Below are 288358 nucleotides of genomic sequence, written 5' to 3' on the forward strand. Positions count from 1 at the left end.
GCCCTCCTGCCACTGGGAAGAGTTTCTCCCTATCTTCTCTATCAAAACTCTTCATCATTTTGAAGGCGTCTATTATATCTCTGCTAACCATCTCTGCGCTAAGGAGAACAACCCCAGCTTCTCTAGTCTCTCCACATAACTGAAGTCCCTCATCCCTGGTACCATTCTGGTAAATCTCTTCTGCACCCTCTCCAAGGCCTTGATATCCTTTCTAAAGTGTGGTGCCCAGAATTGTCCACAGTACTTTAGCTGAGGTCTAACCAGTGATTTATAGAGGTTTAGCATAACTTCCTTGCTTTTGTACTTTATGCCTCTTTTTATAAAGCCAAGGTTCCTTATGCTTTTCTAACAGCCTTCTCAACTGGTCCTATCACCTTCAAAGATATGTGTACATACACTCCCAGGTCTCTCTCTTCCTGCAACCCATTTAAAAATTGTACCATTTAATTTATATTGCCTCTCCTAATTCTTCCTTCCAGAATGCATCACTTCACACTTCTCTGTGTTAAACATCATCTGCCACGTGTCTGCCAATTTCAACAGTCTATGTCCTCCTGAAGTCTGCTACTATCCTCCTCACTGTTTACTACATTTCTAAGCTTTGGTTCATCCGCAAACTTTGAAATTATGCCCTGCATACCCAAGTCCATGTCATTTTTCTCTTCTAACAACAGAACTAACAGAACCAACTAACAGGTGTTATTTTTCCTACAGGATTTTAGTTAGTTAGTCAGAGTCACCTGTGCCTAGTAACAACCGCTTTCTTCCACTGCTGCCTGTCTAGAGCAAGATATTTGACTCCATCAGAGTGTCATCTTGCCTCACATCCAGTCGAACACAGTAGGGTGGGAGTGGCCCTGAGAATCCTCAACATTGACTCCGGACCCCATGGCTTCATGTCAAACATGGGCAAGGAAACCTGCTGATTACCACCTACCACACTTCCTCAGCTGATGAATCAGTACTCCTGCATGTTGAATACCACTTGGAGGAAGCACTGAGAGTAACAAGGGCACAGAATATACTCTGGGTGGGGGACTTTAATGTCCATCACCAAGAGTGACTCAGTAGTACCACCACTGACTGAGCTGGCCGAGTGCTGATGGACATAGCTACCAGACTGGGCTTGCAACAGGTGGTGAGAGAAACAACATGAGAGAATAACCTACTTGACTTCGTCCTCACCAATCTACCTGTTGCACATGCATCTGTCCATGACAGTATTGGTGGGAGTGACCACCACACATGGAAACCAAGTCCCATCTGCACACTGAGGACACCCTGCATCGTGTTGTGTGGCACTACCACTGTGCTAAGTGGGATAGATCAAGAACAGACCTAGTAGCTCAAAACTGATCACTCCTGCTCCTCCTGGATCCACAATAAGGTAAGTAAAAAACTTGCAACTTACCTTTTGGGTGGCAGTCCCCAGTGGTGCCTTTAAGGATAATTGGTTTGCCTACTGAATGCCTGAAGTAGCTGACTGTATCATGCACAGTGCATGTGACGATCATTCGCAGTCCAATTTCGCAAAGGGGCCTGAAACAGATGTTAGGGCACCGATTTGCAAATGCAGTGGGTCTAATGCCAGTTTCAGGTGCATACCCCAAAGCTTACAGAGGAGCCCTAACAAATATGTCAGGCGGCACACTTCCAGCGCGGAATGAGTGTGTGCATGCCATCTGCCATATTGGACTCTTAGGTGCCTGTTTTATGCCTGAAAAAGAGAGGTGGGGGCGGTGGATGGTGATCCAACTTCTAGGCTCTCTTGCCTCTGGATTGTTTCCATAACAAAAGGTATTTTTGCATAGACAGAGACTGGCTCACAACTCCTTACCAGGAGGACCGGTGGACATTTAGCCTGGCTCTTACCTTTCAATCTGTTTGACTTGGGTTATACTCCTGAAAGTGCAAGGTTTGTAGGCGTACACAAGCCTTCCCACCATATCAAGGTGCAGTCCCTAGGGAAGCCTAAAGATGCTGACTCATGCTTGGGTGGCAGCTGCCCTCTGGGGCCTTGCCGAAGAGGCAATTCTTACTGCGTGAGACATCGGCAGGGTATTCAACATAGAGACATCACACCTGAATTCGATCCTGTTCTCACCCAATGATCACACATGCGAACCTTCAGCAGAAGTTAATGGATAGCAATTGGGAGCAGGAACATTGATTGACATTCCCCCCCCTAAGCCACAAGGCCAAATATAGTGCCCCTATCACTGCCTCACCAGCAATCAAGTAACTTAGCACATACAACATTTATATAGCACCTTTAACATAGTAAAGCATCCCAAGGTGCTTCACAGGAGCGTTATCAAACAAAATTTAACACCGAGCCACATAAGGAGATATTAGGACAAGTGTCCGAAAGCTTGGTCAAAGAAGTAGGTTTTAAGGAGCGTCTTAAAGGAGGAGAGAGAGGGGTAGACAGACAGAGAAGTTTAGGGAGGGAATTCCAGAGCTTAGGCAGCTGAAGGCATGGCCACCAATGGTGGAGCGATTAAAATCGGGGATGCACATGAGGCCAGAATTAGGGAGCACCGAGATCTCAGAGGGATGTAGGCCTGGAGGAGGTTACAGAGATAGGCCTGGAGGAGGTTACAGAGATAGGCCGCAATTTTACCGACCGAGGTGGGTCCAGGACGGCCGGGGTCGGTGTCACAGTCCCAGCCTGCTGCCTACTCCAGCCCACACTCTCCAAGTGATTTTACGTTGATTGGGCTTGTTAAGCCTTCCCAGCGAGGTTCCCGGCCAATTAAAAGGAAGCGGGTCTGATGACGTCATTTGATGATGCGTCATCAGCCAGTTTCCTTAAAGGGGTCATGTCCAATTTGATTTTGACAGTTATGTTGTCAGTGTTTTACAGCATTGAGGTGCTGCAAACACTGACAAGCACTGCACAAAGGTACACGGCTGCACCTAGGCTCTCCCACTACTCCCTCCAATATGGAGGGAGTCACAGCACGCAGGGAGGTTCGCTTCCCTTCCCATGGGTGGAAGAGACTTCCCCAGGAGATCAACGCAGCCTGGTTGCACATTGCACAGGAGGGCACAAGCAGGGATGTCATCAGGAGGACCAGGCTGCAGTGGCGCAAACCTTTCAATTACCTCATTAGATCATGAAACGTAACAGCCATGCCACACTCAAACTCATCCTGCTGTGCCACTCATCACATCCCCATCACTCTGCCTTCCCCACCCTACTCTTGCATATCTTTACTCACACCAACATACCTTGCACCTCCACCCATCCCTCTCTATCTATGCTATCGCTTCCCCATTTCACTAGCTACCCCTCACACTCACCCTTATCATACTGCAAGCATACCAACTAACAACACACAAGGATAGGCACTTGGGTGGTTTAGCCAATGTTCATGTAAAGTTTCTGTTAATGTGCTGTCAAACATTGAAATCTTTATTTTCAACACTCTGCATTCGAGGACAGATTTGTGTCCACCTTTGAAAGTGGCTTAGTGAGTTGCAGTGAATGGTGAGACATAATGGTACCCCCCACCCCGCATCCGCAATGGCGATGAGTGTGAAAGGAATGGCTTGGGCATTGTAGGGATGCTTTATGGTGTTGGTGTGGGGTGGTGCCAACCTGACGCATCATGTGGCAGCCAGGGTGTACAACGTCAAGTGAAGTAAATCTGGCCATGGTGAGGCCATCGCTGACATCCCGGGTAGCAATGTGGTCAGGTGCTGATGCCCTCTGTCCTGTACAGCATCAGTTGATTGCGGAGAAGGTTGGTGTTAATGCTGGTGTGCCTGGTGATGCTGGTGTTGGGGCTGATTGTGGTTGGATTCTGATGACCAAGGTGAGAAGGGCACTGATGCTGATGAAATAAATGGCAGGTGAGGTTGAGATGACAGAAGCGATCTATCAATGGTAAGAGAGGTTGTTCCAATGAGGCGACACTGGATAGAGAGTTTGCTCCAAACAGTTGCTAGCTGCATAAACCTCAATCTGTCTACCAAATACAGCTTCTAACCTTGCAGAGTGAAGACCTATGAAATGGGAGCTTTTATAGACCATTTGCAGCTGTCAAGTTAGTAAATCATCCCATGCTGACACAACACCTGACCTCCTTACCTGACGTGATCCCCGAGTAGCGGGGAAACTGTTGGCGAACTCTAAAAATCTAAAGGTAAGCTTAAAATAAGACTTAATTGCCTATTAACAGTGCATTTAATGTTCCCGACCCGCTGTCAATCTCTTCTCTTTGGACAGCTGACCCACCTCCGATCCCGCCATCGCAGCACCGGTAAAATTCCGGCCATAGTGAGGGGTGAGGCCATGGAGTGATTTGAAAACAAGAATGAGAATTTAAAAATCGAGGCATTGCTGGGCTGGGAGCTGATATAGATGAGTGATCACAGGGGTGACGGGTGAACGGGACTTGGTACGAGTTAGGATACGGGCAGCAGAGTTTTGGATGAGCTCAAGTTCACGGAGGGTAGAAAATAGGAGGCCGGCCAGGAGTGTGTTGGAATAGTTGAGTCTAGGTGTAACAAACACATGGCTGAGGGTTTCAGCAGCAGATGAACTGTGGCGGGGCAGAGTCGGGCGATGTTAGAGGTGGAAGTAGTCAGTCTTGGTGATGGAGAGGGTATGTGGTCAGAAGCTCAGCCCAGGGTCAAATAGGATGACAAAGTTGCGAACAGTTTGGTTCAGCCTCAGACAATGGTCATTGAGAGCGATATAGGGGATCCCAGTTGATTTGTGTTGCTCAGACCCACTTCACACCGTCCCCCGGAGCAACCTATGAATATCTCATCTTTGACCATTAGAAAAGAGACCCAAACGAGTCTTTTGGATACTGAGAATTACTTCCATTTATTTTCCTAAAATTTTACATCCACTTTTATTCCTGAACTGTGAGCACCATAACCTGTGGGCTGCCCACACATCCTTACAAAAGAAAAAGTAGGTTACAGTACTTTCACCTTTTGATTAGAAGTATTGTGTAGATCAAAGTTATACACAGCGATGTCATTGAAGCATGCTCGACACCTCTCATCCACTTATTAGATAACAGGTTTTCATCACAGGTTTTTGGATTCCCATGGCAACACTCTTGTTTTCCATTTCCTGCCTGGTGAAAAGACCTATTGATCCTGAAAGTGTGTGAAAAAGAATCTGCCACTTATTAATTAGCCAAATATAAGGTGTTATATTCACAACAGCAAGCCTGCTTGTTTTTATTTCCTTTACTTCACATTGAAAAATATAAAATCTTGCTTCTTTTATTTCTGACAGCGTACCATTTCATTGTTTTTCAAAGTGTAAAACAATGAAGACTCACATTTGTTACCAACATTCCAATGTTACTGGTAAATTTAAAATTTAAATTGATAGCAAAATACTGCAGATGCTGGAAATCCGAAATAACAACAGAAAATGCTGGAAAAACTCAGCAGGTCAGGCAACATCCGTGGAGAGAAATTTGAGTTGACGTTTCGGGTCGAAACCCTTCTTCAAAACTGGAAAGAAAAGAAAATAGATCGAAGGCAAGACTGCGATCGAACAAAAGAAGAAAAAGAGACAATAAAAGGTATTCGAAGCCAGACGAGATGGTAATAGGCCCGTGGAGACAAAAGGCAGCTGAGATTAGGTGTGAAGTGTACTGGCAGGTAAGAGACAGCTGCCAGGTGAGAGAGAGAAACAAAAGGAAAGGGGGGGGGGGGGGGAAAGGAGGACCCAAAACAAAGGGGTGGAAAAAATCGAGGAACAGCAACTCATCTTCCGATTAGGCACTTTGCAGCCTTCCGGACTCAGTATCGAGTTCAACAATTTCAGATCATAACCTCGGCCCCATTACTTTTTTACTTATCATTTTTTCCACCCCTTTGTTTTGGGTCCTTCTTCCCCCCCCCCCCTCCCCTTTCCTTTTGTTTCTCTCTCTCACCTGGCAGCTGTCTTTTACTTGCCAGTACACTTCACACCTAATCTCAGCTGCCTTTTGTCTCCACGGGCCTATTACCATCTCGTCTGGCTTCGAATACCTTTTATTGTCTCTTTTTCTTTTGTTCGACCGCAGTCTTGCCTTCGATCTATTTTCTTTTCTTTCCAGTTTTGAAGAAGGGTTTCAACCTGAAACGTCAACTCAAATTTCTCTCCACGGATGTTGCCTGACCTGCTGAGTTTTTCCAGCATTTTCTGTTGTTATTTAAAATTTAAACTATTTGATTGTATCTCGCTCAAAAACAAACACTTTTGCACAGAGTGAATTCAGCAACTCCTATACTCCCAGCGGTGAACTGCACATAAAGGGAGCGTAGGTCAGAGGTCAGGCTACAACGGTGCAGCTCCCTTCAAGCACAACTCCCCAGCAGAAGTGCAGGAGTTGCTGAAATCCCTCCATGGCCTCAGTCCTCCCTACCTCTGTAACCTCCTCCAGCTCTACAACCCTCCGAGATCTCTGCACTCCTCCAATTCTGGCCTCTTGCACATCCCTTGCGCTGCAGTGCCTTCAGCTGCCTTGGCCCTAAGCTCTGGAATTCCCTCACTAAACCTCTCTGCCTCTCTACCTCTCATTACTCCTTTAAGACGCTCCTTAAAACCTACCTCTTTGACCAAGCTTTTAGTCACTTGCCCTAATGTCTCCTTATGTGGCTCGTTGTCAAAATTTGCTTGATAGTGCTCCTGTGAAGCGCCTTGGCACTTTTTGTGATGTTAAAGGTGCTATATAAATGCAAGTTCTTGTTGTTGATGTATATTTAAGGTTGTAAAGTGTTCAAATATGTCGCATATTGTCTCCATCTTTCTCATCACATGTCTCACTCCAACTATTTCCTGATGTTGGCAGTTCTTGATTGTTGGGAGTTTTGTGGAGGGGTCACATGTTTGACAAGGTCATGAGTCCAGTAACTCCCAATAACTGGCTTGGGTTAATAATGCACTTCTACACTGTTGATCTCAAACTGTGCTTACTGTTTTGAGTTTAAGTCATCATTAGATATTTTCTGCCCGCTGGCTTGAAATAACAATTGAGTCAATTATTAGGGGAGTGGACCACTCAATTTTTAAAAATGTATAAGTATTACAATTGAAGAAGGTAATCAACACGGGTGTAACAACTCACGTTTATTTTTCAGACCATTCCCATCTTGACAAAACAGAGCACCATCTGCAGAAACAATGGACTTGTCAGAGACAAGGTAAAAGGTGATGCATCAATGGAGCAGCAGGGGTAATGGGCTCCAGTATTACCCTGGGAAGGGCTTTCCAGCCACCAATTAATCATGTGTCAGAGCAGCAGAAGATTCAGGATCAAGAGGGAGATCATCACTGAGCTGTGCCAATCAATAGGGCCTGGAGGGGTGTTCCGTGATCACAGCTGCTCTGTCTGTGCCTGTGCAATTGACAGTAACAACAGAATCTTTGCTAGGGAACCGTTCCAGGCACCTGAGGTTAATTTTGCTGCCATTAATCCGTGCAACATGTCTCACTGCATTTAGCAGGTGACGGATTCACCATTCCTCAATATGGCAGGATCATCCATTTTCCAAAACCCCTGAGAGACACCCAGCCAGGCAGCAAACATTTTGTGCTGTTGATGACTTTCTGGGAGTCCTGAGTGCGGTAGACTGTTTCCACATGCAGACATGGGCACAGTCAGCCAGCAGCATGGCATGTATCAACCAAAAGAGAACTGTCTTCCCTCAGTCTGTGGGACATGCGATTCCAAGCAAACCCTCCACCTGAATAATGTCACACATAACATGTCCATCGCAAACTGGTCATGTGTTCCCAGATGTTTGAGCAGGGAGACTGAACACTAGGTTGGCTTCTGGGAATAACTAAAATTGCTAGAAATGACCAGAAGGTCAGTAAACTTCTGAAAGAGATCAGTTACGTAGGCCACGATTTTACCGGCGTTCAGAGGGCGGGTTTGGAGGCGGGTCAGAGGTTAAAATCATTTTGATTGACAGCGGGTTGCGATCCCGCTGTCAACCCGCCTCCAAACAGCTTTCCCAAGTGTCGGGTCCCTGATTTACAAATGGACCCGGCCCCTAGCAGTGGGAAGAGGATTAAAGGCAATTACCTAACTGTTAACAGGTAGTTGTCAGCCTATTTTTGAATTTTGCCGCTTCTGGCTCGGGTTTCCTGACATCCGGACACCACACCAGGTAAGTGTGGCATGTTGTGAGTCTGCTGTAATGTTTCTGGATTGATGACAGCTGCAGAAGTGGTGTGAAGGATCAAATGTTGCACTGGTGAGTCTCAGAGGAAAAAAAATGTTGGGTACTGCATTTTTAATACGTTTACACATTTCTTTAGGTTACAAATTTTTTAATCCATGTCCAGAGTCACCTCATTGGGAGAACCTCTCTCACCAGTGACGGATTGCTTCTGTCACCTCACCTGTAGCTTCCATCTATTCCAGCCTATGGAGGGAGTCATTGGAGAGCCTGGGTGCAAGAGACCACCTTTGTGCAGTGATTGTCAGTGTTTGCAGCACCTCAATGCTGTCAAACACTGAGATATCAACTGTCAAAATAAAATTGTGCGTGATCCCTTTAAGGAAACCGGTAGATGACACGTCATCAAATGACGTCATCTGACCCACTTCCTATTAATTGGCTGGCAAGCCTGCAGGGCGGGCTTAACAAGGTCAATCAAGGCAAAATCACGTCTGTGGGCCGGATGCAGCTGGGGGTGGGACTGGAAGCCGGAAACCACCTGACCCGCAACCAACCCGCCTTCATTAATAAAATCACGACCATAGAATTATGTAGAATGTACAGCATAGAAACAGGCCATTCAGCCCAATTGGTCTACATCGGTGTTTGTGCTCCACACAAGCCTTCACCCTTCCCTCTTCATCTAACTCTATCAGCATAACCTTCTATTCTTTTCTCTCATGTGTGATCAAGTTTCCTCTTAAATGCTTTCGCCTCAACCTCCTTGTGGTATTGAGTTCCACATTCTAACCACTCTCTGGATAAAGAAGTTTCTCCTAAATTCCCTATTGTTAGTGATTTATTAGTGTCTATCTTATATTTATGGCCCCTAGTTTTGTTCTCTTCCACAAGAGGAAACATCTTCTCTAAGTCCACCCTATCAAACCCTTTCATAATCTTAAAGATTTCTATCAGGTCTTTTGGGACGTGGGCATCACTGGCAAGGCCAGCATTTATTGCCCATCCCTAATTACCCTTGAGAAGGTGGTGGTGAGTTGCCTTGGCCATTTCAGAGGGCAATTATGAGTCAACCACATGGCTGTGGGTCTGGAGTCACATATATAGGCCAAACTGGGTGAAGACAGCAGATTCCTTTCCCTAATGGAAATTAACATTAGTAAACCAGATGGGTCTTTAATTAACTGAATTTAAATTGGGATTTGAACTCTCATCTCCAAGATCAGTAGTATCCAGGCCTCTGGATGACTAGTCCAGTAACATAACCATTATGCTACCATTCCCCTCAGTCTTCTCTTTTCTAGAGAAAAGTGCCTTGGCCTGTTCAATCTTCTCTGTTAGGTATAACCTCTCAGTTCTGATATTATCCTTATATAAAATGTTTGCACTTTCTCCAGTGCCCCTATATCCTTTTCATAATATGGAGACCAGAACTGTGCACAGTACTTTAAGTGTGGTCTAACCAAGGTTTGATACAGGTTTAGCATAGCGTCTCTGCTTTTCAAATCTATCCCTCTAGAAATGAACCCCAGTGCTTTGTTTGCTTTTTTATGTCCTTATTAACCTGCATCATTGATTTGTGTATCTGTAACCTTATGCCTGAATTTTTCTAACAACCCTTTTATTAAACATTATTAAACACCTTCTGAAAATCCATACATTCACTTCATCTATCCAAATAGTTACCTCTTCAAAAACTTCTATTAAATTTGTCAAACATGACTTGCTTTTAATAATTCCATGCTGGCAGTCCTTGATTAACCCACACATTTATAAATGACCACTTACTCTCTCTTGATTTATGGTTACAGTTTGCTCACAACTGAAGCTAAATTCATAGGCCTAGAAATTCACTATGGCCCCGCCAGCTGGCTAGCGCCCAAAAGTTAGCGCTGGGCGGGAAGCCTATAGCGATCGTCAGATATTCATTGTTAGCGCCCCAATTCGGAACCGGGCGCTATACCAGGGTGTGCCCGCCTCCGCTTGGGGCGCTGACACTGAATATCAGCGCTCTTGGCGCCGCTGCGCCAGCCGCTGCGGAGCGGCAGGCTGCGGTACTGCAGGCCTCCTCCTCTTAAGGGGGAGCTGCCTGCAACGGGGAGATCGCCGCTGGATAGTGCCGGCAAATGAGCCCGGCACCACGGAGAAGGGCCGGGCTCGCGGAAAGCAGCCGGCAATGCCGCGGGGGGGGTGGAGGAGGCCGGGGAAGGAGGTGCGGGCAGGCGGCCGCCGAAAAAGCGGCTGGCCGCACCTTCCGCTTTAAAGCGCCCCACTAAGGCAGCAGGACGGCCCCGTTTTCTGGTCGCTGTTTGCGGCCGCTTCGGAGGAGGCGGCCGCAACTAAATATGGGGATCGGGCCGGTTTCGGGGCGGAACCGGGGCACTGCGCACACCGATGACGTCATCGGTGCCGGCGCAGCGCTAACGGCTACTGCCGCCAATACCGCTGCGCTGAATATCTGCGCAAACTCATTTCTGGCGCAAAATCACTCTTTAGGCGTTAACTGGGCGCAAAGCTGGCAGCGCCTTAATGAATTTCTAGGCCATAGGCCAGAATTTTCTGGAGTCGGTGCAGGCAGGAATGGAGGTGGGTTGGGTGGGAAAGTTGATATTTTTGGGAGCGGGTCGGGAACCCACCGTCATCCCACTCCCATGCGCTTTTCCCTCGGGCGCGTATGCCGGTGCGGCAGCAACACGATTGGCAGAGGCGGGCAACCTAATTGAAATCATTATAACCGTGTTTTCAGACAGTTAAGAACCTTTTTCCCACTACATTTTAAATTTACCTGCATGGCCACGGGAAACACGCTGCTCGGGAACCACGTCTGTCAACCCGAGGCGGGAGTTGAGTGGCCATTGATCCAGCTGATTAGTCGACAGCATGAAATGTACTATAAAAGCTCCCACCTGACAGCTGATCACTTTCCTCAGGCAGAAACTGTTGCTGACTGCATTCCCAGCACAGACTGAATTTTCTGCAGGCTGCAAGTCTTTCCAGCAAAGTCTCCATCCAGAACCTCTCTCACCACTGACAGATTGCTTCTGTCATCTCTACTTCACCTGCTATGTATTCCATCAACATGGGTGCCGTTTATACTGTCTCACCTTGGTCCTCACAGTCTGACCACGATGAACCCCAACACCAGCAGCACCAGGCACACCAGCAGCACCAACAACAACACCACCAACCTTCTCCGCAATCACCGGATGCTGCACAGGACATCAGCACCCAAGCACATTGCTGCCCAGAAGGCCAGGGATGGGCTCATCATGACTAGATTTACTTCAGTTGATGCTGTACACCCATATGGCTGCCACATGATGCGCCAGGTTGTCACCACCCCACATTAACACCATAAAGCATCCCAGCACTGACCAAGCCATTCCTTTCACACTGCCATTGCTGGAGCTACTGTTTTGTCTCACCATTCACTGCAATTCACTAAGCCACTTCCAAAGGTGCACACAAATGTGTCCAAGACAAGAAAGTGGTGAAAATAAAAAAAATTATGTTTCACAGCACATTAACAGAAATTTTACATAAGCATTGGATAAAACACCCAAATGGCTACCTTTGTGAATCTACCTGTGGGTCATCTTTCTCTTCCACGTGCTTCTATGAGGTGCTAGCCCTCTGGCTTCAGCAGAGGCAGAGGCAGCTTGCTCACTTCCCTGCTGCCAAGGAGCTGGAGAGCACCTTGCTGCACATCAGTGGTGCCATGAGGACCCACACCTATGCTGATATCTCTCCTAGAGAGGAGGTCTTGAGCCTCTGCCATCTATTCTCCATACATAGCCATCTATCCTCCATAGGGACCATGTGCTCCTGTGAGTGGCGCATTAGCTGCTCCATGTAGGTAGCCATCCCATCCATGGAGAGCTTACAGTCGCCATTGCCTGCGACACTGTGGTGCTCATGTTGGAGATGGACTCCTCCATTCTCTGAACATTTGCAGATATCGCGGCTGCAAAACCAGTCAGAGCCTCCTGCACTTCTTCCTGCGCCTCCAGGATCACCCTCTTTCTGGAGGACCCCCGAGGTTCAGCGTCTGCATATAGCTGAGCAGAGCTGGGAACTTCCTGCACCCTCCGGCGAGGATTCTCCACTGCTGTCCCTGTCTCCACCATCTGCTCTTGCTCATTTGTGAGTTGTGAGGCACCAGGTGACAACATTACTCTATCTCGCATGGGACCCACCCAGGTGTGCATATCTGCACTGGTGCTGGGTGCACTTATATCTGGTGACGGTGCACCCTCAGAGGCTGGAGGTTCCTCTGAGGAGTTGTCTTCCTCTTCCTCCTGGACAGTGGTGGGGAGGCCTCTTGATGGACCTGTGGGAGAGTAAAGAGATGAGTTAGATATGTCATATGAAAAATGGCTACAGATACCATTATGCACATGATGACCATTCACTGGCTAACACCAGTCCCCATATGAGTGACTGATGTATGCCATGTGGCTGTATGATATTTAATTTTGTCACTAGGTTGCTGAGATGTCCCCCTCTCTCCGTCTCCCACCTCCAGCTGCTCGGGGACTCCAGATATTTCTAAGGCAGCCTTCTCTGCTGTTGTAAGGTTTGCAAATGATGGAGGGCCATCACCGGTTCTCCCCCTCTCCCTCTTATTTTGGGCTCTCTTTTCCTGCAAGGAGGGAAAGAAGAGAAGGTTAAGTAAGGGTGATGGAATGAGTGCAAGAGCTGGGTGGGTTAGATCTTTAGAGGGAAACTATGATGGAGTGGGGTGCCAAAGCCAAGTGGCCGCCTTGTGTGTTGTTAGTTGGTATGATTGTATTAGGATGAGAGCCAGTGTGAGGAGTGGCTAGTGAGATGGGGATGTGTTAATGTAGATAGAGCGGGATGGATGGAGGTCCAAGGTAAGTTGGTGTGAGTAAGGATGTTCAGGAGTAGGGTAGGGAAGGCAGAGTGATGGGGATGTGATGAGAGGCACAGCAGGATGAAGTTGAGTGTGGTTTTGTACTCACGTGTCCTGGTCTAATGAGATCATTGAAACATTTGTGGCACTGCACCCAGGTCCTCCTGACCACATCGCTGCTGGTGACCTCCTCTGCAATATGCAACCAGGTTATTTTGGTCTCCTGGGGAGTTCTTTTCTGCCCATTGGAAGGGAAGAGGACCTCCCTGCATGCTCTGACTCCCTCCATAAGCATATGGAGGGAGTCATCGGAGAAGCTGGGTGCACCCCTCTCCCTCTGTGCAGTCATTATCAGTGTTTGCAGCACTCCAATGCTGTAGTGCACTGACAGCACTATGTTACGTTAACCTTCAAATCTAATGTGGCCATGGCCCCTTTAAAGATCCCGGCTGTAAACATGTCATGAATGACGTCATCAGACCTGCACCATTTAATTGGGCTGGGTAATGAGCCGGGCGGGCTTAATAGGCCCCATTAATGTAAAGTCATTCTGTGGAGCAGGATGGAGCCAGCAGCGGGGTCGTGACCTGGCATGGCCAGTGCCCGCACTGGACCCACCCAGGTAAAGAAAATTCCAGTCATCGTATTTATAGCACAGAAACAGGCCATTCGGCCCAGCTGGTCTGTGTCGGCATTTATGCTCCACACGAGCCTCTATGTATCTATGCTGTTCTCCTCAACTTCTCCCTGTGGTAGCGAGTTCCACATTCTAACCACTCTCTGGGTAAAGAAGATTCTTCTGAATTCCTTATTGGATTTATTAGTGACTACCTTATATTTGTGGCCTCTACAATGTAAGATTGGATATTTTTCATCATACTGTGAAACACAAGTTAACTGAAAGTTGAGGCCTTTCAGGAGTTGAAAGAGACCTAGAAGTCTAAGTGGACCAACATGTCCAACCAATGCAGAGCACCAATCAACAAAGCCAATAGAATGTTGAACTACATGGATGCCATGATCAAACAGTGGAGTGATGTGATCAGACTGCACCTTGAACTTATGACCAGTTCTAGTTGCTAAGAAGCATGGGAGACACTGCAGAAAAGGGCCATTAGACTAATCCTTAGCGTCAGTAGTTCTAGTTATGAGTTAAAACTGGAGGGACGTGGGCTTTTCTCACTAGGAAAGGAGATATCTGACAACTAATCTCATAGGAGGTATATAAGATAGTTAAAGGATTAGAAAATATAAATCCGGCAACTAAATTGCTAGAGTAGGACATGGGAACACCGGTTCAAAAGGTAACTTTAGGACTGATAACAGGAAATTCTTCTCCACACAGGGTGATCCACACTTGGAATGGGGTTCCAGATGGAGCAGTGGAAACAAAAACTCTGGAATCATTTAAGAAACAGTTCGATGCTACAGTGGGAGGGGTGGTGTGGGCTATAGAGTCTTTGAATGAATGAACTAAGGTGCGTCAAATGGCCTACCTGATGCAGAAATTCCTTGCGATTTTTGTGAATATGTCTTCTTGTTAATCATGTGACGTAAATGCACTTTGTTCAATGTATCAGTAAGAAACAATCTCATCTCTTTTAGCTAACATCTGAGCCAATGGCTCAGTGGTTAGCACCTTTGCCTCTGAGTCCAAAGGTTGTGCGTTCATAGCCCTACTCCAGAGACTTTAAGCACAAAGATCTAGGCTGACGCTCCAGTGTTAGTACTGAAGGAGCACTGCACTGTCAGAGTTGCTGGTTTTCAGATGAGACGTTAAACCGAGGCCCCGTCTGCTCTCTCCAGTTGATGTAAAAGATCCCATGGCACTATTTTGAAGAAGAGCAGGGGAGTTATCTTTGGTGCCCTGGGCAATATTTATCCCATAATCAACATAACAAAAACAGATTATCTGGTCATTATCACATTGCTGTTTGTGGGAGCTTGTTGAGTGCAAATTAACTGCCTCATTTCCTACATTACATCAGTGCCTACACTTCAGAAAGTACTTCATTGGCTGTAAAGCACTTTGGGATGTCTAGTGGTTGCGAAAGGCGCTATAGAAATGCAAGTCTTTCTTTTTTCCTTTATCTAATTTATATCTTTGAAGACATAGCCCTTGGAATTCGGTTGCATAACACCCGTTGTTCTCTTACCTCAGCCTGAGCCAGGTGCAGTGGGTGAGGTGTCTACGCTTTACGAAGGAGGTGTTCACAGAACTTTGCCACCTCTTGCAACCAGACCTGCAGCCTCACTCCAGGGCTAGGACAGCGCTGCCAGTGGCTGTGAAGGTGACCGTGGCCCTGAATTTCTTCGTGTCGGGATCCTTCCAGGCTGGAGCAGGGTGACATCTGTAACATCTCCAAGTTCACCGTCCACTGCTGCATAAGAGAGGTGACAGACGCTCTTTATACCAGGAGAGGGGACTTCATTGCCTTCTCTCTGACCAGAGAGAAGCAAGCAGAGTGTGCACGTGGCTTTGCCAGGGTAGCTGGCTTCCCCATGGTGCAGGGCGCCATCAACTGCACGCACGTGGCTTTGTGGGCGCCGCATCTAAATGCTGACATATACCACAACTGCAAAGGTTACCACTCGCTGAATGTTCAGTTAGTGTGCAACTATGCTCAGCACATCATGATGGTGATGCCCGGTATCTTGGCAGCTTTTCTTCTGCACCAGTCCGCTGCTCCCTCAGTCTTTGATCCACCAAGACAAAGCAGAGGGTGGCTGCTGGGCAACAAGGTCTATCTGTTGACCACCTGGCTCATGCCTCCGCTCCGCAACCCAACCACACGTGGGCAGCATGAGTACAATGAGAGCCATGCTGCCACATGAAACATCATAGAGCAGATCATAGGGGTGTTGAAGCTATGGTTCCGCTGCCTGGAACGCTCTGGTGGAGCCCTACAGTACTTGCCGGAGCGGGTGTCCCAATTCATGGTGGTCTGCTGCATCCTCCACAACCTGGCCATCATGAAGGCACAGCCCTTGCTACCAGGGATACGGCCACCAGCGCAGGAGCAGGAGGAGGAGGAAGAGGAGGAGGAGGAAGCGGAAGGAAGGAGGCAACCCAGACAACTCCTTTCTGGCCGGGATATCCAGGATCCAATCATCCGCCTGTGGTACCAGTGAACGCAACCCCAATTCCCCTTTCAACAGTAATCCCATACCTTACCTTCCCTCTGTTACTGACCATCACAGTGTCCTCTTGGCCACAATGCTGAAATAAAAGGCACCGCAAAGCAAACTTTCTAATCAAACTTTATCCATCTATCCATCCAATATTACATTTACAAAAATTCAATTAATCACCCTTGTGCTTTCCCTTAATGACAGTCTTGCGTGTACCTTTGCCTATCATAGTGCTCCTACGCAGTGCTACCGCAGTGGCTGCAGCATGGCTGGTGGAAGGCTACTGACTTTCAGTGGGGGAGGCTGCAGATGGCCTTGCAGGACAACCTTGAGGAGCTCTGGGCCTATTAGTCCCAGCTTCGGATTGCGCCACCTCAACATGGGCGGCAGCAGTCTGGGCTGGTTGGCTGACAGGCAACAGCAAAGGCATTGGTGGAATGGTAGTGGTGAGAGGACGAATGCTGTCATCCTGAGAGAGGACAGCAGGGTCGTCTTCCACGGATCTATTAACACTCCCCCGGATCAGCGCCTCAGCAATCCTAGTAATCTGCTGGAGTACAGGCTGCTGGACTGCTGTGACACCCTACAAGCCCCTTTTAACACTGGTAAACCCAGCCATGATGGCAGCAGTCTGAGCTTGCATGACTTGACACTGCATTCAGGCTTTCTGGCAGGCCTGCCAATGCACCAAGCATTTCATTGTGCATTCCCTTCCGCATTCTTCTGTAGGCCGTTCCATCGACGTCTTCATCTGAATTCTCTGCAGCAGAACTCGTGTGCGACCTCGCCCTCCGGGGAGCTGGTACCTGAGCTACTCTTTCCCTTGCCCTAGCTGCAGACCACTCGTGCCCAGTGGCACACCACGTGCAGATTCTGTGTCTAACTTATCTGCTAAAGTATGCAGAGTGTCAATATCTGAACTCGTGCGTGGGAGTGTGAAATCGAATGATGGTGTCTCTTCTTCACTCTCCTCTCCCTCTTCTTGTTGACCCACTGGCTGGGCAGGCTTGATTTCTTGGGTGTTTGAAAAGAGAAAGGCACAAGGGTAGGGTTGTGTGAGGGGAGAGGGGAAAGCAAGAGATACATGCTTACACCATATGCAGATTGTAAATTAAAAAAGATTGTGGGATGAGGGGGAAGTGGGATGTGAGAAGGAGAATAACGTATGAGGATACCAGCATTTTCAATTCTTTCAGCCTGCCGCTGGCCACGGGCTCAGCCATGCCCCTGCCAAAAATGGCCAGCACCATCTCCACCATGGGGGTGAGGTCATGCAGGTGAACCTGACCCCCTAAATCTCTAATATGTAAACCGAACATTAAGGGCTCGATTTTGCCATTGGGGCGGGCTGGGGGCGTGTCAGCCACTTTTCGTGTTAGCCACCCAACTCCAATTTGATGTGGGAAAAATATACGATTTTCCCCTAATTGGGCAATTGACTTCCAGCGTGTGGGAACCCCTGGCCCATTTAGTCTTTCCATCCTGAAAGTCGCTTCCGATGACGTCATCAATGCTGCTGGATTTAAGGCCTGCAAGCAGCCTTGCTTCTTCTGCAGACTGCAAACCTTATGCCCTTTGCTGCGATAGATTCCTCCAGCCAATATGTCCAGCAGTAGGCCAAAGTCTGCACCAAGGTTCGTTGACACCGCCCTGCAAGCTCTGGTGGAGGGAGCAAGAGGAAATAAGGAGTTGCTCTTCCCTTCCTCAGGGAGGAAGAAGCCTCCCCAGCAGACGAAAGCTGTGTGGATGCAAGTGGCCCAGGAGGTCAACTCTTTGTCCATGTGCCGCAGGACCTGGCTGCAGTGCAGGAAGAGGTTTCATGACCTTCTGCACACTGGAAAAGTGAGTATGACTTTCCAATCACCCTCAATCTGATCCACATTGCCTCTCCTCACCAGCACTCAGCTTTGACAACCTCTTCCTCCACATCCCACTTGACACTGACATCCCTGCACCCTTACCCATTCCCTCTCTCTCTATGGTCATATTCACCTAACTATTTGACTATGCAGCCCTCACACTCCCTATCGCTGTGATGCTATGAAAACAACTTACAACACACAGGGAGGGCCCTTGGTCTTGCCACCTCACTCCATCTTTGGCCTAGAAATTCGGTGGGCTGCGCCACCAATTAGCGCCTAAAGAGGGCACTTAGTGGTTTTAGCGCCACTGGCCATGCCTCCCACAAAATTTAGCGGGGCGCTAATGGCGGCGTTAGCCTGTAGCGCTGCACTGCCACCAATGACATCATCGGTGTGCGCAGCGCCCCGCTACCGCCCCGAACGTGATATTGGGTCACGCCCCCCCCTGTAGCGCCGGTCGCAATTCGTGACCGGTTCAGGGGGGCCTACCTGTGGCAGTATTGGCGCTAATTAAAGTGGAGGTGCGGGGCGGCCATTTTTTTCGCTGGCCGCCTTCCAGCACCTCCTCGTGCCGCCGTCCCCGGCCTCCTGATCCCCCCCCCCACCCCCGGGTAGTGCCGGCTGTGTCCCAAGAGCCCGGCACTTCTCCTCGGTGCCGGGCTCTTTTGCCGGCACTCGCGATCAGAGATCGCGCTGGTGCAGGCCCCTCCCCTTTAAGAAGGGGAGGAAGGCTTGCAGTACCGCAGTGCGCCATGCCGCAGCGTGTGGCGCTGTGGCACGTTGCGCTGCGATATTCCGTTTCAGCACCCCAAGAGGGACGTGGAGCGCCTCGAGCAGCGCCCCGCTTCCGTTTGGGGCGCTGAAACTGAATATCGCGCTGGCGCAAGCGGCTCTGTCCGGAGCGGAAATTCCAGTCGCCCAGGCGAGCTGCGCCACTGAATTTCTAAGCCTTTGTCTCCTTCCAGCCATCAATGATTTGGATTCTCTACACTCACTCCTTCATTCTCACTCAAACTCCACTTGTCTCCTGCATTGCAGGAAAAGAGAGCTCACAATAAGAGGGAAAGAGCGAGGACAGGAGGAGGGCCACCCTCAGTAGCCCAGCTCACCCCCTGGGAAGAGGCGGCCCTGGAGATCGTGGGAGTGGAGGAGGATGCGCAAGTGGGGGATGGACAGACGTGTGCATCAGAGCAAGCTGGTGAAAGAATAGTTTATCATCTCTCTCATTGACATTGCATGAGTCACCTGTTGTGTATGTACCTTTAAGGGAAGAACTGGTTTTAGACTGCAGTACCGGCAGTGACCACCCCTGTATAAAAGGCCCTAGCAGGCTTCTGTATTTCAGTCTGACGTTACCCTCCGTTCAGTAAAGTACCTGTTAAACTGTTCTCCCGAAGTCCATGTATTATTGAGGCGCGGACTTTACAGTGGCGATGAGCAAGTTCGAACTCACCTGCAGTGTTGCATCATCTCACGGGGATCTCACCCTGAGAGGAGGTTTCTTGGAGGTCGAAGTCTGAGCAACGGGCGTCGACCGTGGGCAACCGCCCAAGGATTCATCGGTGTTCGGAGAATTGCGGGAGGGGCTGTGGAGAGCTGAGCTTGGCTCCCCAGTTAAGGTGTTCCAGCAAATCGTGCTGGTAGCAGGTCGTGCGCTGACCCTTCCGGACTGCGGCGGGCTCGAGCTTGATCGAGCGGCTCTACAAAACGGGTTGCGCAGCGTCGCCTGGAAAAGAAAGAAAAAAAGAGAGAGAGGGTGGAGCGCACAGGGCGCGGTCGGTGCTCAAGAACCGGGCAGCGGAGAGAAAACAAATGAAGGAAAGTGAGACGCGCTGAAGCCGCGGGTCGCCGCCATTACCCTGTAGAACCCTAGGAGCAGCGTGGCAGCAAGGGAAAGAAGGAAAAGCGCGGGAGGCGCCATTTTATCCCATTGGGGAAGAAGGAAAAGCGCGGGAGGCACCATTTTATTCCATTGGGGAAGAAGAAAAAGCGCGGGAGGCGCTATTTTAAATCACCCAAGATGCCGAAAAGTGGCAGTATCACTGCTTTTGACAACGAGGTAGAAGACTGGACCACGTATGTGGAAAGAATTGAAGTGTACTGCAAGGCAAATGAGGTGGCCGATGGAAAGAAGGCGCCGGTATTATTAAATTTGATGGGCGCGAGTACGTACGGCCTATTGCGGAATTTAATTACCCCAGCTAAACCAATGGAGAAAAGTTTTGAGGAGATTGTTAATATCTTACAGGAACACCTAAACCCTACACCGCTGCTGATAGCAGAAAGATTCAAGTTCCATAAAAGAAACCAGCACAAAGATGAGAGCAATGCTGACTATCTTACGGAACTACGCAAGTTATCGAAGCACTGCCAGTTCGGAGTAGGACTGGCAGACACCTTATGGGATAAGTTTGTCTGCGGGCTCCAGAGTGAAGGAACCCAGAAATGACTACTTTCGAAAAAGGACCTGACGCTAGAACAGGCTTTCAGCGTGGCAGTATCCTACGAAGCAGCAGCACGGGGAGCTGTGGAAATACAACAGAAACCACAAGAATACAGCGCTAACGAAATGGCATATGGAGCAGAAAAGTGCTATCGCTGCTGCAGAACAACCCATGAGCAGAAGGACTGCTGGTTTAAGGACAAAGTATGCAGGCAATGCAGAAAAATGGGACATATAGCAAGAGTCTGCAGGTCGGGAAAGAAAACCAACACTGCAAGAACTACTAAGGAAAAGTACAAGAAAGTAAAGAAATTGACAGGCAGTAGTTCGGAAGATCAGGAGAGTGATAAGGACTCCGGGAGCAGGAGACTAAGTTGTCTAAAGTTACACAACGTGATCGCAAAGGAGGACCACCGAACCATTTGGGTCACCCTCATGATAGCAGGGTCCCCAGTAAAGATGGAATTGGACACAGGATCAGCCCTAACTGTCATGAATCGACAAGACTATGAGCGGCTATTCTCACACATACCCTTAAAGGACATGTCCATTGTATTGAAGACATACACGGGGCAAAAGGTCTACCCCAGAGGAAAAATAAGGGTGCCAGTTAAATATAACGGCAAGGAAACACAGAAACTATATATGTATATACTACCAGATGGAGGACCACCATTATTGGGACGTGAATGGATCCAAAAAATACAATTGGATTGGCATTCCATTCAGGCGCTAACTGTGACTGACAAAAAGGATGATGACGTCGCACCTGGACGTCTGTCACAAATTCTAACTGACGCAGAAGAGGTGTTCCAACAAGGACTTGGGACTCTAAAAGGAGTAAAGGCAACCATAAAGCTCGAAGATAACGCAAACCCAAAATGTTTTAAGGCCAGACCGGTGCCATACGCGATCCGCCCAGCCGTTGAAGCTGAACTGGGGAGTCTGGAGCATTCGGGTGTGCTGTCCAAGGTGGGCTGGAGCGAGTGGGCCACACCCATCGTTCCTGTAATGAAGAAAGCATTGAGCAGCACGCCTGGGGAGCCGAAGAAAGTTCGCATCTGTGGGGACTTCAAGGTGACTGTGAACCCAGTCCTGCACACAGTACAATATCCACTTCCATGGATAGAAGATATTTTTGCCTCACTATCTGGAGGGAAACGTTTTACAAAGATTGATCTGGCCCAAGCGTATCTACAAATGGAGGTGGAAGAAGCATCTAGGAAATACCTCACGATAAACACTCACAAAGGCCTTTACCAGTACAATCGACTGGTATTCGGGGTAGCATCAGCCCCGGCTATTTGGCAGAGGGCGATGGAACAAGTCCTGCAAGGGATCCCGGGGACCCAGTGTTATTTGGACGACATCCTGGTTACGGGCGAAAATGACAGTGAACACCTTGCCAACCTGGAGCAGGTGCTCACGAGATTACAGGAATATGGGCTACGAGCCAACCGCCTCAAATGCAAGTTCTTCAGGAGACAAATCTCGTATTGTGGCCACATGATTGATGAGGAAGGGTTGCATAAGTCGCCGGACAAGATTGAGGCTGTAGTCAAGGCTCCAGCACCGGAAAATGTGTCGCAACTGAAGTCGTTCCTCGGGTTGGTGAACTACTACCATAAGTTCTTGCCCAATTTATCTACAATTCTGCACCCACTGAACGCCCTGCTGCAAACTGGAGTAACATGGAAATGGAGTGATGAGTGTAAGCGTGCCTTTCAGGAATGTAAATGCCTAATCACTTCAAAAGAAGTATTGGCCCACTACAACCCAACACTACCGATTCAGTTGGCATGTGATGCATCACCCTATGGCATTGGAGCGGCGCTGTCACACAAATTCCTTGACGGTTCAGAGAGGCCAATAGCCTTTGCGTCACGCTCGTTAACCTCAGCCGAGCGTAACTACGCCCAGATTGACAGGGAGGCCCTTAGCCTGGCGTGAGGGGTGAAGAAGTTCAATCACTATCTGCACGGGCAGAAATTCACCCTACTGACTGATCATCAGCCCCTGGTCTCCATTTTTAACCCAAAGAAGGGCGTTCCGGTGATGACGGCGCAACGGCTGCAAAGATGGTCACTTTTTCTAGGGGCACATCAGTACGACATAGAGTACAAGGGTACGAAACAGCATGGAAACGCTGATGGGCTGTCGCGCCTACCGTTGCCTACGGTAGAAGAAGCACCTGCAGTGGACCCTGTTGAGATGTTCCATGTGACCATAGTCGAATGTCTGCCTGTTACAAACTCAAGTATAGAGAAGGAAACCCGAAATGACCCGACACTCTCTCGGGTCTATGATTTGACGGTGAAGGGATGGCCAGCATATGGCGACTCACTGTTGCCAGCATTCTCGCCAAGGAGAGAACAGCTGTCAGTGTGCCGGGGGACTTTGATGTGTGGATCCCGAGTGGTAATTCCACCCAAGTTGAGAGATAGAGTGCTCAATGACCTTCATAAGAACATAAGAACATAAGAAATAGGAGCAGGAGTAGGCCAATTGGTCCCTCGAGCCTGCTCCGCCATTCAATAAGATCATGGCTGATCTGATCCTAACCGCCAATCCACTATCACAGAACCATCTCCTGAATCTAACAGAATTAGACACACGAAATAGGAGCAGGATCAGGCTACACGGCCCCTGGGCACGCTCCGCTGCCCACAGGGCCATGACCAATCCGAACCTAGACTCATGTCCAAATTCCTGCCCGCTCCCCGTAACCCTTAATTCCCTTTACTTCTAGGAAACTGTCTATTTCTGTTTTAAATTTGTGTAATGATGTAGCTTCTACAGCTTTTTGGGGCAGCATATTCCATGGACCTACCACCCTCTGAGTGAAGTAGTTCCTCCTCATCTCAGTTTTGAAAGAGCAGCCCCTTATTCTAAGACTATGCCCCCTAGTTCTAGTTTCACCCATCATCGGGAACATCTTCCCTGCTTCCACCCGATCCAACCCCTTCACAATCTTATATGTTTCAATAAGATCGCCTCTTATTCTTCTGAACTCCAATGAGTAGAGTCCCAATCTACTCAACCTCTCCTCATATGTCCATCCCCTCATCCCCGGGATTAACCGAGTGAACCTTCTTTGTACTGACTCGAGAGCAAGTATGTCCTTTCTCAAGTATGGACACCAAAACTGTACGCAGTATTCCAGGTGCGGTCTCACCAATACCTTGTACAGCTGAAGCAATACCTCCCTATTTTTATATTCTATCCCCCTAGCAATGAAAGCCAACATTCCATTGGCCTTAATCACTTGCTGCACCTGCATACTAACCTTTTGAGTTTCGTGCACCAGGACCCCCAGATCCCTTTGTACTTCAGTACTTTCCAGTTTCTTGCCATTAAGATAATAACTTGCTCTACGATTTTTCCTGCCAAAGTGCATAACCTCACACTTTCCAGTATTGTATTCCATCTGCCAAATCTCTGCCCACTTACTTAGCCTGTCTATGTCCCCTTGAAGGTTTTTTATGTCCTCCTCAATCACTACTTTCCCCCCCATCTTAGTATCATCTGCAAACTTTGATATGTTACACTCGGTCCCCTCCTCCAAATCGTTAATATAGATTGTAAAGAGTTGGGGACCCAGCACTGACCCCTGCGGAACACCACTAGTTACTGATTGCCAGTCTGAGAATGAACCATTTATCCCAACTCTCTGCCTTCTGTTAGATAGCCAATCCTCTATCCATGCCAGAATATTACCCCCAATCCCGTGATTTTTTATCTTAAGCAATAATCTTTCGTGTGGCACCTTGTCAAATGCCTTTTGGAAGTCTAAATACACTACGTCCACTGGTTCCCCTTTATCCACCCTATACGTTACTTCCTCAAAGAACTCCAGCAAATTTGTCAAACATGACTTCCCCTTCATAAAACCATGCTGACTTTGTCCTATTAAATTATGATTATCCAAATGTCCTGTTACTGTCTCCTTAATAATGGACTCCAAAATTTTACCTACTACATATGTTAGGCTAACCGGTCTATAGTTTCCAGCCTTCTGTCTACTGCCCTTTTTAAATAAGGGTGTTACATTAGCAGTTTTCCAGTCTGCCGGGACCATTGCCGAGGCCAGGGAGTTTTGGAAAATTATTACCAATGCATCCACAATCCCTACTGCCACTTCCCTCAAGACCCTAGGATGTAAGCCATCAGGTCCAGGTTATTTATCCGCCTTGAGTCCCATTATTTTACCGAGTACCACTTCCTTAGTGATTTTGATCGTGTTTAGCTCCTCCCCCCCTTTAGCCCCCTGTTTGTCCAGTGTTGGGATATTCTTAGTGTCTTCTACTGTAAAGACTGATGTAAAATATTCATTCAGTGTTTTTGCCATCTCCATATTTCCCACCATTAATTTCCCGGTCTCATCCTCTAAGGGACCAACATTTACTTTAGCCACCCTTTTTCTTTTTACATAACTATAAAAACTCTTACTATCTGTTTTTATATTTTTTGCTAATTTACTTTCATAATCTATCTTCCCTTTCTTAATCAATCTTTTTGTTATTTTTTGCTGTCTTTTAAAGTTTTCCCAATCCTCTATCCTCCCACTAGATTTGGCTACCTTATATGCCCTTGTTTTTAGTCGAATACTATCCTTAATTTCTTTACTTAGCCACGGATGGCTGTCTTTTCTTTTACACCCTTTTCTTCTCAGTGGAATATATATTTTTTGGAAGTTGAAAAATAACTCCTTAAATGTACACCACTGATCATGTATCGTCTTACCCTTTAATCTATTTCCCCAATCCACTCTACTCAATTCCGCTCTCATACCTTCATAGTCTCCTTTATTCAAGCTTAGCACGCTTGTTTGAGATCCAACCTTCTCCCCCTCTAATTGAATATGGAATTCAACCATGTTATGGTCACTCATTCCAAGGGGATCCTTTACTAGGACATTTTTAATTAATCCTGTCTCGTTACACAGGACCAGATCTAAGGTTGCCTGCCCCCTGGTCGGTTCAGTTACATACTGCTCAAGAAACCCATCCCTAATACACTCAATGAACTCATCCTCAAGGCAGCCCTGCCCAATTTGATTTGTCCAATTAATATGATAGTTAAAATCCCCCATAATTATAGATGTTCCCTTATTACAAGCCTCAACTATTTCCTGATTGATACTCCGTCCAACAGAGTTGCCACAGTTCGGAAGCCTATAGACTACACCCACTAGTGTTTTTTCCCCCTTATTATTCCTTACCTCCACCCAAGCTGTTTCATTGTCCTGATTTTTTGACCCAATATCATTTCTCTGTATTACAGTGATTCCTTCCTTTATTAACATAGCCACCCCACCTCCCCTTCCTTCCTGCCTGTCCTTCCTGACCGTTAAATAACCTGGTATGTTTAATTCCCAGGCATTGTCACCCTGCAGCCATGTTTCTGTAATGGCCACAAGATCATACCCATATGTAGTTATTTGTGCCATTAACTCATCTATTTTGTTACGAATGCTACGTGCATTCAGATAGAGAACTTTCAAATATGTTTTGTGACACTTAGTTCCTGCTTTTGCCCTTTTTATTACTTTACCGTTTACTCCATACGTTCTGTCCCTTCCTGACACATTCTGTTTTTTAATTCCCCCACTGCTACCTAAGTCTATGACCTTCTCTGTTGTCATTTCTATTATTTGCTCTCTAGAAACCTCCCCCCCACTAATTAGTTTAAAGCCCTCTCTACAGCCCTAGTTATATGATCCGCCAGGACTCTAGTCCCAGCATTGGCCAAGTGAAGCCCGTCCCAACGGAACAGCTCCCTCCTGCCCCAGTACTGGTGCCAGTGTCCCAGGAAGCAAAACCCATTTCTCCCACACCAGTCTTTGAGCCATGCATTTAACTCTCTAATTTTATTTGTCCTAGCCAAATTCGCTCGTGGCTCAGGTAATAATCCAGAGATTATTACCCTTGTGGTTCTGCTTTTTAATTTGGCCCCTAGCTGCTCAAACTCCCTCAGCAGAACCTCCTTCCTTGTCCTATCTATGTCGTTGGTACCAACATGGACCAAGACAACTGGATCCTCCCCCTCCCACTCCAAGTTTCTCTCCAGTCCAGAGGAGATGTCATTAACCCTGGCACCGGGCAGGCAACACAGCCTTCGGTACTCTCGCTCTCGGCTGCAGAGAACTCTATCTATCCCCCTAACGATACTATCCCCTACCACTACAACATTTCTTTTTACTCCCCCCACTTGAATGGCCCCCCGCTCCATGGTGCTGTGGCCAGGTTGCTCATCCTCCCCGCAGTCCCTGTTCCCATCCTCACAGGGAGTAAGAGCCTCGAACCTGTTGGACAAGTGCAAGGGCTGCGGCTCCTCCAACACTACCTCCTGGATCCCCGTACCTGCCTCACTTCTAGTCACACCATCCTGACCCTGGCCACGGACTGCATCTGAATTAATTAATCTAATTGGTGTGACTACCTCCTGATACACAGAGTCCAGGTAACTCTCCCCCTCCCTGATGTGTCTCAGTATTTGAAGCTCGGACTCCAGCTCTTCAACACGGAGCCGGAATTCCTCGAGCAGCCAACACTTACTGCAAATGTGATCACCGTGAGCATCAATGGTGTCCACCAGCTCCCACATATTGCAGCAGCAACACATTGCCTGATCTCCCATTCTATGTAATTAATTAAATTTATTAATATTATTCTTAAATACACTCTGCCTCGATTCTAGATGGTGAATATCACACCTTAGAAACTATAAACCAAGGAGATTTAAGCTTAAAAAGGGAGAAATACTTACCAACCAATCACTTACCCGCTTTGTGGTGACGTCACACCTTGAATACTTTTTACCTCTCTCCTTCCCTGAGATTGGAGTTTGAACTCTCCCGGGTTTTGGCGCTCTCGCTCTGTTCCCACTGTGTTTGAACTCTCCCGGGTTTTGGCGCTCTAACTCTGCTCCCGCTGTGTTTGAACTCTCCCGAGTTTTGGCGCTCTCGCTCTGCTCCCGCTGTGTTTGAACTCTCCCGGGTTTTGGCGCTCTCACTCTGCTCCCGCTGTGTTTGAACTCTCCCGGGTTTTGGCGCTCTCGCTCTGCTCCCGCTGTGTTTGAACTCTCCCGGGTTTCATGAGGGTCATCTGGGAGGGGTAAAAATGAAGAGCCCATCCAGGGCGTTTGTGTGGTGGCCGGGAATCGATAAAGAAATCGAGGATATGACCAAGAGATGCACAGGATGCCAGAAGGTCCAAAACGCTCCACCACAGGCCCCGCTACATCCATGGGAGTGGCCCTCATCTCCATGGCAATGGGTACACATTGATTTTGCTGGTCCATTTATGGACTCAATGTTTCTAATCGCTGTGGACGCCCATTCGAAATGGCCAGAGGTCATTAAAATGTCCTCCACCACCACGGAGAAAACTATTGCAGTCCTAAGGACCATCTTCGCCAGGAATGGGTTGCCAGAACAGATTTGCTCCAACAATGGGCCACAATTTGTGTCTGAGGATTTCCGGAGGTTTCTGAGGAATAATGGGGTGAAACATTACACATCTGCCCCATATCATCCAGCCACAAATGGATTGGCTGAAAGGTTTGTTCAGACCTTTAAAAAGGCCATAAAGGCGATGTATAACGATGACATACCACTACAACACAAGGTGGATAATTTCTTCTTTGCTTACCGGAATGCGACACATGCAGTCACCAACCAAGCTCCAGCCATAATGTTCTTCAACCGAAGGCTAAGATGTCACCTGGATTTGCTCAAACCCAACATAAGACGAGATGTTGAGGATAAGCAATTCCAGCACATCAACGAGAAGCCAACCAGGAGCTTTAAGATAGGGCAACCAGTCTTGGCCCGTGACTACCGAACAGAAAAATGGCAGCCAGGAACGATATGCACACAGCAGGGACCACTAATGTACACAGTGGACGTTGGAGAGAGCATCGTGAGACGCCATGCTGACCAGACTCTGGAGTCTCAGGAACAAGCCAAACCTATACCGCGAGCAGGTGCACCTGGTAATGAGCCCGAAGTACAGATTGCGTCTACCTCAGAAGCAGTGGTATTGGAAGCTGACGAACCAACCAATGACAATGAGCCAGAATCGACTCCACCACAAGAACAGGATACTCAGGAAAGGCGCTATCCAGTCAGGGTTAGGAAGCCTCCTCAAAGACTGAACTTATAAATGATTATTTCAGTTGATGTATATAGTACCCAGAAAATTGTAATTGTAATTAGTTATTATTTAGTTGTTAAATGAATGTTATGTACTGTTTATCTAAAAGGGGAGGAATTGTTGTGTATGTACCTTTAAGGGAAGAACTGGTTTTAGACTGCAGTACCGGCAGTGACCACCCCTGTATAAAAGGCCCTAGCAGGCTTCTGTATTTCAGTCTGACGTGACCCTCTGTTGAGCACCTCATTCTCAGCATTGCTGGCTGTGCAGCTGCCTCAGTCAGCAAGAGGAGCAGACAAGGAGAAGGAGCAGCCAAACCAGGAGAGTGGAGAGTGGACTAGAGTGGTGGTCTCCTGACCAGGAGGAGTAGGAGGAGGACAACGAAAGACCACCACCACCACCTCCACCATCATCACAACAACTGAGGTGCCTGGAGAGAGAGGACAGAGGAGGAGAAGGAGAAAGGAGGCCAACAGACAATATCAACCAGGGGAGAGGCCTTTCCCATCACTGCCTCCCCAAATTGGCCTCCGTTCCAGGAGAGGGAGAGAGGGGAGAGAAACCACCAACAACCACCAACTGATCGGTAGGAGGGAAGAACATCATCCTTTGAACACCTACAGGTGGGTGTTACTTGGTGCACTCTCCCAAAGACTTTGTTTTGCAGGTAGGGGGAGGAAAGAAGAAAACTAGGCCGGAACATCAAGGGGTGTCTGTGTGTGTGTTTGTGGCTCTTGCTAAAAACTAGGCCACACACACCACTAATAAGCACCCCTTCTATTGCCTGATCTGGGACAGCTGGAGCTGCCTAGGTGAAGACCAATTTCATTATACATCATTAAGACCTGGTGTAGGACTGAGCCTGGGGCATCTCCAGCTTTCCCAGGCGAAGACATCTTCTCCCCCTGCCAGAAGACCACCATCAAAGACTTTAATTTTTCCATCGGAGAGTGCACCCCTGCCGACACCCACCCACCCTCCATCCTGAGTGGCGACCCTGCCCTTGCGGACTCCCTCCTTCCCACCCCCCTCTCTCTCTCTCTTTGTCTCTCTCTGCCTCTTTCTCTGAGGCACCTCATTTCTCATATATATTAATTAATTGCCTATTGAGCAGAGGGGAGAAGGCCCCTCTCCCAGTTTCAATCAACAAGGGGAGAGGTGTGCCTTCAATTTAAACAGCTCCCTCTGCTCAATAGAGGACACAAAAACAACCGAGGCCACAATTAACACCTTCAGGCCTGTGACTTGGGGTGAGTGTAGCCCTTTTTAAAAAACCAACACCCCATAATGGCGACTGCATCTTCGCCGGTGGCGGGGCCAGCCAGGACTTATGCGGGAGTGGCAGCCACAGCCACAGCTGCTCCCGCTGCTTCTGCTGCCCCGTCACCCTTTAAACTTATAACCAAAAAGCTTGGGGTGAAGAGCTACACTCACCCCACTATGACCATTGAGGCCTGCGTTAAAGCCATGGCTGGGGTTGTCGGCCCCTCAGCCATTGTCGCGGCCTCAAAAATGTACGGGAAGGCTGGGTTCTTCCTGGGGTCGGAGCGGGCGGTGTCCCTGGCCGTCGCCAAAGGGCTCACCATGGGCGGGACCTTCCTGCCGGTGGATCCTCTCGAGGCCACTGCGCAGAAAATTGTCATCTCGAACGTCCCGCCCTATGTTCCTGGTGAGCTCCTCCTCCCACATTTGCGCCAACTTGGGGAGGTGAGGTCGGGGATCACGCCCATCCCGCTTGGCTTCCAGGAGGCTAGCCTTCGCCACGTCTTCTCCTTCTGGCGCCAGCTGTTTATCCAGCTGGCGCGGGAGGAGGACACTGATGGGGCGTTCGTCGTCCTCCACGAGGGGACCGCCTATCGCGTCTTTTGGATGTCGGACGGTGTGCGGTGTCATGCCTGCAAGGAGGTGGGGCACATCAGGAAAAACTGCCCCGCCTCCAAGGCCGCCGGATCATCTCGTGCGGCCGAGGCTGGCGCCGCCGCTGCTCCTCCCCCCGGATCTGCCCGCGCGTCGCGAACATCTGATGCGCGGTCGATGTCGGGGGCCGATGCCACCAAGGCCTCCGGCAGGGGGAGGCAGCGCGTCCGGCCGGAAAGAAGGCGCGGCAAAAAACTAAACACCTTAGGGCGGGTCCCCCCGTGGAGGGCCAGCCCTTGCCCCTTGAGGCCCTTACGCCCGCGCTCCTCGCGGAGTTGATCGGGGCAGACGAGGGTGGGAGGGGCCTCGAGCCCGAGCCTGTGGCCGTGACCACCGTAGCGGAAACGCCAATACCTGCAGCTGGGCTCGGGCCCGAGGAACCCGACAAACCTGCTCCGCCGGAGGGAGCAGACGAGGAGTCCCCTGCAGACATGGAGGTCTCCCTCGCTCCCTCCGCGCTGAAAAGAAGGCGCGACCCCCTGGAAGAGGAGGAGGACCGGGAGGAGGAAGGTGCCTCCGAGCAGGGGGTGTCGTCGCCTGCCGCGGGTACTGCGGCCACCCCCCCGCTGTCGTCATCACCAGCGATCAGCAGGGGTCGCCTGTCCCTCGGGAGGCTGAGGCAGATGTGTCTGTCCGGCACGTGCCTCCCGGGGATGGGGACGAGACCCTGCCCATGGGGGTGGGCGCGGAACAACCCGTGGTGGAGATTTACATTTTATCGGTGCCGTTACCCCTCGCTGGGTCGGGCAGCCTGGGGTCTGGGTCGGGCGAACTCGAGGAAAATGAGCTCACCCAATGCGACCCAGACATCTCCCAGGGGCTGCTCGACCTGGTAGAGGTTTTAATTCAAAACACCCCATCCGCTGGGTCGGAGGTTGGTGGCGGGGAGGAGGATGGCCCCCTGGCTGTGTCTCTGGTGCCGGACGTACTGGAGGAGGTGGGAATTGTTCTCTCCCCGGTTTCTCCGGTCGTTCTGGCATCTGAGGCGGAGGGGGACTCCGAACCGCCGCCGTCTTCTGGCCCGGTGCCCCTAGAGGAGCCCAGGGAGGAATCCTCTGCCGCCGATCCTGGGGGTGGGATCCGGGCGGAGGCGGGGCCAGCTGGTGCGGCCGAGCCGTTCGCTGTACCCTGCACGACGGACGGGTCGGCCGCTGGTGGCGACCCCCCGGAGGAGGATGGGGACTCGGTGACGGGCGCGGAGGATGACTTGGACTCTGTCGCCGACGAGGCAATGGATGACCTCGTGCCCCTCACCGAGTCTCCCCTCATTCCCGTAGGGGAACTCCGGCACTTTATGGCCACGTGCCTGGGTCGGCACAATCAGATCCAGCTGACCCTCGACAGGTGGTCGGAGCTGGCGCTGCTCATCGTGTCCGCCCGTGCCACCGTTAAAATCATGGGCGCGGACGAGGGCGTGAACCCGCTTGAGCTGCGCCGGCTCAGAACATTCCTCACTGGGCTGCTGAGGAGGTGGCGGCTGACCAGCAGCTGCGCTCCCTCCCCCCGTTAGGTGTAGGTAGAGGTTGCACTATGCTTCTGACATGAAGATAACCATAGCCAGCCTCAACATCAACGGCAGCAGGGAGGCGCGCCGCAGATTCAATAACTTCTCGGTCCTTCGGGACGGGAAGTATGCGGTGTGCTTCCTGTGGTAAACCACTGTTTGTATTCCACTGTGTACATGCCTGGACATGCCTCGGCTGACTCCTCCCACAAGTCCTAGTATAAAGGTGACTGCTCCCCAGCCCTTTGTATTTCTGGACCGGTCGACCACTCGAGGCAGACCTTCATTCTTTTGTTAATAAAAGCCTTTAGTTACTCTCTTAACTCTCAGTCTTTTATGAGTAATTGATAGCGCGTCACTTCCTGCAATAAACCCACACCGTTCCGGGAGATGAAGCCACGTGGCTCCTGGAGTGGCAAGGAGGGGTCAGCATGAGTCACCTCTCCAACAATTCCAGCGGGGTGGCTATCTTGCTGGCCCCGCATTTTCAGCCGGAGATCTTGGGGGTCAAGGAGCACGTGCCGGGCCGCTTGCTCCAGGTCAATGTTCGCCTGGGGGGGCGTGCCGTTCCATCTAGTGAACGTGTATGCCCCTCAGACCGGTGCGCAGCAAGTGCACTTCATCGAGGAAGTGTCCGCTCTTTTGGGCTCCGTCGACGTGGGCGAGTGCGTCATCCTCGGGGGGGATTTTAACTGCACCCTCGAGGCGAGGGACTGTTCGGGTCCCCCGCAAAGCCCGGCGGCGATGGAAAAGTTGAGGGACCTGGTCGGGTCCTTCAACTTGGTGGACGTCTGGCAAAATCTCCACCCCGACACTAGCATGAGGTCTGGGGGAGGAAGGTCCAGAATCGCCCGCCTCTACATTTCCCGGGCGCACGTCTCCTGCGTTCCGGCGGCTTCCATGCGGCCGGTGCCATGCACGGACCACCACCTGGTGTGGACGGAACTCGCTCCGCTGCGCGCGCGGGGGGGGGTCCGTGTACAGGCATTTTAACAACCTGCTGCTGGAGGACGCGCGGTTCCGGGATTCGTTTAGTCGGTTCTGGGCCGACTGGAGAAGGAAGCGGGGGGGCTTCCCCTCCTTGAGGCTATGGTGGGACATAGGCAAGGCTCACGTCCGTCTCTTCTGTCAGGAGTACGCGAAGGGGTCGACCAAGAGGCGGGAGGCCCGGGTCAGGCGGTTGGAGAAGGAGGTGCTCAACCTGGAGTCCCGTCTCGGTCAGGTCGTCAAGGACCCGGTCCTGCGGAAGGTGTATGAGTAGAAGAAGGGCGCGCTGAAGGACCTGCAGCTTGTCGGGTCCTGAGGCGCGTACGTGAGGTCGCGGACCCAGCTCCTGCGGGACCTGGACCGCGGCTCCCCTTTCTTCTGCTCGCTGGAAAAAAGACGGGGGTTCCGTAAGCAGCTCTTGGGGCTGCTAGCCGACGACGGATCTCTGGTCTCGGATCCGGAGGGAATCAGCGCGGAGACCCATGCCTATTACGGGGCTCTGTTCTCTCCAGATCTGTCCAGCGAGGATGCACGCAGAGTTTTGTGGGAGGACCTGCAGAAGGTCAGCCCGGAGGGCGCCGAAAAATTGGACGCTCCGCTAAGCCTGGCGGAGCTGACCGGCGCCCTCCACCAGCTCTCCAGGGGAAAGTCCCCAGGGCTGGACGGGCTGACCGTGGAGTTCCACAGGGCATTCTGGGACGTCTTGGGGGGCGACTACACGCAGGTCCTGGGGGAAAGTTTGGCGACTGGGGAGATGCCCCTCTCTTGGCGCAGGGCGGTCATTGTCCTGCTGCCTAAGAAGGGCAATCTCCGCCTCCTTAAGAACTGGCGCCCGGTCTCCCTCCTCAGCACGGACTATAAAATCTTTGCCAGGGCCATGTCTGCTCGCCTTGGCACCGTGCTGGCCCACATGATCCACCCCGACCAGTCCTACACGGTCCCGGGCCGGACCATCCACGATAACATCCATCTGGTCCGGGACCTGGTCCACCACTCCCAGAGGGCTGGTCTGTCGGTCGCCTTCCTTTCCCTGGATCAGGAGAAGGCATTCAACAGGGTGGATCACGAGTATCTCTTCGGGACTCTGCGCGCATTCGGGTTCGGGACGCATTTCATCGCCCGGATCCGACTTCTGTACGCCGCCGCGGAGTGTCTGATTAAAGTTAACGGGTCCTTGACGGCGCCCCTTTGCTTCAGGAGGGGGGTGCGTCAGGGATGCCCCATGTCCGGTCAGTTATACACCGTTTGCGTGGAGCCTTTCCTGCGCCTCTTGCGGAAGAGGTTGACGGGACTGGCTCTGCAAGGGCCGGGCGTGGAGGTGGTCCTCTCGGCTTATGCCGATGATGTGCTCCTCACGGTCACGGATCCCGCTGACTTGCGGAGGATGCGGGAATGCCAGCAGATTTACTCGGACGCATCCTCCGCCAAGATGTGCGGGTTAGGTTGATTGGCTATGATAAATTGACCCTTAGTGTTAGGGGGATTAAATACGTGGGGTTACGGGGATAGGGTGGGATATGTGTCGGTGCAGGCTCGATGGGCCGAAATGGCCTCTATCTGCACTGTGGGGTTTCTGTGATTCTGTGATTCTGTGATCAACTGGGAGAAATGTTCCGGACTCCTGGTGGGTCAGTGGCGGGTGGACTCCCTGCCGGAGGAGTTCAGGCCTTTCGCCTGGAGCACCATGCACCTCCTCTATTTAGGAGTCTACCTTAGCCCTGCCGAGGACGCCTGGCCGGCAAACTGGCAAGAGCTGGAGGCCAAAGTCACCGCTCGCCTAGGACGCTGGACAGGACTGCTCCGAGTGTTGTCCTACAGGGGTCGAGCGCTGGTCATAAACCAGCTGGTGGCCGCCATGTTGTGGTACCGGTTGGTCACTTTGATCCCTCCCCCTGCGTTTGTCACCAAGATGCAGAAGAAGCTCATCGACTTCTCCTGGGACAAAAGGAAGCACTGGGTCTCTGCTGCGGTTCTGTGTCTCCCGCTTAGGGAGGGCGGTCAGGCGCTGGTGTGCCTTCGCACCCAGTCTGCGACTTTCCTTCTTCAGACGCTGCAGAGATACCTGTACGTCGAGAATCCTCTGAGATGGTGTGCGCTGGCGACGTATTTCTTCCGCCAGCTGCATGGCCTCAATTACGACACGCAGCTCCTGTTTGTGAAAGTGGGCGGCAGGCGTGCCAGCCTGCGGGAGCTGCCTGTCTTCTACCAGGAACTGCTATGGGTTTGGAACTACGTCGCTTCCAGGTGGAGCTCTCCCCCGTCAGGAGCGGCGGCTCTCCTTCGGGAGCCGCTGCTCAGGAATCCGCACCTCCACGACCACGGGTTCGGGTGGCTGGCGGAGCACAGGGCTGTGCCTGGCAAGGTGACCAGAGTCAGGGACCTGCTCGATGGCGGAGGAGCGGGCTGGCGCGGCGCCTGTCCTGGGCCAACGTCCGGCTTGCAGTCAAAGCCATCGAGTTGGTGAAAGTGGCACTGGGCCCCGGCTCCACTAGGTGTATCGAGGCGGCTCAAGCACGTGGGGCGATCCCGTCCGAGCTTACCCCCGTTCGGACGGAATTCCTCATCGGCGCCCGGCCCCGAAACTCCCCTCGGGAACCGGCGCCTCACAACTTGAGCCGTCTCAAGGAAATACCTTTTCATTCCGCGCGGAGGGGTTTCCTGTACGGGCTGCTCCTGCACACTCTCCACTTTGCCATCTTCGTCTGCCGTCCGGACACGCCTTGGTGTGGCGTCTTGCCGACCAGCGGAGGCAGAGGTCCCCAATGGAGGGCTCTCTACGCGGGAGTCCTCCATTGTTCCATCGGGGACTTGGCCTGGAGGGTGTTGCACGGAGCGGTCCCGTGCAATATGGTTTTAAATAGGTTCACGGACTCCCAGGCTGCCTGTATTCTCTGCGGCTTGGAGGAGTCCGTGTTTCATGTATATATGGAGTGTGAGAGGTTGCAGCCCCTCTTTCACTACTTGAAGGGGCTGCTCCTCGATTTTTGGTTGCACTTCAGTCCCACGCTCTTGGTCTACGGTCACCCGGTGCGGAGGGGAGCGGGCTGGTTGGAGGACCTCCTTGTAGGCCTGCTCCTGGGCCTGGCTAAAAAAGCCATCAATTGGTCCAGGCAGCGGGCGGTCGAGGGGGTCGTCCAGCCAGATTGCCTGCCTCTCTTCCGCGGCCATGTTCGCGCCCGGGTGGCCCTGGAGATAGAGCACGCGGTGTCCGCCAGCGCGCTTGAGTATTTCTGCGACCGATGGGCGCCGTGGGGACTGGAGTGCATCATCAACCCGGAAAACCAAATTTTAATTTGATTTGTTAAGTTTTAGTTGAACTTTTGTTAATTTACAGTCCAATTTGTTTTTTTTTGGTCCAAACTAAAAGAGTACCCTCCGTTCAGTAAAGTACCTGTTAAACTGTTCTCCCGAAGTCCGTGTATTATTGAGGCGCGGACTTTACATCACCGATAATGATTCTGTTGCTCTAACAAATTGACTTTTGATCATCCGCAATATTCAATGTGCATGTAACCTTGACCTCACATCTCTGACTCTTTCCTTTACTCCCCCACAGGACCATCGAAAGCCCCCATCCCCACTATCCAGGAGGAACAGCCTGAGCCTTCAGACTCCTCAGAGGAAGCTGCAACCTCTGAGGGCACAGCGTCAGCAGAATTCAGCGCACCCAGCACCAGCGCAGACACACATCTCGGTGGTACCTTCGCGAGATAGTGCAGTGTTGTCACCTGGTGTATCACAGCTCACAAGTGAGCATCAGCAGATGGTGGATATAGGGACAGCAGTGGAGAGTCGTAGTCGGATGGCGCAGGACTCTGCCAGCTCGGTTCAGCTGCATGTCGACCCTCTGCCTTCGGGTCCATCCAGAAGAAGAGCGGTGCTGGAACTCCAGGAAGAGGTGCAGGAGTCTCTGGCAGGTTTTGTCTCCAGGGTCACTGCGAGTGTGGAGTGAATGGAGGAGTCCATCGCTAACATGAGCAGAGCCTTTGTGGAGGCGTTGGCGCATGAACGCATCACCACGGAAAGGATGGCAACCTCCGTGGAAAGGATGGCTAACTCCATGGTAAGGCTGGCTACCATAGAGGAGAGGATGGCTACGGTAGAGGAGAGGATGGCTATGTCCATGGAGGAGCTTAGTGGCCAGGGTATGGAAAACATGGTATTTGTTCAGAATAGACTGACATCTCTTGAGGAGCGATGGTCAGCTCTTGAGCAAACAAACCAGACCTTTAGGCAAGTCCTCGGGAGTAGGACTTCCAGTACAGAAATGGGTCCTCATGGCCCCCCTGAATCGCAGCAAGGTGCTGTCAAGCCACTTGCTAGTTCTGAAGTGGGGCTGACCCATGAGAGGGATGTTGGTGACATACAACAAGGAAGTGGGGGCTCCTCTCCAAGCGCTCATACGACCATGCCACTGTGGAGCCCTTGGTCAGAGCCCCACCAGAGTCCACGCCCAACTGAGATCGGCGTCTCAACCCCTGCACAGCCACAGGAGCAACAGACTGTTGCCGAGCCCTCATAGGTTCACAACCCCAGAGGACGCCCGCCAAAGGTGTCGAGACAGAAGCAGCAAGAAAGTGAGCAAGGGGCCTCCACATCTGCTGAAACATACAAACATAGAAGATAGAAGTAGGAGTAGGCCATTCGGCCCCTCGAGCCTGCTCCGCCATTCAATGTGATCATGGCTGATCATCCAAATTCAGTACCTTGTCCCTGCTTTCTCCCCATACCCCTTGATCCCTTTAGCCTTAAGAAATATATCCAACTCCTTCTTGAATATATTTAATGTATTGGCCTCTACTGCCTTCTGTGGTAGAGAGTTCCACAGGTTCACCACTCTCTGGGTGAAGAAATTCCTCCTCATTTCTGTCCTGAAAGGCCTACCCCTTATCCTTAGACTGTGACCCCTGGTTCTGGATTCCCCAACCATCGGGAACATCCTCCCTGCATCTCGTCTGTCCAGTCCTGCCAGAATTTTATACGTTTCAATGAGATCCCCTCTCATTCTTCTAAACTCCAGTGAGTACAAGCCCAAGCGACCCAATCTCTCCTCATACGTCATTCCTGCCATCCCAGGTATCAGCCTGGTGAATCTTCGCTGAACTCCTTCCATGGCAAGAACATCCTTCCTCAGATAAGGAAGCCACAGGGGAAGCACCACGTAGGAGCACGCGTAAGAGGAAGATAATGCACAAGTAGTCACAAGGGTAGTCACTTGGGTGAAATGTTATGTTTAATGTTGAAAAGCCATCAGTTGGTTATTGTCATTAAAAATTCTGATGTCAACTGTTGCAGTTGTGGCGTGTGTCATATTGCTAATGGGACATCCACATTGAGGGCTTAGGATGACTTGCAATTGTCAGTATGGTAGTCAGAGTGGTAGGAACCGCAGGTTCTTGGCCATTGTCGATGCTCTGGTAAGAAGCTGCGAGGCAAAAGTGCTTGATTGGCTAGGCTAAGCAAATCTGGCCAGGATGAGTGTGTTCCTTGCATCCTGGCCAGCAATGTGCTTGCATGCTGCTGGCCCTGGTTGATGCGCCTCTGTAAACTGGTCGTTGTCGCTCTCCTCCTCCTCCTCATCTGAGGAGGCTATGTGATGAGCCATTTGTTCCTCAGTCATCTGCAAGCCACGATGCTGTGCCATGTTGTGAAGTGCACAGCAAACCACGATGATTCTGGAGACCCTGGCTGCTAAGTACTGCAGGGCTCCACCTGATCTATCCAAGCATCTGAAGCACATCTTCAGCAAGCCGATGGTTTGCTCCATTATGGATCTGGTGGAAATGTGGCTCGAGTTGTAGCACTCCTCAGCTTCGTTGGATGGCCTCCTCAACGGCGTCATTAGCCACGTCTTCAGGGGATAGCCTTTGTCTCCAAGTAGCCATCCTTTAAGTTGGTCTGGCAGACTGAAGAGCGGATGCACACTAGACTGGCGCAGGATGAAGGAGTCATGGCAACTGCCAGGGTGCTTGGCACAAACATGCAAAATTTCCTTCTTGTGGTCACACACCAGCTGTACGTTGAGGGAGTGGAAGCCCTTGCGGTTGACAAAAATACCTGGATTGTGATGGGGTGCCTTAAGGGCAACATATGTGCAGTCGACAACGCCCTGCACCCTTGGAAAGCCTGCCAGATTCTCAAACCCAACCGCACGCGCAGTTACACTGGCTTGATCCTTGGAAAAATGGATGTGATTGTGCGCGATGGCAAAGAGGGCATTGGTTACCTGCGTGATGTAAGTGCGCTGATGTCTGCTGCTGATCCCTGGAATGAGCCTGAAGCAAAAAAGTTGAGTGCGGTGGTGACTTTGACGGCCACTGGTAAGGGGTGTCCACCTGCTCCTCTGGGCTCCAGGTCTTGCTGCAGCATTGCGCAGATGTCACCCACTACCTCTCGCGAAAGTCTGAGCCTCCTTTAGCACTGCTGCTCAGTCATGTTGAGGTAGCTGATCCTCTGTCTGTAGACTCTGTTTGGGGGGTAACTCCTGCGCCGATGGGCTTCCATGAGCTGGCGCCTTCTGGCCTGTGCAGCTTTAGGTGGGTGAGCAGCAGCTTGGAGCTCCTGCTGTTGCTCCTGCAGTAGTTGCTGCTGCTGTTCATGGTTCTGCTGCTGCCGCGGCTGGCCTTCATCTGAATCTGATGTCCAGGAGGAAAGGAAATAAATGGTTCCCATTCTTCTGGTATATACCTCAGTTGAGGAAGCGCTCATTTAAGGTGGGGAGAGGGGTTTCCCAGGAGGTCACACTGGACATGGGTGTCAGGCTCCAAACTTCCACAATAATGAGTAGGCCTGTTAAAAGTTCCCCCAGACCTGAGACAACAAAGTTCTGCCACCTGCAAATAATGATTGGTGAAAACTCCTTTTTAATGGTGGAGCTGCAGCTGTTAGTAAGCAATCCACTTGTGCTGCCGCCAGGTTTCACTGGCGTGTTTCTGAGGAAGCGTGCAGCACGTGGGAAAACTGTAAAAATCAGAAAGGCCTCTCAAAATGCGATTATAGAGGCACTTAACTGGCTGTTAAGGGCCTTAAGGGACTATCCCACCTCTTGGAGGCGGGATGGAGATGGGGTCAGAAAACGCGCATCTGGGAAAATTGCTCGAAGGCAGGATGGAGGCAGGATCGGGCCTGCCCGCCAGTTTTTGCAATTTTAACACCTCACATGCCTCCAGTCCCGCCTCCTTGGGCCTGGCAAAATCGAGCACATAAAGTCTGTTATTCTTTTCAGCTTAATTGCACCATATTTTGGGCTCAGCATTAGGTGGCAAGCCCATTAAAGTCAGGTCTGTTGTGCAGTGGAGTCCCGCTAAAGTCAGGTCTGTTGTGTAGTGGACTCCTGTTAAAATCAGGTCTGCTAAGTAGAGGAGACCCATTAAAGTCAAGCTTGTTGAGTAGAGGACTCCCATTAAAGTCAGGTGTGTTGAATAGAGGAGTTCCATTAAAGTCTGGCCTGTTGTGTAGTGGACTCCCATTAAACTCAGGTCTGTTGTGTAGTGGAGTCTAAAGTCAGGTCTGCTGAGTAGAGGAGTCCCATTAAAGTCAGGTCTGTTGTGTAGTGGAGTCCCATTAAAGGCAGTTCTGTTGTGTAGTGGATTCCAATTAACATCAGGTCTGTGGTGTAGAGGAGTCCCATTAACGTCAGGTCTGTTGAGTAGAGGAGTCCCATTAAAGTCAGGTCTGTTGTGTAGTGGACTCCCATTAAAGTCAGGTCTGTTGAATAGAGGAGTCACGTTAAAGTCAGGTCTGCTGTGTAGTGGAGTCCATTAAAGTCACGTCTGTTAAATAGAGGAGTCCCATTAAAGTCAGCTCTGTTGTGTGGTGGACTCCCATTAAAGTCAGTTCTGTTAAGTAGAGGATTCCCATTAAAATCAGGTCTGTTGTGTAGTGGACTCCTATTAAAGTGTAGTCTGTTGAATAGAGGAGTCCCATTAAAGTCAGGTCTGCTGAGTAGAGGAGTCCCATTAAAGTCAGGTCTGTTGAGTAGAGGAGTCCCATTAAAGTCAGGTCTGTTGAGTAGAGGAGTCCGATTAAAGTCAGGTGTGTTGTGTAGTTGACTCCCATTAAAGGCAGGTCTGTTGTGTAGAGGACTCCCTTTAAAGTCAGGTCTGTTTTGTAGTGGACTCCCGTTAAAATCAGGTCTGTTGAGTAGAGGACACCCATTAAAGTCAAATTTCTTGAAATATAGAAACATAGAAGATAGGAGCAGGAGTAGGCCATTCGGTCCTTCGAGCCTGCTCCGCCATTCAATGAGATCATGGCTGATCATCCAAATTCAATACCCTGTCCCTGCCTTCTCCCCATATCCCTTTAGCCTTAAGAAATATATCCAACTCTTTCTTGAATATATTTAATGAACTGGCCTCCACCGCCTCCTGTGGCAAAGAATTCCACAGGTTCACCACTCTCTGGGTAAAGAAATTCCTCCTCATTTCAGTCCTAAATGGCTTACCCCTTATCCTTAGACTATGACCCCTGGTTCTGGACTCCCTGGCCATCAGAAACATCCTTCCTGCATCTAGTCTGTCCAGGCCTGACAGAATTTTATAGGTTTCGATGAGATCCCCTCTCAATCTTCTAAACTCCAGTGAGTATAAGCCCAATTGACACAATCTCTCCTCATACGTCATTCCTGCCATCCCAGGTATCAGCCTGGTGAATCTTCGCTGCACTCCTACCATGGCAAGAACGTCCTTCCTCAGGTAAGGCGACCAAAACTGCACACAATACTCAAGGTGCGGTCTCACCAAGGCCCTGTACAACTGTAGCAAGACATCCTTGTTCCTGTACTCGAAACCTCTTGCTACGAAGGCCAACATACCATTTGCCTTCTTAACCATCTGCTGCACCTGCATGCTTACCTTCAGCGACTGGTGCACAAGAACACCCAGGTCTCGTTGCACTTCCCCTTCTCCCAATCTATTGCCATTCAAATAATAATCTGCCTTCTTGTTTTTGCCACCAAAGTGGATAACCTCACATTTATCCACATTATAGTGCATTTGCCATGTTTCTGCCCAATCACCCAACCTGTCCAAATCGTACTGGAGTTTCACGACATCCTCCTCACAGCTTACCCTCCCACCCAGCTTTGTGTCGTCTGCAAATTTGGAGATATTACATCCAATTCCCTCGTCCAGATCATTAATATATATTGTGAACAGCTGGGGTCCTAGGACCGATCCTTGCGGTACCCCACTAGTCACTGCCTGCCACTCGGAAAACGACCCGTTTATTCCAACTCTTTGCTTTCTGTCCGCCAACCATTTCTCTATCCAAGTCAATACCTTGCCCTCAATCCCATGTGCCTTAATTTTGCATGCTAATCTCTTATGTGGGACCTTATCGAAAGCCTTCTGAAAGTCCAAATACACTGGTTCTCCCTTATCTATTTTACCAGTTACTTCCTCAAAAAATTCCAGTAGATTAGTAAATCCATGTTGACTTTGTCCGATCCTGTCACTGCTTTCCAAGTGCTCTGCTATTACATCTTTTATAATGGACTCTAGCATTTTCCCCACTACCGATGTCAGGCTTACCGGTCTATAATTCCCTGCTTTTTCTCTACCACCTTTTTTGAATAGTGGGGTAACATTAGCTACCCTCCAATCCATGGGTACTGTTCCAGAGTCTATCGCATTCTGGAAGATGACCAGCAATGCATCTACTATTTCTAGGGCCACTTCCTTAAGTACCCTGGGATGTAGATTATCAGGCCCTGGGGATTTATCAGCCTTCAGTCCCATCAATTTTCCTAACACCATTTCACTACAAATACTAATTTCTTTCAGTTCCACCCTTTCATCAGACCCTATGTTCCCCGGCATCTCTGGGAGGTTATTTGTGTCCTCCTTTGTGAAGACAGAACCAAAATATGTATTTAGTTGGTGTGCCATTTCTTTGTTCCCCATTACAAATTCCCCTGATTCTGACTGCAAGGGACCTACGCTTGACTTCACCAATCTTTTTCTCTTCACATATCTATAAAAGCTTTTACAGTCAGTTTTTATGTTCCCTGCAAGCTTACTCTCATAGTCTATTTTCCCTTTCTTAATTAATCCCTTTCTCTTCCTTTGTTGAATGCTAAACTGCTCCCAATCCTCAGGATTATTGCTTTTTCTGGCCAATTTATATGTCCTCTCCTTGGACCTTATGCTATCCCTAATTTCCCTTGTTAGCCACAGTTGAGTCACCTTTTTTGTTTAGAGTAGCTGACATCCATTAAAGTCAGGTCTGTTGTGTAGTGGACTCCCATTAAAGGCAGGTCTGTTGTGTAGTGGACTCCCATTAAAGTCAAGTCTGTTGAGTAGAGGAGTCCCATTAACGTCAGGTCTGTTTTGTAGTGGACTCCCATTAAAGTCATGTCTGTTGAATAGAGTAGTCCCATTAAAGTCAGGTCTGTTGAGTAGAAGACCCCATTAAAGTCAGATCTGTTGAGCAGAGGTGTCCCATTAAAGTCAGGTCTGTTGAATAGTGGACTCCCATTAAAGTCAGATCTGTTGAGTAGTGAACTCCCATTAAAGGCAGGTCTGTTAAGTAGAGGAGACCCATTAAAGTCAAGCTTCTGGAGTAGAGGACTCCCATTAAAGTCAGGTCTGTTGTGTAGAGGACTCCCATTAAAGGCAGGTCTGTGGTGTAGCGGTCTCCCATTAAAGGCAGGTCTGTTGTGTAGTGGACTCCCATTAAAGTCAGGTCTGTTGTGTAGAGGACTCCCATTAAAGGCAGATCTGTTGAGTAGAGGAGTCCCATTAAAGTCAGGCCTGTTGAGTAGAGGAGTCCCATTAAAGTCAGGACTGTTGAGTAGAGGAGTCCCATTAAAGTCAGGACTGTTGAGTAGAGGAGTCCCATTAAAGTCAGGTCTGTTGTGTAGTGGACTCCTGTTAAAATCAGGTCTGCTAAGTAGAGGAGACCCATTAAAGTCAAGCTTGTTGAGTAGAGGACTCCCATTAAAGTCAGGTGTGTTGAATAGAGGAGTTCCATTAAAGTCTGGCCTGTTGTGTAGTGGACTCCCATTAAACTCAGGTCTGTTGTGTAGTGGAGTCTAAAGTCAGGTCTGCTGAGTAGAGGAGTCCCATTAAAGTCAGGTCTGTTGTGTAGTGGAGTCCCATTAAAGGCAGTTCTGTTGTGTAGTGGATTCCAATTAACATCAGGTCTGTGGTGTAGAGGAGTCCCATTAACGTCAGGTCTGTTGAGTAGAGGAGTCCCATTAAAGTCAGGTCTGTTGTGTAGTGGAGTCCCATTAAAGTCAGGTCTGTTGAATAGAGGAGTCCATTAAAGTCAGGTCTGTTGTGTAGTGGACTCCCATTAAAGTCAGGTCTGTTGAATAGAGGAGTCACGTTAAAGTCAGGTCTGCGGTGTAGTGGAGTCCATTAAAGTCACGTCTGTTAAATAGAGGAGTCCCATTAAAGTCAGCTCTGTTGTGTGGTGGACTCCCATTAAAGTCAGTTCTGTTAAGTAGAGGATTCCCATTAAAATCAGGTCTGTTGTGTAGTGGACTCCTATTAAAGTCAAGTCTGTTGAATAGAGGAGTCCCATTAAAGTCAGGTCTGCTGAGTAGTGGAGTCCCATTAAAGTCAGGTCTGTTGAGTAGAGGAGTCCCATTAAAGTCAGGTCTGTTGAGTAGAGGAGTCCGATTAAAGTCAGGTGTGTTGTGTAGTTGACTCCCATTAAAGGCAGGCCTGTTGTGTAGAGGACGCCCATTAAGGGCAGGTCTGTTGTGTAGTGGACTCCCTTTAAAGTCAGGTCTGTTTTGTAGTGGACTCCCGTTAAAATCAGGTCTGTTGAGTAGAGGACACCCATTAAAGTCAAGTTTCTTGAAATATAGAAACATAGAAGATAGGAGCAGGAGTAGGCCATTCGGTCCTTCGAGCCTGCTCCGCCATTCAATGAGATCATGGCTGATCATCCAAATTCAATACCCTGTCCCTGCCTTCTCCCCATATCCCTTTAGCCTTAAGAAATATATCCAACTCTTTCTTGAATATATTTAATGAACTGGCCTCCACCGCCTCCTGTGGCAAAGAATTCCACAGGTTCACCACTCTCTGGGTAAAGAAATTCCTCCTCATTTCAGTCCTAAATGGCTTACCCCTTATCCTTAGACTATGACCCCTGGTTCTGGACTCCCTGGCCATCAGAAACATCCTTCCTGCATCTAGTCTGTCCAGGCCTGACAGAATTTTATAGGTTTCGATGAGATCCCCTCTCAATCTTCTAAACTCCAGTGCGTATAAGCCCAATTGACACAATCTCTCCTCATACGTCATTCCTGCCATCCCAGGTATCAGCCTGGTGAATCTTCGCTGCACTCCTACCATGGCAAGAACGTCCTTCCTCAGGTAAGGCGACCAAAACTGCACACAATACTCAAGGTGCGGTCTCACCAAGGCCCTGTACAACTGCAGCAAGACATCCTTGTTCCTGTACTCGAAACCTCTTGCTACGAAGGCCAACATACCATTTGCCTTCTTAACCGTCTGCTGCACCTGCATGCTTACCTTCAGCGACTGGTGCACAAGAACACCCAGGTCTCGTTGCACTTCCCCTTCTCCCAATCTATTGCCATTCAAATAATAATCTGCCTTCTTGTTTTTGCTACCAAAGTGGATAACCTCACATTTATCCACATTATAGTGCATTTGCCATGTTTCTGCCCAATCACCCAACCTGTCCAAATCGTACTGGAGTTTCACGACATCCTCCTCACAGCTTACCCTCCCACCCAGCTTTGTGTCGTCTGCAAATTTGGAGATATTACATCCAATTCCCTCGTCCAGATCATTAATATATATTGTGAACAGCTGGGGTCCTAGGACCGATCCTTGCGGTACCCCACTAGTCACTGCCTGCCACTCGGAAAACGACCCGTTTATTCCAACTCTTTGCTTTCTGTCCGCCAACCATTTCTCTGTCCAAGTCAATACCTTGCCCTCAATCCCATGTGCCTTAATTTTGCATGCTAATCTCTTATGTGGGACCTTATCGAAAGCCTTCTGAAAGTCCAAATACACCACATCCACTGGTTCTCCCTTATCTATTTTACCAGTTACTTCCTCAAAAAATTCCAGTAGATTAGTAAATCCATGTTGACTTTGTCCGATCCTGTCACTGCTTTCCAAGTGTTCTGCTATTACATCTTTTATAATGGACTCTAACATTTTCCCCACTACCGATGTCAGGCTTACCGGTCTATAATTCCCCGCTTTTTCTCTACCACCTTTTTTGAATAGTGGGGTAACATTAGCTACCCTCCAATCCATGGGTACTGTTCCAGAGTCTATCGCATTCTGGAAGATGACCAGCAATGCATCTAATATTTCTAGGGCCACTTCCTTAAGTACCCTGGGATGTAGATTATCAGGCCCTGGGGATTTATCGGCCTTCAGTCCCATCAATTTTCCTAACACCATTTCCCTACAAATACTAATTTCTTTCAGTTCCACCCTTTCATCAGACCCTATGTTCCCCGGCATCTCTGGGAGGTTATTTGTGTCCTCCTTTGTGAAGACAGAACCAAAATATGTATTTAGTTGGTGTGCCATTTCTTTGTTCCCCATTACAAATTCCCCTGATTCTGACTGCAAGGGACCTACGCTTGACTTCACCAATCTTTTTCTCTTCACATATCTATAAAAGCTTTTACAGTCAGTTTTTATGTTCCCTGCAAGCTTACTCTCATAGTCTATTTTCCCTTTCTTAATTAATCCCTTTGTCTTCCTTTGTTGAATGCTAAACTGCTCCCAATCCTCAGGATTATTGCTTTTTCTGGCCAATTTATATGTCCTCTCCTTGGACCTTATGCTATCCCTAATTTCCCTTGTTAGCCACAGTTGAGTCACCTTTTTTGTTTAGAGTAGCTGACATCCATTAAAGTCAGGTCTGTTGTGTAGTGGACTCCCATTAAAGGCAGGTCTGTTGTGTAGTGGACTCCCATTAAAGTCAAGTCTGTTGAGTAGAGGAGTCCCATTAACGTCAGGTCTGTTTTGTAGTGGACTCCCATTAAAGTCATGTCTGTTGAATAGAGTAGTCCCATTAAAGTCAGGTCTGTTGAGTAGAAGACCCCATTAAAGTCAGGTCTGTTGAGCAGAGGTGTCCCATTAAAGTCAGGTCTGTTGAGTAGTGAACTCCCATTAAAGTCAGATCTGTTGAGAAGTGGACTCCCATTAAAGTCAGGTCTGTTGAGTAGTGGACTCCCATTCAAGTCAGATCTGTTGAGTAGTGAACTCCCATTAAAGGCAGGTCTGTTAAGTAGAGGAGACCCATTAAAGTCAAGCTTCTGGAGTAGAGGACTCCCATTAAAGTCAGGTCTGTTGTGTAGAGGACTCCCATTAAAGGCAGGTCTGTGGTGTAGTGGTCTCCCATTAAAGGCAGGTCTGTTGTGTAGTGGACTCCCATTAAAGTCAGGTCTGTTGTGTAGAGGACTCCCATTAAAGGCAGGTCTGTTGAGTAGAGGAGTCCCATTAAAGTCAGGTCTGTTGTGTAGAGGACTCCCATTAAAGGCAAGGCTGTTGAGTAGAGGAGTCCCATTAACGTCAGGTCTGTTGAGTAGAGGAGTCCCATTAAAATCAGGTCTGTTGAGTAGAGGAGTCCCATTAAAGTCAGGTCTGTTAAGTAGAGGAGTCCCATTAAAGTCAGGTCTGTTTCGTGGATTCCCATTAAAGTCAGGTCTGTTCATTAGAGGGCTCCCATTAAAGTCAGGTTTGTTGAGTAGTGGACTCCCATTAAAGTCAGGTCTGTTGTGTAGTTGGGTCCCAATAAAGTCAGGTCTGTTGAATAGAGGAGCCCATTAAAATCAGGTCTGTTGTGTAGTGGACTCCCATTAAAGTCAGGTCTGTTTTGTAGTGGACTCCCATTAAAATCAGGTCTGTTGAGTAGAGGACACCCATTAAAGTCAAGTTTTTTGAGTAGAGGTCATCCATTAAAGTCAGCTTTATTGAGTGGAGGAGTCCCACTAAAGTCAGGTCTGTTGAGCAGAGGAGTCCCATTAAAGTCAGACCTGTTGTGTAGTGGACTCCCATTAAAGTCAGGTCTGTTGAATAGAGGAGTCCCATTAAAGTCAGATCTGTTGTGTAGAGGACTCCCATTAAAGTCAGATCTGTTAAGTAGAGGACTCCCATTAAAGTCAGGTCTGTTGAGTAGTGGATTCCCATTAAAGTCAGGTCTGTTGATTAGAGGGCTCCCATTAAAGTCAGGTCTGTTGTGTAGTGGAGTCCATTAAAGTCAGATCTGTTAAGTAGAGGACTCCCATTAAAGTCAGGTCTGTTGAGTAGTGGATTCCCATTAAAGTCAGGTCTGTTGTGTAGAGGACTCCGATTAAAGTCAGGTCTGTTGTGTAGTGGATTCCCATTAAAGTCAGGTCTGTTAAGTAGATGAGTCCCATTAAAGTCAGGTCTGTTGAGTAGTGGATTCCCATTGAAGTCAGGTCTGTTGATTAGAGGACTCCCATTAAAGTCAGGTCTGTTGTGTAGTGGATGTTACGTCCGTGTGTAATTGAGACACGGACTGCAGGAGTTGGTTATAACAGGTGTTTACTGAGTGGAGACAAAACTGGAACTACTATACAAAGTTACTGCACAGGCTTATATACAGGGATGGTCACTACTGGTACTGCAGCATACAGGGGCTGCAGAATATAGTTCCTTCTTCAAAGTACACACACTACAATTCCTCCCCTTTTAGCTAAACAGTATATAACATTCGATTAATAATTAAATAACATATTTACAATTACAGTTGCTATACACATTAGCTGAAGTTAAGCAATTATAAATTCAGTCTTTGAGGAGGCTTCCTGATTCTGTCTGGATAACGCCTCTTTGGGGTATCAGTTTCTTCTGGCAAAGTTGATTCGGGATCAATGTCGTTGTTTGGTTCGTCTGCTTCCAATATCACCGATTCTGAGGTAGATGCAATTGGTACTTCAGTTTCATCACCAGGTGTATCGGATCATGGTGTGGATTTGACGTTTTCCAGTGACTCTAGAATCTGGTCAGCATGGCGTCTTACAATGCTCTCTCCAACGTCCACGGTATACATTAGAGGTCCTTGCCGTGTGCAGATCGTTCCTGGCTGCCATTTCTCTGTGCGGTAGTCCCGGGCCAAAACTGGTTGACCTATCTTAAAACTCCTGGTCGGCCTTTCATTCATATTCTGAAACTGCCTATTCTCCACATCTCTTCTGATGTTTGGCTTAACCAAATCGAAGCGGCATCGTAGTCTTCGATTGAAGAACATCATGGCTGGAGTTTGGTTGGTAACCGCATGTGTCGCATCCCGGTAGGCAAACAAGAAGTTATCCACCTTGTGTTGTAGGGGTATGTCTTCATTACCCATTGCCTTGATAGCCTTCTTGAATGTTTGAACGAACCTCTCAGCCAATCCATTGGTGGCTGGATGATATGGGGCGGATGTGTAATGCTTAACACCATTGTTCTTTAAGAACCTCCGGAACTCTTCAGACACAAACTGTGGTCCATTGTCGGAGCAAATCTGTTCAGGCAGCCCATTTCTAGCGAATATGGTTCGTAAGACTGTGATAGTTTTTTCTGTGGTGGTTGAGGACATTTTTATTACCTCTGGCCAGTTTGAATGTGCATCCACTGCAATTAAAAACATCGAGTCCATAAATGGACCAGCAAAATCAATGTGCACCCTTTGCCATGGAGATGAGAGCCACTCCCATGGATGTAGAGGGGCTTGTGGTGGAGCGTTTTGGACCTTCTGGCATCCTGTACAGCTCTTGGTCATCTCTTCGATTTCTCTATCGATTCCCGGCCACCACACAAACACTCTGGCTAAGTTCTTCATTTTTACCCCGCCCAGATGACCCTCATGAAGCTCATTGAGCACTCTATCCTTCAATTTGGGTGGAATTACTACTCTGGATCCACACATCAAGGTTCCTCGGCACACTGACAGCTGTTCTCTTCTCAGTGAGAATGCTGGCAACAGTGGTTCGCCATGTGCTGGCCATCCCTTCACCGTTAAATCATAGACCCTGGAGAGTGTCGGGTCATTTCGTGTTTCCTTTTCTATGTTTGCATTCGTCACAGGTAGACATTCGACTATGGTCGAGTGGAATATCTCCACAGGATCCACTGCAGGTGCTTCTTCCACCGTCGGCAACGGTAGGCGCGACAATCCATCAGCATTCCCATGCTGTTTAGTTCCCTTGTACTCGATGTCATATTGGTGTGCCCCTAGGAAAAGGGACCACCTCTGTAGCCGCTGTGCTGTCATTATCGGGACGCCCTTCTGAGGGTTGAAAATGGAGACGAGGCCTAGAAATTGGGTTTTGGCTTAGCCAGGGCTTTAGCGCCGGAAGTTAGTGCCGGCGCTAAGTCCCCCTGCGCGCGCCAAAAATTCAGCAGGGCCGCGCCCAAACGGCTGCCGGCGCTACTGAAGGGTCTTTGCGGCGGTAAATCGGCGCTAACTGCCGTTTCGCGCCGCAATTCTGGCGCTGCGGCACCCGATGCGGTGCGGCAGGCTCGGGAAGTGCAGGCCTCCTCCTTCCGTTAAGGAGGAGCTGCCTGCACCCGGCCGCGGCCCGCGCAAATCTGTCTAAAAATGAGCCCAGCACCTCGGACAAGTGCCGGGCTTGCATCTGTTCCGGGGGGTGGGGGGGGAGAAGTCCGGGGAGGGAGCTGCGGGCAGGCGGCCGGCGGGAAAGCGGCCGGCCGCCGCGGGGCCTTTAATGCGCCGGTGCAAACTCATGCAAGACTCTGTTGCCAGAGTCTTAGTTGCGGCTGCCACGGGCGAGGCGGCCGCAACTGAATTTCGGCGCTAGGGCCCGTCAGCATGGCAACCGGGACGCTGCGCACACCGATGACGTCATCGGTGCCGGCGCAGCGCTACCGGTGCAACGCCTATTTAGGGCCCCAGGGAATTTTTAAACTGGCCATAACTCTGGCGCTAGTCCCTCTAGCGCCTCAAAAGCGGCGCTAAGGCAACTGAATTTCTAGGCCAAGAGGTTGATGATCAGTTAGTAGAGTAAATTTCTGACCGTGCAGGTAGTGATTGAACTTCTTCACCCCCCCACACCAGGCTGAGGGCCTCTCTGTCAATCTGGGCGTAGTTACGCTCGGCTGAAGTTAACGAGCGTGACGCAAAAGCTATCGGCCTCTCTGAACCATCAAGGAATTTATGTGACAGTACCGCTCCAATGCCGCAAGGAGACGCTTCACACGCCAGTCTTATCGGTAGTGATGGGTTGTAGTGAGCCAATACTTCTCTTGAAGTGATTAGGTCTTTACTCTTCTGAAAGGCCCGCTTACATTCATCGCTCCATTTCCATGCTACTCCAGTTTGTAGTAGGGCGTTCAGTGGGTGCAGAATTGTGGACAAATTCGGCAAAAACTTATGGTAGTAATTCACCAATCTGAGGAATGACCTCAGTTGCGACACATTTTCAGGCGCTGGAGCCTTAACTACCACTTCAATTTTGTCAGGGGACTTATGTAACCCCTCTTCATCAATCACGTGGCCACAATACGATATCTGTTCTTAAAAAACTCGCACTTGGGCGATTGGCTCGTAGCCCATGTTCTCTTAGTCTAGTGAGCACCTGCTCTAGGTTGGCAAGGTGTTCACTGTCATTTTCACCAGTCACTAGGATGTCGTCCAAGTAACACTGAGTCCCTGGAATCCCTTGCAGGACTTGTTCCATCGCTCTTTGCCATATCGCTGGAGCTGATGCTATTCCGAATACCAGTCGATTATACTGGTAAAGACCTTTGTGAGTGTTTATCGTGAGATACTTCGTAGAGGGTTCTTCAACCTCCATCTGCAAATATGCTTGTGCTAGGCCAATTTTTGTAAAACGCTTCCCTCCAGATAGTGAGGCGAAAATATCTTCTATCCTCGGGAGAGGATACTGTACTGTGTGAAGGACTGGGTTCACCGCCACCTTGAAGTCCCCACAAATGCGAACCTTCCTTGGCTCCTCAGACTTATTGTTTAACGTTTTCTTCATGACAGGAACGATGGGTGTCGCCCACTCGCCCACACGCCTGCATTCTCCAGATTCTCCAGCTCTGCCTCGACGGCTGGGCGAATTGCATACGGTACCGGTCTTGCTTTGAAAAACTTGGGAATTGCATTCTCTTCTATTTTTATCGAGGCGGTTACGCCTTTAAGAGTTCCCAGTTCTTGTTAAAATACCTCTTTAGTGTTAGCTAAGATTTTTGACAATCATCCAGGTGTGACGTCGTCATCCTTTTTACCAGCCACAGTCATTGCCTGAATGGAGTGCCAGTCTAAACTTATCTTTCTGATCCATTCACGTCCCAATAATGGTGGTCCACCATCTTGCAGTATGTACAGATACAATTTCTGTTCTTATGTTCATTAATAAATAGACATTCTTATTATGAACACAGCTAGCTTTTGCTAGACACTTTTATTGAGCACATGTGGACTAGGTACAGTATCTGTCGAGGCTTCCATCTTGACTGCTGCCTTGTGGGTAGCCTAGTGCCTCATGGGTAATGTAGTCTTAATATACATACAGCTGGGTAGTGTAGTCTTATACATACAGCTATATACAGCTCTACGGCTCCACCTAGTGTCCACTATAGAATGACATGTTATTGATCATTACATCCCCCTTTCTTTGAGGTTTAACAAAATCAATATCAATCAACTTTCAAGAAAGCAATAAAGATAATATCAGTAACACTTTTGTTAGTGCTCTATAAACATAAACATTTTCAAAACAGTTAACACATTTTCAAAGCTTTACATTGTACTCAAAGATTAAGTCTATCAGGCTTTTTTACTTCACGTGTGGATCTTCTCAACACGGGCAAGTCTGATGTGTCTTCATGAGATTGTTCTGGCGGTGAATGACAAGATGCAGTTGCGGCATTGTCATCAATCTGCTCTTGAATAGTCTCTTGTGTATTTAGGAGGGAACGGCGGTTTCTCCTGAGAATCTGTCCTTCCTCAGTTCTAACAGTGTATGACCTTGGTCCTACTTCCTCAAGAACTGTAGCTTTCCTGTTCCATGCATCTGGATCCTCAATCCTGACAACATCATCCCTTGTCAATGGTTTTAGAGTTTTGGATGACTTGTCATAGTATGATTTCTGTTTCAGCTTTAACAGTTGAAGTCTCTGTCTCAGTTCCTCACTTTACTGTTCTTTTGCACAGCAGGGTAGCGTGGTGCGCAACTTGCGACCCATTAGTAGTTCAGCAGGTGAAGAACCACAGTCTAAAGGTGAGGCTCGGTAGCTCAGCAGGGCGAGATAAGGATCAGACTTGCTTTCTGTCGCTTTCTTCAGTAGCTGCTTGAGAACTTGAACACCTTTCTCTGCCTTACCATTTGACTGAGCATACAAAGGACTGGATGTGATGTGCTGAAAGTCATAATGTGCTGCAAACTGTTGCCACTCCTTACAGTTGAAGCATGGACCATTGTCGCTAACGGCAATCCTGGGAATTCCATGTCTGGCGAAGATGGATTTCACATGCATTATGACACTGCTTGCTGTGGTGCTTGAGAGCAGCGCCATCTCAGGATAGTTAGAATAGTAGTCAATCACTATTAGATAGTCTTTACCATTTAAATGAAAAAGGTCCTTACCAACCTTTTGCCATGGTGCTGTTGGTATGTCAGCTACTATCATTGGTTCCTTTGCTTGTTTGTTTTGGTGTTTCTGACATGTCTCACATTTGCCTATCATGTTCTCAATGTCCTTATTTATGCCAGGCCAATAAACAGTGTCTCTTGCTCTCCTTTTGCATTTTTCAATTCCGAGGTGTCCCTCATGAATCCTTTTGAGCATGTCTTGACGTAGAGCCTGTGGAATGACTATTCTGTTCTGTTTCAGTAATAGTCCACTTGCGACACTCAATTCTGACCTTATGTGAAAATATTTTGGACAGGAACCTTTTGGCCAACCATGATGAATGTTCTCTATTACTGTTTGTAATACTGTATCTTTTACTGTTTCTTCTGCTATTTGCTTTGATTTTGTGTCTGACACGGGCAGCGCAGCAGTGACCATACTCAGATGAACATCCACGTCTTCTTCAGTAGAGCTCACATGACTCATTGTGGGTGCTCGGGATAGTGCATCTGCTAACATTATGTATTTGCCTGGTGTGTAGATCAGTTCAAAGTCATATCTTTGCAGCTTCATCATGAGTCGTTGAATCCTTGGAGACATCTCATTCAGGTTTTTTTTGATGATGGCAACCAGAGGGCTGTGGTCTGTCTCAACTGTGAAGGTGGGAAGTCCATATGTGTAGCCAGGAAACATTTCTAGTCCAACTACCAAGCCTAGACATTCCTTTTCAATCTGGGCGTATCGACACTCAGTATCAGTCATAGACCTGGAGGCATAGGCAACAAGCTTCCAATCTTCACCCTCTGCTTGTAGCAAGCCGCACCTAGGCCATCTTTTGATGCATCCGTTGACACTTTGATTCTTTTTGTTGGGTCAAAGAAGGTGAGTACAGCTGCGGTTGTCAGCACTGTTTTGAGGTTTATCCATTCTTGTTCATGTCTTTCTGTCCATGCAAACTCATTTGTTTTATGTAGCAGGTCTCGCAGACAGGCTGTCTTGGCTGACAAGTTAGGAATGAACTTTCCAATGAAGTTTATCATCCCCATGATGCGTAGCACTCCTTTTTTGTCAGTGGGTCGGGGCATTTTGAGTATGGCGTTTACTTTTTCCATATCTGGCTCTATTCCTTTACCAGATAGATTATCTCCTCGGAAAGTAACTTCCTGGATGCCAAACTGACACTTGGCTTTGTTGAGCTTCAGTCCATTCCGGCGTATGCTCTGTAGCACTTTAGTCAGTCTCTCATTGTGTTCTTTCAGTGTGGAGCCCCAGATGATGATGTCATCAACATAGACCCGAACTCCTTCCAGACCTTCAATTATGTGTTCCATCGCTCTATGAAAGATTTCAGATGCAGATATTATCCCGAAAGGCATTCTGAGGAAACAATACCTGCCAAATGGTGTGTTGAAGGTACAGTATTTAGTGCTCTCTTCTTCCAGTTTTAGTTGCCAAAATCCTTGTGAGGCATCGAGCTTTGTAAAGTATCTGGCACCTGACATTTCACTGGTGATTTCTTCTTGCTTGGGAATCTGGTAGTGTTCACGTTTTATGTTTGCATTTAAGTCCTTTGGATCCATGCATATTCTTAGATCATTGTTCTTTTTCTTTACACATACCATGGAGTTAACCCAGTCTGTTGGCTCTTCGACTTTCCTGATGACTCCTAGTGTGGTCATTCTGTCCAGTTCATTCTTGAGCCGGTCACGCAGGGGTGCTGGAGCAAGAACATAAGAACATAAGAAATAGGAGCAGGAGTAGGCCAATCGGCCCCTCGAGCCTGCTCCGCCATTCAATAAGATCATGGCTGATCTGATCCTAACTGCCAATCCACTATCACAGAACCATCTCCTGAATCTAACAGAATTAGACACACGAAATAGGAGCAGGATCAGGCTACATGGCCCCTGGGCCCGCTCCGCTACCCACAGGGCCATGACCGATCCGAACCTAGACTCATGTCCAAATTCCTGCCCGCTCCCCGTAACCCTTAATTCCCTTTTGTAGTGTATGTAACCGTCTACCTTTAAGAGACTATTGTATGTAACCGTTCACCTTTAAGAGAACTATTTTAGGTGTGGCACTACTTGTTTGGCTTCTGTATACGGTAATACCGACGGTGACCACACCGGTATATAAGTGCTGTGGCATGAGTTATAGGGCAGATTCGCCCTGACCTTCGAATAGTAAAGTCCTGTTTGTTTGTTACTCCTGAAGTCTGTGTCGTTATTAACTGCACAACCCACAGACTTTACAGTGGCGACGAGTCCGATCGTACCCTGCGGCAAGACTACCAAAGCAACTAAACAGCGTCGAAGAGAGGCAACCGCCCTCGTCGTTCTGCTGGGAGAAAACACGAGGCTGCAGCAATAGAAAGGAGGAAGACTTTAGCAACAAAAGCTTCCATCAGCAACAGGCACTGACTGTCCCTTCTGCCACGGTGCGGAGTGAGCCGATCAGCAGGAAGCAAGGCGGCCACGGAGACTGTGAGTAAGGGAAAGTGTAAAGAATATCCAGAGGATAAGGGCTGTGCACTCGACCACGGTCGAGGGGGAAAGGAGCCGGACGGAAAGTCGGGTCCAACGGCGTCATGAGACAGCCAGACCGCGATTGGTGGGAAAGCCGGGCAGCGACCGAAGCCACGAAGCGCTGAGACCGGGAGCGTAGGCGCGGGAAGAGAGAAACTCAGCCGCAGCCGGGGAGGGAAGCACCGGACTGCGAGAGGGCTGGGAGGCGAATGGGAACCGAGCGTGCGGGAGAAACAGAGCCGACCAAGGGAGACTGCGCGAGAGCCAGTCCAGCGGCTGAACTGTTCTCCGCCAACGGGAGTACCCAGCGCCGGTAGAGCCGAGCGGGCAGGAGAGAGAGAGACAGAGCCGAGTAAGGGGAACTGTGCGAGAGCCAGCCCAGCGGCTGAATCTGTCCGCTGTGGGGAAAGCGTACCCCTCCCACCAGGGAAGAAACGCGGGAAGCCACCATTAGGCGGAGAAGACGACAGACGCGGGAAACCGCCATTGAAGGGCGGGGAGAGAAGGAAAGAGCGGGAAACCGCCATTTTCGCGGGAAAAGCCGCCATCTTAAAAAAAAATAATAATAATTTAAAGAAATACTTGTGTTGTTCCCAAGGAAAGGAAGATGCCTGAGCGTGGGGACATCAACGATTTTAATTCTGAGATAGAAGACTGGACCACGTACGTGGAACGTATTGAGATACATTGTAAGGCTAATAAAATAGCAAAGGATGAAAAAGCTTTAACCTTACTTAACATAATGGGTGCGAAAACATTCGGGTTGTTGAAGCATCTTCTCTCACCAGCTAAACCGGCGGATCAGGCTTTCGATGATATTGTAGCAGTGCTGAAGGATCACTTGAACCCCGCACCGTTGATGTTGGCTGAACGATTCAAATTCTATGCGAGAACGCAACGGAAAGACGAAAGCAACGCGGAATACTTGGTCGAACTGCGTAGACTAGCGAAATACTGCCAGTTTGAAGGGAATCTGACAGAGGCATTGCGAGACAAGTTCGTATGCGGACTGTCCAAGGAAGGGACGCAAAAGCGACTACTCGAAGAGAACGACCTTACACTTGACAGGGCTGTCCTTATAGCAGCATCGCACGAAGCCGCAGTGAAAGGAACTGCGGAAATGCAGCTAAAGGCAGCAGCACTCGGTGTGGACCAAATTACCTCGAGTATAACAAAATGCTATCGCTGTGGGAAGACAACACACGATCAGAACCAATGCTGGTTTAAGAACCAGGAATGTAGGAAATGTGGCAAACTGGGTCACATCACTAAGGTATGCCGGTCAGGGGAGAAGACCAACAACCAAAGGAAGCCATCACAGGAAAAGTACAACAAGGTACACAAGGTGGCTGAGAAGAGTTCAGACGAACAGAATTCAGACTCAGACCCAAACGGCCAGGAGCTGGGTAGTCTGAGAATTCATAATGTGAGTAAGGAAGCTGACCTACAAACTATCTGGGTCATGCTAAAAATAGCTGGAGTCCAAGTGAAAATGGAGTTGGACACTGGATCAGCTGTATCAGTCATAAATCGAAGGGATTACCACAGGCTATTCTCACATATACCCTTAAGAGATACCAAGTTCGTATTGCAGACATACACGGGGCATAAAGTATACCCCATGGGAAAGATAAGAGTCAAGGTGAGAGATAGGGGTAAAGAACACCCAAGAATGAACTTATACGTACTACCTGAGGGAGGACCGCCACTTCTAGGACGGGAGTGGATCAAGAAAATAGACATGGAATGGCACTACCTACAAGCAATGACGAGTGAGGACTCGGTGCAGACAAGCAGCTCAGACTCTGAGCCGGAAGACGATAAGTCCAGCCCAAGTATGAAAAACAAGGTTAACATGAACTCACTGACTAAGGTTGGAAAAACGATGGCGTGTATAAAGACAGAGAATTCTGAGTCTGTTCAAGTTACAGACATATGCCTTACGGAGGAACACCGGGCTCGAACTCAACGTTATCTCAAAGTACGACAACAATTAGAACAATTGAGTTACCGTCTCGTACAAGAGATGAAAACAATGAAAAAGTTCTATGACACCGAATGGGAGAGTCTGGAAAGACAACAGAACCTGCTGGCTCAAGCAGAGAGCGACCATAGAGCCATCGTGACCAATTACCGATCACATCTCCCTTATGATGTTCAGGAGTTAGAATATTTGCATGATCTAGAGATACAGCATAAAGGCAAACCACGCTACACTGAGGATTTTGTCCTGCAATTGGAGACGGAGCTAGTGCAGGCAAGGTTAAGAGAAGCTGAATCGCAATGTGCACTTAAAGAGATGCAGAAAAAAATCTTGGACATAGAAAAGAGAAACGCTTCTTTACCTGATGAGAATAATGTGGCCATGTTGCAAGAGGAGCTTATAGGGGCGAAACTGAAAGAAGCTAAGCAAAGGATGTTGGAACTTGAAACACAGAACCAAATCAGCAGTAACCAGCTATGTCGAGCAGAGAAGGAGTGCAATGGTCTACAGGAGAAGGTGCAATATCTCTCAGCCCAGAATAAGGGACTACTCACTCAGTTAAATGAAAGTAAAGGGAAAATGGCTGAGATAGACTGCAAGAATAAAGAAGATTTGATGGCAGTGAGACTTCGAGAGGCAGATAGCATAGCAGCCTTGGCTGAACTCCAACAGAAAATTGCGAAAGAAGCAAATGAAGAGGAATCTTCAGGAAGCCAGGATTTTATTCCAGTTCTTCTCTACGACTCCTTACAAGCAGAGTGTGAGAAGTTGAAAGAACAGTATGAACAGGCCCAGGCTATAATTCTGGAGGGGGTTAACTCGGCAAACTCCGAAAAGCTAGTTTCAGTAGAAGCATATGAGCAACTAAAGGTTGAACATGAGCAAGAAGTCCAAAGGCTGCAGGAAATTCTTGATGAGCTCAAGGCCAAGACAGACTCATCGGTAGAAGTTCCATCCATAGATGAGAAATTAGAGGTGAAAGACATGGCAGAACATGAAAGACAAGATGTCCAAGAACTCATAAAAATATTGAAGGAAACCCAAGACAAATATGAGGCGGCAATGACCGAGGTTCAACAACTTGAAGAACAGATTCAACTGGGAATCTTTTCAGTGGAAGAAAAGGAAACTGTAAGAAACACAGAGACTGTAAGAATGGCCCCTGAACATGAGCTAGAGAGCATCAAGGCGCAACTTCTCCGAGCGCTGAAAGCCAAAGTACAAGAGGAAAAGAAGGTGAAAGCATTGGAGGAAAAGGTGGATGAAATGGAGAAGACTCTGATCCACAGTGTTCCCGTGGAAGAGTTAACGGTCAGCCAACTCCTTCATATGCTGAGGGACAAGACTCTGCAATGGGAACAATCTGAACACGAGCTTCAATCTTCAAAGGGAAGGAGTTCGGAGCTCTCAAAAGTTATGGAAATAGCTGAGGTTGCAACACAGATTTTACTGGGATGCAAAAGTACGCTGAATCACGTCTATGTGAACAACAGAATGTTGAAACAGCTGCTCCAGTAGAAGGATTGAATAGCCCGATCAATCAATCCCCGATGGAAGGGGAAGTATTGAAATCACAAATGAGGTCCTTAGTGAAGGATTTGCAGGAAACCCAGGAAGAGCGGGATGACTATGAACGCATGAAGAAGTCCCTTCAGGAAAGATGTCTAGGGAGGGAACAACAGTCGGCTAACGTCCAGTTGGGTAAGGAAGAAGTAGCAGGCCCTCTCGCTAGACTAGCTCAGGATGACACCGAATATTACCATGACCTGTTGAGTGACACGGAATATTACGAGGACTTGGTCTGCCCAGCTTGTGATGAAAACTCCCAAAGTGCAGAAATCAGGATGAAGCACTTAAAGTCTAAGGAACATAGGGAGATGGTGGCGCTACAGCTGCCAGCTGAGAAGGGAGCCCCGAGAGTCTCCAAGAAGCAAAAAAGGAAAAGACAAAGCCGAAGATGATAACCATCTAAATCATTATCACTTCTAATGGGAAAGTAGGGAAAAATTACTAAGGCAGTCCAGCTGTTTGTAAAAGTCAGCACTGCTGGTTCAGCAGGACGGAAGTTCAAGCTGTTACGTCAAGGGAAAGACTATTGGATGAGTCACGCTAGCAATGTGAACCGGCTACACCACAGAGATGTTGTTCAGACCGAGTCAAGACCAGAGACTGACTCTGTGAACTGTTCCCACAGAGACTGAACCTGTGAACTGTTTTCCGCAGAGACTATATCTGTAAATTGTTTTACATGAAGTTGAATATATGTTATGTTTAATGGGGAATACGTATGTTGTAAGCTAAAAAGGGAGGATTGTAGTGTATGTAACCGTCTACCTTTAAGAGACTATTGTATGTAACCGTTCACCTTTAAGAGAACTATTTTAGGTGTGGCACTACTTGTTTGGCTTCTGTATACGGTAATACCGACGGTGACCACACCGGTATATAAGTGCTGTGGCATGATTTATAGGGCAGATTCGCCCTGACCTTCGAATAGTAAAGTCCTGTTTGTTTGTTACTCCTGAAGTCTGTGTCGTTATTAACTGCACAACCCACAGACTTTACACCTTTACTTCTAGGAAACTGTCTATTTCTGTTTTAAATTTATGTAATGATGTAGCTTCTACAGCTTTTTGGGGCAGCATATTCCATGGACCTACCACCCTCTGAGTGAAGTAGTTCCTCCTCATCTCAGTTTTGAAAGAGCAACCCCTTATTCTAAGACTATGCCCCCTAGTTCTAGTTTCACCCATCATCGGGAACATCTTCCCCGCATCCACCCGATCCAACCCCTTCACAATCTTATATGTTTCAATAAGATCGCCTCTCATTCTTCTGAACTCCAATGAGTAGAGTCCCAATCTACTCAACCTCTCCTCATATGTCCATCCCCTCATCCCTGGGATTAACCGAGTGAACCTTCTTTGTACTGACTCGAGAGCAAGTATGTCCTTTCTTAAGTATGGACACCAAAACTGTACGCAGTATTCCATGTGCGGTCTCACCAATACCTTGTACAACTGAAGCAATACCTCCCTATTTTTATATTCTATCCCCCTAGCAATGAAAGCCAACATTCCATTGGCCTTCTTAATCACTTGCTGCACCTGCATACTAACCTTTTGAGTTTCGTGCACCAGGACCCCCAGATCCCTTTGTACTTCAGTACTTTCCAGTTTCTTGCCATTAAGATAATAACTTGCTCTACGATTTTTCCTGCCAAAGTGCATAACCTCACACTTTCCAGTATTGTATTCCATCTGCCAAATCTCTGCCCACTTACTTAGCCTGTCTATGTCCCCTTGAAGGTTTTTTATGTCCTCCTCACTCACTACTTTCCCCCCCATCTTAGTATCATCTGCAAACTTTGATATGTTACACTCGGTCCCCTCCTCCAAATCGTTAATATAGATTGTAAAGAGTTGGGGACCCAGCACTGACCCCTGCGGAACACCACTAGTTACTGATTGCCATTCTGAGAATGAACCATTTATCCCAACTCTCTGCCTTCTGTTAGATAGCCAATCCTCTATCCATGCCAGAATATTACCCCCAATCCCGTGATTTTTTATCTTAAGCAATAATCTTTTGTGTGGCACCTTGTCAAATGCCTTTTGGAAGTCTAAATACACTATGTCCACTGGTTCCCCTTTATCCACCCTATAGGTTACTTCCTCAAAGAACTCCAGCAAATTTGTCAAACATGACTTCCCCTTCATAAAACCATGCTGACTTTGTGCTATTAAATTATGATTATCCAAATGTCCTGTTAGTGTCTCCTTAATAATGGACTCCAAAATTTTACCTACTACAGATGTTAGGCTAACCAGTCTATAGTTTCCAGCCTTCTGTCTACTGTCCTTTTTAAATAAGGGTGTTACATTAGCAGTTTTCCAGTCTGCCGGGGCCTTTGCCGAGTCCAGGGAGTTTTGGAAAATTATTACCAATGCATCCACAATCCCTACCGCAACTTCCCTCAAGACCCTAGGATGTAAGCCATCAGGTCCAGGTGATTTATCCGCCTTGAGTCCCATTATTTTACCGAGTACCACTTCCTTAGTGATTTTGATCGTGTTTAGCTCCTCCCCCCCTTTAGCCCCCTGTTTGTCCAGTGTTGGGATATTCTTAGTGTCTCTACTCTTCATGGAGCATGTACCACTGGCTGAGCACCCTCCTTTAGCTGGATCTTGTAAGTGAATGGTAGAACTCCAAATCCTTTGAACACATCCTGGAAATTATTCACTACAGAATCCACCGAGTCATCTGGTCTGCTTATGGCACAGTTTATATGGTAGACTCTCTTGACCAGTTCTAAGTCCTCACAAGCTTTGTCACCCAGTAATGAATCAAGTCTTTCAGCCACAATAGAAAATATGAGATGATGCACTTTGTCTTTGACTGTCACTTTGAGTCTGCATACACCTAAGCTATCTATTTTCTGTCCATTATAGTCCTTCAGTAGTACTGACTTTTTCTGTATTTTGGGCTTTTCTTTCATATTGTTAATGTCACTCATACTGATTAAGTTTGCTTTTGCCCCACTGTCTAGTTTCAAGGTAACTAATGCTCCATTTACCTGCAGTGGGATCATCCATTTGTCCTCTTTTACTGCATTAACTTTATGTTCAGCATTGTCCATTTCTGAGGGCTGCACATTTTCTGTATCCTTTTCGATATTGTCACATGACACCATTCGTACAAAAAATGTCTTACTTAAATCAGTGTCCTCAATTACATTAACTCGTTGCCCTTTCTTAGTTTTTACTTTTGAAAAGCATTGTTTGGCAAAGTGATTCTTTCCATTACACTTTGTGCACATTTTTCCAAATGCTGGGCATTGTCTTAACTGGTGTTTGTAACCACAGCGTTTACAATTAAAAATGTCATCCTCCGATTGCTTTTCATTTCTGTTCTGCCCACGTTTCTTCCCCTTGTAGGACACAGCACCGACAGCAGCATTATCACTCATTACAATCGCATCATTATTGATTTCACTGAAAGTCTTCATGTGCTTTCGAGCTAGCTCGCTGGCTTGGCATATTTTCACCGCATTTTCCAAATTTAGTTCGGTTTCTCTCAACAGACGTTCCCTGACTTTTTTATCATGAATACCAAACACAATCTGGTCACGAATCATGGATGCTTTGAGCTCAGAGAAATTACATGTCTGTGCTTTCAGTTTCAGATCAGTTATAAAGCTATCAAAAGTCTCATTTTGCTGCTGTGTCCGAGAACAGAAGATGTATCTTTCATAGGTCTCATTCTTTTTGGGAGAGCAATGTGCATCAAATTTTTTTAGCACATCTTCTAATTTTTCTCTGTTCTCCTCTGGATTGAATACAAATGTATTAAATACCTCTATCGCCTGTGGGCCTGCAACCGTAAGCAGCAACGCTATCTTCCTTGCGTCTGGCTTCGTACCGAATCCGATGGCTGCAATGTAGAGTTCGAATTGTTGTTTAAGAGTCTGCCAATTGTAGTCGATGTTTCCTGTGAGTTTCAAACGCTCTGGTGGCTTCAAATTCTCCATGTGGCTTTTCACAATTTTCAGCAGATCTTCACCATCCTGGTACCATCTTATGTTCATTAATAAATAGACATTCTTATTATGAACACAGCTAGCTTTTGCTAGACACTTTTATTGAGCACATATGGACTAGGTACAGTATCTGTAGAGGCTTCCATCTTGACTGCTACCTTGTGGGTAGCCTAATGCCTCATGGGTAATGTAGTCTTAATATACATACAGCTGGGTAGTGTAGTCTTATACATACAGCTATATACAGCTCTACGGCTCCACCTAGTGTCCACTATAGAATGACATGTTATTGATCATTACACCAATAACGGTGGTCCACCATCTTGCAGTATGTACAGATACAATTTCTGTATATCCTTGCCGTTGTATTCGACAGGCACCCTTATTTTCCCTCTGGGGTATACTTTCTGCCCCATATACGTCTTCAAGACAATGGATGTGTCTTTCAAGGGTATGTGTGAGAATAGCCGCTCATAGTCTCGTCGATTCATGACGGCCAGGGCTGATCCTGTATCCAATTCCATTTTGACTTGGGACCCTGCTATCGTGAGGGTGACCCAAATGGTTCGGTGATCCTCTTTTGCGATTACGTTGCGAAGTTTGAGACAGCTTAGTCTCTTGTTCCTGGATTCACTATCGCTCTTCTGGTCTTCGGAACTACTGTCCGTCATCTTTTGTACTTTCCTGTACTGTTCCTTAGTAGCCTTTTTGTTGTCGTTAGTCTTCTTCCCGGACCTGCAAACTCGTGCAATGTGTCCCATCTTTCCGCATTGCCTGCATATTTTGTCCTTGGACCAGCAGTCCTTCTGGTCATGGGTTGTTCTGCCGCAGCGATAATATTTTTCAAATCCCCGTGTCATTTCATGGGTGCCGTATTCCTGTGGCTTTTGCTGTATTTCCGCAGCTCCCCTTGCTGCTGCTTCGTACGATACTGCCACGCTGAAAGCCTTATCTAGCATCAGCTCTTTCTCTGAGAGTAACCTCTTCTGGATTCCTTCACTCAGGAGTCCACAGACAAATTTGTCCCGTAGGGTATCTGCCAGTCCTGCTCTGAACTGGCAGTGCTTTGATAGCTTGCGTAGTTCCGTAAGGTAATCAGCATTGCTCTCATCTTTATGCTGATCTCTTGTGGAATTTAAATCTTTCTGCTATCAGCAGCGGTGTAGGATTTAGGTGTTCCTGTAGGATATCAACAATTTTGTTAAAACTCTTCGCCATCAGTTTGGCTGGAGTGATCAGGTTCCGCAATAGGCTGTACATTCTTGCGCCCATTAAGTTTAGTAGTACCGATGCCTTTTTCTCATCGGCTACTTCATTTGCCTTGCAATATACTTTGACTCTTTCCACATACGTGGTCCAGTCTTCTATTGCATTATCGAAGGCAGTGATATTGCCAGTCTTCGGCATCTTGGAGATCTAAGATGGCGCCTCCCGCGCTTTGCCTTCTTCCCCGCTGGATTAAGATGGCGCCTCCCGCGCTTTCTGTCTTCTCTGCTGCTGCTAGCGCTGTTGCTGGCATTTTTATGCCTTGATGGCGATGCCCTATGGTCTTCGCGCACTTCCCCCCCGCGCTGCTGCTAACGCCGCTCTCCGCGGTCCCGTGGCAAACTGCAGCTCCTCGCGGCTTTCTGCGCTTCTAATTTCTTTTATTTTAGTTACTGTTCCCGTCGTCAGAGCAAACCCTACGGGACACTTTCCTCCCTCTTCTCGGGTCTGTACGCTGCCCGGCTTCGTAGCACCGGCCGCGCCCTGTGTGCTCCACCCTCTCTCTCTCTCTCCTCTTCCCGACAACGCTGCTCGGCCCCGTTGAAAAGCCACCCGATCGAGCTCTAGCCCGCCGCAGCCCAGGAAGGATCAGTGTACTACCTGCCACCAGCCCGATTAGCTGGAACACCATAGACAGGATAACCAAGCCCCGCTCTCAACATCCTCTCCTGCAAATCTTCGATTTGGATGAATCAGAGGCAGTTGCCCACGGTCGACGCCCATTTCTTCTGTTTGTTTTTTTTTTCTTTTCTTCCTTCTGGCCTCGACCTCGAACAACTTCGCTTCAGGGATGGATCCCCATGAGGTGGTGCAGAACTGTAGGTAAGTTCGGATCTGTTCGTCGCCAGTGTTACGTCCGTGTGTAATTGAGACACGGACTGCAGGAGTTGGCTATAACAGGTGTTTACTGAGTGGAGACAAAACTGGAACTACTATACAAAGTTACTACACAGGCTTATATACAGGGGTGGTCACTACTGGTACTGCAGTATACAGGGGCTGCAGAATATAGTTCCTTCTTCAAAGTACACACACTACAGTGGAGTCCCATTAAAGTCAGGTATGTTGAATAGAGGAGTCCATTAAAGTCAGGCCTGTTGTGTCGAGGAGTCCCATTAAAATCAGGTCTGTTTTGTAGTGGACTCCCATTAAAGTCAGGTCTGTTGAATAGAGGAGTCCCATTAAAGTCAGATCTGTTGCGTAGTGGACTCCCATTAAAGTCAGGTCTGTTGTGTAGAGGAATCGCATTAAAGTCAGGTTTATTGCGTAGAGGACTCCCATTAAAGTCAGGTCTGTTGCGTAGTGGTCTCCCATTAATGTCAGGTCTGTTGAATAGAGGAGTTCCATTAACGTCAGGTCTGTTGTGTAGTGGAGTCCTATTAAAGTCAGGCCTGTTGTGCAGAGGAGTCCCACTAAAGTCAGACCTGTTGAGTAGAGGAGTCCCATTAAAGTCAGGTCTGTTGTGTAGTGGACTCCCATTAAAGTCAGGTCTGTTGAGTGGAGGAGTCCCATTAAACTCAGGTCTGTTGAGTAGAGGAGTCCCATTAAAGCCAGGCCTGTTGTGTAGAGGACTCCCATTAAAGTCAAGTCTGTTGAGTAGAGGAGTCCCATTAAAGTCAGGTCTGTTGATTAGAGGACTCCCATTAAAGTCAGGTCTGTTGTGTAGTGGAGTCCATTAAAGTCACATCTGTTAAGTAGATGAGTCCCATTAAAGTCAGGCCTGTTCTGTAGAGGACTCCCATTAAAGTCAAGTCTGTTGAGTAGAGGAGTCCCATTAAAATGAGGTCTGTTTTGTAGTGGGCTCCCATTAAAGTCAGATCTGTTGCGTAGTGGACTCCCATTAAAGTCAGGTCTGTTGTGTAGGGGAATCGCATTAAAATCAGGCTTATTGCGTAGAGGACTCCCATTAAAGTCAGGCCTGTTGCGTAGTGGTCTCCCATTAAAGTCAGGTCCGTTGAATAGAGGAGTTCCATTAACGTCAGGTCTGTTGTGTAGTGGAGTCCCATTAAAGTCAGTTCTGTTAAGTAGAGGACTCCCATTAAAGTCAGGCCTGTTGTGTAGAGGAGTCCTATTAAAGTCAGGCCTGTTGTAGAGGAGTCCCATTAAAGTCAGGCCTGTTGTGCAGAGGAGTCCCATTAAAGTCAGGCCTGTTGAGTAGAGGAGTCCCATTAAAGTCAGATCTGTTGTGTAGTGGACTCCCATTAAAGTCAGGTCTGTTTTGTAGTGGACTCCCATTACAATCAGGTCTATTGAGTAGAGGACACCCATTTAGGTCAAGTTTGTTGAGTAGAGGACATCCATCAAAGTCAGGTCTCTTGAGTAGAGGAGTCCCATTACATTCAGGTCTGTTGAGTAGAGGAGTCCCATTAAAGTCAGGTCTGCTGAGTAGAGGTGTCCCATTAAATTCAGGTCTGTTGAGTAGTGGAGTCCCGATAAAGTCAGGTTTGTTGAGTAGAGGAGTCCCATTAAAGTCAGGTCTGTTGAGTGGAGGAGTCCCATTAAAGTCAGGTCTGTTGAGTGGAGGAGTCCCATTAAAGTCAGGTCTGTTGTGTAGTGGAGTCCCATTAAAGTCAGGTCTGTTGATTAGAGGACTCCTATTAAAGTCAGGTCTGTTGATTAGAGGACTCCTATTAAAGTCAGGTCTGTTGAGTAGAGGAGTCCCATTAAATTCAGGCCTGTTGAGTAGAGGAGTCCCATTAAACTGAGGTCTGTTGAGTAGAGGGGCTCGAATTTCATCGGGCTGTTGAGGCGGGATTGGAGGCGCGTGCGGGGTTAAAATTGCAAAAACTGGCAGGCGGGCCCAACCCCGCCTCCATTCCGCCTCCACGCAATTTTCATTGATTCGTGTCGAATGGTCCCACCTCCAAGAGGCGGGATAGGCCGTTAAGGCCCTTAACAGGCACTAAATTGCCTCTATAGTGCTATTTTGAAAGACCTTTGCAATTTTAACCCTTTTCTCACATGAAACACGCCTGTTTTGAAACAAGACGGTGAAACCTGGCGGGAGCACAATTGGATTGCTGACTATCAGCTGCAGGTCAACCATTAATGAGGAGATTTGATCAACCATCATTTGCAGGTGGCAGGACTTAGTAGTCTCAGGTCTGGGGGAACATTTAGAAGGCATAACCACAGCTGTGGAAGTTTGGAGCCTGACACTCATCTCCAGTGTTACCTCCTGGGAAACCCGTCTCGCCACCTTCACTCAGCGCTTCCTCAACTGAGGCATATACCAGAAGCATGGGAGCCATTTATTTCCTTTCCTCCTGGACATCAGATGAGGACAAAGACCAGCCGTGGCAACAGCAGAACCATGACCAACAGCACTACCAACAGCAGCAGCAACAGCAGGAGCGCCAAGCTGCTGCTCACCCACCTGAAGCTGCACAGGCCAGAAGGCCCCAGCGTGCGACCACATTGCTGCCCGGGATGCAAGGAACACACTCATCTTGGCCAGATTTGCTTAACCTAGCCAATCAAGCACTTTTGCCTCGCACCTTCTTACCTGAGCATCGACAATGGCCAAGGACCAGCGGATTCCTAGCAATTTGACCACCATACTGACAATTGCAAATAATCCTAAACCCTCAATGTGAAAGTCCCATTCGTGAAATGACACATGTCACAACTGCAGCAGTAGCCATCAGATTTTTTATTTACATTATTAAGCTGATGGCTTTTTCACATAAAACATCAAATTTCACCCAAGTGACTACCCTTGTGACTATTTGTGCAGTATCTTTCTCTTACGCGTGCTCCTACGTGGTAATTCCCCTGTGGTTTCAGCAGATGTGGAGGCCCCTTGCTCACTTTCCTGCTGCTCCTGTCTCGACACCTTTGGCGGGCGTCCTCTGGGGTGGCGAACCTGTGAGGGCTTGTCAACAGTCTGCTGCTCCTGTGGCTGTGCAGGGGTTGAGACACTGATCTCAGTTGGGTGTGGACTCTGGTGGGGCTCTGACCGAGGGCTCTGCAGTAGCATGGAAGTGCGAGCGCTTGGAGAGGAGCCCCCACTTCCTTGATGTCTGCCACCAACTTCCCTCTCATGGGTCGGGTCCCCCTCAGCGCTTGCAAGTTGCTTGAGAGCACCTTGCTGCACATCAGGGGGGCCATGGGGACCCGTATCTGCAAAGACAGTCCTACTCAGAAGGACTTCCATGAAGGTCTGGTTTCTCTGTTCAATAGCTGACCATTGCTCCTCCAGAGATGTCAGTCTATTCTGAACACTCACCATGTTTTCTGCACTCTGGCGACTTATCACTTCCATGGAGGTTGCCATCCTTTCCATGGTGATGCGTTCATGCGCCAATGACTCCACAAAGGCTCTGCTCACGTTTGCTATGGACTCCTCCATTCGCTCCACACTCGCAACGACCCTGGAGACAAAACCTGCCAGAGACTCCTGCATCTGTTCCTGGAGTTCCAGCACCGCTGATCTTACGGATGAACCCAGAGGCAGAGGGTCGACATGCAGCTGAGCCAAGCTGGCAGAGTCCTGCGCCCTGTGACTAGGACTCTCCACTGCTGTCCCTGTCTCCACAATCTGCTGATGCTCACTTGTGAGCTGTGATACACCAGGTGACAACACTACTCTATCTCGCGATGTTCCCTCTGAGGTGTGAGTGTCTGCGCTGGTGCTGGGTGCGCTGAATTCTGCTGACGCTGCGCCCTCAGAGGTTGCAGCTTCCTCTGAGGAGTCTTGATGTTCAGGCTCTTCCTCCTAGATAGTGGGGACGGGTGCTTGCGATGGTCCTGTGGGGGAGTAAAGGAAGGAGTCAGAGATGTGATGCCAAGGTTACATGCACATTGCATATTGCAGATGATCATTAGTCCATCTGTTAGAGCTTCAGAATCATTATCAGCGACTCATGCAATGTCAATGAGAGAGATGGAAAACTATTCTGTCACCAGCTTGGTGTGAAGCACCCGTCTGTCCGTCCCCCACTTGCGCATCGTCCTCCAGTCCTACAATCTCCAGGACCACCTCCTCCCAGGGGGTGAGGTGGGCTACTGAGGGCGGCCCTCCTCCTGTCCTCGCTCTTTCCCTTTTATTGTGAGCTCTCTTTTCCTGCAATGAGGGAGACAAGTGGAGTTTGAGTGAGAATGAAGGGGTGAGTGTAGAGAATCCATAGCATAGATGCTTAGAAGGAGACAATGATGGAGTGAGGTGGCAAGACCAAGGGCCCTGCCTGTGTGTTGTAAGTTGTAATTGCATCACAGTGATAGGGAGTGTGAGGGCTGCATAGTCGAATAGTTAGGTGAATGTGACCATTGAGAGAGAGGGAATGGGTAAAGGTGCATGGATGTCAGTGTCAAGTGGGATGTGGAGGAAGAAATTGCTAAAGCTGAGTGCTGGTGAGGAGAGGCAATGGGGATCAGATTGAGGGTGATTGGAAATTCATACTCACTTTTCCAGTGCGCAGAAGGTCATGAAATCTCTTCCTGCACTGAAGCCAGGTTCTGCGGGTTATTGACAAAGAGTTGACCTCCTCTGCCACCTAGATTCACACAGCCTTGGTTTGCTGGGGAGGCTTCTTCCTCCCTGAAGAAGGGAAGAGCACCTCTTTATTTGCTCTTGTTCCCTCTACTAAAGCCTGCAGCGCAACGTCATCAAAGCGGGGTGCAGACCTGGGTCTCTGGCTGGCCATTGTGACTCCAGGTGCCTCTAACATGCAAGGGCAAAAGCTTGGCAGTCTGCAGAAGAAGCAAGGCTTGCTGCAGACCTTAAATGCAGCAGCAATGATGACTTCATCGGAGGCGACTTTCAGACTGGAAAAACTCATTGGCCATGGGTTCCCACACGTTGGAACTCAATTGGCCAATTAAGTTAAAATGGCATAATTTTCCCACATCGATTTAGAATCGGGTGGCTAATATGAAATGCGGATTACACGACCCCAGCCCGCCCCAGTATCAAAATCTAGCCCGAGGAGTCCCATTGAAGTCAGGTCTGTTGAGTAGAGGAGTCCCATTAACGTCAGGTCTGTTGTGTAGTGGAGTCCCATTAAAGTCAGGTTTGTTATGTAGAGGAGTCCCATTAAAGTCAGGTTTGTTGAGTAGAGGAGTCCCATTAAAGTCAGGTCTGCTGGGTGGAGGAGTCCCATTAAAGTCAGGTCTGCTGGGTGGAGGAGTCCCATTAAAGTCAGGTTTGTTGGGCGGAGGAGTCCCATTAAAGTCAGGTTTGTTGAGTAGAGGAGTCCCATTAAAGTCAGGTCTGTTGAGTAGAGGAGTCCCATTAAAGTCAGGTCTGCTGGGTGGTGGAGTCCCATTAAAGTCAGGTCTGCTGGGTGGAGGAGTCCCATTAAAGTCAGGTTTGTTGAGTAGAGGAGTCCCATTAAAGTCAGATCTGTTGAGTAGAGGAGTCCCATTAAAGTCAGGTCTGTTATGTAGAGGAGTCCCATTAAAGTCAGGTTTGTTGAGTAGTGGAGTCCCCTTAAAGTCAGGTCTGTTGAGTAGAGGCCTCCCATTAAATCCAGTCTGTTGAGTAGTAGACTCCCATTAAAGTCAGGTCTGTTGAGTAGTGGACTCCCATTAAAGTCACCTGCCAGTTAAGGTCTGCTGGCGCTGGCTATGTGCAATCTTTCCCTGCAGGAGAAAGGGAAGTGTGTCAGTGAGTGTGGTGTAACGTGATTGGGTGATCTGCCTGCCATGGTTGAATAGCTGACAGTGCATGCAGGCTGTGAGATGTGGGTTTAGGCTTACAGCAGTGGTAAGTGTGTACAGGTGCGGTGAAGTTATACATTTTAGGTGTGAGTCATGTTTGGTAGAGATTGTGGTAGGTGAGTGATGGGGGTGTGGTGCATTGAGCAATGTGTGAGGCCAGTGGTGCAAATGATGGGATGTGCCATTTGAAGATGAATTCACTGACTTTGACCACTCATGTGAGGTCATTAAACTTCTTTCTGTACTGAGTCCAGGTCCTTGTGGCTATACTGCTGGCATTGACCACGTTGGCTATCTGCTCCACTGCTGTCTTGTCTGTTGCCTATTTCTTATGTTCTTATATTCTTGTTTCAGTAATCGATTAGTGATGGCCAAATGTGCTTCCTGTCCAGGAGCAAAGGTCGCGGAATGCGCTTCCTGTCTGGGAGCAAGGTTCAGCAAGGAGTTGAGTCAGGAAAAATATAGCAATTCATGATTTCTATACCAAATCTCATGATTTTTAAGAGTTTGTCTCCTGATTTATGAGGCGGTGGGGTAGGTAACTGTTAGATCCGTGTATTTTTGATGTAGTGTGTCCTTCAATAACTAGACACGAGACTGCAGGAACAATCAACAGGTATTTACTGGATGAGGGTTACTCTAAAACTAACGTACAGATCCCTACTCAGGGTTTATATACAGGTGTGGTCACTGCCGGTACTACAGTATACAGGAGCTGTAAAAAGTAGTTCTCCCCTTACACTACAGTAACCATGACTTATGTTTCATCAGAATCAGTTGTTGAAAGTATAGCTTTCATGGATTTAATGAGCTACCCCAAACACATGATTGGTCCATCTTGCTAACAACTACTCCCCATATTAGTCCTGTTTTCATCGGTCTCAAACTGAAGACCATATTTCCAGTGCCTGTCTGGCATTTAGAGCAGCAGTTCTGAGATCTTTTGGCTGCTTCAGGAGACAATCTCTTATCTGTCCCATAATCTCCTAAAGCTTTTCCAATTGCTCGTTAGATTACCTACCATTTCCACCTTTGGTGGATTTTGTATAAAGACTTGTACATTGGCTGCATTCCCAATGCTTAACATTCTGATGTTTCATTTTAAATGACTTTCTGGCTGATACGGTAATATAGAACAGCTTATACAGCAAGTAACAGGCAAACAATAATCATGCGGTAAGTCGATTACTTAGCTGAAAAGCACATGAAGCTGTAGAAAATTGGCTTTTCTACCGTCAAATGTTATTCTTTTTCTTCTGTAACACTTTCTGAAATATTCTGGTAGATTCGGAGTGAGTTACTACCACCTCCATGCAGTGTTTCTTATTAAGGTTGGTCAGTAACAAATAAGAAAAGACTTTGCTGGTAGGAGGGTCGTTAACCAGAGGAGACAGATTTAAAATAATTGGGGGGAGAAATTCAGTATCGCCCCATTTGGGGCGCGATTATCGACCGGGTGCAAAGTTTAGTGCCTGGCACTAATTATCGCCTCCAACTGCAAACTTGGCTTTTATCGGCCCTGGAGGTGATTGGAGCGCTAAATCAGGTGCTGCACACCTGTCTTAAGGCGCAAAGGCCGAGGAGCGATGCGCTACCTCAGAGCGCGGGCACAGCGCAGGTGATGTCAGTTAGTGATGGAACACAGACATACTGGCGCCGGACAGTTCTTAACGTGGAGGGTTGATCTTGCTCTCCAGCCACACCCTACTCATTGGAGCCTTGAATCTCGGCCTGGAGAGACCTGTGACTACATTTTCCAGCCAAGGACTATGGAGAGGGTGAGAGAACGAGCTCAGCGCTTCAGCGAGCAGGCCTTGGCGGCTCTGGTTGGCGCAGTGGAGCACAGAAGATCTATACTCTACCCTGACAGTGGCAGGAGGCCTTTGCTGCGCGACTACAGAAGAGTGTGGAGGGAGGTGGCTCAGCGCGTCTCCTCCAGGAGCATGGTGCCCAGGACCCATACTCAATGTCGCAAAAAAGTTCAATGACCTCACTCGGGTCGTCAGGGTGAGTGGCTTTTTTTCAATACCTCTCCATCCCTCCATCTCAACCTCACTCTATGGCCAGAGGGTCTTAAAACCCCAATGCCCAACACTCATCCAACACCTATGGCCCTCTCATGAAACACACATGCACATTGCACACTTTGCAGACAGTAAGGGCTATTCAATTATGGGAGGCACATCAAGCAAGACCATGGCTGCATACATTAAGGGCTATTCAATTATGGGAGGCACATCAGGCAAGACCATGGCTGTATATTTACTCAGACACCATCCTTTTTCTTGCAAGCCAAGCTATCTCAAAGTAGGAGACAGCAGCAATGGACGGGTGGAGGGCGGCCTCAGCTGCAACCCCTCAGCGATCTTGAGGCACACGTCCACAGGATTGTGGAAAGCCAGGTGATCGGTCCCGTCGCCCCTGGAGAGGCCCACCCCGTTCGGGATAGCAATGGTAAGGTCATCAGCTTTCTCTCCTCTCTCATTCCACTTGTCCCTCACAACACCAGCCGTTGACACTTTCAATCCAACTTACTAAATCACTGCACTCCTTCCTCCCTTACTGCCCCCCGTCCTCACGCTAAAGCCACTCTTGTACCTCCCTGTTTTCAGATGGTGATTCACCAGCTGAGGAGACGGGCCCTCAAGCTGCCAGTGGGAGTGAAGCTGCAGGCGAGGAGGAAGAGGAAGCCGGAGCATCAGTGCCACCCTCTCCCGAGGAAGCCCATGCCCACACTGGGAACACGCCTTCCCTGGAGGGGAGCAGGGGGGGGAAGGGTCTGATGAGGGTGAAGCTCCAGGATCCAGTGGGCTGCAGCAACGTGATGTGGCTGGGGAAGCTCAGGGGCCTTCTCCCTGGAGGGAGAGTAGGCCAGCGAGTCCTGCTGCACTGGACGCAGAGGAGGAGCGGCTCATTGCTGAAATGAACACCCAGGCAGTGGACATGCACACTCAGCTCATGGGTGCAGTGGGAAGGGTGCCTGAATGCATTGTTGCGCTGACAAGGAGTGTGGAGCACTTCGCTGTAGCACAGGCGGATGCCACACTAAAGTTTAATGCTGCAATTCAGTCACTGACTGCCATGAACCCATCTCTGACTGCTCTCATGCAGTCTCAGATTGAAGCCATGCAAGCATTGACTGCTGCCATTGTCGCTGGTTTGGACACATTTCCCCGGGGCCCTCACCGCGCCGCAGCAGGCCAGCAATCTGTGCTTCAGCAGATTGCTCTGGATGCCGATGTGCTGCCCCGTGGGACTGCCAGTGTGTCGGACGAGCAGGGAGTTGCTGTCCTCTCTCAAGATGACAACATTCCTGCTGCCACCACTGTCACTTCCCCATTGTACTTGCCACCGCCTGTAGCCCAGACTGCTGCCGCCCATGCAGAGTTGGTGCAGTCTGCAGCCAGGCCCTCCAGGCCCAGATCTGGTCGAGGCCGTCCTTCAAGGGCATCTGCAGTCTCAGGTTCTGACAATCAGCAACCTTCCACCAGCCTTGCTGCAGTCACTGGAGCCTCATTACGGAGGAGCAGTAGGGTGGGGAGGGGGGAAGTGCGCAAGGGAAGGAGATCACCCTCGAAGGGCAAAAAGTAGGAGGTGTGACGAAATGTTGGTCAATTTTTTATTAAAGGCCGAGGTTCGTGTTCAAACTTTTGTTTCGTGTTTTGGACATTATCTCCAGGTTGTGAGAACCAGTTATGTTAATTAATGATTTTTTGTGTTTGTTTCTATTAGTTTGTCATGAAGAAATGACACACACAGAGTTTGTAAAATAAAAAAGTTTTTGTATTCAAAATGTACAGGTTTGGCCTTTGGAATCATTGCTGCCTTGGCCGGCTTAGGGGTTGTGGGTTGGTTTCATCCATGTTGTTCTCCATGCCAGAAGCCATTTCCTCAGTAGGAGCCTAGAAGCGGCTTGCTATCAGCCGCTGACGGGCGGCCCTTGCCGTTTCAACATTGTGGGCCTCCCTCCCGCCTTGGTGCTGCTGATGATCATCCTCCTCCTCTTCCTCCTTCTCTTCCTCCTCCTCCTCCAGTGGTGCTCCAAGGCCTGGTGGCATTGGCTGGGTCCTGAAGATTGCCAGGTTATGCAGCATGCAGCACACAACTATGAAGAGGGAGACTCGCTCAGGCGAGTACTGCAGGGCTCCTCCTGAGTGGCCCAAACAGCGGAACCGTTGCTTGAGCACGCCGATCATGTCCTGGTGGCGAGCTGGCTCTTGTTGTACCGCAGCTCAGCAGGGGTGTTGGGCTTATGGAGCGGTGTCATCAGCCAGGTGCACAGTGGATAACACTTGTCCCCGAGGAGCCAACCACTTGGCTGATGCGGTGCCTGGAAAAGTTCTGGCACAGCAGTCTGGCGCAGGATGAATACATCGTAGCTGCTGCCAGGATAGCGGGCATTGACAGCGAGTATCAGCTGACGTAATAAAACTCACTACGCACTTGGTTTGAGTATAAAGCAAGGCTTTAATCAACTTGTTTCAAAGTACTTCACTAGTTCCTGTCTTACAAAATGTCCCTGAGCAAGCTGGGCCCACACCCGAGTATTTATACTCCTTGAACAGCGCCACCAGCTGGCCGTCCAGTGTTATTTCATGAGTAGTTTCTTCATGATGATGAGATTTATAACATCAGCAGTCTATGGTCACAGACCAACTGGACGTTTAAGGAGTGGAACCCCTTGTGGTTGCGGAAATCCTCTGCATTCTCATGTGGTGCACGCAATGTCACATGTGTGCAGGCAATGGCACCCTACACCATGGGGAAGCCCGCTATCCTCGCAAAGCCCAATACGCGTTCATGCTGTTTGGCCCGGGTCATTGGGAAAGAGATGTACTGGCGTCTCCTTTTATAGAGGGCATTTGTGACCTGATGGATACAGCAATGGATCGCGAACTAGGAGATATTGGCGATGTCCCCAGTAGATGTTTGAAAGGAGCCGCTGGCATAAAAGTTCAGAGCCACTGTGACCTTCACTGCCACCAACAGAGATGTCCTGGTCCTCAGTAGAGGCTGCAGATCTGGCTGCAGCAGGTGGCAGAGCTCAGTGACCACCTCCTTGCTGAACCGCAGCCTGCGCAAACACTGCTCCTCAGGCAAATTAATGTAGGAGAATTGTTGCCGAAATACCCTGGGAGGGTAAGGTCTCCTGTACAGAGGCCTGTTGGCCCTCCTCCGTCTGGCCATGATTGCTACTCTCTCTCTGCGTCTCCGTGGCCTCCGAATCTGCAGGCGCAGGATGACGCCCCGAATCAGTGCAGCCCCCATAGTCTCTTGGCAATCAAAGCAATGAAGGTCAAAAACAAAAGTACCTGCAAAGTGATGCTCAGTAGCCAAAACTACTTCACACAGCATTGACTCTATGCATAAGTCTCTCCTTCTCTCTCTCTCAGAATCTCTCTCTCTGTCAGAACGAGTGGTGTAAAAATGTCTACCACAGAAAAAACCAGGAAGAGGCTGCCTTTAAATAGCACCTCCCCCCAGCCCCACACCGACTGGGAAACGTTCCAGTCTCCCTGTCGTTGCTTGCGCCAGGCAGAAAGGAGGGGGGCACCACTCAATATCCGGTCCAGGGCGCCACAAGGGCGGTGCACGCTCGACTGACGTCAAGGCCTGCGGGTGCAGGAGATCGGGGCGGTAGTGTTCAGCGCTGCTGCAAAATGTCTGGTCAATTTCACGAGCGGTGCAGACATCGCCGCCCCCGGGCGCTAGTTGCTTTGCGCCCCATTAGCACCCTCTTAAGGCGCTAACGGGAGGCGCAAACCAACCGAATTTTTCCCCCTTGGCAAAAAAGCCAGAGGGGAGATGAGGAGTCTTTTTTTACAGAGCAAGTTGTTATGATCTGGAATGCAATGCTTGAAAGGGTGGTGGAAGCAGATTCAATAATAACTTTCAAAAGGGAATTGGATAAACACTTAAAAATGAAAAAAATTGCAGGGCTTTGGGGAAGGAGCATGGGAGTGGGACTGATTGGCAGTTCTTTCAAAGAGCTGGCACAGGCACAATGGACTGAATGGCCTCCTTCTGTGCTGTATCAGTCTATGATTCTATGATTAACATTGGGGGTAATTCTAAACTAACCCGCCCGGCGGGAAACTGGCATGATTAGATCGGCTGCCCAGTTTCCATTGACTTCCAGTAAAATCGGGCGATATGTAACCAATCTAATCGCGTCAGTTTCCTGCCATGTGGATTAGGTGGAAATTACCCCAATGTTCTCTTTACTGTTCAGTTATTTTCAGCTAGTCGAATATCAATTCTACAAACAGTCCCAGGTCGGAGGGAACAGTTGGCAACTTCCTGTGCTTGATTATGGATATGAAGTTACACATGGAATATGTTACATTTTAGTTTATTATGTGGGATTCCAGTGTTTTGGGGATCCCATTGCTCAATTTGCTCTGTTTTTCTGTGAACACCAAGGCCCTGAAGTGCTTTGGCCTCAATCTCCTGCCATAACTTTGGTGGGAGATCAAGGCAACTTCCTAAGGAAATTCAAGGCCTCTAACGCCTTGCCGAAAACATATGGAAACAAGTCATTACACTGACAGGACAATTGAACATGACCTTGTAACTTAAGCTGCAGGTACTTGAGTATTGTGTGCAGTTTTAGTTGCCTTATCTGAGGAAGGATGTTCTTGCCATGGAGAGAGTGCAGCGAAGATTCACCAGACTGATACCTGGGATGGCAGGAATGACGTATGAGGAGAGATTGGGTCGATTGGGCTTGTACTCGCTGGAGTTTAGAAGAATGAGAGGGGATCTCATTGAAACTTATAAAATTCTAACAGGACTAGACAGACTAGATGCAGAAAGAATGTTCCCGATGGTCGGGGAGTCCAGAACCAGGGGTCACAGTCTCAAGGATAAGGGGTAAGCCATTTAGGACAGAGATGAGGAGGAATTTCTTCACCCAGAGAGTGGTGAACCTGTGGAATTCTCTACCACAGAAGGCAGTGGAGGCCAATACATTAAATATATTCAAGAAGGAGTTGGATATATTTCTTAAGGCTAAAGGGATCAAGGGGTATGGGGAGAAAGCAGGGACAGGGTACTGAATTTGGATGATCAGCCATGATCTCATTGACTGGCGGAGCAGGCTCGAGGGGCCGAATGGCCTACTCCTGCTCCTATCTTCTATGTTTCTATGTACAGTTAATATTCCATCTATTGCACGACAGTTAAATGATGTAAGCACAGAAAAGGTGAGTTTTTTTTTGACACCCTCAGGAAATTTTGATTTTGACACTTTTCTAGAGCAATTCCAGAATTTTAGAATTTGCTATAATTCTACCTCTGAAGCCCAAAAATAATTGATCCTGGAAGAGTTAAAGGTATATTTAAAAATTGAAATAACTTCAATGGCCGGGTAACTCCTCGGAGCTGCTTGTTATGCCAGCTGAGCAGAATTTCCCAGCCATTGTTACAAGTTACAGTTGACTTGTGATTTTTGTACCATCAGAAGGTAATGCATGGCAGAGAGTTTTTCCTCATCACAGTGCCTGGGGAATGCTCAGTTCTCAGGTGAAGCGACGAGGAAAAAGGAGTGGAGACCCATTCCGACAGGTTTCCTCCCGTTCTGCGCCATACCAGGATTTTCTGGGGTTTCCCAGATGGTTCGCTACCAGGCCTACACCTGGAATAGACGCAGTCCAGTGTAATCATTTACATGAGGTGTGTAGGAGGTGTCCCCGGCTTCCCGCTGGACCACTGGATGCTCAGCCAGAGGCTCGGCTGAAGAAACAAGGCTTGCGGCAGGATTCCCACAGACCCTATGATCTGCAGGGGTCCCGGAGGCTGCCCTCCACGGTAAGATCCTAAGGCCTCAGGACCTTTTAACCACAGCCAGCAGCACAGCTGCAGGCTTCTCCAGCCTACGGCAGCCTTCCTGGTTCCTGCCCTGCTTCCCGACGTTAAGCCCAGCCAGGGCAGGAGCTTGTGTCGGGAATAAGAACATAAGAAATAGGAGCAGGAGTAGGCCATTCGGCCCTTCGAGCCTGCTCTGCCATTCAATGAGATCATGGCTGATCTTCTGCCTCAATTCCATTCATCGGTCTTATCGCCATATCCCTTGATGCCCTTACTAGTCAGAAATCTATCGACTTCTGTTTTGAATATACCCAATGACTGAGCCTCCATAGCCCTCTGGGGTAGAGAATTCCAAAGATTCACCACCCTCTGTGTGAAGAAATTTCTCCTCATCTCAGTCCTGAATGGCCTACCCTTTATTCTGAGGCTGTGGCCCCTGGTTCTAGACTCCCCAGCCAAGGGAAACATTCTCCCAGCATTCACCCTATTGAGCCCTGTAATAATTGTGTATGCTTCAATGAGATCCCCTCATTCTTCTGAATTCAAGAGAATACAGGCCTAGTTTACTCAATCTCTTCTCATATGACAGTCCTGCCATCCCAGGAATCAATCTCGTGAACCTTTGTTGCACTCCCTCTATGGCAAGTATAGCCTTCCTTAGGTAAGGAGACCAAAATTGTACACAGTACTCCAGGTGTGGTCTCACCAAGGCCCTATATAATTGGAGTAAGACTTCTTTACTCCTGTACTCAAATCCTCTTGTAATGAAGGCCAGCATACCATTTGCCTTCCTAATGGCTTGCTACACCTGCACATTCACTTTCAGTGACTCATGTACAAGGATACCCGATCCCTTTGAGCATCTGCATTCCCCAGTCTTTCACCATTTAGGAAATACTCTGCCTTTCTGTTTTTTCTACCAAAGTGGATAACTTCACATTTATCCACATTATAATCCATCTGCCATGTTCTCGCCCACTCACTGAGCCTCTCGAGATCCCCTTGAAGCCTCTTCACACCCTCTTTGCAACTGACACTGTCACCTAGCTTTGTATCATCAGCAAATTTGGAAATGTTACATTTAGTCCACTCATCCAAATCATTGATATAGATTGTGAATAGCTGGGGCCCAAGCACCGATCCTTGCGGTACCCCACTAGTCACAGCCTGCCATCCTGAAAAAGACCCATTTATCCCTACTCTTTGTTTTCTGTCTGTTAGCCAATTCTCAATCCATGCTAGTATATTACCCCTATTCCATGTGCCCTAATTTTGTTCATCAACCTCTTGTGTGGGACCTTATCGCAGGCCTTCTGAAAATCCAAATACACCACATCTACCAGCTCCCCTTTGTCTACTCCATTAGTTACATCCTCAAAGAACTCTAATAGGTTTGTCAAACAGGATTTCCCTTTCATAAATCCATGTTGACTCTGCCTAATCTTATTATTTGTTTCTCCTTCTTCTTAGGCAGTCCCTTGGAACTGAGGATGAGTTGCTTCCACATTAAAAATGAGTTCTCAGGTGACTGATGAGTCCAATGCAGGATCTACAGTCTCTGTCACAGGTGGGGCAGACGGTGGTTGAAGGGGCGGGTGGGTGGGGTGCTTGGGTTGACGTGAGCTTCTTGCGCTGCCTGCGCTTGGCTTCCGCTTGCTCCTGGCAAAGAGACTCGAGGTGTTCGGCACCTTCCCGGATGCTTCTCCTCCACTTTGTGCGGTCTTGGGCCAGTGATTCCCAGGTGTCGGTGGGGATGTTACACTTTTTCAAGGAGGCTTTGAAGGTGTCCTTGAAGCATTTCCTCTGCCCACCTGGGGCTCTCTTGCCGTGCCGGAGCTCCGAGTAGAGCGCTTGTTTTGGGAGTCTCATATCGGGCATGCGGACCATGTGACCCGTCCATCAGAGCTGATCGAGCATGGTCAAAGCTTCGATGCTGGGGATGTTGGCCTGAGCAAGAACACTGACGTTGGTGCGCCTATCCTGCCAATAGATTTGCAAGATTTTGTGGAGGCAGCGTTGGTGGTACCTCTCCAGTGCTTTGAGGTGCCTGCTGTACATGGTCCATGTCTCTGAGGCATACAGCAGGGCGGGTATCACTGCTGCTCAGTAGACCATGAGCTTAGTGCCGGGTTTGAGGTCCTGGTCTTCAAACACTCTCTTCCTCAGGCGACCGAAGGCTGCACTGGCACACTGAAGGTGGTGTTGGACTTCGTCGTCGACATCTGCCCTTGTTGACAGTAGGCTTCCAAGGTATGGAAAGTGGTCCACGTTGTCCAAGGCCTTGTCGTGGATTTTGATAATCGGGGGGGCAGTACTGTGTGGCGGGGGCAGGTTGGCAGAGGACCTTTGTCTTACGGATGTTTAGTGTAAGGCCCATGCTCTCATATGCTTCAGTGAAGGTGTTGACGATGGTTTGGAGTCCGACCTCCGAGTGAGCGCAGACGCAAGCGTCGTCTGCATACTGTAATTCGATGACAGAGGATGGGATGTCCTTGGATCTGGACTGGAGGCGACGGAGGTTGAACAGTTTCCCATTTGTTCTGTAAATTAGCTCCACTCTAGCGGGGAGCTTACTGAGGGTGAGATGGAGCATTGCAGCAAGGAAGATCGAGAAGAATGTTGGTGCGATGACACAGCCTTGCTTGACCCCGGTTCGTACGTGAATTGGGTCTGTGGTGGAACCATTGGTCAGGATCTTAGTTTCTAAGTGCCCAGTTACTGCATCCTTTATAATAGATTCCAGCATTTTCCCAACTATTGATGTGAGGCTAACAGGTCTGTCGTTCCCCGTTTTCTCTCTCCCTCCTTTCTTAAATAGCGGGGTTACATTTGCTATCCTCCAATCTGCAGGAACCATTCCAGAATCTATAGAATTTTGGAAGATGACAACCAATGCGTCCACTATTCCAATGGCCACCTCTTTCAAAACCCTAGGATGTAGGTCATCCGGTCCTTGAGATTTATCGACTTTTAGTCCCATTAATTTTGCTAGTACTGTTTTTTACTAATAATAATTTCTTTAAGTTCCTCATTCTCGCCACACCCTTGGTTTTCTCGTCTTTCTGGAAGGTTTTTTGTGTCTTCCTCCGTAAAGACAGAAACAAAGTTTTTATTTAATTTTTCAGCCATTTCCTCATTCCCCATTATAAATTCTCCCATCTCTGACTGTAAAGGACCTACATTTACCTTCGCCAGTCTTTTCCTTTTCACATACCTATAGAAGCTTTTACAATCCGTTTTTATATTTTTCGCTAGTTTGTACTCATATTCCATTTTCCCTTTCTTTATCAATTTCTTGGTCACCCTTTGCTGATTTCTAAAAAGATCCCAATCCTCAGGCTGCCCGCTTTTTCTGGCAACTTTATAAGCTTCCTCCTTTGACTTAATACAAGCTTTAATTTCTTTTGTTGTTTTGTTGGATCACTTTTCCTTTTGGGTTTTTATGCCGTATAGGAATATATGTTTGTTGCAAATTTTGCATTATTTCCTTGAATGTTAGCCATTGTATGTCCACCTTCATACCTTTTAGTGTAGTCTCCCAATCTACTATGGCCAACTTGTCCCTCATACCCTTGTAGTTTCCTCTGTTTAGATTGAAGAACTTAGTTTCAGATTGGACTACATCACTCTCAAACTTAATATAAAATTCAATCATATTATGCTCACTTGTCCCTAAAGGCCCCTTTACCACAAGATTATTGATTAGCCCTTTCTCATTACACAGTACCAGATCCAGAATAGCCTGTTCCCTGGTTGGTTCCTCCAGATACTGATCCAGGAAACCATCTGGCATGCATTCCAAGAATTTGTCCTCCACACCATTAGTGGTAATTTGATTTGCCCAGTCAATATGTAGATTAAAGTCCCCCATGATTACTATATTGCCCTTGTTACATGCACTTCTAATCTCTTGATTGATACTGTGCCCTACATTACCACTACTGTTTGGTGGCCTATACACAACTCCCACCAATGTTTTCCGCCCTTTGCTGTTTCTTAGCTCCACCCAAATTGATTCCAGTTCTACATCACGATCTGCCAAGCCAAGATCTTTTATCTTTACCGTACCGATCTCATCCCTTATTAACAACGCTACGCCACCTCCTTTTCCTTTTTGTCTGTCCTTCCTAAATGTTGAGTACCCTGGAACATTCAGTTCCCAGCTTCGTTTACCCTGCAACCATGTCTTTGTAATGGCAATTACATCATACCCATTTACTTCTATTCGTGCCATTAATTCATCCACCTTGCTGTGAATGTGCCTGGACCATGCAAATGGCCTAAGGACAGAAAAATCACAGGGCACCACTTTCCTCATAGAATCAGCAGACCTCAGCAGGTACCTGAAGATGAAACTCTACCCTGGTGAATATCACCCAGCCGGCCTCATGTATGTGAATAATGTAACCAATCAGAGGCTGCAGGCTTACTTATATAAAATTATTGAGATAGGCGTGTAAACAGTAAAGTGATTTCAATACAAATCAATATTGTGTAAAAAGCAAACAAGACGTTGTACTTCTATTGTAGGAAGATTGTATAAAGTGAGTAATATTAAAGAGAAAAAACATAACCAACTAGTCCACAAACAGGAGTACGGGCGAAATCTCACCGGAGCGGGACAGCTCAAAGCATATCCGGTTAGTTAGACTTTTTCTTGCACCCTTCAGCTCAAAATGCTTTTGTACTGTAACTTACTGGAAGTGCAAGCTGATAACGGCGCAGTGAGCAGGGCATCCAGGACCTTAGTGAACCATGGGACTAACAGTCTATCTCCTTAACCAATGAGATTTAAGGATTGAGAAATAAACAGAGGAACGGCAAAGAAGGAAATAGGGTGAATTAGAGTCAAATTAGGTACCGAATGAGAAATAACAAGAGGGAAAGAATGATTGGATTAAGTGAAATAGAATGAAAGAGACCGAAAGTAAAAATCTTTAACAATTGACTACATGCAGGAATGAGATTGAACAGTTTAGATTGTTCCCTTCCTGGGTCAGAGAGGTTGATTGGTATTGCATTAACAATTATGCAACGAGTTTAAAGGGCAATTAATGTACAAATCCAGCAAGTTCTTAAATTTAACAGGGATGCTAAGGGTGAGATGATGTTTGTGTGAAGCAAATGGTGGAGCAGTGTAAATCGCTCAGCAAGTTCTGGAGATTCACAACTCACGGCATATCTCCTCATCCCCTGAATTTGCTGGTTGATTGTGCATTAACAACAGTGGCCCCGAAATTCGGGTCGGAGGCTTCCCGTGGGTGCAAGCCTCCGACCTGCACTTACCTAGCACGCCAGCCGTTGAGCTGTGGGCCCGCATGGGATTCCGATCCTGGGCCTGCTCCAACTGCCGGCGTGCAGTGCTTGCCTATCCCAGGGGCGCAATTAGTTCGATGCGTCCCCTGGGATCACATGAGCCATGGAGAGCCAATGGTAGCAGGGAATCTGTATTCATAGATTTGACAGGAAGACCTGTCAAATCTATGAATACAATTCAGCCCCAAAACATCACTAAAACTTCAAATAAATTTTAAAAAACATCACATTTTTAAAATAACTATAAATTACATAAAATAACTATTTAAAACATTAATTTAAATTTTTGAAAAAATTAATTACAGTTTCTAACGGGGCTAAAAATAAACTTACCTTTCTTTAAAGTATTTAAAAATAATAAACCTGTGGAAAAAATGTTTTAATTTAACTTAATTCACCACTTACCTTGTTAAAAGCAGGCCTTGCGACTGCTTTTTACAAGCGTAGCTCCTGGAGACTTACCCTCCCGGAGAAACCTGCAAAAAAAACGGAGGTTCCAGGCGTACGCGCTGCCTCTCCGGTGCACGCGTTCGACCTGTGAACCCCTTCCTTTAAGGGAACGGAAGTTCCGGTTTCCCGCGCATGCGCAGTGCATGCACGAAACCGGCACTTTCGTTGGGCCTACGCATGAGTACCCAATGCGTACTCACCCGTGGGGACCCGAAGTTCTGGCACTTAGTGTGTGTGTCATTAACACGCCATTATTTTTCTAGGGAGATTTGGCCCTCTCGACTGTTTGAACATATGTCATCCAAGTCACAGGTGGAACCTGCAGTGGAGCTAAAGCCCCTATCAGCCCTTCTCACCGCGGTCCTGAAAGACGGTCAGGGCTATAGCTGGGCACCAGGGCTACTAACTTGTTAACCTTGTCCGAGTGTGTCCTTCAAACTGCAATTACAAGTGATTTTAAACGCTGCCATCTTTAAAATAGTTTTCATTTTGTGGTGAGGGTCAGTGTTGAACATTGAGGTTTCCGACAAAAGGTTGCACCTCTCGGCCCTGATGTCATAAGAACATAAGAAATAGGAGCAGGAATAGGCCACTTGGCCCCTCGAGCCTGTTCTGCCATTCAATAAGATCATGGCTGATCTTGGGCTCAAAGCCACTTCCCCGCCAGCTCCCCATAACCCTTCACTCCCTTATCTTGCAAAAATGTGTCTATCTCCACCTTAAATGTATTTAATGACCCAGCCTCCACGGCTCTCTGGGGCAGAGAATTCCACAGATTTACAATCCTCTGAGAGAAGAAATTCCTCCTCATCTCAGTTCTAAAAGGGCGACCCTTTATTCTAAATCTGTGCCCCCGCGTTCTAGATTTCCCCACGAGGGGAAACATCCTCTCTGCATCTACCTTGATGTGCCCCCTCAGTATCTTATACGTTTCAATAAGATCACCTCTCATTCTTCTAAATTCCAATGAGTATAGACCCAGCCTGCTCAAACCTTTCCTCATAAGTCAACCCCCTCATCTCAGGAATTAACCTAGTGAATCGTCCAATGCAAGTATATCCTTCCTTAAATAAGGAGACCAAAACTGTACGCAGTACTCAAGGTGTGGTCTCACCAATACCCTGTACAGTTGTAGCAGAACTTCCCTGCTTTTATACTCCAATCTCTTTGAAATAAAGGCCAACATTCCATTTGCCTTTTTGATTACTTGCTGTATCTGCATGCTAACTTTTTGTGTTTCATGCACAAGGACCCCCAGGTCCTTCTGAACTGTAGCATTTTGTAATCTCTTTCCATTTAAATAATAGTTTGCTTTTTTATTTTTCCTGCCAAAGTGTATAACCTTGCACTTTCCCACATTATACTCCATCTGCCAAATGTTTTCCCATTCACTTAGCCTGTCTATATCCCTTTGCAGGTTCTTTGAGTCCTCTGCACAATTTGCTTTTCCACCCATCTTTGTATCATCTGCAAACTTGGCTACATTACACTCGGTCTCTTCATCCAAGTTATTAATGTAGATTGTAAATAGTTGAGGCCCCAGCGCTGATCCCTGTGGCATCCCACTAGTTAGTGTTTGTCAACCGGAAAATGACCCATTTATCCTGACTCTCTGCTTTCTGTTAGTTAGCCAATTCTCTATCCATGCTAATATATTATCCCCAATTCCGTGAGCTTTAATCTTATGCAGTAACCTTTTATGTGGCACCTTATCAAATGCCTTCTGGAAATCCAAATGCACCACATCCACTGGCTCACCTTTGTCCACCCTGCTCGTTACCTCCTCAAAGAACTCCCGCAAGTTTGTTAAACGTGATTTCCCTTTCATAAAACCATGCTGACTCTGCTTGACTGCATTATGATTTTCCAAATGCCCTGCTACTGCTTCCTTAATGAAGGACTCCAACATTTTCCTAACAACAGGTGTTAAGCTAACTGGTCTATAGTTCCCTGCTTTCTGTCTCCCTGCTTTCTTAACTAGGGGTGTTACATTTGCAGTTCTCTCTGGTTCTCTCACGTAACCTTGACAGGAGAGTGGCGTAGACCTTGGAGAAACAGAGGTTTTTAGCTGTTTGAGCAGTTTCTCCATGGGTCCTGGGCAGATTTCAGTCACTCCTATTGATTGGTCATAAAAGTGCTGGCCCACCTGAAAATAATCACAAAGGGTTTGTACAGTTAAAGTGACAAAGAACATGGAACAAACACTTAGCTATTGTACAAATGACAGGACACTCAGGCAGCAGTTTGAATGTGATTCTTTTTAGCTGGTAACTCACCCACCTTAGGGTTGCCAACCCTCCAGAATTGCCCTGGAGTCTCCAGGCATTCAAGACTAATCTCCAGGAAACTGTTGCAAGCAACCCTGTAAAAAAAAACATACGGGCAATAAAAAACTGTTATAAAAATACTGAAGATGGGGAGAAATGGTTGTCTTGAGTTACAGTCAAGAATCATCCAATCGGCTTTCCAATTGGTGTGGGAAAGTGATGCATTGTGCTGATGGACGTGTTGGGCGACCAATGACGGGAGGGTGGGGGCGGGGCAGTTAAAGGAAGGAGGTCATGTGATGAAACCTCCAGGAATACATGCAACCAATGTTGGCAAACCTTCACCCGCTGTTGGGGGCCTTGATCATGAGGCAGTACGGGAGTCACCTCACTGCTTGGCCCTGTCTTCAGACAGGTATATAGTGCATGCACAGTAAAGGTTTTTTCAGCATCCTGGGGTGACCCAAGGGTAGCGGCCAGACTGTGCGGGGAGGTTAAATCCCTTGGCGAGGGTTATCAGCAAACTCTGGCAGGCGGACACATCCCAAGAAATGCTGACTGCCCATTATGGCCCTACAATGCTCCGCTGTTCAATTTTCCTCTCTGCCCTACTCCCAGACAATCCTTTATGCCCAACTAGCGATTAAACCATAATCTGCCTTGATGTACCTCACTGACCAAGCACAGACCATGTGGGCTTCAATGTATAGCCAATGGGGAGCTACCATAGGGCGGCTTCTGCCTGCTGGACTGTACTTCAATGTGCGTTAGTGGGCAGGTGTTTCCTCCGCGATCTTGCCCAAAACTGAGCCATTTTGCCCCAATCGTGGCTTTCAAAAGGAAATTGAATAAGCACCTGAAGGAAAAAAATTTGCAGGGCTATGGGGAAAGAGCGGGGAAGTGGAACTAGCTGAATTGCTCTTGCAGAGAGCCAGCACGGGCTCGATGGGCTGAATGGCCTCCTTCTGTGTTGTAACCATTTTATGATTCTATGATTCTATCTACACCTGGCGGAAGATGGCAGTAGGCTCTGGATAGCAGCAGCAAAGGCTCCAATGACTTTTGCTGGGGTGACAGCGCCTTGTAGAGGCCTCCTCTCCCTCCATTTACCTTTCGCAACCGAGGCCTACAAAAACTACTGTTGGGCTTCTTTATTGTAGCACTTAGAATCATAGAATGAAACAGCACAGAAGGAAGCCATTCGGGCAATCGTGACTGTGCCGGCTCTTTGAAAGAACTACCCAATTAATCCCACACCCCTGCGCATTCCCCATAGCCCTGCAAATTTTTCCTTTTCAAGCATTTATCCAATTCTTGTTTGAAAGTTACTATTGAATCAGCTTCCACCACCTTTTCAGACAGTGCATTCCAGATCACACCAACTTGCTGCGTAAAAAAAATTGTTCATATCCCCCTGACTTTTTTTTATCAGTTATCTTATATCTGTGTCCTCTGGTTACCAACACTCCTGCCATTGGAAATCATATCTCCCTATCTACTCTATCAAAATCCCTCATAATTTTGTACACCTCTATTAAATCTCCCCTTAACCTTCTCTGCTCTAAGGAGAACAATCCCAGGTTCTCCAGTCTCTCTACATAACTGAATTCCCTCATCCCTGGTACCATTCTGGTAAATCTCCTCTCCAAGTAATAAATTTGCAAATGTTAAGACCTCAGTATGTATTAGCTACTATGGTGGCTCTGGAAATAAATATGCAGTGTCGTGGTATGAAGTTATGTGGATCCAGCAGGTGCAGACTGCCTTTAAGTAGTGCAGTCTAGCTTTAAGTGGTATAAAAACAGAAAATGCTGGAAATACTCAGCAGGTCAGGCAGCATCTGTGGAGAGAGAAACAGAGTTAACGTTTCAGGTTGATGACCCTTCATCAGAACTGGAAAATACTGGAGATGGAACAGGTTTTTAAGCAAGTGCAGGGGCAGGGAAAGGGAGGAGTGGAGGAAAGAACAAAAGGGAAGGTCTGTGATAGGATGGAAGGCAGGAGAGATTAAGAGATGGTGCAAGGCAAAAGGAGATGTAATGGGACAAGTTAAGAAACAAAAGATGGCTCTAGATGAAGTGTAAATGGCACTGGTAGAATGAAAGACAGCTGCCACATGGGAGATAGAAAAAAAATTAATAAATAAAATAAATGGGAGAAAAAGGATAGGGGCAGAGGTTATGGTCTGAAATTGTTGAACTCTATGTTGAGTCCAGAAGGCTGTAAAGAGCCTAATAGAAAGATGAGGTGCTGTTCCTCGAGCTTACGCTGAGCTTCATTGGAACAGTGTAAGAGGCCGAGGACGGTGAGGTCAGAGTGGGAGTGGGGCGGAGAATTAAAGTGACAGGCGACCGGAAGTTCAGGGTCGCCCTTACGGACTGAACAGAGGTATTCCGCAAAGCGGTCACCCAATCTGCGTTTGGTCTCCCCAGTGTAGAGGAGACAGCATCGTGAGCAGCGAATACAGTATACTAAATTGCAAGAAGTACAAGTAAATCGCTGTTTCACCTGGAAGGAGTGTTTGGGGCCCTGGACAGTGGAAAGGGTGGAGGTATAAGGGCATGTGTTGCATCTCCTGCGCTTGCAAGGGAAGGTGCCGGGCGAAGGGGAAGGGGTGTTGGGAGTGATAGAGGAGTGGACCAGGGTGTTGCAGAGGGAGCGGTCCCTTCGGAATGCTGAAAGGGGAGGTGAGGGGAAGATGTGTTTGTTGGTGGGATCACACTGGAGGTGGCGGAAATGGCGGAGGATGATCCGTTGAATGTGGAGGCTGGTGGGGTGAAAGGTGAGGACAAGGGGAGCCCTATCGTGGTTCTGGGAGGGAGGAGAAGGGGTGAGAGCAGAAGTGCGGGAAATAGAACGGACACGGTCAAGGGCCATGTCAACCACAGTAGAGGGGAATCCTCGGTTGAGGAAAAAGGAAGACAAGTCGGAAGCACTAGTATGGAAGGTGGCATCATCAGAGCAGATGCGGCGGAGATGGAGAAACTGGGAGAATGGAATAGAGTCCTTACAGGAAGTGGGGTGGGAGGAAGTGTAGTCCAGGTAGCTGTGGGAGTCAGTGGGCTTGTAGTGAAGGTTTATCAATAACCTATCTCCAGAGATGGAGACGGAGAAGTCGAGGAAGGGAAGGGAAGAGTCGGAAATGGACCATGTGAAGGTGAGGGAAGGGTGGAAATTGGAAGTAAAGTGAATGAAATTTTCTAGTTCAGGACGAGAGCAGGAAACAGCACCAATACAGTCATCAATGTACCGGAAACAGAGGTGAGGAAGGGGACCTGAGTAGGACTGGAACAAAGAATGTTCCACATATCCCATGAAAAGGCAGGCATAGCTGGGACCCACGAGGGTTCCCATAGCAACACCTTTAATTTGGAGGAAGTGAGTGGAGTCAAAGGAGAAGTTGTTCAATGTGAGAACAAGTTCAGCCAGGCGGAGGAGGGTGGTGGTGAATGGGGACTGCTTGGGTCTCTGTTCAAGGAAGAAGTGGAGCTGGTGGGGGGTGGAGGTGTAGAGGGATTGTACGTCCATGGTGAAAAGGAGACAGTTGGGGCCAGGAAACTGGGAACTTAAAGTGGCGGAGGGTGTCGGAAGAGTTGCGGATGTAGGTGGGAAGAGACTAGACAAGGGGAGAAAAAATAGAGTTGAGATAGGAAGAGATAAGTTCCGTGGGGCAAGAACAGGCTGAAATGATGGGTCTACTAGGGCAGTCCTGTTTGTGGATCTTGGGAAGGAGGTAGAAGCAGGCTGTGCAGGGTTGGGGAACTATGAGGTTGGTGGCCGTGGAGGGAAGATCTCCAGAGGAGATGAGGTCAGTGACGGTTTTGGAAACGGTGGCTTGATGTTCGGTAGTGGGGTCATGGTCCAGGCGGAGGTAGGAGGAGGTGTTGGAAAGTTACCGTTCAGCTTCCGCTAGGTAGAGGTCGGTTTGCCAAACAACAACAGCACCACCCTTGTCAGCAGGTTTAATGACAATGTTGGGGGTTGGATCTGAGAGAATGGCGTGCTGCAAGTTCAGAGGGAGGTAGGTTGGAGTGAGTGAGAGGAGCAGAGAAATTGAGACGGCCGATGTCACGCCGGCAGTTAGCAATGAAAAGATCTAGAGAGCGTAAGAGGCCAGAGGGAGGGGTCCAGGTAGAACAAGAATTCTGAAAACGGAACTGCGGTGCCCAGAGTTGAGGCCGAACCAGGGTTTTATACAGGTTCATCATAACTTCCTTGCTTTTGTATTCTATGCCTCTATTTATGAAGCCCTGGATCCTGTAAGCCTTTTTAACTGCTTTCTCAACCTGCCCTGCCACCTTCAACGATTTACCCCCAGGTCTCTCTCTTCATGTACCCCCTTTAGAATTGTACCCTTTAGCTTATATTGCCTCTCCTCATTCTTCCTACCAAAATGTATCACTTCGCATTTTACTGTGTTAAATTTCATCTGCCACGTGTCCGCCCATTCCACCAGCCTGTCTATGTCCTCTTGAAGTCTATCACTATCCTCCTCACTGTTCACTATACTTCCAAGTTTTGTGTCATACGCAAATTTTGAAATTGTGCCCTGTACACCCAAGTCCAAGTCATTAATATACATCAAGAAAAGCAGTGGTCCTAGTACCGACCTCTGGGGAACACCACTGTATACGTTCCTCCAGTCCCAAAAAACAACCGTTCACCACTACTCTCTGTTTCCTGTCACTTAGCCAATTTCGTATCCATGCTGCCACTGTCCCTTTTATTCCATGGGCTTCAACATTGCTGACAAGCCTATTATGTGGCACTTTATCAAACGCCTTTTGGAAGTCCATGTACATCACATCAACCGCATTGCCCTCATCAACCCTCTCTGTTACCTCATCAAAGAACTCAATCAAGTTAGGTAAGCACGATTTGGCTTTCACAAATCCATGCTGGCTTTCCTTAATTAATCCATACTTGTCCAAGTGACTGTTAATTTTGTTCAGGATTATCGATTCTAAAAGCTTCCCCACTATCAAGGTTAAACTGACTGGCCTGTGGTTGCTGGTTTATCCTTACACCCTTTTTTGAACAGGTGTGTAACATTTGCAATTCTCCAGTCCTCTGTCATCACCCCCATATCCAAGAAGGATTGGAAGATTATGGCCAGTACCTCCGCAATTTCCATCTGTACTTCCCTCAGCATCCTAGGATGTATCCCATCCAGTCCTGGTGACTTATCTACTTTAAGTATAGCCAGCCTTTCTAGTGCCTCCTCCTTAACAATTTTTATCCTATCTAGTATCACACTACCTTCTCTTTCACTATGACTTTGGCAGCATCTTCTTCCTTGGTAAAGACAGATGCAAAGTACTCATTTAGTACCTCAGTTATGCCCTCTACCTCCATGCATAGGTCTCCTTTTTGGTCCCTAATCGGCCCCACCTCTCCTCTTATTACCCGTTTACTATTTATATGCCTATAGAAGACTTCTAAATTCCCTTTTATGTTAGCTGCCAAATTATTCTCATACTCTCTCTTTGCCCCTCTTATTTCCTTTTTCACTTCTCCTCTGAACTTTCTATATTCAGCCTGGTTCTCACTTGTATTCGCAACCTGAAATCTGCCTTATGCCCCCTTTTTCTGCTTCATTTTACTCTCTGGGGTAAAAATTGGGTAGCGCCCCCTTTGCAGGCCTTCCTCCCCATTAGCGCCCTCTAACGGGAGGTGCAAATCAACCAACTTTAGCCCCCTATATCTCTTTCGTCATCCAGGGAGCTCTGGCTTTGGTTGCCCTACCTTTCCCCCTCATGGGAATGTACCTTGACTGTACCTGAGCCATTTCCTCTATAAAGGCAGCCGATTGTTCGATTACAGTTTTGCCTGCCAATCTTTGATTCCAATTTACCTGGGCCAGATCTATTCTCAACCCACTGAAATTGGCTTTTCTTCATTAAGTATTTTTATTCTAGATTGCTCCCTGTCCTTTTCCATAGCTAGTCTAAACCTTCTGATACTGTGATCACTGTTCCCTAAATGTTCCCCTACTGACACTTGCTCCACTTGACCCAACCCATTCCCCAGAACCAGATCCAGCAATGCCTTCTTCCTCATTGGGCCAGAAATGTACTGATCAAGAAAGTTCTCCTGAACACACTTCAGAAATTCACCCCCTCTCTACCCTTTACACTATTACTATCCCAGTCTATATTAGGATAGTTGAAGTCTCCCATTATTGCTACTCTATAGTTCTTGCACCTCTCTGTAATTTCCCTGCAAAATTGCTCTTCTATATCCTTCCCACTAGTTGGCGGCCTATAGAATACACCTCGTAGTGTAATGGCACCTCTATTGTTTCTCAACTCTAACCAAATAGATTCTGTCTTTGACCCCTCCAAGACATCCTCTCTCTCCAGCACTAATGTTCTCCTTAATCAATACTGCCGCCCCACCTCCTTTCTTTCCTTCCCTATCTTTCCTGAACAACTTGGGCAGGATTTTACCTACCGAGACGAGTTGGGGGCAGGACTGCTGCCTTCCGGGTTCTAGTCCCACCCCCAGCGACGTCCGACGCACAGATGCTATTTTCCCCTGATTGGCCTTGTTAAGCCCGCCCTGGGGGCTTGCCGGCCAATTAAGGGAAAGCCGGTGTCAGATGACGTCAGTTGATGACGCTCCATCTGCCGGTTTTCTTAAAGGGACATGTACCATTTATTTTTGACAGATGATCTGTCGGTGTTTGACAGCATTGAGGCGCTGTCAAACACTTGACAATCACTGTACAAAGGTGAGCCCTTGCCCTCAGGCTCTCCAATGACTTTCTCCTTAGGATAAAACAGATGGCCACTGCAGGTGAGGGTACAGAAGCGATTTGTCACTTCTCCCAATGAGGTGAGGCCACACAAACACTTCAAAGCTTGTCACTTACAGAAAAATCTAAACACATTATAAATGACTTTCCCTTACCTCTGATACTCACTCACCAGTGTCCCATTGGATCCTTCACACCACTTCTGCAGCTGTCATCTGTACACTAACAGTACAACAGACCCACAGCACACCTCACTTACCCTGGCAGGGTTCCCCGACGTCGGGAAGCCCGCAGCAGAAGTCTCAAAATGAGAAAAAGCCTCTTAACTGCCTGTTAACTACCTGTTAACAGGCAGTTAAGTGGCTATAATCCTCTTCCCGCCGCTAGGAGTCGGGTCCCTGCGCAAATTGGGGACCCGACTCCCGGGAAGATTGTTTGGAGGCGGGTTGGGAGCGGGTTCGGGACCCGCTCCCATTCTTTTTGATTTTGCCAGCAGTCCCGACTCCATAGCCGCCTCCTCAGGGCTGGTAAAATCCAGCCTCTTATATCCAGGAATATTTAGTACCCAATCCTGCTCTTTTTTTTGAGCCAGGTCTCCGTTATCGCCACAACATCATATTCCCATGTGTCTATTTGCACCTACAGCTCACCAACCTTATTTATCACACTTTGTGTATTCACACACATGCACTGTAAACCTATCTTAGATCTTCTTGTATTCTCTTAGTCTGACCCCACCTAACACCGTACTATTTCTTACTCTAGTGCTATCTGTCTCTCCCAATCTTTGTGCACCTTGTTTCTCCTTTCTAATGCTACATCCTGGTGCTTATCCCACTGCCAAATTAGTTTAAACCCTCCCCAACAGCACTAGCAACCCCTCCCCCCCAACCCCCACGAGGACAATGGTCCCAGCTCTGTTGAGGTGCACCTCTCCCTCCCATCCCCCCTCACCTCCCCATTCCCTTCCCCCCTCCTTTCTACCCCTCACTAACTGTCTATGTTGAGGGCCCCCTCCCCTCCTATCACTAACTGTCTATGTTGAGGGCCCCCTCCCCTCCTATCACTAACTGTCTATGTTGAGGGCCCCCTCCCCTCCCCTCCTATCACTAACTGGCTATGTTGAGGCCTAATTACAGTGCCCTAACCAGGGCAGTTAACTCAGCACAGGCCGAGATTCAAACCTGGGGCTTTCCTGGTCTGTAAGATGCTGTATCACACTAGATGGTGCTTGTGGTCTGTTTACTCCCCACAGATAATCGTGCCTTAGTTGACCTGGGAGGAAATTGTCTCAACACACAATCTTCCATATACGACAATCCCCCTTTAGCAATTGTATGACTTGCAGCAGCTCAGGAGATGTGTCTTTGATGAAGCTTTGTGAAGCCAGTGAAGAGAATCATTATAAGGACTTAGTTTATAAATAAAACAAAGTTACAAGATGTATCCATGAGGCATGCTGTGTGAGATTTAATTCAAGAAGAGCAACATTTTTCTCATTTACCACACTCTGGCTGACACCTTGTTCAATGATGTCCTTTATTACAGCAGGCTACATTGCCCCTGAAGTATTTTTATTACTTGTCATAAAAGCGAAAATAAAGATCTATGGCGCCTATGCTCCATCAGGTAATACATTTTCTGCTACGCATATTGCAGCAGACGTACTGTCCCAGACTATATTTTGTTAAATCGATGGATCTTTCTCTCTTCCTCTTGTGGAAACACTGCCCTGGGATAAATTAATAAAGAATGACAAATCCTTCTGTCTTCTGTGCACAAACACACAATCTCAAATATTGCAGCAGACACTGTCCGCGGACTCCGTACGCTGGTAAAACACAGTTTTACAAATCAAAATAATTATCACTGAGGCTATTTAAATCAAGCGAAGTGGAAGCCTATATTTTTAAGCATATTTTTCATTAAAATCTTGGTGCTGCAATTTTCTGCTCATCAAGTTGAAGGATGTCAAATGTGCTGCACTGTATCTCAATTTTCCTCATCTTTTCATTGAGAGTGAGGCTTTTTATTTCAATTTTCTCCCCCTTTGCTTTTCAAGGCTGTGTGATGAGGAAAGGTTTTCTGAGCGTGCACTTTTGCTGGGAAACTTCATCCGTCACGGATGTGGTCCCCACAACATCTGGGGAACTGGGGGGGAGCAAGTCCGTGATTTTCCTGTAGGTTATGACAGCAGGCAAGACTCACCACCAGCAGCATGCATTGGGAAAATCGGCCTGTGCTCTTTGGGCACTAGCTGCCCACTCATACCTTACTCAAGTCGCCACACTTCACATGTTTAGAGATCACTAAAAGGTGCAAAAATAATTTAAAAGACTAATGGAATGTTGGCCTTTATCTCGGGAGCTGGAATACAAAGGGGTGGAAGTTATGTTAAAGCGACAGAGCTCAGGTGAGATCCCGTCTGGAGTACTGCGTCCAGTTCTAGGCACCTCAGAGAGGATATCTTGGCCTTGGAGGGGGAGCAGCACAGATTTACCAGCATGATACCGGGACAGGTATGAGGACAGGTTCCATAGACTAAGCTTGTATTCCCTTGAGTATAGAAAATTAAGGGATGATCCAATTGAGGTGTTTAAGATGATTAAAGGATTTGATAGGGTGGATAGAGAGAAACGATTTCCTCTGGTGGGGGAGTCCAGAACAAGGGGGCATAACCTTAAAATTAGAGCTAGGTTGTTCAGGGGTGATGTCAGAAAACACTTCTTCACTCAAAGGGTGGTAGATTATGGCTATGATTCAATGACAGCAATGCAAGATAGAGTTCCTCATTCTGGTAAGTTTTCTTTCTTTAGATATAAGTAATAAAGTTGTGTTTATGTCTCCCACAAAAAACTGTTGATGCCAGGAATCAATTAATCATTTAAAATCTGAGATTGATAGAATTTTGTTAGGCAAGGGTATTAAAGGTTATGGAACCAAGGCAGGTAGATGGAGTTAAGATACAGATCAGTCATGATCTAATTAAATGGCGGAACAGGTTCGAGGGCTAAATGGCCTGCTCCTGTTCCTATGTTTAGAGCTGATTCTAACCAAATTTTTAAACTGGTTAATGCTAATCAAAAATTCTAGGCTGGAGTGTCAGCTGTTCATTGAACAGTTGTAGAGACAAGGACATGTGCAGTCACATCTTGTCCTCATTCTATGTCCACACACACATACACCTTCCAGCATGGATCAGATCACTGGCTTGTAATCAGAAGGGGAATCTGAAACTGGAGTTTTATTTTATTAAACTGTACACAGTTTAACTGTACACAGATGGAACCCTGCTGATCCAGCCCTGATGTCATGCTTTGTTGAGGCTCTTTCCAGGATGAAGAATCGGGCTGGTCTAAGCATGGCGTGGCTGTATTAATTGATAACTTGCTTTGTCCGTGTTTCACTAGGCTGCTTCTGTTTCTGTCCATCTGTTTCCCCAGTTCTGTGGTGAAGGAGGCTGTCCTGGGCCAGAGTGGAGGTAAACCAGCCTTGAGTTCATAAGCACCAATATAATTTTTAAATTGTTTTTTGAATCACAAATCTTCTGTATTTAATCACAGCTTTCAGGTTTGATGAACAATTTTTTAAGAACATAAGAAATAGGAACAGGTGTAGGCCATTTGGCTCTTTGAGCCTACTCTGCCAATCAATAAGATCATGGCTGATCTACCTCAATTCCACTTTCCTGCACTATCCCCATATCCCTTGAATCCTTCAATATTCAAAAATCTATCGATCTCTGTCTTGAATATACTCAACGACTGAGCCGCCACAGCTCTCTGGGGTAGAGAATTCCAAAGATTCACCACCCTCTGAGTGATGAAATTTCTCATCATCTCAGTCCTAAATGGCCGACATCCTCCCTGCATCTACCCTGTCAAGCCCTGTAAGAATTTTGTATGTTTTAATGAGATCACCTCTCATTCTTCTAAACTCCAGAGAATATAGGCCTTGTCTACTCAATCTCTCCTCATAGGACAATCCCCCCCATCCCAGGAACCAGTCTGGTGAACCTTTGTTGCACTCCCTCTATGACAAGTATATCCTTCCTTAGGTAAGGAGACCAAAACTGTACACAATACTCCAGGTGTGGTCTCACCAGGGCCCTATATAACTGCAGCAAAACGTCTTTACTCTTGTACTCAAATCCTCTTGTAATAAAGGCCAACATACCATTTACTTTCCTAATTGCTTGCTGTACCTGAATGTTAACTTTCAGTGATTCATGTACAAAGACACCCAAGTCCCTCTGAACACCAACATTTCCCAATTTCTCACCATTTAAAAAATACTCTGCTTTTCTATTTTTCCTACCAAAGTGGATAACTTCACATTTCTGCACATTATATTCCATTTATCATGTTCTTGCCCACTCCCTTAGCCTGTCTATATCCCTTTGAAGCCTCCTTGCATCCCCCTCACAACTTACATTCCCACCCAGCATTTACCATCATATATACTTGGATATATTACATTTGATCCCCTCATTCAAATCATTGTAAGAAGTCACACAACACCAGGTTATAGTCCAACAGTTTTATTTGAAATCACAAGCTTTCGGAGCGCTGCTCCTTCGTCAGGTGAAGTGGAGAGATGCAATGGCAAACATTCAAAGACCAAATGGATGAGCTACAGAATTTGTTCATCCCAGTTTGGCATAAAAATAAAACAAAAAAGGTGACTCAACCGTGGCTAACAAGGGAAATTAGGGATAGCATAAGATCCAAGGAGAGGACATATAAATTGGCTAGAAAAAGCAATAATCCTGAGGATTGGGAGCAGTTTAGGAGTCAACAAAGGAGGACAAAGGGATTAATTAAGAAAGGGAAAATAGAATATGAGAGCAAGCTTTCAGGGAACATAAAAACTGACTGTAAAAGCTTTTATAGATATGTGAAGAGAAAAAGATTGGTGAAGTCAAGCGTAGGCCCCTTACAGTCAGAATCAGGGGAATTTATAATGGGAAACAAGGAAATGGCAGACCAACTAAATACATACTTTGGTTCTGTCTTCACAAAGGAGGACACAAATAACCTCCCAGAGATGCCAGGGAACATAGGGTCTAATGAGAGGGAGGAACGGAAAGAAATCAGTATTTGTAGGGAAATGGTGTTAGGAAAATTGATGGGACTGAAGGCCGATAAATCCCCAGGGCCTGATGGTCTACATCCCAGGGTACTTAAGGAAGTGGCCCTAGAGATAGTAGATGCATTGCTGGTCATCTTCCAGAACTCGATAGACTCTGGAACAGTACCCATAGATTGGAGGGTAGCTAATGTTACCCCACTATTCAAAAAAGGTGGTAGAGAAAAAGCGGGGAATTATAGACCGGTAAGCCTGACATCAGTAGAGGGGAAAATGCTAGAGTCCATTATAAAAGATGTAATAGCAGAGCACTTGGAAAGCAGTGACAGGATCGGACAAAGTCAACATGGATTTACAAAAGGTAAATCATGCTTGACTAATCTACTGGAATTTTTTGAGGATGTAACTGGTAAAATAGATAAGGGAGAACCAGTGGATGTGGTGTATTTGGACTTTCAGAAGGCTTTTGATAAGGTCCCACATAAGAGATTAGCATGCAAAATTAAGGCACATGGGATTGGGGGCAAGGTATTGACTTGGATAGAAAACTGGTTGGCGGACAGAAAGCAAAGAGCTGGAATAAATGGGTCGTTTTCCGAGTGGCAGGCAGTGACTAGTGGGGTACCGCAAGGATCGGTCCTAGGACCCCAGCTGTTCACAATATATATTAATGATCTGGACGAGGGAATTGGATGTAATATCTCCAAATTTGCAGATGACACAAAGCTGGGTGGGAGGGTAAGCTGTGAGGAGGATGTCGTGAAACTCCAGTACGATTTGGACAGGTTGGGTGATTGGGCAGAAACATGGCAAATGCACTATAATGTGGATAAATGTGAGGTTATCCACTTTGGTGGCAAAAACAGGAAGGCAGATTATTATTTGAATGGCAATAGATTGGGAGAAGGGGAAGTGCAAAGAGACCTGGGTGTTACTGTGCACCAGTCGCTGAAGGTAAGCATGCAGGTGCAGCAGGCGGTTAAGAAGGCAAATGGTATGTTGGCCTTCATAGCAAGAGGGTTTGAGTACAAGAACAAGGATGTCTTGCTGCAGTTGTACAGGGCCTTGGTGAGACCGCACCTTGAGTATTGTGTGCAGTTTTGGTCACCTTACCTGAGGAAGGACGTTCTTGCCATGGAGGGAGTGCAGCAAAGATTCACCAGACTGTAACCTGGGATGGCAGGAATGACGTATGAGGAGAGATTGTGTCGATTGGGCTTATACTCACTGGAGTTTAGAAGATTGAGAGGGGATCTCATCGAAACCTATAAAATTCTGTCAGGTCTGGACAGACTAGATGCAGAAAGAATGTTTCTGATGGCCGGGGAGTCCAGAACCAGGGGTCATAGTCTAAGGATAAGGGGTAAGCCATTTAGGACTGAAATGAGGAGGAATTTCTTCACCCAGAGAGTGGTGAACCTGTGGAATTCTCTGCCACAGAGGGCGGTGGAGGCCAGTTCATTAAATATATTCAAGAAAGAGTTGGATATATTTCTTGAGGCTAAAGGGATCAAGGGATATGGGGAGAAGGCAGGGACAGGGTACTGAATTTGGATGATCAGCCATGATCTCATTGAATGGTGGAGCAGGCTTGAAGGGCCGAATGGCCTACTCATGCTCCTATCTTCTATGTTTCTATGTTTCTATGTAAAGACACAGCTTATATAGTCAGAGAATAATGTCAGATGATTACAGGTAATCTTTCTAACTGCCATTTATCACACCTCGGCAGAGAGATAATCACAGCAATCAAAGGTGTGAATGGTGTCCAAACAGGTCAGTCAGGAAAACATTACATCAAAGAACAATTAGGTGGGGTCACAAGGGGTCAAATGTTGCAGATGCTGGGGTCTGTATGAAAAACAAAGGACAGACAAAAAAACATTTTTTTTTTGCTGGAAATCACAGCAGGTCCGGCCGCATCTGTGTAGAGAGAACAAGCCAACGACGACTCGAGTCTGGATGACCCTACGTCAGGTGGGGTTACATGTAGCGTGACATGAACCCAAGATCCCGGTTGAGGCCATCCTCATGAGTGCAGAACTTGGCTATCAGTTTCTGCTCTACGATTTTGCGTTGTGTGTCTCGAAGGCCGCCTTGGAGAATGCTTACCTGAAGATCGGAGGCTGAATGTCCTTGACTGCTGAAGTGTTCCCCGACTGGGAGGGAACACTCCTGCCTGGCAATTGTTGTGTGGTGTCCGTTCATCCGTTGTCGCAGTGTCTGCATGGTCTCGCCGATGTATCATGCTCCGGGGCATCCTTTCCTGCAACGTGTGAGGTAGACAACGTTGGCCGAGTCACATGAGTATGTACCATGTACCTGGTGGGTGGTGTCCTCACGTGTGATGATGGTATCTGTGTTGATGATCTGGCATGTCTTGCAGAGGTTGCCGTGGCAGGGTTGTGTGGTGTCGTGGTCGCTGTTCTCCTGAAAGCTGGGTAATTTGCTGCGAACGATGGTCTGTTTGAGGTTAGGCGGCTGTTTGAAGGCAAGTAGTGGAGGCGTGGGGGTGGCCTTAGCGAGGTGTTCGTTGTCATCGATGACATGTTGAAGGCTTTGAAGAACATGGCATAGTTTCTCCACTCCGGGGAAGTACTGAACGGCGAAGGGTACTCTGTTGGTTGTGTCCTGTGTTTGTCTTCTGAGGAGGTCTATGCGATTTTTTGCTGTGGCCCGTCGGAACTGTCGATCGACGAGTCAAGCATCATATCCCATTCTTACGAGAGCGTCTTTCAGCGTCTGTAGGTGTCCATCGCGTTCCTCCTCGTCTGAGCAGATCCTGTGTATTCACAGGGCTTGTCCATAGGGGATGGCTTCTTTAACGTGGTTAGGGTGGAAGCTGGAGAAGTGGAGCATCCTGAGGTTGTCCGTGGGCTTGCGGTAGAGTGAAGTGCTGAGGTGTCTGTCTTTGATGGAGATTCGTGTGTCCAAGAATGAAACCGATTCTGAGGAGTAGTCCATGGTGAGTTTGATGTTGGGATGGAACTTGTTGATGTTATCGTGTAGTCTTTTCAGTGATTCTTCGCCGTGGGTCCATAGGAAGAAAATGTCATCGATGTATCTGGTGTATAGCGTTGGTTGGAGGTCCTGTGCAGCGAAGAAGTCTTGCTCGAACTTGTGCATGAAGATGTTGGCATATTGGGGTGCGAATTTGGTCCCCATGGCTGTTCCGTGTGTTTGGGTAAAGAACTGGTTGTCGAAGGTGAAGACATTGTGGTCAAGGATGAAGCGGATGAGTTGTAGGACGGCGTCTGGAGATTGGCTGTTGTTGGTGTTGAGTACTGAGGCTGTCGCAGCGATGCCGTCATCGTGGGGGATACTGGTGTAGAGTGCCGAGACATCCATCGTGGCGAGGAGTGTTCCTGGTTCAACTGATCCGTGGGTGCTGAGTTTCTGTAAGAAGTCTGTAGTGTCGCGACAGAAGCTGGGGGTTCCCTGTACGATAGGTTTCAGGATGCCCTCGACATAGCCAGAGAGGTTCTCACACAGGGTTCCGTTGCCTGATACGATAGGACGTCCGGGTGTGTTGGCTTTGTGTATCTTTGGGAGGCAGTAGAAGTCTCCCACGCAGGGAGTACATGGGATGAGAGCGTGTAGGATGCTTTGAAGGTCTGGATCGAAGGTCTTGATCAGTCCAACACCGGCATCTCCACACCATTCAAATCATTGATATAGATTGTGAATAGCTGAGGTCCAAGCACTGATCCTTGCGGTACCCCACCTGCCAACCCGAAAATGACCCGTTTATTCCTACTCTCTATTTTCTGTCCATTAACCAATCCTCAATCCATGCTAATATATTACCCCCAAAGTTAACAGCTTGTTAACTGCCTGGATAATCCTATTTTAACTGCCTGTTCGGATTTTGCATGTTTTTCTTGTGATGCCCGCCTTCAGAAAAACACGGCAGCTGCATTGTGCCGGGTTTAGCGAGGACCTGAATTGTTGGCAGCTGCTCGAACAGCTTAAAAGCAGTCCTGCAATATCTCATAGTTTTACATGCCACAACTTAGTGCTTTGAGGTTTGGGAGACATTTTTCAGCTCTACTAATCTTGTGAGTGTTGAGGCAGAAATCCAAGTGCAGTGTGACCTCCTTGGAATACCCTCTGGCCACTTGGTCTGAGTGCAAATAACCTCCATTCCTTGACTGAAATATACACCAGCGGTATGGGAACCATTTATATCCTCTCATCCTGGTCGTCAGATCCAGAGGAAGAGCAGCGGCGGCAGCAGCGCAACCAGGCACAGCAGCAGCACCAACAGCAGAAGCGCCAACATTCTCCTCAGCCACCTGATGATGCACAGGGCAGAGGGCGTCAGCGCTGGCCTGCACCTCGCCGCACACGATACCCCCGGGTTTACAGGCAGAGGATGAGCTTCCTCAACATGAGTGAGCAGCAGTGCCAAAGGAGGCTGAGACTTCCGCAAGAGGTAGTCGCTGACATCTGCGCAATGCTGCACCAGCACCTGGAGCCTAGAGGAGCAGGTGGACACTCCTTACCAGTGGCTGTCAAAGTCAACACCGCACTCAACTTCTTTGCTTCGGGCTCCTTCCAGGGATCAGCTGCAGACATCAGCGGCTTCTCCCAGTTGGCTGCACATCCCTGCATCATGCTGGCTACCGATACCCTCTTTGCAAAGGCACACAATTACATCCACTTCTCCACGGATGAAGCAAGTGTAACGGCGCGTGCGGTAGGCTTTGCAAATATGGCAGACTTCCCAAGGGTGCAGGGCATCGTAGACTGCACACATGTGGCCATTAGGGCACCCCATCACAACCCAGTTGTATTTGTCAACCGCAAGGGATTCCACTCCCTTAACGTCCAGCTGGTGTGTGACCACAGGAAGATCATCATGCATGTTTGCGCAAAGTATGCTGGCAGTTGCCATGACTCCCTCAACCTGCGGCAGTCTACTGTGCCTCAGCTCTTTAATGCACCAACCCAACTTCCTGGATAGCTACTTAGTGACAAGGGCTTTCCCCATAAAAAGTGGCTCATGACACCGATGAGGAGGCTATCAAATGAGGCAGAGGAGCGGCACAATGTGATCCACATATCCACCAGAAGCATCATAGAACAAACCATCGGCTTGTTCAAAATGCAATTCCGATGCCTCAACAGATCTGGTGGAGCCCTGCACAACATTGCGTGGCTTAGCGCTGCCTGATGAACAAGTGGCTCAGCACAGAGCCCCCTCGGAAGATGAGGAGGAGGACGAGGAGGAGGAAGTACGCCTTGCAGTGCCGGATGTGGCCAATGCATCAGCATGCGACCACATTGCTGGCTGTGAGGCAAGGGATGCACTCATCCATGCCACAGTTTCGTAAGCTTACGCTTCAACCACAGGTGGCTGGCAGATGTCTATGAATCTGTGGATGACCTTTTTAACATGCCATACATCATCTCTCCAATAAACGGCCCTTTCCTATCACTCTCACTGCCATCATTACAAATGCAAGTCGCTCTGAGCCCTCACTGTGCTACTTCCATTTCTCAGAATACATAGACCAGAACTTCAACTCTTTGCCATCACTTTTGTTTTATCACATCACAAAAGGATGACAAACGATACATTACAACAGAACAAAACACCCAAGTGACTACCCTTGTGAATATTTGTGTGTTAACTTCCTCTTACACATGCTTCTACATGGTGCTTCCCCTGTGGCTTCAGCAGATGTAGAGGCACATTGCTCACTTCAATGCTGCGCCTGCTTAGATGTCTTTGGTGGGTATCCTTTGGGTTTGGGAGCCTGGGTGGGCTCCTCCACAGTCTGCTCTTTCTGCGGCTGTGCAGGGGCTGGGATGACCATCTCAGTTTGGTGTGGAATCTGGGGCTCTGACCGAGGGCTCCGCAGTGGCATGGTCGTGTGAGCATTGGAGAGGCGCCCACACTTCTTTGTTGTCTGCCACCAACAACCCTCTCATGGGACACCCGCACTTCAGTGCGAACAAGTGGCTGGAGAGCACCTTGCTGCACATCAGTGGGGCCATGAGGACTCATCTCTGTACTGACAGTCCTCATAACAGGGACATCCATGTACCTCTGGTGTCTCTCCTCAATAGATGCTCATCTATACTCCATAGCAGACCATCTATTTTGAAGAGTCATCATGTTCTGTTGAGTCTGGCGACTTATGTCCTCCATGGAGGTTGCCACCCTCTCCAAGGCAGCACGTCCATGCACCATTGCCTCCACAAAGGCAGTGCTCATGTTGGAGATGGACTCCTCCATTCTCTGCACAATCAGTTACCCTGGAGGCAAATCCTGTCAGAGACTCCTGCACTTGTTCCTGGAGTTCCAGCATTGCTCTCTTTCTGGATGGCCCCAGAGGCACAGCATCTACATGGAGCTGAGCAGAGTGAGGAGCGTCCTGCAACCTCCGACGAGGACTCTCCACTGCTGTGGCTGTCTCCACCATCTGCTGATGCTCACTTGTGAGCTGTGATACACCAGCTTCGTCTAGTGTGCCCGTCTCTCCGTCTCCCACTTCCAGGTCCTCTCCACCTCCCATGATCTTGTGAGCAGCCTCTTCAGCACTTGTCAATGTCACCAGGCCATCGGGGGAGGGGGGGAACAGAATCTCCCTGCGCCCTCTTACTCCCTCCACAAGAGCTTGGAGGGAGTACTCATTAAACCTTGGAGCAGCCTTGGCTTTGGCAGCACTCATTGTTGCCTGGGCCCATTCAAACAGCAGCACAAACGAGAAATGAGAGGCTGAGGCTACTTGGACCCCTTAAAAACAACTGCAGCAATGACGTCATCAGAGGCGACTAACGGACCCGATCCCACTCATTGGACTGGGCAGCGTGCACAACGGGACTTAATAGGCCACTTAAATTAAAATCTCAAATCGGGAGCAGCTGAAATCAGCTGCGGGACCGGAACCCGCCCACCAGGCAACCCAACTCCAATCCGCCTCTTCTATTAAATTCGCAGCCAAAGTATTTGTTTAATTTCTCTGCCATTTCCTTATTCCCCATTAGAATTTCTTCTGTCTCAGCCTGTAAGGGACGCACATTTACTTTCACTAATCTTTTCCTTTTTACATACCTATTGAAGCTTTTACAATCTGTTTTTATGTCTCTCGCTAGTTTACTCTCATATTCTATTTTCCCTTTCTGTATCAACTTCTTGGTCCTCCGTTGCTGAATTCTAAAATCCTCCCAGTCCTCAGGCTTACTACTCTTTTTGGCAACATTATAAGCTTCTTATTGATCTAATACTATCTTTAACTTCTCTTGTTAGCCACGGTTGGACCAATTTTCTTGTGGGGTTTTTGTGAAGGGAATGTATATTTGTTGTAAATTATGTATTAATTCTTTAAATGCTAGCTGTTGCTTCTCTACCATCATACCTTTTAATGTAGTTTCCCAATCTACCTTAGCCAACTCTCGCCCCTCATACCTACATAGTTTGCCTTGTTTAGATTTAAGACCCTAGTTTCATATTTAACTAAATCACTTTCAAATTCAATATAAAATTCTATCATATTATGGTCACTTTTCCCTAAAGGCCCCTTTACTACAAGGTTATTAATTAACCCTTTCTCATTGCACGATACTAGATCTAAAATAGCCTGTTCCCTAGTTGGTTCCTCAACATACTGATCTAGAAAGCTATAAGAACATAAGAACATAAGAAATAGGAGCAGGAGTAGGCCAATCGGCCCCTCGAGCCTGCTCCACCATTCAATAAGATCATGGCTGATCTGATCCTAACCTCAAATCTTCTATCACTCTCCATCCCACCCGAACCCATGTGATCTCCCAGGAGAGGCGAAAAACCAGATAAAAAACCCAATGGCCAATTTGGGAGAAAAAATCTGGGAAATTCCTCTCCAACCCATCTAGGCGATCGAAACTCTTCCAGGAGATCACTCTGTCCCTATATTTTCTACAATACTTACCTTCTGTAAAGGCGATCTCCACCCCAGCCAGGAACAGGAATAAAACCATCTCCTGAAATCTAACACAGAATTAGAACACAAGAAGCAGGAACAGAACCAGGCTACACGGCCCCTGGGCCCGCTCCACTACCCACAGGGCCATGACCATTCCGAACCTATCTTGCATACATTCCATGAATTTTTCCTCCACACTATTACTGCAAATTTGGTTTGCCCAGCCTATATGTAGATTAAAGTCCCTCATGATTACTGTATTAACCTTGTTATATGCGCCTCCAATTTCCTGATTTATACTCTGCCCTACATTACAACTACTGTTTGGGGGCCTATAAACAACTCCCACCAATGTTTTCTGCCCCTTGCTATTTCTTAGCTCTACCCAAACTGATTCTACTTCTTGATTTGCCGAGCTAAGATCCTTTCTCTCATCTTTATCCCATCCTTTATTATCAGGGCTACCCCTCCTCCTTTTCCATTTTGCCTATTTCTTCTAAAAGTTAAGTATCCTGGAATATTTAGATCCCAACCTTGGCCACTTTGCAACCACATCTCCGTTATGGCTATGCGATCAAACCTGTTCATTTCTATCTGCGCTATTAATTCATCTATTTTGTTGCGAATGTTTCGCACATTCAGATATAGTGCCTTTAGCTTTGACATTTCTATTTTCCCCTGATGTCACCTTAGTCACTGATGCCTTATTACCTTTGTTACTCGCTCTGTCCCTTCCTGACACACTCTGCTTATTTTTACCCAAAACTCTACTCTGCTTTTCTTTTTCTTACAGGAACTATTCTGCACTGACTTTTTTAATATTATTTTTTACAGTGAGTTGTTATGATTTGGAATGCACTGCCTGAAGGGGTGGTGGAAGCAGATTCAATAGCAACTTTCAAAAGGGAATTGGAAAAATACTAGAAGGGGAGAACATGTGCAGGGCTATGGGGAAAGAGCAGGGGTGTGGGACTAATTGATAGCTCTTTCAAAGGCACGATGGGCTGAATGGCCTCCTTCTGTGTTTTATCTCTCTATGCCAGCAATGCAAGGTGGAGTTCCTCATTCTGGTAAGTTGTCTTTCTTTAGATACAAGTAATAAAGTTGTGTTTGTGAGTAGCACCTTTTGTTCAAACAAGTGGGTGTATTTGAGTTTCCTCCGGTCGGATTTATGCCTCATGAATTTTATAATCTCACCAGGCAGGAAACAGCCAATCAGCATGTACATGCACCAAGGATTATTTACGAGGCCTCATCTGCTCTCTCAGGTGGATTAAAAAAATTCCAAGGCACTATTTTGAAAAAGAGCAGGGGAGTTCTCCCCAGTGTCCTGGCCAAGATTTATCCCTCAACCAACATCACTAAAAAATAGATTATCTGGTCATTATGACATTGCTATTTGTGGGACCTAGCTGTGCGTAAATTAGCTGCCATGTTTCCTACATTACAAACATACAGATGAACAATGACGGACTGGAAAAGACCCTCTGCCAGTCCCACACAATTGTGATACCTTGTGTATCACAATATATACACTTTCCATCTGACTACACTATAGTGACTACACTTCAAAAGTACTTCATTGGCTGTAAAGTACTTTGGGACATCCTGAGGTCATGAAAGGCGCTATATAAGTCTTTCTTTTCTTTCTTTTCACATTTCTCAAGCAATAACTTGAGGGCTTCCTTAAGTCAAGGTTCTCCTTCCTAACCTTCTTCTGTTACATTTCAATGGCTTTCTGCGCGCCTCGCCTCAGCTGTGCAGTGAGGATTTCGGAATGCTCAAGCTATGGTTGCTCACATGGCTAGAAACCATCTCACACCAAGTGTCTTTGTTCAGCCTCAGTCTCATCAAATGCTACCGCACCATCTTGGCCTGGGGTAGTTTGTAGGCACAATACTGCACCATCTTGGCCTGGGGTAGTTTTTAGGCAAAATACTGCACCATCTTGGCCTGGGGTAGTTTGTAGGCACAATACTGCACAAACTTGGCCTGGGGTAGTTTGTAGGTACAATACGGCACCATCTTGGCCTGGGGTAGTTTGTAGGTACAATACTGCACCATCTTGGCCTGGGGTAGTTTGTAGGCACAATACTGCACCATCTTGGCCTGGGGTAGTTTGTAGGCACAATACTGCACCATCTTGGCCTGGGGTAGTTTGTAGGTACAATACTGCACCATCTTGGTCTGGGGTAGTTTGTAGGCACAATACTGCATCATCTTGGCCTGGGGTAGTTTGTAGGTACAATACTGCACCATCTTGGCCTGGGGTAGTTTTTAGGCACAATACTGCACCATCTTGGCCTGGGGTAGTTTGTAGGCACAATACTGCACCATCTTGGCCTGGGGTAGTTTGTAGGTACAATACTGCACCACCTTGGCCTGGGGTAGTTTGTAGGTACAATACTGTACCATCTTGTCCTGGGGTAGTTTGTAGGCACAATACTGCACCATCTTGGCCTGGGGTAGTTTGTAGGTACAATACTGCACCAACTTGGCCTGGGGTAGTTTGTAGGCACAATACTGCACCATCTTGGCTTGGGGTAGTTTGTAGGTACAATACTGCACCATCTTGGCCTGGGGTAGTTTGTAGACACAATACTGAACCATCTTGGCCTGGGGTAGTTTGTAAGTACAATACTGCACCATCTTGGCCTGCGGTAGTTTGTAGGCACAATACCGCACCATCTTGGCCTGGGGTAGTTTGTAGGTACAATACTGTACCATCCTGGCCTGGGGTAGTTTGTAGACACAATACTGCACCATCTTGGCCTGGGGTAGTTTGTAGGCATAATACTGTACCATCTTGGCCTGGGGTAGTTTGTAGGCACAATACTGCACCATCTTGGCCTGGGGTAGTTGGTAGGCACAATACTGCACCATCTTGGCCTGGGGTAGTTGGTAGGCACAATACTGAACCATCTTGGCCTGGGGTAGTTTGTAAGTACAATACTGCACCATCTTGGCCTGGGGTAGTTTGTAGGCACAATACTGCACCATCTTGGCCTGGGGTAGTTTGTAGGTACAATAGTGTACCATCTTGGCCTGGGGTAGTTTGTAGACACAATACTGCACCATCTTGGCCTGGGGTAGTTTGTAGGCATAATACTGTACCATCTTGGCCTGGGGTAGTTTGTAGGCACAATACTGCACCACCTTGGCCTGGGGTAGTTGGTAGGCACAATACTGCACCATCTTGGCCTGGGGTAGTTGGTAGGCACAATACTGAACCATCTTGGCCTGGGGTAGTTTGTAGGCATAATACTGCACCATCTTGACCTGGGGTAGTTTGTAGACACAATACTGCACCATCTTGACCTGGGGTAGTTTGTAGACACAATACTGTACCATCTTGGCCTGGGGTAGTTTGTAGACACAATACTGTACCAGCTTGACCTGGGGTAGTTTGTAGACACAATACTGCACCATCTTGGCCTGGGGTAGTTTGTAGACACAATACTGTACCAACTTGGCCTGGGGCAGTTGGTAGGCACAATACTGCACCATCTTGGCCTGTGGTAGTTTGTAGGCACAATACTGCACCATCTTGGCCTGGGGTAGTTTGTTGACACAATACTGTACCAACTTGGCCTGTGGTAGTTTGTAGGCACAATACTGTACCATCTTGGCCTGGGGTAGTTTGTAGGCACAATACTGCACCATCTTGGCCTGGGGTGGTTTGTAGGCACAATACTGCACCATCTTGGCCTGGGGTAGTTTGTAGACACAATACTGGAGCAACTTGGCCTGTGGTAGTTTGTAGGCACAATACTGCACCATCTTGGCCTGGGGTAGTTTGTAGACACAATACTGCACCATCTTGGCCTGGGGTAGTTTGTATGCACAATACCGTACCACCTTGGCCTGGGGTAGTTTGTAGACACAATACTGCACCATCTTGGCCTGGGGTAGTTTGTAGACACAATACACTACCATCTAGGCCTGGGGTAGTTCGTAGGCACAATACTGCACCATCTTGGCCTGGGGTAGTTTGTAGGCACAATACTGCATCATCTTGGCCTGGGGTAGTTGGTAGACACAATACTGTACCAACTTGGCCTGGGGTAGTTTGTAGGCACAATACTGCACCATCTTGGCCTGGGATAGTTTGTAGGCACAATACTGCACCATCTTCGCCTGGGGTAGTTTGTAGGCACTATACTGCACCATCTTGGCCTGGGGTATTTTGTAGGCACAATACTGCACCACCTTGGCCTGGGGTAGTTTGTAGGCACAATACTGCATCATCTTGGCCTGGGGTAGTTTGTAGACACAATACTGCACCATCTTGGCCTGGGGTAGTTTGTAGACACAATACTGCACCATCTTGGCCTGGGGTAGTTTGTAGACACAATACTGCACCTTCTTGGCCTGGGGTAGTTTGTAGACACAATACTGTACCAACTTGGCCTGGGGTAGTTTGTAGGCACAATACTGCACCATCTTGGCCTGGGGTAGTTTGTAGGCATAATACTGCACCATCTTGACCTGGTGTAGTTTGTAGACACAATACTGCACCATCTTGGCCTGTGGTAGTTTGTAGGCACAATACTGCACCATCTTGGCCTGGGGTAGTTTGTAGACACAATACTGTACCAACTTGGCCTGTGGTAGTTTGTAGGCACGATACTGCACCATCTTGGCCTGGGGTAGTTTGTAGGCACAATACTGCACCATCTTATCCTGGGGTAGTTTGTAGACACAATACTGTACCAACTTGGCCTGTGGTAGTTTGTAGGCACAATACTGCACCATCTTGGCCTGGGGTAGTTTGTAGGCACAATACTGCACCATCTTGGCCTGGGGTAGTTTGTAAGTACAATACTGTACCATCTTGGCCTGGGGTAGTTTGTAGGCACAATACTGCACCACCTTGGCCTGGGGTAGTTTGTAGGTACAATACTGTACCATCTTGGCCTGGGGTAGTTTGTAGACACAATACTGCACCATCTTGGCCCGGGGTAGTTTGTAGGCATAATACTGTACCATCTTGGCCTGGGGCACTTTGTCGGCACAATACTGCACCATCTTGGCCTGGGGTAGTTGGTAGGCACAATACTGCACCAGCTTGGCCTGGGGTAGTTGGTAGGCACAATACTGCACCATCTTGGCCTGGGGTAGTTTGTAGGCATAATACTGCACCATCTTGACCTGGGGTAGTTTGTAGACACAATACTGCACCATCTTGACCTGGGGTAGTTTGTAGACACAATACTGCACCATCTTGGCCTGGGGTAGTTTGTAGACACAATACTGTACCAACTTGGCCTGGGGTAGTTGGTAGGCACAATGCTGCACCATCTTGGCCTGTGGTAGTTTGTAGGCACAATACTGCACCATCTTGGCCTGGGGTAGTTTGTAGACACAATACTGCACCAACTTGGCCTCTGGTAGTTTGTAGGCACAATACTGCACCATCTTGGCCTGGGGTAGTTTGTAGGCACAATACTGCACCATCTTGGCCTGGGGTAGTTTGTAGGCACAATACTGCACCATCTTGGCCTGGGGTAGTTTGTAGACACAATACTGGAGCAACTTGGCCTGTGGTAGTTTGTAGGCACAATACTGCACCATCTTGGCCTGGGGTAGTTTGTAGACACAATACTGCACCATCTTGGCCTGGGGTAGTTTGTATGCACAATACCGTACCACCTTGGCCTGGGGTAGTTTGTAGACACAATACTGCACCATCTTGGCCTGGGGTGGTTTGTAGACACAATACTGTACCATCTTGGCCTGGGGTAGTTTGTAGGCACAATACTGCACCATCTTGGCCTGGGGTAGTTTGTAGGCACAATACTGCATCATCTTGGCCTGGGGTAGTTGGTAGACACAATACTGTACCAACTTGGCCTGGGGTAGTTTGTAGGCACAATACTGCACCATCTTGGCCTGGGGTAGTTTGTAGGCACAATACTGCACCATCTTGGCCTGGGGTAGTTTGTAGGCACAATACTGCACCATCTTGGCCTGGGGTAGTTTGTAGGCACAATACTGCACCATCTTGTCCTGGGGTAGTTTGTAGGCACAATACTGCACCATCTTGGCCTGGGGTAGTTTGTAGACACAATACTGCACCATCTTGGCCTGGGGTAGTTTGTAGACACAATACTGCACCATCTTGGCCTGGGGTAGTTTGTAGACACAATACTGCACCTTCTTGGCCTGGGGTAGTTTGTAGACACAATACTGTACCAACTTGGCCTGGGGTGGTTTGTAGGCACAATACTGCACCATCTTGGCCTGGGGTAGTTTGTCGGCACAATACTGCACCATCTTGGCCTGGGGTAGTTGGTAGGCACAATACTGCACCATCTTGGCCTGGGGGAGTTTGTAGGCACAATACTGCACCATCTTGGCCTGGGGTAGTTTGTAGACACAATACTGCACCATCTTGGCCTGGGGTAGTTTGTAGGCACAATACTGTACCTCATGTGTCCTCTAGTTCCATAGCCCATAACTGCCAGTATAACCATTCTATAGCTACATACAGCTGCATAGAATTACATAGAGTTCTACAGCACAGAAACAAGCCATTCGGCCCAACTGGTCCATTCTGATGTTTATGCTCCACACAAGCCTCCTCCCACCCTTCTTCATCTAACCCATCAACATATCCTTCTATTCCTTTCTTCCTTATGTGTTTATCTAGCTTCCCCTTAAATACATCTTTGCTATTCATCTTAACCACCCCTTGTGGCAGCGAGTTCCACATTCTCACCACTCTCTGGGGCGGGCGTTTACACAGCCGCTCAGCCCACCATCTGCACCATTAACCAACTAAGGCCTCAGTGCGAGAATCGGCGGGAATCGCGGGCTGAGCGGCTGTGTAAAGTCCCAGAGACCCAGGTAAGGCGTACCAATCTCCAGTCTCGGAGGGAAGGAGAGAAGTAAAAAGTAATCCAAGTGTGACGTCACCAGAAAGCGGGTAAGTGATTGGTTGGTAAGTTTTTCTCCCTTTTTAAGCTTAAATCTCTTTGGTTTATAATTTCTAAGGTGTGATATTCATCCACTAAATTGGGGCAGAGGGTATTTAAGAATAATATTAATAAATTTAATTAATTTCATAGAATGGGAGATCAGGTGATGTGTTGCTGCTGAAATATGTGGGAGCTGGTGGACACCATTGATGCTCACGGTGATCACATTTGCAGTAAGTGTTGGCTGCTCGAGGAATTCCGGCTCCGTGTTGAAGAGCTGGAGTCCGAGCTTCAAATACTGAGACACATCAGGGAGGGGGAGAGTTACCTGGACTCTGTGTATCACGAGGTATTCACACCAATTAGATTAATTAATTCAGATGTAGTCCGTGGCCAGGGTCAGGATGGTGTGACTAGAAGTGAGGCAGGTACGGGGATCCAGGAGGTAGTGTTGGAGGAGCCGCAGCCCTTGCACTTGTCCAACAGGTTCGAGGGTCTTACTCCCTGTGAGGATGGGAACAGGGACTGCGGGGAGGATGAGCAACCTGGCCACAGCACCGTGGAGCGGGCGGCCATTCAAGAGGGGGGAGTTAAAAGAAATGTTGTAGTGGTAGGGGATAGTATCGTTAGGGGGATAGATAGAGTTTTTTGCAGCCGAGTGCGAGAGTCCCGAAGGCTGTGTTGCCTGCCCGGTGCCAGGGTTAAGGACATCTCCTCTGGACTGGAGAGAAACTTGGAGCGGCAGGGGGAGGATCCAGTTGTCGTGGTCCATGTTGGTACCAACGACATAGATAGGACAAGGAAGGAGGTTCTGCTGAGGGAGTTTGAGCAGCTAGGGGCCAAATTAAAAAGCAGAACCACAAGGGTAATAATCTCTGGATTATTACCTGAGCCACAAGCGAATTTGGCTAGGACAAATAAAATTAGAGAGTTAAATGCGTGGCTCAAAGACTGGTGTGGGAGAAATGGGTTTTGCTTCCTGGGACACTGGCACCAGTACTGGGGCAAGAGGGAGCTGTTCCGTTGGGACGGGCTTCACTTGGCCAGTGCTGGGACTAGGGGATCATATAACTAGGGCTGTAGAGAGGGCTTTAAACTAACTAGTTGGGGGGAGGTTCCTAGAGAGCAAATAATAAAAATGACAACAGAGAAGGTAGCAGTGGGGAAATTAAAAACCAGAGCGTGTCAGGAAGGGGCAGAAGGTATGGAGTAAAAGGTAAAGTAATAAAAAGGGCAAAAGCAGGAACTAAGTGTCACAAAACATATTTGAAAGTTCTCTATCTGAATGCACGTAGCATTCGTAACAAAATAGATGAGTTAATGGCACAAATAACTACATATGGGTATGATCTTGTGGCCATTACAGAAACATGGCTGCAGGGTGACAATGCCTGGGAATTAAACATACCAGGTTATTTAACGATCAGGAAGGACAGGCAGGAAGGAAGGGGGGGTGGGGTGGCTGTGTTAATAAAGGAAGGAATCACTGTAATACAGAGAAATGATATTGGGTCAAAAGATCAGGATAATGAAACAGTTTGGGTGGAGGTAAGGAATAATAAGGGGAAAAAAACACTAGTGGGCGTAGCCTATAGGCCTCCGAACAGTTGCAACTCTGTTGGACGGAGTATCAATCAGGAAATAGTTGAGGCTTGTAATAAGGGAACATCTATAATTACGGGGGATTTTAACTATCATACAAATTGGACAAATCAAATTGGGCAGGGCTGCCTTGAGGATGAGTTCATTGAGTGTATTAGGGATGGGTTTCTTGAGCAGTATGTAACTGAACCGACCAGGGGGCAAGCAACCTTAGATCTGGTTCTGTGTAACGAGACAGGATTAATAAAAAATGTCCTAGTAAAGGATCCCCTTGGAATGAGTGACCATAACATGGTTGAATTCCATATTCAATTAGAGGGTGAGAAGGTTGGATCTCAAACAAGCGTGCTAAGCTTGAATAAAGGAGACTATGAAGGTATGAGAGCGGAATTGAGTAGAGTGGATTGGGAAAATAGATTAAAGGGTAAGACGATACATGATCAGTGGTGTACATTTAAGGAGTTATTTTACAACTTCCAAAAAATATATATTCCACTGAGAAGAAAAGGGTGTAAAAGAAAAGACAGCCATCCGTGGCTAAGTAAAGAAATTAAGGATAGTATTCGACTAAAAACAAGGGCATATAAGGTAGCCAAATCTAGTGGGAGGATAGAGGATTGGGAAAACTTTAAAAGACAGCAAAAAATAACAAAAAGATTGATTAAGAAAGGGAAGATAGATTATGAAAGTAAATTAGCAAAAAATATAAAAACAGATAGTAAGAGTTTTTATAGTTATATAAAAAGAAAAAGGGTGGCTAAAGTAAATGTTGGTCCCTTAGAGGATGAGACTGGGAAATTAATGGTGGGAAATATGGAGATGGCAAAAACACTGAATGAATATTTTGTATCAGTCTTTACAGTAGAGGACACTAAGAATATCCCAACACTGGACAAACAGGGGGCTATAGGGGGGAGGAGCTAAACACGATCAAAATCACTAAGGAAGTGGTACTCGGTAAAATAATGGGACTCAAGGCGGATAAATCACCTGGACCTGATGGCTTACATCCTAGGGTCTTGAGGGAAGTGGCGGTAGGGATTGTGGATGCATTGGTAATAATTTTCCAAAACTCCCTGGACTCAGCAAAGGTCCCGGCAGACTGGAAAACTGCGAATGTAACACCCTTATTTAAAAAGGGCAGTAGACAGAAGGCTGGAAACTATAGACCGGTTAGCCTAACATCTGTGGTAGGTAAAATTTTGGAGTCCATTATTAAGGAGACAGTAACAGGACATTTGGATAATCATAATTTAATAGGACAAAGTCAGAATGGTTTTATGAAGGGGAAGTCATGTTTGACAAATTTGCTGGAGTTCTTTGAGGAAGTAACATATAGGGTGGATAAAGGGGAACCAGTGGACGTAGTGTATTTAGACTTCCAAAAGGCATTTGACAAGGTGCCACACAAAAGATTATTGCTTAAGATAAAAAATCACGGGATTGGGGGTAATATTCTGGCATGGATAGAGGATTGGCTATCTAACAGAAGGCAGAGAGTTGGGATAAATGGTTCATTCTCAGACTGGCAATCAGTAACTAGTGGTGTTCCGCAGGGGTCAGTGCTGGGTCCCCAACTCTTTACAATCTATATTAACGATTTGGAGGAGGGGACCGAGTGTAACATATCAAAGTTTGCAGATGATACTAAGATGGGAGGGAAAGTAGTGAGTGAGGAGGACATAAAAAACCTGCAAGGGGACATAGACAGGCTAAGTAAGTGGGCAGAGATTTGGCAGATGCAATACAATACTGGAAAGTGTGAGGTTATGCACTTTGGCAGGAAAAATCATAGAGCAAGTTATTATCTTAATGGCAAGAAACTGGAAAGTACTGAAGTACAAAGGGATCTGGGGGTCCTGGTGCACGAAACTCAAAAGGTTAGTATGCAGGTGCAGCAATTGATTAAGAAGGCCAATGGAATGTTGGCTTTCATTGCTAGGGGGATAGAATATAAAAATAGGGAGGTATTGCTTCAGTTGTACAAGGTATTGGTGAGACCGCACCTGGAATACTGCGTACAGTTTTGGTGTCCATACTTAAGAAAGGACATACTTGCTCTCGAATCAGATCAAAGAAGGTTCACTCGGTTAATCCCGGGGATGAGGGGATGGACATATGAGGAGTGGTTGAGTAGATTGGGACTCTACTCATTGGAGTTCAGAAGAATGAGAGGCGATCTTATTGAAACATATAAGATTGTGAAGGGGTTGGATCAGGTGGATGCGGGGAGGATGTTCCCGATGATGGGTGAAACTAGAACTAGGGGGCATAGTCTTAGAATAAGGGGCTGCTCTTTCAAAGCTGAGATGAGGAGGAACTACTTCACTCAGAGGGTGGTAGGTCCATGGAATATGCTGCCCCAAAAAGCTGTAGAAGCTACATCATTACATAAATTTAAAACAGAAATAGACAGTTTCCTAGAAGTAAAGGGAATTAAGGGTTACGGGGAGCGGGCAGGAATTTAGACATGAGTCTAGATTCGGATCAGTCATGGCCCTGTGGGTAGCGGAGCGGGCCCAGGGGCCGTGTAGCCTGATCCTGCTCCTATTTCGTGTGTCTAATTCTGTTAGATTCAGGAGATGGTTCTGTGATAGTAGATTGGCGGTTAGGATCAGATCAGCCATGATCTTGTTGAATGGCGGAGCAGGCTCGAGGGGCCGATTGGCCTACTCCTGCTCCTATTTCTTATGTTCTTATGTTCTTATGTTCTTATGTAAAATTTGTGCTGCCTGTTACGTTGCATGAGTGTAGCATTCAGCCCAGCACTGAATGCACTGCTGAGTGGCTGAATGCTCAGCAGGGGGCCTAAGTTCGTGCGATAATAAAATTTAGCCTGCACTACTTAAAGGCAGTGTGCACCTCTTAAAGGGGAGGTGCCTTCTGCCTGCAACAGATGGTGGAAGTGATTGTGAAGGCTGCTAACAGAAAATAAGATAATAGCTCAACAGGCCAAAGAAAGGGCTCCGAGATTCTCCGATGCAGCACTGGAGGCATTGGGTCAGGAGGTCAACTTCAGGAGAAAGGTCCTCTACCCACAGGGGGCCAGGAAGCCCTCCAGGCAACAGATGAGTGTGTAGTGGGAGCAGATAGCCAATGTGATCAATGCCAGCGGTATAGCCCCGAGGACCTGGACTCAGTGCAGGAAGAAGTTTAATGAACTCACGTGCATGGTCAAGGTCAGTGAATTCATCGTCAAATGCCATATCCCACCATCTGCACCACTAACCTCACACACTGCTCAATGCACCACACCCCCATTACTCACCTACCAACAACCTCTACCAAACACGACTCATACCTCACGGCACATCACCTAAACACATTACACCACACTCACTAACACACGTACCTTTCTCCTGCAGGAAAAGGTGGTGCATAACAGGCAACAGCAGACCTTTACCGGTGGGGGACAGGCTCACCTGCATCACCTTACCCTCTTAGAGAAGGCGGTACTGGCCATTCTTGACAGGAGCATGGCTGAGCTCATCGCCAGTGGTCAGTATCCTCATACGTTATCCTCCTTCTCACATTCCACTTCCCCCTCATCCCAAAATCTCTTCTGATTTACAATCTGCACATGGTGTAAGCATGCAGCTATTGTTTCCAACGCGCCACCAACCCCGCCCCCTCACCACAACCCTACCCTTGTGCCTTTCTCATTTCAGACACCCAAGAATTGCAGCCTGCCCAGCCAATGGTGGAAGAACAAGAGGGAGAGGAGAATCCAGAAGAAGAAGAAACACTGTCATTCGATTTCACACTCCCAGCCATAAGAACATAAGAACATAAGAAGTAGGAGCAGGAGTAGGCCATACGGCCCCTCGGGCCTGCTCCGCCATTCAATAGGATCATGGCTGATCCGAACTTAGACTCACGTCCACTTCCCTGCCCTCTCCCCGTAACCCCTTATTCCCTTATCAGCTAGGAAACTGTCTATCTCCGTTTTAAATTTATTTAATGTCGCAGCTTCCACAACTCTCTGAGGCAGAAAATTCCATAGATTTACTACCCTCTGAGTGAAGAAGTTTCTCCTCATCTCAGTTTTGAAAGGGCAGCCCCTTATTCTTAGATTATGCCCCCTAGTTCTAGTCTCACCCATCAGTGGAAACATCCTCACCGCATCCACCCGATCAAGCCCCCTCACAATCCTTTATGTTTCGATAAGATCGCCTCTCATTCTTCTGAATTCCAATGAGTAGAGGCCCAACCTACTCAACCTTTCCTCATAAGTCAACCCCCTCATCTTCGGAACCGAGTGAACCTTCTCTGAACTGCCTCGAGAGCAAGTATATCTTTTCTTAAATATGGAAACCAAAACTGTACGCAGTATTCCAGGTGTGGCCTCACTAGTACCCTGTATAACTGCAGCAAGACTTCCCTGTTTTTATACTCCATCCCCCTTGCAATAAAAGCCAAGATTCCATTGGCCTTCCTGATCACCTGCTGTACCTGCATACTAACCTTCTGTGTTTCATGCACCAGGACCCCCAGATCCCTTTGTACTGTAACACTTTGCAGTTTCTCTCCATTTAGATAATAACTTGCTCTTTGATTTTTTCTGCCAAAGTGCATAACCTCACACTTTCCAACAATATATTCCATCTGCCAAATTTTTGCCCACTCACCCAGCCTGTCTATGTCCTTTTGCAGGTTTTTTATGTCCTCCTCACTCACTGCTTTCCCTCCTATCTTTGTATCGTCGGCAAACTTGGATACGTTGCACTCGGTCCCTTCCTCCAAATCGTTAATATAGATTGTAAAGAGTTGGGGTCCCAGCACCGACCCCTGCGGAACACGACTAGTTACTGATTGCCAACCCGAGAATGAACCATTTATCCCAACTGTCTGTTTTCTGTTAGATAGCCAATCTTCCACCCATGCCCGTATATTGCCCCCAACCATCAGCTCAAACACTGACAATTCGCGTACTTTAGAGGATAGGTTAGACGTGGGATCTGCATTAGGTGAGACACTGGGCACGAGTGGCCTGCAGCCAGGGCACGGGGAAAGAGTAGCTCAGGAGCCAGCTCCCCAGAGGGCGAGGTCGTACATGAGTTCTGCTGCACAGGACACAGATGAAGACCTTGATGGGGCGACCTACAGAAAAATGTTGTTGGGTGTGCACAATGAAATGCTTGGTGCATTGGCAGGCCTGCCATAAAGTTTGAATGCAATGTCAAGGAGCATGGAGGAACCCAGCTCCAGCCTTGCACAGGGCTTTGGGCAGAGCTTGGAGCCCATCCTTTCCAGCATGGAAGGGCAGAGAAGATCCATTAATGCACTTGTGGACCCAACCATCATGCAGCATCTGTTGGCCGAAGTCTCAGCTTCCATTGCAGCACAAGCACAAGCCACCCAACACTTGAGTGCTGTAATAGAAGCTCAGACTGAATTCATGCAAGCACCAACTGCGAATGTGGAAGGGCCTTGTAAGGTGTCACAGCAGTCCAGCAGTCTGTACTCCAGCAGATTACTAGGATTGCTGAGGCACTGCCCTGGGTAGTGGCAATGGATCAGTGGAGGCCGGCCTTGTTGACCTCTGTCAGGATGACAGCATGCATACTCCCACCATTACCACTCCGTCAGTTCACTTGCTGTTATGTCAGCCAGCCAGTTCAGACTGCTGTCGCCCATGCTGAGCTGATGCAGTCCGAAGGCGGGTCTACTGGCCCAGAGCTCCTCGAGGTCATGCTGCAAGCCCATCTGCAATCTCCCCCACTTAAAGTCAGCAGCCTTCCACCAGCCATGCTGCATACACTGGGGTAGCACTGCATAGGAGCATTAGGATAGGCAAAGGCACATACAAGACACTCACTAAGTGAATGCACAAGGGTGATTAGTTAAATTTTTAATGTAATATTGGATGGATAGATGGATAAAGTTTGTTTGGAAAATTTGTTTTGTGGTAGCTTTTATTTCAGCATTGTGGCCAAGATGACAATGTGATGGTCAGTAACAGAGTGAAGCTAAGGTGCGGGACTAAAGTTGAATGGGGAAATGGAGTTGCGTTCAATTGAACCACAGGTGTATGATTTTATCCCAGATATCCCAGCCAGGAAGGGGCTGTCTGGGTTACCTCCTTCCTTCCGCTTCCGCTTCCTTCTCTTCTGTCTCCTCCTTTTCCTCCTCCTCCTCCTGGTGGCCATATCCCTGATGGCGAGGGCTGTGCCCTCATGATGGCCAGGTTGTGGAGGATACAGCAGACCACGACGAATTGGGACACATGCCTGCACTGTGAGTACTGTAGAGCTCCTCCAGAGCAGTCCAGGCAGTGGAAGCATTGTTTAAGGACCCCAATGGTCTGTTCTATGATGTTTTGTGTGGCAGCATGGCTCTCCTTGTATGCATGCTGGCCATGTGTGGTTGGATTGTGGTGCGGAGTCATGAGCCAGGTGGTCAAGGGATAGCCCTTGTCACCCAGTAGCCACCCTCTGGTTTGTCTTGGTGGCTTAAAGACTGAGAGAACATCAGACTGGCGCAGAATAAAAGCATCATGACTGCTGCCAGGATACTGGGCATTCACCATCATGATATACTGAGCATGGTCGCACACCAACTGCACATTCAGCAAGTGGTAGTCTTTGTGGTTGCAGTACATCTCAGCATTTAGATATGGTGCCCGCAAATCCATGTGCGTGCAGTCAATGGTGCCCTGCACCATGAGGATGCCCGCTATCAAATATATGGGCAAAGCCACGTGCCTGCTCCGCTTGCTTCTCTCTGGCCAGAGAGAAGACAATGAAGTCCCCTCTCCTGGTATAAAGAGCGTCTCTTATGCAGCAGTGGACGGTGAAATGGGAGATGTTACAGATGTGATCTGCTCCAACCTGGAAAGATCCTGACGCAAAGAAATTCAGGGCAACGGTCACCTTCACAGCCACTGGCAGCACTGCCCTCGCCCTGGAGAGAGGCTTCAGGTCTGGTTGCAAGAGGTGGCAGAGTTCTGTGAGCACCTCCTTCGTAAAGTGCAGATGCCTCACACGCTGCTCCTGGCTCAGGGTGAGGTACGAGATTTGCTCTCAGAAGATCCAAGCTGGGTAAGGCCTCCTGCTAAGCCCTTCTCCCCCGCCACCTTCTCCCTCTGCGAGCAGCTTGTCCTCTTCTTTGCTGCCTCTGCTCCATCTCCCTGTCATGCTGCAGGCCAACTAGAGCACCCATGACTGGGAACAAGTGGTCTGACCAGAAACCTTGAAGTCAGAAGCAAGGCCTTCTCCACTTGTAGCACTACCCCCTGTCATCTCAACAACTTTAAATAACTCTAGAATACTCCAAACAGTTCCACAAACTTAGCAGAGCCAATAGAAATCAAAAAGCAAGTTACCTGAATGTTGTTGATGATCCCTTTAATTATCGCTGGTGTGGGATCCTTCCTGCTGCTGAATGCATGTTCAGCTGTGCAAGGTTAATAGAGGGTCCTAGCTCCAGCGATGACGATGAAAATGGCAGTGCTGGCATCAAATCAGCATTGCACGCTGATTGACGTCACGATCTGCCTACTTACCATACTTCCAGCGCACGCTCCTAACGGCCGCCCTACCACCCTCACCAAGATTGTGTCAGGCATGGCCCACACCAGAAGTATGCATGCGCTGCTTGGAAGCCATTGCGTCCCAATTCGGCACCCATAGGGGTTGATTTTCCTGGAGCCGTCAGGCGTGGTTTCAGGCATGTGGGCATGTGGGGGGGGGGTGAAATCCCGAATTCGGGGGTACCGACACCATCCCGTCCAAAACCCTGCTCCACGCAAGTTTCAGAGGCAGCGGGTACCCGCCCCGCACTGGGACCCGCCGACCCCAGGCAGGAAGGGATTAGTGCCAATTAACTGCCTGTTAACAGGTAGTTAACAGGCAGTTTTTAGCCTAATCCCTATTTTGAGGGGTTTCATGTGGGATTCCCGACGGCTCCAAACCACGCCAGGTTAGAGCAGGCGGGCCGTCGGGGTGAAGGAGTTGGAGGGGTTGCGATGTCGGTGTTCAGGTGAGTGATGGGTGCATGAGTGCAAAGGTAAGTGTGTTTGGTGTGTCTAAAGTGTGTAAAGAACTTTTATTTACCTGTACTTACCTTAACAGCCTTTCTTCCTGTAGGCGTCGGGAGCGCATCACTCAGCTGGCACTTAAAGCTGAATGGCTGCGATCTGTGAAAAGTGACAGCCTTCAGCTTTGAGTGCTGCTGAGAGTTCTAACTGAGTCTGTGCAGAAGGACTCATGTTAGAACTCAGACTGTCAGTGTTTGGCAGCTTCAAACAGCTGTGAAACACTGATATTTCATCTGTCAAGGACTCTTGACAGATGAAATTGCAGTCAGTGACGTCACCTGTTGTCGGGTGGCCCTTAATTGGCCTGCTGAGTCCGCTGGGCGGGCTCAACAAGGTCAATCAAGGGGAAATCGCGCAGATTGGCCGGATGTCGATGTAGGCGGGTCTAAAACCCGAATGTTGTAGTCCCGCCTTCTTCCCGACAGCTTCGGGAAAATCGACCCCATAGCGTCCAAATAATGGGTGCTACGGAACCAAATTTCTAGGCCTTCCTATCTACAAAAGCAAAATACTGCGGATGCTGGAAATCTGAAATAAAATTGGAAAGTGCTAGATGTCTTGTTTTGCACACTTTGTATAAAAATAATTAATTGCAGGACAACGGAGTATTACAGTTTATCTCTTTTATTAAGCATTAGGTCTGTGATCTTATTCATAGCAGCACCAGTGGGGAAAGCCTGGCATTAGGACCCCTAGCCTGGGTCTTCAAAACAATAGTGGTCCTTACAGATGCCTGCAGGCCAATAACAACTCAGCATGTGATCACATGTGAATATAATAGGTATTCCTTACAGATGCCTGCGGGCCAATGATAATTCAATATGCAAATGTTACATCCCCTTTCTTTTAAAAGAAAAATGTTATGCATTACTTTTAAACCTTTCTTTTACATAATGTTCTCGGTAGCACAAACATATAAGTAAACTCAGCATTTAACTAGTACTGAAAACATCTCAACGTTTCAATAACGATGTACAGCTTTTTTTAGGGCAGATTCCGCCTACACCCTTTGACAGTTCACAAGTCAAGGATAACTCTAGGCTTGACCTCTTGTCCTGACCTTATGTGGTATGAAACTGAGCATGCTCCTGAATCGGTCAACAATTCAGGTTCAGGTTTAGGTTCAGGTAAGTATGATGTGTTTTGTGTATTGCTCTGTTGATCACACTCTGTTGAACTGATCCGCACGTCGGAATGACGGTGTTGTTCCTTGGTGTTCAGGAGGTGCCTGCAATTGCGGCGGTACACCTGTCCTTCTGGGGTGCGGACGTGATACGATCACTCAGTGTCAGCTGGCTGGATGACGACTGCTGGCTTCCAGTAGTCATGCTCCTGGATTTGACGGATTCTCCATTGTGCAGCGGCGGCAGTAGTCTAGCTGACCTGTCATAGTGCCTCTTTTGGTGTTGCTGTCTCTGTACACGCTTTGCATGCACTTGCTTGCAGCTGACGATCTCTGGCTGCAGCTGCTGGTTGGTGCTTGGAAGGATTGAGCGAAGTCTACGGCTCATCAACAGCTGCGCTGGTGACTTGAAGTTGTGAACCGGAGTGTTGCGGTACTCAAGGAGACTGATGTAGGGGTCTCTTTTGTCCGCTTTGGCTTTGTCCATGAGTGTTTTTGCAATCTGGACAGTTTTTTCAGCAAGGCCATTACTTTGAGGGTAATGTGGGCTTGATGTGACATGTGTGAAATCCCATGCCTTGGCAAACGACTCGAACTCTTTTGATTTGTATTGGGGGCCATTGTCTGAGACTAAGGTCTCTACCATGCCATGCCTGGCAAAGACTGCCTTTAGCTTGTGGATCACAGCTGCAGATGTGGTGCTGTGAAGCTTGTCCAGTTCAAAAAATCTGCTGTAGTAATCAACAGTCACTATATAGTCTTAGTTGTTCCATGTGAACAGATCCGTTGCCGCGACCTGCCAGGGCCTGTCTGGGATACGGTGAGGTATCATGGGCTCTTTGACATTTGATGGGCGGCGTTCTAGGCAAATGAAACATTTTCCGACAATGTCCTCAATGTGTTTGCACATTCCGGGCCAAAACATAATGTCACGTGCTCTTTGTTTGCATTTTTCCATGCCCATATGTCCAGCATGAATTTTTGTCAACATCTCTTCTCTGAGACTGGTAGGAATGATGATTTTCTCCCCTTTGAAGATGATTCTGTTGATTTGTGACAGTCGTCTCTGAGGTTCCAGAATTCAGATATGTTCTGAGGGCATTTCCTCCTTTCATCAGGCCATCCTTCATGTATGACTTTGCTCAGCAGTGTGAGTTGTGCATCTTTCTCTGTTCCTGCTCGGATCTCCTTCAGTTTTGAGTCACTCACAGGTAAGCTGTTGTACACCATGTGCACCTGCACATCCATGCCTTCACTGAGGCTGCTGTCCTGGTAGCTAAGAGACTTTCTGGAGAGCGTGATTGCGACAGGAATGTCTTTGCCTGGACGGTGAATGATTGTGAAGTCATACTTCTGTAGCTGTAGGATCATTCTCTGTAGCCTTGGTGGGGCTGCGGCTAGAGGTTTCCTCATGATTGACTTGAGGGGCTTGTGCTCAGATTCCACAATGACTTGTCGGCCATAGACGTACTGGCGGAAACGCTTACATCCAAACAAAATTGCATATAGCTCTTTCTCGATTTGAGCATAGTTGATTTCACTGTCTGTGAGAGATCTGGAAGCGTAGCCGATGGGCTTTCCTTCTTGCAGTAATACTGTGCCTAGTCCGTACTTTGACGTGTCCACTTGTAGTCTGAGCTCTTTGTTGGGGTCGAAGTAGGCAAGAACTGGTCCTGTTTCTCTCGTGATTAGGTCTTTCATTTTCTGAAATGCTGTGTCATGTTGTTTGTCCCACAGGAACTCATTGGATTGTTTGAGCAACTGACGCATGGGTGCGTTGATTTCGGAGAGGCTCGGGGCAAACTTGGCTAAGTAGTTAACCATGCCTGGTACTGTCTCTAGCTCTGCACGGTTCTTCGGCGGCTCCATCTTCTTGATGGTGGAGATTTTCTCTGGATCCGGCTTAATGCCATCAGTTGAGAGGCGATGCCCGAAATAATTGATCTCGGTGGATCTGATTATGCTTTTCTTGGGGTTGAGCCGGATACCTTTCTCCCGTGATCTTTGTAGCATTGCACAAAGGTTCCTGTCATGTTCCTCTCTATTCCTGCCATAGATGAGGATGTCATCTACGATTGCAACTACTCCGTCGAGGCCTTCATAGGTTTTGTTGATCTTCTGCTGGAATTCATCCTGAGCTGAGATAAGACCAAATGGTAAATGCAGAAATCGGTAGCATCCAAATGGTGTGTTAAACGTTGTTAGCTTAGATGACTCTTCCGTGAGCTTGATAGTCCAGTATCCTGATCGTGTGTCCATTACACTGAAGTAACATGCTCCCACTAGCTTGGGTGTGATGTTATCTAGCGTTGGTAGAGGGTAGTGAGGGCGTTTGATAGCCTTGTTCAAATCTCTGGGGTCGAGACAGACTCTGAGCTTGCCTGTACATGGTCTCTCAACCATTACTAACGCGTTGACCCACTCTGTCGGTTCTATTTCCTGGACGATGATTTCTGTATTCTCCATGCTCTGCAGCTCCTCCTTCAGGTGACTACGTAGAGCAAGGGGTATCCTTCTTGGTGGGCAAACCACAGGGGTTGCTGCTGGGTCAAGGTGAATAGTGCATTCACCTGGAAATAGTCTGATTCCTTTGAAAACGTCAGCAAACTCCTCCATGACTGTTTGCTTCTCAACTGGTGCTGTCAATGATAGCACTAGCTTGATGAGGTCCATGTCTAAACATGCCTTTAGACCTAGCACTGGAGGTGCTCGAGTGTCAACAATGTAATAGTCCAACATCATGTCGCTTTCTTTGTACTTGCATTTCATCACGCATGTGCCTTTTACAATGAGCTGCTCACCCCCATAGCTGGTCAGTCTGCATGAGGTGGGCTGTAGCTCACACTCATCCTTCAAGCTGTGTTACTCACTCAGAGGAATTACATTAACCTGAGCTCCAGTGTCTAGTTTAAACTTAAGCTCTGTGCCCTGTTTTCCCATCTCAATATCTGCAAAGGCTTGCTCAGTCTCTGAAATCTATTTTTTCTGTGACACAGAATCAATAAACAGTTCCTCTGCATTTGGCTCTCTATCTGGCATTTGGCTGTCACTCACTGTGTGTACCGCTCTTCCAAAAACAGTCCTGCAAACTTTAGCAAAATGGTTCCGTTTACCACAGTTAGCACATTGCCTTCCTTTGGCAGGGCAGTGCTCCTTTTTCCCATGCACCTTGTTTCCACAATATCCACAGTTTTTGAAGCGTTTTATGTCTGTGTCACTCATTTTTAGAGCTCTCGCTGTTCTTTCTGTTCTGAAACACTCTCTCTGGGCGGTGTTCTTTGGTGTGTGTCTATTAACTGCATGCACTGGCACCAGTTATGGTTTTCAACTGTGCTTGGGCTATCTCATGCGATCTAGCTATGTCCATAGCTTTGTCCAGCGTTAGCCCGGACCCAACATTCAAAAGTTTCTCTCTCACTTTAGCTGAATGTATTCCAAACACGATGCGGTCTCTGACCATCTCATCTTTATCTGCATATTCACAGTCTTTTACCAGCAGTTTTAACTCAGTCACGAACTGTTCAAACAACTCACTAGCTCCTTGTACTTTCTCCTGAAACTTGTACCTAGCGAACATCGTATTTGTCTTGGGCATCACATATGATTCAAAACGGTCAAACTAACTTTTCAGTACCTTTGCTTCATCCGTGGTGAGAGACCATGTGTTAAAAATGTCTCTCCCTTTTTCCCAGATCCACAGGAGTAGGTAGCTGCATCTTTCTTCCTCCCCTTTGCTTTTCAGCGGACCCGAGAACATCAACGCCACGTGTTGCTTGAACTTCCGCCATTCTCCAGGTAAGTTCAAAGATTCCCAATCCATTCGAGGCAAGGGAGCTCCAACAATGTCCATTTACAATCCCTATTCTGACACCATATCTTGTTTTGCACACTTTGTATAAAAATAATAAATTGCAGGACAACGGAATATTACAGTTTAAGGCCTAGAAATTCAGTTGAGGCGCCAAAGTGGCGCCAAGTTCGCCTGGGCGCTGATTTTTGCGCAGCGTTCGGAGTAATACCGATCGCCAGAAATTCAGTTTCAGCTCCCCTAGAGGGAGACGGGGTGAGGCTCAAGGCGCTCCGTGTCCCTCTTAGGGCGTTGAAACTGGATATCGCAGCGCAAAAGAGCCCGGCACCAAGGAGAAGTGCCGGGCTCTCGGGAAACAGCCGGCAATGCCGCGGCGGGGGGGATCAGGAGGCCGGGGACGGAGGTGCTGGCAGGCGGCCGCCGAAAAAAGCAGCCGCCCCGCACCTCCACCTTAACTTGCGCCACTGCCGGCACAGCAAGGCCCCGTGAACCGGGCGCGGGTAGCGAACGGCGCTACAGTGGCGTTCGCTACCAAATATCGCGATCAGGGTGCTAATGGGGCGCTGCGCACACCAATGATGTCATCGGTGGTGGCGCAGCACAACAGGCTAACGCCACCATTAGCGCCCCCGCTGAATATCGCAGGAGGCGCGGCCAGCGGCGCTACAGCCACTGACTGCCCTCTTTAGGTGCTAACAGGTGGTGCTACGTACCCAATTTCTCCCCGTAACTCTTTTATTAAGCATTAGGTCTGTGATCTTATTCATAGCAGCACCAGTGGGGAAAGCCTGGCATTAGGGCCCCTAGCCTGGGTCTTCAAAACAATAGTAGTCCTTACAGATGCCTGCAGGCCAATGACAACTCAACATGTGATCACATGTGAATATAATAGGTATTCCTTACAGATGCCTGCGGGCCAACGATAATTCAATATGCAAATCTTACACTAGAAACATTCAGCAGGTCAGGTAACACTTGTGGAGAGAGAAACAGAGTTAATGGTGGGCCTTCTAACCCCCCACGATGGTTGGGAGAGGGACGGGGGCTAGGTTATAATTTTTAAAAATCAGAAACCCGACCCCAACACGTCCACTTCCAGTTTTAACAGAGGTGGGTTTGGGTGCGTGCAAGTAACCCCCTCTGGAGAGGCAGGTTACTAATTATAATATTTAAATGAGGCAGTTTTAAAGAGATTTTCACCACAATTTGAATTTAACTGCTCCTGCACAGGTTTCCCAAGGTTTGGGAACGTTACCATTGAAATGGAGGTGAGACTGATTGGCTAGTTAAAGGTCTGGAGTCCTGGGATTAATAAAGACGCTGTTCTCACAGTTGCTTTCTCAGTTCCTGCTAGGAGACGGTTTGGTGACAGTACTTGTTGTGAGAGACTTTATTTGTACAGTTTGGAGGTCTTCACACACAGAACATCAGGATGGGCGGTGCCATGACTGTTTTAGATTGGACTTCAGATGAGGAAGGCAATCAGCATCAATAGCAGCAAGGGCGTGCAGTGAGGGAGCTGCAGGTGGGCAGCAGAGAGGTTGAGGTTGCAGGAGGCTCTACCTACACAACAGGGTGTACAGACAAGGCTCAGCTTCCTGAACCTCTCAGAGGAGCAGTGCTTGCGGAGGCTGAGATTGTCACATCATTGTCACAGACTCCTACAGCCTCCTAGAAGAAGGAAATACACAGCAGGTCAGGCAGCATCTGTGGAGAGAGAAACAGAGTTAATATTTCAGGTCGATGATCTTAATATTCTTGCCTACAAGGTATTCAGGAAAGATAGGAAAGGGCAAAAATGGGGGGTGGGAGTGGCAGTATTGATCAAATAAACTATTATAGCACTGGAGGAGCCAAGGACAGAATCTATTTGGTTAGAATTATGGCACAATAGAGGAGCTATTATGCTACTGGATGCATACTATGGGCCCCCAAATAGTAGGAAGGAGATAGAGGAGCAAATTTGCAAGCAAATTACAGAAAAATGCAAGAACTACAGAGTAGAGATAATGAGGGACTTCAATTATCCTAATATAGACTAGGATAGTAACCGTGTAAAGGGCAAAGAGGGGGAGGAATTCCTGAAATGTGTACAAGAGAACTTTCTTGATGTGTGTTTCCAGCCCAATAAGGAAGGAAGCAGTGCTGGATCTAGTTCTGGGGAATGAAGTTGGGCAAATGGAGTATGTTTCAGTGGGAGAGCATTTGGGAAACAGTGATCATAATGTCATCGTGATTAGAATAGTTATGGAAAAGGACAAGGTACAATCAAGCATAAAAATACTTAACTGGAGGAGGGCTAACTTCAGTGAGTAGATAAGGGATCTGGCCCAGGTGGATTGGAATCAAAAATTGGTAGGCAAAACAGTAATTGAACAATGGGAGGCCTTCAAAGAGGAGATGGTTCGGGTACAGAGTAGACACATTCCCATGAGGGGGAAAGGAAGAGCATGCAAAGCTAGAGCTCCTTGGATGACTAAAGATAGAGATTAAAATAAGACAGAAAAAGGAGGCTTATGGCAATTGTAAGGTTTGTAATACAGTGGAGAACCAAGTTGAATAAAAACGTACAGAGGAGATCAAAAAAAGGGAATAAAAGGGGCAAATAGAGAATAGGTTAGTGGCTAACATAAAAGGGTACCCAAAAATCATTTATAAACACAAAAATTGTAAAAAAAAAAGTGTAGTCAAAGGAAGGGTGGTGCAGATTAAGGACCAAAAAGGAGATCTTCTTGTGAAGGCAGAGGGCATGACTGAGGCAATAAATGAGTACTTTGTATCTGTCTTCACTACAGAAGAGGATGCTGCCAATGTAGCAGTAAAGGAGGCAGCAGTAGCGATATTGGATAGGATAAAAATAGATAAAGAGGAGGTACTTAAAAGGTTGGTAGTCCACAAAGGAGAAGAGTCACTCGGTCCAGATGGAATGCAGCCTAGGTTACAGATGGGAGAAAGGGTGGAAATTGTGGCGGCGCTGGCCACAATCTTCCAATTCTCCTTGGATATGGGAGTGGTGCCAGAGCACTGGAGGATTGCAAATGATACACCCCTGTTTAAAAAAGGGGAGAGGGATAAACCTGACAACTACAGGCCAGTCAGCCTAACGTTGGTGATGGGAACACTTTTAGAGACAATAACCTGGGACAAATTAATTGGCATTTGGAAAAGTATATGAACTAATAAATGAAAGTCAGCACGGATTTGTTAAAGGCAAATCGTGTTTGACTAACTTGATTGAGTTATTTGATGAAGTAACAGAGAGGATTGATGAGGGTAGTGTGGTTGATGTGTATAAGAACTTTCAAAAGGTGTTTGAAAAAATACCACATAATAGACTTGTTAGCAAAATTAAAGTCCATGGGATTAAAGGGACAGTGGCAGCATGGATACAAAATTGGCTAAGGGACAGAAAGCAGAGAGTGTGGGGAACGGTTGTTTTTCAGACTGGAGGAAAGTGTGCAGTGGTGTTCGGTATTAGATATATATTTGATATATATTAATGACCTGGACTTGGGTATACAAGGCATAATGTCAAAGTTTGCAGATGATACAAAACTTGGAAATGTAGTAAACAGTGAGGAGGACAGTAACAGACTTCAGGAGGACAGAGACAGATTGGTGAAATGGGCAGACACATGGCAGATGAAATTTAATGCAGAGAAGTGTGAAGTGATATATTTTGGTAGGAAGAATGAGAAGAGGCAATATGAACGAAATGGTACAATTTTAAAGGGGGTGCAGGAACAGAGAGACCTGGGGGTGTATGTACACAAATCTTTAATGGTGGCAAGTCAAGTTGAGAAGGCTGTTAAAAAAGCATATGGGATCGTTGGCTTTATAAATAGAGGAATAGAGTACAAAAGCAAGGAAATTATGCTGAACCTTTATAAAACACTGATTAGGCCTCAGCTGGAGTATTGTGTCCAATTCTGGGCACCACACTTTAGGAAGGATGTCAAGGCCTTGGAGAGGGTGCAGAGGAAATTTACTAGCATTGTACCAGGGATGAGGGACTTCAGTTATGTGGAGAGACTGGAGAAGCTGGGGTTGTTCTCCTTAGAGCAGAGAAGGTTAAGAGGAGATTTGATGGAGGTGTTCAAAATCATGAATGGTTTTGATAGAGTAAATAAGGAGAAACTGTTTCCAGTAGCAGAAGGGTCGCTAACCAGAGGACACAGATTTAAGGTGATTGGTAAAAGAACCAGAGGCGACATGAGGAAACATTATTTTACACAGCGAGTGTTATGATCTGGAATGCACTGCCTGAAATGCTGGTGGAAGCAGATTCAATAGTAACATTCAAAAGAGAATTGAATAAATACTTGAATGGAAAAAATTTACAGGGCCTTTGGGAAATAGCGGGGAGTGGAATTAATTGGATAGCTCTACCAAAGAGCCTGCACAGGCACCATGGGCCGAATGGCCTCCTTCTGTGCTGTATCATCCTATAATTCTATTATCCATTTCATCGATACATAGATACATAGAAGATAGGAGCAGGAGTAGGCCATTCGGCCCTTCGTGCCTGCTCCGCCATTCGATGAGATCATGGCTGATCCTTTAATTCAGTATCCCGTCCCCGCCTTCTCTCCGTAACCCTTAACCCCTTTTGCCCGTAGAAATATATCTAATTCCCTCTTAAATATATTTAATGAGCTGGCGTACACTGCCCTCTGTGGCAATGAGTTCCACAGGTTCACCACTCTCTGAGTGAAGAAATTCCCCCTCATCTCTGTCCTAAATGGTTTAGCCCTTATCCTTAAATTATGTCCTCTAGTTCTGTTCTCACCCGCCAAGGGAAACATTCCTTCTGCATCCAGTCTGTCTAGACCTGTCAGAATTTTATACACTTCTATGAGGTCCCCTCTCAATCTTCTAAACTCCAGTGTGTACATCCCTAAACTACATAGTCTCTCCTCATAGGTCATTCCCGCCATTCCTGGTATCAGCCTGGTGAATCGCCGCTGCACCCCCTCCATGGCAAGAACATCCTTCCTCAGATGAGGCGACCAAAACTGTACACAGTACTCGAGGTGTGGTCTCACCAGTGCCCTGTACAGCTGCAGCAAGGTATCCCTGTTCCTGTATTCTAACCCTTTTGCTATGAAGGCCAGCATACCGTTTGCCTTCTTGACCGCCTGTTGCACCTGCATGCTCGCCTTCAGTGACTGGTGTACAAGAACACCCAGGTCTCTCTGTACTTCCCCCTCTCCCAATCTATTGCCATTTAAATAATAATTTGCCCTCCCGTTCCTGCACCCAAGGTGGATAACTTCGCACTTGTCCACATTATAGTGCATCTGCCATTTATCCGCCCAATCGCCCAGTCTGTCCAAATCGCTCTGGAGCTTCCTGGTCTCTTCCTCTGAGCCCACCCCCCCTCCTAGTTTAGTGTCGTCTGCAAATTTGGAAATGCTGCATCCGACTCCCTGATCCAGGTCATTAATGTAAATTGTGAACAGCTGGGGGCCCAGGACAGATCCCTGTGGTACCCCACTTGTTACTGCCTGCCATTCAGAAAATGAGCCGTTTATTCCAACTCTCTGTTTTCTATCTGACAGCCAGTTCCCTATCCACGCCAAAACTTTCCCCTTTATCCCATGAGCCTCAATTTTCCATGCTAATCTTTTATGTGGGACCTTATCGAAGGCCTTTTGGAAGTCCAGGTACACCACATCTACTGGCTCTCCCCCATCTATTCTACCAGTTACTCCCTCAAAAAATTCCAATAGATTAGTCAAGCACGATTTACCCTTTGTAAATCCATGTTGACTCTGTCCTATCCTGTCCCCATTTGCTAAGTGCTCCGCTATTTCATCCTTAATGATGGACTCCAGCATTTTGCCCACAACTGATGTAAGGCTTACAGGTCTGTAATTACCTGCTTTTTCCCTACCCCCCTTTTTGAATAGTGGGGTAACGTTAGCTACCCTCCAATCCATCGGCACTGTTCCCGAGTCTAATGAATTCTGAAAAATCATCCTTAGTGCATCCGCTATCTCTAGGGCCACCTCCTTCAGTACCCTAGGATGCATGTTATCAGGCCCTGGGGATTTGTCCACCTTCAATCCCTTTAGCTTCCTTAACACCATATCCTTAGAGATATTGATTTGCGTCAGTTCCTCCTTTGCCAATGTCCCTATTTTTCCCGATATCCCAGGGAGGTTTTTTGTGTCTTCCTTCGTAAAGACTGACCCAAAGTATGCATTTAGTTGATCTGCCATTTCCTTATTTCCCATTATATATTCCCCCGTATCTGACTGCAATGGACCAACTTTGGTTTTCACCAGTCTTTTCCTTTTGATATATTTATAAAAGCTTTTGGAGTTAGTTTTTATATTTTCCGCCAGCTTGTTTTCGTAAGCTATTTTGCCCCTCTTGATCATGCCCTTTGCCCTCCTTTGCTCTATCTTAAACTGTTCCCAATCTTCCGCTCTGGCGCTTTTTTTGGCTATTTTATACGCCCTATCTTTGGATTTTATGCTGTCTCTAATTTCCCCTGTTATCCACGGTTGAGTCACCTTTTTAGATTTCCTTTTATGCCAGATTGGTATAAACAATTTTTGCAATTTTGTCATTCTATCTTTAAATGTTTGCCATTGTTTATCTACCTCCAGTCCTCCCAGGAACGTTGTCCAATCAGACCTACTCAGTTCCCGTCTCATGGCATCATAATTCCCCTTGTTTAAATTCAGGACCTTAGTCTCTGAGTCAATTTCTTCGCTCTCCATTTCGAGTGAGAAATCGATCATGTTATGATCGCTCTGACCCAAGGGTCCCCGTACAACAAGATTACTGATTAGTCCCTTCTCATTGCACAGTACCCAGTCCAATATAGCCTGTTCCCGAGTTGGTTCCTCGACATATTGATCCAGATAACCATCCCTTAAACACTCAAGGAATTCCTCCTCCTCATTATTTTTACTGATTAGGCTAGTCCAATCTATATGTAAGTTAAAGTCACCTATGATGACAGCTGTGCTCTTATTGCACGCTTCTCTAATTTCCCTCGTGATGCCCTCCCTAACCTCTATTTTACTATTTGGAGGCCTATATACCACTCCTATTAATGTTTTTCGCCCCTCGCTATTTCTTAGCTCCACCCATATAGATTCTGTATTAACTGAGTTAATATCCTTCTTTTCAATTGCATTTATCCCCTCTTTTACTAGCAATGCTACCCCTCCTCCCTTTCTTTTTTGTCGATCCTTCCTAAATACTGAATACCCCTGTATGTTAAGCTCCCAGCCCTGCTCACCCTGCAACCATGTTTCCGTAATCCCAATTAGATCATAATTATTAACCTCTATTTCCACAGCTAATTCATCTACCTTGTTCCTGATGCTTCTCGCATTAAGGTATAAAACCCTCAGGCTTTTTTTATGCTCACATTTTTTATGAATTAGTTTGGCCCTTTGTTTTTTGTTCCTCACCCTTTTACCATTTATTTCTGTCTGCCTTTCACTTTCCTCTATTTCACTACATAGGTTTCTAGCCCCCTGCCATACTAGTTTAAATGCTCCCGAACTGCTTTATCAAAAATTACCCCGAGAACATCAGTTCCATCTCTGCACAGGTGTAGACCGTCCCTTTTGTATAGGTCACACCTACCACAAAACTGGTTCCAATGCCTCAAAAATTTAAAACCCTGGGGTTCAGCATTTGTGTCCAGCTGAGCAGAGCTTGGAGAGGGCTGTGCCCTCCAACAAGGACTCTCCACAGCCAACCCTGCCACCAATGTCTGCTCCTGCTCACTTGTGAACTGTGAGTCAGCAGGTGAAAACCCAACTATCTGTCTCACAGGACCCACCAAAGTGCTCATATCTGCGCTGGTGCCTGGTAAGCATGGGTCATGTGATGGTGCACGCTCAGAAGGAATCAGCTCCTCTGAGGAATCGTCGTCGGGAAAGTCCATGGACTGCTGTTCTTTGCATGAAGGTCCTGAAGGAGGGAGAAGATATAATACTGGCAATTTAAAAATGTTGCTACTTAGCATAATTTAGATGATCATATTTCACTCAGTGCTAAAATCAAGTCAACATGACTGAGTCTTGTATGAGATGTGGGTCGTTGATATTTAATTCTGTCACCAGGAAGCTGCGAAGTCCCATTCTCTCCATCTCCCATGGTCAGGGACGAAGTTATGACATTAATCTCCATGGCCTCTTCTGTAAGATTCTGAAAAGTGTAATAAAACTGCTGCTACCGTGTGGAGATCAAAATTGTGAACGAATTGTAAGATGATAACGGACGGATTTAAAATGTAAGGTGCTCTTTGTTTGTGAAGACACAAAATGGTGGTCAGTTTGTGTTCTTTGTTTGTGAAGACACAAAATGGTGGTCAGTTTGTGTTCTTTGTTTATGAAGACACAAAATGATGGTCGGTATGTGTTCTTTGTTTGTGAAGACACAAAATGGTGGTCAGTTTGTGTTCTTTGTTTGTGAAGACACAAAATGATGGTCGGTATGTGTTCTTTGCTTGTGAAGACACAAAATGGTGGTCAGTTTGTGTTCTTTGTTTGTGAAGACACAAAATGGTGGCCAGTTTGTGTTCTTTGTTTGTGAAGACACCTGAACAAGAAGGGGAGAACACACATCTCACAGGAACAGGAATGTGTCAGGCGGATGGAACTCCAATTAGGGAAGGTTTGGAGTGAAACAGACCTATCCAAGGAAGGCAGAGAGTAATTTTCAATCAATGAGGCCTTATAACCCAGTGGCGGGAGTTTTCAGAGATAAGAAGAAGAACACAGAAGACAGAGCAGGAGGAAGATTGAAGTGAGAAAGCTGGCCAGTTTATGTTTCAACTTACAGTTTCCTTTGACCGATCACCCAGAAATGAAGGAGTATGTATGAAAATTGGACATGGGCTTAGATATTGTTAAAGGGGGTACTTTTATGTACTTTTGAATCATTAAAGTGGCACTTGTGGCGTACCGATCACAGAAAGGACACAATCCGCTTTCTGGTCCGTAGACTATAAATCAGGCGTCATGCCTTTAAGAAGGATCACACCTTTAAGAAACTCGATCTGCAACATAGTTAAGCCCAGGGCGGGGGAGGAGCAGTCGAAGCTGTGCACTGATGAAAGGCAGTCGTACTTTGTGTAGTCTCTGACTCCATTTTGTGTTCAGCATGCAGCCTCAACAATTAAACCTTTTCTGTTGAACCTCTCCGAGTTCAGTATTTTTTGCTAGGAGTACGTAGACTCCTACATTGGTGACCCCGACGTTCAGGACGACTCCTAAGCGTAACCATGGCTGACACAAACGCAGTTTCTGTGAAGCTGCCGGAGTTCTGGGAGAACCTGGCCACCGCCTGGTTCCTTCAAGCAGAATCGCGATTCCGACTCCGCGGCATCACCGCCGACGCAACGATGTATGACTACCTCCTTGCCTCCCTGGGCAGCTCCACAATCATGAAAGTCTGGACAACACTACAAAACCCTCCGGAGGAAGGCAAGTACGCACATCTCATGGCCGCGCTCATTAAAAAATTCACAGCCTCCCAATTCTTGCGCAACTGCCACCTCCTCGACCTCCCGGGCCTCGGTGACTCCACGCCGTCAGACTTGCTCTCACACATGCTTGCTCTGACCGACGAGAAACCGCCTGGCTCCCTCTTCCGCACGCTCTTTATCCGCCAACTACCTCCCAGCATCCGCCCGGCGATCGTGGCGTCCAGCCTCACGGACCTCGAGGCCCTGGCCGACAAAGCCGATAAGCTCCTGTCTGCCAGCTCCAACCACGCCATCACCCCCGACCTGGCCTCCGCAGCGTCGGCGCGCGCTCCACCCTCTATCGCGCAGCCACACAGCTCGGCCACGAGGCCCCCCAGGCCCCCACGTCCCCCAAGCCCTCCGACCCAGGGCTACTGCTACTTCCATACCCGGTTCGGCGCACGGGCACGCCGCTGCAGCCATCCCTGCACGTTTCCAACCGCCCCCACACCGGCGTACACGATGGCCGTGGGGCAAGCAGGCGCGCTGCTGTACGTTACGGACAGCGCCTTCGGACACCGTTTCCTATGCAACACGGGCGCGCAGCGCAGCATCGTCCCCGCGTCCGCCCTCGAGATCCAGCGAGGTGGCCGCGGCCCTGCGCTGGCTGCCGCCAACGGCACCGACATCCGGACGTATGGCACCCGCACCGTCACCATCGACCTCGCAGGCCGCCGCTACCACTGGGAGTTTATCACCGCCAAGGTGCTCGCCCCGCTCCTCGGTGCGGATTTCCTGTGCACCCACGGCCTGTTGGTCGACATGCCTCGGCGCCGCCTTGTGGACATGAACACCATGTCACCTATCCCGGGCGCCATGGCCCCCCCCAACCCGCCGAAATGGCATGGCAGTGCCGCGCCCGCTCAACGGATGACTATTCAGCACTCCTGGCTGAGTTCCCAGCCCTCACCAACCCGACCTTCTCCGCGAAGGTTGCTAAGCACGGGGTAGAACACTTCATCCCCACCACAGGCCCACCGGTGTATGCCCACGCCCGCAGGCTGGACCCGGCCAAGCTGGAGGTCGCGCAGGCCGAGTTCGCCACAATGGTACAGCTCGGCATCATCCGCCGCTCCAACAGCCCCTGGGCCTCCCTACTCCACATCATCACCAAACCCGACGGGGGATGGCGCCCCTGCGGGGACGACCGGCGCCTAAACGACGCCACCACGCCGGATCGGTACCCCATACCGCACATTCAAGACTTCTCGGCTAGACTGGCCGGCCGCTCAGTCTTCTCCAAAGTCGACCTGGTGCGTGGTTACCATCAGGTGCCAGTCCACCCCACGGACGTTCCCAAGACGGCCATAATCACCCCTTTTGGGCTATTCGAGTTCCTCCGAATGCCCTTCGGCCTCAAAAACGCGGCCCAGGCCTTCCAGCGGCTCATGGACTTGGTCCTCCGGGACCTGAAGTTCCTCTTTGTCTACCTGGATGACATCCTGGTAGCTAGTTCCTCCAAGCAGGGACACATCGAGCACCTCCGCACCCTGTTCCAGCGGCTCAGTGAGCATGGGCTCATCATCAGCCCAGCCAAGTGCCAATTCGGCCTCAGCAGGATCGAATTCCTCGGCCACCACATCACGCAGGACGGAGCCATTCCCCTGCCCGCCAAGGTGCAAGCCATCCAGCAGTTCCCCCGGCCTACCACCATCAAAGGCCTCCAGGAGTTCTTGGGGATGATCAACATTTACAACCGCTTCATTCCCGGAGCGGCCTCCCTCATGCGGCCCCTATACGAAGCCCTCCGGGGTAAGAAAGACAGAATGGCGATCGAGTGGTCGGCGGACATGATGACCGCTTTCGACTCGACCAAAAAGGCGCTCGCCGAAGCCACCATGCTCGCTCACCCACAGCCCAACGCCAGGGTGGCCCTCACCACGGACGCCTCCGACCACGCGGTTGGCGCCATGTACGAACAGTGGGTCGACGGGGCCAAAAGATTATTGCTTAAGATAAATAATCACGGGATTGGGGGTAATATTCTGGCATGGATAGAGGATTGGCTATCTAATAGAAGGCAGAGAGTTGGGATAAATGGTTCATTCTCAGACTGGCAATCAGTAACTAGTGGTGTTCCGCAGGGGTCAGTGCTGGGTCCCCAACTCTTTACAATCTATATTAATGATTTGGAGGAGGGGACCGAGTGTAACATATCAAAGTTTGCAGATGATACTAAGATGGGAGGGAAAGTAGTGAGTGAGGAGGACATAAAAAGCCTGCAAGGGGACATAGACAGGCTAAGTAAGTGGGCAGAGATTTGGCAGATGGAATACAATACTGGAAAGTGTGAGGTTATGCACTTTGGCAGGAAAAATCGTAGAGCAAGTTATTATCTTAATGGCAAGAAACTGGAAAGTACTGAAGTACAAAGGGATCTGGGGGTCCTGGTGCACGAAACTCAAAAGGTTAGTATGCAGGTGCAGCAAGTGATTAAGAAGGCCAATGGAATGTTGGCTTTCATTGCTAGGGGGATAGAATATAAAAATAGGGAGGTATTGCTTCAGTTGTACAAGGTATTGGTGAGACTGCACCTGGAATACTGCGTACAGTTTTGGTGTCCATACTTAAGAAAGGACATACTTGCTCTCGAGTCAGTACAAAGAAGGTTCACTCGGTTAATCCCGGGGATGAGGGGATGGACATATGAGGAGAGGTTGAGTAGATTGGGACTCTACTCATTGAAGTTCAGAAGAATGAGAGGCGATCTTATTGAAACATATAAGATTGTGAAGGGGTTGGATCAGGTGGATGCGGGGAAGATGATCCCGATGATGGGTGAAACTAGAACTAGGGGGCATAGTCTTAGAATAAGGGGCTGCTCTTTCAAAACTGAGATGAGGAGGAACTACTTCACTCAGAGGGTGGTAGGTCCATGGAATATGCTGCCCCAAAAAGCTGTAGAAGCTACATCATTACATAAATTTAAAACAGAAATAGACAGTTTCCTAGAAGTAAAGGGAATTAAGGGTTACGGGGAGCGGGCAGGAATTTGGACATGAGTCTAGGTTCGGATCGGTCATGGCCCTGTGGGTAGCGGAGCGGGCCCAGGGGCCATGTAGCCTGATCCTGCTCCTATTTCGTGTGTCTAATTCTGTTAGATTCAGGAGATGGTTCTGTGATAGGGGATTGGCGGTTAGGATCAGATCAGCCATGATCTTATTGAATGGCGGAGCAGGCTCGAGGGGCCGATTGGCCTACTCCTGCTCCTATTTCTTATGTTCTTATGTTCTTATGTTTTCAGCCGCCAACTGCGCCCCCCGGAGGCCAAATACAGCGCCTTTAACCGCGAGCTCCTCGCACTGTACCTGGCAGTCTGCCATTTTAGATTTCTTCTGGAGGGCCGCCCCTTCACCGCGTTTGTCGACCACAAACCCCTGACATTCGCGATGGCGAAATCTGCGGACCCGTGGTCAGCCAGGCAGCAACACCAGCTCGCCGCGGTGTCCGAATTCACCACGGACATCCGGCACGTCTCCGGTCGAGACAACATGGTGGCCGACTGCCTATCCCACCCCGCCATCCACGGCGCCCACCTGGCAGTGGACTATGCTCAACTGGCAGCGGAGCAACGCACCGACCCCGATCTGCTCTCTGCGCCCACAACCCTCCCAGGGCTACGACTGACCGACGTCGCCGGCGGCCCGTCCGCCGTCACAGTCAAATGCGACACCTCCTTGGTGCAACCCCGCCCCGTAGTCCCGGCGTCCTGGCAAAAACGGGTGTTCGACATCGTCCACGGCCTCTCACACCCCGACACCCGCGCGTCCATTAGACTGGTGGCCAACCGATTTGTCTGGCGCGGCCTGCGCAAAGATGTGCACGTCTGGTCCAGATCCTGCATAGCTTGCCAGCGTGCCAAAATCCACCAGCACGTCAAAGCCCCACTCGAGGAGTTCACCGTGCCAGAAAGAAGGTTCGACCACGTCCACATCAACCTCGTCGGCCCCCTGCCGCCATCACAAGGTCACACGCACCTGCTGACAATCGTGGACCGTATCACCTGCTGGCCCGAGGCCATTCCACTGACGTCCACCACCACCGCCGACATCGCGAGGGCGTTCATCGGTACCTGGGTCGCTCGGTTCGGCGTCCCCTCCGACATGACGTCGGATAGAGGCCCGCAGTTCACCTCTGATCTGTGGGCCACCATCGCCTGAAACCTCGGGTGGCCGTTCACCGCACCACGGCTTACCACCCCCAAGCCAACGGACTGTGCGAGCGATTCCACAGGTCCATGAAGGCGTCCCTCTGCGCCAGCCTCGAGGACAAGGCTTGGATCGACCGCCTCCCGTGGGTGCTACACGGCCTACGCTCCGCGGTCAAGGAAGACCTGCAAGCCTCGGTAGTGGAACTTGTGTACGGCCAGCCGCTGCACGTACCCGGAGAGTTCCTGCCCACCGCCATGACCCCCTGGTCGGCTGACCAGCAACGCCGCGCTTTCGCCAACCGAGCACAACAGTTCGCTCCGGTACCCACCGGCCAGCACGGCGAACCAGCAACCCGCGTACCACTTAGCCTGCACATGGCCAAATTTGTTTTCGTGCGCCATGACGCCCACCGAGGACCTCTACGGCCCCCATACGATGGACCCTACAAGGTACTCCAGACGGGGAACAAGTTCTTCCTCCTCGAAGTGGGCGGCAGAACTGACAAGGTGTCGGTCGACCGGCTCAAGCTGGCGCACCTAGAGCCTAACGAACCCGTTCAAGTGGGCCAACCCCCACCGTGGGGCAGACTGCCTAAGAGCCCGACATGTCCGACCGCCCCGCTCCCGACACCAACCACCAAGAGCCGTTCCGGCCGTGCCATCAAGCCACCACGCCGGTTCGTACATTCCCTACTAGCGGATTCTGGGGGGAGCTGTGTGGCGTACCGATCACAGAAAGGACACAATCCGCTTTCCGGTCCATAGACTATAAATCAGGCGTCATGCCTTTAAGAAGGATCACACCTTTAAGAAACTCGATCTGCAACATAGTTAAGCCCAGAGCGAGGGAGGAGCAGTCGAAGCTGTGCACTGATGAAAGGCAGTCGTACTTTGTGTAGTCTCTGACTCCATTTTGTGTTCAGCATGCAGCCTCAACAATTAAACCTTTTCTGTTGAACCTCTCCGAGTTCAGTATTTTTTGCTAGGAGTACGTAGACTCCTACACACTTTTATATACTTTGAATTGATAAGCTGCAGGCATATTTATTGCCGGGAGTTCTTTGAGTTTATTGCATGGTGGCATAGTGGTTAGCACTGTTGCCTCACAGTGCCAGGGACCCGGGTTCGAATCTGGCCTCGGGTGACTGTCTGTGTGGAGTTTGCACATTTTCCCCGTGTTTGCGTGGGTTTTCTCCGGGTGCTCCGGTTTCCTCCCACAGTCCAAAGATGTGCGGGTTAGGTTGATTGGCTATGATAAATTGACCCTTAGTGTTAGGGGGATTAAATACGTGGGGTTACGGGGATAGAGTGGGATATGTGTTGGTGTAGGGGTTACGGGGATCGGGTGGGATATGTGTCAGTGCAGGCTCGATGGGCCGAAATGGCCTCTATCTGCACTGTGGGGTTTCTGTGATTCTGTGATTGCCAAAGGTGCTTCGATGTACACTTGAATTTTGAACTATAGTCTGATAAAAGACCAATTTTATTGATCATATCCTTGTCTGTCATTGTTAAGCTAATTCATAATTCTCGAGGTCCGAACAGTAGTAAGAGAAAGTGCTACATAAATTGACGAACCACGGAGGGTCCTTGAGGGGAAAAAGCATTTTTATAACAATGCCGGACAAGAAAGTGAGAAGTATGCAGGATTTGGTAGCAAAATATATCAATTCAAAATTTGCTACAGATAAACCATGGGTTAGAGATATTGTGCAGAACGATGACCCTGTACAAAAGGTAAAGGAATGGACGGAAAGTCCGTTTGGAAAGGTGCCGTGGCATAAAGCGGTATGGCTGTTAGCCTATCACAGACAATTAGTTCAAAATAAGAAAGAGATTGAGCAACTGAAACAAAAGGCGAGCGACAGGGAAGCGGTGGTGAACCGTTTGCTAAAAGAGTTAGAGGAATTAAAAGAACAGAGACAAGCTGAGAAAGTTAAAGGGGAAAGTAACATAGAATACTTGCAGTGTCAGGTGATGGAGTATTGGCGAAGAGCTGATGAATGGGAGAAAGAAAGCCATAAGCAACAGCAGCCTCGGCTGAGGAAGAGTTCAGCAACGTAAAAACAGCATTTAAGGTGTTGCAGCAACAAAAAGCCGGAGAAGCTGATCACACTAAATGCCGAAAGGAAATTGAGCGATTGAAAGCTTGTCTATCGGTAGAGAAGGGGATAATGACCCCAGAGGAAAGGGATATCGAGGGGGAAGGAAAGTGGTCTGATGATGGGCCACAATACGGGGAATTGAGACCCCCGCCAGAAGTACCGGAACCCCCGGTCCCACCGCCAATGAATCCTATGAGGCAGCAGAAATTTGATCCCCCTGCAGGAGCACAGAATAGAGAGGTGTTACAGAGTGATTATACCATACCGTATAACACCACGCAATTGAAAGAAATGGTGGGTGATTTAGGGAAACTAAAAATGGGAGATGACCCTACAATGATGTTTCAGGAAGTAGCAGCTGCGGCCGCGATAAATGAGTGTGATGAACCAGAACACATGAAGATGTCACTATTTATGCTGTCAATATCGGTCTTAAGTGGCTTACCAGCTGCCACAAAAAGGGGTGCAGGAACATTGCAGGAAGTTAAAGACCAAATCGCGATCGCACTACGGTGTGGATCAGGTAATCCATTCCAACAGGTGGACAAAACTAAGCAAAGACCCGGGGAGAGTCCTGAAAGTTATGCAGAAAGGTTGTGGCCGGTATATAACACAGCCTGTGGAGGGATACTTGTTAGAACTAACCTTGCAGCAGGGCCCCTGAATCATTGGCTGCGAGCATTAATAGCCAATAGCCTGCCACATATTAGAGCAGTGACAGAAGCATGGTATGACCCACAAGGCAACCAGACTGAGGTACAGACCTTGCGGAAAATGACCCTAGCTTTTGAAAGAGAAAGACAGGAAGAAGTGGAGGGGGGCCTAATTAAGTCGAGGCAAAAGGATAAGGTGTGTGAGACAAGGGGATGGAAACAAGAAGGAGATTACCCCCCTAAGGAGGATAAGCGATGCTTTAATTGTGGAGGAAAGGGGCATTTTATTAGAGACTGCAGAAACCGAGGAAAGATAGAAATGAAGAACGGATTACAAGGCCCACTGCGCCTACAGAGCAGACAAAGGCAACCGTAACCGATCAGGCGGTGCTGGCCTTAGTGGAAGCCCTGAAACAACTAGGGGTCACTGGGAAGGTGGATGCTGCAAAGGAAGCGATACACCACTAAGATCACAATGAAGGGGCCGCGCCCAGCCCGAGTACCTGGGTCCCCTCAGGTGAAGGGACCGCGCCCAGCCCGAGTACCTGTGTCCCGTCAGGTGAAGGGACCGCGCCCAGCCCGAGTACCTGTGTCCCCTCAGGTGAAGGGGCCATGCCCAAACCGAGTACCTGTGTCCCCTCAGGTGAAGGGGCCGCACCCAGCCCGAGTACCTGTGTCCCCTCAGGTGAAGGGGCCGCACCCAGCCCGAGTACCTGTGTCCCCTCAGTACGACAATTGGGGACAACCATGTGTGAAAGTAGAAATAGAACATACAAACGGTGTCTAGTGGATACCGGAGCCTCAAGCAGCGGGATTCACTCGGAATATCCTGATAGTTCCCCATGGTCGTCAGGAACACTATGGCATAGAAATTCAGTTGTTAGTGCAGCCGCTAGCGCCTTAGGAGGAGGAGAAGTGGGGCGCTAAGCGGCTAGCGCCCGGGCGCGGCGCGATCTGCGCCTCTTGCAAACTTCACTCAAGATTTAGTGGCGGCACAAAACCGCAGCGCCCGCTCAGCTGCGTGCGCAGATCCTGACGTCATTTCATGGTGCAACGCCCTTGGTGCGCTCCGAACCGGAACTTCAGTGGCGCCACCCTTCTGTGCGCCTGGCGCCCCCAGCGACTGGTAGAGGGGAACGGTTCTCAGTCGTTGCGGGGCACGGGGGACGCTTTTTAAAGGGGACTCCTCCTGCATTATAAGTGGCAGCCATTTTGTGGCAATCCTGTGTGAGAGACGGATATTTGGAGAGAGACAAAGGGAGAGAGCTTTCTGGTTTGACTGAGTGCTCGCACAGGTACTTCTGGCTTCAGGCCAGAGCTTTGCACTTGGATTTAACTTTCAGTGCCATAGCCTTGAGTCGCCACATATAATGGAGGCTGCAATGGGTGGAAACGTTGGCTTACTGCATTGCATTCAAAGGGCTCAGAGACGCCGTGAGAGAGTGCCAGTCATGGCCAGACGGAGAAGGGCCAACAGGCGCCGGCACAGGAGGCCTTACTCACCCAGGGTATACCGCCAGCAGTTCTCATATCTGAACATGTCTGAGGAGCAGTGTGTTAGGAGGCTGCGATTCAGAAGGGAGGTGGTCACTGAGATCTGCCACCTGCTTCGCAGAGATCTGCAGCCACAGCTGAGGAGCAGGACGTCTCTGCCGGTGGCAGTGAAGGTGACGGTGGCTCTCAACTTCTATGCCACCGGCTCCTTCCAATCTGCTACTGGGGACATTGCCAACATCTCCCAGTTCACGGTACATTGCTGCATCCGCCAGGTGACCAATGCCCTTTTCAGAAGGAGACGTCAGTTCATCTCTTTCCCCATGACCCTGGACAAGCAGCAAGAGTGTGCAATGGGATTTGGAAGAATAGCGGGCTTCCCCATGGTCCAGGGCGCCATTGACTGCACGCATGTGGCTTTGCGGGCACCTCTACAGAGGATTAACACAACTGGAAGGGCTACCATTCGCTCAACGTCCAGTTGGTGTGTGACCACAGGCAGCTCATACTAGCTGTCAATGCCTGCTTTCCAGGCAGCAGCCACGATGCCTTCATCCTGCGCCAGACTTCTGTGGCAGACATTTTTGAAGCCCAGGCTCACCCACGAGGATGGCTTCTCGGGGACAAAGGCTATCCTTTGTGCACCTGGCTGATGACCCTGCTCCACGCGCCCAGCACCCCTGCTGAAGAGCGATACAATGACAGCCATCAAGCTACCAGGAACATCATTGAGCACACAATCGGCCTGCTCAAGCAATGGTTCCGCTGTCTGGATCGTTCCGGAGGAGCCCTACAGTACTCGCCTGAGCAAGTCTCCCATTTCGTTGTAGTGCGCTGCATGCGGCACAACCTGGCTATCCTCAGGACTCAGCCACTGCCAGCAGACATTGGAGGACCACCAGAGGAGGAGGAGGAGGAGGAGGAGGAGCACCAAGACGGGAGGGAGGCACAAAGTGCAAGGGCCGTCCGTCGGCGGCTTTTTGCAACTCAGTTCTAGGCCCCCTCTCAGGGAATGGCTTGTGCCAATGAAAGAACATGAATGGAGCCGCTCCTCAAGCCCTCAGCCGGTCAAGGCAACAAATAGTTCAAAGTGCAAACATGGACAATGTGATTAAAGAATTTTTTTTTACTGTGCAAACTCTGTGCCCTTCCCGCATGACAAACTAATTCAGATAACCCCCCCAAAAAACAGTCAGAGGCACAACTGGCTCTCACAACCTTCAGAAAATGAAAAAAACAGTTAAACAAAAATGACCATGATCCTCGGCCTTCATATAAAAAACAAACACAACAGTCTCGGCCTTCATAAAAAACAAACACAACAGTCTCAGCCTTCATATATAAAAAAAAATTCTCGGCCTTCATATATAAAATAAACATTTGGCCACACCATCTACTTTTTCCCCTGCGAGGGTGATCCGCCTCGCTTCCGCGAGTGGCCCCTTCCCGCCCTGCAGCTCCTCCTCAATGGGACCCCAGTGGCTGTAGCAAGGTTGGGGAAAGGCTGCTGAGGGTCAGATGGTAAGACGGCAGATGCCCTTGCGGGACGGCCTGGACCAGCTCTGGGCCTGGAGGGCCCGGCAGCTGAATGCTCCAACTCTGCTTGGGCGGCAGCAGTCTGTCCTATGGGTGGTGGCAGCTGCAGTGGAGGAGTGACAGTGTTGGCAGCAGGAATGCTGCCAACCTGACAGAGCACAGGCACTCCCTGGTCGGCTGATACACTGGCACTCGCATGGGCCAACACTGCAGCATGCGCAGCAATCTGCTGAAGCACAGACTGCTGGGCTGCTGCGGCGTGGCGAGGGCCCCGGCGATGCCTGGCCGATCCAGTGAGGGTGGCAGCAGTTAGTGCCCGTGTGGCCCTGATCTGTGTCTGCATCAGACCAGCCAGTGAATGCACGGCACGACTGAACACTTGGCTGGAAGCCGCCTGTGCTGCCGCGAAGTCCTGCAGACTCCTTGCCTGTGCTGCACTGAATTCTTGAGCACTCCTTGCCAGTGACCCTATGGAGTCAGGCATCCTTGCCACTGCAGCCATGAGCTCAGTGTGCCTGTGCTCAGCCTGGGCGCCCATTTCACCAAGGAGCCGCACCTCCTCTGCGCTCACCGTAGCAGGACTGGAGGCCGCACTCACCCTCCGGGGTGAAGGCCGCCGAGCTTCCCCACCCCTCCCGCATTGCTGCAGCCCGCTGGGCCCCGGAGCTTCACTCTCCTCAGACCCTTCCCCCCTGCTCCCCTCCAGGGAAGATGTGTCCCCATCATAGCCATGGGCTGCCTCGGCTGAGGGTGGCACTGATGGGCCGGCTTCCTCTTCCTCCTCCTCGAAATCAGAATCACTGACAGTGGCAGCTTGAGGGCCCGCCTCCTCACCTGGCGATTCACCATCTGAAAGCAGGGAGGCACAAGAGTTGCTTTAGAGTTAGGACAGGGCAGCAGCGAGGGAGGCATGAGTGCTACTATGCACTGCATTGGTTCGATAGTGGCAATGGATGCTGGTGTGAGGCACAAGTGGAAAGAGAGAGGTCAAAAAGGTGATGACCTTACCATTGCTGTCCAGAACAGGGTCGGCATCTCCACTGGTGATGGGGCCAATCAGCCGGCCTGCCATAATGCGCTCCACACGCTGCTCCAGGTCACTGAGCTCTTTGAGGTCAGGACGGCCTCCCCCGGTCCATCACTGCTGCCTGCGATTGTGGGCCAGCTTGCCCTGCAAGAGAAAGGACGGCCTCTAAGTACAGTGTCAAGCCCTGATCTTGCCTGCACTGCCTCCCATGGTGGAATAGCCCTGACAGTGTCAAGCCCTGATCTTGCCTGCACTGCCTCCCATGGTGGAATAGCCCTGACAGTGTCATGCCCTGATCTTGCCTGCACTGCCTCCCATGGTGGAATAGCCCTGACAGTGTCATGCCCTGATCTTGCCTGTACTGCCTCCCATGGTGGAATAGCCCTGACAGTTTCAAGCCCTGATCTTGCCTGCACTGCCTCCCATGGTGGAATAGCCCTAACAGTGTGTAAAGTGCTGAATGTGCAAGTGGTTTTCATGAGATTCCCATAGCTCTTGGACGAGGGCTGGGCATTGGGGCTTTCAGGTCCCTTTGGCCAGAAACTGAGGTGCACATGCAGGGATGAACAGGATAGTGGAAAGGGTACTCACCCTGACAACCCGAGTGAGGTCATTGAACTTTTTCCTGCATTGAAGTGGAGTCCTGGCAACCATGCTGTTGGTGGTCACCCTGTTTGCCACCTCCCTCCAGGCTTTTCGGTATTCGCTGGGAAGCGGCCTCCTCCCATTGTCAAGGAAGAGGACAGGTCACCTGCACTCTACTACGCCAACCAGTAGCCTCGGGGCACCCTCGCTGAAGCGCTCCGCTCGCTCCCTAGCCTTCTGCATGGTCCTGGGCGTTGAAATGATGATCCAGCAATGGTCAGGCCTTGCTTCAGAGTTGCAGTGTGCAGGGCATGGCAGCCAAACAAGTCCACCCTCCCCCTTAAGAGCTGACCGGCGCCAGCGTGTCTGCCTTCAATCAACAACTTGCCCCACCTGCGCTGCGCCCGCCCTCGGTGTTAGCGCCTCGGCACGCCGGCTTAGCACCTTATGATAGTCGTGCATTGCCTGCTTTAGCGCAGCTGCAACCTCTTGGGGCGATGCAACTGAATATCGGCAAAGTTGGCGCTAAGTTGCGCCGGGCGCTAAATTTAGCGAACGCCCGGCTGTAGCGCCCCAAACGTGGCGATACTGAATTTCTAGGCCTATACGTGTTAGCCGGTTTCACCGGCAACCAAAAGGCAGGGGCGGTATCAGGACCTTTAAAAGTTAAGGTAAGGGGACTAGAATCGAAGTGGGAATGTGTTCTTATGAATTGGGATAAGGAAGGGCATGGGGTGCTAGGCTCTGATTGGATGCTGGCCCACAATGTGATAGTGGACCTGCATAATGATTGTTTCTGGGGCGCAGCAGAAGAGGATAAATCAGGAGAGGTTCGGGTAATCCCAAAGGGAAATAAAGGGGGTGGTTGGAGCTGCATGATGCAACCACAAGTGAGATATGACTAGGAGAATAAGTTGTGGAGGCAATTTAAGAAAAGGAAAAAGGGAAAAATTAAAGTTTTACCGACACGAAGCTATTAGTTTCTGTCCAAAACAAGTAAAACACAAGGTTTGCTGAGTGAAAAGATCAGAAAAAAATGCTGGAATCTCAGTTTGTGTGAAAGTGTGTGTTAAGTGTGGTAGTTTTCTGTCTTTGAAAGAAAGTGTCTGGTGTGTTTGTTTCAGCTCCACCTACTTTTCTGTACTGAGAGCCTGTCTTGTCTTGAATGATGGACAAGCGGCTGTTTTAAGTTTGTTAATTGTTTTACAAAAGATAAGCTTCATCCTTGAAGTTAATGTGCCTGGAATAAAATGAATTTGACATTTTAAAGGTACAAGACTTTGCAAGCTGTGAAGTTGTGTGACCAAACCTGACAGTGATTGATGTCTGTGTTTGTCTTCTTTTGAAATGCAAAAGAAAGAAGTTAACTCTTTTCACAGGCAGCTGTGAACTCTGTTTTTAACTCCACAAAGCAGATGTGGGTTTTGTAAACATTTTGGGCATTTTTAAATTTTTTTAAGTTTTAAATTTGAGTGGATTGACGAATTAACCCATTTGGCTCTTAGGAAAGCCGCAATGGATGGTCTGTTTTTTCTTTAAGCAGGGGGCCAGATGAGTGTTGATGGTGCAAGGTTACCAGCTCCAGGATGGGGAAACTCCAATATGCATTTAGCGCTTTGATGCTCATAGTGGATGGGATTGAATTGTATCAGGAATCTTGGCAGCTCGGAAACAGCACCAATGGAACCATAACCTCACTGGATACAGGGTTTTCTGTTGTAAATGAGATGAATGTAACAATTAAAGATCAAGCTATAACATGTTATAATTGGGCAGTGAGAGTAACGGAGCAGAGGGTGCATGAGGGGCAAAGGATTTGTTTAAAATGCTCAACTGAGACTACTCCGAACGGGACGATCCTAGAACTCCGGTTTTCACCTGAGATTGAGGAAGGCAAGAGGAATCGTAGCTACCCCGTTAATTGATGGGACAAGTTACAGTTGGGCAAATTTCTGGTCAAGTAATCACACAGGAATATATATGTGTGTAAACAGAAATTTCTCCCATGATGATCCTCAAATTGAAAATCGTTATGATAATATTCAATGTCCTGATCAGTCCAAAGAAGCCATTCAATTAAAGGTGAAAGAGAAACCAGTGCCACCCGATGAGGGGAGTGAAAAGTTCCCCACCCCATTCCCTGCTCCAATTAACGGATTGGTGTTGGTTCCGAGCAAGTTGTCAATGTTACATGATGTTGTATTAGATGCGAGGGAGGTTATTATCAATCCAGAAATTCCTGTCGGAGGCTTCCCACGGGCGTAAGCCCCCGACCTGCACAAACGAACCGCGCCGACGGTAATGCTCTGGGCTGGCGTAAAATTCCATTGATGTGCCTCCTCAAACTGCCGGTGTGCAGGGCACGCGTATCCCAGAGGCGCAGCTAGTTCGCAGTATCCCTGGGATCACGTGGGCCATGGGGAGCCAATCTGAGCAGGGAATCTCCATTCATAGATTTGACAGGAAGATCTGTCAAATCTATGAATAGAGATCAGCCCCAAAACATAAGTAAAAATTCAAATAAATTTAAAAATAACATCACATTTTTTAAATGACTATAAATTACATAAATTAACTCTTTTAAACAAAATAAAAAATTTTGAAAAAAGTAATTAAAGTTTTTAACGGGGCTAAAAATAAACTTACCTGTCTTTAAAGTATTTAAAAATAATAAATCAGTGGAAAAAAAAATTTCTTTTACTTTCTTCACCTCTTACCTTGTTAAAAGCAGGCCTTGCGCCTACTTTTCCAGGTGCAGCTGTTTCAGACTTACCTGGACTGGATGCGCATGTGCAGCATAAAACCGGCACTTCCGTTGGCCCTACGGGTGATGTGTCTAGTCTTGCCTTGCCGACACGGTGCAGTGAACCCACTAGAAACTGGTTAAGAGATAGAACAGTGCAATTAATAAAAACCTTGTGGAAGGAAAATAGCGATCAAGTGACCCTAGAGCCTCAGGCCCTGAAATCACCGGCACAGAGGAAAAAGCGCAGTGTGCTCAATAATGTAGCAACAATGTGGAATACCGCATTAGGATGGGTAAATACAGGGAATGTTATGAGCCTGAACTACCAATTAGGAAAATTGAGAGAAAAGGTACAGCAGGCATTAAGAAACCAGAATAGCAGAGGTAAAGTACAATTAGAAGCAGAATTGACCTTGACAATTCACATGCAAGGTTTGGTCAAATTGTTGGAAAATCAGGCACAGGCCGTAAACAATTTGACAAGGGAGGATAGAAACGCCTCTGATCAGGCAGCACAAAATGATGCATGCGTGATGATGAGTACTTGGATTCTACAGGACATAGGGAGGAATTTGAATAGAATAGCTGAGGGAAGGGTTCCAATTTGGATGGAAGATATGCACCTTAAGGCAGCGGAAAGGTATCAGTCAAATTTGACAGTGTGTCAGTTGCGGAGTCTTACTGTGGTACGTGTCGCGCCACACGAATGTAATCAGACTAGCGATGATGGCTTGATAGGAATCATATTAAGAATGCCTGTAATGTCCAAACCTTGGGCACCACTGCGGGTGTATAAGGTAGCCAATATGGGTTTTCTGAAAGATAGTGTTTTATATAAATATATACATCATCACCCGAATATGTTGTTAAATATAACCAATCTCTCTATGAGGTAAAATTACATCTATGTAAGACCCAAGGAAGAACCACCATGTGTATGTATAATGTTTTGGATGATGAAGAGCCGTTATGCGGATTTAACTTGACAAGAGTGTCCAAGTATCAGTGTCAGGTCACTGCTGTAAGGTCAAAACAATATACCACCATTGTTTATAAGGAACAGGGTGTCTATTGTTGGACCACCACAGAAATAAAGTATAAATATGGGCAAAAGAATGCTACATTATGTCTGGTATCTAACAGTACTATGTGTATTAAACCTAAAAGGATGGTAAAAATCAGGAACAGGACTATTCTGCCTTTAATGGATCAGAATCCAATGCATGTTAAGGCATCAACTGAGATAGATGATTTGGGGCAATACGTGTCCATTTTTGGATATGAGTTACCTTGGATGAATGAAAATCTCACTGAGTTTGTGAAACGGATTGGAGAAGTGGGAAGGACATTCTCAGTATTAAAAGGGAGGAATGATGCTAATGACAGAATAATAACCTCGTTAATGAACAAGGCGACTTCTTGGTGGGATTTGTGATTTAATCGTATAGACATAGCTCCATGGGTAATACTGTGCTCACAAGCTCTGTTATGGTTACAGCTAGTGTGTGTGTGATCGTGCTTGTGTGGGAGTGGGGAATGCGGGCAAGACGTAACCAAAGAAAGAACAAGGGAAAACAATTGGGGCATACGAGGGGACTGTTCCCGAATTAGCTTTAATAATGTGAAATGGGGTATAGATATCGTATTATAGCGGATAAAAGGGGACTATGTCCGATTGGAATACATACTGCTCCAACTCTGGTGAAATGTCTGCACATGAATAAACATGAGAGAAATTTGCGGGAGGACTGTAAGATTCTGAAATGTGTAATAAAACTGCTGCTACGATGTGGCGATCAAAATTGCGAACGAATTGTAAGATGATAACGGACGGATTTAAAATGTAAGGTGTTCTTTGTTTGTGAAGACACAACATGGTGGTCAGTTTGTGTTCTTTGTTTGAGAGGCCACCGGGACAAGAAGGGGAGAACACACATCTCACAGGAACAGGAATGTGTCAGGCGGATGGAACTCCAATTAGGGAAGGTTTGGAGTGGAACAGACCTATCCAAGGAAGGCAGAGAGTAATTTACGATCAACGAGGCCTTATATCCCAGTGGTGGGAGTTTTCAGAGATAAGAAGAAGAACACAGAAGACAAAGCAGGAGGAAGATTGAAGTGAGAAAGCTGGCCAGTTCATGTTTTGACTTACAGTTTCCTTTGACCGATCACCCAGAAATGGAGGAGTATGTATGAAAATTGGACATGGGCTTAGATATTGTTAAAGGGGGTACTTTTATGTACGTTTGAATCATTAAAGTGGCACTTTTATATACTTTGAATTGATAAGCTGCAGGCATATTTATTGCCGGGAGTTCTTTGAATTTATTGCCAAAGGTGCTTCGATGTACACTTGAATTTTGAACTATAGTCTGATTAAAAGACCAATTTTATTGATCACATCCTTGTCTGTCATTGTTAAGCTAATTCTTAATTCTCGAGGTCCGAACAGTAGTAAGAGAAAGTGCTACACTTCCTCTGATGATGTCAGCTACACAGCAGCCCACCTCCGGACCTCTCCCTTGTGATCTTGGTCGCTTCTCCTGCAACGCGTGCACAACGGACCTATGAGTGTCTGTAGGGTTGTTGTCACCCGATGGATGCAGTGTAGTCGGTGAGGGCAACTATCAGGCAGATGCACCACACTGCATAAGGATTGGGGTGAGTTGCAGTGGTGGATGGAGAAATGGGGAAGTAAGGAAGTACATAGAAATTGTTCGATGGGTGCTCTTCAAGCTTAAGTGGGCTGAGAAGGAATGTTCCCTATAAGCTGCGCGGCCACGTGGACGAAGCGCTCTCTGCCAGTCCGTACAGCCGGGGACTGGCTTTTGCAACGTTAAAGTTCGCACAAAACTGTGAATGGGCTGCGCAGCTATTTAAAGGGGCTGTGTCACCCCAAAAAATTACGGGGAACATTGATAAGGAGTGATGTGATGGAGTATGCTTGACAAGACAGAGTGGGGGTTGTGTGTACTACAGGATAAGAACATAAGAACATCAGAAATAGGAGCAGGGGTAGGCCAATCGGCCCCTCGAGCCTGCTCCGCCATTCAATAAGATCATGGCTGATCTGATCCTAACCGCCAATCTACTATCACAGAACCATCTCCTGAATCTAACAGAATTAGACACACGAAATAGGAGCAGGATCAGGCTACACGGCCCCTGGGCCCGCTCCGCTACCCACAGGGCCATGACTGATCCGAACCTAGACTCATGTCCAAATTCCTGCCCACTCCCCGTAACCTTTAATTCCCTTTACTTCTAGGAAACTGTCTATTTCTGTTTTAAATTTATGTAATGATGTAGCTTCTACAGCTTTTTGGGGCAGCATATTCCATGGACCTACCACCCTCTGAGTGAAGTAGTTCCTCCTCATCTCAGTTTTGAAAGAGCAGCCCCTTATTCTAAGACTATGCCCCCTAGTTCTAGTTTCGCCCACCATCGGAAACATCCTCCCCGCATCCACCCGATCCAACCCCTTCACAATCTTATATGTTTCAATAAGATCGCCTCTCATTCTTCTGAACTCCAATGAGTAGAGTCCCAATCTACTCAACCTCTCCTCATATGTCCATCCCCTCATCCCCGGGATTAACCGAGCGAACCTTCTTTGTACTGACTCGAGAGCAAGTATGTCCTTTCTTAAGTATGGACACCAAAACTGTACGCAGTATTCCAGGTGCGGTCTCACCAATACCTTGTACAACTGAAGCAATACCTCTCTATTTTTATATTCTATCCCCCTAGCAATGAAAGCCAACATTCCATTGGCCTTCTTAATCACTTGCTGCACCTGCATACTAACCTTTTGAGTTTCATGCACCAGGACCCCCAGATCCCTTTGTACTTCAGTACTTTCCAGTTTCTTGCCATTAAGATAATGGCCTAGAAATTGAGTGGGCTTAGCGCCCATTTTGCGGCGCTAGAGGGCATTGCGCTGGACTTACAGCCGGTTTTGAAATTGACTAGGGCCCAACATCGGCGTTACACCGGTAGCGCTGCGCCGGCACCGATAACGCCATCGGTGTGCGCAGCGTCCCGGTTGCCGTGGTGACGGGCCCCAGCGCCGAAATTCAGTTGCGGCCGCCTCGCCCGTGGCAGCCGCAACTAAGACTCTGGCAACAGAGTCTTGCACGACTTTGCGCCGGCGCATAAAGGTGGAGCGGCGGCCGGCCGCTTTCCCGCCGGCCGCCTGCCCGCACCTCCCTCCCTGGACTCCCCCACCACCCCCCCCCGCGGAACAGATGCTTCTCGGCTGCGAGCCCAGCACTTCCCCGAGGTGCCGGGCTCATTTTTGTGGCGATTTAACCGGCCAGCGGGCGGGTGCAGGCAGCTCCTCCTTAACTGAAGGAGAAGGCCTGCACTTCCCGAGCCTGCCGCACCGCATCGGGTGCCGCAGCGCCGGAATAGCGCCGCAATGCGGCGCGTAGCGCCAGTTTTCAGGCGCAAACAGCCTTCAGTAGCGCCGGCAGCCGTTTGGGCGTGGCGCTACTGAATTTTTGGCGCGCACAGCGCAAATTAGCACCGGCGCTAAATTTCCGCCGTTAAGCCCCGGCGCAGCGCAAACTCAATTTCTAAGCCAATAACTTGCTCTACGATTTTTCCTGCCAAAGTGCATAACCTCACACTTTCCAGTATTGTATTCCATCTGCCAAATCTCTGCCCACTTACTTAGCCTGTCTATGTCCCCTTGCAGGTTTTTTATGTCCTCCTCACTCACTACTTTCCCTCCCACCTTAGTATCATCTGCAAACTTTGATATGTTGCACTCGGTCCCCTCCTCCAAATTGTTAATATAGATTGTAAAGAGTTGGGGACCCAGCACTGACCCCTGCGGAACACCACTAGTTACTGATTGCCAGTCTGAGAATGAACCATTTATCCCAACTCTCTGCCTTTTGTTAGATAGCCAATCCTCTATCCATGCCAGAATATTACCCCCAATCCCGTGATTTTTTATCTTAAGCAATAATCTTTTGTGTGGCACCTTGTCAAATGCCTTTTGGAAGTCTAAATACACTACGTCCACTGGTTCCCCTTTATCCACCCTATATGTTACTTCCTCAAAGAACTCCAGCAAATTTGTCAAACATGACTTCGTCTTCATAAAACCATGCTGACTTTGTCCTATTAAATTATGATTATCCAAATGTCCTGTTACTGTCTCCTTAATAATGGACTCCAATATTTTACCTACCACAGATGTTAGGCTAACCGGTCTATAGTTTCCAGCCTTCTGTCATAGGTGAATTTGCAACTGTACTCACATTTCCTGATCTGGTTTGGTCATTAAACCACTTCCTGCACTGGATCTAGTTACGGGGCACAATACTTGTGCTGCTGACCTCCTCAGCCACCTCTAACCATGACTTCTTGATGACAGCAGCAGGTTTCTTCTTTCCATTGCTGGGCAAGATTATCTCCTTCCTGCTCTTTACTGCACCAGGCAGTACCACAAATGAAGTGTCGCTAAAGTGGGGCGCAGCCTTTGAACATCCTGAGTACCTCTTGTACATTTGCCATCTCTTTCTAAAACCTTCCAATTCCTCCAAGTTCCATCTTTGAATTGTCCCTTTAACTCGTCGAATTGAGGGCACATCATGTGGGTGTGCACCATGTTCGCTGATGCGCACTGGAGACACGAAACCCAGAAGTAAAATGATAATTAGGTATCCATGTTGAAATTGGACATTCCCACGTGCAAAAAGGATTTCCGAGTTTAGCTCCCGCTATCACCCTCCGCTCAGAACCCGCCTCTGGGTTGTTATCGGGCCCAATGTTTCACGTCGTTGGCCTTTCATCAGTCTGACGAAGGGTCATCGACCTGAAGCATTAAGTCTGTTTCTCTCTCCACAGATGCTGCCTGATCTGCTGTGTGTTTTTATGACTGTTTCTATCTAAGTAACATCAACAATTCCAGTCATTAACAACAGTTAACAAGTCCTTACCAAACCTTATTCCCTCTATTTGTCAATGGGAGAAAAGCTTTCTGCACCAAGATACATGCTTCACATTTTTGATAATGATGTTACTTAGATAGAAACAGTCATAAAAACACACAGCAGGTCAGGCAGCATCCGTGGAGAGAGAAACAGAGTTAACTTTTCAGGTCGATGACCCTTCGTCAGACTGATGAAAGGCCAAATCTGTTCCATTAGAAAATGATATCATATGAAAGCATGTAAAGAGAAAAGTCCATTCAGCATATCAAGCAAGCTCCTTCCTCATTTCATGTACAGTTACTCTATCATGGACTGTACTTAATATATTTAATATGATGAAGGAAAGTTCAGCCTAAATACACTCTGAAACTCCAGAATATTTATCCTTGTGTCCATCCCTGCTATTACTTAATTCTGGCCAGTTGCTTTCCCACTTTGCCACTGTATCAGCTGTGGCTCAGTGGGTAGCACTCTTGTCTCTGAGTCAGACAGGTGTGGGTCCAAGTCCCACACCAGAGACTTGAGCGCAAAATCTAGGCCGACACTCCTGTGCAACACTGAGGGAATGCTGCACTGTCAGAGGTGCTGGCTTTCAGATGAGATATTAATCCAAGGCCCTTTCTGCCCTCTCAAGTGGATGTAAAAGATCCCATGGCACTATTTCAAAGAAGAGCAGGGGAGTTATCCCCGGTGTCCTGGCCATTATTTTTCCCTCAACCAACATCACTAAAAAACAGATTATCTGGTCATTATCACATTGCGTTCATGGGAGCTTGCTGTGCACAAATTGCCTGCTGCATGTCCTACATTATAACCGTGACTACAGTTCAAACGTAATTAATTGGCTTTGGGATGTCCTGAGGTCGGGAAAGGCGCTATATAAACACAAGTCTTACTTTCTTTTATTGGCCCCAGCTTTACATAAACTATTGGAGAACCATGGAGAATTTGATCATCTCTGTCTCCTTATGCCTAGAACCTAAAATCCACCCTTAAACCAGGGTCCCAAACATTCCACGGGGTCAATTGTCCAAGGATGGGACTTCCACCAGCTGATCCACTCCAGCGCTGACTCAGCCGTTTACCCCAGGGTCAGCTCATTTAAATCCCCATCGGGGAAGGAGGATGGAAACTTCAGGACCAATTTTAACTCCTGGTGGGAGTGGATTATAATGCGGAGGAGTAGAATGAGCAGCAAGCCACACAGGAGTCCCTGGATCCAGATACTTCCCCATGGTCCTCTGTCCCGGCCCCCCTCCATATCACTCTCCATGCCAGCGATCCAGCCTTCTTCCTCAGAGAAGCATGCAAGTGGCGACACCAGCCTGCCCGGGCAGAGATGCATCAGGAGCAGCTCCCTCCCACCAAAGAGCTGCCATCAAAGGAAAGCCACCAGGAGGTTTTTAGGCCAAGAGCAGCCAACCACCTCTCATGATACTGGTCCTTAGGTTGCACCTAGGAGAAAGAAATAGAATAGGAGAGCGAGAGGCACATTTAGGCACCCAAGGGAGGCATGGAGTGTAGCAGGAGTAGGATGGTTATTGTTGACTTTTGATTTGCTAATAATAAAAGAAAAAGTGCACTTATTGTATGCTCAGTTATTCATATAGCACATACAGACTTGCAAGGTCTGTTAGGAATAAAAATGTTTGATGTGATGTGAGGTTCTCAATGAGGAAACAACCGTGGTGACAAAGGGATACACTTACAACAACAACTTGCATTTATAGAATGCCTTTAACGTAGTAAGGCGTCCCAAGACACTTTACAGGGGCATTATCAGACAGAATTTGACAATGAGCCACATAAGAAGATATTAGAACAGGTGGCCAAAAGCTTGGTCAAAAAGGTAGATTTTTAAGGAGTGTCTTACAGGAGGAGAGAGGCGGAGAGGTTTAGGGAGGGTATTACAGAGCTTTGGGCCTAGATGGCTGAAGACACAGCCGCCAATAGTGGAGCGATGAAAATCGGGGATGCGCAAGAGGCCAGAATTGAAGAAGTGCAGAGATCTCGGAGGGCTGTAGGGCTGGAAGAGGTTACAGAGTTAGGGAGGGGCGAAGCCATGCAGGGATTTGAAAACAAGGATGAGAATTTAAAAATCGAGGCGTTGCCAGACCGGGAGCCAATGTAGGTCAGCGAGCACAGGGGTGATGGGTGAACGAGACTTGGTGCGAGTTAGGATACAGGCAGCAGAGTTTTGGATGAGCTCAATTTACACAGGGTGCAAAGTGGGAGGCCGGCCAGGAGAACATTGGAATAGTTGAGTCTAGAGATAACAAAGGATGAGGGTTTCAGCAGCAGATGATGGTGTAGCGGTACCACCGAGTGTCTCTTACTTACTGTACATAATTCCCTTTAACTATGTTTGTATAGAGTTTGCATGTACGGGGCATTGCCCCTTTAAGAATGTGTACGGGGTGTTGCCCCTTTAAGAATGCGACCTAACGCGATGACGTCACGTCGCACAGCACGTGACCGCCCTAAGCGCGGGCAAACGCGATGACGTCACGGCGCAAATCACGTGACCACCCTAAGCGCGGGCAAACACGATGACGTCACGTCGCACATCACGTGACCGCCCCAAGCGTGGGAAAACGCGATGACGTCACGACGCAATCCACGGGACTGCCGAGTCAGTCCTCGTGGCGTCCCCGTTCGGGTAAGACCTGTTCCAAGGCTCTCCTGCATCGATCCTTGTTGTTTTCTGTACTTCGTCAAATCCTTCATTAAAGACCTGTTGGATTGTTTCTCCTGAGTCGACCTCAGTGATTTGGTTAGGAATACGCCTATTCCCACATTGGTGACCCCGTCTCCGTGAATGTTTTTCACGGAAGAAGCGCACAGCCTGAACCCCGTCTCTGTGAACGTTTTCACAGAAGAACGGCACGACGAACAACAACCGATGAACAACAACCGACGAACAACAACTGACGAACACCAATTCCTACATTGGTGACCCCGAGTTTTGTGAACGTTTTTCACGAAAGAAGCGCAGCCGGACTCCGATTTTTGTGAACGATTTTCTTCTAAAGGCCTTCCTATTGAGGTCCTCATCTGAGTCCGGTGCAGCAGAACTTGTGTGCCAACTCGGCTTCTGGGGAGCTGGCCCCCGTGCTACCCTTTCCCCCCTGACCTTGCTGCAGCCCGCTCATCCCCATGCATCACCCTATGCAGATCCCGCTACTTTACTAGCTTCTATAGAACGCGTAGTGCCGGTATCTGAGCTGGTGCTTGCGGGTGAGACATGCAGTGATGCGGTGTGTTCTTCCTTCTCCTCTTCTCCCGCCTCGCTCGCAACGGTGCTCTCAGGGACAGGCTGCTCAGGAGCTTGCTCATTATCTGAAAGCATAAAGGCACAAGAGTTGAGTTAAGGTGAGGGGAGGGAGGCAGGAAGGGAGAACTGCATGCATACAGCATGATTAGCTGGAAAGTGCGAAAGGCTTGAGGGTTGAGGGGAAAGTGGGATGTGAGAAGAAGGAGCAGGGATGAACATACCATTGTTGTCCCCAAGGGGGTCAATGTCGTTGGTGGCCACGGCACCCACCACCTGATGCCCAATAATCTCCAGCACTCAATTTTCCAGCTCAGACAGTGGTTGGGTGTCAGCTTGACCCCCACCTGTGCGCTCCTGCTCCCTCCTGTTATGAGCCACCTTGGCCTGCAAGAGAGAGGAAAGTGTGTGAGTGAGTGTGGAGCAATGTGTTTGGGTAATGTGCCTGCCGTAGTTGAATAGCTGTCATTGTATGCAAGGTGTGAGATGTGGGTGTGAGTGTTGGTAGGTAGAGATTGTTGGTGGGTGAGTGCTGGGGGTGTGGTGCTTTGGCCAGTGTGTGCAGACTGTGGTTCAGACGGTGGTATGTAGCATTTGTTGAGGCATTGACTCACCCTGACCACCCGAGTGAGGTTGTTAAATTTCTTCCTGCACTGTGTGGGGGACCACAGTGCTGCCCGAGACATGGTGGGCAACATCCTTCCACATGGCACGGAAGATTTGCGGCGAGGGCCTCCTGCCACTTGCTGGGTAGAGCACCGCCCTCCATCTCTCCATAGTAGACACCAACTCCTCCAATGCTTGGTCCGAAAATCTGCGGGCTCTCTCCCTGGGGCATGGATCTGCCATCATGACACCTGCTTGAGTCGTCCGGCTCCTTGGGCTTAGAAGGTGCAAAAGATTTACAAAGATGATGCCAGAACTGAGAGGTTATACCTATCAGGAAATATTGAACAGGCTGGGGCTCTTTTCTCCAGAAAAGAGAAGAATGAGGGGTGACCTGATAGAGGTTCTTAAGATTATGATAGGGTTTGATCGGGTAGACGTAGAGAAGATGTTTCCACTTGTGGCGGAGACCAGAACTAGGAGCCATAAATATAAGATAGTCACTAATAAATCCAATAGGGAATTCAGGAGAAACTTCTTTACCTAGAGAGTGGTGAGAATGTGGAACTCGCTACCACAGGGAGTAGTTGAGGCGAATAGCATAGATGCATTTAAGGGGAAGCTCGATAAACACATGAGGGAGAAAGGATTAGAAGGATATGTTGATGGGCTTAGATGAAGAGAGGTGGGAGGAGGCTCGTGTGGAACAGAAACACCGGCATGGATCTGTTCGGCCGAATGGCCTGTTTCTGTGCTGTAAATATTGTGGGGGAGAAACTCATTATAGCCCAGGGATGGGCGGTAACTTTTGAAAAGTTTGAGAATTAGCACCAGGCGCTAATGAATCACGCTGCACGCAAAATTGAGTCGCATCACTCAAAGAAAGGATTGGAGCGCTAAATCAAGCACTAATGGCCTAGCTCAGCAGTGCTACTCTCAAAGCACTAACCAATATCAGGTGCAGTCTAACTGCAAGTCATCATTGCCACAGGCTCTTTCCAGTTCTTAAAGGGGAGGTTTATTGATGCTGCAGAACCTCATTCTCAGCATTGCTGGCAGTAAACCTGTATCATCTTTGTAAATCTTTTGCACCTTCTCCTGGGTATCGATATCCTTTTTATAATATGGAGACCAAAACTTTTCACAGTACTCCAAGGATGGTCTAACCAGGGTTGCATACAAGTGCTTTGTTTTATCTGGGGCTTATTAACCTGTGTTGCTACATTTAGTGATTTGTGTATCTGTACCCCAAGATCCCTCTGTTCCTCTACCACATTTAGACAATTATTTTCCAAGGAGTATGTCCTGGGACTCAGTGAAGTAACTACTAACAATAACCAGCCCCAGGACAGTGACAGGGTAACACAAAGAATTCGACCCAACACAATCGTCGCTAAGCAAAAGGAAAAATATCTGACATATTGGGCAGAAACAACAAAAACCCAAAGCAAACTCAATTGCTACTTGGCCCTAAACAGACAATACAACATAGCTGATTACCTGACCATGGTAAAGGATAACAAACTGAGAAGAACCTTGACAAGGTACAGACTTAGCGAACATAGCCTAGCGATCGAAAAAGGCAGACACAGGCAGACCAGGCTGCCAAGAGAAGACAGGATATGCTCTCACTGCAGTCAGGGAGTAGTGGAGACAGAGATGCACTTCCTCACAGCCTGTGGAAAATATCAGGGCATCAGGGAGAATTTCTACCAAAAATTCTCACAAATATGCCCTGAATTCAGAAATCTGAATGACAACCAAAAACTCCCATTCCTACTGGGGGAGGAGAGAAGCTGTGTAACACTGGCGGCACACTATGTTACAGCTTGCCATGAACAGAGGGACAACCAGTAAACTAAGAAAAGAGTATATATAAACAAGGCGAATGTATATTTATACACTCAGGGATATACCTGTTTATACACTGTATGAATAGAACTGCGTTTATGTGTTCAACCATAAATGTATTTTGATGCTTTGGCAACATAAGATGTACCTTATCATGCCAATAAAGCGATTTGAATTTGAATTTGAATGTGGCCTCCTTATTCTTTCTACCAAAATGTATTACCTTTCACATATATATTGAAGTTAATTTGCCAATTACATGCCCATTCTGCAAGTTTATTAACTTCTTACTGTATTTTGTCACAGTCCTCTTCTATATTACTGTATTTTGTCGCAGCTCTCCTCTATTTTAACAGTACCTCCCAATTTGGTGTCATCCAGAAATTTTGAAATTGTACTTCCGATTCCTGAGTCCAAATTGTTTATGTAATAGGTGAACAACAGAGGTCTCACCACTGATCCGTGTGGAACACCACTTCCCACCATTTGCCAATTTGAGAACTACCTTTAACTCCTACTCTCTGTTTTCTGTTTTGTAGCCAACTTGCTATCCATTCTGCTACTTGTCCGCTGACTCCACATATTCTGACCTTAGTCATGAGTCTACTTATCGAAGGCTTTTGGAAATCGAAATATATTATGTCTATTACATTATCCTTACCTACGCTTTCTGTTACTTCTTCAAAGAATTCAATAAAGTTGGTTAAGCATGACCTTCCCTATTGGAATCTGTGTTGACGACTATTTATTATATTTTCAGTTTCTAGATGTTTTTATTTGATTAAGGATTCTATTATCTTTCCTACCATTATGTTAAGCTAATTGGTCAATAGTTCCCTGGACTTTTTCTATCTCCCTTTTTATATATAGGAATCATATTAGTTGTCCGCCAGTCCTCTGGCACTATTCCCTTTTCTAATGATTTTTTATATATATATGTAATCGTGCCTCTGCTATCTCTTCCCTAACCTCTTTTAATATGAATGGATGCAATCCATCCAGACATGGGGTTTTATCCTTTTAAAGTTTGATTTGTTTTTCAATTATCTCCCCCTTTCTATCTTAAATGTCTTTGTTTCCTTTTTGATCTCTTCTTTTAATGTTATGTCCACCATGTTAGTCTCACTGGTGAATACCTAGGCAAAGTAATTATTTAATATTTCTGCCATTACCTGTGAATTTATCACGTGTATTCCTTAGAGGCCCTCTCCCTAGCCTGCTTTGTCATTTGTTATTTATGTGTCTGTAGAATACTTTACTATTCCTTTTTATATTCCTTGATAATTTAATTTTGTGGTTTCTCTTTTCCTACCTAATTGTTTTTTACTTCCTTCCTAACTTTTTCATATTCCCTTTTGTCATCCTCTCCTTTGTTGTCTATGTGCTTAATGTATGCCTTTTATTTAGTTTAAATTTTGCCCTCATTTCTTTATTCATCCATGGTGCATCATTACTGGATAGTTTTCTGTTGCTTTTTAGTAGGATATATTTATTCTGGACTCTGTTGATCACCATTTTAAATGTTTCCCACTGTTGTTCTATTTCTTTGTTGGTCAGTAAATTTTTCCAGTTTATTTTCCCTAGTTCCATTCTCAACACCATAAAATCAACTCCTCCCCCTAATTTATTACTTTGGTCTTTGTCTTACTTATGTCCTTCTCAATACTTTTTCTTCAACCTTATTATGTTGTGATCGCTATTGCCTAGATGTTCCCCTACATTTACTTCTCTTATCAATTCTGGTTTATTTCCCAATATTAGATCCAGCAGTGCTCCCTCTCTTGCTGGACTTTATACATACTGAGTAAAAAAGGAGTCCTGCAAGCATTGTAAAAACCCCATTCCCTGTACCCCTTTTGATGCCTCATCTTGCCAGTTTATTTGATGGTAATTAAAATCTCCCATGATTATTATTCTGTCCTTTACTCATTTCATATAGTGGCTTACATATTTATTCCTCCAGCTTCTTTCCACTATTAGTGGTCTGTAGTATACCTCTATTAGCATGATCGATCCCTTGTCTTTTATTTCAATCTATATGGATTCTGTTTCTAACCTACTGTTAGTTATGTCCCTTTTTTCTATTGCCATTATGTTATCTCTAATTAATAGAGCTACCCCACCCACCTTTTCCTTCCCTATCCTTTCTGATTATGTGATAACCTGCAATATTTAGTTGCCAGTCCTCTTCTTTATGAAGCCATGTTTCAGTGATTCCTAATATCCCTGGTTCCTAGCTATGGATTCCCCCATTTTATATTGAATGCTGTGTACATTGCTGTACAGGCAGTTTAACTCGTAATTAATAGTTGTTCCTTTTACTTTATTTTTAACAGTCCTTTTATGCTTCTGTTTTATAACTGTATATGTTACCCTTGTTCCTTACCTTGTTGTGACCTTTACTTTTATCTCCTATTTCTTTCATCAATAGACTTATGTCATTTTCACAAGATCCCACCCCCCCTCAACCGTCTTACTAGTTTAAAGTCCTATCGACAGCCCAATTAATCCTTCCGCTAGGACACTGGTCCCACTCCGGTTCAGGTGGAGCCCGTCCCAGCGGTACAGCTTCTTCCTGTCCCAGTATTGGTGCCAGTGTCCCATGAAATGGGACCCCTCCTTCCCACACCGGACTTTCAGCCACGCAGTCACTTTCCTGATCTGCCTAACCCTATGACAATTAGCACGTGACTTGGGTAGTAATCCTGAGATTACCACCCGTGAGGTCCTGTTTTTTAATTTGGTTCCTAACTTCTGATACTCCCTTAGCAGGACCTCCTCTCTTTCTTTCCCTATGCCATTGGTCCCAACATGGACCACAACAACTGAATCTTCTCCCTCCCTTTCCAAGTTCCTCTCCAGTTGTTCCGAGTTGTCCTTTACCTTTGCACCAGGTAGGCAACACACACAGAATCAGAATCACAGAAACCTCACAGTGCAGATAGAGGCCATTTCGGCCCATCGAGCCTGCACCGACACATATCCCACCCGATCCCCGTAACCCCTACACCAACACATATCCCACCCTATCCCCGTAACCCCACATATTTAATCCCCCTAACACTAAGGGTCAATTTTTATCATAGCCAATCAACCTAACCCGCACATCTTTGGACTGTGGGAGGAAACCGGAGCACCCGGAGAAAACCCACGCAAACACGGGGAGAATGTGCAAACTCCACACAGACAGTCACCCGAGGCCGGATTCGAACCCGGGTCCCTGGTGCTGTGAGGCAACAGTGCTAACCACTATGCCACCGTGCTGCCACACTTCTGGACTCTCGGTCGCGACTGCAGAGGACGCTATCTTTCCCGCTAATTATCGAATCCCATGTGACTACAACCTTTCTATTCTGCTCTTCCCACCCACCCCCCCCCAACCCCCCTTCGACTGCCTCCTGCTCCTTGGGGCCATGGTTAGCATTCTGGCTGTCTGTTTGAATGCCTCTCCCTGGCACGGTTGTAAAGCTCTTTCAGTGGCGACACCCTCAGGGGTTATTGCCAGTGTTGGTGTAGCTGGTCCTCCTCCTTCATAGTTAGCTCTTTTTGGTGGAGTGGAAGCCTTTGCAGTTCATGAATGCCAGGGCTTTGTGTTTAAGGGGCCATATGGGTGCTATCAATAATGTCCTGGACTTTGGGGGAGCTGCAGATCCCTGTTATTCCGCTATTGCTTATCGCTAGAGATGTTGGAACAAACATCAGTGACGTGCTTGATGTATCTGCACAGCTGATTGATGCATCGCAGATGCCCCCTTGTGGCAGCCTAGAAGGACCAGGAGACAAAGAAGCTGAAAGTGGCTGTGACTCTGGCTGCCACTAGCAGTGCAGCCCTTGTGGCTGCAGATCATTGAGCAGCAAATGGCGCAGCTCTTGTTATTGCCTCCCTGGTGTACTTTAACCTGGGGAGGCAGCTCTCTTCTGACAGCTCAGTAGATAATGATGGATGTGGAAAGACCATCTGTGTTGGTAAATCTCCCTGGCTTTCCTTCATTCATCCTGTTTTGCAGCCTCCCAAAAAACTTAGGAATAGTTGAGCACCAAATAATATAAACATTTTCACAATTTTGGTTCCCAACAATCAGAATTTAAACAGTGTGGCCTAGAAATTCAGTATCGCCACGTTTGGGGCGTTATAGTCGAGTGGGCGCTAAATTTAGCGCCCGGCGCACATTATCGCCACCTTCAGCGAAATTGACCTCCTTCGCCCCAGGAGGTGCTTGGAGCGCTAAAGCAGGCGCTGCACAACTGTCCTAAGGCGCTAAGCCGGAGAAGCGAGGCGCTACCACCGAGGGCGGGTGCAGCGCAGGTGTGGCCAGTTAGCGATTGCAGGCAGACATGCTGGCGCCGGTCAGCTCTTAAAGGGGGAGGGTCGATTTGGATTGCAGCCTTGCCCTGCACATTGGAGCCCTGAATCTCGGCCTGGACAGACCTGCTGCCACATTCTAATGCCTAGGACCATGGAGAGGGCCAGGGAGCGAGTACAGCAGTTCAGTGAGGGGGCCCTGCAGGTTCTGGTTGGCGCAGAGGAGTGCAGGCGATCTATCCTGTTTCCGGACAGTGGCAGGAGGCCGCTGCCCACCGACTACCGCAAAGAGAGCTTGGACCTGTGGGAGAGCAGCAGCGCGACCGGCGGCACTTAAAACCGGCGGGTTCAGCAGAGGCGAGGTCAGAGAGCTTGGACCTGTGGGAGAGCAGCAGCGCGACCGGCGGCACTTAAAATCGGCGGGTTCAGCAGAGGCGATGTCAGAGAGCTTGGACCTGTGGGAGAGCAGCAGCGCGACCGGCGGCACTTAAAACCGGCGGGTTCAGCAGAGGCACACCAAATCAACAGCAGAGGAGAGAGGTAAAAAGTAATCAGAGTGTGACGTCACCAGGGAGCAGGTAAGTGATTGGTTGGTGAGTATTTCTCTTTTTTAAACTTAAACTCTGTAGTTTATAGTTACTAGGGTCTTTTCTGGTGTAGCAGGGACTGTTGGTAGACTATACAAGCGCCTTAGAGATATTTTTAATTGGTGATAGTAAATTGATTTTAAATTAAGTAAAGGGAAGGTCATGCCAGGTGAGCCCAGCCCCGTGATATGCTCCTCTTGCTCTATGTGGGAATTCAGGGACACTGCCGGTGCCCCTGATGACCACGTGTGCCAGAGATGCATCCATCTGCAGCTACTAGCAAACCGCATTGAGGCGCTGGAGCTGCGGGTGGATGGGTTGTTGAGCATTCACGATGCTGAGAGGTTCGTGGGTAACACGTTTAGTGAGTTGGTCACACGCAGGGAAGGGCTGCACAGGAAGATAGGAAATGGGTGACCACCAGGCGGAGCAATAGAAGCAGGCAGGTAGTGCAGGAGACCCCTGTGACCATTCCCCTCTCAAACAGGTATGCCGCTTTGGATACTGTTGAGGGGGATGACTCACCAGGGGAAGGCAGCAGCAGCCAACTTCCTGGCACTGGGGGTGCTCCTGCTGCCCAGGAAGGGGGGAAAAAGAGTGGGAGAGCAATAGTGGTAGGGGATTCTATAGTAAGGGGAACAGATAGGCGTTTCTGTGGCCGTAGACGTGAATCCAGGATGGTTTGTTGCCTCCCTGGTGCCAGGGTCAAGGATATCACTGAGCGGCTGCAGGGCATTCTGGAGGGGGAGGGTGAACAGCCAGAGGTCGTGGTCCACATTGGTACCAACGACATAGGTAAAAAGAGGGATGAGGTCCTGCAGCAAGAATTTAGGGAGCTAGGTGAAGGATTAAAGAGCAGGACCTCAAAGGTTGTAATCTCTGGATTACTCCCGGTGCCACGTGCTAGTGAGTATAGGAATGGGAAGATAGAACAGATGAATGCGTGGCTAAAGGGATGGTGCAGGAGGGAGGGCTTTAGTTTCCTGGATCACTGGGTCTGCTTCTGGGAAAGGTGGGACTTGTACAAGTCGGACGGTTTACACCTGAACCAGAGGGGAACCAATATCCTTGCGGGGAGGTTTGCTAGCACTGCTGGGGGGGGTTTAAACTAACTTGGCAGGGGGATGGGGTACAGAGTGGAGCTATAGCAGGGGGTGATTTACAGCCAAATACAGAGAAAAAAACAAGGCAGAGCAAACATGCGAAGGCAAAAGGGAATATGGCAGGGCTGGAAGGCATTTATTTTAATGCAAGGAGTCTTGCAAATAAGGTGGACGAACTGAAGTTGTTGTTGAACACATGGGAGTACGATATTGTTGCTATCACGGAGACATGGTTGAGGGAGGGTCAGGACTGGCAGCTCAATATTCCGGGGTATAGAATCTTCAGGCGAGACAGAGGGGGGTGTAAAAGGGGAGGGGGTCTTGCAATATTAATTAAGGAGTCAATTACTGCTGTAAGGAGGGATGATATATTAGCGGGTTCCTCTAACGAGGCCATATGGGTAGAACTTAAAAACAAAAAGGGGGCAAGCACTTTGCTGGGAGTATACTATAGGCCCCCAAACAGTCAGGGGGAGATAGAGGAACAGATATGTAGGCAAATCTCAGAAAAGTGCGAAAATAATAGGGTAATAATAGTGGGGGATTTCAACTTCCCCAATATAAATTGGGATAGTCAGAGTGTGAAAGGCTTAGAGGGTGCAGAATTCTTAAAGTGCATCCAGGAGAGCTTTTTGAGCCAACATGTAGAAAGTTCTACAAGAGAGGGGGCGATACTGGACCTAATTCTGGGGAATGTAGCCGGGCAAGTGGTGGAAGTGTCAGTAGGAGAGCATTTTGGCGATAGTGACCATAATTCGGTGAGATTTAAGGTGGTCATGGAAAAAGACAAAGACGGCCCGGAAATAAGGGTTCTAAATTGGGGGAAGGCCGATTTTAATATGATAAGGCAGGATCTGGCCAAAGTGGACTGGGAGCAGCTACTTATAGGAAAATCCACATCAAGGCAGTGGGAGACTTTCAGAAGGGAAATAGAGAGAGTACAATGCCAACATGTTCCTGTAAAGGTCAAGGGTGGGACCAACAAGCAAAGGGAACCTTGGATGACAAGGGATATACAAAAATGCATTAGAAATAAAAGGGGGGCTTTTGGCAGTTACAAAAGACTAAAGACGGAAGAAGCCCTAGAGGAGTATAAAAAGTGCAGGGGCATACTTAAAAAAGAAATTAGGAGGGCGAGGAGGGGCCATGAAATAACACTGGCGAGCAAAATAAAGGAAAATCCTAAGATGTTTTATAAGTATATTAAGGGCAAGAGGATAACCAGGGAAAGGGTAGGGCCCATTAGGGACCAAAGTGGCAATCTGTGTGTAGAGCCAGATGATGTAGGCGGGGTTTTAAATGAATTTTTTGCATCTGTGTTCACTATGGAGAGAGACGATGCAGACATAGAAATCGGGCAAGGGGACTGTGACATACTTGAACATATTAGCATCGAGAGGGAGGAGGTGCTAGCGGTTTTAGCAGGCCAAAAAGTGGATAAATCCCCAGGCCCGGACGAGATGTATCCCAGGCTGCTGTGGGAGGCAAAGGAGGAGATTGCAGGGGCTCTGACACAAATTTTCAGAACCTCTCTGGCCACAGGGGATGTACCAGAGGACTGGAGAACAGCTAATGTAGTACCATTATTCAAGAAGGGTAGCAGGGATAAACCAGGGAATTACAGGCCAGTGAGCCTAACATCTGTGGTAGGGAAATTATTGGAAAAAATTCTGAGGGACAAAATTAGTCTCCACTTGGAGAGGCAAGGATTAGTCGGGGATAGTCAGCATGGCTTTGTCAAGGGTAAATCATGTCTGACAAATCTGATTGAATTTTTCGAGGGGGTGACTAGGGGGGTGGATGAGGGAAATGCTGTGGATGTGGTTTACATGGACTTCAGTAAAGCTTTTGACAAAGTCCCGCATAGGAGACTGGTCAAGAAGGTAAGAGCCCATGGGATCCAGGGTGCCTTGGCGCGTTGGATCCTAAACTGGCTGAGTGGCAGGAGGCAGAGGGTGATGGTCGAAGGATGCTTTTGTGACTGGAAGCCTGTGTCCAGTGGGATACCTCAGGGATCGGTGCTGGGTCCCTTGTTGTTTGTGATCTACATAAATGATTTGGATGAGAATGTAAAAGGTATGATCAGTAAGTTCGCAGATGACACGAAAATTGGTGGGGTGGTAAATTGCGAGGAGGAAAGCCTCAGGCTACAGGACGATATAAACGGGTTGGTCAGATGGGCGGAAAAGTGGCAAATGGAATTTAACCCTGAAAAGTGCGAGGTGATGCATTTTGGACGGACAAATAAGGCAAGGGAATACACAATGAGTGGTAGGACCCTAGGAAGTACAGAGGGTCAGAGGGACCTTGGTGTACATGTACATAGATCTCTGAAGGCAGCGGAACAGGTAGATAAGGTGGTTAAAAAGGCATATGGGATACTTGCCTTCATTAGCCGAGGCATAGAATATAAGAGCAGGGAGGTTATGATGGAGCTGTACAAAACGCTGGTGAGGCCACAGCTGGAGTACTGTGTGCAGTTCTGGTCGCCTCACTATAGGAAGGATGTGATTGCTTTGGAGAGGGTGCAGAGAAGATTCACCAGGATGTTACCTGGGATGGAGCGCCTCAGCTATGAAGAAAGACTAAACAGGCTGGGGTTGTTTTCCTTGGAGCAGAGAAGGCTGAGGGGGGACCTGATTGAGGTGTACAAAATGATGAGGGGCATAGATAGGGTAGATAAAGAGGAACTTTTCCCCTTAGTAGGGGGGTCAATAACAAGGGGGCATAGATTCAGGGTAAGGGGCAGGAGATTTAGAGGGGAATTGAGGAGGAACTTTTTCACCCAGAGGGTGGTTGGAATCTGGAACTCACTGCCTGAAAGGGTGGTAGAGGCAGGAACCCTCACAACATTCAAGAAGCATTTGGATGAGCACTTGAAATGCCATTGCATACAAGGCTATGGACCAAATGCTGGAAAATGGGATTAGGCAGGACAGGGATGGATGGGCGGCGCGGACACGATGGGCCGAAGGGCCTCTTTCTGTGCTGTAAAACTCTATGACTCTATGGCTTAGATTTTCAGTATAGACAGTTTTGGGGCGCTAACCTTAGCGCCCGCCCGAAGTTAGCGCCCGCCCCAAAGTAGCGCCCCGTTGCCGGAAATTCAGTGGCTTCGCCCTAAGAGAGTGGTGGAGCGCTAAAAGAGGCGTTCCACTACTATCTTTAGGCGCTAAGCCGGCGGTGCAGAGCGCAACACCCGAGCTCGGGCGCAGCGCACGGCAGACACTCTGGTGCCAGTGAGCTCTTAAAGGGGAAGGGTGCATGTGTTTTTTTCAAAGGCAGAGTCTGGGGGCGAAAAGATGATGATGATGATGGATTAGGATGGAGGAGGAGGAGGAGGAGGAGGAGGAGGAGGAGGAGGAGGAGGAGGAGGAGGATATTAATACACCGTTCACAACAACACAGTGGATCCTTCCACACAACACATGCAGACTGCTTTCTATAGAGCAGGAGGAGGGCCCTTTAATTTGCGCTCCCCAGGGTGTGTTGCGTTCCATTTTACAAACGGTCTGGACGCCAGCCGCACAATGGGGCGATCCAACTGAAGTTTGGATTCGGGGCGGCCAAAGGGCGTTGCACGAGGATGTGACGTCATTTTCTGCGCGCGCATCCGGGCGGCCGCTAAACTTTGCGCCAGCGCTAACGGGCAACTTAATTTGGGGCGGGGCGCAAACTGCGCTGCGCCCGGCCGCTACACGCATAGCGCCCGAAAATCACTTCTCTTAAGGCGCTAACTGCTGGCGCAAGCAACTGAAAATCTAGCCCTCTGACTCTATGACTCTAAAGCTTGGAGGGAGGTGGCTCACAGAGTGACCTCCAGCAGCATGGTACCTAGGACCCCTGTGCAATGCAGGAAGAAGTTCAACGACCTCACTCGGGTTGTCAGGGTGAGTACCCTTTCCAGTATCCTCTTCATCCCTGCATGTGCACCTCACTTTATGGCCAAAGGGTCCTGAAAGCCCTAATGCCCAGCCCTCATCCAACACCTATGGGCCTTTCATGAAACTCACATGCACATTCACCACTTTACAAACTGTAAGGGCTATTTGACCATGGGAGGCAGTGCAGCCAAGATCAGGGCTTCACACTGTAAGGGCTATTTGACCATGGGAGGCAGTGCAGCCAAGGTCAGGGCTTCACACTGTTAGGGCTATTCCACCATGGGAGGCAGTGCAGCCAAGATCAGGGCTTCACACTGTACTCAGAGCCCGTCCTTTCTCTTGCAGGGCAAGCTGGCACACAATAGGAGGCAGCAGCAATGGACCGGGGGAGGCCGGCCTCATCTTAAAGACCTCAGCGATCTGGAGCAGCGAGTCCAGCGCATTATGGCAGGCCGGCTGATTGGCCCCGTTGCCACTGGAGATGCCGACCCCGTCCTGGACAGCAATGGTAAGGTCATTAACTTTTTGACCTCTCTCCTTCCACTTGTGCCTCACACCAGCATCCTTTGCCACTATCGAACCAATACAGTGCAATGCAGCACTCATGCCTCCCTCGCTGCCGCCCTGTCCTCACACTAAAGCAACTCTTGTACCTCCCTGCTTTCAGATGGTGAATCGCCAGGTGAGGAGGCGGGCCCTCAAGCTGCCACTGTGAGTGATTCTGAAGGCGAGGAGGAGGAAGAGGAAGCCAGACAATCAGTGCCACCCTCAGCCGAGGCAGCCCATGGCCATAATGGGGACCCGTCTTCCCTAGAGGGGAGCAGGGGGGAGGGGTCTGAGGAGGGTGAAGCTCCGGGGCCCAGCGGGCTGCAGGAACGCGGGGTGGTTAGGGAAGCTCGGTGGCCTTCTCCCCGGAGGGAGAGTCTGGCCTCCAGTCCTGCTACAGTGAGCGCAGAAGAGATGCGGCTCCTCGCTGAAATGGGTGCCCAGGCAGAGCAGAGGCACACTGAGCTCATGGCTGCAGTGGCAAGGATGCCCGAATCCATTGAGTCACTGGCAAGGAATGTTCAGGACTTCAGGGCAGCACAGGCAAGGAGTCTGCAGGACTTCGGTGCAGCACAGGCAGCACAGGCGACTTCCACGCAAGTGCTTAGTGGTGCCATGCAGTCAGTGGCTGGTCTGATGCAGACACAGATTGAGGCCACACGAGCACTCACTGCTGCCACCCTCGCACGAATCGCCGGGGCCCTCACCGCGCCGCAGAAGGCCAGCAGTCTGTGCTCCAGCAGATTGTTCCGCATGCTGCAGTGCTGCCCCGTGCGAGTGCCAGTGTGTCGTCCAACCAGGGAGTGCCTGTGCTCTGTCAGGATGGCAGCATTCCTGCTGCCAACACTGTCACTTCTCCACTGCAGCTGCCACCACCTGTAGGACAGACTGCTGCCGCCCATGCAGAGTTGAAGCAGTCAGCAGCCGGGCCCTCCAGGCCCAGAGCTGGTCCAGGCCATCCCTCAAGGGCATCTGCCGACTCAGTTTCTGACACCCAGCAACCTTCCCCCAGCCTTGCTGTAGCCACTGGGGTCCCATTGCGGAGGAGCTGCAGGGTGGGAAGGGGCCAATCTTGCAAACAAAGCAGATCACCCTCGCAGGCCAAAAAGTAGGAGGTGTGGCAAAATGCTGTTAATTTTTTTTAGTGAAGGCCGAGGATCATGTTCATTTTTGGTTAACTCTTTTGTTCATTGTCTCCAGGTTGTGAGAGCCAGTTATGTGTCTGACTGTTTTTTGGGGGGTTTCTCTGTATTTCTTTGTCATGCAGGAAGGGCACACAGTTTGTTAAATAAATAATTGTCTTTATTCAGATTGTGCATGTTTGCTCTTTGAACTATTTGTTGCCTTGACCGGCTCAGGGTTTGCGGAAAAGTTCTATTCATGTTCTTACAATGGCACAAGCCATTCCCTCAGAGGGGGCCTAGAACCAACTTGCAATAAGCTGCTGACGGACGGCCCTTGCACTTTGTGCCTCCCTCCCGTCTTGGTGCTCCTCCTGGCAGTGGCTGAGTCCTGAGGATAGCCAGGTTATGCAGCATAAGAACATAAGAACATAAGAAATAGGAGCAGGAGTAGACCATACGGCCCCTCGGGCCTATGCCGCCATTCAATAGGATCATGGCTGATCCGAATCTAGACTCGCATCCACTTCCCTGCCCTCTCCCCGTAACCCCTAATTCCCTTATCTGCTAGGAAAATGTCTATCTCCATTTTAAATTTATTTAATGTTGCAGCTTCCACAGCTCTCTGGGGTAGCAAATTCCATAGATTTACTACCCTCTGAGTGAAGAAGTTTCTCCTCATCTCAGTTTTGAAAGGGCGGCCCCTTATTCTAAGATTATGCCTCCTAGTTCTAGTCTCACCCATCAGTGGAAACATCCTCACCGCATCCACCCGATCAAGCCCCCTCACAATCTTATATGTTTCGATAAGATCGCCTCTCATTCTTCTGAACTCCAATGAGAAGAGTCCCAACCTACTCAACCTTTCCTCATACGTCAACCCCCTCATCACAGATCACAGAAATCACAGAAACCCCACAGTGCAGATAGAGGCCATTTCGGCCCATCGAGCCTGCACCGACACATATCCCACCCGATCCCCGTAACCCCTACACCAACACATATCCCACCCTATCCCCGTAACCCCACGTATTTAATCCCCCTAACACTAAGGATCAATTTATCATAACCAATCAACCTAACCCGCACATCTTTGGACTGTGGGGGGAAACCGGAGCACCCAGAGGAAACCCACACAAACACGGGGAGAATGTGCAAACTCCACACAGACAGTCACCCGAGGCCGGATTCGAACCCGGGTCCCTGGCGCTGTGAGGCAACAGTGCTAACCACTATGCCACCGTGCTGCCTTGATAACGGGTAGTCAAAACTGCCCAACGCATTACCGGCACCCGGCTACCGACCATAGAGAACATTTCTGGAATCAACCGAGTGAACCTTCTCTGAACCGCCTCGAGAGCAAGTATATCTTTTCTTAAATATGGAAACCAAAACTGCACGCAGTATTCCAGGTGTGGCCTCACCAATACCCTGTATAACTGCAGCAAGACTTCCCTGTTTTTATACTCCATCCCCCTTGCAATAAAAGCCAAGATTCCATTTGTGAAGAAGGCCCAGCAGCGCCTATATTTCCTAAGGAGGCTGAAGGGATGTAACCTGTCACCCCTGATCCTCTCTAACTTTTACCGCTGCACAATAGAGAGCATCCTGACGAACTGTATCACAGTGTGGTATGGCAGCTGTAGCTCCTATGACCGGAAAGCCCTGCAGCGGGTAGTCAAAACTGCCCAACGCATTACCGGCACCCGGCTACCGACCATAGAGAACATCTACCAGAAACGCTGTTTACGGAGGTCACTGACCATCATCAAAGACCCTACCCACCCCAGCCACAGTTTGTTCGCCCCCCTGTCATCTGGGAGACGCTACAGATGCATTCGCACCCGAACGACCAGATTTAGGAACAGCTTCTTTCCCAGGGCTGTCATCCTACTGAACTCCACAAATAAACTCTAAAGCCTGCACATCTGCCAATTCACTTTATTATGTTTATGTTTATGTATTACAAGCCAAATGAATGTTGAATGTTAAATGTCTTAATCAAAATGTACACTCTCGGGAGCCGCAAGCCTACATTTCGTTGTACTGCACTTGTGCACTAACAATGACAATAAAGTTGATTATTATTATTATTATTATATTGGCCTTCCTGATCACTTGCTGCACCTGCATACTAACTTTTTGTGTTTCATGCACCAGGACCCCCAGATCCCTTTGTACTGTAGTACTTTGCAGTTTCTCTCCATTTAGATAATAACTTGCTCTTTGATTTTTTCTGCCAAAGTGCATAACCTCACACTTTCCAACATTATATTGCATCTGCCAAATCTCTGCCCACTCACTTAACCTGTCTATGTCCTTTTGCAGGTTTTTTATGTCCTCCTCACTCACTGCTTTCCCTCCCATCTTTGTATTGTCGGCAAACTTGGATATGTTGCACTCGGTCCCTTCCTCCAAATCGTTAATATAGATTGTAAAGAGTTGGGGTCCCAGCACTGACCCCTGCGGAACACCACTAGTTACTGATTGCCAGCCCGAGAACGAACCATTTATCCCAACTCTTTGTTTTCTGTTAGATAGCCAACCTTCCACCCATGCCAGTATATTACCCCCAATCCCGTGATTTTTTATCTTGATCAGTAATCTTTTGTGTGGAACCTTGTCAAATGCCTTTTGGAAGTCCAAATACACTACATCCACTGGTTCCCCTTTATCCACCCTGTATGTTACATCCTCAAAGAATTTGAGCAAAGTTGTCAAACATGACTTCCCCTTCGTAAAACCATGCTGACTCTGTCCTATTAAATTATGTTTATCCAAATGCTCTGTTACTGCAGCACACTACAACGAAATGGGAGACTCGCTCAGGCGAGTACTGAAGGGCTCCCCCGGAATGGTCCAGACAGCGGAACCGTTGCTTTAGCACGCCGATTGTGTGCTCAATTATGTTCCTGGTCACTTGATGGCTGTCATTGTATCGTTCTTCAGCAGGGGTGCTGGGCGCATGGAGCGGGGTCATCAGCCAGGTGCACAAAGGATAGCCCTTGTCCCCAAGAAGCCAGCCTCCTGGGTGAGCCGGGGCTTCGAAAAGGTCTGCCACAGAAGTCTGGCACAGGATGAAGGTGTCGTGGCTGCTGCCTGGAAAGCGGGCATTGACAGCTAGTATCAGCTGTCTGTGGTCACACACCAACTGCACGTTCAATGAATGGAACCCCTTCCGGTTGTGGTAATCCTCGGCATTCTCGAGGCGCCTGCAAAGCCACACGCATGCAGTCAATGGCGCCCTGGACCATGGGGAAGGCCGCTATTCTTGCAAATCCCATTGCGCGCTCATGCTGCTTGTCCAGGGTCATGGGGAAGGAAATGTACTGACGTCTCCTTTTGAAGAGGGCATTCGTGACTTGGCGGATGCAGCAATGCACCGCAAACTGGGAGACATTGGCAATGTCCCCAGTAGCGGATTGGAAGGAGCCAGTGGCATAGAAGTTGAGAGCCACTGTCACCTTCACTGCCACCGACAGAGACGTCCTGCTCCTCAGCTGAGGTTGCAGATCTGTCTGAAGCAGGTGGCAGAGCTCAGTGGCCACCTCCCTGCTGAATCGAAGCCTCCGAATACACTGCTCCTCAGACATGTTGAGGTAGGAGAACTGCTGGCGGTATACCCTGGGAGGGTAAGGTCTCCTGTGCCGACGCCTGTTGGCCCTCCTCCGTCTGGCCATGATTGGCACTCTCTCTCTGTGTCTCTGAGCCCTCTCAATGCAATGGAGAAACCCAACGTTTCCACCCATTGCAGCCCCCATAATATGTGGCCACTCAAGGCTATGGCACTGAAAAATCAATCCAACTGCAAAGCTCTGGCCTGAAGCCAGAAGTACCTGTGCGAGCGCTGACTCAATGCAGAAAGCTCTCTCCCTTTGTCTCTCTGCAAATCTCTCTCTCTCTCACACAGAAGGAGTGGTCCAAAATGGATACCACTAAGAAGCCAGGAAGAGCCCCCTTTAAATAGCGCCCCCCAACCCCACAGCGACTGGGAACCGTTCCAGTCAACCAGTCGCTGGGAGCACCAGGCGGAAAGAAGGGGGGCGCCACTGAAGTTTCGGTTCGGGGCGCACCAAGGGTGTTGCACCTTGAAATGACGTAAGGAACTGCGCGCGCAGCTGAGCGGGCGTTGCGGTTTTGCGCCGCTGCTAAATGTCCACTCAATTTCGCGAGAGGCGCAGGTCTCGCCGCACCCGGGCGCTAGCCGCTTTGCGCCCCACTTATCGCCCTCTTAAGGCGATAACGGCTGGCACTAACAACTGAATTTCTCCCCCTGTATCTTTAAGAAACAAATTCCTGAATGGGCAGAATGTGACTGGCCTTCAACACCACCTTGTGGGCAGGATAAGCACATTGCGCAAATCAAGCGCTAACATTGCAAAATTACCCTTGAGTTCATTTGCATTATATTACATTTGGAAATGAAACTCTCACCCTATTTGATCAAGGGCAATGTGTGCCACTCTTAAAGACACCCCCTCCTCAGGAAGTCAGACAGTGTGTACGTGGAATGAATGGTGGGTGAAATGTGTCCAACACCCTTTCTTGGGTCCCTCACGCTGATGGGAACAGGCCCACCAGCCAGAGAATCGACCCCTCTGCATGCTCAGAGCCAGTTTAGTCCTAGCTGTCAGCCAAGATGTCAGCCTTTGCTCAGTTGGTAGCACTTTTGCCCTTCAGTCAGACTGTCATTCGTTCATCCCCACTCCAGAGACTTGAACACATCACCTGGGCTGACAGTTCAGTGCAGTGCTGAGTGAACGCTGCAGTAGGTGTAGGCCCGGTGTAAGCAGGCAAACGAGGTGGGAAGGGGTGTTCCCTGCCCTCTCACCTCACTTTCCTTTTGACTTTATCTGTCAGTGTCCTAAAAGACTGCTGATGGGGCTTGCTTCAGGATTCTCCACAGACCAGAAGGTTCCTGGGAGCACCCAGAGGGTATGGCACCATAGTGGTTATATTACTCGACTAGTAAACCAGAGGTCTGGACTAATAATCCAGAGACATCAGTTCAAATCCCACCCTGGTGGTTTGTGAATTGTGCCAAATTTGGGAGAGCTGTCCCACCGACTAGTCAAGTAACAGCCTGACATAGTCATACTCACAGAATCATACCTATCAGCCAACATCCCAGATTGCTCCATCACCACCCCTGTCCTGTCCCAACAGCAGAACAGACCCACTAGAGGTGGCGGCACAGTGGTTTACAGTCGGGAGGGAATGACTCCGGACCCCATGAAATTTAATGGCTTCAGGTCGAACATGAGCAAGGAAACCTTCTGTTGATTACCACCTACAGCTCTTCCTTAGCTGCTGAATCAGTACTCCTCCATGTTGAACACCACTTGAAAGAAGCATTGAGGGTAGCAAGGGCACAGAATGTACTCAGGTTGGGGGACTAACTAAGAGTGGCTCGGTAGCACCACTACTGACCAAACTGGTCGAGTACTGAAGGATATAGCTGCCAGACTGGGCCTGCAGCAGATGGTAAGAGAACCAACACGAGGGAAAAGCATAGTCCTCGTCCTCACTAATCTACCTGTCAAAGTTGCATCTGCCCATGACAGCATTGGTAGGAGCGACCACCACACAGTCCTTGTGGAGACAAAGTCCCCTTTTCACACCATGGAACCACTCCATCATGTTGTGTGGCACCACCACCTTGCTAAATGGGATAGATTCAGAATAGATCTAGCAGCTCTGAACTAGGAATCCATGAGGCGCTGTGGGCCATCAGCAGCAACAGAATTGTATTCCACCACAATCTGTAACTTCATGTCTCGGCGTATCCCTCACTCTACCATTGCTATCAAGCTAGGCCACCAACCCTGGTTCAATGAGGAGTATAGAAAAGCATGCCAGGAGCACCAGGCATACCTAAAAATGCAGTGTCAACCTGGGGAAGCTGCAACACAGGACTACAGGCATGCTAAACAGCAGCAGTCACATGCTATAAACAGAGCAAAGCGATACCACCACCAGCTCTGCAGTCCTGCCATATCCAGTCATAAATGGTGGTGGACCATTAAACAACTGATGGGAGGAGGAGGCTCCATGAACATCCCCATCCTCAATGATGGCGGAGCCCAGCACGTGAGTGCAAAAGACAAGGCTGAAGCGTTTGCAACCATCTTCAGCCAGAAGTGCCGAGTGGATGATCCATCTCAACCTCCTCACAGAAGCCAGTCTTCAGCCAGTTCAATTCACTCCACGTGATATCGAGAAATGGCTGAGCGCACTGGGTACAGCAAAGGCTGTGGGCCCCAACAACATCCCGGCTATCGTGCTGAAGACTTGTGCTCCAGAACTAGCCGCACCTCTAGCCGAGCTGTTCCAGTACAGCTATAACACTGGCATCTATTCAACAATGTGGAAAACTGCCCAGGTATATCCTGTCCACAAAAAAAGGACAAATCCAATCTGGCCAATTACCGCCTCATCAGTCTACTCTCAATCATCAACAAAGTGATAGAAGGTGTCATCGACAGTGCTAACAAGTGGCACTTACTCATCAATAACCTGCTCATCAATGCTCAGTTTGGGTTCCACTAGGACCACTCGGCTCCAGACCTCATTACAGTCCTGGTCCAAAAATGGACAAAGGAGCTAAATTCCAGAGTTGCAGGGAGAGTGACTGCCCTTGACGTCAAGGTAACATTTGACCAAGTGTGGTACCAAGGAGCCCTAAGTAATATTGAAGTCAATGGGAATCAGGGGGAAAATTCTCCACTGGCTGGAGTCATACCTAGCACAAAGGAAGATAGTTGTGGTTGTTGGAGGTCAATCATCTCAGCCCCAGGACATCGCTGTACGAGCTTCTCAGGTCAATGTCTTAGGCCCAACCATCTTCAGCAGCTTCATCAATGACCTCTTCTCCATCATTAGGTCAGAAGTGTGGTTGTTTGCTGATGATTACACCATGTTTAATTCCATTTGCAATTCCTCAGATAATGAAGCAGTCCGTACTTGCATGCAGCAAAACTGGACAAGATCCACGCTTGGGTTGAAAAGTGGCAAGTAACATTCGCACCACATAAGTGCCAGGCAATGCTCATCTCCAACAAGAGAGAGTCTAACCACCTCCCCTTGACATTCAATGGCATTTCCGTCATCTAATCACCCACCATCAACATTCTGGCAGTCACCATTGACCAGAAAATTAACTGGACCAGCCATATAAATACTGTGGCTACAAGAGCAGGTCAGAGACTGGGTATTCTGCAGAGAGTTCTCACCTCCTGACTCCCCAAAGCTTTTCCACCATCTACAAGGCACAAGTCAAGAGTGTGATGGAATACTCTCCACTTGCCTGGATGAGTGCAGCTCCAACAACGCTCAAGAAGCTCGACACCATCCAGAACAAAGCAGCTCGCTTGATCAGCATCTTAAACATTCACTCCCTCCACCACCAGTGCACCGTGGCTGCAGTGTGTACCATCTGCAAGATGCACTGCAGCAACTTGGCAAGGCTTCTCCAATAGCACCTTCCAAACCCACGACCTCTACCAGTGAGAAGGACAAGGGCAGCAGGTGCATAGGAACACCACCACCTCCAAGTTCCCCTCCAAATTACATGAGTAACTCATGAGCCGAATATATCAGCGTCCTGACTTGGAAGTATATCGCCGTTCCTTCATCATCGCTGGGTCAAAATCCTGGAACTCCCTCCCTAACAACACTATAAGATCACCTTCACCACAAGGACTGCAGCAGTTCAAGAAGGCGGCTTACCATCACCTTCTCAAGGGCAATTAGGGATGGGCAATAAATGCTGGCCATGTCAGTGACGCCCACATCCCATGAATGAATAAATATTTTTTAAAACCCTGAAGATTCAAGGTGGCGGCAGATATGTAGAATTCCTACACCCAGCCCCCACCGCCCCCCCCCCCCGCCCCCCCCTCAGCAGTACATGCCTCTCCACAGTGAAAAGCTTTGACTGGAGGGCAGGCCACTGCCTGGAGGGTGCTCAGACCATGAAATTACAGTGGATTCTGTTAGATCCGTGTGTTAATGGAGACACGGAATGCAGGAGTTGATTTAACAAGTGTTTACTGAACAAAGTCTGGAGGAGAACTAACAACACAAGACGCTACACAGGCTTATATACCTGAGTGGTCACTACTGGTACTACAGTATACAGGGGCTTCAAAAACATAGTTCCTCTTAAAGGTACATACACTACAATTCCTCCCCTTTTAGATAAATAGTACATAACATTTTAAGTAATCATTAAATAACATTTTTACAAGAACAATAATATACACATTTGCTGAAGTTAATCAATTACAAATTCAGTCTCTCTGGAGGCTTCCTGACTCGGTCCGGATAACGCCTCGGTGGTGTAGTAGGTTCTTTTGGCAAGGTCGATTCGGCTTCAATGCTAGTGTCGGGTTCATCTGGTTCCAGTATCACCGGATCGGAGGTAGATACTATGGGTATCTCTGCTTCATCACTAGGCGTATAGAGTTGTGGTGTAGGTTATCCTTTTTCGGATGACTCTATGATCTGGTCAGCATGGCGCCTTATTATGCTTTCTCCAATGTCCACGGTATACATCAGCGGTCCTAGTCGTGTGCAAATAGTTCCAGGCTGCCATTCCTCGGTACGGTAGTCCCGGGCCAAAACTGGTTGACCTATCTGGAAGGTTCTAGTTGGCCTTTCATTCATGCTTTGAAATTGCCGGTTCTCTACATCCCTTCTGACGTTTGGCTTGACCAAATCCAGCCGGCATCTTAGTCTTCTATTGAAAAACATCATGGCGGGGGTTTGGTTTGTAACCACATGTGTTGCATTCCTGTACGCAAACAAGAAGTTATCTACCTTATGTTGTAGATTTATGTCTTCATTACCCATGGCCTTTATGGCCTTCTTGAAGGTCTGGACAAACCTTTCAGCCAATCCATTGGTGGCAGGATGGTATGGGGCGGACGTGTAGTGCTTAACCCCATTGTTTTTTAAGAACTTCCTGAATTCTTCGGATACAAATTGCGGTCCATTAGCAGAACAGATCTGTTCAGGCAGCCCATTCCTGGCGAATATGGTCCTTAATACTGTGATGGTTTTTTCCGTGGTGGTGGAGGACATCTTTATTACCTCCGGCCACTTGGAGTGTGCATCCACCGCGATTAAGAACATTGAGTCCATAAATGGACCAGCAAAGTCGATATGTACCCTTTGCCATGGAGATGAGGGCCACTCCCATGGATGTAGAGGGGCTTGTGGTGGGGTGTTTTGGACCTTCTGGCATCCTAGACAGCTCTTGGTCATTTCTTCAATGTCTCCATCGATACCTGGCCACCACACAAATGCTCTGGCTAAGTTCTTCATTTTCACTCCACCCAGATGCCCCTCGTGAAGCTCCTTTAGCACTCTATCCTTGAGTTTGGGTGGAATCACCACTCTGGATCCACGCATCAAGGTTCCTCGGCACACTGACAGCTGTTCTCTTCTTTGCGAGAATGCTGGCAACAGTGGTTCGCCATGTGCTGGCCATCCCTTCACCGTTAAATCGTAGACTCGTGAGAGAGTCGGGTCATTTCGCGTTTCCTTTTCAATGGTAGAATTTGTCACCGGTAGACATTCCACTATGATCGAGTGGAATATCTCCACTGGGTCCACTGTCGGTGCCTCTTCAACCGTTGGCAACGGTAGGCGCGATAACCCGTCAGCATTCCCATGCTGTTTTGTTCCTTTGTACTCTATGTCATATTGGTGTGCCCCTAGGAAAAGGGACCACCTCTGTAGCCTTTGCGCTGTCATAATGGGAACGCCCTTTTTAGGGTTGAATATGGAGACGAGGGGTTGATGGTCAGTCAACAAGGTAAACTTTTGTCCGTGTAGGTAATGGTTGAATTTCTTCACCCCCCACACCAGGCTGAGTGCCTCCCTGTCGATCTGGACATAGTTACGCTCAGCTGAGTTCAATGAGCGTGACGCAAAAGCTATCGGCCGCTCCGAGCCATCAGGGAATCTATGCGATAATACCGCTCCCACGCCGTAAGGGGATGCATCGCACGCCAGTCTGATTGGCAGTGATGGGTTGTAATGAGCCAACACTTCCCTGGACGTGATCAAGCCTTTGCATTTATGGAAGGCACGTTTACAGTCTTCGCTCCATTTCCAAACTACTCCCGTTTGTAGCAGTGCGTTAAACGGGTGCAGAACCGTTGACAAGTTTGGTAAAAATTTATGATAGTAATTTACTAATCCCAGGAACGACCTTAATTGTGAGACATTTTCAGGCGCTGGGGCCTTTATGACCGCTTCAATTTTTTCAGGTGACTTATGCAACCCTTCTTCGTTAATGGCATGGCCACAATATGATATTTGTTTCTGGAAAAATTCGCATTTGGGGCAATTTGCTCGTAGGCCCCGTTCTCTCAGCCTCGTGAGCACCTGCTCCAAGTTGGCAAGGTGCTCGTTGTCGTTTTCTCCTGTTACAAGGATGTCGTCGAGGTAGCATTGAGTCCCCGGAATCCCTTGCAGGACTTGCTCCATAGCTCTTTGCCAGATAGCCGGAGCTGATGCCACTCCGAAAACCAGTCGATTGTACTGGTACAGGCCTTTGTGTGTGTTTATCGTGAGATACTTTTTAGAGGCCTCCTCAACCTCCATCTGTAGATATGCCTGTGCTAAGTCAATTTTGGTGAAACGTTTCCCTCCGGATAGTGAGGCGAAAATATCTTCTATCCTCGGAAGAGGATACTGTACCATGTGAAGAGCAGAGTTTACAGTCACCTTGAAGTCCCCACAGATGCAAACTTTTCTCTGTTCTTCAGATTTATCATTATTCAACGTTTTCTTCATGACCGGGATGATGGGTGTTGCCCACTCGCTCCAATCTACCTTGGATAACACGCCTGCTTTTTCCAAATTCTCCAGCTCTGCTTCGACGGCTGGACGAATTGCGTATGGCACCGGCCTTGCCTTAAAAAACTTGGGAATTGCCGCATCTTCCACTTTTATTGAGGCGGTAGCGCCTTTCAGGTTTCCTAGTTCCTGTTGAAACACTTCTTTGGCGTTAGCCAAGATTTCTTTTAATCGTCCAGGTATGACGTCATCATCGTTTTTTTTCTTACTGGTCACCGTCAGTGCCTGAATGGAGTGCCAGTCTAAACGTATCTTTCTGATCCATTCACGTCCCAACAACGGCGGACCACCATCTTGCAGAACGTATAAATACAACTTCTGTATTTCCTTGCCGTTGTATACAACAGGCACCCTTATTTTCCCTCTGGGGTATACTTTCTGCCCCGTATATGTCTTCAAGACAATGGATGTGTCTTTCAAAGGTATATGCGGAAATAGCCGCTCGTAATCCCGTCGACTCATGACGGTCAGAGCTGATCCTGTATCTAGCTCCATTTTGACTGGGGACCCCGCTATCGTGAGGGTAACCCAAATGGTCTGGTAATCTTCTTTGGCAATTACATTATGTAATTTGAGACAGCTTAGTCTCTTGTTTCCGGAGTCGCTATCGCTCTTCTGGTCTTCGGAGCTATTGTCCGTCATCATTTGTACCTTTCTGTACTTTTCCTTATTGACCTTTTTACTGTCAGCGGATTTCTTTCCAGATCTGCATACACGTGCAATGTGTCCCATCTTTCCGCATTGCCTGCATGCTTTGTCCTTGAACCAGCAGTCCTTCTGGTCATGGGTGGATCTGCCGCAGCGATAACATCTCTCGAAACCCCGTGTCATTTCATGGGTGCCGAAGTCCTGTGGCTTTTGCTGTATCTCTGCAGCTCCTCTTGCTGCTGCTTCGTATGATACAGCCACACTGAAAGCCTTGTCCAGTGTCAAATCTTTCTCAGAAAGTAGTCTTTTCTGTGTTCCTTCACTTCGGAGAGCGCAGACGAATTTGTCTCGTAGAGAATCTGCCAGTCCTGCCCCGAATTGGCAGTGCTTTGACAGCTTTCGTAATTTGGTGAGGTAATCAGCGTTACTTTCATTCTTGTGCTGATTCCTCCTGAAGAATTTGAATCGTTCCGCTATCAGCAGCGGTGTTGGGTTTAAGTACTCCTGTAAGGTATCAACAATCTCCTTAAAATTCTTGTCCATCGGTTTGGCTGGAGTGATCAAGTTTCGTAACAGCCCGTATGTCCTTGCGCCCATCAGATTTAGAAGTACCGATGCCTTTTTATCATCCGCTACTTCATTCGCCTTGCAATATACCTCCACTCTTTCCACATATGTGGTCCAATCTTCTATATCACTATCGAAAGCAGTAATATTGCCAGTCTTCGGCATCTTGAAAATCTAAAATGGCACTTCCCGCGCTTTTCTTTCTTCCCCGCCGAGTTAAGATGGCACCTCCCGTGCTTTCCCGCTGCTGCCGCTGCTGCCAACGCTGTTCTCCGCGGTTCCCGTTGCGACCTGCAGCTTTTCGCGGTATTTCTATTTTTCTTAATATATTGCTTCAATAGTTTCTCCGTTACTTGGAGAACCGTTCCCATCGTGAAGCGGACCCTCTGGGACTTTCCCCTCCCTCTGCTCGGTCCGAACGCCGACCTGCTTTGCAGCACCGGCCGCGCCCTGAGTGCTCCACCCTCTCTCTTTGCTTCTGCTTCCTGACTCGCTGCCCGGCCCCGTTGCAGAGCCACCCGATCGAGCTCTAGCCCGCCGCAGCCCAGGAAGGATCAGTGCACTACCTGCCACCAGCCCATTTAGCTGGGGAAACCACAGACTGGAGACCAAGCCTGGCCCTCGTTTTCGAGTTTCTTCGAGTTATTTTTTATTTATTTATTTATTAATTTTTTTCTTCTGGCTTCGACCTTCGTCTGAGGAATCGATCCCCTTGAGGTGCTGCCGAATTGCAGGTAAGTTCATTTCTAACTCGTCGCCACTGTTAGATCTGTGTGTTAATGGAGACACGGAATGCAGGAGTTGATTTAACAAGTGTTTACTGAACAAAGTCTGGAGGTGAACTAACAACACAAGACGCTACACAGGCTTATATACCCAAGTGGTCACTACTGGTACTACAGTATACAGGGGCTTCAAAAACATAGTTCCTTTTAAAGGTACATACATTACAGACTCACCCTTTTGCACTTCCATAGATGCTAGTGACTGTTCAGAGGCCATTTTACTATGTGGGAGTGGGGATTTCAGCCTGACCGATACCTGTCTGTAATGATCAATAACATGTCATTCTAGAATAGTACACTAGGTGGAGCTATAGAGCTGTAGAGCTGTATACTGCTGTGTGTTTAGTTGAATGTGTTTAAGACTACACTACCCACAAGGCAGTAGTCAAGATGGAAGCCTGCACACAGAAGTACACATGCAGAATCTCTACAGATGCTGTACCTAGAGAACGTGTACTGAATAAATGTCTAGTTCTAAGCTAGCTGTTCATAATGCAAATGACTAGTTATTAATGAACATAACATGGTACCAGGAGTTGTGAAAATCTGCTAAACATTGTGAAATGCGACATGGAGTCTTTGAAGCCACCAGGAGGTTTGAATCTCACGGGAAATGTTGACTACAATTGGCGGACTTTCAAACAAGAATTCAAACTCTACATTGCTGCCATTGGGTTCGATACGAAGCCAGACACAAGAAAAATAGCATTGCTGCCCACGGTTGCAGGCCCATAGGCGATAGAGGTATTTAATACATTTGTATTTAATCCAGAGGAGAACAGAGAAAATTTAGACGATGTGCTAAAGAAATTTGATACACATTGTTCTCCCAAAAAGAATAAAACCTATGAAAGATACGTGTTCCGTTCGAGGACACAGCGGCAAAATGACACTTTTGATAGCTTTGTGACCGATCTGAAACTGAAAGCACAGACATGTAATTTCTCTGAGCTGAAAGCATCCATGATTCGTGACCAGATTGTGTTTGGTATTCATGATAAAAAGGTCAGGGAATGTCTGTTGAGAGAAACTGAACTAACATTGAAAATGCTGTGAAAATATGCCAAGCCAGTGAGCTAGCTCGACAGCACGCGAAGACTTTCAGTGAAATCAATAATGACGCGATTGTAGTCAGTGCTGCTGTCGGTGCTGTGTCCTACAAAGGGAAGAAACATGGGCAGAACAGAAATGAAAAGCAATCGGAGGAAGGAAATTTTAATTGTAAATGCTGTGGTTACAAACACCAGTTAAGACAATGCCCAGCATTTGGAAAAATGTGCACAAAATGTCATGGAAAGAATCACTTTGCCAAACACTGCTTTTCAAAAGTAAAAACAAAGAAAGGGCAACAAGTCCGAGTTAATGTGATTGAGGACACTCATTTAAGTGAGACATTTTTTGTAGGAATGGTGTCATGTGACAATATAGAAAAGGATACAGAAAATGTGCAGCTCTCAGGAATAAACAATGCTGAACATAACGTCAATGCAGTAAAAGAGGACAAATGGATGATCCCACTGCAGGTAAATGGAGCATTAGTTACATTGAAACTGGACACTGGGGCAAAAGCAAACTTAATCAGTATGAGTGACATTAACAATATGAAAGAAAAGCCCAAAATACAGAAAAAGTCAGTACTACTGAAGGACTATAATGGACAGAAAATAGATAGCTTAGGTGTATGCAGACTTAAAGTGACAGTCAAAGACAAAGTGCATCATCTCATGTTTTCTGTTGTGGCTGAAGGACTTGATTCACTACTGGGTGACAAAGCTTGTGAGGACTTAGAACTGGTCAAGAGAGTATACCATATAAACTGTGCCATAAACAAACCAGATGACTCAGTGGATTCTGTAGTAAATCATTTTCAGGATGTGTTCAAAGGATTTGGAGTTCTACCATTCACTTACAAGATCCAGCTAAAGGAGAATGCTCAGCCAGTGGCACATGCTCCACGAAGAGTTCCAGCACCCCTGCGTGACCAGCTCAAGAAAGAACTGGACAGAATGACCACACTAGGAGTCATCAGGAAAGTCGAAGAGCCAACAGACTGGGTTAACTCCATGGTATGTGTAAAGAAAAAGAACAATGATCTAAGAATATGCATGGATCCAAAGGACTTAAATGCAAACATAAAACGTGAACACTACCAGATTCCCAAGCGAGAAGAAATCACCAGTGAAATGTCAGGTGCCAGATACTTTACAAAGCTCGATGCCTCACAAGGATTTTGGCAACTAAAACTGGATGAAGAGAGCACCAAATACTGTACCTTCAACACACCATTTGGCAGGTATTGTTTCCTCAGAATGCCTTTCGGGATAATATCTGCATCTGAAATCTTTCATAGAGTGATGGAACACATAATTGAAGGTCTGGAAGGAGTCCAGGTCTATGTTGATGACATCATCATCTGGGGCTCCACACTGAAAGAACACAATGAGCGACTGACTAAAGTGCTACAGAGCTTACGCTGGAATGGACTGAAGCTCAACAAAGCCAAGTGTCAGTTTGGCGTCCAGGAAGTCACTTTCCTAGGAGATATTCTATCTGGTAAAGGAATAGAGCCAGATATGGAAAAAGTAAACGCCATACTCAACATGCCCCGACCCACTGACAAAAAAGGAGTGCTACGCATCATGGGGATGATAAACTTCATTGGAAAGTTCATTCCTAACTTGTCAGCCAAGACAGCCTGTCTGCGAGACCTGCTACATAAAACAAATGAGTTCGCATGGACAGAAAGACATGAACAAGAGTGGATGAACCTCAAAACAGTGCTGACAACCACACCTGTACTCACCTTCTTTGACCCAACAAAGAGAATCAAAGTGTCAACGGATGCATCAAAAGATGGCCTAGGCACGGTCTTGCTACAAGCAGAGGGTGAAGATTGGAAGCCTGTTGCCTATGCCTCCAGGTCTATGACTGATACTGAGTGTCGATACGCCCAGATTGAAAAGGAATGTCTAGGCTTGGTAGTTGGATTAGAAAAGTTCCATGGCTACAAATATGGACTTCCCACCTTCACAGTTGAGACAGACCACAGCCCACTGGTTGCCATCATAAAAAAAAAATCTGAATGAGATGTCTCCAAGGATTCAACGACTCATGATGAAGCTGCAAAGATATGACTTTGAACTGATCTACACACCAGGCAAATACATAGTGTTAGCAGATGCACTATCCCGAGCACCCACAATGAGTCATGTGAGTTCTACTGAAGAAGACGTGTGTGTTCATGTGAGTATGGTCACTGCTGCGCTGCCCGTGTCAGACACAAAATCAAAGCAAATAGCAGAAGAAACAATAAATGATACAGTATTACAAACAATAATAGAGAACATTCATCATGGTTGGCCAAAAGGTTCCTGTCCAAAATATTTTCACATAAGGTCAGAATTGAGTGTCGCAAGTGGACTATTACTAAAACAGAACAGAATAGTCATTCCACAGGCTCTACGTCAAGACATGCTCAAAAGGATTCATGAGGGACGCCTCGGAATTGAAAAATGCAAAAGGAGAGCAAGAGACACTGTTTATTGGCCTGGCATAAATAAGGACATTGAGAACATGATAGGCAAATGTGAGACATGTCAGAAACACCAAAACAAACAAACAAAGGAACCAATGATAGTAGCTGACATACCAACAGCACCATGGCAAAAGGTTGGTATGGACCTCTTTCATTTAAATAGTAAAGAATATCTAATAGTGATTGACTACTATTCTAACTATCCTGAGATGGCGCTGCTCTCAAGCACATCAGCAAGCAGTGTCATAATGCATATTAAATCCATCTTCGCCAGACATGGAATTCCCAGGATTGCCATTAGCGACAATGGTCCGTGCTTCAACTGCAAGGAGTGGCAACAGTTTGCAGCACAGTATGACTTTCAGCACATCACATCCAGTCCTTTGTATGCTCAGTCAAATGGTAAGGCAGAGAAAGGTGTTCAAGTTCTCAAGCAGCTACTGAAGAAAGCGACAGAAAGCAAGTCTGATCCTTATCTCACCCTGCTGAGCTACCGAGCCTCACCTTTAGACTGTGGTTCTTCACCTGCTGAACTACTAATGGGTCACAAGTTGCGCACCACGCTACCCTGCTGTGCAAAAGAACAGCAAAGTAAGGAACTGAGACAGAGACTTCAACTGTTAAAGCTGAAACAGAAATCATACTATGGCAAGTCATCCAAAACTCTAAAACCATTGACAAGGGATGATGTTGTCAGGATTGAGGATCCAGATGCATGGAACAGGAAAGCTACAGTTCTTGAGGAAGTACGACCGAGGTCATACACTGTTAGAACTGAGGAAGGACAGATTCTCAGGAGGAACCACCGTTCCCTCCTGAAAACACAAGAAACTATCCAAGAGCAGATTGATGACAATGCCGCAACTGAATCTTGCCATTCACCACCAGAACAATCTCATGAAAACACATCAGACTTACCTGTGTTAAGAAGATCCACATGTGAAGTAAAAAAAGCCTGATAGACTTCATCTTTGAGTATAAAGTAAAGCTTTGAAAATGTTTATGTTTATGGAGCACTAACAAAAGTGTTACTGATATCATCTTTATCGTTTTTCTTGAAAGTTAATTGAAGTTGATTGATATGATTTTATTTAACCTCAAAGAAAGGGGGATGTAATGATCAATAACATGTCATTCTAGAATAGTACACTAGGTGGAGCTATAGATCTGTAGAGCTGTATATTGCTGTGTGTTTAGTTGAATGTGTTTAAGACTACACTACCCACAAGGCAGTAGTCAAGATGGAAGCCTGCACACAGAAGTACACATGCGGAATCTCTACAGATGCTGTACCTAGAGAACATGTACTGAATAAATGTCTAGCTCTAAGCTAGCTGTTCATAATGCAAACGACTAGTTATTAATGAACATAACACTGTCCTCACCCATTACCAAAACTAGTGCCCTATCTGTCAACTGTAGTTGGATAGTAACCAGGTTTAGGAACCCTGATTAATAGTTTCTCCTTCTCTGGCCCAGAGACACTCAGGTCAATTAATTGCCGTGAGTCATTTTCTTCTGTGTTCAAGGTGCTATATGAATGCCAGTTGTTGTTGTTGTAGTGCCCGCAACACCACCTCATCTCAGCACAGACCTGGGGTGGAGCCTGGAATCTTCCTGGTCTTTGGGTTCCCTACTTTTGGTTTGCTTTTATATGGCCTTGTTAACCTGTATTGCTACTTTTATATGGAAATGAGGAGTAATAGTGCAGGAGCGGCCAAAACCTGTGTGTGGTGCCCCACCACACCAAGTGTTATTCACACTGTACTAAAAAAGCCGTACATGTTGCCAGCACCAGATGATACTGCCTTAGTTTGGAGTCTGCATTGTTGGCTGGAGCAGATATTTTCATTTTGTTCCTGGCCGCTTGAGAGTTTTCGAGACTGCCAGGAAATTCCCCGCCCCACACACACCGTGGAGAGGTTCTGAGTTGCGGTTATGGGAATTCCCTTCTTCACTGTTTTAATGGAGGAGAAGGAGCAGTAGAGGATGGAGGAATGGAAGGTGAGGTAGGATTTCAGGAGAATGCAACCCATAAGATATTACCCACCTCCCCCCACCCCCCCAAAAAAAGAATTTACAGCTCACTGGATGAAGACTTCAACGAGGCTCTGTGTATGAGAAGAGTGCACTTCACCAAAGAGGCAGTTCAGGAGCTGTGCCAGCAACTGCAGGAAGTCCTGCAGCCAAGGCCATCTACCCAGACACCTCTGCCAGACTGCACTCAATTTCTATGCCACCATTCAAGCAGCCATAGGGGACCTGTGTAACATCACCCAGGCGGCAGTCTGGTCATGCATTATTCTAGTCACCAACACCACTTTTAGGAGATCAGAGGATTCAATCAGTTCGACGTAACAACATTGCATCAGCATGATCAGGTCATCCAATTTCATCATGTTCCTGGATTTCCAAAAGGGCAGGGTGCAATAGATGGCACACACTGCGAGCGGCAACTGACAACCCTGCCATAACTTTCTTAGCATAAAGGGGCACCACTCACTGAATGCCCAGTTTGTGTGTGACAACACAGAAAGATTCCCTCACATCAATGCCAGCTTTACTGGAAGTGGCCATGATGCATTCATCCTCAGCAATTCTACCCTCCCAGATCGCTTCAAGGAAAATAGTCAAGTGATTGGATGGCTTCTGGATGACAATGCATATCCTTTAATACCATGAATCATGACCCCCTTAGTGACTAGGACTTGAAGAGCAGTACAAGGGTTATCATTCAGAAACTATAGGGATCAAAAGGGAAAGTTGGGGGGGGATGCTTTCACTGCCTGGAAAGATCTGGAGGAATTCTGCAATATCCTCCCCATATGTGTATCCTGTGTAGCAGTAGCTTGTAGTCCTATGCACAGCTGTATAGAAGAAGGGTGATGGGCATGCCTCCAACATTGCACAAAGTTCTGCGCACACCTTGGAGCCCATCATTTCCAGTCTGCAAAGGATGGTTGACTCCCAGAGAGACCGTGGCAACCCAGATCTGACGCTGCTTCCATTGCAGCACAGGCGGAAGCGATGCAATGTCTTAGTGCTTTAATGCAGTCTATGATTGGTGGCATCCAATCTCAGACTGCTCTCATGCAGTCTCAGCTTGATGCCATGCAAGCTCTGACTGTTGCCATTGTGGCTGGGTCTATCACCATCGACCAGGGCTTTCACGGTGTCACAGCAGGCCAGTAATCTGTGCTCCAACAGATTGCTAGGGGTGTTGAGGTGCTGCCCCGGGGGAGTGGCAGTGGGTCAGTAGAGCAGGAAGTTGCAGTCTTCTCTCAGAATGACAGCATTCCTGCTCCTACCGCTGGCATTCCGCCATTGCCCTTGTCGCTGCCTGTCATCCAGCCAGCCCAGACTGCAGCCGTCCATGCTGAGGTGGTGCAGTCTACAGCCGGGCTTTCCAGGTCCAGAGCTGGTCGAGAGCATCCTGCAAGGCCATCTGAAGTCTTCCGCATGGACACTCAGCAGCCTTCCACCAGCCCTGCTGCAGCCATCGGGCCAGCACTTCGTAGGAGCACTAGAGTAGGCAAAGGCACAGTAACGAGAGGCACTAAGGGATTGCACAAGGGTGAACAGTTAATATTGTTGTTGTAAATATGTGTTAACTGATTATTGATAAATTTATTCATTCAGTTTGGATTATTTTGTGATGTGTCTCATTTCAGCTTTGCGCTGTGAAATGACTTGCGACAGGGATGGAATGATGGGGATGTTGTGAGCAACGGGGATCTGGGGTTTAAGTTATTGGAACCGCGGTCTGATGAGGCGGTCACGGACCGCCCTTCCGGAAGGCCAGTTGAATAGCTGCCTCCCTCCTCACTCCTGTTCCTCATCTTTCTCTTCCTCCTCCTGAGGTGGCCCCGCAATCCCTGGTGGCAAGGGCTGGGCCCTCATGATGACCAAATTGTGGAGCATGCAGCAGACGACGATGAAATGTGACACCTGCTCAGCCGAGTACTGGAGGGCTCCTCCTGAGCGATCGAGGCAATAGAACCGTTGCTTGAGCACCTGGATGGTCTGCACGAAGATGTTCCTGGTAGCTGATTGGCTCTCATTATATGGAGTATTGTGGTCACGCAGGGGAGCCATGAGCCAGGTGGAGTGCGGATAGCCCTTGTCTCCGACCAGCCAGCCGCGAGCTTGACGTGGTGGTTGGACGAGTGCTGGTACACCGGTCTGGCACAGGATGAAGGCATCATGGCTTCTGCCAAGATAGCCAGCATTCATATTGAGGATTCGCTGTCTGTGGTCCACAACAACTGCACATTAAGTGAATGGTAGCCTTTGCAGTTACGGAAGATGTCAGGATTGTTATGTGGTGCCCGCAAAGCCACATGGGTGCAGTCAATGGCGCCCTGCACCATGGGGATTCCTGCTATCCTGGCAAAGCCACATGCACATTCATCCTGCTTCTCTCTGGTGATGGGGCAGGAAATATAGTCCCTTTCTCTACTGTAGTGTTAGCCGTCTGTGACCTCCCAGATGCATCAATGGACGGCAAACTGCGAGATGTTAGCTATGTCTCCTGTTGCAGACTGGAAGGATCCGCTGGTGAAGAAATTGAGGGCGACGGTGACCTTGGCTGCCACTGAGAGAACTGTGGCCGTCCTGATCTGAGGCTCAAGGTCTGGTTGCAGGAGGTGGCAGAGTTCTGTGGCCACCTCCTTGGCAAAGCGGAGCCTTCTAATACACTGCTCTTCACTTAATTGGAGGTAGGAGAATTGCTCTCGGAATACCCTCAGGGCTAAGGCCTCCTGTTGAGAGCCCTGATGACCCTCCTCCTCCCTCTGGCCACATGTTCCAGTCTTTCTCGCTGCCTGCGCTCCCTCCGCCGTAGATCTTGGAGGGTGAGGTCGACTGCCAGTGCAGCTCCCATTAAAGTAAGGAAGTGCAGCACTTTGATATGTTGTGAGAATAAATGTGTAATGTATGTACCTTTAAGGGGGAGAACTACTTTTTACAGCTCCTGTATCCTGTAGTACCGGCAGTGACCACACCTGTATATAAACCCTGAGTAGTGATCTGTACAGTCAGTTGCAGTTTGAACCACGTTGAGTAAACACCTGTTGAATCGTTCCCTGCAGTCTGATTATTGAAGGACACAACATTAAGATACACGGATCTAACAAAATGTAACTAATTTTTAGTAGCCACAACACTCCGGAGACAAAACAACCTTTAAATGACTGAATTAAACTGTTGCACAATGTCAAACTGACAAGGAAGCAGTGAAACAGCACTAACCTGACAGCTGTGACTCATTACTCATGATCCCTTTAAGTAGCGCCCCTGGAGCCTGCATCTACCTGCTGATGCCTCCTCTCCCTGTCGCTGTCGGGGCGAGGCGCTAAGGCAGGGGGCGACAATGAATTTTGCAGATCGGGCGCCCAGTGAGTGTTGTACGCTCACTGACATCACGATCTGCCTGACACTGAAGTCCCCGGCGCTAACTTGTAGTGGTGGCACTACGGGTGAGCTGGATTTGGCATGCGTCACTGGATTCGCCTCGCCATGGCGCTACTGCTTCAGTGCTCCGTCAGCGCCCCCGCCAGGCGCTAACTGGAGGCACTAAGGTACCGAATTTCTCCCCCTTTGTAATACTTTGTAAGGAACCTGCTGGCTGAATCAGCCAAGGCAGGTCACATTCCCCCCTAGTGGCTAGCTTCAAAAATGGCAAAAGTTACCATTGAATCTGCTTCCACCACCCTTTCAGGCAGTGCATTTCAGATCATAACAACTTGCAACATAAATGTTTTTCTCCTCTGCTCCTTGGATCTTTTGTCAATGATCTTAAACTGTGTCCTCTGGTCACCAACCCTCCTGCCAGTGGAAGCAGTATCTCCTTATTTACTCCAGCAAAATGCTTCACAATTTTGAACACCTCTATTAAATCTCCCCTTAACCGTCTTTGCTTCTCCAGTCTCTCCATGTAACTGAAGTACCTCATCCCTGGTACCATTCTAGTAAATCTCCTCTGCACCCTCTCCATTGCCTTGGCATCCTTCCTAAAGTGTGGTGCCTGGAATTGGCCACAATACTCCAGCTGGGGCCTAACCAGTGATGTATGAATGTTTAGCATAGGTTCCTTGCTTTTGTACTCTGTGCCACTATTTATAAAGCCAAGAATTCTGTATACTTTCTTTAACAACAGCCTTATCAACTTGTCTAGAGTGGGGCTTGAACCTGAGACCTTCTGACTCAGAGGCAAGAGTGCTACGACTGAGCCAAGGCCAACACTCAAATGATTGAGCGTTATCAGGTGTAGATTGTATTCTAAATGGTGTGTTCTACTGATGATTGTTGGTACAATTCGACAGGTATTGGTTTCGCAAGAAGCCATGGAGTCGAGTCTGATCTTTTCACCCAATGTCCACATACACGTCCATCCAGCACTGGTCACTGGATAGGGGCCAAGGCCAGAAACCTGAAGATCGCATAGTTTAGTAGAGCTGTATCACTGCACTGGAGCGCTCGGATAGGCAGCAGACCTGAAACCACTGGAGCGTTCGGATAGGCTGCAGACCTGAAACCACTGGAGCGTTCGGATAGGCTGCAGACCGGGAACCACTGGAACCACTGGAGCGTTCGGACAGGCTGCGGACCGGGAACCACTGGAGCGTTCGGACAGGCTGCGGACCGGGAACCACTGGAGCGTTCAGACAGGCTGCGGACCGGGAACCACTGGAACCACTGGAGCGCTCGGACAGGCTGCGGACCGGGAACCACTGGGGCACTCGGACAGGCTGCGGACCTGGAACCACTGGGGCGCTTGGACAGGCTGTGGACCGGGAACCACTGGAGCACTGGAGCGCTCAGACAGGCTGCGGCCCGGGAACCACTGGAGCACTCGGACAGGCTGCGGACCGGGAACCACTGGAGCGCTCGGACAGGCTGCGGACCGGGAACCACTGCAGCGTTCGGACAGGCTGCGGACCGGGAACCACTGGAACCACTGGAGCACTTGGACAGGCTGCGGACCGGGAACCACTGGAACCACTGGAGCACTTGGACAGGCTGCGGACCTGGAACCACTGGAACCACTGGAGCACTCGGACAGGCTGTGGACCGGGAACCACTGGAACCACTGGAGCGCTTGGACAGGCTGCGGACCGGGAACCACTGGAACCACTGGAGCGCTCGGACAGGCTGCGGACCTGGAACCACTGGAGCACTCGGACAGGCTGCGGACCGGGAACCACTGGAACCACTGGAGCGCTCGGACAGGCTGCGGACCGGGAACCACTGGAGCGCTTGGACAGGCTGCGGACTGGGAACCACTGGAACCACTGGAGCACTCGGACAGGCTGCGGACCTGGAACCATTGGAGCACTGGAGCGCTCGGACAGGCTGCGGACCTGGAAACACTGGAGCGCTCAGAACCAGGGTAGCTCACAAGGAAACATCAGCTGTAACTCTGCCATGTTAAACTTGCACCTCAACAGTACAATGGGTGTAATCCTCTGGCAGCTGGGGGTGGGACCTTGCTTGCTGGCATCGTGCCCACAATTTTTTGATGCGCTCTGCCACAGGCGAGCTTGCCCTCCGCCAGCGTGTACTTCGAAAACTTCCCTGTGTTTTCGGTGATGGTTGAAATGGGGCAACAATTTCAGATCATAACCTCTGCCCCCATGTTTTCGGACAGCAGGTGTAGGTAATGATTCTGCTGTTGCCATTTACAGCTCCTCTCGACCCATCTTTTGTTTCTTTACTTGTCCCATTACCACCCCCTTTCACCTTCATCCTTTTTGTCATTTAATCACTCCTCCCTTCCACCCTATCACAGACCTTCCCTTTTGTTCTATCCTCCCCTCCCCATTCCCCTTGCTCTGTGCTTGCTTCGAAACTCTCAAACCTCTTTCCAGTACCAATAAAACATCACCGGCCCGAAACATTAACCCTGTTTCTCCCTCCACAGATGGGGCCGGAGCTGCTGAGTGTTTTCTGTTTATATCTCAGCCGAAGCAGTTCAGGCTGAATTGATTGATTTTCTTCAAGAAGTGTCTGGATAAATATGGGATTGAAGGCTACGAGAACAGACTGATGATCAAATACTCCACAGGACACGGTCATTCCTGGGCAGCTGCCACCTTGGGATTGAGGCGAGTTACAGGCCAGGTTGAACAATGGGGGATGAAATGAAACCCTTCAGCAGATTAGATCGTAAACTGTGAAAGGGAGGAAAGGGTTTGATGGCTGAATGCCTGTTTCTCATTGTTATTGTTTTATCCGACATAAAGCACTATCTCTTTTAAAGCTAACAGTTTCACGGCCTGCCATCCTGTGTCTAATGGGCATCGATGATGAGCTGCTGTGTAAATGGACACATTATCCACTTCACTGCGTCTCAGTTCCATTGTAATCTAACTGAATGGCAACCAATGTGCCACTGACTCCTCAGAACAGAACAAGACTGAAGGTATTAGAAAGGAAAATGCTGGAACTCTTTTTTTCCATTCCAGATTCCCTGCTCGTTAATGCGAGCGGATTTGGGCAAGAGATTCTTCAGGAACCACTCTCCCCGCTGGATTTCCAGTTGCAAGGGACGGGAGGGTTCCCTCAATGTGTCAGCCCACAGACGGGCAGGAGAAATGTGATAGGATGCGACTGACAGAAATACATCATCTTGTTGGAGTCGCTAGAAATCAACAGGCTTTGAGACTTTTGTTGCAGCAAAGGCAAAACGCGTGTTACTTTATTCACTCTCCATGAGGACTGAGCTTCTCAGCCTCGTTGCAGGGCTATGACGTCATCACGCTACCGACGCATGACGTCATCACGCTACCGATGCTCTTAAAGGGACCCTGCCCCGATAACCCAATCAAGTACGTACATATAACAACATTGGCTATACATAGTGAATTGTGTTTAGGTACATATAACAACATTGGCTATATATTGTGAATTGTGTTATTGTCCCTATGTGGTCTCCGCCACATACGTCCCCCTAGAATTCACTAGCACTGGCAATGTCAGTCGTTGGGGGGGCCGGATCACACGGTCAGAACGGCTCCTCAATTCCGGGGCGGGGACCGGGGGGTTCGTCGGAGGGACTTCGGGCGCTCGGTGGTGGACTGAGGGTGCAGAAACTGGAGGTCGGCCCCGCCTCGGGGGCTGTGCCAACTCAACGGGTCGGTCCAGATCCAAGTGAGCCGGTTTAAGACGGTCCACGGAAATGCAGTCTGGCTTACTGCCGACATCCACTACGAAGGTCTTGTCCCCGGTTTCCAGGATGCGGAATGGTCCATCGTAGGGTGGCTGAAGAGGTCCCCGGTGGGCGTCGTGGCGGACGAAAACGTACTCCGCCGCACAAAGGTCGAGCGGAACGTGGGACTGCGGGAGGCCGTGCTGCGATGTGGGCACCGGAGCGAAAACCTTGGCGTTGGCCAGAAGGTCGGACCGCTGACGGGCTGCGGCCCAAGGTTCCGTTGCGTTGGGGACGAAATCCCCGGGAACCCGCAGTGGCTGTCCGTAGACGAGCTCGGCGGACGAGGACTGGAGGTCCTCCTTGGGGGAGGTCCTGAGTCCCAGCATGACCCACGGGAGTCTGTTGATCCAACTGTCGTCCCGGAGGCTGGCTGGCCCGGAGCGCGGCCTTCATGGAGCGATGAAACCATTCGCACAGTCCGTTAGCCTGAGGGTGGTAAGCCGCGGTGCGGTGGAGTCTCAACCCGAGGCCTTGGGCGACAGCGTTCCAGAGCTCCGACGTGAACTGGGGCCCCGATCTACGGAAATGCCAGATGGGGCGCCGAACCGGGCGACCCAAGTGCTGATGAACGCCCGAGCCACATCGGCGGACATCGTTGAAGACAGCGGGACGGCTTCCGGCCATCGGGTGGTTCTGTCGACCATTGTGAGGAGGTGGGTGAACCCGCGGGAGGGTGGCAGGGGCCCCACCAGGTCCACGTTAACATGGTCGAACCGCCTCTCAGGCACCGCGAAAGGCGCCAACGGGGCCTTAGTATGGCGTTGCACTTTGGAGCGTTGGCATACCACGCAGGTGCTGGCCCAGTCGTGAACGTCCTTCCTGAGCCCGTGCCAGATGAACTTAGCCGCCACCAGCTTCTGTGACGGCTTCCTGCCCGGGTGGGAAAGATTATGGACGGCGTCGAAAACTTGCCATCTTTACCCATCGGGCACGACGGGCGTGGCTGCCCAACGGAGATGTTGCACAAGAGTGTGGAGCCGGCATCGTCGAATGCGATGTCCGCTAGTTGAAGGCCCGTGACCGCCGTCCTGTAGACCTGGACGTCCAGGTCGGAGGCCTGGTCGGCCGCCATGCAGGTGTAGTCGATGCCGAGGTGTACGGCACTGGCGACGGCTCGGAAGAGACAGTCGGCGACGGGGTTGTCTTTCCCAGCCACATGCTGGATGTCCGTTGTAAACTCTGAGATGAAGGCCAGCTGGCGTTGCTGACAGGCCGACCATGGTTCGGAAGCTTTGGCCATGGCGAAGGTCAACGGTTTGTGGTCCACGAACGCTGTGAACAGGCGAGCCTCCAGTGGGAAACAGAAGTGCCGGACGGCGAGGTAGAGGCCAAGAAGCTCGCAATCGAAGGTGCTGTACTTCTGGCTGAAGAAGGCGAGCGGCTGCCAGGTGCCGTTGACCCACTATTCGTGGACGGCGCTGACCGCATAGTCCGAGGCGTCGGTGGTGAGAACGATCGGCGCATCAGGTAACGGATGCGCCAGCATGGTCGCATTAGCCAGGGCCCTTTTCATGTCCGTGGAAGAATTGGCCATCTCCTCGGACCAGTCGACGGCGAGTTTGTCGGGCATGCCTTTGAGGGCCTCGTAAAGGGGCCGCATAAGCTGGGCTGCTCGGGGGACGAAGCGATGGTAAAAGTTCACCATGCCCAAAAACTTCTGCAGGGCCTTCACGGTGAGGGGTCGCGGGAAGTCCATCACGGCCTCCACTTTCGATGGCAGTGGCACCACCCCGTCCTTCGTGATGCGGTGCCCGAGAAAGTCGATCGAGGACAGCCCGAACTGGCACTTGGCCGGGTTGACGATTAGGCCGTGCTGGCTGAGGCGTTGGAAGAGAGTCCGAAGGTGCGACACATGCTCCGTCTTGGAGGCGCTGGCGATGAGGATGTCGTCCAGGTATACGAACAGAAATGGCAGGTCCCGTAACACGGTGTCCATTAGGCGTTGAAAAGCCTGGGCGGCGTTTTTGAGGCCGAATGGCATGCGGAAGAATTCGGACAGCCCGAACGGGGTGATCACCGCAGTTTTCGAGACGTCCTGCGGCCGGACAGGGACCTGGTGGTAACCCCGGATGATGTCCACTTTCAAGAATACCACTTTCCCGGCCAGACGGGCGGAAAAGTCCTGGATGTGTGGACTCGGGTAGCGGTCGGGGGTCGTAGCATCGTTGAGGCGCCGGTAATCGCCGCACGGGCGCCACCCAGTTTCGGAGCGATGTGGAGGGGCGAGGCCCACGGACTGTTCGACCGGCGGATGATGCCGAGGCACTCCATGGTTTTGAACTCGGCTTTAGCGATGGCGAGTTTCCCCAGGTCGAGGCGCCGAGCGCTGGCGTAGACGGGCGGACCGGTGGTCGAGATGTGGTGTTCTACCCCATGTTTGGTGGTGGCGGATGAGAACGTGGGCTTTGTGAGGTCCGGGAACTCGACGAGGAGGCGGGAAAACTCGTCGGAGGCCGAGAGTGCGCTGGACAACTTCATCGTGCTGGACCCACTGAAGGAACACGGGAGTGAGCTGAAAGTCTCAGCATTGATGAGACGTCGGTTCTTGACGTCCACCAAAAGGCCATTGGCGCAGAGGAAGTCAGCGCCGAGAAGGGGGGTGGACACTTTTGCCGTGACAAAGTCCCAGGTGAACCGCTGCCCGCCAAAACAAAGCACCACGCTCCGTTTTCCGAAGGTGCGGATAGAACTGCCGTTGGCGGCTTCGAGGACGGGGCTGTGGTTCCCCCCTTGCATGTCTATGGTTGACGCGGGCAGGACGCTCACCTGGGCACCCGTGTCGCAAAGAAAACAACGTCCGGAGTCGGTGTCTGTAATAAATAACAAACTGCCTGAACGGCCAACAGCCATGGCAGCCGATGAGTGGTCTTTCGTTTGTTTCGACACGGGAAAACTGCACGGGGGCCGGCACTTCCTGGCTTTGGGGCTGAACTGCGCGTGGTAGAAGCAGAGGCTTGGGGCTGCCGCCGTTGGGCTGTATCGGTGGGGGCAGGGCTCCGCGTGGCCGCGCAGTACTGTTGCCCGGCGGAGAAAAATTTGTTGGCCTCCTTGGCCAGGTCGCGGAAATCGGTAATGGAAGAGCTGGCTAAAGCCGACCGTACCTGACCTGACAGCTGTTGAAGGAACAGTTCCTTGAAGAGGAAGCACGGCCTGTGTGTGCCCAGGGGGGCCAGCATGTGGTCCATCAGCTCCGAGGGCTTGGAGTCGCCAAGCCCAGGTAGAGAGAAAAGCCAGCGTGAGCGCTGGGCTTCAGTGAGTCCAAAAGTTCCTAAGAGGTGCGTTTCAGCGTTTCGAATTTGTTGAGCTTCGGGGGGTTCTCGAGCAGGCTCACGACTCTGGCCGCGGTGGAGCTGCCGAGAGCAGAGACTATGTAGTAGTACCTCGTGTCGTCCGCGGTGATGTCCCGGAGTGCAAATTGAGCCTCGGCCTGGGCGAACCAAGCGACAGCCTGTCGTTCCCAAAACTTGGGTAATTTGATGGAAACGGCGTTCGTCGCCATTTCGGATGCGGTCTTTGGAACCGTCCAAAAGAGCAGCGGGGTCACCAATGTTGGAGTTGCTAGAAATCAACAGGCTCTGAGACTTTTGTTGCAGCAAAGGCAAAACGCGTGTTACTTTATTCACTCTCCATGAGGACTGAGGTCCTCAGCCTCGTTGCAGGGCTATGACGTCATCACGCTACCGACGCATGATGTCATCACGCTACCGACGCTCTTAAAGGGACCCTGCCCCGATAACCCAACCAAGTACGTACATATAACAACATTGGCTATACATAGTGAATTGTGTTTAGGTACATATAACCACATTGGCTATACATTGTGAATTGTGTTATTGTCCCTATGTGGTCTCCGCCACAATCTGACATATTGGCCTATAAATTCGGCCAGGCAGCACCTGTTTCTCATACTATGCCCCCAGTATGGCGGGCAGGAAGTGCGCGCACATTTCCGGCCGGAAGTGTGCCGCCCGTCATATTTGGAAAGAAATAAAAAGTTCAGGGCCCACACCTGAAACAGGCATTAAGCCTTTACGCAAATAAGTGTCTTACACCTGTTTGTGGCCTCCACTACAAGGTTGGATTGCCCTTGCACACATCAAAACCAGACCTTGGGTCCGTCTGCTATCTACAGGAAACTTTTTTTTATCCGGCACCGACGGGACCGATGTGGTGCCGGTTCATAAAAAATTCCGGATAACCGAAAGCTATAGTAAAAGATACGGAGAGCTGAGAGCTCCGTATAAAGCATTTGCCGGTTAACCGAGATTTCCGGTTATTTAGGTGCCGGTAAATCGAAAGTTTCCTGTATAAGGAGGAACAGGAGTGATGCTCCCGACCCAGTATTTAACAAAATCTCGCCACCGCTCCCAACCCCTCCTGACCTTCGCTCCCGACCCCTCCCTGACCTATGCTCCCGACCACCAGTTTCCTATTTCCGCCCCCCCCCGATCGCTGGACCCAACCTGGCCCCAACCCCAAACCCAACCCAGCCCCGACCCCAAACCCAATCACATACCTGACCCCAATCACAGGCCCCGGCCCTGACCCCTGCACCCATTTGCCTGAGGGCCGCTGTGACCCGGAAGGACAGTGAAAGATTGTAGCCTTCTTCATCCACACTGCTCAGATTTCCCCAAGCAGAGGCTATACTTTGGATCATGATGCAAGACAGTTCGCAGGTGCAAAGAGAACTATCGGGTTGAAGTAGTTATTTCTGTCCCTTCTTGCTTATGCTGCTGCTCTAGTCTCTCTTGTAGACCTAACCGAGAGTGACCCAGGGACATGTAACTGGACTTGAGAGGCACAGTGACCCATGTGGAAAATTCAGTTGCATCTCTGAATGTCACATGACAATGTGTGTCATCAGGCTTGCCTGCAAAATGTAACCCTTCCCATGTTGTTCTCCAGTTAAGGGCCACTCAGACCTCTGGTGTTAACCAGGCGGATTTTCAAGTAGCCAAGTCCCACACTTCACATCTGGAATCTGGAGTTCGTCTTGACTAAATATTGCATCCACGATAAAAATAACTCACTGCCGACAGTGCACTGAATTTGCTGGTACAAACAGAGAGTCTGGATTCGTCACTGTGCCAAAGTCCTAGGGGGAGAAATTTGGTATCGCCTCGTTTGGGGCGCAATTATTGGCTGGGCGCAAAGTTTAGCGCCTGGCAATAATTATCACCTCCGACTGCAAACTTGGCTTCTATCGCCCCTGGAGGTGATTTGAGCGCTAAATCAGGCGCTACACACCTCTCTTAAGGCGCTAACGCCGAGGAGCGAGGTGCTACCTCAGAGCGCTGGCGAAGCTCATGTGATGTCAGTCAGCAATGGAACACAGACACACTGGCGCCAGCCAGTTCTTAAAGGGGAGAGTCGATCTTGCTCTCCACCCACACCCTGCTCATTGCAGCCTTGAATCTCGGCCTGGAGAGACCTGTACATCAAATCTGCAGGAAAGAACAATGGAGAGGCCCAGGGAAAGAGCTCAGAGTGCAGCCCCCACAGTCTCTTCTAAATCGATGCAAGGAAGGTCAAATCAAAATGAACCTGCAAAGTGCTGCTCAGTACCCAAAACTCCTTCACACAGCGTTGAATCTCTTCAGAAGTCTCTCTCTCTCTCTCAGAATGCGTGGTGCAAAAATGTCGCCGACAAAAAAGTCAGAAAGCGGTCGCCTTTAAATAGTGCTCCCCCAGCCCTTCCCGACTGCAAAACGTTCCCCTCTACCTATCGTTGCTAGCGGCAGGCAGAAAGGCAGGGGGCGCCACTCAATATCCAGTCCGGGGCACTACCGGGGCATTGCACGCTCAACTGACGTCATGATCTGCGGGCGCAGGAGATTGTGGCGGTAGTGTTTAGTGCCGCCGCAAAATGTCTGGTCAATTTTGCGAACGGCGCAAACATCGCCGCGCCCGGGCGCTAGTTTCTTTGCGCCCCATTAGCGCCCTCTTAGGGTACTAACAGGAGGCGCAAAGCAACCGAATTTTTTCCCCCTAGTCTCTACAGCAACATGTTCCCCTTATGCAGGACACAGTGAATGAACGACAAGCTCCAGGCCTTTACTCCTAGGCACACTAGAGTAGACTGGGGTGGCTTTGCTCCCAATCTCCTATCTAACCCTGTGGTAAACCACTCAAAACTAATGTTACTGAGATAGGGAAGTGATCTGTGGGGTATCAGTGGAGTTAACCAGCATCCAACTAGACACAACACAACGCACAACCAAGCCGCGTACAAAAAGGAAATATTTATCTATTTCCTCCCTTTTTAAATTTTAAAAGCACTAAATTCACCACCAAAAAAAATCAAAAATAGACGATGGGTATTTTTTTTCTCCTTTAAATAAATCTCAGTCCGCCATGTTTGTTATGGGAATAGTTTCCATGGAATATCTCAGGATATTTAGCCTTTAGCAGCAGATGCGGGATCACTTAAAAGGGAAGACATTGGATGCCAAGAGGTTGTTTGCAATGTTTTATTGCTCTTACTAACATCAACATACTTGTGCGGGTTTTAAGTGCAACTGGTTGACAAAATAAATTCAAAGTTCTAGTTCTGAATTTTTACCGTTACTCAATTATAAAATATACTGAATATATAACTAAATAGAATCAAGAATTGTGGAGTTCTGAACCTCTTAGGGCTGCAGTGCCACTGACGTCCTGCTGGTGGTGCAGCAGAGCACAATGGTTTCCAATGGCACACCAGTGCTACCATCTGGAAGTTTGTGATACTGCAGCCTCTTCTTCTTAGGCAGTCCCTCGGAACCGAGGATGACTTGCTTCCACATTAAAAATGAGTTCACAGGTGACTGATGAGTCCAATGCGGGACCTACAGTCTCTGTCACAGGTGGGGCAGACGGTGGTTGAAGGGGCAGGTGGGTGGGGTGCTTGGGTTAACGTGCGCTCCTTGCGCTGCCTGCGCTTGGCTTCCGCTTGCTCCCGCGAAGAAACTCGAGGTGTTCGGCGCCTTCCCGGATGCTTCCCCTCCACTTTGTACGTCTTGGGCCAGGGATTCCCAGGTGTCAGTGAGGATGTTACACTTTTTCAAGGTGGCTTTGAGGGTGTCTTTGAAACGTTTCCTCTGCCCACCTGGGGCTCTCTTGCCGTGCCGGAGCTCCGAGTAGAGCGCTTGTTTTGGGAGTCTCGTATCGGGCATGCGGACAATGTGACCCGTCCATCGGAGCTGATTGAGCATGGTCAAAGCTTCGATGCTGGGGATGTTGGCCTGAGCAAGAACACTGACGTTGGTGCGCCTATCCTGCCAATGGATTTGCAGGATCTTGCGGAGGCAGCGTTGGTGGTACCTCTCCAGTGCTTTGAGGTGCCTGCTTACATGGTCCATGTCTTTGCCCCTCCCTATCTCTGTAACCCCCTCCCGCCCTACAATCCTCCGCGATCTCTGTGCTCCTCCAATTCTGGCCTCTGGCGCATCCCCGAATTTAATTGCTCCTCCATTGGTGGCCGTGCCTTCAGCTGCCGAGGTCCTAAGCTCTGGAATTCCCTCCCGAAACCTCTCTGTCTCTCTCTCCTCCTTTAAGGCGCTTCTTAAAGCCTACTTCTTTGACCAAGTGTTCTAATATCTTCTTATGTGGCTTGTTGAAAAATGTTGTTTGATTAACACTCCTGTGAAACACCTTGGGACATTTTACTGGATTAAAAGTGTTATATAAATGCAAGTTGTTATTGTTGTTGGAAAGATCCAGGGGTGTAAAAGTTGAGGGCGTGGGTCACTTTCACTGCCACGGCCGCCAGGTCCAGCAGGCGATACTCGCCGGTATTAATATCACGGCGACTGGGAATTTAGCGGATGGTGGGTGGTATCGTTATTCTACCTGGATTGTAACCCCTCACCTGACCCTTTCCTGATTCCTGCTTGGTGAGTGGACGGGGTGGGAAGGGGCGGATTAAAATTGGGGCTTATGTGTCTGGAAACTCTTGTATTGTAGGTGACCTCATAGCACAAGCAGTTTAATTACCCTTTTGATATAAACAATCCTCTGACAAACATACAAAGACCCTGATTGTTCAGGGCCCGAGTGTGAGACAGCATTTCGGCCCTTTCCCATTCACCTAGCCAGCTTCACGAGGAGGCAGAGAGGCGCGACATCTTTATAATGACTCAGTGTCATTCCAGGCCGCTGAAGCAACAGGCACAGTAAGACATGTTGGGAAGGTTCATAAACATCTTCCTGCTGCCTAGTTCATGTGCAAGGCTATGTGCTTTAATTACCAATTTAAGAAGTTCAAATTCCAATTAATTCCTGAAGCATAACATCCCAATCGTGGGAAGAAAATATACACATGGAGCAAAAACAACCCTACAAGGCTACCTGTGTGAAAGGAACGGTGCTCAGTGATAAGGAGGTAACACTCCCTTGTAGTTCAATAGAATGAAAGAAAGACTTGCATTTCTATAGCACCATTCACAACCTCAGGACGTCCCAAAGCACTTTACAGCCAATTACTTTTGAAGTGAAGTCACTGTTGTAATGTAGGAAATGCAGCAGCCAATTTGCGCACAGCAAGCTCCCAAAAACAGCAATGTGAGAATGACCAGATAATCTATTTTAGTGATGTTAGTTGAGGAATAAATATTGGCCAGGACACGGGATATGTCCAAAGATGTGCAGGTTAGGTTGATTTGGCTATGATAAATTGACCCTTAGTGTTAGGGGATTAAATACGTGGGGTTACGGGGATAGGGTGGGATATGTGTCGGTGCAGGCTCGATGGGCCAAAATGGCCTCTATCTGCACTGTGGGGTTTCTGTGATTCTGTGATCTCTCCTGCTCTTCTTCGAAATAGTGCCATGGGTTCTTTTACATCCACTTGAGAGAGCAGACAGGGCCTTGGTTTAACGTCTCATCTGAACGAGTGCAGCATTTCCTCGGTGTCAGCCTGGATTTTGTACTCAAGTCTCTGAAGTGGGACTTTGCTAGTTATTGATATGGGACAAGATTATTAAAATTCACCTTACTTGGAGCTGGAGTAGGTAATGTAGAAACATACGAATTATCACATAGAACAAGTTAAAAAAAGGTATACAAAGTGAGTGTTGGAACAGATACTTTAGATCAACCTGTGTGTCGAGCTCGGGTATGTAACGTGTTTGAATTCTCCGACTAAAATTCGCAAGTTTTTGTTAAGTGCGTGTTTAATTATTGTATGCCTAATAAATCTCTGACATCCGGTGTTCAATGTTGCAAACCCTATTCATTTGAGGAGTAAATTACCCCTCCTCTAGTGCCGATCTGTCTTTTTAATCCACCAGACTCCTGGGCCACAGGAGTCTACTTTGCTTTGCCAGTTTTTCATGCTTCCCACCCACTTAGCTATTCTATTTTACCTACTCTCACATTCTCTGGGTCTCGTATATGTCTTTTATTTCTTTTTGTTTTCTGCTACTATCACTTCTATCATCTCCTGTTCTGCACCTAATCACTTTACAGCTTTTTCTTGTCTCGTGTATTCTGGTCAGTTTTCCTCCCTGTCCCTTGCTCTGTTCCTCTTTATAAGATGTTAATCTGTAATATCTTTCAGTCTGACGAAGGGTTAGAGACCTGAAGCGTTAACTTTTTTTCCTTTTCCACTGATGCTGCCTGACCTTTTCTGTTTTTGTTTCAGCATATTAATCTTTAAAATTCTTGTCTTCATCTTCAAATCCTTCCCCGTCGCTGTGGTCTTTCAATGCTTCCTAATTCATGTCCTCCACTCCCTCTGCTTCATCATCAGCAGCTGTTTATTCAGCCACCTTGGACCTCTGCAAATTCCTCGCTGCCTTTTAAGGCCTCTTCTTCAAGCATGCACTTGTCTCTTCCTGATTCTTTTTTTTCCACGCCCATCCCACCACCCGCCCACCCCCGCACCACCCCGGCTCAGTGTCCACTCACTTTCCATTGCTCTGAGATGTCACTTTGTCAGTACTGACCTATGGTTCCCAAAGCTCTCCACCACTGGGGTTTTCCTCGTGTCATGTCTGGGTCTGTTGTAGACTCATTGATAGAGATTAATTGCTGTGATTAGTCAACAATCCATTATCGTTGGATCATGTGACTACCAGGATGGTAGAAGGCGAACTAGATGGACCGTGGGTTTTTTTTTCATCCAGCAATTCCGATGTTCCTATGCTAGTTATAGAAATTGTTGTTGTAGTTGTAATAGTAATAGTACAAAGTCAACAGTACCACCTTTAAACCTGAGGGCCACCTGCTTGAGCATATGTGGTGCCCATCTACCTCAGTCATCCACCACCAGATCTGGCTTGGCCAGTTCAAGCAACATCATCTCTCTCTCAGCAGCCAAATCCTCTTCTGACTCTAGGATCATGCTGGATGAAAGTCCTTTTCATGCCCACAAGCTTTCTGCTTTGACATCCTTCCCTTGTCCCTCCATTTGACGCCAAGTGCAAGGAGCTCATGGAGAGCTCAATGACCAAATTCAAGGATATCTGCTCAGCTGTCATAACAACTTTCTGGCCCATGGCCTCACCTGCGCCCCAACCAGCCCTTGCTACCTGTCGCAGCCCACAGCTTCATCAGTCTTATCTTCCCTATGAGACTATCACACACTCTTTTGACCCCCTCCCAACCCTATTCCTAATTATTTAACTATCCCTCCTAGGTCCAACACTCACCAATATCAACTGCTCTCTCTCCTCTGGCATTGTCTCCCCATTTAAAACTACTGTCACCTTTCTACCTACCTTCTATCTATATAATATACCTGTCTCTACTCCTACCTCACTCCCACCACCAATAAAACCTTCATCCAGCGTTTGTCACCTCCAGCCTCAACTTCTCTATCTGCCTCCTAGCCAGTTCCCGAGCTCCCTCACCTTGCACAAATTCCAATTTGTCCAGGAGCTCTGTGCCCACATCCTATTCAGTAATACGTTCTGCTCCCCTTGATAGGTTGTCCTCATCAACTTCCACAAGCTCCCCATCCCCCCAGTCCACTGACTGTAAAATCTGACCATGCTTTTGCAATGCAACTGTATGAAGTGTTTGGCAAACACAAAATAAAAACAAAAGGTTGGCCAAGCCCTTTCCAGGGAATGTCTGCTGCCCCTTGAACAGCCCATAAGCCTCCTCTGATATTTCCTAATTGCAAGTAATTCCATTTCTAATATTGCAGGCGTTGAAAATGTCCAGCTGGAGCCTGAACTATTCATCCTCTCAATGTCTGTAATATTCTCACAAGTGCCACAATGAAAATATCTTAGGCTGGAAACTCTGAGTGTAAGCAGGTTAGTCACACAGGCAGACATTGGTTAAGACCCACATTCCACACAGTTCTCATCTGAGCCACACTGAGTGGGGAAAGGGAGAGGGGAGTCAAAGGACAGAGGCCACATTGAGGAGGCTGGGGGAGTCAAAGGACAGAGGCCACATTGAGGGGGCTGGGGGGAGTCAAAGGACAGAGGCCACGTTGAAGGGGCTGGGGGGTCAAAGGAGAGAGGCCACATTGAGGGGGCTGGGGGAGTCAAAGGACAGAGGCCACATTGAGGGGGCTAGGGGGAGTCAAAGGACAGAGGCCACGTTGAAGGGGCTGGGGGGTCAAAGGAGAGAGCCACATTGAGGGGGTTGGGGGGGTTAAAAGACAGAGGCCACATTGAGGGGGCTGGGGTGGTCAAAGGAGAGAGACACATTGAGGGGGCTGGGGGTGGTCAAAAGAGAGAGACACATTGAGGGGCTGGGGGGGTCAAAGTACAGAACCACATTGAGGAGGCTGGAAGGGTCAAAAGACAGAGGCTACATTGAGGGGGCTGGGGGGGGTTCAAAGGACAGAGGCCACATTGAGGGGGTTGAGGGGTCAAAGGACAGAGACCACATTGAGTGGGCTGGGAGGGGCAAAGGACAGAGGCCACATTGAGTGGGCTGGGAGGGGCAAAGGACAGAGGCCACATTGAGTGGGATGGGGGGTCAAAGGACAGAGCCAAATTGAGGTGGCTGGGGGGGTCAAAGGACAGAGGCCACATTGAGGGGGCTGGGGGGTCAAAGGACAGAGGCCACATTGAGGGGACTGGGGGTGTCAAAGGACAGAAGCCACATTGAGGGGGTTGGGGGGGTTCAAAGGACAGAGGCTACATTGAGTGGGCTGGGGGGTCAAAGGACAGAGGCCACATTGAGTGGGCTGGGGGGGTCAAAGGACAGAGGCCACATTGAGGGGGCTGAGGGGATCAAGAGAAAACTGGAGAAGAGACTTATACCTTGGCAATGCCTCGTGCCTCCTGGTGACCAGCTACAGGGGACAAACTGAGTACAGGCCGCATGGCCACCATCTTATCTAAAGGAAGCAAACATACCCAAATATTATCCTTTAAAAAGGTGTTCATACCGTACCTGTACTTTATTTTTTTTCAACACAGACCCTAAACCATCAGGCAAAGCTTTTCTCTTTGATGGCTGCACAGCTACAGGCTGTCGATGATGCCGGCACCCCATAAATCACTGTCCTGCTCGTACACATGACCCCTCCCCTCCCAGCCCACCCTCCCCCGCCCCTCACCCCCAGTGCCCCCACATCCTTTGTTCCTGAAAAGCAAGATCAAATTCGAAATTTAATCAGGCCACTGGAGGAGATCACCTATTTATGGCATCACTATCAATCCTCGGTGAGTCGGAAATAGCACCATGGCAACCAGATAGGAAACAATACAAAAAGAATTTGCTCAATGCTGGAGTGTAAATTATCACCCTTTAGGTGTCAAAATAAAAATTGTTGCAACACAGGAACATAGGAAAATACAGGAAAAAAAGACTAGTTTAGTCTATCTGTTTGGTACGAGAGTTCAGAAATAGAATACACATCGTAGAATCCTTAGTTACTACTGTAACTAAGGGATGCAGATTTGAACATTTATGGCAGACAACTAGTTTAGCCATTCATTGCTAGATCTGGCTGGACCATATAAAGCATTATCAGGTCCTGCTCTCCACTGCCAAAACTACTCACAATTGCAGGATCATCCTGGAATGCAAAGATAACCCACGGATTTTCTTCTCCACTACAAACCGTCTTCTTAAATCCCTCTCCTCTTCATCCTCCACCCTCAAGTACAAGGAGCTCGTGGACTTCTTTGTCACTAAAATTGAGACCATCCATTCAGCTGCCTCTGCTGCTTCCCTCCCTTCTCCAGTCCACCGGGCAAAACTTCCCCCAAGGCTCCCCCCACCCCACCACCCGCCACCCTAGCCGTGAACTCGCAACTTTCTCTAGTTACTCTCCTATCTCCCCTCATGCTCTCTCCGAGCTCAACTTGTCCACGAGGCCCACCTCCTGCTCCTTCAACCCTATTCCCACTAAACTGCTGACCACCCAACTTCCCTTCCTGGCCCCCATGTTAGATAATATTGTTAACGGTTCCCTCTCCTCAGGTACTGTACCACCGCCCCTTCAAATCTGCTGTCCTCACCCCTCTCCTTAAAAAAAAACCACCCTTGACCCCTCTGTCCTTTCAAACTACCGCCCCATCTCCAGCCTCCCTTTCCTCTCCAAAATCCTTGAACGTATTGTCGCCTCCCAAATCTGTGCCCATCTTTCCTGCAACTTCATGTTTGAACCCCATCAATCAGGTTTCCGCCCCTGCCACAGTACCGAAACGGCCCTTATTAAAGTCACAAATGACACCCTATGTAACTGTGGCAGTGGTAAACTTTCCCTCATCATCCTTCTCGACCTGAGTGCAGCCTTTGACATGGTTGACCACACCATCCTCCTCCAACGCCACTCCTCCGATGTCCAGCTGGGTGAGACTGCACTCGCCTGGTTCCATTCTTATCTATCCAGTCATAGCCAGAGGATCACCTGCAATGGCTTCTCATCCTGCTCACGCACCGTTACCTCTGCAGTGTCCCAAGGATCTATCCTTGGCCCCCTCCTATTTCTTATCTACACGCTGCCCCTCAACGACATTTGACCCTGAGCTGACCTTCCGATCCGTTATCCTCTCCATCACCATGACCACCTAATTCCACCTCCATAACATCAACCGTCTCCGCCCCGCCTCAGCTCATCAGCTGCTGAAACCCTCATCCATTCCTTTACTACTTTTAGACTCGACTATTCCAATGCTCTCCTGGCCAGCCTCCCATAAGAACATAAGACATAGGAGCAGGAGTAGGTCATTTGGCCCCTTGAGCCTGCTCCGCCATTCAATAAGATCATGGCTGATCTGATCTTGGCCTCAACTCCACTTCCCTGCCCGCTCCCCATAACCCTTGACTCCCTACCTTTCAAAAATCTGTCTATCTCCATCTTCAATGACCCAGCCTCCACAGCTCTCTGGGAAGAGAATTCCAAAGATTCATGACCCTCTGAGAGAAGAAATTCCTCCTCATTTCCGATTTAAAAGGATGCCCCCTTATTCTGAAACTATGCCCCCTAGTTCTAGATTCCCCCACGAGGGGAAACATCCTCTCTACATCTACCCTGTCAAGCCCCTTCAGAATCTTATATGTTACAATATGATCCCCTCTCATTCTTCTAAACTCCAATGAGTATAGGCCCAACCTGCTCAATCTTTCTTCATAAGACAACCTCTTCATCTCTGGAATCAACCTCCTGAACCTTCTCTGAACTGCCTCCAATGCAAATATATCCTTCCTTAAATAAGGAGACCAAAACTGTGTGCAGTACTCCAGGTGTGGTCTCACCAACGCCCTGTACAGTTGTAACAGGACTTCCCTACTTTTATACTCCATTCCCTTTGCAATAAAGGCCAACACTCCATTTGCCTTCCTAATTACTTGCTGTACCTGCATGCTAACTTTTTGTGATTCATATACAAGGACACCCAGATCCCTCTGTACCTCAGCATTTTGTAATCTTTCCCCACTTAAATAATCATTTGCTTTTTTATTTTTCCTACCAAAGTGGATAACCTCACATTTTCCCACATTAAACTCCATCTGCCAGATTTTTGCCCACTCACTTAGCCTATCTATATCCCTTTGCAGATTCTTTGCGTCCTCCACACAATTTGCTTTCCCACCTATCTTTGTATCATCAGCAAATTTGGCTACATTACACTCAGTCCCATCATCCAAGTCATTAATATAGATTGTAAATAGTTGAGGCCCCAGCACTGATCCCTGCGGCACCCCACTAGTTACAGTTTGCCAACCTGAAAATGACCCATTTATCCCGACCCTCTGTTTTCTGTTAGTTAGCCAATCCTCTATCCATGCTAATATATTACCCCCAACCCCGTGAGCTCTTATCTTGTGTAGCAACCTTTTATGTGGCACTTTATCGAATGCCTTCTGGAAATCCAAATACACAACATCTACTGGTTCCCCTTTATCCACCCTGCTCATTACATCCTCAACGAATTCCAGCAAATTTGTCAAACATGATCTCCCTTTCATAAAACCATGCTGATTCAACTTGACTATATTATGATTTTCAAAATGTCCTGCTACCACTTCCTTAATGATGGACTCCAGCATTTTCCCAATGATAGATGTTAGGCTAACTGGTCGATAGTTGCCTGCTTTCTGTCTCCCTCCTTTCTTAAATGGGGGTGTTACATTTGCGGTTTTCCAGTCCGCTGGGACCTCTCCAGAATCCAGGGAATTTTGGTAGATTACAACCAATGCATCTGCTATCTCTGCAGCCACCTCTTTTAAAACTCTAGGATGCAGGCCATTGGGTCCAGGGGACTTGTCCACCTTTAGTCCCATTAGTTTGCCTAGTACTTTCTCTCTAGTGATAGTGATTGTTTTAATTTCCCTCCCCACCCCAATAGCCCCTTGATTATCCATTATTGGGAAGCTTTTAGTGTCTTCTACCGTGAAAACCGATACAAAATATTTGTTCAAAGTCTCTGCCATTTCCTTGTTTCCCATTATTAATTCCCCAGACTCATCCTCTAGGGGACCAACGTTTACTTTATCTGGAAACACTCAGCAGGCCGGGCAGCATCCGTGGAGAGAGAAACAGAGTTAATGTTTCAGGTCTGGGACCCTTCATCAGAGTTCCAGACCTGAAACGTTAACTCTGTTCCTCTCTCCACGGATGCTGCCGGGCCTGCTGAGTGTTTCCAGCGTTTTCTATTGTTATTTCAGATTTCCAGCATCTGCAGTATTTTGCTATTGTTTACTTTAGCTATTCTCTTCCTTTTTATATACCTTTAGAAGCTCTTACTGTCTGTTTTTATATTTCTTGTTAGCTTACTCTCATAAGCTATCTTCTCTCTCTTAATCATTTTTTAGTCATCCTTTGCTGGGTTTTTTTAAATTCCCAATCCTCTGGCCTTTCACTATTCTTCGCAACATTGTATGCTTTTGTTTTCAATTTGATACCATCCTTTACTTCCTTAGTTAGCCACGGATGGCTCATCCTTCTCTTAGAGTCTTTCTTTCTCACTGAAATATATCTTTGCTGAGAGTTATGAAATATCTCCTTAAATGTTTGCCACTGCTTTTCTACAGTCTTACCCTGTAACATATTTTCCCAGTCCACTTTAACCAAGTCTGCCTTCATACCTTTGTAATTACCTTTGTTTAAGTTCAGGACACTAGTTTGAGACCTAGCTTTCTCATCCTCAAACTGAATTTGAAATTCTACCATGCTATGATCACTCTTCCCAAGAGGATCCTTCACTTCGAGATCATTAATTAATCCAGCCTTGTAAACTTGAGCTCATCCAAAACTCTGCTGTCTATATCCTAACTCGCACCAAGTCCCGATCACCCATCACCCCAGTGCTCACTGATCTACATTGGTTCCTAGTTAAGCAACGCCTTGATTTTAAAATTCTCATCCTTGTTTTCAAATCCATCCATGGCCTCACCCCTCTCTAACCTCCTCCAGCCCTACAACACCCTGAGATCTCTGTGCTCCTCTAATTCTGGCCTCTTGCCCATCCCTGATTTTAATCACTCCACCATTGGCGTCCGTGCCTTCAGTGCTTGCCTAGGCCCTTAGCTCTGGAATTTCCTCCCTAAATCTCTCCGCCTCTCTCTCCTCCTTTGAGATGCTCCTTAAATCCTTTCACTTTGACCAAGCTTTTGGTCACCTGTCCTAATATCTCCTTTTGTGGCTCAGTGTCAAATTTTGTTCGATAACACTCCTGTGAAGTGCCTTGGGCCATTTCACTGTGTTAAAAAGGTGCTATATAAATACTTGTTGTTGTTGTTAACCCTTACTATGGGTCTGGTAGCCTAGCAATCCAGAGGGTGTGAGTTCAAATCCCACCACGGGACGTGGTGAAAAGTTGCTGACCGGTAGATCTCAGTGCTTACCCCGAGGTCCACATCACTGTTGATTTTCAGAGACAGTCAGGTGGATGTTAATTTTTGGATGACACCATCTGGTCAGTTGGCCATTCTGGCAGTGAAGAGGCTGCTGAAAATTTGAGGCCCAGACCTCATTTGAATCCGGCTAGCGAGCTGCGGATGCCAAAGGGGCTCTCCAGGCAGCTTGATGGTCTTGGCCACATGAAGATCCGCCAGCTGTGGTCTTCCCTTTACTGCCTCTATCCTTTTCAAATGAACATCAATAACATCTAGTAAAGCCCTCCAGGCCATTTCCCTATTGACCTACACCTATTTCCTTATGTATGTCCCTCTTTTTATGAATGATGCAATTATGTGAGTCTCTTTCCAATGCTAAGATACAATTCCCGCATTAACAGAATTGCTGAGAATATTCACAAGATCCTTATGGATGAGGAAGGCCATTCGGCCCATCTTAATTCAGCCATCTAGAACAATCCCACACTTCTCCACACCCCATTGTTGCATCTGGTTGGTACTTAAACAGTTCCAGAGTTTTCACTTTCACCATCTGCCCAGATACCCATTCCAAATATTCATCACTCTCTGTGTGAAGGAAAACCTCCTGAAAAAGTTGTCTTTTACTAGTTTTAATCTCTGCCCCTTGTCCTATTCCTACTGTTTATTTTAAAACAGATTAACTTTTTCCATACCACTAACTATATTTCTTAAGATCACCTCCCAGACTCCTCCTTTCCAGGTTGAAAACCCCAGGTCCCTCCAGTCGTCCCTCATAACTCCAACTCCTGACACTAGTGATCAGCCTTCTGGGTCTTCTCTGCACTGCCTCCACCTCTTGAATGTCTCCCTCATTTCTTGATGACTAGAACTGGATGCAGTAGTCATGGGGATCGAGTTTCCACTCCTTTATGTCAGCAATATCAGCGTAATCCGGGTGGAATCGGCTGAACCAGCGCAAACGATCGGGGTATTTTAAAATAAGTGAGTTACGCCTGTTAAGTCTGTGTGTTCTAGTTATTGTTAATAAGAATCACTGCACACAGACCACAAGAGTAAATTCAACAGGTCTTCACTAGTCGGAGGTCAGGCTGAACTGCCCAATAAATCATTACACAGCACTTATATACCGATGTGGTCACCACCGGTATTACAGTATACAGCAGCCAAGATAAAGTAGTGCATCTCTTAAAATAGTTCTCTTAAAGGTGGAACGGTTACATACACCACAATCCTCCCTTTTTAGCTTAACAGTATATATTCCCCATTAAACATAACATAATAACATATATACACAACTTCATGTAAAAACAGTTCACAGATTCAGTCTCTGAGGAGGCCTCCTGATCCGAGACGGATAACGCCTTTCAGGGGTCTCTGGTTCTCGTTGCTGGGGTGACTCATCTAGTTGATCCCCTATGGATAGGACATCATCATCAGGTATATTCACTTCTGAGGTAGATGCTTCAGGTTCACTAACTTCCTCCACGGTTGTCTCTGTCGTAACCATGGGCTCGACCCTTGTTCTCGATCCCACCAGTTGGTCAGCATGACGTCGCATTACATTTTCACCAACATCTACCGTGTACATCAGGGGTCCTTGTCTGGCCCGAATTGTTCCAGATTGCCATTTCTCGTTTTTATAGTCCCTGGCTAACACCGGTTGTCCTATTTCAAAACTCTGAGTTGGCTTGTTATTGATATGCTGGAACTGTTTGTTTTCGACTTCCCTCCGCACATTTGGTTTTAACAAGTCCAACCTGGACCGCAACCTCCTGTTATAGAACATCATGGCAGGACTTTGGTTTGTTGTTGCATGGGTGGCGTTTCGATATGCCAGTAGGAAATTGTCCACCTTGTGTTGCAGTGGAATCTGATCTTCGCTCATGGCCTTTATTGCCTTTTTGAACGTCTGTACAAACCTCTCGGCCAGCCCATTCGTAGCTGAATGATATGGGGCAGAGGTATAATGTTTCACCCCATTCTTCTTCAGGAATTTCTGGAATTCCTCTGACACGAACTGTGGTCCGTTGTCTGAACATATTTGCTCTGGCAATCCATTTCTTGCAAATATCGTTCTTAGCACCGCGATCGTCTTCTCCGAGGTAGTGGTAGTCATTTTAATCACTTCTGGCCATTTAGAATGTGCGTCCACTGCAATTAAAAACATGGAATCCATGAATGGACCAGCAAAGTCAATATGTACACGTTGCCATGGGGTTGAAGGCCATTCCCATGGATGCAGCGGTGCAATTGGAGGTGCATTTTGGACTTTTTGGCACCCTGAGCAGCTTTTCGTCAGATCCTCTATCTGTTGGTCGATACCCGGCCACCACACATAAGCCCTAGCAAGGCTTTTCATCTTGACTCCCCCCAGATGACCTTCATGTAGTTCTTTTAGAACTCTCTCTCTTAACTTAGGAGGGATAATCACCCTTGTTCCATACATCAATGTTCCCTGACAGATGGACAGCTGTTCTCGTCTTGCTGAGAATGCCGGTAACAGTGGATCACCATGGGCTGGCCATCCCTTTACTGTCAATTCGTAGACCCGGGACAGTGTCGGGTCATTCCTAGTCTCCCTTTCAATATTTGCATTGGTGACAGGTAAACATTCGATGATGGTCGAGTGAAATAACTCCACCGGGTCAACCGTCGGTGCCTCCTCCTCAGTAGGTAGTGGCAGGCGCGACAGCCCATCAGCATTACCATGCTGCTTTGTATCCTTTGAATTCTATCTGATATTGATGTGCCCCTAGGAAAAGGGACCATCTCTGGAGCCTCTGTGCTGTCATCACCGAAACACCCTTCTTAGGGTTAAAAATGGATACCAACGGCTGGTGGTCTGTCAGCAGTGTAAACTTCTGGCCCTGCAGGTAATGATTAAACTTCTTTACTCCCCACACAAGGCTGAGAGCCTCCCTATCTATCTGAGCATAGTTGCGCTCAGCGGAGGTCAATGATCTGGATGCAAATGCGACTGGCCTTTCCAAGCCATTTGGCAACTTGTGTGAGAGTACTGCTCCAATACCATAAGGAGAAGCATCACAAGCTAAACGAATAGGTAGCGTTGGGTTGAAGTGAGCCAACACTTCCTCTGAGGTGATCAATGCCTTGCTTTTGCGAAAGGCCTTCTTACAGTCCTCGCTCCACTTCCATGGTACTTCTTTCTGCAAAAGAGCGTTCAGCGGGTGCAGCACCGTGGATAGATTTGGCAGAAACTTATGGTAATAGTTAATCAACCCTAGGAACGACCTCAACTGGGATACATTTTCCGGAGCGGGAGCCTTCACAACAGCTTCGATCTTGTCAGGTGACTTGTGCAGCCCCTCCTGGTCAATGACATGACCACAGTACGAGATCCGTTTCTGAAAGAACTCACATTTCTGGCGATTAACTCGAAGTCCATATTCCTTCAATCTGGTGAGCACCAGTTTCAAATTTGCAAGGTGTTCCTCATCGTCATCTCCTGTAATCAGGATATCGTCCAAGTAACATTGAGTGCTTGGAATTCCCTGTAATACCTGCTCCATGGCCCTCTGCCAAATTGCTGGAGCCGAAGCCACTCCAAAAACCAGTCTATTATATCGATACAAGCCTCTGTGCGTGTTGATTGTGAGATACTGGCGCGACTCTTCCTCAACTTCCATCTGTAAGTACGCTTGCGCCAGGTCTATCTTGGTGAAGTGTTTCCCACCAGACAATGAAGCAAAGATATCCTCAATCCGCGGAAGCGGATATTGCACCATGTGAAGCACCGGATTAACCGTGATCTTGAAGTCTCCACAGATGCGGACCTTCCCCGGTTCCCCTGGCTTGTTACTCGATGAACGCTTCATGACGGGAACAATGGGCGTGGCCCACTCACTCCAGTCCACCTTAGACAGTACTCCTGAACGTTCTAGCCCTTCCAGCTCAGCTTCCACAGCAGGTCGTATCGCATAAGGTACCGGTCTGGCTTTGAAAAATTTTGGGTTTGCATGTTCTGCAATCTTGATTTTTGCCGTAATTCCTCTCAGTGTTCCCAGTCCCTGTTGGAACACCTCTTTAGCATCATCCAATATTCTGGACAATCGTTCAGGTTTGACATCTTTTTTTCCGGAATCTACCGTTATTGCTTTTAGGGAGTGCCAGTCCATATTTATTTTCCTGATCCACTCCCGTCCCAGAAGTGGTGGACCTCCCTCAGGTAGTACATATAAGTCCATTCCTTGGTGTTCTTTGCCCTTGTGTACCACCTTGACTTTTATCTTTCCGATGGGGTATACTCTTTGCCCCGTGTATGTCTGCAATACTATCTCCGTATCCCGTAGGGGAATATGTGTGAATAACCTTTTGTAATCTTGCTTATTCATGACCGTCAACGCCGATCCGGTGTCCAATTCCATCTTCACTTGGACTCCTGCTATCTGAAGTGTGACCCAGATAGTTTGTAGGTCAGCTTCCTTACTCACATTGTGAATTCTCAGACTACCCAGTTCCTTGCTGTTGGAGTCTGAATCCGAATTCTGTTCATCCGAACTCTTCTCAGCCACCTTATGTACCTTTCTGCACTTTTCCTGTGGTGACTTTTTGTTGCTGGTCTTCTTTCCTGACCGGCATACTTTAGCTATGTGACCAAGCTTGCCACATTTTCTACATTCCTGATTTTTAAACCAGCATTGGTTCTGATCCACAACGATAACATTTCGCTGTACCCAAAGCCATTTGATCTACGCTGAGTACCGCTGCCTTCAGCTGCATTTCCGCAGTGCCTCTCGCTGCGGCTTCGTGCGATGCTGCAATAGTGACAGCCTTATCAAGTGTAAGATCATTCTCTTCAAGCAGCCGCTTTTGTGTTCCTTCTTTCGACAATCCACACACGAATTTGTCTCTCAGTGCCTCTGTCAGTCTTTCCCCAAACTGACAGTATTGCGCTAGCTTACGCAGTTCAATTAAATACTCCGCGTTGCTTTCCTCTTTCAGTTGCGTTCTCGCATAAAATTTAAATCGTTCCGCTAACATCAGCGGTGTGGGGTTCAAATGATTTCTCAGGACAGCAACAATATTAGCGAAAGCCTGATCCGCCGGTTTAGCTGGTGATAGAAGATGCTTCAATAGCCCGTATGTCTTCGCACCCATTGAGTTTAGTAAGGTTAGTGCTTTATCTTCATCTGATATTTTATTTGCCTTACAATAAATCTCTATGCGTTCTACATACGTGGCCCAATCTTCAACATCGGGATCAAAATTGTTGATGTTACCACGCTTAGGCATCCTCGCAATCTTCTTGAGAAACAAAAAGAATTTTTTTTTTTTCAAAATGGCGGTTTCCCGCGCTTGTCTTCTTCCCCCGCCTATGAAAATGGCGGCTTCCCACGTTTGCCTTTCTCCCCCGCTGGCTGTAATGGCGATTGCCGTATTGCTGCGTTCGCCCTCCCCAGCGGTTCTCAAATCGTGCCTCCCAGCCCCTCTTGCAGTCCGGTCCTTTCCCCCGGCTGCGGCTGAGTTCTCCGCGTTTTTTTAAATTTTATCCCGTGCCTCGCGGCCTCGGTAGCTGCCCGGCCTTTTTCCCCGGTCGCGGTCGAGCTCTCTCTCGACGCTGTTGCGTCTCCCAGCCCTCTTGCAGCCCGGTCTTTTACACCGGCTGCGTTTGCATTCACCGCGGCTCCCGTGCCTTACGCTGCCCCAGTCTCAGCGCCTCTGGCCCCGACTTCTGTCCGGCTCTTTTCCCCGGCCGTGGTCGAGTTCTCCGCCCTTATATCCTCCGTTTTTCCCTCCCCTACTTCACAGCCAACGTGGCCGACTTGCTGCTCGTCGCTGATCGGCTTACCCACCACCGTGATAGAAGGGATGATCACTGCTTGTTGCTGATGGAAGGCTTCGTGTCAGGATTCTTCCTTGCTCTTCAGACCCGAGTCTTTTCTCAGCAGGATGATGAGGGCGGATGCCTCTTCTCGATGCCCGTTAAACTGCCTTGGATATATCTCTGCCGCAGGGTAAGATCATCATCGTCGCCACTGTTAAGTCTGTGTGTTCTAGTTATTGTTAATAAGAATCACTGCACACAGACCACAAGAGTAAATTCAACAGGTCTTTACTAGTCGGAGGTCAGGCTGAACTGCCCAATAAATCATTACACAGCACTTATATACCGGTGTGGTCACCACCGGTATTACAGTATACAGCAGCCAAGATAAAGTAGTGCATCTCTTAAAATAGTTCTCTTAAAGGTGGAACGGTTACATACACCACAACGCCCAAAACCACTTATGTTGTGTTTTCCGCGATCTTTTATGCTGGTTTATGTAGTGTATGTAACCGTTCTACCTTTAAGAGAACTATTGTATGTAACCGTCCACCTTTAAGAGAACTATTTTAGGTGTTGCACTACTTTATCTTGGCTGCGGTATACTGTAATACCGGTGGTGACCACACCGGTATATAAGTGCTGTGTAATGAATGATTGGGGAGATTCGCCCTGACCTTCGAATAGTAAAGTCCTGTTAAAGTTTACTCTTGTAGTCTGTGTAATAATTTGCAATATAACACACAGATTTTACAGTGGCGACGAGTTCGATCTTACCCTGCGGCAGCGATACATCCGAAGCAGTCAACGAGCGTCGAGAAGAGGCATCCGCCCTCGTCGTTCTGCTGAGAGAAGACTCGAGTCTGCAGAGCAAGGAAGAAGGAAGAATTCAGACATGAAGCCTTCCATCAGCAACAGGCAGTGATCGTCCCTTCTGTCACGGTGGTGAGTGAGCCGATCAGCCACGAGAAGCGAGTCGGCCACGTTGACTGTGAGTAGGGGGGAAATAAAATGAAACGGAGGATAAGGGCGGTGAACTCGACCACGGTCGGGGGAAAGGAGCCGGACAGAAGTCGGGGCCAGAGACGCTGAGACTGGGGCAGCGTAGGGCACGGAAGCCGCGGTACAAGCGGGAATGCAGCCAGTGTGAGAGACCGGGCTACAAGCAGGAACGCAGCCGGTGTGAGAGACCGGGCTACAAGCAGGCTGGGAGACGCAACAGCGTCGTGAGACAGCTCGACTGCGACCAGCGAAAAAGGCCGGGCAGCTACCGAGGCCGCGAGGTGCTGCGACCGGGATCGTAAGGCGCGGGAAGAAATAAAAAAATAATAAATAAATAAAACCACGGAGAACTCAGCCGCAGCCGGGGGAGGAAAGGACCGGACTGTGAGAGGGCTGGGAGGCGCGATTGGAAGCCGCTGAGGGAGAGACAGAGCCCGAGCGAGCGGGAGAGACAGAGCCCGAGCGAGGGGGAACGGGACCGAGCGAGGGAGACCGAGCGAGATTCCGCCCAGCGGCTGGAACTGTTCGCCGCCAACGGGTTGTCCCCAGCGCTGGTTGCCCTGCCGAGAAAAGGGAACAAGGAACGCACTGAAGCCGGCGCGCAGGCTGCGAACCCCGAAAGCCAGCGGTCGTCGCCCGAGAGCAAAGCTTACCCCTCCCGCCAGGGGAAGAAACGCGGGAAGCCGCCAGTAGGCGGGGAAGAAGACAGGAGCGGGAAACCGCCATTTTGAAAGTGGGCGGGGAAGAAGACAAGCGCGGGAAACCGCCATTTTTGGAAAAAAAAAGTAACGAACAAATTCGTTGTTGTTTCTCAGAAAGATAGTGAAGATGCCTAAGCATGGTAACATCAACGACTTCGATTCCGAGGTGGAAGATTGGGCCACGTATGTAGAACGCATCGAGATATATTGTGAGGCCAATAAAATAGCAGATGATGATAAAGCTCTAACCTTACTAAACTCAATGGGGGCGAAGACATACGGGCTATTGAAGCATCTTCTATCACCAGCTAAACCGGCGGATCAGACTTTCGCTAATATTGTTGCTGTCCTGAAGGATCATTTGAACCCCACACCGCTGATGTTGGCGGAACGATTCAAATTTTATGCGAGAACGCAACGGAAAGAGGAAAGCAACGCGGAATACTTGGTTGAACTGCGTAGATTAGCGAAATACTGTCAGTTTGGGGAAAATCTGACAGAGGCATTGAGAGACAAGTTCGTGTGCGGGTTGTCGAAGGAAGGAACACAAAAGCGACTGCTAGAAGAGAACGATCTTACACTTGATAAGGCTGTCCTTATTGCAGCATCGCACGAAGCCGCAGCGAGAGGCACTGCAGAAATGCAGCTGAAGGCAGCGGTACTCAGCGTGGATCAAATGACTTCGGGTACAACGAAATGTTATCGTTGTGGGAAGACAACACACGACCAGAACCAATGCTGGTTTAAAAACCAGGAATGTAGAAAATGTGCCAAGCTTGGTCACATAGCTAAAGTATGCCGGTCAAGAAAGAAGACCAGCAACAAAAAAAAGTCACCGCAGGAAAAGTACAGCAAGGTACACAAGGTGGCTGAGAAGAGTTCGGATGAACAGAATTCGGATTCAGACCCAAACGGCCAGGAACTGGGTAGTCTGAGAATTCACAATGTGAGTAAGGAAGCTGACCTACAAACTATCTGGGTCATGCTAAAAATAGCCGGAGTCCAAGTAAAAATGGAATTGGACACAGGATCAGCCCTATCAGTCATAAATCGAAGGGATTACAACCGGCTATTCTCACATATACCCTTGAGAGATACCAAGATCGTATTGCAGACATACACGGGGCATAAAGTATACCCCATCGGAAAGATAAAAGTCAAGGTGAGAGACAAGGGCAAAGAACACCAACGAATGGACTTATATGTACTACCTGAGGGAGGTCCACCACTTCTGGGACGGGAGTGGATCAGGGAAATAAACATGGAATGGCACTACCTAAAAGCAATAACGAGTGAGAACTCGGTGAAGACAATCAGCTCAGACTCTGAAACTGATGACGATAAGACCAGCCCAGGTGCGAAAGACAAGTCTAAAATGGACTTGCTGACTAAGGTTGGAAAAACGAAGGATTGCATAAATGCTTATGCTTCAGAGGAGAACAAAGTTTCAGAACAGAATTCCACTGAACAACAACAACATAGTTTGACAGAGAATTCTGAGTCTGTCCAGTTTACAGACATGCACAATTCTGAGGAACACCGGGCTCGAACTCAACTCCATTTCAAATTACAACAGCAATTAGAACAATTGAGTTGCCGTCTTGAGCAAGAGATGAAAGCAATGAAAAAGTTCTTTGACACAGAGTGGGAGAATCTGGAAAGACAACAGAAGCAGCTGATGGAGAAAAGGGAGCAGGAGCACACAAACTGTCTGCGCGAGGAGGCCAAACGAATCAAAGCTGATTCGGTTTCTGAAGGTGCGTGCTCTAATCTGGTGGAGCAAGATGTTCAGCAACTGAAGGCGCTTGTTAGCAGGTTGCAGGCAGAAAAGGCTGATTTGGTCGCCATGAATTCCGAGCTCCTACTGAAGTTGGGTGCAGCATCACCGGAGGATTCATTTGTGGAAATTCGAATGGTGGAGGCTGCGGATGATGGCGAAGTAGAAACAGCAAAGGTGCCCCAGGGCAAGGTTATAAACATCCCTGCAGCTACTGGGAAACGGATGATGTCAGAAGAGTTAACGGTCAGCCAACTCCTTCATATGCTGAGGGACAAGACTCTGAAATGGGAACAATTTGAACATGAGCTTAAATCTTCAAAGGAGAGGGGTTTGGAGCTCTCAAAAGTTATTGAAATAGCTGAGGTTGCAACACAGACTGAGAAGATGGCAGCAGAGCAACCCTTGGATGCCAAAAGTACGCTGACTCACGTCAATGTTGAACAACAGAATGCTGAAACAACTGCTCCAGTAGAGGGATTGAATAATACGATCAATCAATCTCCGAATGAAGTTGAAGTATTGAAATCACGAATGAGGTCATTAGTAAAAGACTTGCAGGAAGCCCAGAAAAAGCTGGAGGAAGCTGAACACATGAAGAAGTCTCTTCAGGAGAGATGTCTGGAATTAGAACAAAAGCTGACTAACGTCCAGCTGGGCATGGAGGAAATAAAAGACCCTCTCGCTGGCCTAGCTCAGGACGACACCGATTATTAGCACGTCCTGTTGAACGACACCGAATATAACGATGACCTGTTCTGCCCAGCTTGTGGGGAAATCTGCCGAAGTGCAAAAACCCTGAAGAATCACAAAAAGTCTAAGAAACACCGGGAGATGGTGGCGCTGCTAAGGCAACAGGAGAAAGAGGAGGAGGAACTGTGCATGCGGCTGGCAGTGGAGCACAGAGAGTCTCCAAGAAGCAGGAAAGGAAAAGACGAAACAGAAGAAGATGACCCATCTGAACCATTATCACCCCTACCAGATCACGCACGTGGTCCCTCCGAACGGAACCAAATCAGTTTGGAAGTAGAAAAACTTCCCAAGGTACTCAAGCTTTTAGAAGTCAGCAATGCTGGTTCAGAAGTGACGGAAGTTCAAGCTGTTAAGTCCAGTGAAGGACTATTGGATGAGTCACCCCAGCAAAGTGAACTGACTACACCACAGGGAACTGCTACACCACCGAGGCGTTGTCCAGACCGAGTCAAGAAGCACAGGAGGCGCCTCCACAGAGACTGAATCTGTGAACTGTTTTCCGCAGTGACTGAATCTGTGAACTGTTTTCTGCAGAGACTACATCTGTGAACTGTTTTTACATGAAGTTGGATATATGTTATGATGTTATGTTTAATGGGGAATAAGTATGTTGTAAGCTAAAAAGGGAGGATTGTAGTGTATGTAACCGTTCTACCTTTAAGAGAACTATTGTATGTAACCAGCCACCTTTAAGAGAACTATTTTAGGTGTTGCACTACTTTATCTTGGCTGCGGTATACTGTAATACCGGTGGTGACCACACCGGTATATAAGTGCTGTGTAATGAGTGATTGGGCAGATTCGCCCTGACCTTCAAATAGTAAAGTCCTGTTAAAGTTTACTCTTGTAGTCTGTGTAATAATTTGCAATATAACACACAGATTTTACAGTTTAAGATTGAATTCACCAGAATCAGGCCCCACCCACAAAACTGGCCACGCCCCCAGGAAACAATTGCAAGATTCCGCCAATTGCTCTGGTTCGGGAAGGTTCTTCAAATTGCGCTCATTTTCTTAGATACTAGTGGGCAGGGACAGTGGCAGCATGGATACAAAATTGGCTAAGTGACAGGAAACAGAGAGCAGTGGTGAACAGTTGTTTTTCAGACTGGAGGAAGGAGTGGTGTTCCCCAGGGGTCGGTACTAGGACCACTGCTTTTCTTGATATACATTAATGACTTGGACTTCGGTGTAAAGGGCACAATTTCAAAATTTGCAGATGGCACAAAACTTGGAAGTATAGTGAACAATGAGGAGGATAGTGATAGACTTCAAGAGGACATAGACAGGCTGGTGGAATGGGCGGACACGTGGCAGATAAAATTTAATGCAGAAAAGTGTGAAGTGATACATTTTGGTAGGCAGAACGAGGAGAGGCAATATAAACTGAAGGGTACAATCCTAAAGGGGGTGCATAAACAGAGAGACTGGGGGTATATGTGCACAAATTGTTGAAAGTGGCAGGACAGGTTGAGAAAGTGGTTAAAAAAGCATATGGGATCCTGGGCTTCATAAATAGAAGCAGAGAGTACAAAAGCAATGAAGTTTTGATAAACCTGTATAAAACTCTGGTTCGGCCTCAACTGGAGTATTGTGTCTAATTCTGGGCACCGCACTTTAGGAAGGATGTGAAGGCCTTAGAGAGGGTACAGAAAAGATTTACAAGAATGGTTCCAGGGATGAGGGACTTCAGTTACGTGGATAGACTGGAGAAGCTGGGGTTATTCCCCTTAGCGCAGAGAAGTTTGAGAAGAGATTTGATAGAGGTATTCAAAATCATGAGGGGTCTGGACAGAGTAGATAGGGAGACACTGTTCCCATTGGCGGAAGGGTCGCGAACCAGAGGGCACAGATTTAAGGTGATCGGCAGAAGAACCAATGGCGACAAGAGAAAAAACTTTTTTACGCAGCAAGTGGTTAGGATCTGGAATGCACGGCCTGAAAGGGTGGTGGAGGCAGACTCAATCGTGGCTTTCAAAAGGGAATTGGAGAAGTACCTGAAGGAAAAAAAATTGCAGGGCTGCGGGGAGAGGGCGGTGGAGTGGGACTAGCTGAAGTGCTCTTGCAGAGAGCCAGCACGGTCTGGATGGGCCGAATTGCCTCCTTCTGTGCCGTAACCATTCTGAGTCTAGGCATGTTTTAAAAGTTTTTTGTATCAAAAAATATTTAAATTACTAAAAAATTGACTAGTGTACACCAGTGAAAATATTAAATGGTTCAGTATAGTTTTTTAAGTCATTTTCAGTGATTTAAATCAGGTTACTCACAGACAGAGGAGTGGTCATCCTAATTAAAAATGCTTATTTTTGATGATAAACCCAATTTCAGCTGAATTAATAAAACTGCACCAGGTTACCACTCTTAAAAATATCAAGGAATGCTGTTTAATGGAAAGAAACAATGACGTTCTATTACGCTGCCCGATTGTGTTGGTTCATGGAAGATTTCATGTTTGTGATCATGCAATGAATTTTAGTGGAAACTTGAATCTGTAACATAACCAGCTCAATGTCAAGATCAGTTTGGGTGCAATTTGCACCCAAAGCAGAAACTAAACCCCAAGGTATGGACTAAACTACCAATTCATTTTTTTGAGGATTTCAAAGCTTATACCATCTGGCCCAGATCCCCTTGTTTGACTGATGCAACGTAAGTTACCGATTAAAGTGACAGTCAACCATGGGATTTGCCCATTGCTGCCGAGTCGAAGCCAGGGTTAGATGCAACATGCGGGGACAGTAAGTGAGACAGGGAAGGGATACGCTAGAAAAGGCAAAAGTGGAATCAGGTCACAGGAAATGGTGTGGAAAGTGAAGACAAGAAGGGAAAAGCATATTAGCCTCCTTTAATTTGGAAGGGTGGCATTATAGGCCTATATTAGATGGTACAATGTCAGAAGCATTTTTAAAGCAGTTCACGCAGTAGCCTCGATTATAAAACGTGCTCAACACTCCTCTCTGGACGCACTCAAATTCTCTCTTCACCACTGTCTGACTGATAGTGACAGCTCCAGTGCTGGAATAGAGCTGGTGAGATAGCGAGCTTTAGATAAAGCATCATATAATGTACTAGACTGGTATTTCTTAAACACTCTGGATCGCTTGTGGCATTCGTCATGTTAAGTCATTGGATAATTGTCTATCTTACCCATCTGTCATCTTTGTGTTCCTGCTGAGTGTGTGTCCCTTTCTCATCACTTCACCCCAAGTGCTCCTGTCCCCATTGTGCACATCACATGCTCTAATGTCCTTCTCCCTTATCGCTCACTCTGTCCCATTTCTAAACGCGCCCACCATTCACTCTGTCCCATTTACACCTCCTCCCCTGTCACTTTGTCACATCCTGCCTGCTGTTTATTTCCCTGATGCATTCCACGAGTCCTCCACCTCTTGTGTTCCTGCCATCCTTGCACTTCACCCCATCACCCCTTGCTCTTCACCCTGTCACCCCTTGCTCTTCACCCCGTTACCGCTTGTTCTTCACCCCGTCACCCCTTGCTCTTCACCCCGTCACCCCTTGCTCTTCACCCCGTCACCCCTTGCTCTTCACCCCGTCACACCTTGCTCTTCACCCTGTCACCGCTTGTTCTTCACCCCGTCACCCCTTGCTCTTCACCCCATCACCCCTTGCTCTTCACCCTGTCACCGCTTCTTCTTCACCCCGTCACCCCTTGCTCTTCACCCCGTCACCCCTTGCTCTTCACCCCGTCACCCCTTGCTCTTCACCCCGTCACCCGTTGCTCTTCACCCCATCAAACCTTGTTCTTCACCTGTCACCCCTTGTTCTTCAACCCGTCACCCCTTGTTCTTCACCCCGTCACCCATTGTTCTTCACGCTGGCACCCCTTGATCTTCACCCGTCACCCCTTGTTCTTCACCCCGTCACCCCTTGTTCTTCGTCCCATCATTCCTTGTTCTTCAGCCCGTCACCTCTTGTTCTTCAATCCATCACCCCTTGTTCTTCACCCTGCCACTCCTTGTTCTTCAACCGTCACCCTTTGATCATCAACCCTCACCCCTTGTTCTTCACCCAGTCACCCCTTGCTCTTCACCCATTACCCCTTGCTCCTCACTCGTTACCCCTTGTTCTTCACCCCGTCACCCCTTGTTCTTCACGCCGGCACCCCTTACTCTTCACCCCGTCACCCCTTGATCGTCACCCGCCACTCCTTGTTCTTTACCCTGTCACCCATTCCTCTTCACCCCATCACCCCTTGCTCCTCACCCGTTACCCTTGCTCTTCACCCCGTCACCCCTTGTTCTTCACCCTGTCACCCCGTTCTCTTCACCCCGTCACCCCTTGTTCTTCACCCTGTCACCCCTTGATCTTCACCCGTCACCCCTTGTTCTTCAACCCGTCACCACTTGATCATCACCCGTCACCCCGTTCTCTTCACCCCGTCGCCCCTTGTTCTTCACCCCGTCACCCTTTGCTCTTCGCCTCATCATTCCTTGTTCTTCAGCCCGTCACCCCTTGTTCTTCAATCCGTCACCCCTTGTTCTTCACCTCGTCATCCCTTTTTCATCAACCCGTCACCCCTTGATCATCACCCGTCACCCCGTTCTCTTCACCCCATCACCCCTTGCTCTTCACCCCATCACCACTTGTTCTTCACCCCATCAAACCTTGTTCTTCACCCGTCACCCCGGTTCTGCACCCAGTCATCCCTTGCTCTTCATCCATCACCTCTTGCTCCTCACCCGTTACCCCTTGTTCTTCAACCCGTCACCCCTTGATCATCACCCGTCACCCTGTTTTCTTCACCCCATCACCCCTTGTTCTTCACCCCTCACCCCTTGTTCTTCACCCCGTCACCCCTTGTTCTTCACCCCTCACCCCTTGTTCTTCACCCTGTCACCCCTTGTTCTTCACCCCTCACCCTGTTTTCTTCACCCCGTCACCCCTTGCTCTTCACCTCATCACCTCTTGCTCTTCGCCCCATCATTCCCTGTTCTTCACCCTGTTACCCCTTGTTCTTCACCCCATCACCCTTGCTCATCACCCCATCACCCCTTGTTCTTCACCTGTCACCCCTTGTTCTTTACCCTGTCACCCATTCCTCTTCACCCCATCACACCCTGCTCCTCAGCCGTAACTCCTAGCTCTTCACCCCATCACCCCGTTCTCTTCACCCCGTCACCCCTTGTTCTTCACCCCGTCACCTCTTGTTCTTCACGGCGGCACCCCTTGTTCTTCACCCCATCACCCCTTGCTCTTCATCCCATCACCGCTTGCTCTTCGCCACATAATTCTTTGTTCTTCAGCCCGTCACCCCTTGTTCCTCACCCTGTCACCCTTTGCCCTTTGCCCCATTATTGCTTGTTCTTCAGCACGTCACCCCTTGTTCTTCAATCCGTCACCCCATGATCATCACCCGAAACCCCGTTCTCTTCACCCCATCACCCCTTGCTCTTCACCCCATCACCGCTTGTTCTTCACCCCATCACCACTTGCTCTTCACCCCATCAAACCTTGTTCTTCACCTGCCATTCCTTGTTCTTCAACCGTCACCCTTTGATCATCACCCCTCACCCCTTGTTCTTCACCCCGTCACCCCTTGCTCTTCACCCATTACCCCTTGCTCCTCACTCGTTACCCCTTGTTCTTCATCCCATCACCCGTTGTTCTTCACCCTGTCACCCCTTGTTCTTCACCCCGTCACCCCTTGTTCTTCACCCCGTCACCCCTTGTTCTTCACCCGTCACCCCTTGCTCTTCACCCCATCACCCCTTGCTCTTCGCCCCATCATTCCTTGTTCTTCAGCCCGTCACCCCTTGTTCTTCACCCTGTCACCCCTTGTTCTTCACCCCGTCACCCCTTGTTCTTCACCCCGTCACCCCTTGTTCTTCACCCGTCACCCCTTGCTCTTCACCCCATCACCCCTTGCTCTTCGCCCCATCATTCCTTGTTCTTCAGCCCGTCACCCCTTGTTCTTCACCCTGCCATTCCTTGTTCTTCAACCGTCACCCTTTGATCATCACCCCTCACCCCTTGTTCTTCACCCAGTCACCCCTTGCTCTTCACCCATTACCCCTTGCTCCTCACTCGTTACCCCTTGTTCTTCAACCCGTCACCCCTTGTTCTTCACCCTGTCACCCATTGTTCTTCACCCCGCACCCCTTGTTCTTCAACCCGTCACCCCTTGTTCTTCACCCGTCACCCCTTGTTCTTCACCCGTCACCCCTTGTTCTTCACCCTGTCACCCCTTGTTCTTCACCCCGTCACCCCTTGTTCTTCACCCGTCACCCCTTGTTCATCACGCCGGCACCCCTTACACTTCACCCCGTCAGCCCTTGATCGTCACCCGCCACCCCTTGTTCTTTACCCTGTCACCCATTCCTCTTCACCCCATCACCCCTTGCTCCTCACCCGTTACCCCTTGCTCTTCACCCCGTCACCCCTTGCTCTTCGCCCCATCATCCCTTGTTCTTCAGCCCAACACCCCTTGTTCTTCACCCCGTCACCCCTTGTTCTTCACCCCGTCACCCCTTGTTCTTTAGCCCGTCACCCATTGTTCTTCACGCCATCACCCCTTGCTCTTCACCCCGTCACCCCTTGATCTTCATCCGTCACCCCTTGCTCTTCACCCCGTCACCCCTTGTTCTTCAATCCGTCACCCCTTGTTCTTCACCCCTCACCCCTTGTTCTTCACCCATCACCCCTTGCACTTCACCCCATCACCCCTTGTTCTTCACCCCATCACCCAGTGTTCTTCACCAGTCACCCCTTGTTCTTCACCTGTCACCTCTTGATCTTCACCCCTCACCCCTTGTTCTTCACCCATCACCCCTTGCACTTCACCCCATCACCCCTTGTTCTTCACCCCGTCACCCAGTGTTCTTCACCAGTCACCCCTTGTTCTTCACCTGTCACCTCTTGATCTTCACCCCGTCACCCGTTGTTCTTCACCCGTCACCCCTTGTTCTTCACCCCGTCACCCCTTGCTCTTCACCTCATCACCTCCTGCTCTTCGCCCCATCATTCCCTGTTCTTCACCCTGTTGCCCCTTGTTCTTCACCCCGTCACCCTTGCTCTTCGCCCCATCATCCCTTGTTCTTCAACCCATCACCCCTTGTTCTTCACCCCGTCACCCCTTGTTCTTCACCGTGCCACCCCTTGTTCTTCAACCCATCACCCCTTGATCGTCACCCGCCACTCCTTGTTCTTTACCCTGTCACCCATTCCTCTTCACCCCATCACCCCTTGCTCCTCACCCGTTACCCTTGCTCTTCACCCCGTCACCCCTTGATCATCACCCGTCACCCCGTTCTCTTCACCCCGTCACCCCTTGTTCTTCACCCCGTCACCCCTTGTTGTTCACCCGTCACCCCTTGTTGTTCACCCGTTACCCTTGCTCTTCACCCCGTCACCCCTTGATCATCACCCGTCACCCCGTTCTCTTCACCCCGTCAATCCTTGCACTTCACCCCGTCACCCCTTGTTCTTCACCCCGTCACCCCTTGTTGTTCACCCGTCACCCCTTGCACTTCACCCCGTCACCCCTTGTTCTTCACCCCGTCACCCCTTGTTCTTCACCCCATCACCCCTTGCTCTTCACCCCATCACCCCTTGCTCTTCACCCCATCAAACATTGTTCTTCACCTGTCACCCCTTGTTCTTCACCCCATCATCCCTTGCTCTTCATCCATCACCCCTTGCTCCTCTCCCGTTACCCCTTGTTCTTCAACCCGTCACCCCTTGATCATCACCCGTCACCCCTTGTTCTTCACCCCGTCACCCCTTGATCTTCACCCGTCAGCCCTTGTTCTTCACCCTGTCACCCCTTGCTCATCACCCCATCACCCCTTGTTCTTCGTCCCATCATTCCTTGTTCTTCAGCCCGTCAACTCTTGTTCTTCAATCCGTCACCCCTTGTTCTTCACACTGCCACTCCTTGTTCTTCAACCGTCACCGTTTGATCATCACCCCTCACCCCTTGTTCTTCACCCCATCACCCCTTGCTCTTCACCCATTACCCCATGCTCCTCACTCATTACCCCTTGTTCTTCACCCCGTCACCCCTTGATCTCCACCCCGTCACCCCTTGTTCTTCACCCTGTCACCCCTTCTTCTTCATCCCGTCACCCCTTGTTCTTTACCCCGTCACCCCTTGTTCTTTACCCCATCACCCCTTGTTCTTCACCCCATCACCCCTTGTTCATCACGCCGGCACCCCTTACTCTTCACCCTGTCACCCCTTGATCGTCACCCGCCACCCCTTGTTCTTTACCCTGTCACCCATTCCTCTTCACCCCATCACCCCTTGCTCCTCACCCGTTACACCTTGCTCTTCACCCCGTCACCCCTTGCTCTTCGCCCCATCATCCCTTGTTCTTCAGCCCATCACCTTGTTCTTCACCCCGTCACCCCTTGTTCTTCACCCTGCCACCCCTTGTTCTTCAACCTGTCATCCCTTGATCATCACCCGTCACCCCGTTCTCTTCACCCCGTCACCCCTTGTTCTTCACCCCGTCACCCCTTGTTCTTTAGCCCGTCACCCCTTGTACTTCACCCCGTCACCCCTTGTTCTTCACCCGTCACCCTTGCTCTTCACCCCATCACCCCTTGTTCTTCACCCGTCACCCTTGTTCTTTACCCTGTCACCCATTCCTCTTCACCCCATCACACCTTGCTCCTCAGCCGTAACTCCTAGCTCTTCACCCCGTCACCCCTTGCTCTTCGCCCCATCATCCCTTGTTCTTCAACCGATCACCCCTTGTTCTTCAACCCATCACCCCTTGATCATCACCCGTCACCCCGTTCTCTTCACCCCGTCACCCCTTGTTCTTCACCCCGTCACCTCTTGTTCTTCACGGCGGCACCCCTTGCTCTTCACCCCATCACCCCTTGATCTTCACCCATCACCCCTTGTTCTTTACCCTTCACCCCTTGTTCTTCACCCCATCACCCCTTGCTCTTCATCCCATCACCCCTTGCTCTTCGCCACATAATTCTTTGTTCTTCAGCCCGTCACCCCTTGTTCCTCACCCTGTAACCCTTTGCCCTTTGCCCCATTATTGCTTGTTCTTCAGCACGTCACCCCTTGTTCTTCAATCCGTCGCCCCATGATCATCACCCGTCACCCCGTTCTCTTCACCCCATCACCCCTTGCTCTTCACCCCATCACCACTTGTTCTTCACCCCATCACCACTTGCTCTTCACCCCATCAAACCTTGTTCTTCACCTGTCAACCCTTGTTCTTCAACCCGTCATCCCTTGCTCTTCATCCATCACCCCTTGCTCCTCACCCGTTATCCCTTGTTCTTCAACCCGTCACCTCTTGTTCTTCACCCCGTCACCCCTTGTTCTTCACCGTGCCACCCCTTGTTCTTCAACCCATCACCCCTTGATCGTCACCCGCCACTCCTTGTTCTTTACCCTGTCACCCATTCCTCTTCACCCCATCACCCCTTGCTCCTCACCCGTTACCCTTGCTCTTCACCCCGTCACCCCTTGATCATCACCCGTCACCCCGTTCTCTTCACCCCGTCACCCCTTGTTCTTCACCCCGTCACCCCTTGTTGTTCACCCGTCACCCCTTGTTGTTCACCCGTTACCCTTGCTCTTCACCCCGTCACCCCTTGATCATCACCCGTCACCCCGTTCTCTTCACCCCGTCACTCCTTGCACTTCACCCCGTCACCCCTTGTTCTTCACCCCGTCACCCCTTGTTGTTCACCCGTCACCCCTTGCTCTTCACCCCATCACCCCTTGCTCTTCACCCCATCAAACATTGTTCTTCACCTGTCACCCCTTGTTCTTCACCCCATCATCCCTTGCTCTTCATCCATCACCCCTTGCTCCTCTCCCGTTACCCCTTGTTCTTCAACCCGTCACCCCTTGATCATCACCCGTCACCCCTTGTTCTTCACCCCGTCACCCCTTGATCTTCACCCGTCAGCCCTTGTTCTTCACCCTGTCACCCCTTGCTCATCACCCCATCACCCCTTGTTCTTCGTCCCATCATTCCTTGTTCTTCAGCCCGTCAACTCTTGTTCTTCAATCCGTCACCCCTTGTTCTTCACACTGCCACTCCTTGTTCTTCAACCGTCACCGTTTGATCATCACCCCTCACCCCTTGTTCTTCACCCCATCACCCCTTGCTCTTCACCCATTACCCCATGCTCCTCACTCATTACCCCTTGTTCTTCACCCCGTCACCCCTTGATCTCCACCCCGTCACCCCTTGTTCTTCACCCTGTCACCCCTTCTTCTTCATCCCGTCACCCCTTGTTCTTTACCCCGTCACCCCTTGTTCTTTACCCCATCACCCCTTGTTCTTCACCCCATCACCCCTTGTTCATCACGCCGGCACCCCTTACTCTTCACCCTGTCACCCCTTGATCGTCACCCGCCACCCCTTGTTCTTTACCCTGTCACCCATTCCTCTTCACCCCATCACACCTTGCTCCTCAGCCGTAACTCCTAGCTCTTCACCCCGTCACCCCTTGCTCTTCGCCCCATCATCCCTTGTTCTTCAACCGATCACCCCTTGTTCTTCAACCCATCACCCCTTGATCATCACCCGTCACCCCGTTCTCTTCACCCCGTCACCCCTTGTTCTTCACCCCGTCACCTCTTGTTCTTCACGGCGGCACCCCTTGCTCTTCACCCCATCACCCCTTGATCTTCACCCATCACCCCTTGTTCTTTACCCTTCACCCCTTGTTCTTCACCCCATCACCCCTTGCTCTTCATCCCATCACCCCTTGCTCTTCGCCACATAATTCTTTGTTCTTCAGCCCGTCACCCCTTGTTCCTCACCCTGTAACCCTTTGCCCTTTGCCCCATTATTGCTTGTTCTTCAGCACGTCACCCCTTGTTCTTCAATCCGTCGCCCCATGATCATCACCCGTCACCCCGTTCTCTTCACCCCATCACCCCTTGCTCTTCACCCCATCACCACTTGTTCTTCACCCCATCACCACTTGCTCTTCACCCCATCAAACCTTGTTCTTCACCTGTCAACCCTTGTTCTTCAACCCGTCATCCCTTGCTCTTCATCCATCACCCCTTGCTCCTCACCCGTTATCCCTTGTTCTTCAACCCGTCACCTCTTGTTCTTCACCCCGTCACCCCTTGTTCTTCACCGTGCCACCCCTTGTTCTTCAACCCATCACCCCTTGATCGTCACCCGCCACTCCTTGTTCTTTACCCTGTCACCCATTCCTCTTCACCCCATCACCCCTTGCTCCTCACCCGTTACCCTTGCTCTTCACCCCGTCACCCCTTGATCATCACCCGTCACCCCGTTCTCTTCACCCCGTCACCCCTTGTTCTTCACCCCGTCACCCCTTGTTGTTCACCCGTCACCCCTTGTTGTTCACCCGTTACCCTTGCTCTTCACCCCGTCACCCCTTGATCATCACCCGTCACCCCGTTCTCTTCACCCCGTCACTCCTTGCACTTCACCCCGTCACCCCTTGTTCTTCACCCCGTCACCCCTTGTTGTTCACCCGTCACCCCTTGCTCTTCACCCCATCACCCCTTGCTCTTCACCCCATCAAACATTGTTCTTCACCTGTCACCCCTTGTTCTTCACCCCATCATCCCTTGCTCTTCATCCATCACCCCTTGCTCCTCTCCCGTTACCCCTTGTTCTTCAACCCGTCACCCCTTGATCATCACCCGTCACCCCTTGTTCTTCACCCCGTCACCCCTTGATCTTCACCCGTCAGCCCTTGTTCTTCACCCTGTCACCCCTTGCTCATCACCCCATCACCCCTTGTTCTTCGTCCCATCATTCCTTGTTCTTCAGCCCGTCAACACTTGTTCTTCAATCCGTCACCCCTTGTTCTTCACACTGCCACTCCTTGTTCTTCAACCGTCACCGTTTGATCATCACCCCTCACCCCTTGTTCTTCACCCCATCACCCCTTGCTCTTCACCCATTACCCCATGCTCCTCACTCATTACCCCTTGTTCTTCACCCCGTCACCCCTTGATCTCCACCCCGTCACCCCTTGTTCTTCACCCTGTCACCCCTTCTTCTTCATCCCGTCACCCCTTGTTCTTTACCCCGTCACCCCTTGTTCTTTACCCCATCACCCCTTGTTCTTCACCCCATCACCCCTTGTTCATCACGCCGGCACCCCTTACTCTTCACCCTGTCACCCCTTGATCGTCACCCGCCACCCCTTGTTCTTTACCCTGTCACCCATTCCTCTTCACCCCATCACCCCTTGCTCCTCACCCGTTACACCTTGCTCTTCACCCCGTCACCCCTTGCTCTTCGCCCCATCATCCCTTGTTCTTCAGCCCATCACCTTGTTCTTCACCCCGTCACCCCTTGTTCTTCACCCTGCCACCCCTTGTTCTTCAACCTGTCATCCCTTGATCATCACCCGTCACCCCGTTCTCTTCACCCCGTCACCCCTTGTTCTTCACCCCGTCACCCCTTGTTCTTTAGCCCGTCACCCCTTGTACTTCACCCCGTCACCCCTTGTTCTTCACCCGTCACCCTTGCTCTTCACCCCATCACCCCTTGTTCTTCACCCGTCACCCTTGTTCTTTACCCTGTCACCCATTCCTCTTCACCCCATCACACCTTGCTCCTCAGCCGTAACTCCTAGCTCTTCACCCCGTCACCCCTTGCTCTTCGCCCCATCATCCCTTGTTCTTCAACCGATCACCCCTTGTTCTTCAACCCATCACCCCTTGATCATCACCCGTCACCCCGTTCTCTTCACCCCGTCACCCCTTGTTCTTCACCCCGTCACCTCTTGTTCTTCACGGCGGCACCCCTTGCTCTTCACCCCATCACCCCTTGATCTTCACCCATCACCCCTTGTTCTTTACCCTTCACCCCTTGTTCTTCACCCCATCACCCCTTGCTCTTCATCCCATCACCCCTTGCTCTTCGCCACATAATTCTTTGTTCTTCAGCCCGTCACCCCTTGTTCCTCACCCTGTAACCCTTTGCCCTTTGCCCCATTATTGCTTGTTCTTCAGCACGTCACCCCTTGTTCTTCAATCCGTCGCCCCATGATCATCACCCGTCACCCCGTTCTCTTCACCCCATCACCCCTTGCTCTTCACCCCATCACCACTTGTTCTTCACCCCATCACCACTTGCTCTTCACCCCATCAAACCTTGTTCTTCACCTGTCAACCCTTGTTCTTCAACCCGTCATCCCTTGCTCTTCATCCATCACCCCTTGCTCCTCACCCGTTATCCCTTGTTCTTCAACCCGTCACCTCTTGTTCTTCACCCCGTCACCCATTGTTCTTCACTCCGGCACCCCTTGCTCCTCACCCGTTATCCCTTGTTCTTCAACCCGTCACCCCTTGTTCTTCACACCATCACCCATTGATCTTCACGCCAGCACCCCTTGCTCTTCACCCCGTCACCCCTTGTTCTTCACCCGTCACCCCTTGTTCTTCACCCCATCACCCCTTGCTCTTCATCCCATCACCCCTTGCTCTTCGCCACATAATTCTTTGTTCTTCAGCCCGTCACCCCTTGTTCCTCACCCTGTAACCCTTTGCCCTTTGCCCCATTATTGCTTGTTCTTCAGCACGTCACCCCTTGTTCTTCAATCCGTCGCCCCATGATCATCACCCGTCACCCCGTTCTCTTCACCCCATCACCCCTTGCTCTTCACCCCATCACCACTTGTTCTTCACCCCATCACCACTTGCTCTTCACCCCATCAAACCTTGTTCTTCACCTGTCAACCCTTGTTCTTCAACCCGTCATCCCTTGCTCTTCATCCATCACCCCTTGCTCCTCACCCGTTATCCCTTGTTCTTCAACCCGTCACCTCTTGTTCTTCACCCCGTCACCCCTTGTTCTTCACCGTGCCACCCCTTGTTCTTCAACCCATCACCCCTTGATCGTCACCCGCCACTCCTTGTTCTTTACCCTGTCACCCATTCCTCTTCACCCCATCACCCCTTGCTCCTCACCCGTTACCCTTGCTCTTCACCCCGTCACCCCTTGATCATCACCCGTCACCCCGTTCTCTTCACCCCGTCACCCCTTGTTCTTCACCCCGTCACCCCTTGTTGTTCACCCGTCACCCCTTGTTGTTCACCCGTTACCCTTGCTCTTCACCCCGTCACCCCTTGATCATCACCCGTCACCCCGTTCTCTTCACCCCGTCACTCCTTGCACTTCACCCCGTCACCCCTTGTTCTTCACCCCGTCACCCCTTGTTGTTCACCCGTCACCCCTTGTTCTTCACCCCGTCACCCCTTGTTCTTCACCCCGTCACCCCTTGCTCTTCACCCCATCACCCCTTGCTCTTCACCCCATCAAACATTGTTCTTCACCTGTCACCCCTTGTTCTTCACCCCATCATCCCTTGCTCTTCATCCATCACCCCTTGCTCCTCTCCCGTTACCCCTTGTTCTTCAACCCGTCACCCCTTGATCATCACCCGTCACCCCTTGTTCTTCACCCCGTCACCCCTTGATCTTCACCCGTCAGCCCTTGTTCTTCACCCTGTCACCCCTTGCTCATCACCCCATCACCCCTTGTTCTTCGTCCCATCATTCCTTGTTCTTCAGCCCGTCAACTCTTGTTCTTCAATCCGTCACCCCTTGTTCTTCACACTGCCACTCCTTGTTCTTCAACCGTCACCGTTTGATCATCACCCCTCACCCCTTGTTCTTCACCCCATCACCCCTTGCTCTTCACCCATTACCCCATGCTCCTCACTCATTACCCCTTGTTCTTCACCCCGTCACCCCTTGATCTCCACCCCGTCACCCCTTGTTCTTCACCCTGTCACCCCTTCTTCTTCATCCCGTCACCCCTTGTTCTTTACCCCGTCACCCCTTGTTCTTTACCCCATCACCCCTTGTTCTTCACCCCATCACCCCTTGTTCATCACGCCGGCACCCCTTACTCTTCACCCTGTCACCCCTTGATCGTCACCCGCCACCCCTTGTTCTTTACCCTGTCACCCATTCCTCTTCACCCCATCACCCCTTGCTCCTCACCCGTTACACCTTGCTCTTCACCCCGTCACCCCTTGCTCTTCGCCCCATCATCCCTTGTTCTTCAGCCCATCACCTTGTTCTTCACCCCGTCACCCCTTGTTCTTCACCCTGCCACCCCTTGTTCTTCAACCTGTCATCCCTTGATCATCACCCGTCACCCCGTTCTCTTCACCCCGTCACCCCTTGTTCTTCACCCCGTCACCCCTTGTTCTTTAGCCCGTCACCCCTTGTACTTCACCCCGTCACCCCTTGTTCTTCACCCGTCACCCTTGCTCTTCACCCCATCACCCCTTGTTCTTCACCCGTCACCCTTGTTCTTTACCCTGTCACCCATTCCTCTTCACCCCATCACACCTTGCTCCTCAGCCGTAACTCCTAGCTCTTCACCCCGTCACCCCTTGCTCTTCGCCCCATCATCCCTTGTTCTTCAACCGATCACCCCTTGTTCTTCAACCCATCACCCCTTGATCATCACCCGTCACCCCGTTCTCTTCACCCCGTCACCCCTTGTTCTTCACCCCGTCACCTCTTGTTCTTCACGGCGGCACCCCTTGCTCTTCACCCCATCACCCCTTGATCTTCACCCATCACCCCTTGTTCTTTACCCTTCACCCCTTGTTCTTCACCCCATCACCCCTTGCTCTTCATCCCATCACCCCTTGCTCTTCGCCACATAATTCTTTGTTCTTCAGCCCGTCACCCCTTGTTCCTCACCCTGTAACCCTTTGCCCTTTGCCCCATTATTGCTTGTTCTTCAGCACGTCACCCCTTGTTCTTCAATCCGTCGCCCCATGATCATCACCCGTCACCCCGTTCTCTTCACCCCATCACCCCTTGCTCTTCACCCCATCACCACTTGTTCTTCACCCCATCACCACTTGCTCTTCACCCCATCAAACCTTGTTCTTCACCTGTCAACCCTTGTTCTTCAACCCGTCATCCCTTGCTCTTCATCCATCACCCCTTGCTCCTCACCCGTTATCCCTTGTTCTTCAACCCGTCACCTCTTGTTCTTCACCCCGTCACCCATTGTTCTTCACTCCGGCACCCCTTGCTCCTCACCCGTTATCCCTTGTTCTTCAACCCGTCACCCCTTGTTCTTCACACCATCACCCATTGATCTTCACGCCAGCACCCCTTGCTCTTCACCCCGTCACCCCTTGTTCTTCACCCGTCACCGCTTGTTCTTCACCCCGTCACCCCTTGTTCTTCGTCCCATCATTCCTTGTTCTTCAGCCCGTCAACCCTTGTTTCTCACCCCGTCACCCCTTGCTCTTCGCCCCATCATTCCTTGTTCTTCAGCCCGTCACCGCTTGTTCTTCAATCCATCACCCCTTGTTCTTCACCCTGCCACTCCTTGGTCTTCAACCGTCACCCTTTGATCATCACCCCTCACCCCTTGTTCTTCACCCCGTCACCCCTTGCTCTTCACCCATTACCCCTTGCTCCTCACTCGTTACCCCTTGTTCTTCATCCCGTCACCCCTTGTTCTTCACCCCGTCACCCCTTGTTCTTCACCCCATCACCCATTGTTCTTCACTCCGGCACCCCTTGCTCCTCACCCGTTATCCCTTGTTCTTCAACCCATCACCCCTTGTTCTTCACACCATCACCCATTGATCTTCACGCCGGCACCCCTTGCTCTTCACCCCGTCACCCCTTGATCTTCACCCGTCACCCCTTGTTCTTCACCCCGTCACCCCTTGTTCTTCACCCTGTCACCCCTTGTACTTCACCCCGTCACCCCTTGTTCTTCACCCGTCACCCCTTGTTCTTCACCCGTCACCCCTTGCTCTTCGCCCCATCATTCCTTGTTCTTCAGCCCGTCACCCCTTGTTCTTCACCCTGCCACTCCTTGTTCTTCAACCCGTCACCCTTTGATCATCACCCCTCACCCCTTGTTCTTCACCCAGTCACCCCTTGCTCTTCACCCATTACCCCTTGCTCCTCACTCGTTACCCCTTGTTCTTCAACCCGTCACCCCTTGTTCTTCACCCTGTCACCCCTTGTTCTTCACCCCGTCAACCCTTGTTCTTCACCGTCACCCCTTGTTCATCACGCCGGCACCCATTCCTCTTCACCCCATCACCCCTTGCTCCTCACCCGTTACCCCTTGCTCTTCACCCCGTCACCCCTTGCTCTTCACCCCATCATCCCTTGTTCTTCAGCCCAACACCCCTTGTTCTTCACCCCGTCACCTCTTGATCATCACCCGTCACCCCGTTCTCTTCACCCCGTCACCCCTTGTTCTTTAGCCCGTCACCCATTGTTCTTCACGCCAGCACCCCTTGCTCTTCACCCCGTCACCCCTTGATCTTCACCCGTCACCCCTTGATCTTCACCCGTCACCCCTTGTTCTTCACCCGGCGCCCCTTGTTCTTCAGCCCGTCACCCCTTGTTCTTCACCCTGCCACTCCTTGTTCTTCAACCCGTCACCCTTTGATCATCACCCCTCACCCCTTGTTCTTCACCCAGTCACCCCTTGCTCTTCACCCATTACCCCTTGCTCCTCACTCGTTACCCCTTGTTCTTCAACCCGTCACCCCTTGTTCTTCACCCTGTCACCCCTTGTTCTTCACCCCGTCAACCCTTGTTCTTCACCCGTCACCCCTTGTTCATCACGCCGGCACCCATTCCTCTTCACCCCGTCACCTCTTGATCATCACCCGTCACCCCGTTCTCTTCACCCCGTCACCCCTTGTTCTTTAGCCCGTCACCCATTGTTCTTCACGCCAGCACCCCTTGCTCTTCACCCCGTCACCCCTTGATCTTCACCCGTCACACCTTGATCTTCACCCGTCACCCCTTGTTCTTCACCCGGCGCCCCTTGTTCTTCACCCCGTCACCCCTTGCTCTTCGCCCCATCATTCCTTGTTCTTCAGCCCGTCACCCCTTGTTCTTCAATCCGTCACCCCTTGTTCTTCACCTCGTCATCCCTTTTTCATCAAACCGTCACCCCTTGATCATCACCCGTCACCCCGTTCTCTTCACCCCATCACCCGTTGCTCTTCACCCCATCACCGCTTGTTCTTCACCCCATCACCACTTGTTCTTCACCCCATCAAACCTTGTTCTTCACCCGTCACCCCTGGTTCTTCACCCCGTCATCCCTTGCTCTTCACCTCATCACCTCCTGCTCTTCGCCCCATCATTCCCTGTTCTTCACCCTGTTACCCCTTGTTCTTCATCCCGTCACCCCTTGCACTTCACCCCGTCACCCCTTGTTCTTCACCCCGTCACCCCTTGTCCTTCACCCCATCACCCCTTGTTCTTCACCCCATCACCCCTTGCTCTTCACCCCATCACCCCTTGCTCTTCACCCCATCACCGCTTGCTCTTCACCCCATCACCACTTGCTCTTCACCCCATCAAACATTGTTCTTCACCTGTCACCCCTTGTTCTTCACCCCGTCATCCCTTGCTCTTCATCCATCACCCCTTGCTCCTCGCCCGTTACCCCTTGTTCTTCAACCCGTCACCCCTTGATCTTCACCCGTCAGCCCTTGTTCTTCACCCGACACCCCTTGCTCGTCACCCCATCACCCCTTGTTCTTCGTCCCATCATTCCTTGTTCTTCAGCCCGTCAACTCTTGTTCTTCAATCCGTCACCCCTTGTTCTTCACACTGCCACTCCTTGTTCTTCAACCGTCACCGTTTGATCATCACCCCTCACCCCTTGTTCTTCACCCCATCACCCCTTGCTCTTCACCCATTACCCCTTGCTCCTCACTCATTACCCCTTGTTCTTCACCCCGTCACCCCTTGTTCTTCACCCCATCACCCCTTGCTCTTCACCCATTACCCCTTGCTCCTCACTCATTACCCCTTGTTCTTCACCCCATCACCCCTTGTTCTTTACCCCGTCACCCCTTGTTCTTTACCCCATCACCCCTTGTTCTTCACCCCATCACCCTTTGTTCATCACGCCGGCACCCCTTACTCTTCACCCTGTCACCCCTTGATCGTCACCCGCCACCCCTTGTTCTTTACCCTGTCACCCATTCCTCTTCACCCCATCACCCCTTGTTCTTCAGCCCATCACCCCTTGTTCTACACCCCGTCGCCCCTTGTTCTTCACCCCGTCACCCCTTGTACTTCACCCCGTCACCCTTTGTTCTTCACCCCATCACCCCTTGTTCTTCACCCCGTCACCCCTTGTTCTTCACCCGTCACCCCTTGTTCTTCACACCTGCACCCCTTGTTCTTCACCCCATCACCCCTTGTACTTCACCCCGTCACCCTTTGTTCTTCACCCCGTCACCCTTTGTTCTTCACCCCATCACCCCTTGTTCTTCACCCCGTCACCCCTTCTTGTTCACCCCGTCACCCCTTGTTCTTCACCCCGTCACCCCTTGCTCTTCACCTCGTCACATCTTGCTCTTCGCCCCATCATTCCCTGTCCTTCACCCTGTTACCCCTTGGTCTTCACCCAGTCACCCTTGCTCTTCACCCCATCACCCCTTGTTCTTCATCCGTCACCCCTTCCTCTTCACCCTGCCAGCCTTGTTCTTCAACCCGTCACCCCTTGTTCTTCAACCCATCACCCCTTGTTCTTCACCCCGTCACCCCTTGTTCTTCACCCTGCCACCCTTGATCTTCAACCCGTCACCCCTTGTTCTTCAACCCGTCACCCCTTGTTCTTCACCCCGTCACCCCTTGTTCTTCACCCCGTCACCCCTTGTTCTTCACCCCGTCACCCCTTGTTCTTCACCCCGCCACCTCTTGTTCTTCAGGGCGGCACCCCTTGCTCTTCACCCCATCACCCCTTGATCATCACCCGTCACCCCGTTCTCTTCACCCCGTCACCCCTTGTTCTTCACCCCGTCACCTCTTGTTCTTCACGGCGGCACCCCTTGCTCTTCACCCCATCACCCCTTGATCTTCACCCATCACCCCTTGTTCTTTACCCTTCACCCCTTGTTCTTCACCCCATCACCCCTTGCTCTTCATCCCATCACCCCTTGCTCTTCGCCACATAATTCTTTGTTCTTCAGCCCGTCACCCCTTGTTCCTCACCCTGTAACCCTTTGCCCTTTGCCCCATTATTGCTTGTTCTTCAGCACGTCACCCCTTGTTCTTCAATCCATCACCCCATGATCATCACCCGTCACCCCGTTTTCTTCACCCCATCACCCCTTGCTCTTCACCCCATCACCACTTGTTCTTCACCCCATCACCACTTGCTCTTCACCCCATCAAACCTTGTTCTTCACCTGTCAACCCTTGTTCTTCAACCCGTCATCCCTTGCTCTTCATCCATCACCCCTTGCTCCTCACCCGTTATCCCTTGTTCTTCAACCCGTCACCTCTTGTTCTTCACCCCGTCACCCATTGTTCTTCACTCCGGCACCCCTTGCTCCTCACCCGTTATCCCTTGTTCTTCAACCCGTCACCCCTTGTTCTTCACACCATCACCCATTGATCTTCACGCCAGCACCCCTTGCTCTTCACCCCGTCACCCCTTGTTCTTCACCCGTCACCGCTTGTTCTTCACCCCGTCACCCCTTGTTCTTCGTCCCATCATTCCTTGTTCTTCAGCCCGTCAACCCTTGTTTCTCACCCCGTCACCCCTTGCTCTTCGCCCCATCATTCCTTGTTCTTCAGCCCGTCACCTCTTGTTCTTCAATCCATCACCCCTTGTTCTTCACCCTGCCACTCCTTGGTCTTCAACCGTCACCCTTTGATCATCACCCCTCACCCCTTGTTCTTCACCCCGTCACCCCTTGCTCTTCACCCATTACCCCTTGCTCCTCACTCGTTACCCCTTGTTCTTCATCCCGTCACCCCTTGTTCTTCACCCCGTCACCCCTTGTTCTTCACCCCATCACCCATTGTTCTTCACTCCGGCACCCCTTGCTCCTCACCCGTTATCCCTTGTGCTTCAACCCATCACCCCTTGTTCTTCACACCATCACCCATTGATCTTCACGCCGGCACCCCTTGCTCTTCACCCCGTCACCCCTTGATCTTCACCCGTCACCCCTTGTTCTTCACCCCATCACCCCTTGTTCTTCACCCTGTCACCCCTTGTACTTCACCCCGTCACCCCTTGTTCTTCACCCGTCACCCCTTGTTCTTCACCCGTCACCCCTTGCTCTTCGCCCCATCATTCCTTGTTCTTCAGCCCGTCACCCCTTGTTCTTCACCCTGCCACTCCTTGTTCTTCAACCCGTCACCCTTTGATCATCACCCCTCACCCCTTGTTCTTCACCCAGTCACCCCTTGCTCTTCACCCATTACCCCTTGCTCCTCACTCGTTACCCCTTGTTCTTCAACCCGTCACCCCTTGTTCTTCACCCTGTCACCCGTTGTTCTTCACCCTGTCACCCCTTGTTCTTCACCCCGTCAACCCTTGTTCTTCACCCGTCACCCCTTGTTCATCACGCCGGCACCCATTCCTCTTCACCCCATCACCCCTTGCTCCTCACCCGTTACCCCTTGCTCTTCACCCCGTCACCCCTTGCTCTTCGCCCCATCATCCCTTGTTCTTCAGCCCAACACCCCTTGTTCTTCACCCCGTCACCTCTTGATCATCACCCGTCACCCCGTTCTCTTCACCCCGTCACCCCTTGTTCTTTAGCCCGTCACCCATTGTTCTTCACGCCAGCACCCCTTGCTCTTCACCCCGTCACCCCTTGATCTTCACCCGTCACCCCTTGATCTTCACCCGTCACCCCTTGTTCTTCACCCGGCGCCCCTTGTTCTTCACCCCGTCACCCCTTGCTCTTCGCCCCATCATTCCTTGTTCTTCAGCCCATCACCCCTTGTTCTTCAATCCGTCACCCCTTGTTCTTCACCTCGTCATCCCTTTTTCATCAACCCGTCACCCCTTGATCATCACCCGTCACCCCGTTCTCTTCACCCCATCACCCCTTGCTCTTCACCCCATCACCGCTTGTTCTTCACCCCATCACCACTTGTTCTTCACCCCATCAAACCTTGTTCTTCACCCGTCACCCCTGGTTCTTCACCCCGTCATCCCTTGCTCTTCACCTCATCATCTCCTGCTCTTCGCCCCATCATTCCCTGTTTTTCACCCTGTTACCCCTTGTTCTTCATCCCGTCACCCCTTGCACTTCACCCCGTCACCCCTTGTTCTTCACCCCGTCACCCCTTGTCCTTCACCCCATCACCCCTTGTTCTTCACCCCATCACCCCTTGCTCTTCACCCCATCACCCCTTGCTCTTCACCCCATCACCGCTTGTTCTTCACCCCATCACCACTTGCTCTTCACCCCATCAAACATTGTTCTTCACCTGTCACCCCTTGTTCTTCACCCCGTCATCCCTTGCTCTTCATCCATCACCCCTTGCTCCTCGCCCGTTACCCCTTGTTCTTCAACCCGTCACCCCTTGATCTTCACCCGTCAGCCCTTGTTCTTCACCCGACACCCCTTGCTCGTCACCCCATCACCCCTTGTTCTTCGTCCCATCATTCCTTGTTCTTCAGCCCGTCAACTCTTGTTCTTCAATCCGTCACCCCTTGTTCTTCACACTGCCACTCCTTGTTCTTCAACCGTCACCGTTTGATCATCACCCCTCACCCCTTGTTCTTCACCCCATCACCCCTTGCTCTTCACCCATTACCCCTTGCTCCTCACTCATTACCCCTTGTTCTTCACCCCGTCACCCCTTGTTCTTCACCCCATCACCCCTTGCTCTTCACCCATTACCCCTTGCTCCTCACTCATTACCCCTTGTTCTTCACCCCATCACCCCTTGTTCTTTACCCCGTCACCCCTTGTTCTTTACCCCATCACCCCTTGTTCTTCACCCCATCACCCTTTGTTCATCACGCCGGCACCCCTTACTCTTCACCCTGTCACCCCTTGATCGTCACCCGCCACCCCTTGTTCTTTACCCTGTCACCCATTCCTCTTCACCCCATCACCCCTTGTTCTTCAGCCCATCACCCCTTGTTCTACACCCCGTCGCCCCTTGTTCTTCACCCCGTCACCCCTTGTACTTCACCCCGTCACCCTTTGTTCTTCACCCCATCACCCCTTGTTCTTCACCCCATCACCCCTTGTTCTTCACCCGTCACCCCTTGTTCTTCACACCTGCACCCCTTGTTCTTCACCCCATCACCCCTTGTACTTCACCCCGTCACCCTTTGTTCTTCACCCCGTCACCCTTTGTTCTTCACCCCATCACCCCTTGTTCTTCACCCCGTCACCCCTTCTTGTTCACCCCGTCACCCCTTGTTCTTCACCCCGTCACCCCTTGCTCTTCACCTCGTCACATCTTGCTCTTCGCCCCATCATTCCCTGTCCTTCACCCTGTTACCCCTTGGTCTTCACCCAGTCACCCTTGCTCTTCACCCCATCACCCCTTGTTCTTCATCCGTCACCCCTTCCTCTTCACCCTGCCAGCCTTGTTCTTCAACCCGTCACCCCTTGTTCTTCAACCCATCACCCCTTGTTCTTCACCCCGTCACCCCTTGTTCTTCACCCTGCCACCCTTGATCTTCAACCCGTCACCCCTTGTTCTTCAACCCGTCACCCCTTGTTCTTCACCCCGTCACCCCTTGTTCTTCACCCCGTCACCCCTTGTTCTTCACCCCGTCACCCCTTGTTCTTCACCCCGCCACCTCTTGTTCTTCAGGGCGGCACCCCTTGCTCTTCACCCCATCACCCCTTGATCATCACCCGTCACCCCGTTCTCTTCACCCCGTCACCCCTTGTTCTTCACCCCGTCACCTCTTGTTCTTCACGGCGGCACCCCTTGCTCTTCACCCCATCACCCCTTGATCTTCACCCATCACCCCTTGTTCTTTACCCTTCACCCCTTGTTCTTCACCCCATCACCCCTTGCTCTTCATCCCATCACCCCTTGCTCTTCGCCACATAATTCTTTGTTCTTCAGCCCGTCACCCCTTGTTCCTCACCCTGTAACCCTTTGCCCTTTGCCCCATTATTGCTTGTTCTTCAGCACGTCACCCCTTGTTCTTCAATCCGTCACCCCATGATCATCACCCGTCACCCCATTTTCTTCACCCCATCACCCCTTGCTCTTCACCCCATCACCACTTGTTCTTCACCCCATCACCACTTGCTCTTCACCCCATCAAACCTTGTTCTTCACCTGTCAACCCTTGTTCTTCAACCCGTCATCCCTTGCTCTTCATCCATCACCCCTTGCTCCTCACCCGTTATCCCTTGTTCTTCAACCCGTCACCTCTTGTTCTTCACCCCGTCACCCATTGTTCTTCACTCCGGCACCCCTTGCTCCTCACCCGTTATCCCTTGTTCTTCAACCCGTCACCCCTTGTTCTTCACACCATCACCCATTGATCTTCACGCCAGCACCCCTTGCTCTTCACCCCGTCACCCCTTGTTCTTCACCCGTCACCGCTTGTTCTTCACCCCATCACCCCTTGTTCTTCGTCCCATCATTCCTTGTTCTTCAGCCCGTCAACCCTTGTTTCTCACCCCGTCACCCCTTGCTCTTCGCCCCATCATTCCTTGTTCTTCAGCCCGTCACCTCTTGTTCTTCAATCCATCACCCCTTGTTCTTCACCCTGCCACTCCTTGGTCTTCAACCGTCACCCTTTGATCATCACCCCTCACCCCTTGTTCTTCACCCCGTCACCCCTTGCTCTTCACCCATTACCCCTTGCTCCTCACTCGTTACCCCTTGTTCTTCATCCCGTCACCCCTTGTTCTTCACCCCGTCACCCCTTGTTCTTCACCCCATCACCCATTGTTCTTCACTCCGGCACCCCTTGCTCCTCACCCGTTATCCCTTGTTCTTCAACCCATCACCCCTTGTTCTTCACACCATCACCCATTGATCTTCACGCCGGCACCCCTTGCTCTTCACCCCGTCACCCCTTGATCTTCACCCGTCACCCCTTGTTCTTCACCCCGTCACCCCTTGTTCTTCACCCTGTCACCCCTTGTACTTCACCCCGTCACCCCTTGTTCTTCACCCGTCACCCCTTGTTCTTCACCCGTCACCCCTTGCTCTTCGCCCCATCATTCCTTGTTCTTCAGCCCGTCACCCCTTGTTCTTCACCCTGCCACTCCTTGTTCTTCAACCGTCACCCTTTGATCATCACCCCTCACCCCTTGTTCTTCACCCAGTCACCCCTTGCTCTTCACCCATTACCCCTTGCTCCTCACTCGTTACCCCTTGTTCTTCAACCCGTCACCCCTTGTTCTTCACCCTGTCACCCGTTGTTCTTCACCCTGTCACCCCTTGTTCTTCACCCCGTCAACCCTTGTTCTTCACCCGTCACCCCTTGTTCATCACGCCGGCACCCATTCCTCTTCACCCCATCACCCCTTGCTCCTCACCCGTTACCCCTTGCTCTTCACCCCGTCACCCCTTGCTCTTCGCCCCATCATCCCTTGTTCTTCAGCCCAACACCCCTTGTTCTTCACCCCGTCACCTCTTGATCATCACCCGTCACCCCGTTCTCTTCACCCCGTCACCCCTTGTTCTTTAGCCCGTCACCCATTGTTCTTCACGCCAGCACCCCTTGCTCTTCACCCCGTCACCCCTTGATCTTCACCCGTCACCCCTTGATCTTCACCCGTCACCCCTTGTTCTTCACCCGGCGCCCCTTGTTCTTCACCCCGTCACCCCTTGCTCTTCGCCCCATCATTCCTTGTTCTTCAGCCCGTCACCCCTTGTTCTTCAATCCGTCACCCCTTGTTCTTCACCTCGTCATCCCTTTTTCATCAACCCGTCACCCCTTGATCATCACCCGTCACCCCGTTCTCTTCACCCCATCACCCCTTGCTCTTCACCCCATCACCGCTTGTTCTTCACCCCATCACCACTTGTTCTTCACCCCATCAAACCTTGTTCTTCACCCGTCACCCCTGGTTCTTCACCCCGTCACCCCTTGTCCTTCACCCCATCACCCCTTGTTCTTCACCCCATCACCCCTTGCTCTTCACCCCATCACCCCTTGCTCTTCACCCCATCACCGCTTGTTCTTCACCCCATCACCACTTGCTCTTCACCCCATCAAACATTGTTCTTCACCTGTCACCCCTTGTTCTTCACCCCGTCATCCCTTGCTCTTCATCCATCACCCCTTGCTCCTCGCCCGTTACCCCTTGTTCTTCAACCCGTCACCCCTTGATCTTCACCCGTCAGCCCTTGTTCTTCACCCGACACCCCTTGCTCGTCACCCCATCACCCCTTGTTCTTCGTCCCATCATTCCTTGTTCTTCAGCCCGTCAACTCTTGTTCTTCAATCCGTCACCCCTTGTTCTTCACACTGCCACTCCTTGTTCTTCAACCGTCACCGTTTGATCATCACCCCTCACCCCTTGTTCTTCACCCCATCACCCCTTGCTCTTCACCCATTACCCCTTGCTCCTCACTCATTACCCCTTGTTCTTCACCCCGTCACCCCTTGTTCTTCACCCCATCACCCCTTGCTCTTCACCCATTACCCCTTGCTCCTCACTCATTACCCCTTGTTCTTCACCCCATCACCCCTTGTTCTTTACCCCGTCACCCCTTGTTCTTTACCCCATCACCCCTTGTTCTTCACCCCATCACCCTTTGTTCATCACGCCGGCACCCCTTACTCTTCACCCTGTCACCCCTTGATTGTCACCCGCCACCCCTTGTTCTTTACCCTGTCACCCATTCCTCTTCACCCCATCACCCCTTGTTCTTCAGCCCATCACCCCTTGTTCTACACCCCGTCGCCCCTTGTTCTTCACCCCGTCACCCCTTGTACTTCACCCCGTCACCCTTTGTTCTTCACCCCATCACCCCTTGTTCTTCACCCCGTCACCCCTTGTTCTTCACCCGTCACCCCTTGTTCTTCACACCTGCACCCCTTGTTCTTCACCCCATCACCCCTTGTACTTCACCCCGTCACCCTTTGTTCTTCACCCCGTCACCCTTTGTTCTTCACCCCATCACCCCTTGTTCTTCACCCCGTCACCCCTTCTTGTTCACCCCGTCACCCCTTGTTCTTCACCCCGTCACCCCTTGCTCTTCACCTCGTCACATCTTGCTCTTCGCCCCATCATTCCCTGTCCTTCACCCTGTTACCCCTTGGTCTTCACCCAGTCACCCTTGCTCTTCACCCCATCACCCCTTGTTCTTCATCCGTCACCCCTTCCTCTTCACCCTGCCAGCCTTGTTCTTCAACCCGTCACCCCTTGTTCTTCAACCCATCACCCCTTGTTCTTCACCCCGTCACCCCTTGTTCTTCACCCTGCCACCCTTGATCTTCAACCCGTCACCCCTTGTTCTTCAACCCGTCACCCCTTGTTCTTCACCCCGTCACCCCTTGTTCTTCACCCCGTCACCCCTTGTTCTTCACCCCGTCACCCCTTGTTCTTCACCCCGCCACCTCTTGTTCTTCAGGGCGGCACCCCTTGCTCTTCACCCCATCACCCCTTGATCTTCATCTGTCACCCCTTGTTCTTTACCCGTCACCCCTTGTTCTTCACCCCATCACCCCTTGCTCTTCATCCCATCACCCCTTGCTCTTCGCCACATAATTCCTTGTTCTTCAGCCCGTCACCCCATGTTCTTCACCCCGTCACCCTTTACTCTTCGCCCCATTATTCCTTGTTCTTCAGCACGTCACCCCTTGTTCTTCAATCCGTCACCCCATGATCATCACCCGTCACCCCGTTCTCTTCACCCCATCACCCCTTGCTCTTCACCCCATCACCGCTTGTTCTTCACCCCATCACCACTTGCTCTTCACCTCATCAAACCTTGTTCTTCACCTGTCACTCCTGTTCTTCACCCCGTCATCCCTTGCTCTTCATCCATCACCCCTTGCTCCTCACCCGTTACCCTTTGTTCTTCAACCCGTCACCCCTTGTTCATCACCCGTCACCCCTTGTTCTTCACCCCGTCACCCCTTGTTCTTCACCCCGTCACCCCTTGTTCTTCACCCGTCACCCTTTGTTCTTCACCCGTCACCCCTTGTTCTTCACCTGTCACCCCTTGTTCTTCAATCCGTCACCCCTTGTTCTTCACCCTGCCACTCCTTGTTCTTCAACCGTCACCCTTTGATCATCACCCCTCACCCCTTGTACTTCACCCCGTCACCCCTTGCTCTTCACCCATTACCCCTTTCTCCTCACTCGTTACCCCTTGTTCATCACCCCATCACCCCTTGTTCATCACCTTGTCACCCCTTGTTCTTCACCCCGTCACCCCTTGTTCTTCACCCCGTCACCCCTTGTTCTTCACCTGTCACCTCTTGTTCTTCACCCCGTCACCCCTTGCTCTTCACCCCGTCACCCCTTGTTCTTCACCCGTCACCCCTTGTTCTTCACCCGTCACCCCTTGATCTTCACCCTGTTGCCCCTTGGTCTTCACCACGTCACCCTTGCTCTTCACCCCATCACCCCTTGTTCTTCACCCGTCACCCCTTGTTCTTTACCCTGTCACCCATTCCTCTTCACCCCATCACCCCTTGATCTTCATCCGTCACCCCTTGTTCTTTACCCGTCACCCCGTGTTCTTCACCCCATCACCCCTTGCTCTTCGCCACATAATCCTTTGTTCTTCAGCCCGTCACCCCATGTTCTTCACCCCGTCACCCTTTGCTCTTCGCCCCATTATTCCTTGTTCTTCAGCACGTCACCCCTTGTTCTTCAATCCATCACCCCATGATCATCACCAGTCACCCTGTTCTCTTCACCCCATCACCACTTGCTCTTCACCCCATCACCGCTTGTTCTTCACCCCATCACCACTTGCTCTTCACCCCATCAAACCTTGTTCTTCACCTGTCACCCCTTGTTCTTCACCCCGTCACCCCTTGATCATCACCCGTCACCCCTTGTTCTTCACCCCGTCACCCTTTGTTCTTCACGCCGGCACCCCTTGCTCTTCACCCCGTCACCCCTTGATCTTCACCCATCACCCCTTGTTCTTCACCCGTCACCCCTTGTTCTTCACCCCGTCACCCCTTGATCTTCACCTTGCCACCCGTTGTTCTTCAACCCGTCACCACTTGATCATCACCCGTCACCCCTTGATCTTCACCCATCACCCCTTGTTCTTCACCCCGTCGCCCCTTGTTCTTCACCCCGTCACCCCTTGCTCTTCGCCCCATCATTCCTTGTTCTTCACCCGTCACCCCTTGTTCTTCACCCCGTCACCCTTTGCTCTTCGCCCCATCATTCCTTGTTCTTCACCCCATCACCCCTTGTTCTTCACCCCGTCACCCTTTGCTCTTTGCCCCATCATTCCTTGTTCTTCACCCGTCACCCCTTCTTCTTCGCCCCGTCACCCAGTGTTCTTCACCCCGTCACCCCTTGTTCTTCACCCGTCACCCCTTGATCTTCACCCTGTTGCCCCTTGGTCTTCACCACGTCACCCTTGCTCTTCACCCCATCACCCCTTGTTCTTCACCCGTCACCCCTTGTTCTTTACCCTGTCACCCCTTGCTCTTCACCCCATCATCCCTTGTTCTTCAACCCATCACCCCTTGTTCTTCACCCCGTCACCCCTTGTTCTTCACCCTGCCACCCCTTGTTCTTCAACCCGTCACCCCTTGATCATCACCTGTCACCCCGTTCTCCTCACCCCATCACCCATTATTCTTCACCCTGTCACCCCTTGTTCTTCACCCCGTCACCCCTTGTTCTTCACCCCGTCACTTCTTGTTCTTCACGGCGGCACCCCTTGCTCTTCACCCCATCACCCCTTGATCTTCATCCGTCACCCCTTGTTCTTTACCCGTCACCCCGTGTTCTTCACCCCATCACCCCTTGCTCTTCGCCACATAATCCTTTGTTCTTCAGCCCGTCACCCCATGTTCTTCACCCCATCACCCTTTGCTCTTCGCCCCATTATTCCTTGTTCTTCAGCACGTCACCCCTTGTTCTTCAATCCGTCACCCCATGATCATCACCGGTCACCCCGTTCTCTTCACCCCATCACCCCTTGCTCTTCACCCCATCACCGCTTGTTCTTCACCCCATCACCACTTGCTCTTCACCCCATCAAACCTTGTTCTTCACCTGTCACCCCTTGTTCTTCACCCCATCATCCCTTGCTCTTCATCCATCACCCCTTGCTCCTCACCCGTTACCCTTTGTTCTTCAACCCGTCTCACCTTGATCATCACCCGTCACCCCTTGTTCTTCACCCCGTCACCCTTTGTTCTTCACTCGTCACCCCTTGTTCTTCACCCCGTCACCGCTTGCTCTTCGCCCCATCATTCCTTGTTCTTCAGCTCGTCACCTCTTGTTCTTCAATCCATCACCCCTTGTTCTTCACCCCGTCACCCCTTGCTCTTCACCCATTACCCCTTGCTCCTCACTCGTTACCCCTTGATCTTCATCCCGTCACCCCTTGTTCTTCACCACGTGACCCCTTGTTCTTCACCTTGTCACCCCTTGTTCTTCACCCCGTCACCCCTTGTTCTTCACCCATCACCCCTTGCACTTCACCCCATCACCCCTTCTTCTTCACCCCGTCACCCAGTGTTCTTCACCCCGTCACCCCTTGCTCTTCACCCCGTCACCCCTTGTTCTTCACCCGTCACCCCTTGCTCTTCACCACGACACATCTTGCTCTTCGTCCCATCATTCCCTGTTCTTCACCCTGTTGCCCCTTGATCTTCACCCCGTCACCCTTGCTCTTCACCCCTTCACCCCTTGTTCTTCACCCATCACCCCTTGTTCTTTACCCTGTCACCCATTCCTCTTCACCCCATCACCCCTTGCTCCTCACCCGTTGCCCCTTGCTCTTCAGCCCGTCACCCCTTGCTCTTTGCCCCATCATCCCTTGTTCTTCAACCCATCACCCCTTGTTCTTCACCCCGTCACCCCTTGTTCTTCACCCTGCCACCCCTTGTTCTTCACCCCGTCACCTCTTGTTCTTCACGGCGGCACCCCTTGCTCTTCACCCCATCACCCCTTGATCTTCATCCGTCACCCCTTGTTCTTTACCCGTCACCCCTTGTTCTTCACCCCATCACCCCTTGCTCTTCATCCCATCACCCCTTGCTCTTCGCCACATAATTCTTTGTTCTTCAGCCCGTCACCCCATGTTCTTCACCCCGTCACCCTTTGCTCTTCGCCCCATTATTCCTTGTACTTCAGCACATCACCCCTTGTTCTTCAATCCGTCACCCCATGATCATCACCCATCACCCCGTTCTCTTCACCCCATCACCCCTTGCTCTTCACCCCATCACCGCTTGTTCTTCACCCCATCACCACTTGCTCTTCACCTCATCAAACCTTGATCTTCACCTTTCACTCCTGTTCTTCACCCCGTCATCCCTTGCTCTTCATCCATCACCCCTTGCTCCTCACCCGTTATCCTTTGTTCTTCAACCCGTCACCCCTTGATCATCACCCGTCACCCCTTGCTCTTCGCCCCATCATTCCTTGTTCTTCAGCCCGTCACCTCTTGTTCTTTACCCCGTCACCCCTTGCTCTTCACCCCATCACCCCTTGATCTTCATCCGTCACCCCTTGTTCTTTACCCGTCACCCCGTGTTCTTCACCCCATCACCCCTTGCTCTTCGCCACATAATCCTTTGTTCTTCAGCCCGTCACCCCATGTTCTTCACCCCGTCACCCTTTGCTCTTCACCCCATTATTCCTTGTTCTTCAGCACGTCACCCCTTGTTCTTCAATCCGTCACCCCATGATCATCACCGGTCACCCCATTCTCTTCACCCCATCACCCCTTGCTCTTCACCCCATCACCGCTTGTTCTTCACCCCATCACCACTTGCTCTTCACCCCATCAAACCTTGTTCTTCACCTGTCAACCCTTGTTCTTCACCCCGTCATCCCTTGCTCTTCATCCATCACCCCTTGCTCCTCACCCGTTACCTTGTTCTTCACCCCATCACCCCTTGTTCTTCGCCCCGTCACCCCTTGTTCTTCACCCCGTCACCCTTTGCTCTTCACCCCGTCACCCCTTGATCTTCACCCATCACCCCTTGTTCTTCACCCGTCACCCCTTATTCTTCACCCCGTCACCCCTTGCTCGTCACCCCATCAACCCTTGTACTTCGTCCCATCATTCCTTGTTCTTCACCCCGTCACCCCTTGTTCTTCACCTTGTCACCCCTTGTTCTTCACCCCGTCACCCCTTGTTCTTCACCCGTCACCCCTTGCACTTCACCCCATCACCCCTTGATCTTCATCCGTCACCCCTTGTTCTTTACCCGTCACCCCGTGTTCTTCACCCCGTCACCCTTGCTCTTCACCCCTTCACCCCTTGTTCTTCACCCGTCACCCCTTGTTCTTTACCCTGTCACCCATTCCTCTTCACCCCATCACCCCTTGCTCCTCACCCGTTACCCCTTGCTCTTCACCCCGTCACCCCTTGCTCTTCGCCCCATCACCGCTTGTTCTTCACCCCATCACCACTTGCTCTTCACCCCATCAAACCTTGTTCTTCACCTGTCAACCCTTGTTCTTCACCCCGTCATCCCTTGCTCTTCATCCATCACCCCTTGCTCCTCACCCGTTACCTTGTTCTTCACCCCATCACCCCTTGTTCTTCGCCCCGTCACCCCTTGTTCTTCACCCCGTCACCCTTTGCTCTTCACCCCGTCACCCCTTGATCTTCACCCATCACCCCTTGTTCTTCACCCGTCACCCCTTATTCTTCACCCCGTCACCCCTTGCTCGTCACCCCATCAACCCTTGTACTTCGTCCCATCATTCCTTGTTCTTCACCCCGTCACCCCTTGTTCTTCACCTTGTCACCCCTTGTTCTTCACCCCGTCACCCCTTGTTCTTCACCCGTCACCCCTTGCACTTCACCCCATCACCCCTTCTTCTTCACCCCGTCACCCAGTGTTCTTCACCCGTCACCCCTTGTTCTTCACCTGTCACCTCTTGTTCTTCACCCTGTCACCCCTTGCTCTTCACCCCGTCACCCCTTGTTCTTTACCCTGTCACCCATTCCTCTTCACCCCATCGCCCCTTGCTCCTCACCCATTACCCCTTGCTCTTCACCCCGTCACCCCTTGCTCTTCGCCCCATCATCCCTTGTTCTTCAACCCATCACCCCTTGTTCTTCACCCCGTTACCCCTTGTTCTTCACCCCGTCACCCCTTGTTCTTCAACCCGTCACCCCTTGATCATCACCTGTCACCCCGTTCTCTTCACCCCATCACCCATTATTCTTCACCCTGTCACCCCTTGTTCTTCACCCCGTCACCCCTTGTTCTTCACCCCGTCACCTCTTGTTCTTCACGGCGGCACCCCTTGCTCTTCACCCCATCACCCCTTGATCTTCATCCGTCACCCCTTGTTCTTTACCCGTCACCCCGTGTTCTTCACCCCGTCACCCTTGCTCTTCACCCCTTCACCCCTTGTTCTTCACCCGTCACCCCTTGTTCTTTACCCTGTCACCCATTCCTCTTCACCCCATCACCCCTTGCTCCTCACCCGTTACCCCTTGCTCTTCACCCCGTCACCCCTTGCTCTTCGCCCCATCATCCCTTGTTCTTCAACCCATCACCCCTTGTTCTTCACCCCGTCACCCCTTGTTCTTCACCCTGCCACCCCTTGATCTTCATCCGTCACCCCTTGTTCTTTACCTGTCACCCCTTGTTCTTCACCCCATCACCCCTTGCTCTTCATCCCATCACCCCTTGCTCTTCGCCACATAATTCTTTGTTCTTCAGCCCGTCTCCCCATGTTCTTCACCCCATCACCCTTTGCTCTTCGCACCATTATTCCTTGTACTTCAGCACATCACCCCTTGTTCTTCAATCCGTCACCCTATGATCATCACCCGTCACCCCGTTCTCTTCACCCCATCACCCCTTGCTCTTCACCCCATCACCGCTTGTTCTAAACCCCATCACCACTTGCTCTTCACCTCATCAAACCTTGTTCTTCACCTGTCACTCCTGTTCTTCACCCCGTCATCCCTTGCTCTTCATCCGTCACCCCTTGCTCCTCACCCGTTACCCTTTGTTCTTCAACCCGTCACCCCTTGATCATCACCCGTCACCCCTTGTTCTTCACCCCGTCACCCTTTGTTCTTCACCCCGTCACCCCTTGTTCTTCACCCCATCAAACCTTGTTCTTCACCTGTCACCCCTTGTTCTTCACCCCGTCACCCCTTGATCATCACCCGTCACCCCTTGTTCTTCACCCCGTCACCCTTTGTTCTTCACGCCGGCACCCCTTGCTCTTCACCCCGTCACCCCTTGATCTTCACCCATCACCCCTTGTTCTTCACCCGTCACCCCTTGTTCTTCACCCCGTCACCCCTTGATCTTCACCTTGCCACCCGTTGTTCTTCAACCCGTCACCACTTGATCATCACCCGTCACCCCTTGATCTTCACCCATCACCCCTTGTTCTTCACCCCGTCGCCCCTTGTTCTTCACCCCGTCACCCCTTGCTCTTCGCCCCATCATTCCTTGTTCTTCACCCGTCACCCCTTGTTCTTCACCCCGTCACCCTTTGCTCTTCGCCCCATCATTCCTTGTTCTTCACCCCATCACCCCTTGTTCTTCACCCCGTCACCCTTTGCTCTTTGCCCCATCATTCCTTGTTCTTCACCCGTCACCCCTTCTTCTTCGCCCCGTCACCCAGTGTTCTTCACCCCGTCACCCCTTGTTCTTCACCCGTCACCCCTTGATCTTCACCCTGTTGCCCCTTGGTCTTCACCACGTCACCCTTGCTCTTCACCCCATCACCCCTTGTTCTTCACCCGTCACCCCTTGTTCTTTACCCTGTCACCCCTTGCTCTTCACCCCATCATCCCTTGTTCTTCAACCCATCACCCCTTGTTCTTCACCCCGTCACCCCTTGTTCTTCACCCTGCCACCCCTTGTTCTTCAACCCGTCACCCCTTGATCATCACCTGTCACCCCGTTCTCCTCACCCCATCACCCATTATTCTTCACCCTGTCACCCCTTGTTCTTCACCCCGTCACCCCTTGTTCTTCACCCCGTCACTTCTTGTTCTTCACGGCGGCACCCCTTGCTCTTCACCCCATCACCCCTTGATCTTCATCCGTCACCCCTTGTTCTTTACCCGTCACCCCGTGTTCTTCACCCCATCACCCCTTGCTCTTCGCCACATAATCCTTTGTTCTTCAGCCCGTCACCCCATGTTCTTCACCCCATCACCCTTTGCTCTTCGCCCCATTATTCCTTGTTCTTCAGCACGTCACCCCTTGTTCTTCAATCCGTCACCCCATGATCATCACCGGTCACCCCGTTCTCTTCACCCCATCACCCCTTGCTCTTCACCCCATCACCGCTTGTTCTTCACCCCATCACCACTTGCTCTTCACCCCATCAAACCTTGTTCTTCACCTGTCACCCCTTGTTCTTCACCCCATCATCCCTTGCTCTTCATCCATCACCCCTTGCTCCTCACCCGTTACCCTTTGTTCTTCAACCCGTCTCACCTTGATCATCACCCGTCACCCCTTGTTCTTCACCCCGTCACCCTTTGTTCTTCACTCGTCACCCCTTGTTCTTCACCCCGTCACCGCTTGCTCTTCGCCCCATCATTCCTTGTTCTTCAGCTCGTCACCTCTTGTTCTTCAATCCATCACCCCTTGTTCTTCACCCCGTCACCCCTTGCTCTTCACCCATTACCCCTTGCTCCTCACTCGTTACCCCTTGATCTTCATCCCGTCACCCCTTGTTCTTCACCACGTGACCCCTTGTTCTTCACCTTGTCACCCCTTGTTCTTCACCCCGTCACCCCTTGTTCTTCACCCATCACCCCTTGCACTTCACCCCATCACCCCTTCTTCTTCACCCCGTCACCCAGTGTTCTTCACCCCGTCACCCCTTGCTCTTCACCCCGTCACCCCTTGTTCTTCACCCGTCACCCCTTGCTCTTCACCACGACACATCTTGCTCTTCGTCCCATCATTCCCTGTTCTTCACCCTGTTGCCCCTTGATCTTCACCCCGTCACCCTTGCTCTTCACCCCTTCACCCCTTGTTCTTCACCCATCACCCCTTGTTCTTTACCCTGTCACCCATTCCTCTTCACCCCATCACCCCTTGCTCCTCACCCGTTGCCCCTTGCTCTTCAGCCCGTCACCCCTTGCTCTTTGCCCCATCATCCCTTGTTCTTCAACCCATCACCCCTTGTTCTTCACCCCGTCACCCCTTGTTCTTCACCCTGCCACCCCTTGTTCTTCACCCCGTCACCTCTTGTTCTTCACGGCGGCACCCCTTGCTCTTCACCCCATCACCCCTTGATCTTCATCCGTCACCCCTTGTTCTTTACCCGTCACCCCTTGTTCTTCACCCCATCACCCCTTGCTCTTCATCCCATCACCCCTTGCTCTTCGCCACATAATTCTTTGTTCTTCAGCCCGTCACCCCATGTTCTTCACCCCGTCACCCTTTGCTCTTCGCCCCATTATTCCTTGTACTTCAGCACATCACCCCTTGTTCTTCAATCCGTCACCCCATGATCATCACCCATCACCCCGTTCTCTTCACCCCATCACCCCTTGCTCTTCACCCCATCACCGCTTGTTCTTCACCCCATCACCACTTGCTCTTCACCTCATCAAACCTTGATCTTCACCTTTCACTCCTGTTCTTCACCCCGTCATCCCTTGCTCTTCATCCATCACCCCTTGCTCCTCACCCGTTATCCTTTGTTCTTCAACCCGTCACCCCTTGATCATCACCCGTCACCCCTTGCTCTTCGCCCCATCATTCCTTGTTCTTCAGCCCGTCACCTCTTGTTCTTTACCCCGTCACCCCTTGCTCTTCACCCCATCACCCCTTGATCTTCATCCGTCACCCCTTGTTCTTTACCCGTCACCCCGTGTTCTTCACCCCATCACCCCTTGCTCTTCGCCACATAATCCTTTGTTCTTCAGCCCGTCACCCCATGTTCTTCACCCCGTCACCCTTTGCTCTTCACCCCATTATTCCTTGTTCTTCAGCACGTCACCCCTTGTTCTTCAATCCGTCACCCCATGATCATCACCGGTCACCCCATTCTCTTCACCCCATCACCCCTTGCTCTTCACCCCATCACCGCTTGTTCTTCACCCCATCACCACTTGCTCTTCACCCCATCAAACCTTGTTCTTCACCTGTCAACCCTTGTTCTTCACCCCGTCATCCCTTGCTCTTCATCCATCACCCCTTGCTCCTCACCCGTTACCTTGTTCTTCACCCCATCACCCCTTGTTCTTCGCCCCGTCACCCCTTGTTCTTCACCCCGTCACCCTTTGCTCTTCACCCCGTCACCCCTTGATCTTCACCCATCACCCCTTGTTCTTCACCCGTCACCCCTTATTCTTCACCCCGTCACCCCTTGCTCGTCACCCCATCAACCCTTGTACTTCGTCCCATCATTCCTTGTTCTTCACCCCGTCACCCCTTGTTCTTCACCTTGTCACCCCTTGTTCTTCACCCCGTCACCCCTTGTTCTTCACCCGTCACCCCTTGCACTTCACCCCATCACCCCTTCTTCTTCACCCCGTCACCCAGTGTTCTTCACCCGTCACCCCTTGTTCTTCACCTGTCACCTCTTGTTCTTCACCCTGTCACCCCTTGCTCTTCACCCCGTCACCCCTTGTTCTTTACCCTGTCACCCATTCCTCTTCACCCCATCGCCCCTTGCTCCTCACCCATTACCCCTTGCTCTTCACCCCGTCACCCCTTGCTCTTCGCCCCATCATCCCTTGTTCTTCAACCCATCACCCCTTGTTCTTCACCCCGTTACCCCTTGTTCTTCACCCCGTCACCCCTTGTTCTTCAACCCGTCACCCCTTGATCATCACCTGTCACCCCGTTCTCTTCACCCCATCACCCATTATTCTTCACCCTGTCACCCCTTGTTCTTCACCCCGTCACCCCTTGTTCTTCACCCCGTCACCTCTTGTTCTTCACGGCGGCACCCCTTGCTCTTCACCCCATCACCCCTTGATCTTCATCCGTCACCCCTTGTTCTTTACCCGTCACCCCGTGTTCTTCACCCCGTCACCCTTGCTCTTCACCCCTTCACCCCTTGTTCTTCACCCGTCACCCCTTGTTCTTTACCCTGTCACCCATTCCTCTTCACCCCATCACCCCTTGCTCCTCACCCGTTACCCCTTGCTCTTCACCCCGTCACCCCTTGCTCTTCGCCCCATCATCCCTTGTTCTTCAACCCATCACCCCTTGTTCTTCACCCCGTCACCCCTTGTTCTTCACCCTGCCACCCCTTGATCTTCATCCGTCACCCCTTGTTCTTTACCTGTCACCCCTTGTTCTTCACCCCATCACCCCTTGCTCTTCATCCCATCACCCCTTGCTCTTCGCCACATAATTCTTTGTTCTTCAGCCCGTCTCCCCATGTTCTTCACCCCATCACCCTTTGCTCTTCGCACCATTATTCCTTGTACTTCAGCACATCACCCCTTGTTCTTCAATCCGTCACCCTATGATCATCACCCGTCACCCCGTTCTCTTCACCCCATCACCCCTTGCTCTTCACCCCATCACCGCTTGTTCTAAACCCCATCACCACTTGCTCTTCACCTCATCAAACCTTGTTCTTCACCTGTCACTCCTGTTCTTCACCCCGTCATCCCTTGCTCTTCATCCGTCACCCCTTGCTCCTCACCCGTTACCCTTTGTTCTTCAACCCGTCACCCCTTGATCATCACCCGTCACCCCTTGTTCTTCACCCCGTCACCCTTTGTTCTTCACCCCGTCACCCCTTGTTCTTCACCCCGTCACCCTTTGTTCTTCACCCATCACCCCTTGCACATCACCCCGTCACCACTTGATCTTCGCCCCATCATTCCTTGTTCTTCAGCCGTCACCTCTTGTTCTTCAATCCGTCACCCCTTGTTCTTCACCCTGCCACTCCTTGTTCTTCAACCGTCACCCTTTGATCATCACCCCTCACCCCTTGTACTTCACCCCGTCACCCCTTGCTCTTCACCCATTACCCCTTGCTCCTCACTCGTTACCCCTTGTTCTTCACCCTGTCACCCCTTGTTCTTCACCTTGTCACCCCTTGTTCTTCACCCCGTCACCCCTTGTTCTTCACCCCGTCAACCCTTGTTCTTCACCCCGTCACCCCTTGTTCTTCACGCCGGCACCCCTTACTCTTCACCCCGTCAACCCTTGATCGTCACCCGCCACCCCTTGTTCTTTACCCTGTCACCCATTCCTCTTCACCCCATCACCCCTTGCTCCTTACCTGTTACACCTTGCTCTTCACCCCGTCACCCCTTGTTCTTCACCGTCACCCCTTGATCTTCACCCGTCACCACTTGTTCTTCACCCCGTCACCCCTTGATTTTCACCTTGCCACCCGTTGTTCTTCAACCCGTCACCACTTGATCATCACCCGTCACCCCGTTCTCTTCACCCCGTCGCCCCTTGTTCTTCACCCCGTCACCCCTTGCTCTTCGCCCCATCATTCCTTGTTCTTCACCTGTCACCTCTTGTTCTTCACCCCGTCACCCCTTGCTCTTCACCCCGTCACCCCTTGTTCTTCACCCGTCACCCCTTGATCTTCACCCTGTTGCCCCTTGGTCTTCACCACGTCACCCATGCTCTTCACCCCATCACCCCTTGTTCTTCACCCGTCACCCCTTGTTCTTTACCCTGTCACCCATTCCACTTCACCCCATCACCCCTTGCTCCTCACCCGTTACCCCTTGCTCTTCACCCCGTCACCCCTTGCTCTTCGCCCCATCATCCCTTGTTCTTCAACCCATCACCCCTTGTTCTTCACCCCATCACACATTATTCTTCACCCTGTCACCCCTTGTTCTTCACCCCGTCACCCCTTGTTCTTCACCCCGTCACCCCTTGTTCTTCACCCCGTCACCTCTTGTTCTTCACGGCGGCACCCCTTGCTCTTCACCCCATCACCCCTTGATCTTCATCCGTCACCCCTTGTTCTTTACCCGTCACCCCGTGTTCTTCACCCCATCACCCCTTGCTCTTCGCCACATAATCCTTTGTTCTTCAGCCCGTCACCCCATGTTCTTCACCCCGTCACCCTTTGCTCTTCGCCCCATTATTCCTTGTTCTTCAGCACGTCACCCCTTGTTCTTCAATCCGTCACCCCATGATCATCACCGGTCACCCCGTTCTCTTCACCCCATCACCCCTTGCTCTTCACCCCATCACCGCTTGTTCTTCACCCCATCACCACTTGCTCTTCACCCCATCAAACCTTGTTCTTCACCTGTCACCCCTTGTTCTTCACCCCGTCATCCCTTGCTCTTCATCCATCACCCCTTGCTCCTCACCCGTTACCCTTTGTTCTTCAACCCGTCACCCCTTGATCATCACCCGTCACCCCTTGTTCTTCACCCCGTCACCCCTTGTACTTCGTCCCATCATTCCTTGTTCTTCAGCCCGTCACCCCTTGTTCTTCACCCCGTTAACCCTTGCTCTTCGCCCCATCATTCCTTGTTCTTCAGCTCGTCACCTCATCTTCTTCAATCCATCACCCCTTGTACTTCACCCCGTCACCCCTTGCTCTTCACCTTGTCACCCCTTGTTCTTCACCCGTCAACCCTTGTTCTTCACCCCGTCACCCCTTGTTCTTCGCCCCATCACACCTTGATCATCACCCGCCACCCCTTGTTCTTTACCCTGTCACCCATTCCTCTTCACGCCATCACCCCTTGCAACTTACCCGTTACCCCTTGCTCTTCACCCCGTCACCCTTTGCTCTTCGCCCCATCATCCCTTGTTCTTCAGCCCATCACCCCTTGATCATCACCCGTCACCCCGTTCTCTTCACCCCGTCACCCCTTGTTCTTCACCCCGTCACCCCTTGTTCTTCACCCCGTCACCCCTTGTTCTTTACCCCGTCACCCCTTGTTCTTCACCCCATCACCCCTTGTTCTTCACCCCATCAGCCCTTTCCTGTTCACCCCGTCACCCCTTGTTCTACACGCCAGCACCCCTTGCTCTTCACCCCGTCACCCCTTGATCTTCACCCGTCACCCCTTGATCTTCACCCGTCACCCCTTGATCATCACCCATCACCACTTGTTCATCACTCCGTCACCCCTTGATCTTCACCCTGCCACCCGTTGTTCTTCAACCCGTCACCACTTGATCATCACCCGTCACCCCGTTCTCTTCACCCCGTCACCCCTTGCTCTTCGCCCCATCATTCCTTGTTCTTCACCCGTCACCCCTTGTTCTTCACCCCGTCACCCTTTGCTCGTCGCCCCATCATTCCTTGTTCTTCAGCCCGTCACCCCTTGTTCTTCAATCCGTCACCCCTTGTTCTTCACCTCGTCATCCCTTTTTCTTCAACCCGTCACCCGTTGATCATCACCCGTCACCCCGTTCTCTTCACCCAATCACCCCTTGCTCTTCACCCTATCACCACTTGTTCTTCACCCCGTCATCCCTTGCTCTTCATCCATCACCTCTTGCTCCTCACCCGTTACCCCTTGTTCTTCAACCTGTCACCCCTTGATCATCACCCGTCACCCCGTTTTCTTCACCCCATCACCCCTTGTTCTTCACCCCATCACCCCTTGTTCTTCACCCCATCACCCCTTTTTCTTCACCCGTCACCCCTTGCACTTCACCCCATCACCCCTTCTTCTTCACCCCGTCACCCAGTGTTCTTCACCAGTCACCCCTTGTTCTTCACCCCGTCACCCCTTGCTCTTCATCCCGTCACCCCTTGTTCTTCACTCGTCACCCCTTGTTCTTCACCCATCACCCCTTGCTCTTCACCCCATCACCACTTGCTCCTCACCCGTTACCCCTTGCTCTTCACCCCGTCACCCCTTGCTCTTCGCCCCATCATCCGTTGTTCCTCAACCCGTCACCCCTTGTTCTTCACCCTGCCACCCCTTGTTCTTCAAACCGTCACCCCTTGATCATCACCCGTCACCCCGTTCTCTTCACCCCGTCACCCCTTGCTCTTCACCCCATCACCCCTTGTTCTTCACTCGTCACCCCTTGTTCTTCACCCCGTCACCCAGTGTTCTTCACCCCGTCACCCCTTGTTCTTCATCCCATCACCCCTTGATCTTCACCCCGTCACCCCTTGTTCTTCACCCGTCACCTCTTGTTCTTCACGGCGGCACCCCTTGCTCTTCACCCCATCACCCCTTGATCTTCACCCGTCACCCCTTGTTCTTCACCCCATCACCCCTTGCTCTTCACCCCATCACCCCTTGATCTTCACCCGTCACCCCTTGTTCTTCATCCCATCACCCCTTGCTCTTCGCCACATAATTCTTTGTTCTTCAGCCCGTCACCCCGTGTTCTTCACCCCATCACCCTTTGCTCTTCGCCCCATTGTTGCTTGTTCTTCAGCACGTCACCCCTTGTTCTTCAATCCGTCACCCCATGATCATCACCCGTCACCCCGTTCTCTTCACCCCATCACCCCTTGCTCTTCACCCCATCACCGCTTGTTCTTCACCCCATCACCACTTGCTCTCCACCCCATCAAACCTTGTTCTTCACCCCGTCACCCCTTGATCTTCACCCATCACCCCTTGTTCTTCACCCGTCACCCCTTGTTCTTCACCCCGTCACCCCTTGCTCGTCACCCCATCACCCCTTGTTCTTCATCCCATCATTCCTTGTTCTTCAGCCTGTCACCCCTTGTTTTTCACCCCGTCACCCCTTGCTCTTCGCCCCATCATTCCTTGTTCTTCAGCCCGTCACCCCTTGTTCTTCACCCTGCCACTCCTTGTTCTTCAACCGTCACCCTTTGATCTTCACCCCGTCACCCCTTGTTCTTCACCCCGTCACCCCTTGTTCTTCACCCCGGCCCCCCTTGTTCTTCACCCCGTCACCCCTTGTTCTTCACCCCGTCACCCCTTGTTCTTCACCCCGTCACCCCTTGTTCTTCATGCCCATCACCCCGTGTTCTTCACCCCGTCACCCCTTGTTCTTCACCCCGTCACCCCTTACTCTTCACCCCATCACTCCTTGCTCTTCGCCCCATCATTCCTTGTTCTTCAGCCCGTCACCCCTTGTTCTTCACCCTGCCACTCCTTGTTCTTCAACCCATCACCCTTTGATCATCACCCCTCACCCCTTGTTCTTCACCCAGTCACCCCTTGCTCTTCACCCATTACCCCTTGCTCCTCACTCGTTACCCCTTATTCTTCACCCCGTCACCCCTTGTTCTTCACCCTGTCACCCCTTGTTCTTCACCTCGTCACCCCTTGTTCTTCACCCCGTCAACCCTTGTTCTTCACCCCATCACCCCTTGTTCATCACGCCGGCACCCATTCCTCTTCACCCCATCACCCCTTGCTCCTTACCCGTTACCCCTTGTTCATCACCCGTCACCCCTTGCTCTTCACCCCGTCACCCCTTGTTCTTCACCCCGTCACCCCTTGTTCCTCACCCCATCACCCCTTGTTCTTTAGCCCGTCACCCCTTGCTCTTCACCCCGTCACCCCTTGATCTTCACCGTCACCCCTTGATCTTCACCCGTCTCCCCTTGATCTTCACCATCACCCCTTGTTCTTCACCCATCTCCCCTTGTTCTTCACCCGTCACCCCTTGATCTTCACCCTTCTCCCCTTGTTCTTCACCCGTCACCCCTTGCTCTTCACCCCATCACCGCTTGTTCTTCACCCCATCACCACTTGTTCTTCACCCTGTCAAACCTTGTTCTTCACCCGTCACCCCTGGTTCTTCACCCCGTCATCCCTTGCTCTTCATCCATCACCTCTTGCTCCTTACCCGTTACCCCTTGTTCTTCAACCCGTCACCCCTTGATCATCACCCGTCACCCCCGTTTTCTTCACCCCATCACCCCTTGTTCTTCACCCCATCACCCCTTATTCTTCACCCCATCAGCCCTTTCCTCTTCACCCCATCACCCCTTGTTCTTCACCCCGTTACCCCTTGTTCTTCACCCGTCACCCCTTGCTCTTCACCCCATCACCCCTTCTTCTTCACCCCGTCACCCAGTGTTCTTCACCAGTCACCCCTTGTTCTTCACCTGTCACCTCTTGTTCTTCACCCCGTCACCCCTTGCTCTTCACCCCATCACCCCTTGTTCTTCACCCGTCACCCCTTGATCTTCACCCTGTAATGATATCAGCAAATAGAGATGGTATTTGCCTGTTCGATTATGATGCCTTAATTACATGATTGCATATATTGATTGCTTGTGCCTGACCAGCAGAGGGCATGTGACCGAGAGAAGCAAGGCAGTTAGTTTAGTTTCGGTTTCGTTCTAGATGCAGACTAGCAGGGTGTCTCCTGTAAAAGCTGAATAAAAGAGTTGAACAAAGCTTTAGATTAAAAGACATTCTCTTTCATAAATGTCTCATCATTGAACCCACAACGAAATCAATACATGGTGTCAGAAGTGATTGAAAGAGATGAAGAGAAAACATCTGAAGTTAAATCAGCTCTCCACAAATTAGCAAGCCAAAAGAGAACATCGTTGCTTACCATTGGAGAATAGCTAACGAAGTGAAAAAATGGAAGGTTTACACCCACCGGCGACGCTTCAGTTGACAGGTAATGTGGCTGAAAAATGGAGGAGATTCAAACAACGTGTGGGGTTGTATTTATCAGCAATCGGAGCTGACGAGAAAAGTAATAAAAAGAAATCGTCAATGTTCTTACATGTCGTGGGTGATGAAGCGCTGGAGGTGTATAATAACTTCACATTCGCTGCTAATGGAGACAAAATGAAGCTAGATAAAATAATGGAACAGTTTGAGGCCTACTGCATACCTAAACATAACGTGACGTTTGAGAGGCACAGATTTTTCACATGTGTACAGAAAACGGGTGAGACTATTGATCAGTATGTGACTGAACTGAGAAACAGAAGCAAATCGTCTGAATTTGGGGGACTGACAGGCTCGCTGATAAAAGACAGACTGGTGTGTGGTATTCCAGATAATGGTCTAAGGGAAAGACTGCTAAGAGAGCAAGATCTAGACCTGCGAAAAGCCATAGCACTGTGTAGGGCTGCAGAGACCGTGAAGTTGCAGGCAAAGGAGCTGTTCAGTGACAGTAGCTGCAACGTGGATGCAGTGAGAAAGAACGGATACAAACCGTTTAACAAAACGAGCACCAATGTGAAAAAAGAGGCGTGGCCAGCGAACGAAAATGAAAGGGACAATCGAAAGTCATGTAGTCAATGCGGTACACAGCATCCACCAAAAAAGTGTCCAGCATATGGTAAAAAATGCAATAGTTGCAACAAAAACAACCATTATGCCCGTTGCTGTAAGAACCAAGCGCAACAAAGCAAGGTCCATGCAGTAGATGAAAGCGACATAGAGGAGTTCAATGTAGATGTTGTGTCTGAAAACAAAAAAGAAGAAAGAGACTGGATGTTGACACTAAAAGTGAATGACATACACATTCCATTTAAATTGGATACTGGAGCACAAGTTAATGTGATATCAGAGACTGATTTTAAGAAAATTAGACCCAGACCAAAGATACATGGAATAAAAGTGAAAGTGACAGGATACTCAGGTACTGATATACCAGTGAAAGGAAGATGCATTGTCAAAGTAACACACAAGGACAGAGAGCACACGCTAGCATTAATCGTGGTGCCAAAGGATGTGCAAGCCATACTAGGTTTAAAAGCCTGTGAGAGACTGAACCTGGTAAAGAGAGTCCTTGTTGTGGAAAGTGAAGGAGAGACAGTCTATGATGAACTGAATGTTGCGTACACACCGGGTAAGCTGATGGATACAGCAGACACGTTGTCCAGAGCTGTTGACCCAGGAGAGCCCGCAAACACAGTGAAAAGACGGATGTACAAGGCAAAAGACAGTGGAACTGACTTCTACCAGAGCATGCTTGTATACCGCACAACGCCGCTCGAGTGTGGTATGTCACCAGCCCAACTCCTGATGGGACGTCGGCTAAGGTCAAACCTACCCATCCCAGAGAACCTCCTGAAAACAAAAGAGGGGGAGAAAGTGAGGAAGTTCAAAGAACAACAGAAAGAAAAGCAAAAGTACTACTATGACAGAGGAACACAAAACCTACCTGAACTCCACACTAGTGACCAAGTAAGGTTCAAAGACAAAACAAACACATGGACTCAGAAGGGAACTGTCCTGAGTGAAGTTCAACCAAGATCATACACCATTCAGACAGATGAGGGTGCTGTTCTGAGAAGAAATCGTCGAGATCTTCTCATGGGACCAGCCACAGCAGGTCAAGAGACTGATACTGTTGAACAACCTGATCACACAGCTGAGAACCAATCATCTGAGGCAACAACTCAGATTCAAGGACAATCAATCAGAAAATCCTCAAGACACGTGAAGCCTCCTGAGAGACTCATTGAGCAAATTTAAGGACTATTGTTATAGAAGGAAGTAATGTTATCTTATTCTTTCTTCAAGTTCTAGTGTATTGACATATTTCATGTGAACACACAAAGCAAGGTTAAAAAACCTTGATCATGATAATGATAATGTAAGTTCATTAAGTGTTACAGTTAAAATGCAGATTAATACAAAGAAAACATGTTGTTAGTTAAAAGTAAAATACTTTTGTTTTAAGAAAAGGAGATGTAATGATATCAGCAAATAGAGATGGTATTTGCCTGTTCGATTATGATGCCTTAGTAGCATGATTGCATGTATTGATTGCTTGTGCCTGACCAGCAGAGAGCATGTGACCGAGAGAAGCAAGGCAGTTAGTTTAGTTTCGGTTTCGTTCTAGATGCAGACTAGCAGGGTGTCTCCTGTAAAAGCTGTATAAAAGAGTTGAACAAAGCTTTAGATTAAAAGACATTGGCCTAGAAATTCATTAAGGCGCTGCCAGCTTTGCGGCCAGTTACCGCCTAAAGAGGGCTTCTGCGCCAAAAATGAGTTTGCGCTGATATTCAGCGCAGCGGTATTGGCGGCGGTAGCCGTTAGCGCTGCGCCGGCACCGATGACGTCATCGGTGTGCGCAGTGCCCCGGTTCCGCCCCGAAACCGGCCCGATCCCCATATTTAGTAGCGGCTGCCTCCTCCGAAGCGGCCGCAAACAGCGACCAGAGAACGGGGCCGCGCTGTAGCCTTAGTGGGGCGCTTTAAAGGGGAAGGTGCGGCCGGCCACTTTTTCGGCGGCCGCCTGCCCGCACCTCCTTCCCCGGCCTCCTCCACCCCCCCCCCGCGGCATTGCCGGCTGCTTTCCGCGAACCCGGCACTTCTCCGTGGTGCCGGGCTCATTTGCCGGCACTCTCCAGCGGCGATCTCCCCGTTGCAGGCAGCTCCCCCTTAAGAGAAGGAGGAGGCCTGCAGTACCGCAGCCTGCCGCTCCGCAGCGGCTGGCGCAGCGGCGCCAAGAGCGCTGAAATTCAGTGTCAGCGCCCCAAGCGGAGGCGGGCACACCCTGGTATAGCGCCCGGTTCCGAATTGGGGCGCAAACACTGAATATCTGATGATCGCTAATGGCTCCCCGCCCAGCGCTAACTTTTGGGCGCGAGCGAGCTGGCCGCCCCAAAGTGAATTTCTAGGCCATTCTCTTTCATAAATGTCTCATCATTGAACCCACAAAGAAATTAATACACACCCGTCACCCCTTGATCATCACCCGTCACCCCATTCTCTTCACCCCGTCACCCCTTATTCTTCACCCCGTCACCCCTTGTTCTTCACCCGTCACCCCTTGCACTTCATCCCGTCACCCCTTGATCTTCACCCCGTCACCCCTTGTTCTTCACCCGTCACCCCTTGTTCTTCACCCCGTCACCCCTTGATCTTCACCCGTCACCCCTTGTTCTTCACCCCATCACCCCTTGTTCTTCACCCCATCACCCCTTGTTCTTCGTCCCATCATTCCTTGTTCTTCAGCCCGTCACCTCTTGTTCTTCAATCTGTCACCTCTTGTTCTTCACCCTGCCACTCCTTGTTCTTCAACCATCACCCTTTGATCATCACCCCTCACCCCTTGTTCTTCACCCCGTCACCCCTTGCTCTCCACCCATGACCCCTTGCTCCTCACTCGTTACCCCTTGTTCTTCACCCCGTCACCCCTTGTTCTTCACCCCGTCATCCCTTGTTCTTCACCCCGTCACCCCTTGTTCTTCACCCCGTCACCCCTTGTTCTTCACCCGTCACCCCTTGCTCTTTACCCCATCACCCCTTGTTCTTCACCCCATCACCCCTTGTTCTTCACCCTCTCACCCCTTGCTCTTCACCCCATCACCCCTTGCTCTTCGCCCCATCATTCCTTGTTCTTCAACCCGTCGCCCTTTGATCATCACCCGTCACCCCTTGTTCTTCACGCCAGCTCCCCTTGCTCTTCACCCCATCAGCACTTGCGCTTTGCCCCATCATTCCTTGTTCTTCTGCCCGTCGCCTCTTGTTCTTCACCCCGTCACCCCTTGCTCGTCACCCATTACCCCTTGCTCCTCACTCGTTACCCCTTGTTCTTCACGCCACCTCCCCTTGCTCTTCACCCCGTCACCCCTTGATCTTCACCCGACACCCCTTGATCTTCACCCGTCACCCCTTGATCTTCACCCGTCACCACTTGTTCTTCACCCCGTCACCCCTTGATCTTCACCCTGCCACCCGTTGTTCTTCAACCCGTCACCACTTGATCATCACCTGTCACCCCGTTCTCTTCACCCCGTCACCCCTTGTTCTTCACCCCGTCACCCCTTGCTCTTCGCCCCATCATTCCTTGTTCTTCACCCCATCACCCCTTGTTCTTCACCCCATCACCCCTTGTTCTTGACCCAGTCACCCCTTGTTCTTCACCCCATCACCCCTTCTTCTTCACCCTGTCACCCATTCTTCTTCACCCCATCACCCCTTGCTCCTCACCCGTTACCCCTTCCTCTTCACCCCATCAACCCTTGCTCTTCGCCCCAGCATTCCTTGTTCCTCAGCCCGTCACCCCTTGTTCTTCACCCCGTCACCCCTTGTTCTTCACACCTTCACCCCTTGTTCTTCACCCCATCAGCCCTTGTCCTTCACCCCATCACCCCTTGTTCTCCACCCTGTCACCCCTTGATCTTCACCCCGTCACCCCTTGCTCTTCGCCCCATCATTCCTTGTTCTTCAGTCCGTCACCCCTTGTTCTTCACCCCGTCACCCTTTGCTCTTCGCCCCATTATTCCTTGTTCTTCAGCCCGTCACCCCTTGTTCTTCAATCCATCACCCCTTGTTCTTCACCCTGCCACTCCTTGTTCTTCAACCGTCACCCCTTGATCATCACCCGTCACCCCGTTCTCTTCACCCCATCACCCCTTGTTCTTCACCCCGTCACCCCTTGCTCTTCACCCCGTCACCCCTTGATCTTCACCCGTCACCCTTTGTTCTTCACTCGTCACTCCTTGCTCTTCACCCCGTCACCCCTTGATCTTCACCCCGTCACCCCTTGCTCTTCACCCCATCACCCCTTGCTCTTCGCCCCATCATTCCTTGTTCTTCACCCCGTCACCCCTTGATCTTCACCCCGTCACCCCTTGCTCTTCACCCCATCACCCCTTGCTCTTCGCCCCATCATTCCTTGTTCTTCAGCCATCACCCCTTGTTCTTCACCCCGTCACCCCTTGCTCTTCACCCGTCACCCCTTGTTCTTCTCCCTGTCACCCCTTGTTCAACACCCATTACCCCTTGCTCCTCACTCGTTACCCCTTGTTCTTCACCCCGTCAGCCCTTGGTCTTCACGCCGGCACTCCTTGATCTTGACCCGTCACCCCTTCTTCTTCACCCATCACCCCTTGTTCTTCACCCCGTCACCACTTGCTCTTCACCCATTACCCCTTGCTGCTCACTCGTTACCCCTTGTTCTTCACCCTGCCACTCCTTGTTCTTCAGCCCGTCACCCTTTGATCATCACCCCTCAACCCTTGTTCTTCACCCCGTCACCCCTTGCTCTTCACCCATTACCCCTTGCTGCTCACTCGTTACCCCTTGTTCTTCACCCCGTCAACCCTAGATCATCACACGTCACCCCGTTCTCTTCACCCCGTCACCCCTTGTTCTTCACCCCGTCACCCCTTGTTCTTCACCCCGTCACCCCTTGTTCTTCACCCCATCACCCCTTGCTCTTCGCCCCATCATTCCTTGTTCTTCACCCGTCACCCCTTGCTCTTCACCCCATCAGCCCTTGCTCTTCGCCCCATCATTCCTTGTTCTTCACCCCGTCACCCCTAGTTCTTCACCCTGTCACCCCTTGTTCAACACCCATTACCCCTTGCTCCTCACTCGTTACCCCTTGTTCTTCACCCATCACCCCTTGTTCGTCACCCCGTCACCACTTGCTCTTCACCCATTACCCCTTGCTGCTCACTCGTTACCCCTTGTTCTTCACCCCATCACCCCTTGTTCTTCACACCATCACCCCTTGTTCTTCACCCCGTCACCCCTTGCTCTTCACCCCATCACCCCTTGCTCTTCGCCCCATCATTCCTTGTTCTTCAGCCCGTCAACCCTTGTTCTTCAATCCGTCACCCCTTGTTCTTCACCCCATCACCCCTTGTTCTTCACGCCGGCACCCCTTGCTCTTCACCCCGTCACCCCTTGAGCTTCACCCGTCACCCCTTGTTCTTCACCCGTCACCCCTTGTTCTTCACCCTGTCACCCCTTGTTCTTCACCCGTCACCCCTTGATCTTCACCCATCACCCCTTGTTCGTCACACCTTCACCCCTTGTTCTTCACCCCATCATTCCTTGTTCTTCACCCCGTCACCCCTTGCTCTTCGCCCCATCATTCCTTGTTCTTCACCCCGTCACCCCTTGTTCTTCACCCCGTCACCCCTTGCTCTTCACCCCATCACCCCTTGCTCTTCGCCCCATCATTCCTTGTTCTTCACCCGTCACCCCTTGCTCTTCACCCCATCACCCCTTGTTCTTCGCCCCATCATTCCTTGTTCTTCACCCGTCACCCCTTGCTCTTCACCCCGTCACCCCTTGCTCTTCACCCCGTCACCCCTTGCTCTTCGCCCCATCATTCCTTGTTCTTCAGCCATCACCCCTTGTTCTTCACCCCGTCACCCCCTGTTCTTCACCCCGTCACCACTTGTTCTTCACCCTGTCACCCCTTGTTCAACACCCATTACCCCTTGCTCCTCACTCGTTACCCCTTGCTCTTCACCCCGTCACCCCTTGCTCTTCACCCCGTCACCCCTTGCTCTTCGCCCCATCATTCCTTGTTCCTCAGCCGCCCGTCACCCCTTGTTCTTCACCCCGTCACCCCTTGTTCTTCACCCGTCACCCCTTGCTCTTCACCCGTCAACCTTTGTTCTTCACCCCTTCACCCCTTGCTCTTCACCCCGTCACCCCTTGTCCTTCACCCCGTCACCCCTTGTTCTTCACCCCATCACCCCTTGTTCTTCACCCGTCAACCTTTGTTCTTCACCCCTTCACCCCTTCCTCTTCACCCCGTCACCCCTTGTCCTTCACCCCGTCACCCCTTGATCTTCACCCCGTCACCCTTTGCTCTTCACCCCATTATTCCTTGTTCTTCAGCCCGTCACCCCTTGTTCTTCAATCCATCACCCCTTGTTCTTCACCCTGCCACTCCTTGTTCTTCAACCGTCACCCCTTGATCATCACCCCGTCACCCCTTGTTCTTCACCCCGTCACCCCTTGTTCTTCACCCCGTCACCCTTTCTTCTTCACGCCGGCACCCCTTGCTCTTCACCCCGTCACCCCTTGATCTTCACCCGTCACCCCTTGTTCTTCACCCGTCACCCCTTGTTCTTCACCTGTCACCCCTTGTTCGTCACCCGTCACCCCTTGTTCTTCACCCCGTCACCCCTTGCTCTTCACCCCATCACCCCTTGCTCTTCGCCCCATCATTCCTTGTTCTTCACCCCGTCACCCCTTGCTCTTCACCCCATCACCCCTTGTTCTTCACCCCGTCACCGCTTGCTCTTCACCCGTCACCCCTTGCTCTTCACCCCATCATTCCTTGTTCTTCACCCGTCACCCCTTGCTCTTCACCCCGTCACCCCTTGATCTTCACCCGTCACCCCTTGTTCTTCACCCTGTCACCCCTTGTTCAACACCCATTACCCCTTGCTCCTCACTCGTTACCCCTTGTTCTTCACCCTGTCACCCCTTGCTCTTCAACCCGTCAGCCCTTGGTCTTCACACCAGCACTCCTTGATCTTGACCCGTCACCCCTTCTTCTTCATCCATCACCCCTTGTTCTGCACCCCGTCACCACTTGCTGTTCACCCATTACCCCTTGCTGCTCACTCGTTACCCCTTGTTCTTCACCCCGTCACCACTTGTTCTTCACCCGTCACCCCTTGATCTTCACCCGTCACCCCTTGCTCTTCACCCTGCCACTCCTTGTTCTTCAACCGTCACCCTTTGATCATCACCCCTCACCCCTTGTTCATCACGCCGGCACCCCTTACTCTTCACCCCGTCACCCCTTGATCGTCACACGCCACCCCTTGTTCTTAACCCTGTCACCCATTCCTCTTCACCCCATCACCCCTTGCTCCTTACCCGTCACCGCTTGCTCTTCGCCCCATCATCCCTTGTTTTTCACCCCGTCACCCCTTGTTCTTCACCCTGCCACCCCTTGTTCTTCACGCCAGCTCCCCTTGCTCTTCACCCCGTCACCCCTTGATCTTCACCCGACACCCCTTGATCTTCACCCGTCACCCCTTGATCTTCACCCGTCACCACTTGTTCTTCACCCTGCCACCCGTTGTTCTTCAACCCGTCACCACTTGATCATCACCCGTCACCCCGTTCTCTTCACCCCGTCACCCCTTGTTCTTCACCCCGTCACCCCTTGCTCTTCGCCCCATCATTCCTTGTTCTTCACCCCATCACCCCTTGTTTTTCACTCCGGCACCCTTTCCTCTTCACCCCATCACCCCTTGTTCTTCACCCCATCAGCCCTTTCCTCTTCAACCCGTCACCCCTTGTTCTTCACCCCGTCACCCCTTGTTCTTCACCCGTCACCACTTGTTCTTCACCCTGTCACCCCTTGATCTTCACCCCGTCACCCCTTGCTCTTCGCCCCATCATTCCTTGTTCTTCAGCCTGTCACCCCTGTTCTTCAATCCATCACCCCTTGTTCTTCACCCCGTCATCCCTTGCTCTTCATCCATCACCCCTTGCTCCTCACCCGTTACCCCTTCTTCGTCAACCCGTCACCCCTTGATCAACACACGTCACCCCGTTCTCTTCACCCCGTCACCCCTTGTTCTTCACCCATCACCCCTTGTTCTTCACCCGTCACCCCTTGTTCTTCACCCCGTCACCCCTTGCTCTTCGCCCCATCATTCCTTGCTCTTCAGCCCGTCACCCCTTGCTCTTCGCCCCATCATTCCTTGTTCTTCACCCGTCACCCCTTGCTCTTCACCCCATCACCCCTTGTTCTTCACCCTGTCACCCCTTGTTCAACACCCATTACCCCTTGCTCCTCACTCGTTACCCCTTGTTCTTCACCCTGTCACCCCTTGCTCTTCACCCCGTCACCCCTTGCTCTTCACCCATTACCCCTTGCTGCTCACTCGTTACCCCTTGTTCTTCACCCATCACCCCTTGTTCTTCACACCGTCACCCCTTGTTCTTCACCCCGTCACCCCTTGCTCTTCGCCCCATCATTCCTTGTTCTTCAGCCCGTCAACCCTTGTTCTTCAATCCGTCACCCCTTGTTCTTCACCCCATCACCCCTTGTTCTTCACGCCGGCACCCCTTGCTCTTCACCCCGTCACCCCTTGAGCTTCACCCGTCACCCATTGTTCTTCACCCTGTCACCCCTTGTTCTTCACCCCGTCACCCCTTGTTCTTGACTCCGTCACCGCTTGTTCTTCACCCCATCAACCTTTGTTCTTCGCCCCTTCACCCCTTGATCTTCACCCATCACCCCTTGCTCCTCACGCGTTACCACTTGTTCTTCACCCCATCACCCCTTGTTCTTCACCCCATCACCCCTTGTTCTTCATCCCGGCACCCCTTGCTCTTCACCCCGTTACCTCTTGGTCTTGACCTGTCACCCCTTGTTCATCACCCCGTCACCCCTTGCTCTTCGCCCCATCATTCCTTGCTCTTCAGCCTGTCACCCCTTGCTCTTCGCCCCATCATTCCTTGTTCTTCACCCGTCACCCCTTGCTCTTCACCCCATCACCCCTTGTTCTTCACCCCGTCACCCCTTGTTCTTCACCCGTCAGCCTTTGTTCTTCACCCCTTCACCCCTTGCTCTTCACCTCGTCACCCCTTGTCCTTCACCCCGTCACCCCTTGTTCTTCACCCTGCCACCCCTTGATCTTCACCCCGTCACCCCTTGCTCTTTGCCCCATTATTCCTTGTTCTTCAGCCCGTCACCCCTTGTTCTTCAATCCATCACCCCTTGTTCTTCACACTGCCACTCCTTGTTCTTCAACCGTCACCCCTTGATCATCACCCGTCACCCCGTTCTCTTCACCCCATCACCCCTTGCTCTTCACCCCATCACCGCTTGTTCTTCACCCCATCACCACTTGCTCTTCACCCCATCAAACCTTGTTCTTCACCCGTCACCCCTTGTTCTTCACCCCGTCACCCCTTGTTCTTCACCCCGTCACCCCTTGGCCTTCACGCCGGCACCCCTTGCTCTTCACCCCGTCACCCCTTGATCTTCACCCGTCACCCCTTGTTCTTCACCCCATCACCCCTTGCTCTTCGCCCCATCATTCCTTGTTCTTCAGCCTGTCACCCCTTGTTCTTCACACCGTCACCCTTTGCTCTTCGCCCCATCATTCCTTGTTCTTCAGCCCATCAACCCTTGTTCTTCAATCCGTCACCCCTTGATCATCACCCGTCACCCCGTTCTCTTCACCCAATCACCCCTTGTTCTTCACCCCGTCACCCCTTGCTCTTCACCCGTCACCCCTTGCTCTTCGCCCCATCATTCCTTGTTCTTCACCCATCACCCCTTGCTCTTCACCCCATCATTCCTTGCTCTTCACCCCGTCACCCCTTGCTCTTCACCCCATCACCCCTTGCTCTTCGCCCCATCATTCCTTGTTCTTCAGCCCATCACCCCTTGTTCTTCACCCCGTCACCGCTTGCTCTTCACCCGTCACCCCTTGCTCTTCGCCCCATCATTCGTTGTTCTTCACGCCGGCACCCCTTCCTCTTCACCCCGTCACCCCTTGTTCTTCACCCTGTCACCCCTTGTTCAACACCCATTACCCCTTGCTCCTCACTCGTTACCCCTTGTTCTTCACCCTGTCACCCCTTGCTCTTCACCCCGTCAGCCCTTGCTCTTCACCCCGTCACCACTTGCTCTTCACCCATTACCCCTTGCTGCTCACTCGTTACCCCTTGTTCTTCACCCCGTCAGCCCTTGCTCTTCACCCCGTCAGCCCTTGGTCTTCACGCCGGCACCCCTTGCTCTTCACCCCGTCACCCCTTGTTCTTCACCCTGTCACCCCTTGTTCAACACCCATTACCCCTTGCTCCTCACTCGTTACCCCTTGTTCTTCACCCTGTCACCCCTTGCTCTTCACCCCGTCAGCCCTTGCTCTTCACCCCGTCAGCCCTTGCTCTTCACCCCGTCACGACTTGCTCTTCACCCATTACCCATTCCTCTTCACCCCATCACCCCTTGCTCTTCACCCCGTCACCGCTTGTTTTTCAGCCCATCACCCCTTGCTCTTCACCCCGTCACCCCTTGTTCTTCACCCTGCCACCCCTTGTTCTTCAACCTGTCACCCCTTGATCATCACCCGTCACCCTGTTCTCTTCACCCCGTCACCCCTTGTTCTTCACCCCGTCACCCCTTGTTCTTCACCCCGTCACCCCTTGTTCTTAACGCCAGCACCCCTTGCTCTTCACCCCGTCACCCCTTGATCTTCACCCGTCACCCCTTGATCTTCACCCGTCACCACTTGTTCTTCACCCCATCATTCCTTGTTCTTCACCCCATCACCGCTTGTTCTTCACCCCGTCAAACCTTTGTTCTTCACCCGTCACCCTGGTTCTTCACCCCGTCATCCCTTGCTCTTCATCCATCACCTCTTGCTCCTCACCCGTTACCCCTTGTTTTTCAACCCGTCACCCCTTGTTCTTCACCCCATCAGCACTTGCGCTTTGCCCCATCATTCCTTGTTCTTCCGCCCGTCGCCTCTTGTTCTTCAATCCGTCACCTCTTGTTCTTCACCCTGCCACTCCTTGTTCTTCAACCATCACCCTTTGATCATCACCCCTCACCCCTTGCTCCTCACTCATTACCCCTTGTTCTTCAGCCCGTCACCCCTTGTTCCTCACCCCGTCACCCCTTGCTCTTCACCCATTACCCCTTGCTCCTCACTCATTAACCCTTGTTCTTCACCCCGTCACCCCTTGTTCTTCACCCATTACCCCTTGCTCCTCACTCATTACCCCTTGTTCTTCACCCGTCACCCCTTCTTCTTCACCCCGTCACCCCTTGTTCTTCACCCCGTCACCCCTTGTTCTTCACCCCGTCACCCCTTGTCCTTCACCCCGTCACCCCTTGTTCTTCACCCTATCACCCATTGTTCTTCACCCGTCAACCTTTGTTCTTCACCCCTTCACCCCTTGCTCTTCACCCCGTCACCCCTTGTCCTTCACCCCGTCACCCCTTGATCTTCACCCCGTCACCCTTTGCTCTTCGCCCCATTATTCCTTGTTCTTCAGCCCGTCACCCCTTGTTCTTCAATCCATCACCCCTTGTTCTTCACCCCATCACCCCTTGTTCTTCACCCGTCACCCCTTGTTCTTCACCCCGTCACCCCTTGTTCTTCACCCCGTCACCCTTTCTTCTTCACGCCGGCACCCCTTGCTCTTCACCCCGTCACCCCTTGATCTTCACCCGTCACCCCTTGTTCTTCACCCGTCACCCCTTGCTCTTCACCCCGTCACCCCTTGATCTTCACCCGTCACCCCTTGTTCGTCACCCGTCACCCCTTGTTCTTCACCCCGTCACCCCTTGCTCTTCACCCCATCACCCCTTGCTCTTCGCCCCATCATTCCTTGTTCTTCACCCCGTCACCCCTTGCTCTTCACCCCATCACCCCTTGTTCTTCACCCCGTCACCGCTTGCTCTTCACCCGTCACCCCTTGCTCTTCACCCCATCATTCCTTGTTCTTCAGCCCATCACCCCTTGTTCTTCACCCCGTCACCCCTTGCTCTTCACCCCGTCACCCCTTGATCTTCACCCGTCACCCCTTGTTCTTCACCCTGTCACCCCTTGTTCAACACCCATTACCCCTTGCTCCTCACTCGTTACCCCTTGTTCTTCACCCTGTCACCCCTTGCTCTTCACCCCGTCAGCCCTTGCTCTTCACCCCGTCAGCCCTTGGTCTTCACGCCGGCACTCCTTGATCTTGACCCGTCACCCCTTCTTCTTCATCCATCACCCCTTGTTCTGCACCCCATCACCACTTGCTCTTCACCCATTACCCCTTGCTGCTCACTCGTTACCCCTTGTTCTTCACCCCGTCACCCCTTCTTCTTCAGCCCGTCACCACTTGTTCTTCACCCCGTCACCCCTTGATCTTCACCCGTCACCCCTTGCTCTTCACCCTGCCACTCCTTGTTCTTCAACCGTCACCCTTTGATCATCACCCCTCACCCCTTGTTCTTCACCCCGTCACCCCTTGCTCTTCACCCATTACCCCTTGCTCCTCACTCGTTACCCCTTGTTCTTCACCCCGTCACCCCTTGTTCTTCACCCCGTCACCCCTTGTTCTTCACCCCGTCACCCCTTGTTCATCACGCCGGCACCCCTTACTCTTCACCCCGTCACCCCTTGATCGTCACACGCCACCCCTTGTTCTTAACCCTGTCACCCATTCCTCTTCACCCCATCACCCCTTGCTCCTTACCCGTCACCGCTTGCTCTTCGCCCCATCATCCCTTGTTTTTCACCCCGTCACCCCTTGTTCTTCACCCTGCCACCCCTTGTTCTTCACGCCAGCTCCCCTTGCTCTTCACCCGGTCACCCCTTGATCTTCACCCGACACCCCTTGATCTTCACCCGTCACCCCTTGATCTTCACCCGTCACCACTTGTTCTTCACCCCGTCACCCCTTGATCTTCAACCTGCCACCCGTTGTTCTTCAACCCGTCACCACTTGATCATCACCCGTCACCCTGTTCTCTTCACCCCGTCACCCCTTGTTCTTCACCCCGTCACCCCTTGCTCTTCGCCCCATCATTCCTTGTTCTTCACCCCATCACCCCTTGTTTTTCACTCCGGCACCCTTTCCTCTTCACCCCATCACCCCTTGTTCTTCACCCCATCAGCCCTTTCCTCTTCAACCCGTCACCCCTTGTTCTTCACCCCGTCACCCCTTGTTCTTCACCCCATCACCCCTTGTTCTTCACCCGTCGCCTCTTGTCCTTCACCCCGTCACCCCTTGTTCTTCACCCGTCACCACTTGTTCTTCACCCTGTCACCCCTTGATCTTCACCCCGTCACCCCTTGCTCTTCGCCCCATCATTCCTTGTTCTTCAGTCCGTCACCCCTTGATCATCACACGTCACCCCGTTCTCTTCACCCCGTCACCCCTTGTTCTTCACCCGTCACCCCTTGTTCTTCACCCGTCACCCCTTGTTCTTCACCCCGTCACCCCTTGTTCTTCACCCTGTCACCCCTTGTTCAACACCCATTACCCCTTGCTCTTCACCCCGTCACCCCTTGCTCTTCACCCATTAACCCTTGCTGCTCACTCGTTACCCCTTGTTCTTCACCCCATCACCCCTTGTTCTTCACACCGTCACCCCTTGTTCTTCACCCGTCACCCCTTGCTCTTCACCCCATCACCCCTTGCTCTTCACCCCATCATTACTTGTTCTTCAGCCCAACCCTTGTTCTTCAATCCGTCACCCCTTGTTCTTCACCCCATCACCCCTTGTTCTTCATGCCGGCACTCCTTGCTCTTCACCCCGTCACCCCTTGAGCTTCACCCGTCACCCCTTGTTCTTCACCCTGTCACCCCTTGTTCTTCACCCCGTCACCCCTTGTTCTTGACTCCGTCACCGCTTGTTCTTCACCCCATCAACCTTTGTTCTTCGCCCCTTCACCCCTTGATCTTCACCCATCACCCCTTGTTCGTCACACCTTCACCCCTTGTTCTTCACCCCATCTGCCCTTTCCTCTTCACCCCATCACCCATGTTCTTCACCCCATCACCCCTTGTTCTTCACCCCATCACCCCTTACTCTTCGCCCCATCATTCCTTGTTCTTCAGCCATCACCTTGTTCTTCACCCCGTCACCGCTTGCTCTTCACCCCGTCACCCCTTGTTCTTCACCCCGTCACCCCTTGTTCTTCACCCGTCACCCCTTGCTCTTCACCCCATCACCCCTTGTTCTTCACCCTGTCACCCCTTGTTCAACACCCATTACCCCTTGCTGCTCACTCGCCACCCCTTGTTCTTCAGCCCGTCACCCCTTGTTCTTCAGCCGTCACCCCTTGCTCTTCGCCCCATCATTCCTTGTTCTTCAGCCCATCACCCCTTGTTCTTCAATCCGTCACCCCTTTTTCTTCACCCATCACCCCTTGCTCCTCACGCGTTACCACTTGTTCTTCACCCCATCACCCCTTGTTCTTCACCCCGTCACCCCTTGTTCTTCATCCCGGCACCCCTTGCTCTTCACCCCGTTACCTCTTGGTCTTCACCTGTCACCCCTTGTTCGTCACCCCGTCACCCCTTGCTCTTCACCCCATCACCCCTTGCTCTTCGCCCCATCATTCCTTGCTCTTCAGCCCGTCACCCCTTGCTCTTCGCCCCATCATTCCTTGTTCTTCACCCGTCACCCCTTGCTCTTCACCCCATCACCCCTTGTTCTTCACCCCGTCACCCCTTGTTCTTCACCCGTCAGCCTTTGTTCGTCACCCCTTCACTCCTTGCTCTTCACCTCGTCACCCCTTGTCCTTCACCCCGTCACCCCTTGTTCTTCACCCTGCCACCCCTTGATCTTCACCCCGTCACTCCTTGCTCTTCGCCCCATTATTCCTTGTTCTTCAGCCGTCACCCCTTGTTCTTCAATCCAACACCCCTTGTTCTTCACACTGCCACTCCTTGTT

This window comes from Somniosus microcephalus, chromosome 9, assembly GCF_052327205.1.
Source record: "Somniosus microcephalus isolate GS21.2 chromosome 9, FLI_Smic_1.0, whole genome shotgun sequence".
Classification (NCBI taxonomy): domain Eukaryota; kingdom Metazoa; phylum Chordata; class Chondrichthyes; order Squaliformes; family Somniosidae; genus Somniosus; species Somniosus microcephalus.